Source organism: Protomyctophum bolini (assembly GCF_963924005.1).
Source record: "Protomyctophum bolini genome assembly, chromosome: 4".
NCBI classification, from domain to species: domain Eukaryota; kingdom Metazoa; phylum Chordata; class Actinopteri; order Myctophiformes; family Myctophidae; genus Protomyctophum; species Protomyctophum bolini.
In genome coordinates this window covers 8,933,036-9,215,535 of record NC_137865.1, presented here as the reverse complement: position 1 = coordinate 9,215,535, position 282,500 = coordinate 8,933,036, and the positions used below count along the sequence as shown (strand labels likewise).

The 282,500-nt window shown below is 42.6% G+C and overlaps 7 protein-coding genes across 9 annotated transcripts in view; 3 read left to right on the top strand and 4 right to left on the bottom strand.

Moving 5' to 3' along the window:
- The window catches only part of LOC308313788 (UPF0606 protein KIAA1549-like), a 70,339-nt gene extending 57,406 nt beyond the window's left edge, over positions 1–12,933 (top strand). For all 3 annotated transcript variants that reach the window (XM_080761098.1, XM_080761096.1, XM_080761097.1), the window contains 6 exons: positions 1,729–1,873; positions 2,262–2,597; positions 4,943–4,995; positions 5,927–6,075; positions 6,752–6,891; positions 8,956–12,933. In XM_080761098.1, coding sequence (XP_080617224.1) covers positions 1,729–1,873; positions 2,262–2,597; positions 4,943–4,995; positions 5,927–6,075; positions 6,752–6,891; positions 8,956–9,156 — 1,024 coding nt within the window. In that variant the 3' untranslated portion in view covers positions 9,157–12,933. The remainder of the gene's footprint in view (positions 1–1,728; positions 1,874–2,261; positions 2,598–4,942; positions 4,996–5,926; positions 6,076–6,751; positions 6,892–8,955) is intronic.
- A 979-nt stretch (positions 12,934–13,912) lies between these two features.
- LOC308314421 (G2/mitotic-specific cyclin-B2-like) lies at positions 13,913–18,339 on the bottom strand (the record flags this gene model as incomplete). Its single annotated transcript, XM_080762053.1, has 9 exons — positions 13,913–13,955; positions 14,674–14,720; positions 15,182–15,292; positions 15,409–15,549; positions 15,923–16,165; positions 16,258–16,431; positions 16,778–16,993; positions 17,304–17,480; positions 18,214–18,339. The coding sequence occupies 9 exons, from the start codon at positions 18,337–18,339 to the stop codon at positions 13,913–13,915; spliced, it is 1,278 nt and encodes a 425-aa protein (XP_080618179.1).
- A 14,519-nt stretch (positions 18,340–32,858) lies between these two features.
- On the bottom strand, positions 32,859–36,811 carry LOC308314420 (G2/mitotic-specific cyclin-B2-like; the record flags this gene model as incomplete). Its single annotated transcript, XM_080762052.1, has 8 exons — positions 32,859–32,873; positions 33,749–33,859; positions 33,976–34,116; positions 34,492–34,734; positions 34,824–34,997; positions 35,344–35,559; positions 35,868–36,044; positions 36,686–36,811. The coding sequence occupies 8 exons, from the start codon at positions 36,809–36,811 to the stop codon at positions 32,859–32,861; spliced, it is 1,203 nt and encodes a 400-aa protein (XP_080618178.1).
- Positions 36,812–48,984: 12,173 nt separating this feature from the next.
- Positions 48,985–53,210, bottom strand: LOC308314419 (G2/mitotic-specific cyclin-B2-like; the record flags this gene model as incomplete). Its single annotated transcript, XM_080762051.1, has 8 exons — positions 48,985–48,999; positions 49,906–50,016; positions 50,133–50,273; positions 50,698–50,940; positions 51,036–51,209; positions 51,554–51,769; positions 52,080–52,256; positions 53,085–53,210. The coding sequence occupies 8 exons, from the start codon at positions 53,208–53,210 to the stop codon at positions 48,985–48,987; spliced, it is 1,203 nt and encodes a 400-aa protein (XP_080618177.1).
- Positions 53,211–103,880: 50,670 nt separating this feature from the next.
- Positions 103,881–196,478, top strand: mical3a (microtubule associated monooxygenase, calponin and LIM domain containing 3a). The gene is made up of 49 exons (XM_080761063.1): positions 103,881–104,019; positions 126,748–127,175; positions 127,884–128,091; positions 128,792–128,908; positions 129,728–129,829; positions 131,659–131,814; positions 132,630–132,730; positions 135,291–135,548; positions 136,603–136,718; positions 137,631–137,757; positions 138,891–138,984; positions 139,701–139,730; positions 141,497–141,644; positions 145,095–145,291; positions 145,776–145,894; positions 146,014–146,085; positions 146,260–146,436; positions 147,664–147,771; positions 148,398–148,481; positions 150,576–150,686; positions 151,426–151,488; positions 151,831–151,944; positions 152,571–152,660; positions 153,424–153,537; positions 153,957–154,058; positions 155,588–155,695; positions 156,824–157,010; positions 157,837–157,934; positions 158,466–158,568; positions 162,348–162,546; positions 162,923–163,215; positions 164,762–164,857; positions 165,598–165,765; positions 166,353–166,406; positions 167,973–168,047; positions 169,673–169,783; positions 169,892–169,974; positions 170,071–171,710; positions 172,136–172,878; positions 173,599–173,696; positions 177,010–177,060; positions 178,759–178,866; positions 179,977–180,070; positions 183,285–183,335; positions 187,398–187,469; positions 190,984–191,083; positions 191,599–191,672; positions 191,961–193,316; positions 194,556–196,478. Exons 2-48 carry the CDS (start codon positions 126,894–126,896, stop codon positions 192,143–192,145), a joined length of 7,881 nt encoding a protein of 2,626 aa, XP_080617189.1. The 5' UTR covers positions 103,881–104,019; positions 126,748–126,893; the 3' UTR covers positions 192,146–193,316; positions 194,556–196,478.
- A 1,539-nt stretch (positions 196,479–198,017) lies between these two features.
- Positions 198,018–227,813, top strand: ttc38 (tetratricopeptide repeat domain 38). Its single transcript, XM_080761404.1, has 14 exons — positions 198,018–198,109; positions 203,694–203,771; positions 205,589–205,670; positions 208,660–208,837; positions 212,104–212,277; positions 214,718–214,793; positions 217,399–217,518; positions 218,087–218,146; positions 218,534–218,572; positions 219,893–219,974; positions 220,481–220,646; positions 224,915–225,074; positions 225,573–225,646; positions 226,098–227,813. The coding sequence occupies exons 1-14, from the start codon at positions 198,080–198,082 to the stop codon at positions 226,183–226,185; spliced, it is 1,407 nt and encodes a 468-aa protein (XP_080617530.1). The 5' UTR covers positions 198,018–198,079; the 3' UTR covers positions 226,186–227,813.
- Positions 227,814–227,817: 4 nt separating this feature from the next.
- Positions 227,818–258,473, bottom strand: tspan33b (tetraspanin 33b). The gene is made up of 8 exons (XM_080761405.1): positions 258,241–258,473; positions 252,633–252,690; positions 246,497–246,624; positions 245,502–245,576; positions 237,927–238,022; positions 233,042–233,170; positions 230,341–230,502; positions 227,818–228,259 (listed from the first exon to the last, which is right to left on the bottom strand). Exons 1-8 carry the CDS (start codon positions 258,328–258,330, stop codon positions 228,188–228,190), a joined length of 810 nt encoding a protein of 269 aa, XP_080617531.1. The 5' UTR covers positions 258,331–258,473; the 3' UTR covers positions 227,818–228,187.
- Between the last annotated feature and the right edge of the window lie 24,027 nt (positions 258,474–282,500).

Here is a 282,500-nt window from a genome sequence, read left to right as displayed (position 1 = left end):
AGTCTTGAAGCCAGTTATCTCATAGCCTATCACTGTACATAATATTGTCTATGCACTTCGTGCCGCGCTGCGAGCTTGTATATCTGTTATATTTGAAGGATGGAAACAGGTCAGAAAATCTAATGTTATTCCTGATATGAGTAGAGTGAAGAAAATATGTGCGGATAAATACTGTATAACTAGTAACATGTATGTTGTACATGAGGTAAAAATAGCAGCAGATGCAGATGTGTAAAGGTGCTGCTATAGCAACAACTAAGAATACTATGCTAAAACAGATATAGGACACAGGAAAGGTTAGTAGTCCTTCCATTGGTTAACCTTCTTTTATCGCAACAGTTTACAAATCTTGCTGCTGTGTAGTGTGTTAGCACATTGAGGTATTTATACCAGTATTTACAGGTATGGGAATTGTTTGTCGTTGGTCATGTTTTCAAACTCACTTGGGGTTTATGTATTTCCACCACATTTTGTAGTGTTGTTTTTTCTAGGAAATTTTGATTTTAGTTTTTGTCATAGTCTCTTGAATAGTTTTTATATAGTCACATTTTAGTCACCCGGAATGTTTTAGTGTTAGTCTAGTTCCAGTCGACTAAATAACATAAGATTTTAGTCGACTGAATCTAACATTTTAGTCATAATGACAGTTTTTACACCTGCTGAAAATAGCCGATCGATAAGCTCACTATGCTTGTAGATCGGCTATTTTCAGCAAACAATGCAACCGATTGTAAAATGACTTATACTGCATCTCTTGTCCACTAGTCCAACATTTTAGTCTAGTTTTTTTTTGCTGACGAAATTGTCAATTATATTTAGTCTTAGTTTTAGTCATCATTGCTTAGTTTTTAATTTAGTTTCCATTTAGTTTTCGTCAGTGGAAAAAGGTAGTCGACGAACATTTTTCGCCTTAGTTTTAGACGACGAAATCAACACAGGTGCGTAGTCTGTCTTCCCTTGGGAGTGGAGACTGTCTGTGGCGGGCCTTATGCCATTTTGGGCGGGAACCCCTTTTGGTGTTAGCATTATGTTATGCTTTAGACTAATAGAAAAATAGCAGATCTACAAGCTCAATAATTTAGAAAAATAGCAGATCTACAAGCTCATAGCGCGCCACCGAGTGGCGCGCTACGAGCTTGTAGGTCTGCTATTTTTGAGAAATCGAAGAACGGCTGAAACATAGCTTTTTCAGAAAACTGTCGGGATGTAGACATTTTTAGAATCTGATCTCAGGTCAGAATGGGTTATACTCTATTGGCAGGCACCAGTGTCACCAGTGTGGCATGACGGCCTGGCGACAGCCGGCAGTGTTCAGGCTTTGTTCAACAGTCTGATGGTCGCCAGGTGGAAACTGATGCCGCGGGCGTCTCCGGTTATTCATATTAGGCTTGTACAGTATCAACATACGGTATTACATTATATGAGAATGTATTTGGAAATGGAGGTATGATTTTCAATACGGTCAAACATACAGACACTCCTAGATATAGAATCATGAAAATATATCCATTTATAGCCACATACAAATGTATCTTATGACAGCAGATCAGCTTTAAATAACATTAATATTATTAATAATAATATTGTCTGTGTGTGTGTGTGTGTGTGTGTGTGTGTGTGTGTGTGTGTGTGTGTGTGTGTGTGTGTGTGTGTGTGTGTGTGTGTGTGTGTGTGTGTGTGTGTGTGTGTGTGTGTGCGTGTGCGTGTGCGTGTGTGTGTGTGTGCCAGTGGTCGAGGGAAGCGCTCTCCCAAGCAGAGGAAGAAGGAGCAGCTGAACGGCAGCCTGATGGACGCAGACAAAGACCACCTGATCTGCAACGAGAGCGACGCCACCTACAGGAGGTGTCCTGGTGTCAGCAACGTGGCCTACGTGGTGAGAGCATCACGCCATAATATAGCCGCTCATCTGATAACACTGTGGTTTTCAAACCCTTTTCAATGAATGTGATGATGTATGACCGTGAGATGGAGGGTGACTGATTTAAGCAGTCACACCTGGCCTGAGTCATACTAGAACTGCACTCAGAGCTGGGTGTGGCTGCGCACCTGTTGTGCATCATGGACTTGATCGAGGCACAACAGGTGCGCAGCCACACCCAGCTCTGAGTCCTGTTCTAGTATGACTCAGGCCAGGTGTGACTCAGTCATCCTCCATCTCACAATGACATTGATGTACGATGATAAGAGCGTCCCTCACTTCACTCGTGTGATTTTGTTACATGTTTTCCCATAATATTCCTTCTCTCCTAAACCATCCACAGTCGGACCCAGACCAGTGTCCCGGCGGGTCCCCTCTCCGGAGCCCCTCCCCCACCGACGACGTCTTCCTGGGCCCCTCCTGCTCCCCCCCGGGCCACGCCCCTCCCCCGCCCCCCTACATGCCCCCCCAGCCCTCCATCGAGGAGGCGCGGCAGCAGATGCACTCGCTGCTGGACAACGCCTTCGCCCTGGTGTCGCCCACCTCCCAGGGCGGCGGGGGCGGCAGCACGGCCGGCATCACGCTCCCGGGCGTCGGCGCCGGCCACAACGTGCCGGGCTCCAGCCCTCCGGCCCGAGGCCCGCGGCAGTGGGCCTACCCGGTCAGCCCTTTCTCTGGGGTGAGTCAGTGTGACCGCATGCAGCGTGGAACCTCCTGGGGGGCTTTTCCTTTACTGTTGGGGGTTCTAGAGTGAGGGAGATGTATGTATCGGTTTGGCCGTGTTGACAATTATGCAGATGATGTGTCCCAATTTTTAACCACAGGTCTGCATGCCGTATACCATACCTATTTTGGGGATGTTACAATATTTTTTTGTTTTACACGTCGTGCTACGTGTAAAAAATATCCTATTTTTTATCAATTGGTTATATAAAACAAAGTTCAATTCATGTGTATTTTATATTTACTTGCATTATATTTTCATATAAATTTAATTTAGAAATGTATCTACCAAAAAAGTTATTTAGCTTATTTTTTATTTATTTGTTTGCCTATACATTAAGCGAATTATATGTGCAATGAATAATCTCTAGATAATCTAACTACCGGTAATCCATTTTATTTAAAAAATTATAAAATTATAAAAGAAATATCGATTTCAATAAAATAATTGACCTTTGAAATTAAAAAGAAAACAGTGAAAATATGTGCAATACTGTTGTATGATGAAGTATACAATAGGGCTCAAGTGCTTAATCAGGTTAATTGATCTAACAGCGTCGATACAAAGAGATACGAATAATCGAAAAGGCAATGGACAGACTAAGAAGATGGATTGCAGTGTAGTGAGGTCTGAGCCTGAGGTCTGCGTTGTGCTTCACTGTCCCCAGGCTGCTCCTGTCCTCTCTCTCCCAGAACTGTTTTAATCATGTCCTCTTAGGAAACTAATCAGTTAAGGATCCCCCCATCTGTTACCCCCCCCCCCCCCCCATGTGTCGCGAAGACCCCAGTGACCTTCAGTAACTAGTCCACTCAGCCCTCTAAGACGCTCTCTGCGGTCATATGAATAAGCTAATAAGTAGTATAGATCTGTCCCTAGCACCTGAGATCCACACTGTTATGTTACTGTGTGGACTTTTCCTGGGGGCAAATAATTCAACCATGAATTGGTTACTATTGGTTAGACGGATTAATGGCACCAGACAGACCAAATGATAAAATGTAAAACCCATTGTTTAAAAATAAGTCATTAAACTCACCTAAAGGATAAGATATTAACTTAAGTTTCTCACAAGGAAAGGCCTGTTGTGTGAACTTGGAAAAATAGGAGATACACTACAGTAAGTTGCTTTGTTGCCACATAAGTCACAAAGCAGTGCATTCAAGCAAAGAAGATAAGTTTCTCAAAGGCTATAGACATGAATTGTTGGGGGGAAAATAGGAGATAAGATGCCTTTTTAACCTGAGTCTTAAAGCACCCATTGCATTCAAGCAAAGAACTATGAAATAATTTTCTGCCTTAATTGTCTAATCAAAGTTTCAGCCATTTTCAACACATTACCCTCAATGCCTTTTAAACCACTTACTATAAATTTAAATTCGTGCCTTAATAAATTAATAGTACCAGAAGGACTTTGGAGTGCTGGCTATTATTTACTTTGCGAGCGGCGCACCGGGCAAATGGCATTTATATAGACCGTGTGTGCTCGTTTTTGTTCCTATCTACATTCGATCAGCCAGTATTTCCCTCTACACCAAATCTCTTCACCGAAAAAAACAGAACAAGATCACAACACATTTCACTTTTCAGCAAATGTCCGACCCAGAATTGTGTTCATGTGTTTAACTTTACTGTCAGCATTATGACTTAGTCAGTGTGAACCTACATGTGTGATATAGCTGAGTGGTTAATGTGCACACCGGACACAAATGCCCTGAGTCCCCGGTTCGATTCCTGGCAGGCCAGAATGTTTACTGTCTTGTCATGTCTTTCCCTCCCCATATCCTCCACTATCATTATCAAATAAAGCAGTTGGTTCTCCAAGTGGAGTCCAGGGACCCTCAGTATGGACCCTCAAGGGTCTGTAACTCGGCGAAAGTACAAATGGAACCAAACAAACCTTTTACAGGTCTATTTGGTTCCATTCCATTTCCAGAACCACTGAAATAAATTAATAGCGTAAAATGCCTCAAAATTAGGCTCACAAAAACAACAACAACATATTAGTCATATAAAGTGCACCTGGCAGGATGTTTACTCCTGCCTGGAGTGGAAAGGAGAACGCTAGACTGAACATTCCTCATGGCACTTGGCAGCTATAAAAGCCATTTGCAATTTTGCACTGCTTTATCAGGTTCACTGCTTTGACTAGTTGTGAAAGGTCAGTTAAGGCCCCAAAGTTGCCCGTTTATTTTAAGGTCAAAACTGTACAGAGAGGCTGGCTCTTCAAGTACTGTATATCGCCGTATCAGTATCTTGAATATTCGGTTTTCACTGATTGTTGTGTTGTGTTGTTCTCACAGAGGTACGGTGACATGGGACTGTCCCCTCCCTCGGTCCATGGCCTGCTACAGAGGTGAGCCAAATGACAAGACAATATTTAAGGAACTAATGTTGCATGCATGAATGAATGAGTTAGTTAATTCACATTTGCCACTATTTCCTCATCCATCAGAATGGTTTTACTGTACATCGATCACTGTGGCCTGATTTCTACCACTGTACATGGGAGGGGGGAGGGGTGATGTCTGTCTGGGCCTCATGAATTATTGGAGAGGAATCATATTTATTTTATCACTCTAATGGATGCCAGAACTGGTCCCTTTACCGGTCCCATAAAAGGTAGACGGTTTTGCGCGCGCATGTGTGTGTGTCCACGTGCGTGTGTGCATGCGTGTGTGTGTGTGGCTTTATACACTTTATATCCACACAGCGCCATCAAATTGTCCATTTTCTCAGGAAACTGAGGAAACTTTCCCTTCAAGTTTAAATAAACTTGAGATTAGAACGCCATGGTGCCGGCACTGGGTTAAATCTACATTGAATAACAGAAAGGGATCATTCTGTTAATTATGAAATAAATATTGGTTAATGCATCATTTACATTTAAAATATTCTTGGACTAGCATGAGCCTTTTAAATGGCAGCCATTGACACAACTATCTGTACACCGATATTTCACAGGTGTTACCAATGATAGCCTACAAATTAAATGTATACAACTGGATAGTATGCTGGGCACGACCGGGCCATTTGAGAGTCCAAACGGAAGTACCGCCCAAGGAAATGACGTAGACGCTTTAAATATCTGTTTACATTGTCCGTGAATGAAACAAATGTTGTGATACTTTCTGGGGGACATACGGAAGTCCCACCTCGATAGCCACTCTTTGCATTAGGTCGTGACCAGGCTTTTCTCCTTGGAGTCATGAGTAAACTCAGAGGATAACATGGGAACAAGGCTAATATAACTGTTCAATGACATCATGTATTTGTTGTTCTTCCAGACAGGGCCTGGGTACCAGCAGCTTCCCTCCCCTGGGAGAGTCAACAGGTTCTGGGGATCAGCTCCAGGCAGACAGTCTGTACACCAGGGCCCTGTACTCTGAAGAGCTGTCCTCCTCTGCCAGGCCACGGCCTGTAGGGGGCACTACAGGTACAATAACACAGTGATACTCAAACCTTTTCTTTTTTAAAGGCTTTTTGCCTTTATTGATAGATCACAGTAGACAGGAAACGGGGAGAGAGATGGGGTGGGAAAGACACACAGTAAAGCTCGTCTGGATTGGGACTCGAACCCGCGAATCAATCAATCAATCAAAAACACTGTCCTGCTGGATTACCAGCCAAGGTCGTGTCTACATCTACACCTCTCAGCCATTATAAAATGCAAGGCAAACTGCGACCTCTAGTGGCTTATTGCTGTAGTTTACAATGTTGTTGCTATCAGGTGGAAACCTACTACCAGACACTGGACATCTGTGTTCGTGGATCTAATGTATATACTGTAGTCACAGGCTCCTATTAATACGTTTAATTCGTAAAGATTTATAAAACTCACAGACACTAGACACACTTAACAATGTTCACTTAAATATATATTTTTAAACAGCAATAATAGTGTTGTGACCTTAATGTAGATTGTCTATAGGCACAATCAAAATCAAATCAAATACAAAATGTATGTGATGATCCCTGACAACTCTGTGTGTGTGTGTGTGTGTGTGTGTGTGTGTGTGTGTGTGTGTGTGTGTGTGTGTGTGTGTGTGTGTGTGTGTGTGTGTGTGTTTGTGTGTGCGTGCATTCGTTCGTTCGTTCGTTTGTGTGTCCAGGGGCCCAGATCCATCATCTAACACAGGTGGGCTTGCCCGGTCGTCTCAACGGTTATCCACCAGGGGTCAGCAGAGCGCCCCCTGGTGGCTGGGACCACTACCATGACGACTACTCCAGAACTGCAACTGACAGAGACGCAGTGAGTCTACAAACAATCCTCACTGTATTTCTGCTGTCCACACTCAAAACTTTATTTTATTCCAGTCACACAACCCTTAGATTGAATTTAGAACATATATTTATTCATTCCCTGTAGGATGAGCCAAATAGAACGGCAGTGAATTAATTAAGACCCCAGCGGGGGGGGGGGGGGGGGGGGTCTAGAAACAGAGCCTACAGGTGGACTGGGGAGGCAGAACTTAATGGGCAGCAGATTAGCAGCAAGCAAGGCAGGGAGGCAGCAGTGACGCATAGCAAAGCAGAAGAGAGGCCAGGAATGAGCAAGTATAGGCAGAGAAGTTTAAATTGCCGCTCTGATCAGGCATATGTCTGACTAGTCAGCTGATCAGGCAAAGAGTGCATATGTCTGACTAGTCAGCTGATCAGGTAAAGAGTGCATATGTCTGACTAGTCAGCTGATCAGGTAGAGAGTGCATATGTCTGACTAGTCAGCTGATCAGGTAAAGAGTGATATATAGTTAGATTCTTTATTTTTGTGTCATGCACCCAAGGCGCCCAGCCCACATGGACTTATATGACACACCATACAGATCATTGCTTCAATATTGCATTGTGTACAAGAAACTTGTTGGTTTGTTTTTTACACGAACAAAACATTCTGCCTTTTTCCCCCACGTTTTGCATAAAAAGTCTGCTAAAGCAAAAATACCTTTCCTAAAACAAAATTCCAGTTTTTCATATAACCAGAAAAGGTTAGCACAGATGGTTGTCATTTTACAAAATAATACATGTCTTAATTCTTCATATAATGGGCAGTAAAACAAAAAAAATATTTAATTTTCAATTTCTTTCAAATCACACACTAGACACACTCTGTCCTCCTCATCAGTACCAATGAATCTACCCGTTTCTAAAGCTAATGGTAAGGTCCCAGAATGCAGCTGTGCACAAAAAGATCTCTGACTTTTGGATATATTTTGTGTAACATAAGGTTCAGGGCCATAATTATTTTTAATAAGACGATCTGTTCTTAGTTTTGGTTTGTACCATAAATCAACAGCCAAACTCTCCTTATACCCAAGGAACATATAGTTCTGTATTTCATGAATATTACAGCATAGTCTATTTAAATAAATAAATGATTAATTATTCTTAAAGAATAAAGACTTTGCTTCATTGGCCCAGGGGTAACCATTAGAAATGTCCCAGTTAAAAATCTTTTTGGTTAGTCTGTCATCGGACATATTAACAAGTCTATTCCAAAGTCTCAACATCTCACCTTTGTGTCTGACATTTACGGGCATCCATCCCATATCTCTGCTAATAGCCAAGATAGGCGTGAGCTTATGAAGAGTGCATAATATGCACTCTTCATAAGTCAGACATATTATGTCTGATCAGGTAAAGAGTGCATATGTCTGACTAGTCAGCTGATCAGGTAAAGAGTGCATATGTCTGACTAGTCAGCTGATCAGGTAGGCGCGCTCTTTTGAGTAGTCTGCCTGAACTAGCTAGCTACGCAGGCTGCGCATCATTCAATTGGTTGATTTGATACATATGCTTTATGTTTATCGATTACCTGTGTATATTTTGTCTGTAAGCCTATTTCATCTTTCATGTTTTCTATGCTCAGTGATTTTGTCTTCTGCAGAGCAGTGGTTATCAAATATTTTTTATCATAAGGATCCTCAAATTGATATGTATATTTGACCACGAGTACCCATCTGAAAGTATTTTGTGAAAGGGAACCCCATGTTTTAAACATTTTCAAAAAGAATATTCAAAAATGTAAAAATAAATAAATAATTATTATAGAATCCCACATCTCTCAACACATCCCAACAGGACGCATTGTGAGATTCTAGAGGATTTCTTTATGCCATTTTGGTCTCCGAACCCCACTTTGAGAACCACTGCACTCTCTTATTCTAAGTTCTCCTTTTAGTTCTATCGATCATGTCTGTTTTTTCCTTCCTTTTTCTTCCCCCGTCTTTCTCTTCGCCATCTCTCCCGCGCTCTCTCTCCCCTGGCGGGCCTTCAGTTCCTGGGCTACCCTGACTACTCGCCCCCTTCTATCTTCCAGATGCCCAGGAGTGGCGGTCTTAGGGAGCCCTCGGCACCCCCTGCCCACCTCGAACCCCCCGGGTTGGGCTATCCATCGCCCCCCGATCCCATGGACACCTCCCCGCCCACCCACTCCTCGGCCTCCCTCATCAAGGCCATCAGGGAGGAGCTAATGCGTCTCTCCCAGAAGCAGGCGGCGGTGCCTGGCTACCACAGCTGAGGCGGTATAGCTCAGTTTCCCCCCCTGCCCGCCCCCCTCCTCCCTCCAGTCATGCCACTGCGCCTACCCGCCTGCTTCATCATCTCTAGAGCTTTAGCAGTGATACTTCCCATGGAAGTCTCTCGATTTGTGTACAATGAAAAATAATCTTAAGACTGAAACGGAAGTTGGACGATATTTGGAGATAACAGACCTGGTGCCGGAACCGATTTTTGAGTGCTAAGCGAACGGCCCCCCATGGCGATTAGTAGGACTTCTCGACTGGGCTGCGACCGGAAAAGACACTTTCTGTGTTCGGAAATAGCCTCATGGAATTTTAGACCCCTATACACGTTGTTGTACGTCAAATATCGAAAATAGAAGATCTACAAGCTCGTAGATCGGCTATTGTCACCGAATGTTGGCCCGTTTTTGCCGGATGTTTGACTGTTGACGACAGAATAGGGACGCTAGGGTTCGTGTGGTTAGCGGAGAAAGAGTTCATTGTGACAGGCCTGTGACATGAAGAACAATGTGAACTGTATACTTCGGACCGTTTGGAGATGAGGTGAGGTGAGATGTCCGTGACCCAGGCAGCCCTGCTTCCGTTCCCACACGTCAGCGTGGACCGGTGGGAAAGACCTCTGCCAAAACCCGGCCACCGTGTGGATCTGTGGACTTCCCCTGGAGTTAAATAATTTAGTTTGTACTACTTGGTGGTGTTGCTTCTACAATCCTCTCATTGGATCACATCACTGCCCTCTCGTTGCAGACAGAACTACTAACGGCTTTAGCGTTTGTCGTTGTTTTTTGGCTGCGTCATCAGCAACACCTAATGGCTGTCAATTTCCGATTCTCTCTCCCGTGTTAGCACGCATTATTTCGGGTCACTTTGAAAAGCTTTGAACGGCATCACGCCAGATACTTTTATTATCGGCTGCCTGGTGCTACATCACATGTTCTGCAATATGAGCCACGATATGCCTTGACACTGTGATCCAGTTCAGCTGGCCCTACAGAGAGGTCAAAGTTCACAGCCAGCCAGCCAGTTAATTCAACGACAAAGGGGCAGACCATAATACGCAGTACCTGTTTTGTTTTTTTTTCTTTAATAGTAGCACAGTTATTTGTAATTTTGTTGCTTGTGATCCAATATCACGCAACTAAGGGTGTGTTCGGAAATACGATCTAGAGAGCGCTGGAGTGATCTCTCGTCGTTCGCAAATTGAAAGCATTCGGTGTGTTACCGACCAGTCGGACCGAAAAGCAGGGTTGCCCCGTGCATCATTCTGAAAATTGGAGGAGGAAGTGATTGCAAAGTGTGATGGTTGCAACTTGTTTTGGTATTCTAATCTAGACAATATTCAACATGCATTTGGGCTGCCCGCTGCCTGCCTTATACTGTAGGTGTAGGCTCTGTAGTTTAGAGTCCCAAGCCCGACGGAACTTTGTTGCGTGTCACTCCCTGACGCTTTCATATCTTCAGTACACTGAAAAAATATAATAGTATCCAACATGCATTTATTTTATGTAACTAAACAGCTAATAAACATGTTTAGATACGGAATTAAATTAATCATTTTCACCTTTCCTCTGACCAGAGCACTCTAAAATCGGACCAGATTCTCAGAGCTTATTTTCGAACACACCCAAGTTCAGATTGAGTTGATATCTCTGCCCCTTTGGCTTTATGTGTTTTTGGTTGACACTCTTGACACTTAAGATCCAACGGTCTGGTACTTAATTGTTTATTGATGGACAGTTGATACCAGAAGTCTTGCCGGACACACAGTGAACCAGTGGCCTTGAAACAACACGTATGTAACTTAAAACGTGACTTGCGTTAAAATGTATTATTGGTTATGGAAACACAAAGAAGTTTGGCTGCGGAAGTGAAATCGATATTATACTTGACATGGTGTGTACTGCACTGTACTGTACCCGGTATTTGGTTGCAATAGGCTATATGCACATACGCCACTTCCGGACCTCTTCAGACTTCCTTCACAGGTGTTACCGATTATAATAATTAAGGCTCTCTCAAACACTGCATCCAGACAGTGGAGTCACGAAGATGCCAAAAGCCGTGAGTGGCAGGCGTCTCTTCCAGGTTTTTACACTCGTGGCTTTTGGCATCTTCGTGACTCCACTGTCTGGAAGCACCCAAACAGAGTGAGCTGGGTGCTGCTATTGTGCATGAAACACCAGTGGGTTTCAAAGTGCTCTTCAGTGGGTTTCAAATGCCCCCCTACAGGCGTGTAACTCTGAGTGTGTACCATTTAATGTACACTCTCAGAGTTATGGGGGTCCTTGAAATTAAAACGTTTGAGAACCACTGTACACAAAATGGAACAGAGCCTTAAACAGTATTTTCAAAATGGCGTATTTGCATAGAGCCTATTCGATGCACTGGCAGTATGCACGCTCCTTGGTGTTAGCTCAGGTCTTTCATAATGAGGTTCTTACTGGTCACATCACCAACATGTTTTGGTTTCATGGGTCCCATAGATCAGTGGTCCCCCCCCCCCCCCCCCCCCCCCCACACACACACACTGATCAGCACTTGAAATTGTAGGAGTTGAGGCATAACATTTAGTTTAACGTGAAATAGCAGATCTACAATCACAGTGCCTTGTTGTGCATTGTGAGCTTGTAGATCGGCTATTTTCACAATGTTTGCATCTTTCTTATATAATTTGACAATTTGGCCAATATTTGACCAGTGTTTATACTATAGTTTATTGATTACCTTTGATGCAGTAAAGGTCCCTGCACACTGCTGCGTTTTTCTGATTTTTAGCAGCGTTTTTCTGCCAGTTGGTTTTCTGAAAAACGCGTCCTGTCTGCAAGGACCTTAATGGTCTTTTTTTCTTCTCTTTCTTCGTTTTTTTCCTTTTTTTTAATCAAAAATGTCTTAAAAGTCCATAAATTGACACTTCACTGTCATCTGGGGACCAAAATCACGTGGGGACCCCTAGGGTCTCGACCCACAGGCTGAGAACCAATGGCATAGATGAGCTGTTGTTTGATACTGTAGTCTATACGGTGCTGCGTTGCTACTTGGCTATCGTGTCATGACTCTTTAGTCGACTGGTTAACGTACGTGCCATTGGAATGGGGAACCCGGGTTCGCCTCCCGGCCGAGGCTACATTGGTGGCAGCGGTGGGTGAGGAAAATAATTTCTCTGTACCTTTTCATGAAGAACGGAGTCATGGTCGAGGTGGTCTCTTGCACATTGAAACATATTGAATGTGTTCAGCGCAGTATTCATAAGGTATTTACAGCAGTGTTCAGCTCAGTGAGGCAGAAAGTAATACAACAATGTACTGTATTGTTGACAGTATGGTCGTGTATCCACCAAAGCCTTTTTTCCCCCTGGCTGAAAATTCTCCGACATTCTTTCAGAATGCTTGTCCAAACCTCCAGAATTGAAAATATTTAGATATTTACATTAGCAGACGTGAACGCACAGCAGAAAATAGAAAATAGACCCTCAGTACAGTCAGTAGCCTCATCATCACACTGCTGGCGTTTCCCGCATAAACAATTCAAAACACACAGTAGGAAAAAATGTCTGGGTGGACACAGCTGCGAATGGTTTACTACTTCTTCCACTAAACTTTATGTGCTTTTCAAATTTCTCTGAAATGACCTTGCCTCATGTTTTTTTTTTAATGTTCTCCTTAAATGTGTCTGTTTTAAAATCTTTTTAGGTTACCTCTAATTGACATGAAGCCCTGCTCATATTGTGATGCTTTGGGGTCTGAAGTGGTATTTAAAATGAAATAAAAGAGAAACCTATTGACTTTTTAATGGAGGATTTGTACAGTTTTTTTGTGCAGTGACTCTAAAGAGGTATTAGGTGATTCTGAAATGTTTTGTTTTCCTTACACAAGCACCAAATTAATGTTTGTCAGTGAAGTAAAAACAATAAGAAAGAAACTCCTACTGCTACTGACTATTGCCTAAAGAGTTGTAGTCTTGTAGATCGGCTATTTTTGGTCCATGCCTGCACGACACCACTTGATCGTTGCTGTCGTGCAGAAACTTAGAATCTTATCTAATGTAAGTTATATTTTTCTTTTGTAAATTAGACACTAGCCTACTTTACTACAGTGTGATACAAAACCATCAAACTTAGTAGATCTACAAGCTCAAAACGCAGCGCAAAGTGACACATTTTGAGCTTGTCCATCTGTTGCTTTTGCTATTTTAGAATTTGAATCCCAAAAAGTAACAGTTTTGGACATATATTGACAGCCCCTAATTTGTACTTTTTTTTTTTAGATAATACAGTAGAGGTTTTATGTTACTGGTGTTGGTACAGTCAGCCTGGCTATCAATACCACAATCAAAACCTCTATAAGATATTAAATTTTGAAAGGGCATTATCACTGCATGTCAGCAACTATTCCTAAAAAAAAAAGTTTAGTAGTGTTGGCGCCATCTAATGGCTGAGAGCAGGATTTGCCTAAATGTACATTTGGCATTTTCCAAGATTATCAGAAAGTGGTTCTCAAACGTATTACTTTTGGTTCCATTTGTACACTCAAGAGTTACATCCTCAGGAACCCAGATTCCACTTTGAGAACCTCTGCTCTTCTAAAACAGAATCCAAATATGGAATAGTGCCATCTTTTGTCCTGTAAAATAGTTCTGCTGATTGGATAAACTTGGTATCAGCCTGAAAATGCCCTTTCCTTTTAGAGCTGGAGAGGTCTACTACATGCTCGGACTGATAAATTAGTTTACAAACACCTGCCAGAGATGACTGGATTAATTTATATTCCTGCTCCACACCTCAGAGGAAAATATTGTACTACAGTTGACAGGTTACGCATCATTAAGATTAATATCACAAGCTCACAATGTGTCGCTTACCTTACTTATGTCACTCAGGAAAATCATATTTCCGTAATGAGACCTTTGCTCGTTTGCTGCTTACATTGTCTGAGCACCTGGCAATTATCTCTGGTTGTCAACCCCAATTCAAATACTTTAACCTCTGAGCAAAATGCCTTTAAATATTTGTATTATTTGCCCTTTACTCTCAGACATACACAAGTCTGAGGTTTAGATTACTTATACTTCAGACACTAAGCCATATTTAAAGAGAACTGCTGAAACCCCTGATCAAACATTAAAAGGCTGCAAATAAAATAACACAGAATTTTAATGAGAATATAAAACAATGATTATTTACATATTTACACAGGAATTTATAACAAACACTCAATTTGAATGGAAATATAAAACAATGATTCACATATTTACACAGGAATTTACCAAATCTAAATTTACAAAATTGAAATAAAACATTTAAATGGATTAAAGAAATGTAATATAATGGCACAAATCTTTGAATATATATTCTTTCACAGCAAATGTTTTTAACTCTTCTTTGCTTCTGGGGGTCCTGGAACAACATATGTTCAGATGGGGGTCCACGGCCAAATACAGATCATTCCGGGGATCCTTGACATGACAACCATGACAACCCATTTAGTCCGAAGAATGTTTGGACTAAATGTGTTGACTGCAACTCGGGGAGGAGGGCGATCTCCATCTGCTTGCTCCTGACAGCCTAGGTGGAGAGGGTACATTTGCATTAGTATACATCTACAGCAGGGGTCTTCCAACATTGTTCAGTGGCAGATTAAACTTTCATAGATTACAAACTTGTTTAACACCATCAGTGTTGTAAATGTTTGATTTTCTTCACCTTCACATTAACTTGTGGATTTGACCACGTATACCCTCAATAGAAAACTTTGCGTTGGCTCTGAACTTTATCTTTTTCCCCCTCTACACGAAACCTTTGCAGAAAAAAGCCGATCCACAAGCTACCAACGCCTCGCAGTGGGAGGCCTTGTGAGCTTGTAGCTCAGCTTTGTCCCCTTCAAAATAGGAAGGCTATGGTTGAAGTTTTTTTTGTTTTTAAATATTGAAAGTATCCCACAAAGATTTGGCAGTCTCCCTTGATCTACAGTATTTAATCATCCCCATCGTTCTCCACTAAATTCCAAATACTTTTAACCAACTCACCCTGAACGCTGTTTTCCCCCCGTTGGCGACAAGCACATTTTTGACCATCTGCTGCATGATCGGCTTTAGGTGAGCCTCGTCGTATGTGGTGTAGTACTTTTCTGTACGAGTCTGCAACACATGAAGCAAAAACGAATTAGAACTAAGACAAACCGTCATTCTAGACATCTGTAGCCTACTATTATAAGCACACATCCACGTCCCGACATCAGTTCTGTTCAACTCACCCATGGCAGGCCATCCAGCAGCGTCTGCGAGAGGCAGAGGGAAGCAGCCGAGATCTCAGAGGGCCGGTAGTGAACCATCTCGTAATCGAGGAGTGTCAACTCCATCAGATACTTGGCCAGTGCGTGGATCTTCATAGTAGTCTAGAACAGAGTAACAGACAAACACTATTTAAAAGCCTGCTTGTATATGAAATGCCAAATATAAAAACATCAGTCATATCCAGATTAGAATTGGGTTTTTTTTAAGCGGAAAACGCAATTTCTGAAGCCTGATCGACCGGTGAGGTCATTTATAATCCACTTATAAGGCTTCATAACACTAGTTATAAATGTCAGTCATGCAGGACAACTTCTAGAAGTTCTAAAATGTTCCAAGTGCTGGTGATAATGCAGTAAAGACTTACAAATCTGCTGTTCTGCAGAGCTTATAATGTATTATGACCAGCACTTGTTACAGAGTTTCCCTACATTGCGGCATTGATACTATGACTGAAGTTTGTGAACAGAAACTCACGTTTGCAGCCTTGGAAGCTCTCCTTAGGAAGTGCGGCGGCAGTGGTCTCCCCAGCTCAAAGTTGAGGGCCCTCAGCATCACCTGCTCCATCCGTCTAATCTGAGCGGGTGTGAAGGCGTTGTCTGTGAGCCGGGCAAAGTCCCGGACCGTTGGGGCGCCTCCTCTCGTTGACTCGTACTTTGAGGCGAGCAGCATGGCAGTGACACCAACAAGCTGCAGCTTCGTTCGTGAAACCGGCTGAACCTGTAATAAATACACAACAAATTAAAAATAATCAAATGGCAAAACACAAGAGAAGATAAAAATATGCAAACAAATGTGTAAATTGCCCTTACCTGCAGAAAACGATCCAAGATGGCAACTGTTAGATACAGTGTCTCCTGTAGAACACTGAATGAACATTCAATCAACAATGAATGCACCTGGATCAGCCAGTCGATTAGGCGAGCTCTCATGTGTGGCATTATGTCGTAGCCCTTCATGTACCCGGGTCGCACAGCCTGACGTACCTGTACAAACAAAATATGTCATTACACTCCTGCAAGACACCAGGTCACATCATGGAATACAACACTCACACCATAACATGCTCACCCAGGGTCAAATCTGGCAAACTCACCACCAGGTATTCCTAAACATTAACCTCAGTAAATCTATAGCTAAACCCAACATTATTCCAAAATGTAACCTCAGTAAAACTATGCCGTCTCTAAACTTATTCGTAACCTTAACCTCAGTAAAACGAATACAAGAACCGCTGGGGAGAGCGGTCCGTAGGAAAATGGGGCGAGTGTGTTTTGGGTCGAGCATTCCAGGTACCACATAAAAAAGAAAAGTGTCTCTGGCACCACGTACCTCTAGATCCATTAGGTATGCATAGATGTCTTTCACATATTCAGAACATAGCTCGGGCATGTCTGAGTCCCCTGCATCAATGTCCATCAACCATGTCTGCGGATCATCAACATGCGCAGGTTCTGGAACAGGAGAAGGAGCAACTTGAGGAAGTGGCTGTGCTGGCTTAACAGCTACTTTGGGTTTCTTCTTCAAAGACTTGGTCACTCCATTCCTCTGAGAAAGACAACAAATATATATAAGAGATTAAAACTTCTCTTCTTCAGGGTTAAACTGTAAAAATATTTAAAATTGATAGGTTAGTCATTTGTATATTTAAGTTATTTGTCATAACATGCCCAGTGCATATGTTAATTTCATTCACATGTTCAATGTCACACATTTGCATTGTTAATCCGATTATTTGTATTGACTCTTGATCATCAACTACAGTAAAACTACCAGGAGTGCAAATGGACCCTTTACAGTAGGTGTGTAACTAGTGTACATGCAATGCAGTGCAGACAAGCAACAAAAAAAAACTCACCTGTAGGTACTCCAGGGTCACAGCCCTTGTCCACACCTTCCTATCCAGAATCAGCTCTGCAGTGTCACACTGCAGTGTGTCTACATAGGTGGTGGACCTCTTTCTTCTCCTGGCTGCACGTCTCCTGATGACAGGCATGCTGATGGAGCCAATCGACTTCCTCTCCACGCCCCTCCACTGTTCAGTTAAAAAAAGAAAAGTGTTTTTCCAAATTAAAAGGCAAGTTACATTTATTTATACATGTGCTTAATTCATATTTAGAAAATGTTTCAGGTGTCAATAATTTCTGAGATGATGGAATGGATGATGGTCATGGAAGGGGAACCTTCTGAAAGCGTCATGGGCAAAGATAATCAACTTCAAAATCTAAAAAGAACGACAAAACGGTCAAAATGACCTCTCAGACATGAACAGAAAGTTTTAAATCTGAACGCTTATGTAGACATTAACGTTGAAAGTAACACGGTGCGCAAAACACATAGGCAATACAGAGTGAAGTTCCATTAGACGAGCGCCGTGGACCGGTGACTGGACTGGGAGCACATCTTAACGGTTTGCTCATGAGAGAACCAGCCTCAGAAACTATAACTCTATGGACGGAGACGAGGGAACAGATTGCCCATACACGATAACAACGACACATTATGCTACAGGACCGGTTGTTGTAGAATGTAGATAGTATTTTTTCCCACGACAAACATGACCGTTGAGTTGAACGACGCCGGCATTACATTGTTACATTCAAATAAAAAAAAGCCACAACGAGTCGAGAGGTCTTCCCACGACAAAACATGACCGTTGAGTTGAACGACGCCGGCATTACATTGTTACATTAAAATAAAAAAAGCCACAACTAGTCGAGAGGTTTTAAACACGGCCTAGCTTAGACGCGGTGGGACCTACTACTTGCCTGGTCGATGTGACGGTGGAGTTCAGGGTCGTGGACGCTGATCCTCTTGGTCCCCTTTCTGGAACGTCCTGCACTTCCCAAGGAAGATAGCACGTTGATCACCTGGATGATGGCGTACCGCGGCATGCTGTAGCAAGGAGAGAGGGGGGGGGGGGACTAGAGAACCGGCGAGAGAACTGAGAGAGATGTGTTCGAAATCTGGCTGAAAACGTTAAAATCTTTTGGAAAATAAACAAAGGTTTCAATCAATAAATCAATCAAATTCCGATGGAGTTAGGAGTTGGTTCGTTGTAGGTTGGTTGTAGCTTGTGTGAGATGTGATGAAGAGCAAAGAGTAAATGCGTCTGAGTCCGATCAAGGTTTCAAAGCATCTGATGCGCGTAGCGTCTGCGCAACGCTTTTACACGCTGGGGACTCGAACTGTGATTGGCTGAGGAGTAGTGTCGGCTTGTCCAAATTTGGGCATTCGACGTGCGCAGAAGCGTGACGTAGGTCGCGGCGGCGCGCCGATCCAATCGGCGTCGTGTGTTCGAAGTTCAAAATTGTTAACAGACGCTACGTCACTCAACCGTCGCGTACAGAGCGCACGTTAAACAACCAATCAGAACGGAGAGGTAAACTTCAAAAATCATCTTATCACTGCTGATAAACTGTCCGTTTATGTTTAAACAAGTGTTTGTAGACGTTTGCTAACTAACCAGCTAACTATAGCTAGCTTGCTAGCTAACATTCAAGCTAGCTAACTATAGCTTGCACGTTAAGCTAGCAATTGAAACCTGTCCATTCCATGTTATTATTATGCATGGTCATATCAGATACAAATATTCATCGAAATTGCTCAAGTGCAGCGGTGATCTTAGCCCTGACCAGGCCCAGGGCTATACGGTGGTCTGAGTATAGCTGGAGTCAACACCAAATAATGCAGTTAGCAGGTAGCCTATAGTTTATCCACTAATGCCACTAATCGGTCGGTTATACTTAATTCACAACAAGGCCTCAGCCTCACGAAGGTTATGAGCTTGTATATCTGCTATTTACGGGCATGAAACGCCAATGTGCAACTAAGTTTAAATCAGGCTTTAACAGGTGGTGGTTCAATTGTGTCAAGAGAGCTGATGGAAAATATCAACAAACGGCAGGCTTGGAATGAGTTTTATTGAATAAAATATTAAGCGAGGTGGCAGTAGAGACCTGTACACCTGTACATTCCTTCAAATGTCCGGGCTTTTACACATAATTATCTGTACGCTCACAGACCATTCAGACCAATGTGTATGATTACAATGCACGTTCAATGGTTCGTAGTGGAAGAACACTGTACGAGGCGGACTTTCAGCCCGAACGCCGGAATGTGTATTATTCATAACTGCATGCACGCTGACAGCACTGGTCCCGACAGCAGGTCAGAGAAAGGCTCGGTGCAGCTCCGCTAGCCTGGAACTAAATAAAACGTCTGGGTTTCCGAGGCTACTGCTCCAGATAGACTGTGTTGTCTGCTCAACGTGAGGAAACAAAGCTTGAATTGCAAAATAACTATCTCATCATTGACATGCAGAAAAAGTAGGCTACTGTTTTCTTAGCTTTGTGACTGACCAATGAGATGCAGATTGTATTGTCTGCAAAGGAACTGTCACAAATAAAAGTTCTGTCTTGCAAGCCCATGTCAACAACACAGACAAGGCAGCTGTGCGCGGTGAGTCCTGCAAATTAAATTGACAGAATATTATTTTGTAGCCTACACCAAGCAAAGCATTGCAAAACATTGCAACAATGCTGGTTAACAAACTGCCCTCCCACTCTGGGCGTTTTGGTGTAGAGCACATCAAAGGCTTCTACAAAAACCTAGGTGTTTGTAAAGATGATTTTAAAATGACAATGGTAACAACTGAGGAGGTACTTAAGAAACTGAGTGCCCTCCAACCCCACAAGGCCACTGGCCATGACAATATTCCCTCCAAATTTCTCAGAGACTCAGCCATTTCCATAGCTCCAGTCATCACCCACATAGTTAACCTCTCCATCAAACAAGGACAGGTCCCCAGAGATTTTAAACTGGCCAAAGTAACCCCCCTGTACAAAAAAGGGAGCAAATTAGAACCCGGCAACTACCGCCCTATTTCTATTCTAAGCTCCATCTCGAAAGTGATGGAAAAAATAGTCTATGAACAGGTTGAAAAGTATCTTGCCACTAATAAATTGTTGTACGAGTTCCAATCTGGTTTCAGAACATCCCACTCCACTGACACATGCCTTCTCTATTTGAGCGACCACATCAAACACGAGGTGGATGCTGGAAAATACTGCGGCATGGTCATGCTGGACCTCCAAAAGGCTTTTGACACCGTGAACCACTCCATACTGGTTAACAAGCTTAAAGCTATTGGTTTTGATAGCACATCAGTGAGCTGGATGCAATCCTACCTGGAGGGGAGAGAACAGATGGTGGAAGTGAACGGAACACTGTCCCCCCCCCTCCCAGTGAGCTGTGGCGTCCCACAAGGAAGCATACTAGGGCCTTTACTGTTCCTAATATATGTAAACGACATGACTTCAGCTTGTGACTGCAACTTGTTCCTGTTCGCAGACGACTCAGCACTGCTGGTCTCGGACAGGAACAAACTGCAGGTTGAAAAGACCCTCAGCTCCGAACTCGGTAGAATCTGCACCTGGCTCGCTGATAACAAACTATCCTTACACCTGGGAAAAACTGAATCCATTCTCTTCGGATCAAATAGTAATCTCAAAAAGGCAGATGGCTTCTTGGTTAGAGTTGGTGATGATATTATCACACGGAAGGATCAAATTACCTACCTAGGTTCCATCCTGGAGGCCAATCTTTCCGGTGATAAGATGGCCACCAACGTAATCAAAAAAGTCAATCAAAGAACAAGATTCCTCTACAGGATCTCCTCACTGGTCGACAAAAACACCTTGAAGACCTTAACAGGAGCCCTTGTACAAGGTTTCTTTGACTATGCATCCACCTCCTGGTACCACAGCACCTCAAAGGCCCTTAAAACAAGGCTCCAGACCTCCCAAAACAAACTGGTCAGGCTCCTACTTGGCCTCACCCCCCGAACCCACCTCACCCCTGCCCACTTTGACAGGCTGGGATGGCTTAGGGTCGACGACAGAGTACAGCATCTTGCAATGGGTCTGGTCCACAAGATTAGATACACCACCAAGATACCCATGTACCTGTCTAAATACTTCCTTAATGTAAACGAAGTCCACACCCACAACACCAGAGGGAGTGCAACAAACCATGTACAACCCAGATTCGGCACAAACAAGGGACTAAATTCTTTTCGCTCCTATGCGACCAAAATGTGGAACGCCCTACCAACAGTCATTAAGACATGTGAATCCCTTGGCTCCTTCAAAACTGCTCTCAAAGGGCACCTACGGATGGCTGCAATTCGAAACTGGCCTCTGTAAAAGCTGAATTTGTATCTGGATTGTACTATGTTTTTGTATGGACGTGGTGTTGGGTGCCTGCACATATGCACACATGGCATCAACGCATGGTGTTGTGTGCAGGCGCCCTACACTCTGTCTTTGTACTATGGATTGTACTATGTTTTTGTATGGACGTGATGTTGGGTGCCTGCACATATGCACACATGGCATCAACGCATGGTGTTGTGTGCAGGCGCCCTACACTCTGTCTTTTGTTTTCTTTTCTTTTATCCCCCTGTTCCCCTCACTGTATATATACTTTTTTTCCCTTTTCGCTTCCTATATGATGAATTCCTGTTCTGTTCTTTAACTACATAGAAGTGTCTATTTGTTTGTCTCTAAATGTTTTGATGAATTGAACAATGTGGACCCTGTTGTAAACAAGTGTAAGGCTTAATTGGGTCGTCCACTCACAGTTAACAGTCTTTGTATTGAGTTTGTGCTTGAAATGTACTGTAATTCTGCAAACTGTTAATAAAGATTTCAATCAATCAATCAATATGGTTTGGAGAATAGGCTGGTCTCTCTTTTATAAGAGATAAGCCATTGCATACATGTTCTCAAACTTTTTGATTTCAAGGACCCCCATAACTCTGAGAGTAAAACCAAATGGACCCATTTGGAGTCCCATTTGATTCCATTTGTACAGTATCAGAGTTAAAAGTTATAAAACGGTCCATTTGGTTCCATTTGTACACTCTCAGTTACAGACCTATTATAATGGGTCCGTTTGGAACCCCCTCAAGGAACCATGAGGGTCCCTGGATCACACCTTTGAGAGCCACTGCTTTAAATAAATACATAACTAATATAGAGCATATTTGATTACATTTAGGAGCATTTTTTTATAGATTATTTTGCAATCTGAATTTAATTCAAACAGAACCGTGCACGCACGACACATGCACACGCACAACGTGCACATGCACGCGCACATGTGTCCTCTTTTTGGTCATTCAGAATATGGTAACCCGATTCATGACTAACGACTCTGGTAGACCAGGTGTTTTCTACACAGTAAAATCCTTAAATTATCCTTAAATCTTTAGTTGAAACTTAAATCCTTAAATGAAAACCAGAGTTATAATAACACTGAGGATTTTACACTGGATTTGTCCTTTTGTGTGAGTTTAATTCCAACGTGTTTAATTGTGTTGTGTGTGTGTGTGTGTGTGTGTGTGTGTGTGTGTGTGTGTGTGTGTGTGTGTGTGTGTGCGTGTGTGCGTGTGTGTGTCTGTGCGCCTCCTATAGCACATCAATCGGACCCTTATAGCTCTCTCGATGCGGGCTGGGAAGTTTCACGGGACAGGTTCGAAGCAGAGACCCCCTATGGTCCCAAGACCTTCACCAACCTCATCGCCACCCTGGACCCCACTGCCAAGTGGCGCCTGGTTCTGGCCTGTCACTTCGACTCCAAGTACTACGTGCCACAGTGGCACGGCAGAGAGTTCCAAGGTGCCTGTACCCTGTGCCATGATGCTGGAGCTGGCACGAGCCCTGGACAAGCAGCTGAAAACTATGAAGGTATACAAATCTTTAGTGGTACATTACTGTGGAACCAAATGGAACCTGGTCCATTTGGCTCCATTTTACACTCTCTGACTTAAGTCACTCACTGAGAATTACACTGTGTGTATCGTTTAAGTCTATATATACTGTCAAACGCTTGTGTCAAATTTAGGCAGATTATTTTAGATTACCGGTAGCTTTTCATTATATAGACCACTGGGCAAAGGTCCTCGAATAAAATGTAATTGATCCCATGGGTGAAATGTCATAGTAGCAGTAGCTATAATCAAATCAAATCAAATCAAATTTTATTTATAGAGCACATTTTCAAAGACCAGGAGGCCAACCAAAGTGCTGTACAGGAAACATGACACAAGTAACATAGTAAAACAAAATCAAAGCAACACAAAAAGTACACAGGTTACATTACAAAATCAAAGCAACACAAAAAGTACACAGGTTAATTAGGTCAAACATTGAAAGCCAGGGAGAAGAAATGGGAAGCATGTAGTGGTCATTTGTGAAAATTACACCCATGCAACAGACCAGGAAGTGTTTGCTTCTCCAATCTCTACATTCTCCACATGGCTACAGCAGAAGTTGGAAAGATTTGACAACTTTGAGGCAAGTTGTTCTAATACAATGTTGTCATGAATAATTTACACGACTGTGACTGCTGACTGTTGACTGTGATATTGTTCTTCTAATACGTGAGGGCCGGGGCCGTGTTTTTAAATTTATTGCATGTTTCCATTTATTTTTATTCTTTTGGAAAAGAACCTCCTGCAGGAAGAGGCCGTCAGGCCGTAGGAGACGTGGGGAGGCGTCCTCTGTGTGTGTGTGCATAATTGCGTATGGGTAGGGCTATTGGAAAATGGCACATAGAAGTTCACAATGTCTCGTGATGCGACACGTGAGTTTGTAGATCGGCTGTTTTCAAATATCTTTTATACATTTTGAACTTGCGAAATGGGACATTCTTCACAATGAGTAGGCTACTTTCTACTTTTGGTACTTTAAGTAAAACTTAAAACAAACAAACTAACAACACAACACTACATACAAACAGCTTAAATGGTCAATGTAAATGGTGCATATAGGGGAAACAATGAAAGGCAAATTCTACCCCTGAGCCACTACCAGGCAGACATCCAGTCCCAAGCACTTAGTCACGCTTTTCAAAAAGTTGCAACAAAGTGTGTCAGTTGAGAACATCCACTCTGCCTGTCCTACATCACATTTCCACAGCATGCACAACTGCACACACCTTCTTTGAAATGTACCCATTGTGCAATCTGTTAATACAAATTTCAATCAATCAAATATGGGTGGATGCTCTGAAATTTTGTTTTACAGGCGGCAATGGTATTATTTTTTAACATTATAGCCTATAACAAAACATTCTGATTTAATAGTAGGCCTAATCAAATCATTGCTATCTGATGTCTCTCCATCTGTTAGCAGGAGCAGTAGACAGATTAGAAAATGCATTTTGTTGGGTTACCAATTGTAGCTACTGTATCTATCAGGATGGATATTTAATACTATACATGATAAAGAACTGAAATTGGAAGTGATGACACAAAGAAATGAGCAAACTAAATTGGAACTGGAAGATCGAACACAACAATGGTGTTGTTTTAACATAACAAAAATATCACTACAACATTGGTATTTTTTATTTAAGTGACCTTACTTAGAAAGGGGGAAATGATGAGCTGGACTAGTCAACCGGTAATGGAAGTATAATGGTTAATGAATTATGATCACAATATGTAGGCCTAATGGGGAGGGGCAGTGGGTCTCAGGTTGGATGTAGAATAGATCAGTTGTCAATCTCATGGTCTGTTGAGGAGTAAGTCTGTCCCAGGGGGTATATATGGGTATTTTCTGGACATCTATACTCTTTCTCCTACCAGACACTAAACCCCCTCTAATCCCATCAGTGATAGTGATGTTCCCTGAAGACTGTCTGAACACCAACTCACCGAAAGAGGGTGCCAGCCAGTCATCCCACTGACAACTCATGTCTGAGCCCTACCCACCACAAGGCGGCGCCAGTGAGTTATGTCCCTGAAGATTCAGCAGCAGGTCTGACTCTGAACCACACACACACACACACACACACACACACACACACACACACACATCTGTGTTCGTGGATCTAATGTATATACTGTAGTCACAGGCTCCTATTAATACGTTTAATTCGTAAAGATTTATAAAACTCACAGACACTAGACACACTTAACAATGTTCACTTAAATATATATTTTTTAAACAGCAATAATAGTGTTGTGACCTTAATGTAGATTGTCTATAGGCACAATCAAAATCAAATCAAATACAAAATGTATGTGATGATCCCTGACAACTCTGTGTGTGTGTGTGTGTGTGTGTGTGTGTGTGTGTGTGTGTGTGTGTGTGTGTGTTTGTGTGTGCGTGCATTCGTTCGTTCGTTTGTGTGTCCAGGGGCCCAGATCCATCATCTAACACAGGTGGGCTTGCCCGGTCGTCTCAACGGTTATCCACCAGGGGTCAGCAGAGCGCCCCCTGGTGGCTGGGACCACTACCATGACGACTACTCCAGAACTGCAACTGACAGAGACGCAGTGAGTCTACAAACAATCCTCACTGTATTTCTGCTGTCCACACTCAAAACTTTATTTTATTCCAGTCACACAACCCTTAGATTGAATTTTAGAACATATATTTATTCATTCCCTGTAGGATGAGCAATTTAGTTAAGTTGTAAACCAAATAGAACGGCAGTGAATTAATTAAGACCCCAGGGGGGGGGGGGGGTCTAGAAACAGAGCCTACAGGTGTATGCTGGGGAGGCAGAACTTAATGGGCAGCAGATTAGCAGCAAGCAAGGCAGGGAGGCAGCAGTGACGCACAGCAAAGCAGAAGAGAGGCCAGGAATGAGCAAGTATAGGCAGAGAAGTTTAAATTGCCGCTCTGATCAGGCATATGTCTGACTAGTCAGCTGATCAGGCAAAGAGTGCATATGTCTGACTAGTCAGCTGATCAGGTAAAGAGTGCATATGTCTGACTAGTCAGCTGATCAGGTAGAGAGTGCATATGTCTGACTAGTCAGCTGATCAGGCAAAGAGTGCATATGTCTGACTAGTCAGCTGATTAGGTAAAGAGTGCATATGTCTGACTAGTCAGCTGATCAGGTAGAGAGTGCATATGTCTGACTAGTCAGCTGATCAGGTAAAGAGTGATATATAGTTAGATTCTTTATTTTTGTGTCATGCACCCAAGGCGCCCAGCCCACATGGACTTATATGACACACCATACAGATCATTGCTTCAATATTGCATTGTGTACAAGAAACAGGTTTGTTTTTTTGTTGTTGTTGGTTTGTTTTTTACACAAACAAAATTCTGCCTTTTTCCCCCACGTTTTGCATAAAAAGTCTGCTAAAGCAAAAATACCTTTCCTAAAACAAAATTCCAGTTTTTCATATAACCAGAAAAGGTTAGCACAGATGGTTGTCATTTTACAAAATAATACATGTCTTAATTCTTCATATAATGGGCAGTAAAACAAAAAAAATATTTAATTTTCAATTTCTTTCAAATCACACACTAGACACACTCTGTCCTCCTCATCAGTACCAATGAATCTACCCGTTTCTAAAGCTAATGGTAAGGTCCCAGAATGCAGCTGTGCACAAAAAGATCTCTGACTTTTGGATATATTTTGTGTAACATAAGGTTCAGGGCCATAATTATTTTTAATAAGACGATATGTTCTTAGTTTTGGTTTGTACCATAAATCAACAGCCAAACTCTCCTTATACCCAAGGAACATATAGTTCTGTATTTCATGAATATTACAGCATAGTCTATTTAAATAAATAAATTATTAATTATTCTTAAAGAATAAAGACTTTGCTTTATTGGCCCATAACCATTAGATTTAGAAATGTCCCAGTTAAAAATCTTTTTGGTTAGTCTGTCATCGGACATATTAACAAGTCTATTCCAAAGTCTCAACATCTCACCTTTGTGTCTGATATTTACGGGCATCCATCCCATATCTCTGCTAATAGCCAAGATAGGCGTGAGCTTATGAAGAGTGCACTCTTCATAAGTCAGACATATTATGTCTGACTAGTCAGCTGATCAGGTAAAGAGTGCATATGTCTGACTAGTCAGCTGATCAGGTAGGCGCGCTCTTTTGAGTAGTCTGCCTGAACTAGCTAGCTACGCAGGCTGCGCATCATTCAATTGGTTGATTTGATACATATGCTTTATGTTTATACCTGTGTATATTTTGTCTGTAAGCCTATTTCATCTTTCATGTTTTCTATGCTCAGTGATTTTGTCTTCTATCGATCATGTCTGTTTTTTCCTTCCTTTTTCTTCCCCCGTCTTTCTCTTCGCCATCTCTCCCGCGCTCTCTCTCCCCTGGCGGGCCTTCAGTTCCTGGGCTACCCTGACTACTCGCCCCCTTCTATCTTCCAGATGCCCAGGAGTGGCGGTCTTAGGGAGCCCTCGGCACCCCCTGCCCACCTCGAACCCCCCGGGTTGGGCTATCCATCGCCCCCCGATCCCATGGACACCTCCCCGCCCACCCACTCCTCGGCCTCCCTCATCAAGGCCATCAGGGAGGAGCTAATGCGTCTCTCCCAGAAGCAGGCGGCGGTGCCTGGCTACCACAGCTGAGGCGGTATAGCTCAGTTTCCCCCCCTGCCCGCCCCCCTCCTCCCTCCAGTCATGCCACTGCGCCTACCCGCCTGCTTCATCATCTCTAGAGCTTTAGCAGTGATACTTCCCATGGAAGTCTCTCGATTTGTGTACAATGAAAAATAATCTTAAGACTGAAACGGAAGTTGGACGATATTTGGAGATAACGGACTAGACCTGGTGCCGGAACCGATTTTTGAGTGCTAAGCGAACGGCCCCCCATGGCGATTAGTAGGACTTCTCGACTGGGCTGCGACCGGAAAAGACACTTTCTGTGTTCGGACATAGCCTCATGGAATTTTAGACCCCTATACACGTTGTTGTACGTCAAATATCGAAAATAGAAGATCTACAAGAGTTCATTGTGACAGGCCTGTGACATGAAGAACAATGTGAACTGTATACTTGTTGAGAACCTCGGACCGTTTGGAGATGAGGTGAGGTGAGATGTCCGTGACCCAGGCAGCCCTGCTTCCGTTCCCACACGTCAGCGTGGACCGGTGGGAAAGACCTCTGCCAAAACCTGGCCACCGTGTGGATCTGTGGACTTCCCCTGGAGTTAAATAATTTAGTTTGTACAACTTGGTGGTGTTGCTTCTACAATCCTCTCATTGGATCACATCACTGCCCTCTCGTTGCAGACAGAACTACTAACGGCTTTAGCGTTTGTCGTTGTTTTTTGGCTGCGTCATCAGCAACACCTAATGGCTGTCAATTTCCGATTCTCTCTCCTGTGGTAGCACGCATTATTTCGGGTCACTTTGAAAAGCTTTGAACGGCATCACGCCAGATACTTTTATTATCGGCTGCCTGGTGCTACGTCACATTTTCTGCAATATGAGCCACGATATGCCTTGACACTGTGATCCAGTTCAGCTGGCCCTACAGAGAGGTCAAAGTTCACAGCCAGCCAGCCAGTTAATTCAACGACAAAGGGGCAGACCATAATACGCAGTACCTGTTTTTTTTTTTTTTCTTTAATAGTAGCACAGTTATTTGTAATTTTGTTGGTTGTGATCCAATATCACGCAACTAAGGGTGTGTTCGGAAATACGATATAGAGAGCGCTGGAGTGATCTCTCGTCGTTCGCAAATTGAAAGCATTCGGTGTGTTACCGACCAGTCGGACCGAAAAGCAGGGTTGCCCCGTGCATCATTCTGAAAATTGGAGGAGGAAGTGATTGCAAAGTGTGATGGTTGCAACTTGTTTTGGTATTCTAATCTAGACAATATTCAACATGCATTTGGGCTGCCTGCTGCCTGCCTTATACTGTAGGCTCTGTAGTTTAGAGTCCCAAGCCCGACGGAACTTTGTTGCGTGTCACTCCCTGACGCTTTCATATCTTCAGTACACTGAAAAAATATAATAGTATCCAACATGCATTTATTTTATGTAACTAAACAGCTAATAAACATGTTTAGATACGGAATTAAATTAATCATTTTCACCTTTCCTCTGACCAGAGCACTCTAAAATCGGACCAGATTCTCAGAGCTTATTTTCGAACACACCCAAGTTCAGATTGAGTTGATATCTCTGCCCCTTTGGCTTTATGTGTTTTTGGTTGACACTCTTGACACTTAAGATCCAACGGTCTGGTACTTAATTGTTTATTGATGGACAGTTGATACCAGAAGTCTTGCCGGACACACAGTGAACCAGTGGCCTTGAAACAACACGTATGTAACTTGTAACGTGACTTGCGTTAAAATGTATTATTGGTTATGGAAACACAAAGAAGTTTGGCTGCGGAAGTGAAATCGATATTATACTTGACATGGTGTGTACTGCACTGTACTGTACCCGGTATTTGGTTGCAATAGGCTATATGCACATACGCCACTTCCGGACCTCTTCCCACTTCCTTCACAGGTGTTACCGATTATAATAATTAAGGCTCTCTCAAACACTGCATCCAGACAGTGGAGTCACGAAGATGCCAAAAGCCGCGAGTGGCAGGCGTCTCTTCCAGGTTTTTACACTCGTGGCTTTTGGCATCTTCGTGACTCCACTGTCTGGAAGCACCCAAACAGAGTGAGCTGGGTGCTGCTATTGTGCATGAAACACCAGTGGGTTTCAAAGTGCTCTTCAGTGGGTTTCAAATGCCCCCCTACAGGTGTGTAACTCTGAGTGTGTACCATTTAATGTACACTCTCAGAGTTATGGGGGTCCTTGAAATTAAAACGTTTGAGAACCACTGTACACAAAATGGAACAGAGCCTTAAACAGTATTTTCAAAATGGCGTATTTGCATAGAGCCTATTCGATGCACTGGCAGTATGCACGCTCCTTGGTGTTAGCTCAGGTCTTTCATAATGAGGTTCTTACTGGTCACATCACCAACATGTTTTGGTTTCATGGGTCCCATAGATCAGTGGTCCCCCCCCCCCCACACACACACACTGATCAGCACTTGAAATTGTAGGAGTTGAGGCATAACATTTAGTTTAACGTGAAATAGCAGATCTACAATCACAGTGCCTTGTTGTGCATTGTGAGCTTGTAGATCGGCTATTTTCACAATGTTTGCGTCTTTCTTATATAATTTGACAATTTGGCCAATATTTGACCAGTGTTTATACTATAGTTTATTGATTACCTTTGATGCAGTAAAGGTCCCTGCACACTGCTGCGTTTTTCGGATTCTTAGCAGCGTTTTTCTGCCAGTTGGTTTTCTGAAAAACGCGTCCTGTCTGCAAGGACCTTAATGGTCTTTTTTTCTTCTCTTTCTTCGTTTTTTTCCTTTTTTTTAATCAAAAATGTCTTAAAAGTCCATAAATTGACACTTCACTGTCATCTGGGGACCAAAATCACGTGGGGACCCCTAGGGTCTCGACCCACAGGCTGAGAACCAATGGCATAGATGAGCTGTTGTTTGCTACTGTAGTCTATACGGTGCTGCGTTGCTACTTGGCTATCGTGTCATGACTCTTTAGTCGACTGGTTAACGTACGTGCCATTGGAATGGGGAACCCGGGTTCGCCTCCCGGCCGAGGCTACATTGGTGGCAGCGGTGGGTGAGGAAAATAATTTCTCTGTACCTTTTCATGAAGAACATGTCATGGTCGAGGTGGTCTCTTGCACATTGAAACATATTGAATGTGTTCAGCGCAGTATTCAAAAGGTATTTACAGCAGTGTTCAGCTCAGTGAGGCAGAAAGTAATACAACAATGTACTGTATTGTTGACAGTATGGTCGTGTATCCACCAAAGCCTTTTTTCCCCCTGGCTGAAAATTCTCCGACATTCTTTCAGAATGCTTGTCCAAACCTCCAGAATTGAAAATATTTAGATATTTACATTAGCAGACGTGAACGCACAGCAGAAAATAGAAAATAGACCCTTAGTACAGTCAGTAGCCTCATCATCACACTGCTGGCGTTTCCCGCATAAACAATTCAAAACATACAGTAGGAAAAAATGTCTGGGTGGACACAGCTGCGAATGGTTTACTACTTCTTCCACTAAACTTTATGTGCTTTTCAAATTTCTCCGAAATGACCTTGCCTCATGTTTTTTTTTTAATGTTCTCCTTAAATGTGTCTGTTTTAAAATCTTTTTAGGTTACCTCTAATTGACATGAAGCCCTGCTCATATTGTGATGCTTTGGGGTCTGAAGTGGTATTTAAAATGAAATAAAAGAGAAACCTATTGACTTTTTAATGGAGGATTTGTACAGTTTTTTTGTGCAGTGACTCCAAAGAGGTATTAGGTGATTCTGAAATGTTTTGTTTTCCTTACACAAGCACCAAATTAATGTTTGTCAGTGAAGTAAAAACAATAAGAAAGAAACTCCTACTGCTACTGACTATTGCCTAAAGAGTTGTAGTCTTGTAGATCGGCTATTTTTGGTCCATGCCTGCACGACACCAGCGCACAACCACTTGATCGTTGCTGTCGTGCAGAAACTTAGAATCTTATCTAATGTAAGTTATATTTTTCTTTTGTAAATTAGACACTAGCCTACATTACTACAGTGTGATACAAAACCATCAAACTTAGTAGATCTACAAGCTCAAAACGCAGCGCAAAGTGACACATTTTGAGCTTGTCCATCTGTTGCTTTTGCTATTTTAGAATTTGAATCCCAAAAACAGTTTTGGACATATTTTTTTTAGATAATACAGTAGAGGTTTTATGTTACTGGTGTTGGTACAGTCAGCCTGGCTATCAATACCACAATCAAAACCTCTATAAGATATTAAAATTTGAAAGGGCATTATCACTGCATGTCAGCAACTATTCCTAAAAAAAAAGTTTAGTAGTGTTGGCGCCATCTAATGGCTGAGAGCAGGATTTGCCTAAATGTACATTTGGCATTTTCCAAGATTATCAGAAAGTGGTTCTCAAACATATTACTTTTGGTTCCATTTGTACACTCAAGAGTTACATCCTCAGGAACCCAGATTCCACTTTGAGAACCTCTGCTCTTCTAAAACAGAATCTAAATATGGAATAGTGCCATCTTTTGTCCTGTAAAATAGTTCTGCTGATTGGATAAACTTGGTATCAGCCTGAAAATGCCCTTTCCTTTTACTAGAGCTGGAGAGGTCTACTACATGCTCGGACTGATAAATTAGTTTACAAACACCTGCCAGAGATGACTGGATTAATTTATATTCCTGCTCCACACCTCAGAGGAAAATATTGTACTACAGTTGACAGGTTACGCATCATTAAGATTAATATCACAAGCTCACAATGTGTCGCTTACCTTACTTATGTCACTCAGGAAAATCATATTTCCGTAATGAGACCTTTGCTCGTTTGCTGCTTACATTGTCTGAGCACCTGGCAATTATCTCTGGTTGTCAACCCCATTTCAAATACTTTAACCTCTGAGCAAAATGCCTTTAAATATTTGTATTATTTGCCCTTTACTCTCAGACACACACAAGTCTAAGGTTTAGATTACTTATACTTCAGACACTAAGCCATATTTAAAGAGAAGTGCAAGAACTGCTGAAACCCCTGATCAAACATTAAAAGGCTGCAAATATAATAACACAGAATTTTAATGAGAATATAAAACAATGATTATTTACATATTTACACAGGAATTTATAACAAACACACAATTTGAATGGAAATATAAAACAATGATTCACATATTTACACAGGAATTTACCAAATCTAAATTTACAAAATTGAAATAAAACATTTAAATGGATTAAAGAAATGTAATATAATGGCACAAATCTTTGAATATATATTCTTTCACAGCAAATGTTTTTAACTCTTCTTTGCTTCTGGGGGTCCACGGCCAAATACAGATCATTCCGGGGATCCTTGACATGACAACCATGACAACCCATTTAGTCCGAAGAATGTTTGGACTAAATGTGTTGACTGCAACTCGGGGAGGAGGGCGATCTCCATCTGCTTGCTCCTGACAGCCTAGGTGGAGAGGGTACATTTGCATTAGTATACATCTACAGCAGGGGTCTTCCAACATTGTTCAGTTGCAGATTAAACTTTCATAGATTACAAACTTGTTTGACAACACCATCAGTGTTGTAAATGCTTGATTTTCTTCACCTTCACATTAACTTGTGGATTTGACCACGTATACCCTCAATAGAAAACTTTGCGTTGGCTCTGAACTTTATCTGCACTTTTTCCCCCTCTACACGAAACCTTTGCAGAAAAAAGCCGATCCACAAGCTACCAACGCCTCGCAGTGGGAGGCCTTGTGAGCTTGTAGCTCAGCTTTGTCCCCTTCAAAATAGGAAGGCTATGGTTGAAGTTTTTTTGTTTTTAAATATTGAAAGTATCCCACAAAGATTTGGCAGTCTCCCTTGATCTACAGTATTTAATCATCCCCATCGTTCTCCACTAAATTCCAAATACTTTTAACCAACTCACCCTGAACGCCGTTTTCCCCCCGTTGGCGACAAGCACATTTTTGACCATCTGCTGCATGATCGGCTTTAGGTGAGCCTCGTCGTATGTGGTGTAGTACTTTTCTGTACGAGTCTGCAACACATTAAGCAAAAACAAATTAGAACTAAGACAAACCGTCATTCTAGACATCTGTAGCCTACTATTATAAGCACACATCCACGTCCCGACATCAGTTCTGTTCAACTCACCCATGGCAGGCCATCCAGCAGCGTCTGGGAGAGGCAGAGGGAAGCAGCCGAGATCTCAGAGGGCCGGTAGTGAACCATCTCGTAATCGAGGAGTGTCAACTCCATCAGATACTTGGCCAGTGCGTGGATCTTCATAGTAGTCTAGAACAGAGTAACAGACAAACACTATTTAAAAGGCTGCTTGTATATGAAATGCCAAATATAAAAACATCAGTCATATCCAGATTAGAATTGGTTTTTTTTAAAGCGGAAAACGCAATTTCTGAAGCCTGATCGACCGGTGAGGTCATTTATAATCCACTTATAAGGCTTCATAACACTAGTTATAAATGTCAGTCATGCAGGACAACTTCTAGAAGTTCTAAAAATGTTCCAAGTGCTGGTGATAATGCAGTAAAGACTTACAAATCTGCTGTTCTGCAGAGCTTATAATGTATTATGACCAGCACTTGTTACAGATTTCCCTACATTGCGGCATTGATACTATGACTGTGAAGTTTGTGAACAGAAACTCACGTTTGCAGCCTTGGAAGCTCTCCTTAGGAAGTGCGGCGGCAGTGGTCTCCCCAGCTCAAAGTTGAGGGCCCTCAGCATCACCTGCTCCATCCGTCTAATCTGAGCGGGTGTGAAGGCGTTGTCTGTGAGCCGGGCAAAGTCCCGGACCGTTGGGGCGCCTCCTCTCGTTGACTCGTACTTTGAGGCGAGCAGCATGGCAGTGACACCAACAAGCTGCAGCTTCGTTCGTGAAACCGGCTGAACCTGTAATAAATACACAACAACAAATTAAAAATAATCAAATGGCAAAACACAAGAGAAGATAAAAATATGCAAACAAATGTGTAAATTACCTGCAGAAAACGATCCAAGATGGCAACTGTTAGATACAGTGTCTCCTGTAGAACACTGAATGAACATTCAATCAACAATGAATGCACCTGGATCAGCCAGTCGATTAGGCGAGCTCTCATGTGTGGCATTATGTCATAGCCCTTCATGTACCCGGGTCGCACAGCCTGACGTACCTGTACAAACAAAATATGTCATTACACTCCTGCAAGACACCAGGTCACATCATGGAATACAACACTCACACCATAACATGCTCACCCAGGGTCAAATCTGGCAAACTCACCACCAGGTATTCCTAAACATTAACCTCAGTAAATCTATAGCTAAACCCAACATTATTCCAAAATGTAACCTCAGTAAAACTATGCCGTCTCTAAACTTATTCGTAACCTTAACCTCAGTAAAACGAATACAAGAACCGCTGGGGAGAGCGGTCCGTAGGAAAATGGGGCGAGTGTGTTTTGGGTCGAGCATTCCAGGTACCACATAAAAAAGAAAAGTGTCTCTGGCACCACGTACCTCTAGATCCATTAGGTATGCATAGATGTCTTTCACATATTCAGAACATAGCTCGGGCATGTCTGAGTCCCCTGCATCAATGTCCATCAACCATGTCTGCGGATCATCAACATGCGCAGGTTCTGGAACAGGAGAAGGAGCAACTTGAGGAAGTGGCTGTGCTGGCTTAACAGCTACTTTGGGTTTCTTCTTCAAAGACTTGGTCACTCCATTCCTCTGAGAAAGACAACAAATATATATAAGAGATTAAAACTTCTCTTCTTCAGGGTTAAACTGTAAAGATATTTAAAATTGATAGGTTAGTCATTTGTATATTTAAGTTATTTGTCATAACATGCCCAGTGCATATGTTATTTCATTCACATGTTCAATGTCACACATTTGCATTGTTAATCCGATTATTTGTATTGACTCTTGATCATCAACTACAGTAAAACTACCAGGAGTGCAAATGGACCCTTTACAGTAGGTGTGTAACTAGTGTACATGCAATGCAGTGCAGACAAGCAACAAAAAAAACTCACCTGTAGGTACTCCAGGGTCGCAGCCCTTGTCCACACCTTCCTATCCAGAATCAGCTCTGCAGTGTCACACTGCAGTGTGTCTACATAGGTGGTGGACCTCTTTCTTCTCCTGGCTGCACGTCTCCTGATGACAGGCATGCTGATGGAGCCAATCGACTTCCTCTCCACGCCCCTCCACTGTTCAGTTAAAAAAAGAAAAGTGTTTTTCCAAATTAAAAGGCAAGTTACATTTATTTATACATGTGCTTAATTCATATTTAGAAAATGTTTCAGGTGTCAATAATTTCTGAGATGATGGAATGGATGATGGTCATGGAAGGGGAACCTTCTGAAAGCGTCATGGGCAAAGATAATCAACTTCAAAATCTAAAAAGAACGACAAAACGGTCAAAATGACCTCTCAGACATGAACAGAAAGTTTTAAATCTGAACGCTTATGTAGACATTAACGTTGAAAGTAACACGGTGCGCAAAACACATAGGCAATACAGAGTGAAGTTCCATTAGACGAGCGCCGTGGACCGGTGACTGGACTGGGAGCACATCTTAACGGTTTGCTCATGAGAGAACCAGCCTCAGAAACTATAACTCTATGGACGGAGACGAGGGAACAGATTGCCCATACACGATAACAACGACACATTATGCTACAGGACCGGTTGTTGTAGAATGTAGATAGTATTTTTTCCCACGACAAACATGACCGTTGAGTTGAACGACGCCGGCATTACATTGTTACATTCAAATAAAAAAAGCCACAACTAGTCGAGAGGTTTTAAACACGGCCTAGCTTAGAGGCGGTGGGACCTACTACTTGCCTGGTCGATGTGACGGTGGAGTTCAGGGTCGTGGACGCTGATCCTCTTGGTCCCCTTTCTGGAACGTCCTGCACTTCCCAAGGAAGATAGCACGTTGATCACCTGGATGATGGCGTACCGCGGCATGCTGTAGCAAGGAGAGAGGGGGGGGGGGGGGGGGGGGGGGACTAGAGAACCGGCGAGAGAACTGAGAGAGATGTGTTCGAAATCTGGCTGAAAACGTTAAAATCTTTTGGAAAATAAACAAAGGTTTCAATCAATAAATCAATCAAATTCCGATGGAGTTAGGAGTTGGTTCGTTGTAGGTTGGTTGTAGCTTGTGTGAGATGTGATGAAGAGCAAAGAGTAAATGCGTCTGAGTCCGATCAAGGTTTCAAAGCATCTGATGCGCGTAGCGTCTGCGCACCGCTTTTACACGCTGGGGACTCGAACTGTGATTGGCTGAGGAGTAGTGTCGGCTTGTCCAAATTTGGGCATTCGACGTGCGCAGAAGCGTGACGTAGGTCGCGGCGGCGCGCCGATCCAATCGGCGTCGTGTGTTCGAAGTTCAAAATGTTAACAGACGCTACGTCACTCAACCGTCGCGTCCAGAGCGCACGTTAAACAACCAATCAGAACGGAGAGGTAAACTTTAAAAATCATCTTATCACTGCTGATAAACTGTCCGTTTATGTTTAAACAAGTGTTTGTAGACGTTTGCTAACTAACCAGCTAACTATAGCTAGCTTGCTAGCTAACATTCAAACTAGCTAACTATAGCTTGCACGTTAAGCTAGCAATTGAAACCTGTCCATTCCATGTTATTATTATGCATGGTCATATCAGATACAAATATTCATCGAAATTGCTCAAGTGCAGCGGTGATCTTAGCCCTGACCAGGCCCAGGGCTATACGGTGGTCTGAGTATAGCTGGAGTCAACACCAAATAATGCAGTTAGCAGGTAGCCTATAGTTTATCCACTAATGCCACTAATCGGTCGGTTATACTTACGGTAATTCACAACAAGGCCTCAGCCTCACGAAGGTTATGAGCTTGTATATCTGCTATTTACGGGCATGAAACGCCAATGTGCAACTAAGTTTAAATCAGGCTTTAACAGGTGGTGGTTCAATTGTGTCAAGAGAGCTGATGGAAAATCAACAAACGGCAGGCTTGGAATGAGTTTTATTGAATAAAATATTAAGCGAGGTGGCAGTAGAGACCTGTACACCTGTACATTCCTTCAAATGTCCGGGCTTTTACACATAATTATCTGTACGCTCACAGACCATTCAGACCAATGTGTATGATTACAATGCACGTTCAATGGTTCGTAGTGGAAGAACACTGTACGAGGCGGACTTTCAGCCCGAACGCCGGAATGTGTATTATTCATAACTGCATGCACGCTGACAGCACTGGTCCCGACAGCAGGTCAGAGAAAGGCTCGGTGCAGCTCCGCTAGCCTGGAACTAAATAAAACGTCTGGGTTTCCGAGGCTACTGCTCCAGATAGACTGTGTTGTCTGCTCAACGTGAGGAAACAAAGCTTGAATTGCAAAATAACTATCTCATCATTGACATGCAGAAAAAGTAGGCTACTGTTTTCTTAGCTTTGTGACTGACCAATGAGATGCAGATTGTATTGTCTGCAAAGGAACTGTCACAAATAAAAGTTCTGTCTTGCAAGCCCATGTCAACAACACAGACAAGGCAGCTGTGCGCGGTGAGTCCTGCAAATTAAATTGACAGAATATTATTTTGTAGCCTACACCAAGCAAAGCATAAGATATGGTTTGGAGAATAGGCTGGTCTCTCTTTTATAAGAGATAAGCCATTGCATACATGTTCTCAAACTTTTTGATTTCAAGGACCCCCATAACTCTGAGAGTAAAACCAAATGGACCCATTTGGAGTCCCATTTGATTCCATTTGTACAGTATCAGAGTTAAAAGTTATAAAACGGTCCATTTGGTTCCATTTGTACACTCTCAGAGTTACAGACCTGTAAGGGTCCATTTGGGTCCATGTGTTACACTCTCAGTTACAGACCTATTATAATGGGTCCGTTTGGAACCCCCTCAAGGAACCATGAGGGTCCCTGGATCACACCTTTGAGAGCCACTGCTTTAAATAAATACATAACTAATATAGAGCATATTTGATTACATTTAGGAGCATTTTTTTATAGATTATTTTGCAATCTGAATTTAATTCAAACAGAACCGTGCACGCACGACACATGCACACGCACAACGTGCACATGCACGCGCACATGTGTCCTCTTTTTGGTCATTCAGAATATGGTAACCCGATTCATGACTAACGACTCTGGTAGACCAGGTGTTTTCTACACAGTAAAATCCTTAAATTATCCTTAAATCTTTAGTTGAAACTTAAATCCTTAAATGAAAACCAGAGTTATAATAACACTGAGGATTTTACACTGGATTTGTCCTTTTGTGTGAGTTTAATTCCAACGTGTTTAATTGTGTTGTGTGTGTGTGTGTGTGTGTGTGTGTGTGTGTGTGTGTGTGTGTGTGTGTGTGTGTGTGTGTGTGTGTGTGCGTGTGTGCGTGTGTGCGTGTGTGTGTCTGTGCGCCTCCTATAGCACATCAATCGGACCCTTATAGCTCTCTCGATGCGGGCTGGGAAGTTTCACGGGACAGGTTCGAAGCAGAGACCCCCTATGGTCCCAAGACCTTCACCAACCTCATCGCCACCCTGGACCCCACTGCCAAGCGGCGCCTGGTTCTGGCCTGTCACTTCGACTCCAAGTACTACGTGCCACAGTGGCACGGCAGAGAGTTCCAAGGTGCCTGTACCCTGTGCCATGATGCTGGAGCTGGCACGAGCCCTGGACAAGCAGCTGAAAACTATGAAGGTATACAAATCTTTAGTGGTACATTACTGTGGAACCAAATGGAACCTGGTCCATTTGGCTCCATTTTACACTCTCTGACTTAAGTCACTCACTGAGAATTACACTGTGTGTATCGTTTAAGTCTATATATACTGTCAAACGCTTGTGTCAAATTTAGGCAGATTATTTTAGATTACCGGTAGCTTTTCATTATATAGACCACTGGGCAAAGGTCCTCGAATAAAATTTAATTGATCCCATGGGTGAAATGTCATAGTAGCAGTAGCTATAATCAAATCAAATCAAATCAAATTTTATTTATAGAGCACATTTTCAAAGACCAGGAGGCCAACCAAAGTGCTGTACAGGAAACATGACACAAGTAACATAGTAAAACAAAATCAAAGCAACACAAAAAGTACACAGGTTACATTACAAAATCAAAGCAACACAAAAAGTACACAGGTTAATTAGGTCAAACATTGAAAGCCAGGGAGAAGAAATGGGAAGCATGTAGTGGTCATTTGTGAAAATTACACCCATGCAACAGACCAGGAAGTGTTTGCTTCTCCAATCTCTACATTCTCCACATGGCTACAGCAGAAGTTGGAAAGATTTGACAACTTTGAGGCAAGTTGTTCTAATACAATGTTGTCATGAATAATTTACACGACTGTGACTGCTGACTGTTGACTGTGATATTGTTCTTCTAATACGTGAGGGCCGGGGCCGTGTTTTTAAATTTATTGCATGTTTCCATTTATTTTTATTCTTTTGGAAAAGAACCTCCTGCAGGAAGAGGCCGTCAGGCCGTAGGAGACGTGGGGAGGCGTCCTCTGTGTGTGTGTGCATAATTGCGTATGGGTAGGGCTATTGGAAAATGGCACATAGAAGTTCACAATGTCTCGTGATGCGACACGTGAGTTTGTAGATCGGCTGTTTTCAAATATCTTTTATACATTTTGAACTTGCGAAATGGGACATTCTTCACAATGAGTAGGCTACTTTCTACTTTTGGTACTTTAAGTAAAACTTAAAACAAACAAACTAACAACACAACACTACATACAAACAGCTTAAATGGTCAATGTAAATGGTGCATATAGGGGAAACAATGAAAGGCAAATTCTACCCCTGAGCCACTACCAGGCAGACATCCAGTCCCAAGCACTTAGTCACGCTTTTCAAAAAGTTGCAACAAAGTGTGTCAGTTGAGAACATCCACTCTGCCTGTCCTACATCACATTTCCACAGCATGCACAACTGCACACACCTTCTTTGAAATGTACCCATTGTGCAATCTGTTAATACAAATTTCAATCAATCAAATATGGGTGGATGCTCTGAAATTTTGTTTTACAGGCGGCAATGGTATTATTTTTTAACATTATAGCCTATAACAAAACATTCTGATTTAATAGTAGGCCTAATCAAATCATTGCTATCTGATGTCTCTCCATCTGTTAGCAGGAGCAGTAGACAGATTAGAAAATGCATTTTGTTGGGTTACCAATTGTAGCTACTGTATCTATCAGGATGGATATTTAATACTATACATGATAAAGAACTGAAATTGGAAGTGATGACACAAAGAAATGAGCAAACTAAATTGGAACTGGAAGATCGAACACAACAATGGTGTTGTTTTAACATAACAAAAATATCACTACAACATTGGTATTTTTTATTTAAGTGCCTTACTTAGAAAGGGGGAAATGATGAGCTGGACTAGTCAACCGGTAATGGAAGTATAATGGTTAATGAATTATGATCACAATATGTAGGCCTAATGGGGAGGGGCAGTGGGTCTCAGGTTGGATGTAGAATAGATCAGTTGTCAATCTCATGGTCTGTTGAGGAGTAAGTCTGTCCCAGGGGGTATATATGGGTATTTTCTGGACATCTATACTCTTTCTCCTACCAGACACTAAACCCCCTCTAATCCCATCAGTGATAGTGACGTTCCCTGAAGACTGTCTGAACACCAACTCACTGAAAGAGGGTGCCAGCCAGTCATCCCACTGACAACTCATGTCTGAGCCCTACCCACCACAAGGCGGCGCCAGTGAGTTATGTCCCTGAAGATTCAGCAGCAGGTCTGACTCTGAACCACACACACACACACACACACACACACACACACACACACACACACACACACACACACACACACACACACACACACACATCTGTGTTCGTGGATCTAATGTATATACTGTAGTCACAGGCTCCTATTAATACGTTTAATTCGTAAAGATTTATAAAACTCACAGACACTAGACACACTTAACAATGTTCACTTAAATATATATTTTTTAAACAGCAATAATAGTGTTGTGACCTTAATGTAGATTGTCTATAGGCACAATCAAAATCAAATCAAATACAAAATGTATGTGATGATCCCTGACAACTCTGTGTGTGTGTGTGTGTGTGTGTGTGTGTGTGTGTGTGTGTGTGTGTGTGTGTGTGTGTGTGTGTTTGTGTGTGCGTGCATTCGTTCGTTCGTTTGTGTGTCCAGGGGCCCAGATCCATCATCTAACACAGGTGGGCTTGCCCGGTCGTCTCAACGGTTATCCACCAGGGGTCAGCAGAGCGCCCCCTGGTGGCTGGGACCACTACCATGACGACTACTCCAGAACTGCAACTGACAGAGACGCAGTGAGTCTACAAACAATCCTCACTGTATTTCTGCTGTCCACACTCAAAACTTTATTTTATTCCAGTCACACAACCCTTAGATTGAATTTTAGAACATATATTTATTCATTCCCTGTAGGATGAGCAATTTAGTTAAGTTGTAAACCAAATAGAACGGCAGTGAATTAATTAAGACCCCAGGGGGGGGGGGGGGGGGGGGTCTAGAAACAGAGCCTACAGGTGTATGCTGGGGAGGCAGAACTTAATGGGCAGCAGATTAGCAGCAAGCAAGGCAGGGAGGCAGCAGTGACGCACAGCAAAGCAGAAGAGAGGCCAGGAATGAGCAAGTATAGGCAGAGAAGTTTAAATTGCTGCTCTGATCAGGCATATGTCTGACTAGTCAGCTGATCAGGCAAAGAGTGCATATGTCTGACTAGTCAGCTGATCAGGTAAAGAGTGCATATGTCTGACTAGTCAGCTGATCAGGTAGAGAGTGCATATGTCTGACTAGTCAGCTGATCAGGCAAAGAGTGCATATGTCTGACTAGTCAGCTGATTAGGTAAAGAGTGCATATGTCTGACTAGTCAGCTGATCAGGTAGAGAGTGCATATGTCTGACTAGTCAGCTGATCAGGTAAAGAGTGATATATAGTTAGATTCTTTATTTTTGTGTCATGCGCCCAGCCCACATGGACTTATATGACACACCATACAGATCATTGCTTCAATATTGCATTGTGTACAAGAAACAGGTTTGTTTTTTTGTTGTTGTTGGTTTGTTTTTTACACAAACAAAATTCTGCCTTTTTCCCCCACATTTTGCATAAAAAGTCTGCTAAAGCAAAAATACCTTTCCTAAAACAAAATTCCAGTTTTTCATATAACCAGAAAAGGTTAGCACAGATGGTTGTCATTTTACAAAATAATACATGTCTTAATTCTTCATATAATGGGCAGTAAAACAAAAAATATATTTAATTTTCAATTTCTTTCAAATCACACACTAGACACACTCTGTCCTCCTCATCAGTACCAATGAATCTACCCGTTTCTAAAGCTAATGGTAAGGTCCCAGAATGCAGCTGTGCACAAAAAGATCTCTGACTTTTGGATATATTTTGTGTAACATAAGGTTCAGGGCCATAATTATTTTTAATAAGACGATATGTTCTTAGTTTTGGTTTGTACCATAAATCAACAGCCAAACTCTCCTTATACCCAAGGAACATATAGTTCTGTATTTCATGAATATTACAGCATAGTCTATTTAAATAAATAAATTATTAATTATTCTTAAAGAATAAAGACTTTGCTTTATTGGCCCATAACCATTAGATTTAGAAATGTCCCAGTTAAAAATCTTTTTGGTTAGTCTGTCATCGGACATATTAACAAGTCTATTCCAAAGTCTCAACATCTCACCTTTGTGTCTGATATTTACGGGCATCCATCCCATATCTCTGCTAATAGCCAAGATAGGCGTGAGCTTATGAAGAGTGCACTCTTCATAAGTCAGACATATTATGTCTGACTAGTCAGCTGATCAGGTAAAGAGTGCATATGTCTGACTAGTCAGCTGATCAGGTAGGCGCGCTCTTTTGAGTAGTCTGCCTGAACTAGCTAGCTACGCAGGCTGCGCATCATTCAATTGGTTGATTTGATACATATGCTTTATGTTTATACCTGTGTATATTTTGTCTGTAAGCCTATTTCATCTTTCATGTTTTCTATGCTCAGTGATTTTGTCTTCTATCGATCATGTCTGTTTTTTCCTTCCTTTTTCTTCCCCCGTCTTTCTCTTCGCCATCTCTCCCGCGCTCTCTCTCCCCTGGCGGGCCTTCAGTTCCTGGGCTACCCTGACTACTCGCCCCCTTCTATCTTCCAGATGCCCAGGAGTGGCGGTCTTAGGGAGCCCTCGGCACCCCCTGCCCACCTCGAACCCCCCGGGTTGGGCTATCCATCGCCCCCCGATCCCATGGACACCTCCCCGCCCACCCACTCCTCGGCCTCCCTCATCAAGGCCATCAGGGAGGAGCTAATGCGTCTCTCCCAGAAGCAGGCGGCGGTGCCTGGCTACCACAGCTGAGGCGGTATAGCTCAGTTTTTGCTGGATGTTTGACTGTTACGACAGAATAGGGACGCTAGGGTTCGTGTGGTTAGCGGAGAAAGAGTTCATTGTGACAGGCCTGTGACATGAAGAACAATGTGAACTGTATACTTGTTGAGAACCTCGGACCGTTTGGAGATGAGGTGAGGTGAGATGTCCGTGACCCAGGCAGCCCTGCTTCCGTTCCCACACGTCAGCGTGGACCGGTGGGAAAGACCTCTGCCAAAACCTGGCCACTGTGTGGATCTGTGGACTTCCCCTGGAGTTAAATAATTTAGTTTGTACTACTTGGTGGTGTTGCTTCTACAATCCTCTCATTGGATCACATCACTGCCCTCTCGTTGCAGACAGAACTACTAACGGCTTTAGCGTTTGTCGTTGTTTTTTGGCTGCGTCATCAGCAACACCTAATGGCTGTCAATTTCCGATTCTCTCTCCTGTGGTAGCACGCATTATTTCGGGTCACTTTGAAAAGCTTTGAACGGCATCACGCCAGATACTTTTATTATCGGCTGCCTGGTGCTACGTCACATTTTCTGCAATATGAGCCACGATATGCCTTGACACTGTGATCCAGTTCAGCTGGCCCTACAGAGAGGTCAAAGTTCACAGCCAGCCAGCCAGTTAATTCAACGACAAAGGGGCAGACCATAATACGCAGTACCTGTTTTGTTTTTTTTTCTTTAATAGTAGCACAGTTATTTGTAATTTTGTTGGTTGTGATCCAATATCACGCAACTAAGGGTGTGTTCGGAAATACGATCTAGAGAGCGCTGGAGTGATCTCTCGTCGTTCGCAAATTGAAAGCATTCGGTGTGTTACCGACCAGTCGGACCGAAAAGCAGGGTTGCCCCGTGCATCATTCTGAAAATTGGAGGAGGAAGTGATTGCAAAGTGTGATGGTTGCAACTTGTTTTGGTATTCTAATCTAGACAATATTCAACATGCATTTGGGCTGCCTGCTGCCTGCCTTATACTGTAGGCTCTGTAGTTTAGAGTCCCAAGCCCGACGGAACTTTGTTGCGTGTCACTCCCTGACGCTTTCATATCTTCAGTACACTGAAAAAATATAATAGTATCCAACATGCATTTATTTTATGTAACTAAACAGCTAATAAACATGTTTAGATACGGAATTAAATTAATCATTTTCACCTTTCCTCTGACCAGAGCACTCTAAAATCGGACCAGATTCTCAGAGCTTATTTTCGAACACACCCAAGTTCAGATTGAGTTGATATCTCTGCCCCTTTGGCTTTATGTGTTTTTGGTTGACACTCTTGACACTTAAGATCCAACGGTCTGGTACTTAATTGTTTATTGATGGACAGTTGATACCAGAAGTCTTGCCGGACACACAGTGAACCAGTGGCCTTGAAACAACACGTATGTAACTTGTAACGTGACTTGCGTTAAAATGTATTATTGGTTATGGAAACACAAAGAAGTTTGGCTGCGGAAGTGAAATCGATATTATACTTGACATGGTGTGTACTGCACTGTACTGTACCCGGTATTTGGTTGCAATAGGCTATATGCACATACGCCACTTCCGGACCTCTTCCCACTTCCTTCACAGGTGTTACCGATTATAATAATTAAGGCTCTCTCAAACACTGCATCCAGACAGTGGAGTCACGAAGATGCCAAAAGCCGCGAGTGGCAGGCGTCTCTTCCAGGTTTTTACACTCGTGGCTTTTGGCATCTTCGTGACTCCACTGTCTGGAAGCACCCAAACAGAGTGAGCTGGGTGCTGCTATTGTGCATGAAACACCAGTGGGTTTCAAAGTGCTCTTCAGTGGGTTTCAAATGCCCCTCTACAGGTGTGTAACTCTGAGTGTGTACCATTTAATGTACACTCTCAGAGTTATGGGGGTCCTTGAAATTAAAACATTTGAGAACCACTGTACACAAAATGGAACAGAGCCTTAAACAGTATTTTCAAAATGGCGTATTTGCATAGAGCCTATTCGATGCACTGGCAGTATGCACGCTCCTTGGTGTTAGCTCAGGTCTTTCATAATGAGGTTCTTACTGGTCACATCACCAATATGTTTTGGTTTCATGGGTCCCATAGATCAGTGGTCCCCCCCCCCCCCACACACACACACACACTGATCAGCACTTGAAATTGTAGGAGTTGAGGCATAACATTTAGTTTAACGTGAAATAGCAGATCTACAATCACAGTGCCTTGTTGTGCATTGTGAGCTTGTAGATCGGCTATTTTCACAATGTTTGCATCTTTCTTATATAATTTGACAATTTGGCCAATATTTGACCAGTGTTTATACTATAGTTTATTGATTACCTTTGATGCAGTAAAGGTCCCTGCACACTGCTGCGTTTTTCGGATTCTTAGCAGCGTTTTTCTGCCAGTTGGTTTTCTGAAAAACGCGTCCTGTCTGCAAGGACCTTAATGGTCTTTTTTTCTTCTCTTTCTTCGTTTTTTTCCTTTTTTTTAATCAAAAATGTCTTAAAAGTCCATAAATTGACACTTCACTGTCATCTGGGGACCAAAATCACGTGGGGACCCCTAGGGTCTCGACCCACAGGCTGAGAACCAATGGCATAGATGAGCTGTTGTTTGATACTGTAGTCTATACGGTGCTGCGTTGCTACTTGGCTATCGTGTCATGACTCTTTAGTCGACTGGTTAACGTACGTGCCATTGGAATGGGGAACCCGGGTTCGCCTCCCGGCCGAGGCTACATTGGTGGCAGCGGTGGGTGAGGAAAATAATTTCTCTGTACCTTTTCATGAAGAACGGAGTCATGGTCGAGGTGGTCTCTTGCACATTGAAACATATTGAATGTGTTCAGCGCAGTATTCATAAGGTATTTACAGCAGTGTTCAGCTCAGTGAGGCAGAAAGTAATACAACAATGTACTGTATTGTTGACAGTATGGTCGTGTATCCACCAAAGCCTTTTTTCCCCCTGGCTGAAAATTCTCCGACATTCTTTCAGAATGCTTGTCCAAACCTCCAGAATTGAAAATATTTAGATATTTACATTAGCAGACGTGAACGCACAGCAGAAAATAGACCCTCAGTACAGTCAGTAGCCTCATCATCACACTGCTGGCGTTTCCCGCATAAACAATTCAAAACATACAGTAGGAAAAAATGTCTGGGTGGACACAGCTGCGAATGGTTTACTACTTCATCCACTAAACTTTATGTGCTTTTCAAATTTCTCTGAAATGACCTTGCCTCATGTTTTTTTTTTAATGTTCTCCTTAAATGTGTCTGTTTTAAAATCTTTTTAGGTTACCTCTAATTGACATGAAGCCCTGCTCATATTGTGATGCTTTGGGGTCTGAAGTGGTATTTAAAATGAAATAAAAGAGAAACCTATTGACTTTTTAATGGAGGATTTGTACAGTTTTTTTGTGCAGTGACTCCAAAGAGGTATTAGGTGATTCTTAAATGTTTTGTTTTCCTTACACAAGCACCAAATTAATGTTTGTCAGTGAAGTAAAAACAATAAGAAAGAAACTCCTACTGCTACTGACTATTGCCTAAAGAGTTGTAGTCTTGTAGATCGGCTATTTTTGGTCCATGCCTGCACGACACCAGCGCACAACCACTTGATCGTTGCTGTCGTGCAGAAACTTAGAATCTTATCTAATGTAAGTTATATTTTTCTTTTGTAAATTAGACACTAGCCTACATTACTACAGTGTGATACAAAACCATCAAACTTAGTAGATCTACAAGCTCAAAACGCAGCGCAAAGTGACACATTTTGAGCTTGTCCATCTGTTGCTTTTGCTATTTTAGAATTTGAATCCCAAAAAGTAACAGTTTTGGACATATATTGACAGCCCCTAATTTGTACTTTTTTTTTTTAGATAATACAGTAGAGGTTTTATGTTACTGGTGTTGGTACAGTCCGCCTGGCTATCAATACCACAATCAAAACCTCTAAGATATTAAAATTTGAAAGGGAATTATCACTGCATGTCAGCAACTATTCCTAAAAAAAAAAAGTTTAGTGTTGGCGCCATCTAATGGCAGAGCAGGATTTGCCTAAATGTACATTTGGCATTTTCCAAGATTCTCAGAAAGTGGTTCTCAAACGTATTACTTTTGGTTCCATTTGTACACTCGAGTTACATCCTCAGGAACCCAGATTCCACTTTGAGAACCTCTGCTCTTCTAAAACAGAATCTAAATATGGAATAGTGCCATCTTTTGTCCTGTAAAATAGTTCTGCTGATTAGATAAACTTAAGTATCACAGCCTGAAAATGCCCTTTCCTTTTACTAGAGCTGGAGAGGTCTATGCTCTGACTGATAAATTAGTTTACAAACACCTGCCAGAGATGACAGATGACTGGATTAATGTATATTCCTGCTCCACACCTCAGAGGAAAATATTGTACTACAGTTGACAGGTTACTCATCATTAAGATTAATATCACAAGCTCACAATGTGTCGCTTACCTTACTTATGTCACTCAGGAAAATCATATTTCCGTAATGAGACCTTTGCTCGTTTGCTGCTTACATTGTCTGAGCACCTGGCAATTATCTCTGGTTGTCAACCCCAATTCAAATACTTTAACCTCTGAGCAAAATGCCTTTAAATATTTGTATTATTTGCCCTTTACTCTCAGACATACACAAGTCTAAAGTTTAGATTACTTATACTTCAGACACTAAGCCATATTTAAAGAGAAGTGCAAGAACTGCTGAAACCCCTGATCAAACATTAAAAGGCTGCAAATAAAATAACACAGAATTTTAATGAGAATATAAAACAATGATTATTTACATATTTACACAGGAATTTATAACAAACACACACAATTTGAATGGAAATATAAAACAATGATTCACATATTTACACAGGAATTTACCAAATCTAAATTTACAAAATTGAAATAAAACATTTAAATGGATTAAAGAAATGTAATATAATGGCACAAATCTTTGAATATATATTCTTTCACAGCAAATGTTTTTAACTCTTCTTTGCTTCTGGGGGTCCTGGAACAACATATGTTCAGATGGGGGTCCACGGCCAAATACAGATCATTCCGGGGATCCTTGACATGACAACCATGACAACCCATTTAGTCCGAAGAATGTTTGGACTAAATGTGTTGACTGCAACTCGGGGAGGAGGGCGATCTCCATCTGCTTGCTCCTGACAGCCTAGGTGGAGAGGGTACATTTGCATTAGTATACATCTACAGCAGGGGTCTTCCAACATTGTTCAGTTGCAGATTAAACTTTCATAGATTTCAAACTTGTTTGACAACACCATCAGTGTTGTAAATACTTGATTTTCTTCACCTTCACATTAACTTGTGGATTTGACCACGTATACCCTCAATAGAAAACTTTGCGTTGGCTCTGAACTTTATCTGCACTTTTTCCCCCTCTACACGAAACCTTTCCAGAAAAAAGCCGATCCACAAGCTACCAACGCCTCGCAGTGGGAGGCCTTGTGAGCTTGTAGCTCAGCTTTGTCCCCTTCAAAATAGGAAGGCTATGGTTGAAGTTTTTTAGTTTTTAAATATTGAAAGTATCCCACAAAGATTTGGCAGTCTCCCTTGATCTACAGTATTTAATCATCCCCATCGTTCTCCACTAAATTCCAAATACTTTTAACCAACTCACCCTGAACGCTGTTTTCTCCCCGTTGGCGACAAGCACATTTTTGACCATCTGCTGCATGATCGGCTTTAGGTGAGCCTCGTCGTATGTGGTGTAGTACTTTTCTGTACGAGTCTGCAACACATTAAGCAAAAACAAATTAGAACTAAGACAAACCGTCATTCTAGACATCTGTAGCCTACTATTATAAGCACACATCCACGTCCCGACATCAGTTCTGTTCAACTCACCCATGGCAGGCCATCCAGCAGCGTCTGGGAGAGGCAGAGGGAAGCAGCCGAGATCTCAGAGGGCCGGTAGTGAACCATCTCGTAATCGAGGAGTGTCAACTCCATCAGATACTTGGCCAGTGCGTGGATCTTCATAGTAGTCTAGAACAGAGTAACAGACAAACACTATTTAAAAGGCTGCTTGTATATGAAATGCCAAATATAAAAACAATTATTTTAACCACCTATGTGGAACTGTCAGCCCAAAACAGTATCGTCATATTCAGATTAGAATTGGTTTTTTTTAAAGCGGAAAACGCAATTTCTGAAGCCTGATCGACCGGTGAGGTCATTTATAATCCACTTATAAGGCTTCATAACACTAGTTATAAATGTCAGTCATGCAGGACAACTTCTAGAAGTTCTAAAAAGGTTTACTTTACATGTTCCAAGTGCTGGTGATAATGCAGTAAAGACTTACAAATCTGCTGTTCTGCAGAGCTTATAATGTATTATGACCAGCACTTGTTACAGAGTTTCCCTACATTGCGGCATTGATACTATGACTATGTGAACAGAAACTCACGTTTGCAGCCTTGGAAGCTCTCCTTAGGAAGTGCGGCGGCAGTGGTCTCCCCAGCTCAAAGTTGAGGGCCCTCAGCATCACCTGCTCCATCCGTCTAATCTGAGCGGGTGTGAAGGCGTTGTCTGTGAGCCGGGCAAAGTCCCGGACCGTTGGGGCGCCTCCTCTCGTTGACTCGTACTTTGAGGCGAGCAGCATGGCAGTGACACCAACAAGCTGCAGCTTCGTTCGTGAAACCGGCTGAACCTGTAATAAATACACAACAACAAATTAAAAATAATCAAATGGCAAAACACAAGAGAAGATAAAAATATGCAAACAAATGTGTAAATTGCCCTTACCTGCAGAAAACGATCCAAGATGGCAACTGTTAGATACAGTGTCTCCTGTAGAACACTGAATGAACATTCCATCAACAATGAATGCATCTGGATCAGCCAGTCGATTAGGCGAGCTCTCATGTGTGGCGTTATGTCGTAGCCCTTCATATACCCGGGTCGCACAGCCTGACGTACCTGTACAAACAAAATATGTCATTACACTCCTGCAAGACACCAGGTCACATCATGGAATACAACTCACCCCAAAACATGCTCACCCAGGGTCAAATCTGGCAAACTCACCACCAGGTATTCCTAAACATTAACCTCAGTAAATCTATAGCTAAACCCAACATTATTCCAAAATGTAACCTCAGTAAAACTATGCCGTCTCTAAACTTATTCGTAACCTTAACCTCAGTAAAACGAATACAAGAACCGCTGGGGAGAGCGGTCCGTAGGAAAATGGGGCGAGTGTGTTTTGGGTCGAGCATTCCAGGTACCACATAAAAAAGAAAAGTGTCTCTGGCACCACGTACCTCTAGATCCATTAGGTATGCATAGATGTCTTTCACATATTCAGAACATAGCTCGGGCATGTCTGAGTCCCCTGCATCAATGTCCATCAACCATGTCTGCGGATCATCAACATGCGCAGGTTCTGGAACAGGAGAAGGAGCAACTTGAGGAAGTGGCTGTGCTGGCTTAACAGCTACTTTGGGTTTCTTCTTCAAAGACTTGGTCACTCCATTCCTCTGAGAAAGACAACAAATATATATAAGAGATTAAAACTTCTCTTCTTCAGGGTTAAACTGTAAAAATATTTAAAATTGATAGGTTAGTCATTTGTATATTTAAGTTATTTGTCATAACATGCCCAGTGCATATGTTAATTTCATTCACATGTTCAATGTCACACATTTGCATTGTTAATCTGATTATTTGTATTGACTCTTGATCATCAACTACAGTAAAACTACCAGGAGTGCAAATGGACCCTTTACAGTAGGTGTGTAACTAGTGTACATGCAATGCAGTGCAGACAAGCAACAAAAAAAAACTCACCTGTAGGTACTCCAGGGTCGCAGCCCTTGTCCACACCTTCCTATCCAGAATCAGCTCTGCAGTGTCACACTGCAGTGTGTCTACATAGGTGGTGGACCTCTTTCTTCTCCTGGCTGCACGTCTCCTGATGACAGGCATGCTGATGGAGCCAATCGACTTCCTCTCCACGCCCCTCCACTGTTCAGTTAAAAAAAGAAAAGTGTTTTTCCAAATTAAAAGGCAAGTTACATTTATTTATACATGTGCTTAATTCATATTTAGAAAATGTTTCAGGTGTCAATAATTTCTGAGATGATGGAATGGATGATGGTCATGGAAGGGGAACCTTCTGAAAGCGTCATGGGCAAAGATAATCAACTTCAAAATCTAAAAAGAACGACAAAACGGTCAAAATGACCTCTCAGACATGAACAGAAAGTTTTAAATCTGAACGCTTATGTAGACATTAACGTTGAAAGAAAGTAACACGGTGCGCAAAACACATAAGCAATACAGAGTGAAGTTCCATTAGACGAGCGCCGTGGACCGGTGACTGGACTGGGAGCCCATCTTAACGGTTTGCTCATGAGAGAACCAGCCTCAGAAACTATAACTCTATGGACGGAGACGAGGGAACAGATTGCCCATACACGATAACAACGACACATTATGCTACAGGACCGGTTGTTGTAGAATGTAGATAGTATTTTTTCCCACGACAAACATGACCGTTGAGTTGAACGACGCCGGCATTACATTGTTACATTCAAATAAAATAAAGCCACAACGAGTCGAGAGGTCTTTCCACGACAAAACATGACCGTTGAGTTGAACGACGCCGGCATTACATTGTTACATTCAAATAAAAAAAGCCACAACGAGTCGAGAGGTCTTTCCACGACAAAACATGACCGTTGAGTTGAACGACGCCGGCATTACATTGTTACATTCAAATAAAAAAAGCCACAACTAGTCGAGAGGTTTTAAACATGGCCTAGCTTAGAGGCGGTGGGACCTACTACTTGCCTGGTCGATGTGACGGTGGAGTTCAGGGTCGTGGACGCTGATCCTCTTGGTCCCCTTTCTGGAACGTCCTGCACTTCCCAAGGAAGATAGCACGTTGATCACCTGGATGATGGCGTACCGCGGCATGCTGTAGCAAGGAGAGAGGGGGGGGGGGGACTAGAGAACCGGCGAGAGAACTGAGAGAGATGTGTTCGAAATCTGGCTGAAAACGTTAAAATCTTTTGGAAAATTAACAAAGGTTTCAATTAATAAATCAATCAATCAAATTCCGATGGAGTTAGGAGTTGGTTCGTTGTAGGTTGGTTGTAGCTTGTGTGAGATGTGATGAAGAGCAAAGAGTAAATGCGTCTGAGTCCGATCAAGGTTTCAAAGCATCTGATGCGCGTAGCGTCTGCGCACCGCTTTTACACGCTGGGGACTCGAACTGTGATTGGCTGAGGAGTAGTGTCGGCTTGTCCAAATTTGGGCATTCGACGTGCGCAGAAGCATGACGTAGGTCGCGGCGGCGCGCCGATCCAATCGGCGTCGTGTGTTCGAAGTTCAAAATGTTAACAGACGCTACGTCACTCAACCGTCGCGTCCAGAGCGCACGTTAAACAACCAATCAGAACGGAGAGGTAAACTTTAAAAATCATCTTATCACTGCTGATAAACTGTCCGTTTATGTTTAAACAAGTGTTTGTAGACGTTTGCTAACTAACCAGCTAACTATAGCTAGCTTGCTAGCTAACATTCAAGCTAGCTAACTATAGCTTGCACGTTAAACTAGCAATTGAAACCTGTCCATTCCATGTTATTATTATGCATGGTCATATCAGATACAAATATTCATCGAAATTGCTCAAGTGCAGCGGTGATCTTAGCCCTGACCAGGCCCAGGGCTATATGGTGGTCTGAGTATAGCTGAACTAGAGTCAACACCAAATAATGCAGTTAGCAGGTAGCCTATAGTTTATCCACTAATGCCACTAATCGGTCGGTTATACTTAATTCACAACAAGGCCTCAGCCTCACGAAGGTTATGAGCTTGTATATCTGCTATTTACGGGCATGAAACGCCAACGTGCAACTAAGTTTAAATCAGGCTTTAACAGGTGGTGGTTCAATTGTGTCAAGAGAGCTGATGGAAAATCAACAAACGGCAGGCTTGGAATGAGTTTTATTGAATAAAATATTAAGCGAGGTGGCAGTAGAGACCTGTACACCTGTACATTCCTTCAAATGTCTGGGCTTGTACACATAATTATCTGTACGCTCACAGACCATTCAGACCAATGTGTATGATTACAATGCACGTTCAATGGTTCGTAGTGGAAGAACACTGTACGAGGCGGACTTTCAGCCCGAACGCCGGAATGTGTATTATTCATAACTGCATGCACGCTGACAGCACTGGTCCCGACAGCAGGTCAGAGAAAGGCTCGGTGCTGCTCCACTAGCCTGGAACTAAATAAAACGTCTGGGTTTCCGAGGCTACTGCTCCAGATAGACTGTGTTGTCTGCTCAACGTGAGGAAACAAAGCTTGAATTGCAAAATAACTATCTCATCATTGACATGCAGAAAAAGTAGGCTACTGTTTTCTTAGCTTTGTGACTGACCAATGAGATGCAGATTGTATTGTCTGCAAAGGAACTGTCACAAATAAAAGTTCTGTCTTGCAAGCCCATGTCAACAACACAGACAAGGCAGCTGTGCGCCGTGAGTCCTGCAAATTAAATTGACAGAATATTATTTTGTAGCCTACACCACCAAGCAAAGCATAAGATATGGTTTGGAGAATAGGCTGGTCTCTCTTTTTATAAGAGATAAGCCATTGCATACATGTTCTCAAACTTTTTGATTTCAAGGACCCCCATAACTCTGAGAGTAAAACCAAATGGACCCATTTGGAGTCCCATTTGATTCCATTTGTACAGTATCAGAGTTAAAAGTTATAAAACGGTCCATTTGGTTCCATTTGTACACTCTCAGAGTTACAGACCTGTAAGGGTCCATTTGGGTCCATGTGTTACACTCTCAGTTACAGACCTATTATAATGGGTCCATTTGGAACCCCCTCAAGGAACCATGAGGGTCCCTGGATCACACCTTTGAGAGCCACTGCTTTAAATAAATACATAACTAATATAGAGCATATTTGATTACATTTAGGAGCATTTTTTTATAGATTATTTTGCAATCTGAATTTAATTCAAACAGAACCGTGCACGCACGACACATGCACACGCACAACGTGCACATGCACGCGCACATGTGTCCTCTTTTTGGTCATTCAGAATATGGTAACCCGATTCATGACTAACGACTCTGGTAGACCAGGTGTTTTCTACACAGTAAAATCCTTAAATTATCCTTAAATCTTTAGTTGAAACTTAAATCCTTAAATGAAAACCAGAGTTATAATAACACTGAGGATTTTACACTGGTTTTGTCCTTTTGTGTGAGTTTAATTCCAACGTGTTTAATTGTGTTGTGTGTGTGTGTGTGTGTGTGTGTGTGTGTGTGTGTGTGTGTGTGTGTGTGTGTGTGTGTGTGTGTGTGTGTGTGTGTGTGCGTGTGTGCGTGTGTGTGTCTGTGCGCCTCCTATAGCACATCAATCGGACCCTTAGCTCTCTCGATGCGGGCTGGGAAGTTTCACGGGACAGGTTCGAAGCAGAGACCCCCTATGGTCCCAAGACCTTCACCAACCTCATCGCCACCCTGGACCCCACTGCCAAGCGGCGCCTGGTTCTGGCCTGTCACTTCGACTCCAAGTACTACCCGCCACAGTGGCACGGCAGAGAGTTCCAAGGTGCCTGTACCCTGTGCCATGATGCTGGAGCTGGCACGAGCCCTGGACAAGCAGCTGAAAACTATGAAGGTATACAAATCTTTAGTGGTACATTACTGTGGAACCAAATGGAACCTGGTCCATTTGGCTCCATTTTACACTCTCTGACTTAAGTCACTCACTGAGAATTACACTGTGTGTATCGTTTAAGTCTATATATACTGTCCAACGCTTGTGTCAAATTTAGGCAGATTATTTTAGATTACCGGTAGCTTTTCATTATATAGACCACTGGGCAAAGGTCCTCGAATAAAATTTAATTGATCCCATGGGTGAAATGTCATATTAGCAGTAGCTATAATCAAATCAAATCAAATTTTATTTATAGAACACATTTTCAAAGACCAGGAGGCCAACCAAAGTGCTGTACAGGAAACATGACACAAGTAACATAGTAAAACAAAATCAAAGCAACACAAAAAGTACACAGGTTACATTACAAAATCAAAGCAACACAAAAAGTACACAGGTTAATTAGGTCAAACATTGAAAGCCAGGGAGAAGAAATGGGAAGCATGTAGTGGTCATTTGTGAAAATTACACCCATGCAACAGACCAGGAAGTGTTTGCTTCTCCAATCTCTACATTCTCCACATGGCTACAGCAGAAGTTGGAAAGATTTGACAACTTTGAGGCAAGTTGTGCTAATACAATGTTGTCATGAATAATTTACACGACTGTGACTGCTGACTGTTGACTGTGATATTGTTCTTCTAATACGTGAGGGCCGGGGCCGTGTTTTTTAATTTATTGCATGTTTCCATTTATTTTTATTCTTTTGGAAAAGAACCTCCTGCAGGAAGAGGCCGTCAGGCCGTAGGAGACGTGGGGAGGCGTCCTCTGTGTGTGTGTGCGTGCGTGTGCGTGCAATTATGCACGTTCGTGCATAATTGCGTATGGGTAGGGCTATTGGAAAATGGCACATAGAAGTTCACAATGTCTCGTGGTGCGACACGTGAGTTTGTAGATCGGCTGTTTTCAAATATCTTTTATACATTTTGAACTTGCGAAATGGGACATTCTTCACAATGAGTAGGCTACTTTCTACTTTTGGTACTTTAAGTAAAACTTAAAACAAACAAACTAACAACACAACACTACATACAAACAGCTTAAATGGTCAATGTAAATGGTGCATATAGGGGAAACAATGAAAGGCAAATTCTACCCCTGAGCCACTACCAGGCAGACATCCAGTCCCAAGCACTTAGTCACGCTTTTCAAAAAGTTGCAACAAAGTGTGTCAGTTGAGAACATCCACTCTGCCTGTCCTACATCACATTTCCACAGCATGCACAACTGCACACACCTTCTTTGAAATGTACCCATTGTGCAATCTGTTAATACAAATTTCATTTCATATATGGGTGGATGCTCTGAAAATTTGTTTTACAGGCGGCAATGGTATTATTTTTTAACATTATAGCCTATAACAAAACATTCTGATTTAATAGTAGGCCTAATCAAATCATTGCTATCTGATGTCTCTCCAGCTGTTAGCAGGAGCAGTAGACAGATTAGAAAATGCATTTTGTTGGGTTACCAATTGTAGCTACTGTATCTATCAGGATGAATATTTAATGCTATACATGATAAAGAACTGAAATTGGAAGTGATGACACAAAGAAATGAGCAAACAAAATTGGAACTGGAAGATCGAACACAACAATGTACTCTCTTGAGGAAATTGGACAGTCTTCATTATAGAAGACGCAAGAGCAGGAGAGACAGGGAGACCCCTGTCATTGAACAAACATTCTATCGCAATTTCTACTATGGCTACAGTAGCTTTAACTTTTGAACAAGAAATGGTGTTGTTTTAACATAACGAAAATATCACTACAACATTGGTATTTATTATTTAAGTGCCTTACTTAGAAAGGGGGAAATGATGTGCTGGACTAGTCAACCGGTAATGGAAGTATCAATCATAATGGTTAATGAATTAGAATGATCACAATATGTAGGCCTAATGGGGAGGGGCGGTGGGGGTGGGTCTCTGGTTGGATGTAGATCAGTTGTCAATCTCATGGTCTGTTGAGGAGTAAGTCTGTCCCAGGGGGTATATAGGGGTATTTTCTGGACATCTATACTCTTTCTCCTACCAGACACTAAACCCCCTCTAATCCCATCAGTGATAGTGACGTTCCCTGAAGACTGGAGGACTGTCTGAACACCAACCCACCGAAAGAGGGTGCCAGCCAGTCATCCCACTGACAACTCATGTCTGAGCCCTACCCACCACAAGGCGGCGCCAGTGAGTTATGTCCCTGAAGATTCAGCAGCAGGTCTGACTCTGAACACACACACACACACACACACACACACACACACACACACACACACACACACACACACACACACACACACACACACACACAGAAAATAGTAACCCAGAATGAATCCTAACCCAGTACGTGCTGTGCCTTTAAAGCAGTCACAGTCAGAGCTTTGAAGAACAATGAATGATGCGCCCCGTTGCTTTTCCAGGCAGACGACTCGAGAGCGCGCTTACCTGGTCAGGTGTCAGGTGACTAGTCACATGCACTCTTTACCTGATCAGAGCGGCTATTTAAACTTCTCTGCCTATACCTGCTCATTCCTGGCTTCTGCTGCTGTGCGGACGTGCGTTGCTGCTGCTGCAGATCCCTGCCTCGCTTGCTGCTCATTCTAAGAGTTGTCTGACTGAACTGCTAGTCTTATTAACCTGTAGGGCAGGCTATACTCACTCACGAACAGAGCATATTATCGTAGTCGTAGTTAGTTTAATGTGTAGGCCTACAATGTCTATGTCCATAAGCGTCCCAACTTCCCATGTACCTTGGTCCGAGACTGAGTCAAGACTGAGTCAAATTATGGGCGAGACCGAGACGGGACAGTGTAAATGAAAATGTGGACTCTAGAGCGAGACCGGACTGGAGTACTACAACACTAGAAAGTGAAATATCCCTTTAGTAAGCCAGTGGTTCTCTCAACCAGTTGGCCCGGAACCACCACCTCCTTGGAGGGATTTGGTCCCCAGCTAAATGATGGAGAGTTGGTAACAAACGGACAATTGTAGATCTTTAATTAAAAGAGTTAAATTATTGTTGAACATCTGCATTACTTAATTTAGTCTATTCTTTCAACGTTTGCCTGTTCTCTCTCCTATGGTACCAACATCAATACAGCATGGAATTGTGGACAAAATCGTATCCAACAATAACAAAATATTCTTTAGTTTTGTTTTGCGTCCGCAAAGCTAAATCTCATCAGATGGAGGTCTGTGGCTCAAATGCCGAATAGATAATGGGCCCTGATATGAAAAAGGTTGTAAACCACGGGTATACAGTATTATGGATAATTCTGGTCTTTAAACTATTACTAAGACATGAGGGCATGAGTCTTGTTATGACTGGGGGGGGGGAAGTGTCCATGTAAGATGATGTGTGGTTCCTTCGGCATTGACCTTGAATCTGAAGGGGAACAGAAGTGAAAGGGTCCCTGGAGAGGGGGGGGGGGAGTGGGTTAGGGGGTGAGGGTTAGGGTTTAGGGGGTGAGGAGAAATTGCTTTTCCAGCTTCACCAAGCAGATGGCCACTCAGATGATTTTGATGAGTGCACAGTCAGGTTGTGCGTTGTGGGGGTGTTTGGGGGGGGTCAGGGTTAAGTGCTTGGCACAGGGACACTTCAGCACCTAGACGGGTGACCTGGACCTGAAGGCCTGGCCTACCAGACTCACCTTCATGGGTCAAGACACGGAGGTGGAACTATTTGTTCAACTGGACAACGTAATCTCTCTCTCTCTCTCTCTCTCTCTCTCTCTCTCGTCGCTGTAGTCTGATCTCCTGGCTCTCCTATAAGCTCATTATGGTGTTTAACTCACAGAGGATCACTAATCTAAACCATGTCGGTTCAGGGCTACTGATGATCAGTAATATTAATATTATATGTATCTGCAGTATATCTGCACTATGTCAGATAAGATTATGCGGACAAGACCATTGAATGTATAGTAATGGTTGAACATACTAATTCTACTACAAATGACCGAGTATAATAATATTCCATTTTCACAAAAGTGTTTCAGGAAGTGTCCTGTCCCACCAAGGCCATTTTAAGTTCCAGCCACTATACTGCTCCTTGTGGGGTCTGTTGTCCTCACCACCCTGCATTAATCCTGTCTGCGCGTTGTCCCAGCCCGGCACCCAACACGCACGCACGTAGTACGTACGCACACACACGCACGTACGCACACACACTGCAGGAGTTAATCTGGATCATGATGGTAATTATGGCCCCAGTGTCCTGCCTGCCTGCCTGTGTGTGTGTGTGTGTGTGTGTGTGTGTGTGTGTTTGTGTGGGAGGAGGAGTGGGGTGATGGAGGGATCAGAGGAGAAGAAGGAGAGGAAGAAGGAGAGAGGAGGATTTTGTGGGGGTAGAGGAAGAGGAAGAGGAGCTTGAGAAAGCTGCATGGTGGTGTGTGATTGTTTAGTGAGGGAGGAGCCTCGCACGCTCTGCCAGACGGCTCGTTGACCTTGGAGGAGAGAGGGAGAGAGAGAGAGAGAAAGGGAGAGAGGAAGAGGGAGAGGGAGAGATAGAGAGAGGGGGGGCAAGATAGAGACAAGGAGAGGGAGGGCGAGAGAGGGAGAGATCGGACAGGGAGAGGGAGGGAGGGAGGGAGAGTGAAAGGGAAAAGTAGGGAGGGAGGGAGAGAGAGAGTGAGAAAGAGGGAGGGAGGGAGAGAGAGAGAGCATTAGCATACTGAGAGGGTTCCAGCACTGCAGATCTGTGTTGAGCTCTGCTCTGCGGTCGGTCAGTTGGTCGGTGTTTAGAGTCAGAAGTGACAGGAGACGTGACATGACGATCCGTCATCCATTCAAACAAGGGAGATACAGGGAGGAAAGGAACCAAGGACGCAGGGAGGAAAGGAACTAAGGACACAGGGAGGAGAGGGGAGAGAGATGAGCTGTTCTCTATAGCTGTGTGAGTACACCTCTCTGTCAATGTGCTACGGTAGGGTTGTTATGTCATTATGTCACTGGGTGTGTTTGGGTGAACATGTGTGTGAGTCAGTAGTGCATTATTCTGAGTTGGCCGACGGCTCTAATGAGAGTCACGACTCAGGAATGTATGGAGGAGATGAGATGGGGAAAGAGGCGTTTTGATTTAATTTGAAGTATAACCACAGTGTGTCTTGCAGCACCACGTCTCTGTAGCTATGGGCAACGATGTGCGCGTGCGTGTGTGTGTGTGTGTGTGTGTGTGTGTGTGTGTGTGTGTGTGTGTGCAGTTGTGCACGTTAGGGATTTGTATGTATGCGTACACAGTACACACACTGTACAGTGTACACTGTACAGTGTGTCCACAGCCACACCACAGGCCAGTGTGTCAAAGATATTTAACCACATTCCTGGGGGTGTCATGATGACGAGAATGCCTTAATGCCAGACGTGTTATACAGACCGCGTTCATTCATGGAATGATGGCGTGATGGAACTGCTGCTGTGCGGTGAGGGTGCACCACAGGAAAAAAGGCATGCCTCCCCGCTGTGGCCTATATATCTCCACCAGCGTTTTGTTGCGTTGTTGTTGTTACGCAACAGGGTGCATACTGCGCCGCTGTGTAGCGTCACATAGTTGCTCCTTACTGTATGGATCGATGACAGAGTGCCGCGCGCAGCCGTGCAGCTCTCTGCTGCTGACTGAGACACTGCAGCAGCTTCACATCACCCAGCATGCAGCCACTCTGCGGTACCACCACTGTACACCATGCAGCTGCATTACACAGTGCTTCTCAACCCGTGGCCCGGGACACCCACAGGGCCTCCCAGATCCTGTGGGTGTCCCGGTGGGGGGGGGGGGGGGTCCCCAGGGGTCCCCAGGTGACAGTGAAGTAGTGTTGTAGTCCGAGTCCACCTAAAAAAGCAAGTCCAAGTCAAGACGAGAGGGGGTCGAGTAAGAGTCGAGACCGAGACCAGGGGAGGATTACCCCAATGCGCCTGCTGGGCCCCTGAGCTATAGGGGGGCCCCTGAGCTTGACTGTGTCACGGCCACGGGGAGGCTCAAGCTCAGGGGCCCCCAAAAAGTGAAAAGTTAATTAACTGTTATTAACTTTGCACTTTTTGTCAGACAAATGTATGGCCTAGTAATGGCTAATGTAGTATTATCACACGATGATTTGGCGGCTCCTCTGTAGTAACTCCATCCTCTTCCATCCGACCAACAATCTAGGGGTCCCTGTTGAAGACCCATGCACTAGTAGGGCCATAGACCCCCATTTTATACAATGTATTATATCTGGGACCCTAATCTATGCTGTAAAATCCTCAGTCACAGTGTTGTATGAACTCTGAGACTGTACAAATTGCAAAGTCTTTTTGCCACTTTTTACATTTTATTCCTCACTGATGCTTGTTGTAGCTCCATTTCCGTCTACTTGTTTACATGTTCAGAAACCTGGCAGTGACATCAAAGATGGGGATTCCAAGCTAACAGAAACTAAATGTTATCTTCCTGGCGAGTTTAAATGCTGAAATAGAAGGTATGCGCATGACATCATCATCACACCCGGAAGTTATGCGGGAACGCTTGAGTGGCAAAAAAAACCTACTTTCTGGCCTTGACAGCCCATACATCCAAACAGAAAAGTCCTGATCTGATTGCAATTGCATTAAACAATGTTGAACGACCTCATTCTGTTCAAAACAAACAAAAGTAAGAAAGTAGCAAATCGACAAGCTCAATCTGCTACTTTTGATGCTTTTGTACACTGTAGTTAGTGTAGTATGATCAAGTAGCTCGTTCATTTACAAAACAGTTACGATATTGAGATAGTAGATTTCGGCCCGACAACAATAATATATAGCAACATACAGAAAACAGTTTTTAACCCATTCTGACTGGGCACCCATTTTGGTGTTAGCATCATGTTATGCTTTAGCTATTGAAAAATAGCAGACCTACAAGCTCATATCGCGCCACCGAGTGGCGCGATACGAGCTTGTAGGTCTGCTATTTTTGAAAAATTCGAAGAACGACTGACATTTTTAGAATCTGATCTCAGGTCAGAATGGGTTAATCAGACCAGTGTGTGTCCAGTGGAAACCTCGTATGAATCTGATCTCAGGTCAGAATGGGTTAAAGGAAGTTGTAGAATCTTCAGATTTAGGCCCAAACTGCAGTGTGTGGTCCTATACTGTACTCAACTGTACTGTACTGTATACCCTTCTGGTTTTGGTCATCTCTGAACTGAGATCCATGCAGCTCAGTTGTAATTTCACCACAAACTCCACCCTTCCTTCCCCTTACGCATCACATCTGCTGTCCCGCTCCATCTCTCCCCCCTGCAACGCCAGGTTGTCTTTGCTGTGTAATTGGGTCGCTTCCTCATCTCTTTGGCTGACATTGGCGTCAGGGAGCCGAGAGACCGTAGACACTAGACAGTGTGGGGTGGGTTTGGGGTAGAGGTTGGGAAATCATGCTGGTGACTTTAGAGCACGTCCGAGTTGAGAGCTATAGTATAGCTAAGAGCAACAACCTCAAAGGGCCTCATATTGCAGAATAGCACACACACGCACACGCATGCACGCATGCGCGCACGCACACACACACACACACACACACACACACACACACACACACACACACACACACACACACACACACACACACACACACACACACACACACACACACACACACACACACACACACACACACACACACACACACACACACAAACACACAAGCAAACCATGGGCCTCTAGCACTGTGTCTGTGTTTGCATAACAGATGGAAAGACCACAGGAGAGAGCAGTGAAGGTCAGGGAAGGGTTATGGAGGGATATGATATGAGCACCTCTCCTTTTACTGTTGTATGACATGTTGGGCTGGATTTTGAAGGTGCGTTTTACCATGTGGTAATACATAAATTGGCCTCGCTCTGCGCACAATCGTATTATGAAAGCCTTATCGTCCCGTGTTGAACGCACACACATATGGAATACGACGTTGCTGAATATTTTAGCATTGTGGGAGTGTCCATATGTTAATTATTTTCGCTTTGCGCAATTTGCTATTAAGCCCCTTGACCTGCGCATAACGATTAGACGTGGGTCTAGGCACCTCATAAACGCAAAAAGAATTTAAAGCACTGTTTGATTTTACACTTGAGCGGCTCTGGGACGCTGCTGGAGTGTTGCCAAGTCTGTTTATTATAAGCGGCTTCTTTTTCTGTAAAGTTGCTTGTAAATATTGGTAGTTGTGGTTGCTTTTCTTGTTTCTAAAGGTTTCTCCTAATGTTGTTTAAACCAGTGATCCTCACACAGCACATTCCCATGTCAAGGATCCCCAGATTAATGCATTTGCCCAACTTAAGGACGGCTAATACAAAAATGTAATTAAAATGTTACTTTTGAAAATAGCAGATCTACCAGCTCACAATGAATCACATTCATTCATTAAAACTATGAACTCTGACTGCAGGCGGATATATAATGATCATTATAACAATGTGCAAGAAAATATTTAAAAAGATGGAAGGACTTTATATTTGTGGACAATCAAAATATGTTTTTTATTTTAATGTGGTGTCATTAAAATTAATCTGGATATAGCAGACTCACTATCTAGAAAATAAAAACATGGCACTTCATTTAAAATAGGTTACAGACCCCTGTTATATGCGCTTATTTTGGGATTATTTTTATAGACCTATTTACTTGTTTCTATGAGACATGGCAACAGCCAGCAAAAGACGCATCCATTCTTTTTGAAAGGTTGAGATTAGAAACGACCATAATTATTTCATTTCTCAACCTTAAAAATAAATAAAAACATCTCCATAATCCTTGAGAGGTTTGCTTTCATACGCTGTATCACACTCGATCCAAGTCTTCTTCAATAAAATGCTACGAGCGAAGACCATACCATCACTGGCATACGCACCACGCATTCAACTCATTACTCATTTCAAATATAATATAATTATAATTTAAATTAAAATATAATTTTACTGGTGTTTCTCAATAGAAACAACTTATTTTGAGGCATAAAGGTGACAGCATGCAGTGCAATAGGAATAATTAACCCAAATGTGACAAAGTCATATGTCATGTCTTCTATGGTGCCAGCCTGAAGAAATGTAATAATAACGATCCCCAAAGTGCGCATTCCGTATGTGACATCAGCTGACTGGTAAAGAAAATAGTACGGACATGTTGATTGGGTAACTCTCAAACACGCCTTAAACACTCCCATGACTAATTCAAGGCCGTTTTGCGCACTCCACGGGGTGTCGAAAGCGCTTCTTAACATGCTTAAAATTGCAATATGACATACCTCACGCCCCCAGCTCATATTACTGTAATAGGTAAAACGCACCTTCAAAATCTAGCCCGTTGTCTCCACCAGGCCGAAGGTGGAGAGTATGTTTTTCAGTTTTGCGCGAGTGTGTGTGTGTGTGTGTGTGTGTGTGTGGACAGCTAATCTCTGGCTTGATCGCAGCCACTCTGCACACACACTCCCTGGTTTCAAGAGCTGAACCTCTGCTCCAATTGTTTTACATTGGCCTGTTATAGCGCCACCAGGAGGCTGCTTTTTGCAAAACATATTCTTTGACAGTACACCTACAGTAGTCACCTACAGATTGTGTCCAAACATCACGCAAATTGGTACAGTCTCTCTATAGCCATTAAATACTCCATCCTGATTGGCTAATATTGGCTACAGATTGTGTCCAAACATCACGCAAATTGGTACAGTCTCTCTATAGCCATTAAATACTCCATCCTGATTGGCTAATATTGGCTTCACAGGAGTGCATATTCCCACTAGGCTGAGGAATAAATGCACCGATCTGCGTCAAACGTTGTATGCACACTCCACACAGGCCAAAGAAAAACATCTCCCCTCCTCCCCCATGTTTGGAGTACAGATCATAGAACCCCATCATCAGGGAGCCCTTCCTGCCTGAACACCAATGTTTGTTCATGCTTTCGCATGCACAGTAGAAGAACATTGTCCTCAAGGTCATAGTACAACATCTCTCTCTCCCTCCCTCTCTCTCTCTCTCTCTCTCTCTCTCTCTCTCTGTCTCTCTCCCCCTCTCCCTCTGTCCACTAAGCTATTATGTGACGCTGTATCAGAGCACAGAGTGCGACAGTGTGCACTGCAGTACTGTGCGGTGCGGTGCGGTGCTGTGCTGAGTAGGAGGAGGCTAGGTCTCATGTGATGTACATGAGGGAGTTGGGTTGAATGACTGTCATTCATGAGAGCTGTCCGCTCCGCTCTGGTCGTCCAGCCAGCAGCAGCTGCCCCTCAGTCCCTATATATCGCCGGAGCCATCAGCTGCTTGCATGTCTTCCCGTCTCCCCCCCCCCCAATCCAAAGGCTTTAGATGTGTTACTGCTATTCATGTGCTTCTCAAACGTTTTCCTGTCAAGGACCCCCACCAGGATATGTATTTTACCGCCGTCCCCTATCTGAAAATATGTTGTGCCAGGGGACCCCCAGAACAGAAGATTTAGTTAAAAAAAGAAAAAGAAAAGCTAAATTATCGTCATTATTAAGTTTTGAGAAACACATTTCAAATGTAGGCTACAAATGCAAATACAAATAATATATATAGCAAATGTACAAGCACGCGGCACGATGTGCCGCGCTGTGAGTTTGTAGATCTGCTATTTCTGAATATTCGTATGAATGGATCAAGTGGTTAAAGTGATGGTGATGCTGTATTAACTTTGTGATCCACTCACTGATAGGATGGGATAGGATAGGATGTCCTAGACTGGGATTAACTCATTATGCATCAGTTTTCTGATCCAGTCTAGAGGGAACAGAGTAGACAGCAAATAATTCTTGGTATATTTCATTTGGTACGTCCGTTCTAACTTGTAGATACCGTGTCAAGTCTAGGCTGTACGCCAGTGCTACTCAGCCCGCGGCCCGTGGGCCTGCATGGCTGCTTAATGTATCTGTGGCCCTTCATGGCCATACTGTCGTGGGAATTTGGAATACACTAAGAAATTCATTTTATGTTATTAATTTAAGGATAACTCATGAGAACTCATAGGAGTAGCATTGACTGTTCCTCAAAGCTGTGTTGATTCATGTCTCCTGTTTTGTGTTGACGGGGGTCAGCTGTCTATCTCTGTTGACATTTGACCTGTGGCTCCAGGGATGGGCTGAGAGAAGTGTCGCATATCCGTTGAGGCTTGTTTGTGACACCGCGTGTTGTCAGCAGTATAAAAGGGTCACATGATTCAGCTGCCAATCAAAATATAGTTATAATACCAGTAAGACGCCCTGAGGGGGAGAAGCGACCTCGCCCTAAAGGGCAAAGCATGCATCTTTGACTTTGACTTTGGCCTGGGTGGCGGCAGACTGCTGGGCGAGCGCTGGCGCTTTGGCATGAATTCTGTTAACCTGTTAATTATATGTTCTCTTCACAAATTGGTGAATGAAGCCTCATTTTGTAACTTCATCATTAATCACAAATTCACAATGTTTTTGTCTGTTTCCTTAATTTTTGGACTAGTCATGACATGTAGGTAGTCAAAATAAAATTGTAAACGTTTCAAGCTTGCGGCCCTTGGACTTGAGTGGCCCTTGAGACATCTTAAGTTAAGTAGCCCTGCTATACTCCATTCAGCATTCATGTGGGGGAATATTAACTGTGCATCGCCCCAACCTTACATATTTCAGTCGGAGGATTTTTAGAGTAGAGTATAGACTAGACTGGACAAAAACCCGGCTTTCAAGCTACTGACGTGAGGCTCTAAGGACGACCTACTACCTACTGCGTGCGCAGGTTTAATTTTTTGTTTGTTGATTTAATTACTTTATTAACAATTTGCAGATAGTACACTGATAGGAGATAAAAGGATGACACAAAAAGCCAGAAGGGATTGTTTTCATTGTGGTGCTGTGGTTTTTTATTATTAGTTATAAACATGTGCATAACATACAAAAAGACCACATACAATACAACACATGCTCTCGATTCTCGAGAATATGTGATGATTATTCCAATACATATTTTTTGTTTTTTTTCCTTTCTTTTTTTCTCTCTTTAAAAGACATTTCAGCTTCAACCATCTGATGGCTGCTTGGATGATTGTCTTGCTCAAAATGGTCCTCGGCCTGAAAATGCTTGAGAATCAGCTTGTGTTTGTGCGTGTGCATATTATGCTACTATGTCTGTGTATATGCTTGCTTGCAAAATGCAAATATAAATACGTATAATGTTTGTTCATATGATATTTCTGTGCAGCCGTTGACCACAGTATCATTATAATTATAGGAGATCTTCACTATTGATGTTTTTCTTTGCCTGTAAGCCTTCCGGACAATAATCAGTAGCTAATCCCGTTAAACTATTATTCCCCTCATGTGGTTGTTTTGACCAGCAGATGGACAGCACAGGGAGAGAGAGCGCTCTGGTTGCTCTGGAAATCAAAGTAAACAGTCTCAGTCTGAACCGATACACAGACGGTTGCTATTCCATGAAAATAAATCATAAATTAATATACAGTTCATGTTGACAGGTCTGTTAACAATCAAATGGCCTTATTTGTATCTCATTTTATGTCAAATTTATTGTTGGCGTGAGTGGCATTGTTTCGAATATAAAGCTAATATAATTCATTGTTACACTTTAATTTACACTATATAATCCTGAGTGTTAGTTTAACCCTGACAGGGTACAGATGGAACCAAATCCATCAAATCGCTATTCGTTTGAAACTCTGAAGTTGTGCACAAACATGGAACCAAATGGACCCTTACGATTCCACGTGGTTATTGTGTAGTTGCGTACACTCACATAGTTAAATGAGCACTGAGGATTTGACGTTGTAGGCCGTAGGGTACAAGGAGTCTCTCTTTGGGGTTTTCTCATGCCAACCATCCATTATAACTTTGACCATAATAGATAGAATACTGAGGGAGGCCAGTCGGGTTTAATTAGGCTGGTTCTGTGTGATACCGTGCAGCTGTTACAGCAGTCTGGTTCGGGGCCGTTCCGCGGTACATAGAAATGCCATGGTTACACAATTTGTTAAAGTTATTGTTCCCATATTTCTCCTGAAATAAGAGTTGGCCTTCAGCTAGCCTCTTCAGGCGTGAGTCAGCACAGCTGGATCTACAGTCCTCCTTACAGTACGATACAATAGGGCCAGGCGACATGGACAAAATAAAACATCACAATATTTGTATGAAATTAACCAAATACCTCAATATCGATATTGTGACAATATTGTTTAGTGATAAGCCTTGCCGAGCCATGAGGCCCATAGGGCAGGAGCCTATCTCCTGTTTCTGTAGCGTGAGGCAGCTTGATGTACAAGTACACCCCCTGGACATGACGCTAGTATGGTGCAGGGACTTAACCCCAATCCAACCTTGATGCTGAGTGCACTGCCAAGCAGGGAGGCATTGGGTCCCATTTTTCAGACTCGTTGTTATGATCCGGCCGGGGATTCAACCTCCCGTGTCCGAAACGGGCGAGAAATGACAGCTCTACGCAAATTATACAACAGGTCGTTTCGAGGAAGCAATCTGATTGGTTGAAACGGCTTTCTAGCCATGCTTTAACAACGATATTGGAACGGCTTATCAAAACAAAGAATTCAGCCGTGCTTTTCTCCCAGAGTGCAGCAGACTCAGTGGCTAGGCTGCCGGCTAGCTATAGTTTTAATTAATGCACTTCTGCGAGGCCTTTTGGAACTTCCTATGTGGCACCGCAGGCGTGCATTAATGACGATAAAGAACACCCTCTCATATAGTCAAAGCTACTGGTCTGAAATCATTAATGGCAGCAGGGGTTTCTATTTTTGTCTACTTGTGCTTCCACAGCTTTGGGACATAATTATGTTCCGCAGCTGAAATAGCCTGGCTAATAAGCCAGACCGAATCAGCCGTTGGCAAAAGAAAATTGCCTGCCGCCACACGACAGTGTGATTTGAGTCTGGCTTATCAGCCAGGCTACAGCTGAACCACTTTCAACTTAGGGCAAATTCGTTTTCAGAAGTTTTTCAGAAAGGTTGTTTCAGTTTTGAAAAAGTAGTAAAAAATAGCAGATCAACCAGCTCACAACACACTGTGACTCGTTATGATATTCTAGATTGGCTATATTTTCACTATACAGTGATGGATACAGTATAGGGCTTAAGTTATTAAGATATTGTGCTATTTTAGTTCATAATTGTGTAATATGTATATACATTGCACACAATATACACTTCAAAATTGTGTGTACGATACGACATACAGTATCACGGACACGTCATAATCAATGTTATCAGAAATCGGCCCAGGAGAGTTTATACTGATGTGATCGTGGATTTGAACACCGTTTCAATTGTGGAGATTTTGTGCAAAACGGCAGGGTCAGTCAGTGCCATTCTTATTAAATTATTTCCCCATATCCGGCAGCAACAGCACAGCAGAGATTCCCCAGCCAACGACAACTATAGGGCTGTGGTCGTTGAGTTGAGACGACTTCAGTTTATCCGCCGCGACCCGACGAACGGTCAATCACCCCACCGAACCGCGCGGCTCTCTCTCTCCGGGCCTGACTGTGTGCGTTGGCATTGCTTACCGTTCCGATAATAAATAGCACATAGGAAAAACATACATCGGAAGTTAAACATGAAAACATGTCCTGAGTTTGAAGACCTCTCCCCCCACGATCCTCTGGAGTTCTGTTGCATTTATTGGTTCAGCTCGGTCAGGTTCTGCTGGAGTATTTATTTGCCCCGCGGAACAGATTGCTCCACTCTGTAACTGTCGCATGGAGATGTCTTCACTTCACATAACAATTTACATAATGTCCATTGAAACACAGGGAGTAGGCAAACATTCTGTTATTTTCATAACCCCCCCCCATCATGGTTAGAATCACTGTGGGAGGGTATCTACAGTAAGTACTGTACATTTACTGTACTGTAACCTATGTCAAGTACTTTTAGTTTACTTGAGTCGTTGTTCAGTACTGTTCTACTCCACTACATCTGAGAAGCTATTATTGTACTTTTTTTTACTCCACTACAATTATCTGAATACTTATTTGATAGTGTACAGTAGACTGAAAGGAAATGAGGGGAGAGAGAGAGAGAGAGATGGGGAGACAGATATGATGCAGCAAAGGTCGTCGGGTTCGGGATTCGAACCCTTGACTGGCTGGATTAGCAGCCTAGATGTCTACGCCATACTTTGTATATTTTTAGTATTATTATACTGTAAATCACACATTAATCAGTTAAGACCCTATTTTCTTCTTGGGCTATTCAAAAATAGCTGATCTAAGCTCACAACGCATCCCCAGGGCTACAGTACTTTCACTCGATTAACATTTTGCACACGCCGGCGTTGTAGCCAGGGGAGAGCACTGAGCGGGCAGGGGTCCAATCCAAACCCAAGAAACGGGCACACGTGAGTGTACACACTGTACACACGTGTGCAATACGTTCTCATTACAATGTATTGTAAACATTACAATAGATTATATATATTTTTACAGCCTGCTAATTTCTTTGGGGGGGAAGGGGCACTTTGAGGCAAAAATGGCAGGGGCCCAAGCCCCGAATGCCACCCCCTCTGTCTGCACGTGTCTGGTTGTAGCAGAGTATTTCTACATGGTGTCCAGTGTTGTTTTCGTCGACTAAATCGAAGACGAAAAATGTTCGTCGACTACCTTTTTCCACCGACTAAAACCATGGAAACTACATGAAAATAAAGCTATGATGAATAAAACTAAGACTAAATATACGGACAATTTCGCCAACAAATAAAAACTAGACTAAAATGTTAGGAAGGGAGTCGGACTAGTGGACAGGAGATCCAGTATAAGTCATTTTGCATGCATGCTGAAAATAGCAGAACTACACGCTTGTAGAGCGGCTATTTTCAGCAAGTGCAAAAAAACTGTCATTATGACGGCATCAAGGCCCACCAAAATACATTTTGTTCGACTAAAACTAGACTAACACTAAAACATTCCAAAAACTAAGTGAAAACTATTCAAGAGACTATGACTAAAACTAAAATAGAAATTTGCTGCCAAAAACAACACTGATGGTGTCTACTGTACATTGTGTGAGTACTTTTTCCGTCATCCTGGCCTGCATGACCCTTAGAACGTCCCTTGACTTGCAGAGGGCGTGGTGGGCTCCGCTACAGCTCTGTATACCCTCGAGGAATCATGGACTCAGTCAGCAGGGCGGCAGTGAACGGCGTGCGCGTCTGTTGCAAGTTCTCGCGACTAAGCAATCGACACTTATACTTGTTCGTTCCGATCAAGGACAAGACAGGATAATTACAGGCTCGTAGAAAACCAAGAATAATGGCTACTTGTGAAATCTCGAAGCATAAAATAAACTCGGTTTGACCTTTTTATGGCCCCGAACGTTTTGTCATGTGCCGTTGGTTTGCGTGGGCTGTTTTCTAGGGGGAACACATGGGCCCCACATGATCATGTGATTGCAATATTGATGTCCCACATCTGCTTTGTGCCGAGGAACAAGGACCCAGCTCTGAGGGTTACAGGCCTTTGACATGACAACATGCTTAGATTGATGACTCACGCTAACAAAACCCATGAGCCGCGACTCGCTTTATGCCTGATTTATTTGTTCGGCTGTCGTGCACAGGAAAGTATATAGACGATCTCCAAGCCCTCAATTTGTAGATCTTGGTTGTGGTTGTGAGCTTGTAAATCGCCTTTTTTCGGCACGTGACTAAGTATAAGATAGCTATAGACGACTGGTGTAGACGTCAGGGCACCTATAGGCTGCTAATCCAGCCTGACAGCGTGTCGTGGGTTCGAATCCCGCTCCCGACGACCTTTGCTCTGCATCACTCCCCATCTCGCCATTTCCTGTCCGTCTACTATCAAATAAAAGTCCCAAAATATCAACAAAAAAAAAGTTAGCTAGAACTGCTAGGTAGATAATTTAAGTATTTAGCATTTTGTATTTTTTGTTAGTTAGTATTTTAGATACTTTTAAGCATTTAAGGTTGCAGAGTTACAGGTACAGTAAATATTAAGAAAATGAAAAAGTACTGTAGGCTACAGTAATACAAGGCAAAAAAAATAAGCATCAACAATACAGAGGAACAAAATAACTCAGTGTATATGCAATGTCTTGTGTGAATGACAGACATTTTTATTCTCACATTAAATTCAACAAACAACCATATTGCCGTCCAGGCTTTCATGCCAAGGTCGCAGTATACTGCTGTCTGTAGGTCACTAGTAGACGAAGAAACCACGTTTGGCTTTTGTCGTCATTATGTTGTCGCAGGGGAACACAGAGGCTCCGATAGATCGCATCATGTAGATTGTGTTGTAATAGACGTTGTCGGATATGTTTCGCCTCATATGGACATCTCATCATCGGGCCATAAAGCGGTTACAGATGTGAGGCTATGATCACACAGGAGAAAAATGATGGAGCGCCGCAGCGCTTCACAGGGTTTATTGCGCATCCAAATGTTGTGACTTCATCTTTCTCTCCCTCATTGCTCTTCCTCCGTCTCCATCTTCTCGAGATTCAAGTTTTTATTTTATTGTTGGGGAGGTGGTGGCATGCTGACAACAGGATGCACTGGAGCGACACTGAAACGTAGCATAACTTTTCTGCAGGGGCTAACATTCGAAAATAGGTGATCTACGAGCCCATAACGCCCATATAACGCGTCGCAACAAAACGTGTTGTGTAAGCCACACAGGAGTAGGGCTTATAGAGGCCTTGGGGATCCGAAGCCTAGAGTTTAAGTTAATAACACAAGATGTGTGTGGGGGGGCTGCAGATGGAGCACATGTGCATGTATGAACAGGGTGCAGGCACGGGGTCACACATGGGGTCGGACGTTTACAAATTGACGCACACACACATTTGTGATACTTGTACATGTACATAGAACATGCACATGCAAGCACATACACAAACGCAGCACGGCAGCAAGCAACACACATGTGCATGTACTAACTAGTAGTCGTACACACAAAAAGGTACACACGAACACATGGACACTCGTATGGGGGTGTGTGTGTGTGTGTGTGGGACGTTGTAATGGGAACAGACTGGACCAATGATCCCATGTTCTCCCAGTGCAGCTGTCTCTCTGCTTCTCTGCTCCAATCCCGTCAGGATCAGCTGTCAGACAGGCAGGGGGTCAGTTTACACACCAGCAGTTCTACCCCAGAGCCAGCAGGCTATACCACGCAGGGGTCTGCTGCTCCGATCAGCACTGGAGCCCGACGTGTCGTGCCTCATTCCTGGATCCTTTCCCGAATTTGGGGAGTCCTATAGCGGGAATCTTCTGTTTCCCCATGCAGGCGATCGCTGTACCTCCTGCCAGCGTTTTGAATGACATGCGGTCAAAAAGTGCAATTGTAATCAGTGTTTATATTGATTTGAAATTAGAATCTTTCAACACATACGTAAGACAAATACAGATCCTCAATTTTTTTTACCTAGTACTCAAGTAAATGTACTTGATTATCGTCCACCACTGCTAGGATATCAATTACTTAATGGGCTGGGTTCAAGCCAAGGTTCCAGGTTCAAGGTCTCTCTGTCTGAGGAGACAGATGAGGCTTTCAGCTCGGCACGAGTGCAGGTTCAGCAAAGAGGTTCGACTTCGAAGTGGATTGATGCAGTTTGACAATTTACAATCAAGTGGTTTAGCCCCAGAGATTCTGTTATCCAGAGCCACTTACACGTGTGAGGTCAAAGGACTGCTATTATTCTCCCGGCTCGGAGGGGAAAGAATTATTGTGTGCACTTCATATTTCACTTCTGGTCATTTCCATAATCTGCATTTGCTTCGACCTGATTTTTGTCCTGATTCTGAACGAGTTTTTAGGACACTTCAGTTTTTTTGACGTGAGAGCAGGTCAACATCCATTGGTTATACTTGAGTTAAATACTTTGTTGTGCGTGGTGGGTTTTTCGCTATTGAAAATAGCCCATTTGCAAGCTCACAACGTGCCTTAACGCATTGTGAGCTTGTAGATCGGCTATTTTCAGTGTGTGGCACCAGCCTGCAACCAAGTCTGAATCAGGCGTAACTGTCAGTGTCTGTTTCCTCCCTGCTATCTGACCAGCAGACTGACTAATCTCTCTAGACACACGTCTGCCACAATTTACCTCCTACAGTCTGTCTACACACATGCACGCACACGCACACATGCAAGCACGCACACACACATGCACGCACGCGCGCGCGCACACACACATCCTACTGGAAACCAGCTGCTTGAAATGGAAATTCAAATAGGAGAGGACGGGGTAAGATGAGCCACCTTTTGCTTAAGTTGTCCTGGAAGCAAGGCAAGATGAGATAGAAGTAAAATCTAAAGATCTACCCTTATTTCAGGATGCACGTCTTCTATCAATTTAAATGATGAGTATAAGCATCTATGACAAACGGCCATGAAAATATGAGAAAAGTATGAAAGTGGTCATTTTCCCCAGGTAAGGGGTAAGTTGATCCAAGTCAAGGGGTACTCAACATGTTTGGGTTCACAATGGGGTTCTATGGGCTGGCAAGTAGACTCTAGGGGTGATCAGGGCCAGAGCCCGGGCAGAGGCTTTTGCCCTGGTTGGTTCTGTACAACGGTGTATCTGACAAACTCGACACCGGGCACTGCACTCCCTGTGGTGGTGTCTGGTGGAACGTGTGTCAAAGTCAAAGTCGTACGATTTGTCACACACGTTACCGCAGTGAAATTTGTTCCCCACATTCGACCCATCTCTTGGAGTGGTGAGCCGCAGCTGCGCCGCACTTGGGAATCATTTGAGTAGTTGATTTGACCCCCCAATCCAACCCATTGATGCTGAGTGCCAAGCAGGGAGGCATTGGGTCCCATTTTTACAGTCTTTGGTATGACCCACCAGACCCCGTCTGGTGTGTGTCAGTGGGGTGAACAGTTCTCGAGTTACTTGGATTGCAGACGTACACACGTCCTGTATGTATGTATACACACACACACACACACAGACTTGGTACATTTACAGTATATAGATTATAGATAGATAAAGGGGGTGGTTCAATTTACCCGCTGGCTCAACTTACCCCGTTCTCCCTTACTTTTTGTGAACATTGCACAGTGATTTACTTGACAAATACCCTTTCGGTCTGAAGAGCACGCATGAGAGCTTCCTGTTCTCAACTTTTATTCAACCTGGAATTAATTACAGACTCTCAGCATTTGAAGATTATGGTTAGTCTAGCTTCAGAGACTACAGACTGACTGACTGACTGACTGGCTGGCTGACTGACTGACTGACTGACTGACCGCGGTGTAAACGCCTGATCCACAGTCTGTTTTCCTTTTCTCGTGAAGGTCAGAGACGTGGAATGATACATGATGGGGTAGCCACTAGCTAGACGGATGGCGGGTACACACCATCCCCCAGAACAGCCACATGGAGACAAGCTGCTGAAAGGGGTTCTGCTCTGTTTGTGAGAGGCTCAATGGTTGTGTGGTAACGGCTGTACAGCGTGGGCCACGGAGATGCGGGCCACGGAGATGCCCAACGCGGCGCTCCACAGCCCTCGCTGGACGGGATGATTATGGGATATGCCTGCTGCAGTGGAGACGACTGTTGTGCCTTTGGGTGACATCCAGCTTGTACACAAGACACATGCGCTGTAATTATGTCGTGCCGCGTTTCCAGTTTAGTCATATATTATACAGTGGTATTATGAGGCAAACGTGGCTGATCTATGAGCTGACAGTGTGCGTCACAGCAACCGACGCTGCGACATGTTCTGAGCTTTTAGATCTGCTATTTTTATAGAGGGATAGCCGTGACAGTAGTCTGACAGTAACTGTGGAGAGAGATGGAACACACAGTAAAGGCCGTTGGGATGTGGAGTGGAACGGCACACTGCCAAACTGGATTGCCGGCCAAGGTGCCCAGACGGCTACGCCAGCCGCCCGGGCCAGATCTGCTATTTTTGATGCTTTTGTGTGAGTGATGCTGTGTGGTGTCATCAAGTCAGACATTCATTTACGGGGAGGGGAGGGGGCACAAAAAGTTAACATATGGACTGGTTTCTGCCAGACAGCAACGACTATGTTGAAGGAACAATTGTCCCTGTTCTGTGGCTTATTATGACACTGTGCTGTGAATGCTGTAAGTAACAGTAAGGTACAGTACAGTTACAGTACAAGCCTTCCTCTCTCAATGATAAGCTCTGTGGAAGAGCACCCTAAACAAACACGTGAGCTCACACATCCACAGTGATGTCAGCTTTGGCACTGCAAGCATGCACACTCACGCACATACATGGGGCCTATAGAACCTCAACCCTGACTTCAGCTGTACTAAGTGTGTGTGTGTGTGTGTGTGTATACAATCATGCACGTGTGTAAAAGTAATAGGAATACAGAATACATTTTACATAATAAATAATAGGGATAAGGGACCATCAGCCAAATTGAATAATCGACAGCTCTGCCGATTAATAATCGATTAATTGAACCCCCCCCCAAAAATATATATATATATTATGCACATGCCATGGTCACATAATCATTAGTGCATGCTTTGATGGTTACAGTTTTATAATCAGTTTTGATGAGTAAACCTTTGTGGAGATCTTCTCAGTTCTCATTGTATGCTAGTTACTGCCATTCAGGATGGAAAATGAAATCCATTTGGATTTGGGGAGAAGTAGTTTCATAAGGGGCTGGTATGAAGTACTTCATAACAGAAAACGTTCAGTTCACTTGTCTACACTCTATTCTACAACTGCCTTCATTTCATCAGATTGTCTGTCTGGCAGGCACTTAACACGCGCTCGTTAACTGTGTCTGTTAGAGAGAGGGGCAGTGAAGAGTGGCTTTGCTCAACTTGATTTATACTTATATTCTCCACTCTGATGAAGGTACATCAGATATATCATGCAGCCTTATACTTATTGTAAGGCTCGATTTTCGAGACTCCGACGATTAATCGGAAAATCTATGAATCGGTGGCATCCCTTATAAATAACAACACTGATTAAACCCAATTGCAAACTAAACCACTTAAACTTAACCTATATTCTTAGCTGACCGGGATACCCCAGGGCTCTATACTAGCCCTGCTCCTTTTTCCCCCTCTGTTCTGGCTTCAGAATGGTGACGCTAGGGTTCATGTGGTTAAAATGTCTCTCTGCAAATCTGCTAAGCAATACCAGAGAAGTAATGTATAATAAAGGACAATACATCTTTCTAGGTTTAGGTTTTCCAGCTGTTAAGTTGTGTGTCAGAGAGTGGGATTGTGCTTGATCTTGACTGGAGATAAAAACCTGGCTTGGAAGTTGATTAGTGAGTCGTACAGGGAAGCCAATGTGATTTACACACATCATTACACTGCATGCAGTTCCAGCGACGTTTGACACACAGACATCCATTCAGAATATAAATGGCAGATGTCTTAAAGTTAACGGCATTAAAAGCTGTTTGCGCTGCATTTGGATGAATGTCCTTGTTGTGTTCAGAGCGACCCCAAAACGACAGAACACAGAGGAGCCGGTAGCTTGACTGGTTCATGATGCAATCAATTTCATGATGTGGACCGATGTACTGTACTGGACCGGAGTCTTTTGTAGTGAGAAGAGATAGATGGTTTGTGAATCTGTTCTGGACGATAATGATGGCTGAGAAAGAGTTTCTTCCAGGGCCTCCAGCAGGGTTCTGGCTATATGCTGCCGGCGTACGAGAATGCCCTGGCTTATTAACTGGGGCTTCATGGAGAGAGACGGTCTGTGTCTGTCTGCTGCACGCTGGGAGTGTGAAGCCACACTCGGAACACATGCGGGAGATTATAGGTGAGGGTCAAGAAGGTTTATTTTGCAGACCATGGCTTGGAGTTGAGTGATGGTGAAAGTGTGGGCAGCAAGCAGGTTGGCAGCCGCGTGAGCAGGCGGGCAGACATGGAAAGACACTTACCGGTATAGTTCAAACGGGGACAATCAATCAAACTAATTACTAAAGGTCTGCATCGGAGCTGAAACAAAGATCTGTACGGTTTGTTGGTGAAGAGCCAAGGGTTAACCACTCTAACCACTGAGCCATAGAGGGTATATGCACATACATGAAGTGAGTGGCAAAGTGAGTTTAACGTTTTTTAACGTTTGATGCTAGTTTTTTGCAACTCAGCAGGCGTTCCCGCTTAATGTCCGGGTAAGATGATGATTTTACGTGCATACCCTCAATTCCCCCCCCCCCCTCCCCAAATGGCAGAGCTTATATATAATGAAAATGTGTTTCCTGCCTATAATGATATGCCCAAAATTGTGATGCCAGGGTTGAAGTGGTTAATTATACAGGAGAGATGAGGGATGGTGGGTCAGACACACACACACGCACACACACACTGATGTACGCGCGCATGTACGACACGCGCACACACACACACACACACACACACACACACACACACACACACACACACACACACACACACACACACAAAATCATTAATACACGACACACATGGCCACTACACACCTTAATTATAGCCAGGGGTAGTGTCTCTTCAAATTCTCTCAAACTGTTGATCTCATCCAGGATCTCATGGGCGTTTCTCACCTGGAGGCGAGTTACACACCGTTACACTGAGAGGGGTCAAGTGTTTTTTTTTTACACCCTAGCTCATTATGTCAAACTCAAGGCCCGGGGGCCAAATCAGGTCAAACCTGTGAGTGTGTCTTCTGTGTAGAGACAGTGTGGCTGTAATGAAAGAATATGACCTACTGTAAGAAGACTTTATGATAAGAAATGAATGCAACCGATTTGATTTACTTTCTCATTTTACTATGAAAGCAGTGCTTGGTGAGGATCGTAGAACAGGAAACTGAGCTTTAATAATGCATTTTCAGTTTTTAATGCAGTTTCATCTTTGCATTTATCTTGCTATTAAGGGACATTGATTTTTTTAAGGAAAAAAACTTTTTTGCCGTTTGCCTGGGACGTCCTCGTGACCGATGCCTGTGTGTTGAAACACAGTCCGGCCCTCGACTTGTACCAATTTTTGAGTGGTACAACCACTCCAAGGAACAGCAATGTCCGTGTCCGCCTATGTAACACGGACGCAGGACAGCCAGGCATGTAGTGTTCAAAACCATGAATTGGTGATTTAATTCAGAAGACAGGTGAACATGAACAACTTAAAACAGACAGGATACAGTGAGGTGACAGGGTACAATGACTCAACAAGGACTGACTGGGGAACAAGACTGATATACACATGAGGGTTGATTACAAAATGAGACACAGCTGGAGCAAACAAACGTAGAACCAAGAAAACTAGACCAGGGAAAAAAACATAGAAATACAAGACCTAGACTGTACAATAAATGACAAAAGTCTGTGACTGTGACAGGTTGAGAGAGAGAGAGAGAGAGACCTCCTCAGATCAAAGCTTACACACATCGTTCCATAATACCTCACGGTGCCTCATAAAGGACCTGGCGTGTCGAATCCCGACAGGGCTGAGATCAAGGGCGGACGTGACACGCACGGTGGCGTGCCGTGATGCCTCTTATTTAGCCGTGAGGTCATGCATCAGTTCTGCCATTCAGAATATCTGGGCCGTGACGTGATTCTCTTAGCTCATTTACTGTGACCCCAAAGGGCTGTTTTTTTCTCCCCGCCGATCTGTTTTTCATTTGTCAATTAGATACATTTGGACCGTGGGTGATGTAAGTCTGTATACGCTTGTATAACTGTTTTTTTTGGGGGGATGCGTAAGGGGAGTCGTTAATGAAAGGTTTACTAGACCTCTCTAAACTATGCCTGAGAACTGACCATTTATTGGAATAATTCAGCCACACGTTTTTTGTTTTGTTTTTTCTGCCAAAATGTTGACCCAACCATCTGTTTTAATTTGTTTTCAAGCTATGAGCGAGCTTTGTGCATCTTGAATGGAGTGTTTGTGAACGTGTCATCGGAGTTGAATGAACCCATGCAGTGACTACAATCCAGGGAGCAAACACTTTGGCATCCCCAGTCGTTCTCCGTGTTCTTTATAACTCAGTGCTTCTCAGTATAGCAATGTCACACTTCTGGCTCACATTGACTTAACCTATAGTATGCTTCATTAGCCTCTGTACCCATGAGGCTTTTAATTTTATTCACATTCATACTTCATTGACCTGGAGTGCCCCAGGGGTCTACTACAGTATACTGTATATTTACTGACATATTTTTGTAATTCAAATGTTGGTACAAAATACGTTATTCCCATCAGATCAGTCTGTGGTGCCAGAGAGATGTCTGTGTCACGTTGCTCTCCGCCTGTCTGATCCACTGGGATTTGAGCGAAGCTGCATGGTGGTGAGGGAGAGGATTTCAACAGAGGCTGTCACAATCATGACATTGTTTAGGGGACGATTCATTGTGAAACAAGTAATCGTGGTTAATGATGTGATTTTGGCATTGAAGATTGGAACATATTATTATTGTGAAAAAAAGAAAGAGAATCACACCTGTGTGAAGTGAGCGGTGCAACTGTAGTGTCTGGGGGGTCCCCGGGGGCAACATCCGGACCCCCAGGAACATGGCCATGGTTTCCGGCCCCGGTTTCTGGCGAGCCTTCCCACGTCCGAAACGGTCGAGAAAGGACAGAGTTATCGTGTTGCAGCTTTCCGTGCTCATCCGTGCTCAAAAAGACGACCAAGTTCAGTGTGACTGCACCTTTATATATATTATATATTAATATTACTGAGATATACCTGTACCAATAATCAAAATCGTATTTTTCATAATTTTGGAAATGTTTTATCCCAAAATAGGGACGCTATAGGTTAAAAGTGGTCACTTAAACCCTAGCTCTGGATCCATAGCTCTAATGCAATGGCGTCGTGTTTAGAGCTGTGTTACTGTCGACTTCCGGGCCTCGCATAAATGCAGATCAGCCTCTCCTCTGTAGCGAAAAACAAAATAATGTTTTACCTACTCACCAATTCAAAGACGGGTTGTGTAATTAGAAAGCCTGTACTTTCCTTAGTGGACGCACTTTAAGCCCCCCCCCCCCCCCCCACCACACGTATAAATGCACTTTTTGGCCAGAAAGGGGTTTTCTTTTCACCAGAAGGAAACATCTTCGCTACAGAGGAGAGGCTGGTCTGCATTTCATGCAAGGCAGGAAGCCAATCCGTTGCCTTAATGCAACGGCAGCAAGAGCAGTAAGTCTCATAAGACCAGCATCCTTATTATGAGGAAAGCTTTCGCAGGAAAATAGCAGGTCGACAAGTTCATACACTCGGCTATTATCAGTGAAACCTTCCCCACAATAAAAGAACACACTAGCCATGAGGGACCCCGGTCAACCACATAGGGTTACATGGTTAAAAAGAAGCAGGGAAAACAACGTGGAAATGATCATGCAAACATGACATTTTGTGTTGATCTCATCTGGCTGTTTTTGTATAGATAAGTGTACCTCAAATAATTGTGATCAGGTGTGCATGTGATCCTTGTTATACGGGCCAACTTATGCAGCCAGGTAATGAGACTTCGGATCAGATGGTGGTGAGTGACAGACGCTAAGGCCTGTCAGGATGTCTGAAGTGCTCCTTAAATGTCAGAATGCTGAGTCTGAGAGCAAATACAATCACTGCTGTTCTGCTTTAACACACAGACATGTTTCTCATGTCATATATGAAAGCAGGGAATCATAGCTTCAAATTGACATATTGGTTGTTCAGTTTTGGAGATGTGGCTTATAGATTAATGTCTTGCAGAAAACAGCTTTGAGTTGAGATAACAGGCTTGAAAGGTTTACTTCTGTGGACTCTAACATTACACCTATAGCTACAGTACATGTTTAAGCATTTATTTCATATTTATCGATTTCAGCTCTGGTATTTATTCCAGACATGCTCTGGTATGTGAAGAGTCTTTGTGAACAGTTTTCCTCCTCTGGTGAAAAGCTCGAGGTTGCACGATGGCAGTCTCTTAGTCAATTCTGGTCACAAATGTTACTCCTACCCTGCAGTGGAAAGGAAAATGTACAGATACTTTTTTTTTGGACAAATTTGATCTCGAGATCTGATCCGATTCTTATCTAGTGAAAGCTCCCCCTGGATAAAACGCTCATGCAACACATACTGTACACTGTACATTACTGTACTTGTGGGAAATCCCCCCCCCCCCCCTCGGATTCCTCTGATTGGCAATATTTGTTTCTCACAGCGTGGGAGGTACAGTATAGATGGCAGCAGTAGCTTGCATACTTTGTGTGTGTGTGTGTGTGTGTGTGTGTGTGTGTGTGTGTGTGTGCGTGTGCGTGTATATTTCTTAGTGAGCGAGAGGTCACTGCGCAGCAGCACTAATAGCTAACCGACACAATGCAGCCCTTTTGTGTGTGTGTGTGTGTGTGTGTGTGTGTGTGTGTGTGTGTGTGTGTCCAGAGGTGGAGACGAGTCTAGGGGAGATGATCTCTCTCTCTCTGTCTTTGTCTGTGTTTAAAAGGCCTCATTGTGCCGGCCTGAGATCACATGTCACAATATTTGAACAGCTGCAGCCTATCATGGCCTGTTTGCTGTTCCCCATCCACACGGAGGAAGGGGGGGGGGGGAGATCTGGTTTGATAAGATGTGAGTGTGAGTTTGGAGAGGTGGTCGGTGGGTCGGGTCCCCCTGATATTCTGCGTGCGTGCGTGCGTGTTTATGTGTATATCTATTATTTGTATTACCATATACTTGTGAGGGCAAAATGTCCCCACAAGCCACAAGTATGTATGTATAGTAGAATTTGAGAAATTGACATTCTGTCTTTGTTTTGCGGTTAAAATGTTTGAGGTTAGAGTTAAAGGTTTAGGAGTTTGAGTATGAATCAGGCATAACTCTAAATGCCTGATTGATTTATACTCGGTCGGTCGCACACCGACAAGAGAGGATATGTGAGCTTGTAGAGAGGCTCTTTTCGACTTTAGGGTTATGGGTTAAAAATGCCATTCATAAAATCGCCTTCCTAAAATGTGGATGTCCTCACGAGTACTACAGTATTACAAACATGTGGGTGTGAGAGAGAGAGAGAGAGAGAGAGAGAGACGATGAGTGATGACATGAGAGCATACACTGTATTGTATGTCTGACTTCTCTTCACTCACCAGCATGTAAACATTGCGGTATACTTACATAATCTGTACATTTCATGATCCCAACACAGTACATAATTACAGTACTGCACTGCGACACACAATGGTATATGTTGTCGCTGTCTGTCGTGAACCTCCTATATCCGGTTTTTCAACGTATTTCGTCACCATACCAAACATTGATGAGGCCGTATTGTGTTGTTTTAAAACTATCTGTCACAACCTGTCACATGGTTTTCCTTCATTTCCTGAAAATAATTGGTCATAGTTGGTTTCTGCCCGAGCAGAAACCAAGTATACAGTTACAGTAGTATTGCAGTACACAGGCTTCATGGTCAGTAGCTCATCCTTAGATTCGAGCAAGCAGATCACTGCTTTTTGACACCAGTGTTTAGAAATTTTACAGCTCTGCCACTTCATTCTAACTCCACTGATCTTAACTTGTCAATGTTGGTGGTACTGGTGGCTGAATGATGTGCAACGAATACCTTTCTGCTCTTAAAGGACCTATAACATAAAATTCAACTTTTTCAATTTCTTTTGTGTTTTTGGGGCTCCCATGTGTGTTTTCTATCCCCACAAATAACCAATTTTGAACAATCAGGCCTTCATGTCATATGGGTGTTTTAATGGAAATTGCTCTCAGAAACAGCTCGACTGATTTTGGCCTCATCGTGATGTCATCAATGTCACCCTACTTTGTATAATTCCTCCTTTTCTTCAGTCTTCAGTTGCAAATTTGCATTTCCACTTTGTTTACAATGTCCACCATTGTTGATTTTCCAAGCTGGCATGGAATGGAAACAAGCCTGGTTTTATCTAGCATGAGTATTATAATGACTCAAATATTAAATAATCTGCATATCAGCACCCTCTCCACCTCAGGACATTGTGGTACTGCAGCTAAAACTGCTTTCAAAGTCCAGAAAGAATTGACAAGGCTGGTTATATCAGAGTGGTGATTGAGGCTCAAACCATTAGAAATAACTTTGAGGGACATAGACAATATGATTATTAAATATTAAAAGCAGTTTTAAAATGCATGTTATTTGCGCTTTAACAAACCTCCTCATGTAAGTTTTCATCGGTGAGGTGCCTGGTAATTGCTTTAATTTTAACCACTTCAGCTTGATTTATAGTTCATTGTGAAGCGTTGTAGATCTGCTTGTTATGAGGAAAAACATTTGACTCATCTTAGGATCGACATGGGACATGGTCCTTGAGGAATTACTATTGAATATGTTTTTTTAGAAACACATTTTAACAACACAAACGTTGTATAGTGGTCCGCAGCCAATTACATATTCATTTGGGGGTCCTTGCCGTGAAAAGGGAGCCATTGATTTAGAGTTTGATGTATCTATGACATACTTTATGACTCCATGACTTGAAAAAGGTATATAACATGTTTTATGTGCCCTACTGTCAGTGTGCAGAAGAAATGTGGCAGTGATCAGACAGACAGACAGACAGACAGACAGACAGACAGACAGACAGACAGACAGACAGACAGACAGACAGACAGACAGACAGACTGTCCCTACAGCTAGACTCCTGCTGCGCCACGCCCCCAATTAACGAAGAAGAATAATGTTTGATCAAATTCTGCCTATAATGACATAATATCCTAAACATGAGGGACGGAGGGCAGGTTGTTATAAGCAGACCAGCCCTGTTCTCTCTCTCTCTCTCTCTCTCTCTCGCTGTCCTCCACATCAGACAGCTCCATCTTGCAGACATGTTGTGTTGAACTATTGACCTCCAGACATCGATTCACTGTTTGAGGCTGAGCGCTGGGGAGCTCCCACAATTGGACCTGCTGTGCACTGCAGAGAGCAGGCTGAATCAATGATTGATGACGAGATTTAGGAGAAACCTGTACAAGTGATTCTCAACCTTTTTCAAGTGAGAACCAGTACACAGTACACAGTACACACCTATTCCTTAAATGTGTCCATACTAGATCGTATCCCCTTCACTCGCTAGTGCAGGAGTTCACTAAACCTAACCCCACATCTAAAGACCACCCTATAGTTGAAGTTTGGGCAGGCACCTCTTTATATCCATTATTATTATTTGTTGCTAAATCAATGCCCTACTTGATCATACTACAGTGTGACACTAAAGTATCAAGTATCTGGTATTTTCACATTTGAATCCTGAAAAGTTACAGTTTTGGACATAATTCCACCCGGACAGAAACGATCATGCAAAAAAAATCTCCGGCACTCAAATCTGCACTGTAAAATCCTCAATGTTAATTTAACTCTGAGTGTGTATGCACATTCCATTTGTACACTTTTGTACAGATCTCTAAGGGTCCCCCTAGAGACCACCGTTTTCTTTTGATTGTGCATGCGTGCACATGTGTGTGTGTTCGTAATTGGGCCTTTGACTTTGTGTGTACAGCAGGTATGAGCGTGCGTGTGTGCATGCGTGCGTGCGTCCTTGCAATGGAAGTCGCCATCTTTCTAGATCCGTTTTGGCCCAGTTCAGGCCAGCTGGCCCATTGGCTGGCCCAGACAACGAGGCGGGACTTCCCCCTTCTTCTTCGTTGGTTTTTATTTTGACTCGAGTGGGCGGGGGATCCCGTTCATAGACTGTAACGGTAGCCACGCCCCTCAGAACATGCGCGACTTTATGGTCATTTTTCTAATGAATGGGACCATAATTTTCCAAAAAGAATATTATGACATTAGAAATGAGACTTTAAACTAGTGACTGGAAGCAAAAAGTATTCATGACCATGTTTATTAAGGTAATACAGTCTAGGTGAAGTTGGGCCCAAATACATGGACTTCTATGGGGCTATGGGTTTTTTTGAGCCCAATGAGAGCGCCACAACAGGCCATTATATGAACTTTCATTTCCTTAGTGGCTTCACAAAATATCCGTCTGACTGCCCCCCTGGTGTGCGTGTGCATAATGTGAGCCGCAAATCGCTACTGTTAGCAGAGAGAGAGGTGTTTGGTTTCTGTCCTTGGGTGGTGTTCAGGCCGCCCTCATGCTGAACGTGACTGTCATGGAAACCACGTATCCAGTTCAAACCATGACCTCAATCACTGGCCCAATCACTATGTCAACATAACATGTTTTACCTGAATGTGTGTGGGGGACTGAACAGCTCCACTGTTGCAGCTGGCTAATATAATTTATACTGAAATCACACCGAAAACGGGTGGCGTAACACGACTGTGGTTGGGAAGGTGGGAGGTAATAAGATAGATATAGACAAGGGGCCCGGGATTTCATTATTTTAAAGGGGCAAGGCCCGTTGCTGCTGTCAATTTTGCGAGGGGCAGAAAGGTCAAATGCAAGGGCAGCAAGGCCATCACATAAATTAATGATTTAAGAGGTTTCAAGAGGATCCATGTGGGATACCCGGGTTCGATTCCTGGGCGTTACACTTACTACAATAGAATAAACCAATGAAAAAGCTGATTTTTAAACAATATAATTAATCAACAATATCATATATTACAAATTCATCCATACAAAAATATATGATTCAGAAATGAAAGAAATGTCCTTCTGCAACACGATGCGGCTGAGTTTCATAACCCTACACATGATAACACATGCAGCCTATACTGTATAACGATCCATTAAAGATAACACTAATGTACACTAATGTGTACTAATGTGAGGTTTAAGAGCCTATAGATAGATCATGTACAGATAAATGAGAGTCCTCCTGTCATATAAGATAGCGATGTTGACAGTACTGCATACTGTACACATGGTTTTATTTGTATTATATAATATATCGTCTCTGGCGGGTGGAAACCTCATACTGGTACTGTATGTATGTGTCCAAAACGGGTTCTTTAGTTTTCAGGATTAAAATTCAAAAGTAGCAGATCCACAGGCTCAAAACTCCAGCTTGTGGATCTGCTGTATACTTTTTCTTTGATGCGGTATAGTATCATGATCAAGTAGGACATTCATTTGTGAAAAATATTTTTTTAATGGAGATAGGAGCTTTCTGCCCGACAGCAACGATATATTGCTTGCATGACCCATGTAACGCCATCAAGTCTAAATCAATTAACCGCATACCGTATGTAAATGCCATAGTTTTATTATTTCAAGACATCAACCACAGCCCTTCATACTTTGTCATACAAGAAATGGCAAAACATTGCCAATCTACAAGCTCGTCACCAATGCCATACCGTGCTCACGTGTTGTGAGCTTGTACATTGGCTATTTCTTTTTGAGTGGTGCAACCACTCCTACAACCACAAATGTCCGTGTACCTGTGTTTATGAGCACCAGTGGTGTGCGCATGCGTGCGCGTGCACTGGTGCACGCGCACCGGCACCCGTGTGTGTGCGTGCACCAGTGGTGTGCGCACGCACCTGTGTAACTTCTGACTGGTCTGTGGGGGTCTTGTGCTAAATAAATAGCGTCAATGCTAGCGAGCTAAAATATAGCCATCCTTGCTCTAGAAAGCACCAATGTTTCCATCTAGACCACCGGATAATCAGCAATGACCTCTGAACATTGCGCTAATTGACCAAACCATGGAGATCTCCGTAGATTAGGAGTTGTTCAGCTTTTAGTCTGCCTGTATAATGGTAGGTGGACGGCAGCGCGCATGCGCGATCCGGTCTAAGATCGCTAAAGAAGGAAAGGCCGAGCCAAAATCCACTGTTGCGCAACCCAGTCTAGGATCGCTAAAGAAGGAAAGGCCAAGCCAAAATAATAATGAAAACATAGTTCTCATTTCTCAGCGACGCGGATTGATATCCATAATAAAGCTAATCTGACCGAGCAGAGAGAAAGAGAGAGAGAGAGAGAGAGAGAGAGAGGAGGGGGGGAGAGAGGGGAGTTGCACCACTCTGTTCACACAGGTGTGATTTTAAATGTACAACTACCCTCTGTAGTCTTCTTTCTTGTCTCCTGCACAAGTGCTGCGAGTTTAACCACTGAGCTAATAGAGCCTGTCTGCTCGCTCAGGAGAGGAATTGAATTTTGACCCTGCAGGCATACTGTAGCAGCAGTCGTGTCAAACCAAACACAGAATCTAAATGTCTCAATTGAACAGCAGGAAGACCAAATATAAGTTATATATTGTATTATTTAACATACCATACAGATTGGACAAAATAACATTTGAATCAAAAAACAGCAACAGTAACAGCTTTAAGCTTTTGAAATGTTGCGTAATGTGGTTTGTAGGTTGAAGACATCTATCTATAAATGCACCACATCTCTGTAGGTCTGTAACGTACGTCTGTATGTTCCGCACACCCACTGCCCGATGTCGAGTCGCTCGAACCCACGGTTGTCCAGAACCGCCACAAAAGGCCTCTGCCCGTGCTCTGGACAGGGCTCCTGCCATTCTGACATCACAACACACTATATAAAGGCATGCCTGACACAGAACTCCATACAGTTGTGTACGTCTGTAATCCACGTAACTCGAGAACCGTTCAACCCAACCGACTTTAAATTTGGTCGGACCCACGGTTGTCTCTAGAGCGAAGCAGGCCTGTTCTGACATCACAACACTCCTTATTTGGGCATGCCTGACAGACAGATACAGAAATCTCCGTATAGTGGCATAAAAGTGACACAGACAGATGGGTGGAACGGGTACTCTGACACAATACAACTGGTATTGCATAGCCGGGTGCGGCATGGATCTCCAACTCCCGTTGTTACCGACCAGTCTAGCAAATTAAGATTACTGCTTGAGATAAAATGAGGCTTTTATCTCAGTGTTTACGGCATGTTTTTGTAAAGTGACTGTCTGGGACTACACAGTACATGTTGCCCAGTAACACTATGCCAACGACTGGATCTATTTCTATGCATGTATACAGTATGTCTGCTGTGGTCTCCACCAATGCTGTCCTCCTGTCCCAGCCTCAGAGATGTGACGTCACTGACAATGATCGCACGCACGCACAGGGCTCTGTGAAGAAGATCTAGTTGCCATGGTGACTGTCTGTTTAAAGCACATGGGGAAGTGCGGTGCACCGGTAAGCCAAACAGGGAATTTGGCTGGCAGCGCGTAACTAAGACAAAGATTTCATAACAAATTCACATAATATTCCAGACAGAATATGAGGAACAACCAACCAAGTGGACCCTTACGGGTCTGTAACTATATGAGACTCAATGAGAGTGTACAGACGGAACCAAATATTTCAGGATATTACACTGCCGATGAACAGCGCCATTAGTATTCTATGACCCGTCTGCTTGTCCAATTAGAGAGAGATATATAATAGTTCCTGTACTTCCTACAAAGAGCACTCATGGACGTGACTTGATTTCATTAGTGTCAGTCCGCTGCTTGAGTCCAGGGCCGAAGCCTCCTTGTGATCCATACATGGTAATGGATATGCTGTCACAACTGATACTGAGAAGGTTTAGATGGAAGGTTATCAGGAATCCACAAGCTTGTAGATCTGCTATTGTCACACACAAAAAAAATCGTCTGCCTGTGGGTGTCATACATTTTTACAACCAATCCTGCTGTCTTCCTATAGAGCATAGCAGTGGGCATGGTTTTCAGGACCCACTGAAAATCTGCCATTCATTTTTTTATAGAGATTTACAAAAAATATTATCAATTATTTTGAAGCCTAGAATCAAGCCATCCAGGATCCTGGTGACTCATGACCATATAACACCTTTGATTCTGTGAAGAAATCAAAGGGTATTTATTAAATGCAATATATCATATAATTAATTATACAAACGTTTTTTTTCACTGAATCAAAGGTGTTATGGTCATTATTCTCCAGGATCCCTAGATGACTGGATTCTAGGCTTAAAATAATTTATATAAATATTTTTGTAAATCTCTATGGGAAAAATGAATGGACGATTTTTCAGTGCGTCCAGAAATCCACGCCCACTGCTATATGCTATAGGTAGAGGACAGAGTAGGCTACACAGCAACTTGAAATGGGCCTCGTAACCCTACAAGATACACTACACTATACGTCACACGCATGCATCTGTCAAACTACTTCAAAAACCTTAAAGACGTCCACAAACGCAATACCAGAGGGAGCACCACAAATCACGTTCAACCCAGATTCCACCAAAATGTGGAACGCCCCTAACAACAGTCATAAAAAAGTGTGAATGATGATGATGCGTGCGTGTGTTCTTGCGACACGCCATGTGAATTATTGAGAGAGTGAGAGAGAGAGAGTCAGCCCAACGCAAGCTTTGGCACCAATGCCATGTGACGTCTTGTGAACTTGTAGACTGGCTATTTTTGAAAAATGTAAAGCTACCCTCTGTAGCCTTCAAATTCTGACCTTTACCCCTAAACACCCATCGCACCTTGAAGCTGTACCAAAAGGCCACGGACTGTCCAAGTGATTTAAGATCAGGGAGAGAGAGAGAGAAAGGGAGGTCAGGGACGGACGGCACGATCAGAAAGCCTTGCTTGGCACTTGACCCTCCGTTTCTAGGAAAGGGGACCAGTTATAGTGTTACCATACTGGCAGGCAGCTCTCGGACACACAGTATAAGGGCTGGTTGGTTCCATGTGAGAACCGAGCCGGCCTGTCGACGGCTCGCCGCAACCCTGACCCAGTGTTACTGTTTCAGGCCCAAACACAGCCCTGCTTTGAGGTCACCTATAAACACACACTTATATATTTAGACCATGCCTCAGCCACAGACTCAGCCTGAGTTCACTGTCTCTGCTGTCTGTAACCTACTACTATAAGTACATTTACTCTCAGGTATATTACCCGATTGAGCCCTGTTTTATACACATTTTGAAAATATTTCTAAAGACATTGTGGACAGCGTTTGGAGCTTGTGTGCTTCTATCTATCCACCCTGCTGTGTCAGTGAGCTCCCATGGGGCAGCTCTGGGACAAAGACTGGAGTGCATCTTAACTGGCTGTTTTCATAGGGGTTTGTCTGCATCATTGTGGAGGAAATTAAATGTTCAAGTTACAGCACTGCCTGGATTCACCATGCTTAAAATACTGATGATGTGATTCTCTGGGAAGACTCTTTTTCTCTTAAATGTCAAGTTACAGTTCTCCTGTAAAGTAAACTCGGCACACAACAAAGTTCGGAAACTTAACTTTGGTCCATTATTTAGTAATACCAATTGGTATTGTATCTTATATCATTTTAATCGTTGATTAGTCACCTTTACAACGAGTATGTAGGGATTGGACATTCCTGGACTGAGTAACACCACTAAACGTGTGGATTGCACCCCCAGAAAATGTGCCAAAATGGTAAATATTCAACCCTTGCTTTGAGTTGCATAGTGGATTGGATGATTGCCCTCTCCCACAGTAATAAGGAAACACCGGTGTGAAGTTATACATCATCATACATCATCTCATGAACAACTGAATTTATGTGATTGATTGGTTAGCTGATTTGCTCGTCTACATGCGGTATGATGTAAATTTTCCCTTCATTGTCATTTGTCAATGGCATTTAATGTTTCTCTTTTTATATGGCATTTAATGTTTGTTGCCACAAATTTACGTCATATTTGAGGCACATATGATCTAATTTCTCCTGTCATTGTCATTGGCAAATATGAGACGTTCATGAGAAGTAGTCCGCACACTGTTTCGTAGCTCCCACAGGAATTTTATTTAATAAAGGATGACAACGTTTCGACCCCTTATGGGTCTTAAGAAAAAGTATAGCTAGCAGATCGACAAGCTCAAAACATGTCGATTTGCACTGCGTTTCGAGCTTTCAGATCTGCTACTTTTGATCCCTTTGTGTGACGCTGTAGTATGATCAAGTGGGCGTTAACCTGTTAATTTATGAAAAAAACACTCATGGAGATAAGAGGTTTCTGCACGACAGAAACACTATGTTCTCACACAGCAGCCTGAAGGGCAAGGATCTCCCAGTCTGTTTGTTTTATGGGTTTTGTAAACCAATCATACCCCCCGCAGTGATTCTGTCTGGTGTACAACTAACCCAACCTGTTGGCCCACATTGTGACGTGTGTACTGTGTGTGTGTGTGTGTGTGTGTGTGTGTGTGTGTGTGTGTGTGTGTGTGTGTGCTCGCCTACGTGCACATGTGTAGGTGTCTCTCATTGTGTCCATTGTTAACCTAAAGCCAAAAATGGCTGAGCCTTTGCCTATATATACTACACTACACTACACAGAACACACCTGTGTGTGATCATTTAGTTCAGGGTGACCACAAATTCCAGCTATTTCATATAAAGAACATGAGGTCTTTAAGATAGTTATTTTAATTTCTATTTATTTTAATTTTTAATGTATGGAGACTCACAGCATTCAGGAATAAGGGCAGAGATGTGGAGGTCTGCATTACATTGATGTACAGTAGCACTAGCAGAGACACTGGGATCATGTGGTTTTATGCTAATTCCACTCGACCACATTGTGTGACTGACCATTTTAGTTGAACTTTGCAATTTCTGTTGTCGCACGAAAGTAGTGAAAATAGCATAGCAGATTGGCTATTTTCACTACTTCACTTTTCACTACTATTTTTTAACATTGGTAGGGCTGAGTAGGCCTACCATGTTTCCGCCCGGCAACAGCAATGTGTATGCTGTCTCTGCGTATCTATAGTCACATACTGTAGGTACATGAGTACTATATCCATTCCACTAAGTGCCACGTGAAGTACTTCTCTTCCTCTGCAATAGTGTATAGTGCTCTCTCTCTCTCTCTCTCTCTCTCTCTATACTGTATATATACACTGTATCTCTCGCCCTCTTCAGTTGAGTGCTGCTATAATGTCTGTGCTCACTGGACCGTGATGGTCTCCTGCCGGTCCCCAAGGTCCCTTTATTAGCATCACTGCTCTAATCATCCCCACCGCCACTTTTATGCTAAGAGAAAAAAGGGGAACAGGAGATTCTATGTAAATGAGGCTTGAAAGACATGGAAGGTGATTCGCAAAGTATATTCTGAATGACCTGGGCTGCATGCGCCACGTGACGTCTCTGTCTGCGTGCGTGTGTGTGTACGGTTGTAATGCACGTAACTCGGGAACCGTTTGCCCCACCGACTTCATATTCGACACACGCGTTCCACACCCCCGCAGGGAGTGCAGTGCCCGGTATCGAGTCAGTCGGACCCACGGTTCTCCAGAACCACCACAAAAGGCTCTGGTCAGGCTCTGCCAGTGGGCCTGATGAGCCAAAGTCCCCACACCTGCAAATTGATTACTTAACCACCCCACTTTTCACAGTCAGTTTGAACTCTTTCAGACACAGGCAGACTGGCAGATACAGAGATCTCCATGTGGGACACAGACAGACAGTTAAAACGGGTGCTATGACAAGTTGACAACGGGGTATTATTAGGTTGCATCGTTCTCAAGTAGGCCGGTGGTCGACGGGCACGTACAAGTCTAGTGGGTTTAATCTGAATACACAGATACACATATAATAATTAATTAATAATTCACACATACATGTAAGTATAGCCTTCATGCATGGGCTAAACCAACGGTTTCTGGCCACTGTTGTTCTGGCAGACCTAAACGTTTGGTCTGCATGCACCGGACCAAACAGTCCAGGTGTGAAAGCACATAAAGCCTGTTTGAATTTGTCGAGTGCCTCGTTGCAATACACACACACATTGTGTTCTGGTGGTCTGTGCCACGCGCCCAGTGGTCATCAATGTCCACGGACAAATGTGTCCCGTGGCAAGACATGCCCTTGTCCGTGGAAAATTTTAGATTTTGTTCTTACATAACATTATAATGTTCTTATTTTGATCATAAGACCCAATTGTTAAATGTTTTCCTCAGAATACCGTATGCATGACATTGGATTACTGACACTGTGTCTCATTAGGAGTCCACCAGTTACATTTGGACCACCCTCAAGCAACCCTGAGGATCCTTCAACCCACAAACCTTTTGTGACAGGAGCATATGTTTTAATATGAACCACTTAATCCCTATTTCCGCGGCAAATTAATAGCAGATCTAAAACACGTTGCAATGTGTGGAATAATGTTGAATTAAATATGTAGTTAATAGACCTCACATTCCCAGTGCCCAGTTAATAGCATTAGAATAATGCTATTGCTGCATTATGCAAAGTCCTCCCTGACTGGCTAGATACAATATTAAGCTACATCTATGATTGATTACTCTATAATGTAGCATTTGTGCCAAACTACTACTACCAGGAAAGAGCCATGCATGACAATGCAGCTCTACTACTACTACTACTACTACTACTACTACTACTGCTACTGCTACTGCTACTACTACTGCTACTGCGTCTACTACTACTTCTACTACTACTGCTACTACTAATAATAATGAGATAGTTAGGGTACAATAGAAATAACTATAAATTATTATTATTATATATTATAGCCTATATTATTTATTTTGACTAGTTTTGTAAAAAATATATCAAATTGAATTACCGGTAGTATTTCAGCCCTTCAGTATGACACTGACATGTGGCACGAGACCAAGTGTGACCGCACATTTGTACAAAAGTACTGCATTTAAAATGTTCTAATAATAAGTATTGCATAATGTATATTCAATTAATTGTGTGATAATTCCTAAAATAGTATTTCAGCCAGGACAACTCAAGAATGGATGGAATATATATGTATTGAATATAAAATGAGCAATATATTTATTATAGTTTGGCGATGAATTGGATCTGCTATTTAGGTACTCGGATCAAGCGCATCAGTTATCCGTCCGAATCCCCCGTATCTAAACAGCAGATCCAAAACGACAGGTGGTAGCTTGGGTGGAGGAGGGTGAGCAGCAAAAGTTTAAGCAGACAGCAGCGCAGCAGTATCAGTGTGTGCAGCAGCAAACATGAAAGCAGATTGAGCAGTGCAAACTTCCAGTTTAAATAGCCGTTATGAAGATGGAATGAGTGTGTGATTGGATGAAGTGAATTCCTGACTGAACTTGCTCTGCGCATGCAGTCTGTGACAGGCACGATGCTCATTAAACCATGTACATACAAACATACCGTACAAATACCCAGGACATTTTGCTGGGTTTCTATAAGTGAGACTGGTTAGTGTTTGCTAATTTGTGCAATTACATATCGTCACTGTGGGGCAGAAACCTTGTATCTGAGTTCTCTTATTTTAATTATTTTATTATTATTATATTAATCAAATCTATGAAAGATTCTGCAACAATTTTATACAATATTTAGTGGAGGGGTCCCTGCTTCATTTCTCTCAGCGAACGGGTGCTTGGCCTGAAAAACGTTAAAGACCCCTGTTTTAAAAGTTTAGTTCATGGCATTTACTGGTATGGTAACTGATATTACAATACAACATGACCAAATGGCAGCTTATTTCGTTCTTAAAAACTCACATGTGGGGCACGGTGGCACAGTTGGTAGTGCTGTCGCCTCACAGCTAGAAGGTCGTGGGTTCGATTCCCACTCGGGGCGCTGTGGGTGCTGGCGGCGTGTTTCCTCCTCTGCGTCATCAGTGCCCATACCCGAAGGTGGGGTTGGCGAAAGGGCCTTTCTGTGTGGAGTTTGCATGTTCTCCCCGTGTCCCTTAGGGTAGATACCCTCACAAAAACATGCTGTAATCCTGGTCTCTAAACTGCCTCCCCCTGGCCAGCTGGGGCGCCTGATGGAGGGGAAAGGAACTGGTTGGAATAACGTGTTCCTTCCACGTGCTATGTCCAACCAGGGAAACTCCCCCCTGTCAGGTGTAAAGGAGCAACTTGGACACTCAAGCATGAAGGAAGCATGAGTTAAGTCTGTTGCTCTCCCCAGGTTGGCGGAGGGTGTGTAGAGCCCAGGATCACATTAGATGATTGACACAGGGGTGAAAAATGGGTTACAAAATCGTGGGATAAAAAAATATATTTAAAAAAAATAAAAACTCACATGTGTATTTTACACTGTGTTTTCCAATAAATGGCCAGAAAGTTGACCCCTTTTAACTCTCGCTTCGTGTGAGACTATATTCATTACTCACGTAGAAGAAACTCTGACATGCAGTGTTTACTGGTTTTGTGAAGTTTCTCATTGTCTGGAATGAAGAGAGCACATGACATCACCATAAAATAAAACCCCACACAGCATGTGATATTTACCAGAAACACAAAGAGTGACAGATTGGACTGCATCAAATCCCGCATCAATGTTTCCAAACCTGGAGTCCAACCACAGATTGGCCTGGCCACCATATATATGTAAATCATCATGGCTGCATCACAGGAGACAAGTTGACAGAGAGCCACTATGTCCCACATGGGGCGTATTGTAATGAAGTGGTTCTCAAGCAGGATTATGTCAAGGACCCCCGTATTGATATGTATTTGGCCGCGGACCACTTCAGAAAACACTTTGTGCCAGGGACCCCGATCTGAAAAGATTTTCTGCCAGGGACTAATAATAATTGTTGTTTTCGTTCCAAAAATACAGCTACAACGTAATGTGAGCTTGTAGATATGCTATTTTCAAATTGCTCAAGTATAAAACAGTGTAGAAATGGTTAAACCGATGGATGCTGGATGCTGCTATAGTATAGTTTAGCTGGGGACTCTCTGGAACCCTGTCGAGGATCCCTTCGGTTCCTTGGACCGCACTTTGAGGACCCATGCTGCAATAAACCACTCGGGCGCTTTCCAAATCCTTTTGTTGCTTCAACAGAGAGCGCATTTTTCTCTCTTCCCAGTCGAACAGACTAAACTGCTCCCATGTTGCTCCTGACCTGGTTCCAGTTTGCAGCAGTCACAGATTCTGTGGCCGTGGGCCTGTAGAATATGTAGTATAACAGCATGGTGCTTATCATTATGCAATTATGGCACATTATGTTGTTCAGTAGCATGCCTCTGGTTTCGCTGCGTGGCTGTTGAAAATTCTCTTATCAGTGCGGACGAGAGGCACAATTAATGTTGTTCTAACATATCGCAAACAGACCTTCTATTGTGTGCTGCTGTGGTGGTGGTGGTAGTTAACCATGTTAACCCTGATGTACCTATTTTGGGCACGTCATTAGACATGCCGGATTGTGGCCCGCTGTGAGCTATTCCTATTCGAAACTGTGTTTTGCTGATGGAGTTTTTTGAGGTACTGTGTGTGTGTGTTTGTTTGTTTATGTGTGTGTGTGTGTGTGTGTGTGTGAGAGTGAGAGAGTGTGTGTGTGCGCATGTGTGTGTGTGTGTGTGTGTGTGTGTGTGTGTGTGTGTGTGTGTGTGTGTGTGTGTGTGTGAGAGAGAGTGAGAGAGTGAGTGTGTGCGCGTGTGTGTGTGTGCGTAGTGTGGCCCCCCTGGTGAGTGGACCTACGCCCTGGCCTGCACACACCTCCATGTCATAATAACTTGATCTGCATTTCCTCCCGTGGCACGCTATTTACTATTGACTTCATAGTTCATAGCTGCGTTACGCAAGGATTGTGTAACGGGGCTTTTCCTTCACGGGCAGTGTAGAATATCACACATAGCTGAGAGTAAATAGCAACTGCTACGCATCATCTGTCGGGCTTCTATGGTGCTATAAATATCCCCTGCCTGCCCTGTAGGCTGTGTGGGTAGGCCAGCAGGTCAAGCTGCCACATGCGATGGGGGGGGGGAGGCTATAGTGTGTCTTATAACTGCTGTGTTATTTCTGTATCCCGCTGCCCCTCTGGAAGCTTAGTGCCGGATCACATTTTTCCAGCGTGTAGCTGCATGGGCCGCAGCATCACAAGAGCACACAAGCATTAAAGCCGGATCGGAGCCCAGAATCTCACGTCAACAAGGCAGACATCCAGTCAGTCCCAGCCTGTCTGTACATCAGTAAATCTGCCCGTCTCTAAGCCAGTCAGTCAGTCAGCCAGTCAGTCGACTATATCTTCCATAGCGTCTATATTCTGGGACAAACATTCTGCAAAAAATAGCCTGACCACTGGGAGGACTTAAGTGGTTAATTCCTTCAGTCGGGCTTTACAGGGGCCAATTCAAGCCCTCCTAAAAAGACATCCATTGTGTCTGTCTGTGTGTGTGTGTGTGTGTGTCTGTTGGTGGTGTGTTCACAGGCAGCCTGAGTGAGAAAGAAACCCCTCCCTTTGTGGGCCTGTGTGACATCATCTCTGGGAGGATGCCCCCACCCCCCCTCCCCCCCACCTTCCCTGTGCCTGACCAATCAGCAGCCGGAGAGACCCGTCATGTGAGAATCCCCCCGGTTACCATGACAACGTGCATCAGTCCAGGCAGCATCTTGCTGTAGCGGAGAAAAGGGAGAGAAGCACGCGAGGAGGAGGAGGAGGAGGAGGAGGCGGCGGCGGAGGGGGGGAAAGGGAGGGAGTGACGAAGGAAGGAAGGAAGGAGAGAGAGAGAGAGAGAGAGAAAGAGAGCAAAAGCCAAAGCCGGAGTAACACCTTGGCTCTAACAGCAGCATAGTAAGTACCTTATACCTTGTTATTACCTTTTGTCAACAGCAAATAGAATGGAGATTTTATGCCAGACATTTGACACGCCTCGTCTTCGATAACGTGATGCGATGTGACAGATGATGTCTGTGAAATTTTCAGGGATGACATCATGCATACATGATGATGATGATTTCCTTTGTTATGTGTGGAATGTGTGTGTGCCGGTCCGTCCTCGTCTTTGTATAGGTGGAGGTGGACACAAGCTCTTCGTCTGAATGTGTTCAATTAGCGGCAGGTTCATAACATATAGGGTGGACTGCATGGAAACAACCTGACTGACTGGTGGTTGTGTGATCAACACTGAGTCGAGTGCACTGCGGGCAGTCTTGTCCCTAACTCATAATCTCCTCTCTCAGGTGTGGGTTTAGCCTAATGCTCTGAATTGAAGTCACCAAACGTGCTTAGTTATTCCCTTTGCGGTTTGTTTAATTAGTTAATTCCTACTAGGTCAATTGGTTTTCATTGGAGGCCCCATATGTGGAATGTAATTAGCCACTTAAACCCTTAATAGTTCGCTGACCGGGGCTCCCAAGGGGTTTGTACTTGGTCCCCTCCCTTTTTCTCTAGTCTCTTTGCCGAAAACAGATGATCTACAAGCTCACAACGTTGTAATGCTATGTGAGCTTATAGATCGGACTATCTGCGCCAAAAATGTTGTCCTGTTTTATAGCTGAATGGTCGCCTATTTTCGACGAATGTTAGCTTTTTTATGCTAAATGTTCTCCCAGTATGTGGTTGTCATGACGGAGAGTTAAGCGTTGGTTTGAGCCTCATATTGACATTGAACCATCATGCTGTGTTGTATTGATATTATGTGACACAACACCGCGTTCATGTTCAGTTACATAACAAAGCTATTTTCATCACCTCTTCGCAGCGTGCTCAATCCTCTTAATCCTCATAATAAGCATTACATAGAGGGAATAGTCATTTAGATGTAGGCAAATTATTATTAATTTCCTACACAGCACTGTCCTTTACATAAGGTGCACAGCACTTCGAGCCTGTTGGAGACATTTTCTTTTTCTTTTTTGCATAACAACGTTAACCCGGGTGTTCCTATTTTGGGCAAATTCTCAATAATGTCCTTTTTTCAATTAACATATATTTAAAAATATGTAAAATTGCGAGAAGTATATATGGCTCCAATCAAATGCTTAAATAAATGAGACAAATTTTGGTTAGTGTAACACTTCCCTATTGTGCCACTTTATGCTGCACGTTATTAATGTTGGAATACTGGAGATAATGGTACGGTGAAGACCAACTCCATCGTGCCAACTGGTTTTTGGAATTGCTTTGGAAAGCACTGTATTCATTTAATCAACTGCACAACTATTCCCTTTATTAGATGCATATTCAAAATGCCTACCCATCATTTCCTGTGGTTTGTTGGAAATAAAAGCTGCACAAAGGAGAATAACATTTCCCGTCAACCCCATGTTATATCGCCTATTCATCATGATAAACTGGGTGTTGGCTTGCAAATGCGATGCAACGATGATGAAGCAGTGGTCTTTGAAGTCAGGTATTTTGCGGGCCATGGCGGCCAGGTTACCTTTTTAGATGTCGACCCGAGTGATGTATAGCTTGTTGAACAAAGCCCAGGCTTTCATGAAACACTGGCAGCAGACAAAAACAGCACAGCTGCACTGTGGGCACTGCTACCAGCTGATCACATCAGCTGTGGGAAGAGAAGCTGTCTGGTAATCAGAAGGTCACCCGTTCGCCTCCCAGCCCGCACATGTCTATGTGTCAAAGTGTTCCTGAGCAAGGCACTTAACCCTTCACAACCCCCACACTCTAAGCAGTCATCAGCTGAGTGAAACATGAGAAAAAACAACACAAATAAACTGCAGCCCCTTAATACAAGTTTTTGTTTTCACTTACGTACATGTTTTTACACAAATGTATATATAAAGTCAGTAAAAATGCGAAGGAGAATGCCTAATAACCCTCCAGGGAATGCAGGTGGCATTCTCCGGGATTATTTGTACATTCATAGGATACAATTGCATCTATGTTGAATATACACAGCTATTACAATACAGATAAACATTGGAGCATAACACAATAGTAAAAGTCAAAGTCACAAAAAGTTAACCTTTGGATTAATATTGAATGGACCCAGGTTCATTTGACAGACCATATGGAAAGGGATTTTGGATAGTATAATATGGTGAATATGGCATAAGTGTTGTCCTTTCCTGGTTTTAATCAGCTACGTCCTATTTTATACTTTCAAAAAATGTATGTAAAATGTTTAAGGTCAGAGTCTGAAAAGCTCAGAAGTTTGATACTGTAGATCTGCTAGTTTAGCTATTTCCAATATTTGAACATTTTAATTGGTCAGAATTTCGATATTGAGCTATTTGGTCAAATAAATCATTGTGATATTTGATTTTCTCCATATCGGCCATCCCGAAGTTCAGGCAGTATCATCATGAGATGAGCTTGTATGGGTGTTGTTGAAAACAGCCACGTGGGCCGAGCCTATACAGTATCTGTCCTGTGGCAGGGGGTGACAGCCAAGACAGTGTCTGCCTCGCGGCCAGTGGGTGGAAAAACTACTCAATCTTTTTATTTAAGTAAACGTATCAATACTGCAATGTAGAAACACTCTGTTACAAGTAAAAGTCTGGTAATCAAAAATGTACTTGGTGTAAAAGTACACATTCAAATATTTTTAAAATAGCCACTCTACAAGCTTACAATGGGGACGCGTCTTGAGCTTGTAGATCTGCTATTTGCAGATATCTGCTATCTTCTATAGGCAGAATATAGGGCTGAAGTGGTTATTGTATTTGTAGGACATTTTTACAAAATAAATAGTAACTAAAGTTTTCAAATAATTGTAGTGTAGTAAAAAGTAAATATATTGCCACTGGCTCTGACATGTAGTGGTATAGAAGTAAAAGTACAGAGAATTGGAAATACTCCAGTAAAGTAAATGTACCTCAAAATTGTACTTATATTGCTTGAGTAAATGTACTTAGTTACTTTCCACTACTGCCTCGCAGCCACCATGGCAAGGGAGAGACACACTGTGACATACTGATAGTGGTGGAGGGGACTCACCTAACAAGCTCGCCTAGGACGCCTTGCCCATGAACACTCACTCCTGAACAGATAATAGACTATTTCTGACAAAAATATCCGCCACAATCTCAAGTAGACACATTTTGAAGCTGCTGTGTGTGTGTGTGTGTGTGTGTGTGTGTGTGTGTGTGTGTGTGTGTGTGTGTGTGTGTGTGTGTGTGTGTGTGTGTGTGTGTGTGTGTGTGTGGCGAGCTTGCGGTGCAGTCGTTAAAGCAATAGCATATTTGACACGCCGGTGACTTTGATAGCTGAGTGGATTATTATTAAAGGTCTGCATGTCATTGACCTTTTCCTCTTAACAAGCCCATGATACTGAGGATAAGCTTCAGGCCTGCTGTGAGTTATGTGGGTTTATGGTTTGTTGTGAGTATTAATTGCAGTCTCCTGTGTGATGGTGACTGTCTCAATAATGAATATGCTAAGGCCTATTTTAATGTTATTGTTCTGGCACAGTGTGGGACAGATTGGGGCCTGATTCAGTAAGAGCGTGTGCAGCAAGTAAGCCCCTTGTACCGTGGTACAGAAATTGACGATCTATAAGCTCACAATGTGTAGCATCGTGACACGTTGCCGGCTTGTAGACCTGCATTTTTGTTTTGTTATTGTAAAAATGTTTAGAATTTTTTAAAGGGAAAAATAAGGGGGATAGAAGAGAAATGCCCAGAATATGGCATAAATCAAATCTCACTACGGTTACCGTATACTCATGCTTCTCCTGCGACAAAAATGATTGTCCCATAATTATTAACCCCTGTTTCTGTATCTTCCACATATTTCCCAGAAAGTTTTCAACCACTCTAAAACCCTCAATTAACATAATATGTCTAGACATAGTTTGTTATAATAAAAAAAGGAAAACATACTACAATACATTTAAAAAATGGAATGCAATTCCCCTACTATGACAAATCACAGATATAGGAGGGAAGGGGAATTCCCTTCCCTCCTATAGTGTATTTATTTACTGCTATAGTGGTTTATGAATGATTGTCCTGTCCACAAACCTTTTACCCTGCCCTCCCAGTCCTCTCTCTGATGTTTTTTTCCCTGGAATCCTCCTGCAGCTACAGCGTCACCTCTCAGCAGACCAATAGGATTAAACTCTGTAAACACGCCGGCTCACAGCGAAGCACGGGCGGAGGGGTGTCTGTGTGTGGGACAGTCCACTTTAATCGCGCCGTTTTGCAAATGCGACACCGTTTTCTCCCAAATGAAACGCCTCGTCCATCGAAGTGTTAATCCAGCATTGCAATGACACGAACGCGGTGAGATTTACACGTTTAGGCGAAGTGCTTTGAGTTTATGTGCGGTGTTGAGCGCCCCTCCTCTAGTGCATAACGTGCGCTCGACCCCGCCGCCTCTGTCAGTTTCAAGTTGCGCCTTCTTTTCTCACACAGTGAATACATACTGGCAGGGCCTGCTCTGAACAGAACAACACACCGTGGAGTTTATTTATTTATGGACAAACTTGGCATTATGGGTTGACATGGATTAATTGTGGAAGTATATCAATGGATAATATTAACGCACGAATCAAAGGTAAGAAGGATTGATTGTCTTTGCTGTTGCGGGTCGCTTTGCAGTTGCAGAACACAACCGAACCGCGGTCCAACACTTGCCTTGGTGGAATGGATCGACGGTCGGTTACTTAACTCTGCACGTTTGGAATGTCACGCTTTGGTGGTTTTAATTTATCAGGCAACGCAAATGACCGATACAATCATAATCTGTTATCAGATTGTATATTTGCGTAATTTATAGATTGATAATGTGAGCGTTGCACTTGCTTTTGGTGTTAAAAATCAGTGCTCGTTATGTCAGCGGTCCCCGAGCTGCCAATGTATTCAGTCCATAGATCTGTGGGGACAGCCTTCGGAATGCTCGTTGTGTCTTGTGTGTTACTGTGCATGCCTGGTAAAAGCCTGGCTGCTGTTCCTAGCTGCTCAAGTCTTTCCTTGCTGTTATCTGTCATCTTGAATAAACTGCTGGTGGTTGATGGGCTGCTGCTGCGTGAAAGAAGAGACAAATACATATTTTCACCTTAAAACGTCAAACGAATCGGCTGCAGGCACTGTGTCAAGTAGGACAAGTTACATCCTTTACTGCAGTGGTTCTCTAACTTTGACATCTCAAGGACACTCCTTAACTCTGACAGTATTTAAATGGAACCAAATAAACCCACTGGGGTCCATTTGGCTCCGTTTGTATTTTGTATACTGTCAGAGTTACAGACTTGTAATTTAGAACCCCCTCAATGAACCCTGACCCCAATTTGAGAACCACTGCTTTACTGTAGCCCTGGGGACTTCTCAAGTCCTTAACGCTATGGGCCTGAGCTACTGTAAACCTATCCAGAAATTCTGGATAGGTTATACGTGTAATAAGGAAACAACATATTCTGGACCAGAATATGTTGTTTCCTTATTACACGCATGTTGACAGTTGAGTTGAAGCTCATTTTGCAGTAGTCTTCAATACAGTAGCTTACCTTACCTAATACTTACTGTAGATTATCTTGCTGGCGGTCTACCAACATGTTATTTTAATTTATTGTCACTAGATAGATTAAAACTCACTTGGTTACTTTGGTCTCGCATGGAGAGGAGAAATGGAGAGGTCGTTTGTTGTTGTACTTTGTGAGATACAATATATTGTGAGGCCTATTGATAAGCAGCCTACTCAATTGACATGTTTTTTGAGGGGCACTAGCCCCTCCTATGCCCAGCTTTGTGTGTACCAAATTTGAGATTATTTGATTGGCTGAGCACGGAATGTGATGTATGATGAGGTACCATGATAAGAGCGCCCCTCACTTCACACAAGTGATATCAGACACTAAATAATGTGTGGGGTCATTTTGGATATCATAATATATTGTAATATGGCCAAGTGTTTTCTTTTCCTGGTTTTAATTATCATATCTTATAGGCTACTTTAAGCTTATTTGTGAGATCCAGAAGCTTAGCTGTTTGTGACAGTTTGTGATTTGATGAGTCGTCATTGGTAAAAACATATTGTGATGTTTTAATTTAGTCTATTCATGTAGCTCACCTCAGTCTCTGCTGTCAGCAGAATGCTGTGTGCACTGTGCAGTAGAACACTTGTGCCACATGCAGCTGTCTACAGAATTGGTTCTCAAAGTGAGGTCCAGGAACCCCCAGAGGTCCTCGGGTGGGTTCCAGGGGATCTCCAGTAAATGGAAAATAAAATGGTGCATTTATATAGCACCTTTATCCAAAGCGCTTTACATAGATTGTGCATTACATTCACCCATTCTCACACACATTCATACACCGATGACGGAAGAAACCATGCAAGGCACCAACCAGCACATCAGGAGCAATTAGGGGTTCAGAGTCTTGCTCATGGACACTTCGACACTAACTCTGGGGGAGCCCGGGTTCGAACTGGCAACCTTACGGTTACCGGCATCCAGCCACTCTACCCCTGATCCACCGCCGCACAGTAAAAGTAGTTAATATAGCATTCTCATCACAATCATTTCCCTTGCTAAATTGATTTTTAATCTCAATGGGGCTATTACTGGTAAAAAAAAAAGGAGAAATTAACCATGTTTTTAACCACTTTATCCATTTATATGATGGCTACTTCGCCTCATGCGGTGGGTGAGCAACTCAATGCAAGTGGATGAGAGGAGAAATCCGGTGACCGTCGTCTATTATATTTATTACTCTAGTATTGTCCCATCCCTGGAACAGAACCTCTTCAGATGGAGGGCCGTGACACGAAAAAGTACGAGACCCAATGCAGTAGGACCGCATGCAGCTGTCTCTACAGAGCTTCTGTGGGGCAACAGAATTAGAACCGCTCGTTATGGTTCACAAGTGTAGAATGTCTATGTAGTTATTTAACTTCTGTGTCTTTTGTTCCTCACGTGTCTGTCAAAATGGACCCGTTGTCGTGGGGCCTCCGTTTATAGAAACATCTGCTTTTGTTCTCAGCGTTAACCCACTGGCGCTCAACGTTGGGTCTGGGGACCGACAACCGGTCCAAATGGACCCTTATACGGGTCTGTAACTCTTGAGAGCGTACAGATGGAACCACATGGTCCATTATTTGGTTCTATTTATAAACTCTTGGTCTTGGAGCTGATTAACACTGAGGATTTTGCTGTGTAGAATTGGGGTCCCAGGCGTCCTAGTGTGGGTCCTTGAAATTCAAAAGGTTGAGAGTCACTGCGCCAATTGACCGTCAACAGACTGGCCATATAACCCAGATTTAGCCACAATACCAACAGAGCAACAACAGTCAGACTAGAAAGGACTTAAATTGGGTCACGAGGGCTTGACCTGACAGCCACGTCCCTCCCTGGACTAAAAGACACACAGCTGTCTTTGTGGAATGACCTGCCTGCCATTGCTTGCACATTTTGTGATATTGGTTAGCTAAGCTTGATTGATTGCACCTCATCAGGCTCCTTTTCAACTGTGTTTGCTCCACGTTGTTTTGGGTACTTCTGTTGAGGTCACAGACGGTTGGTGACAGACACCCCCGGTCCAGTGTTTATTACAACTCAGGAAGTTTGACTCGGCAGAAGTGCATACTGTAGATTACAAGAAAATAAAACGGAAAAAGTCTGAGGGTCTGTTTGGAAGCCTCATTGATTGATTATTTGATAAATTAAAATACAATGGCCAGATAAGCATATCAGGATGTTTTTCAGTAAAGTCGGGTGACGATGACTTTCTTTAATGGGTCCTGTTAAGATCTGTACTACTGTAGCCAGTGAGCCTACAGTACCATACATGCTCACTATCCTATATGGACTAAATAGTGCAAGAACACTGTAGCTCCTACAACAAATGTGATGCGTGTCTTTGGTTTTATGACTTAGGAGCGACTGGAGAAGGAGAACATGGCCATTTTACAACGGCTTTATTTAGCTGTAAAGTAGCAGTAAAATAAATCTGTGATCTCCTCTATTTTGCAGTATTCTGTGAGCACAGGGGTCTCTGTGTGGAAGGACTAATGCAGGGTTGAACAATACTAATTAATTTGTACACATAATTATCTCAAACTGCAGTTACTGCACGTTATGGACGTATATAGTGGCCTATAATATTATTAACCACTTAAGTACTATATATATATATACCATGCCGTACATCAAATAGAGAAAACAGACAATCTAAGAGCTCACGAGTCGCAACTCGCAATGCAGCGTGTTGTGACCTGGTACTGCTATTATTGGATTATTCTTTTAGAAAACTGTTAAATGTTTTTGAAAAATCACACCTGTGTGAAGTAAGTGGTGCAACTCTGTGTGGGCGTCCAGGCCCACAGGAACGCGCCTAGGGTGCCGGCCCGGTTCCAGCAAGCCACCCCACGTCCGAAACAGTCGAGAAATGACAGAGTTACCGTGTGAGGGTCCCTCTACAGTACTGTACTGTCACACCTGAAATCATCGTATATACAGTTAATATATATGTGTGTGTGTGTGTGTGTGTGTGTTAGGCTGCACAACAGTGACACTTGGTTGTGAAAACCAACCAAATGCTATTTTCATGCTCAGACCCAGCCAGGGACGGACACAGCCAGCCAGCCAGCCACTCACAGATACACAAAGCTGTGTAAGGAAGTGGTTGCACCACTTAAAGATATAGCCTATTATGGCCAAAGATAGGAACAATTAAGACATGAAAGCTCCTGCTGGGATGCATGTCATAGCACTGTTTGCCTGTTTGTGTGGATGTGTGAAGGGAGTCTGTGCATCACTCCTTTCCGAGGGAAGCAGTGAGTTCCAGTTCTCTGACACACCATGACGAGCCACCTCCGACACCCTGTGTGGACCCATATTGTGGCTCAGTTTTGGAAACGGTGAGAGATGAAAGGAAGGAAAGGAAGGAAGTCCTCTGAAGTCAGCTCCTGCTGTGTCCTAAACAGCTGGATGTACCCCGACTGTCGGGTTTAGTTCAGAAGTGGTCTGTTGCTGACTGTGCCAGGGGCTCAACGGGAACAAGTTGACCCCTGTCCTCTGTACTGTCGGGCACAATGGTCCTGCCTCCGGCAGGGGAGCATATTAACTTGTGTGTTGTGTGCCTTTTAAATGGAAATATGTCAGTAATTGGATGCGTGTTACTTGCAGTCCATTTACTGTAAGGAACAAGGAAGAATTTAATTTATTTCAGGTCTATTACCGTTATATTTCCTTCTCAAATGTTTCATTGTCTCTGAGAATGGGATGTTTAGAAGAGAGTTTAGTCATCTCTCTACTGTGACTTATTGAGAAAATGATTAAATTACGCAATTCCCAGCCTTTGTGATTACGAAGGCCAAAAATTCAATATTCAATGCCAAAAACACAATTACCGTAAATCGTTAATCGCAATCATTGTGTATGACAACAACTAATCGTCAACTTAAATGTGTAATGGTGACAGCCCTTGGCTGCAGGCTGCATGTTGAGCCTTGCAGGTCAGAAGTAGGTCAGTGTGACAACTGCATTCCACAGGCCAGTCAAACCACACTGTTTACATTTAAAGTCAGTCAACTGACCCTTGGACAGAACACTGTACCTGCAGCTAACGCTGGCTGTTTGATTTGTTGCCACTTACTGACTGTATGGGAACAGAAATGCTTAGTAACACAGAGCATAAGCTGTAGAGTTCCTCAACATTTCCACACAGTAATTGTAAAATTAGCTTTTGAATGGTTTCATAATCCATGCACAGCATTGGTGTGGTGTTCCATGTACAACACACTAGTCTTTTAGTTTTTTTTGGTGTGTTTACTAATACTATAGCACCCTAACTTCCATAGTACAGTATAGCTACAATGCCTATAATGATGGCATGCCCAACATGGGGACGTCCGGTTGAAAGTGCATGGTTATTGCGAGTTCATGACTTACATGGCCGTGGCGTGTATGATGTCTGTAATATCTCATATCTGTAATTGATAGAAGACACCCTGAAATGAGGGGTTTTATTGCTACAGTATCTCATTTTGCCTGGCTTCCAGGACAACTTAAGTGAAAAGTGACTAGACTTACCCCAATCCATCTCCCCCACACAGTCCTCCTGCGACCCCAGGCCAGTGACCTTATGAAATGGAAAGCTGTCTAGTGGAATGCAGCGGCTTATGTCATGCTTATACAGTTATACTGTAGCACTAGCAGTGTTAATTCTTGGCAGGAATCAGGATGAACAACAGGCACCTAAAATGACCTCTGGATTGGAATCACGACTGTCACTCACTGGCAACCAGGAAGCATGCCCTTTCTCCTATTAAATGTAGCTTCACTGACACGTGTGTGTCTGTGTGGTAAGCTTACTTTTCTGTCATTTGATGTCTCGTATTGTTGTGTTGTCTTTGACAAAAATAAATCTAAAAGTATGTAAAAAACATAAACAACGCATGTCTCTACTGTGAGAGACTTGAGCAATGACACCCAGAGGTGTTTTGCTAGGATATGATGCAGCTTGATGGATTTAAGCCATGCTGTCGTTGCTGTTGTACCTCGCACGTCTCATTTTGTCACACTTTATTTTCCTTTAAAATGAGAATGTTTTGTTAACATTTTTAGCTACCACGCTTCAGTTAGCCTCTAAGTTACGGCGTATATTTCTCCTGACTTTGCTTCAATGTTATAAAAAGCCCTTCGCTCTAGTAAATTTCACCCACCCGGAAATAGCATTTATCTTTTCACGTTTTGCTCCCGGGCGGTTTGTGTTCAGCAGGGATCTCTGGGCATAGTGAGGCTATTTGCTCTGGTCATGTTTAAAGGAGCCCCCGGGTCTTATGTAGTTATTCTGACTGAGACAGGGGGCCTGAATGAGAGCGCTCGTCTGTCTGCCTGCTCAAGCTAATATGTTTTTCCATCAGTGATGCTGTTCTGTTGCAATGGTGTCTGTGTGTCTGTCTCTCAGTCTCTGACATGCATTAGAGAGAGAGCATGCATGCACTCTACGCCATTCTCCATCTTTCAGTTCCAATTGATCCATATACTTCCATATCGCTGTGTTCATTTAAATGAACTAGTATTGGGGTGCAACAGTTATTTGAACTAAATCTATTTATTTTATTATAAAAACTAATCATTTTAGTTTTTTCCCCTCTGTATTTTTGCACAGTGTGCATATTTATCTTGGGACTGACAGAGGATTTGCATGGATCAGACAAAGTGCTACCCAATGCTGTTTAGTTTTATATTGTAGCCGTCTTAGCTAGAACTGTGTATGGAAAGTAAGTAGCAGCCAAACATTTACGTTCCATTCTACTGTCTAAATATACCGTGGTCCATGCTCTACCTGGCCAACACAACAACCCATCTCAATAGTGCTGCCCGGAGCTTGTAAAACGTGAGAGGGATTTAAGTGTAATTCAGGAGGAATTTGTTCTTAAGCCGTCTCGGTTAAAGCTATCAAGCGTGCTTCATGTGTAGGTGTTTGGTTACCTTGCTGTTGGACTGGCACAGCACAGCACAGCACCATTCACAGAGGAAGGAGTATAGACCTGCATGTAGCTCTGGGAATGCAGAGCTGTTGACTGGAGTTGGCAGAGAGGGAGAGAGGAAAAGATTTAGACATAGAAGATTGGAGAACATCCACACTTGCTCTCTTTCACAGTTTCTGACCCGATTTGCATTGTCTTATAATGTGGAATTCGATCAATTCGATGGTGTATATACTGAATATTGATGTCGTGAAGTTCCACATTTGGGATGTGGGATATTTGGAATAAGTGTTGTCTATTCCTGGTTTTAATCATACTGCAGTGCAAACATTTTAAATGAAAGTTGTATTATCATTACAATATCGATATCATGCTGGTATGCCCATGCTGCTATTCAGTATCCACAGTATTCTGAGCATCTTTGCATTTACAATGTAGAATTTGGTTGTGCATAATATTATATTTTGAGTAACATAGGAATTGTGTGCAAATAAGATTTTTGGAACTCAACTCATCATGACTAATTTTAAACACAATGTATTTCACTCCAGTGTTCAAGCACTAAAAACATACACATGTAAAAGCAATAAAACAACCCCCACTAATGACAATAAAGTCGAAGTGTGAACAGAGTTTTCACACCACCAAAAATAAACAAAACCAATGACTCCAATAAACACAGGACATTGTACTGCAATTTAAGCTTTGTTTTTATGTGTGGTTACTAGGCTCCCATGAAAGTCTGTTTTCTCAATTAGTTTGCTAATTGTAGTGTTACAATGAATATTGTACTGTATAGCCCACTGTTTCTCAACATGGGGTCTGGGGGACCGCCTCCAAATGGATCCTTGTGGGTCAGTAAGTCTGAGAGTGACACTACAGTAAATGGGTCCTTTGCCCACTTTTAGAGTTAAACTAACATTGACGATTTTATGGTATAGACTGGGGTCTCGGAGATATAAAATAAGAAGCATCTAATCGGTACTGTATTAGTGCATACTTGTTGGCTTGCATACTACATTTTTCTACCGGCAGAGCCAGGTTACCCTGGTTGGATTCATGCAGTTGCTTTGCAGTGACGTGATTTGCTGACGTCCACGTGAGAGACCGAGAGAGTCAGTCTGTGTGGAGTTCTTTGAGCCCTGACTAGAGATCAAGGCAACTACAGCACTGGTTGTGTGGTGGTCAAGCCAAAAACAAGCCAAATCTTGTTGGAGAAATACGCTAAATCTCACCTCAAAAAACAAGCCCAAACATATCGACATATCGATAAATGTGTAGCTGTGTGTGTGTGGTATGTAACTTCCGGGAGTCCGATCGGAAGCCAATAGAAAGACCGGAAGCAGGGTTGCCAGGTCAGCGTATTGTAAGCGAGTTACTGTGGATTTCACTGCGCAAAGAGCCCGGGTGCGTAGTCGGTGCTCAGCGTAACACTTGGATGGCACTTCCGTAACACCAGTTTTTGGTTGTAATAATACTGATTACACACATACTCGAAAGTAGACGCCAGGCCGATTCTGTCAATGTGATTCACACTCCTTAAGCCAATATAGTGTATATACATCAAAGAAATGTTGGCTTGTTAGAATTGCCAAGTTAGCAAGCCCTAAAAACCACAACCCCCAAATGTGCATTTTGTCCCCCGCAATTCTGGAAAGAAACAAGCCAAATAAGCAGACTTGGCAACACACTGCTCGGCTCATATTCTGCAACTTCTCCTATAGCGTCCACTACTTGTTTACCATCTGGTTATAGCCCCGTGGCGTGTGTGTGTGTGTGCGTGAGTGTGAGGAGAATCTTCCTGAGCCTCAACATGAAAATTGTTTATTTGTTTTTATTAATTAGCAAAAGGTTCTGGTTAGGACTAGGCATTTAGAGGTTACGTTTAGGTGATCTGTGTGTACTGTACAGATTTCTAATAATTATGTGCTGGTGTCCTCCATACCGAAAAAATTGCCGATCTACAAGATCACAGTCACAAGGTGTCGCAGACTCTCAGACTCAGTGTGACACATTTCGGTTATTTCGGTGTCTGTCTGACACTTTAGGGTTAAAAATAGCAAAGGCAAGTGTAAAATGGCATTTAGAAAATTGCTGTGCTAAAATGTTGATGCCCATTGTCCTCACAAGTGTATATGTGTGTGTGTGTTTGTGTGTGTGTGATTATGGTTTGTCCCGGCTGTGGCTAGGCATTCCTCACTAGGCTCTCAGCTCCAACCTGTCAAAAAATGCCTCTTGATAATTACGGTTATTTTAGAGTTTTTTTTCCTTCAGAAGAGCAATCATTTCCGTGAGAGGCATTTAAATGAATGAATAAAAATAACGGTGTTAAAGCACAGCTCCACTCTACTAGGGCAATAATCATTCTTTTGCAAACCTAGTCATTTCATCATTCCGGTTTTATTGTCCCTGACAACACCGGTAATTGTTCTTGGAATGTCATTGTTGTATCCCACCAACCACTCTGCCATATAAATCCTATCCAGAAAAAAGATGATTGTAAAGCCTGATTCAAGACTTGTGAAAATGTCATACTTAATGTATCTATAAGGTCACAACGGGTCGAAAGTACTGTAGATCTGCTATTTTCGGAACGCAACACTGGCGCGCATTGTTTAGAATGCTGCGAGAAGGAATTTCACCAACATTTTCACTGGGTTTTGGCATTCAGTTAAATTCAAGGGCTAAAGAGAGGGGAAAAAGTCAGAGTCACCAGTATACAAAGTTTCGGCCTGTTATCTTCAACAGCCATGCAAAGAGGAGGTCTGGAATGTTTTCGCTATTTGCTGTGACCCTTCGAAGTTTAAACATTGGCTTTATAATTAATGTGGAGAGACTTGTTAGCAGAGCTCTGTTTTGTGCAGTGGTTGTGATACATTGTCATGTCACAGACCCACAATTTGATACGTATTAAACCACGGACTGGATAGGGCTGTCACGATTACAAATTTAAGTTGAGGATTAATTGCCACACAAATAATAGCGATTTAACATTTTTTATTGTGTTTGACAATTGACATTGAACATCGGAACATTATGAATAAAGTATTCATTTCTGTTTGCCTGATCAATCAATCGCTATTTTTATTCTTAAAAAAGGTTACAAAAATAGCAGAAATAGCTGACATACAAGCTTACACTTTGGGAGGCGTAAGCTTGTAGATCAGCTATGTCAGCTTGTTTTTAAAGTATGAAATTCTTTCAACATGGATATGATTATGACGATGTCAAAATAATTGCGTTTATCTAAAATAATTGCGAATATACTATTATGTAATAATGGATAATAATAATGGTTCCTCATTTTGCTGTGGACCCCTTATATTGGTCTTTTTAATTTGAACTAGACCTGTACATGCTCGCCGGCCACCGGCCTACTTGAGAACGATGCAACTTGGGAACCTAATAATACCCGTTGTCAACTTGTCATAGCACCATTGCATCTGTGTGTCCCACATGGAGATCTCATCTCAGTATCTGCCAGTCTGCCTGTGTCTGAAGAGTGCAAACTGACTGTGAAAAGTGGAGTGGTTAAGTAATCAATTTGCAGGTGTTGGGTTACCATCATGCCATGGTAATCAATTGGCCGAGGCTGGAAATTGCACAGGTGAGGGGACTTTGGCTTATTAGGTCCACTGGCAGAGCCTGACCAGAGCCTTTTGTGGTGGTGTGGAACGCGCCGTGTGTCGAATTTGAAGTCGGTGGGGCGAACAGTTCTCGAGTTACGTGCATTACTATCACACACACACACACACACACACACACACACACACACACACGCACACAGAGACGTGGCACATTTATAGTAGGATATGTTGACATGGGGGGGGGGGGGGGGGGGGGGGGGGGATCCACTGAGCCTGACATGATGGGCATTCCTGGAGTCAAACCAACAAGGATAATTTAAAGTTATTGAAAAACACCTGAGGCACTGAGGGGAATAGATTTCTTAAAAGCCCATAATACGTCCAATACGTAAAACCACCACCATGTTTCAAGCATTATTAGATGAAGTCGCATAATGTGACCTTGTGGAGAGTCAAATATGTTTGGGATTAAATGTTTCACCCAATTGCACATGATGCCTCCTCCTAATTGCTATAACCCTGTCTTATCTTCTCCCCATCTCACTTCAGAAGGGACAGTTGCACAACAGATGATGAGTTACAAAAGAAGTCGTACCATCATGCCACATGTTGCATATTCACTCGTGTCTGCTCCTCTTTCCCTCATGCTCTCCTCTCCTCTCCTCTCCTCTCCTCTCCTCTCCTCTCCTCTCCTCTCCTCTCCTCTCCTTTCCTCTCCTCTCCTCTCCTCTCCTCTCCTCTCCTCTCCTCTCCTCTCCTCTCCTCTCCTCTCCTTCATTCCACACCGGTCATGTCTAAGCTTTGGAAGCTGTTGGCTCTGTAAACTCACTGCTCTCAGATTGCACTTCCTAGTTATATGTGAGTATGTGTGCGTAACCAGATACATTCTACCGAAGCCTGCCCTGGCATCTCACTGCCTACCATTGTGTGAAACATGCAAATGAATGAGAAAGATAGGCAAATATTGAGAATCCTTGGAAGTCTTGTAAATCAAATAATGGCTTTTGCATACAAAAATATAATGTTGATATTTGATAATGGAAGCCTGACTGACAGTTTGCATTCTATACAGTAGATTTCCCTGTGTTTATTATGGCTGCATAACTGTGGCTGCATAAGTGGTCTAGACTTGGCCTTTAAAGTCTCAGGTAATAGCGGTGGTTTTGGAGGCGAGATTTCAAAAGCTTTTGCTAATCCCGATATTTTAGCAAGTAGTGGCTTGTGGCTCTAATTGACCACGCTGGACACCACCAAGTCACCAACAAATGGTCATGATGTTTTGATTACTCGGTTAGCTCATGCGTATTGCTATTTGCTACCAGAAACCTGATAATGCTGACCCTTTGTTGTCGCCAAGCATTCCCCAGAGTGGACTCGCAAGTCTTTTGAGTTACACTCTAGGCTTATTTTTTCATTGGCAGTGCCGTTTCTGCCCCCTGTAACCAATCCGTTTGAAATCCTTAGTCATGGTTGGAATGAGTTTGATATAGGCCAGTCAATTCAGGAATTTAATAGTGGTCAGATTCAGTTAGCTTAAGCTTATGTGCTTACTACAGGCAGAATGGAGGGGAGCCTTGGCAGAACATCTGAGCAGAGTTGGCATTTGTCAAGCCTCTTGGAGTGGAACGGCTGCTGATCCATAGTCGGTTTAGTATTATAGTAATTTACATTATAGTAATTTACAGATTATATGAGAGGGAAAGGTCTAGTTGCACTTGTAAAACCTGCTAAGCTACAGTATACTGTAGTGTACAACACGGCAAATCAAATATACCATATCAATTGACTGGTGAATTGACGGAAAATGTATCAAATTAAGTTGTCAGTTTGTCATGTAGGACTGGGCAATATGGACAATATTTGTCTTCAAGTTCAATATTGTGATGATGACTTGTGAGATTTCTTTTTTTTAACATTCTCAAAGTGATGATAATATAATACATATGGCTTAAAACCAGGAAAAGACAATATTTATGCCATATTACGTTTATATTTATTATTATTATAATTATTATTTATTATTGTATCATATTATTTTAAATATATATATATATATTATTTTTTTCTTCATTTATCCTCTTAGTGACCTCTCCTTGCTATTCTGGACAGCAGGGGAGATTGACAGGACATGGAAGCGAATTATTACCCATTAATCTCTCAAGAAAGACAGATTCTGCCATCAGAGACAGAGATGTCAGCACCACTGCCCTAAACATGTAGTGCTGTTGTTAGTAGGTCTAAGCACAGAAGCACTCTAGGGGAAGCAAACCAACTTAACTAATCAACTAATCAAATGATTCCCGAGTGAGGCACGGCTGCAGCTCACCGCTCCTTGGCTGCGTCTCACCGCTCCAAGAATACATTTCACTGCGGTAACGTGTGTGACAAATCGTACGACTTTGACTTTTTTTTAAACTTTGAAACAGAGTTCCTATTACTACACAACAAAGGAGTTGATGCCTCCCAGAGGCAAACACAAAGGGGGGAAAAAGGGTTCCCAGATTGATTATCCATGGAACCACTCAGGATGCTGCATGTACATGTGATATGCCTGTGAATCACAGTGCTGCGAGTGTCTGGTGGATTTGACTGAGTAGTAGAGTATACTATACATGATGCTGTTTCGTACTTTTGTTCTGATTATCAATTGGTCAGGGTCCAGGGAATGTTTTTTCCTGTGACGCTGAAGGCGAGGTGATGGCAGCCACCACCGCCGGTAAAGTCTTGCAATGCGAACACTGCTGATTCACTGAACTTTGTCAGAATGAGAGTCGTGGGAAGTGAAACGTAGGTCTCAACACGGCTCCGCTACAACACTTAGAGCTCATTTGTCAGACATGTGAAAGATGCAAAAGCCAGATGGTCAGGAGGAGGCAGACGGTCTTTGCCAGAAGCCAGTTCCACGTCCAGTCAACAAAATGTTTTGTGTGCTATTATCCGTTATCCCTTTGAACAGGCAGACAACTGTCTCCATTCCTATGGAGTGGGAATGGTAACGCTAAAGACATGTTCAAGATGTCCGTTTACTCTGTTAAACATTGTTTTAGGGTGTAAATTAATTGCAACTTTGTCTTTTTCAAAATAGCGTTTTGCTTTGGTTCTTTAACTTCTTTCTCATTCTTCACAGTTTGTTCATGTACCTGACTGTACTGTATCTTGATTTGTGCAACTGCAAATCATTGAATAGTGAATACATGATATATTTTGTTTTTAAAGTGACATTTATTAACTCAACTAGTTGCTTCTGGGCAGAGGTTCTTCACGTGAAAAGGTTTGAGCACCACTGATATGGCGGCATACATTTTTCAGAAAACTGAAGACATTTGATCTTTAATGGCTTAAGTGCACTTCTAACTACTGTAGATGCTGGAGAACTAATCTACATAACGGCCTGTCATCATCATGCTGACTTGTGCCAGATGTGTTGTTGTGAGGTCAGAGTTTGACCCGCCGCTCCACTCCACATCCATATCAGTAAGGAATTCCGGGGTAATTAGCCAAGACGCCTGTTGCACAGATAGGATTTGATTGATAATAACCAGTGACGTGGTGAAAGAGGAACTCTCAGGGTAATCCCTTCTGTATCTCATTGCTAGATTGCCAGGAGGGCAGTGGCACAGAGTTCATAGTATTCATTTCTCATGATGCGTTTCGCCCTATAAATATGGAGCCTGATCTCTCTTTTGATCTTTGCTGACTGAAGTGATTCGTGGTGATGTTGTTCAACTAACTTGTCCCATAGCCAGCCAACCCCACCCAATTTATGTCCACTATTAACGAGATGCGGTTAGTGCAGGGCAGGCAGTGTTTGTTTAATCTTCCATATTACATCCAGAGAGAGACATGGAGAGACAAAGAGGCGAGGATGGAGAGAGAGGAGGGGAGGGGAGAGAGAGAGATAGAGAGGGGAGATGGAGAGGTGTACTCTATATAGAGAGATAGACAAGCTCATAGACATATAAAGGTAGACGCCTCTGGAGCGTATGTGCTCATGGGAGGGCAAGAAACTCCCGAGGTTCCTTGCGAAGCCCCGCGGAAGCATGAGTGTGCGTCACAGAGCGCATGTTCGGGTCTGATAAGTCTCGGAAAAGATGCGCTGTGATGATTGGCCAGTGGTCACTTGAGTGGCAGCGTGACGTAGTGTGCCGTCCACTCTTCCGGTACCAGTGTAAATTCTTCCGCCCTCCCATCGTCAACACACATGGCTCCAACGAACTGCAGCAGCCAATGAGGCTTGTCCATAGATAATTTTAATATCTATGGACACGCTAGTCTAGCCTCCCACCACCACGGAGGACCACCAGTACATTGAAGATGGGTGTGCTAATGATGACCGTGGGGGCGTGGGGCCTTGTTTCCGCTCCATTCTCTGGAGATCTCTGGGCGACTGCAGGCTTCACTCTGCCAACAGTACTTCCATCTGAAGGAAAACAAAGGGACATAGAGGATTAGGGCAGGGGGAAATTAGATTTGATTATGCAGCAGATTCCTTTCTGATGTTATCATAGAACACAACATGTAAGTGACTACAGTAACACTGTAGTCACTGACACTGACGACAGACTTTGGTAGTTTTGTTAAATTGTTAATCGTTTGTTAATTGTTAATAGTATTGTCTAGTTTTGTGACATGGAACTATAGGTCTTTTTCGGTAACATAACAGTGAACTTTACTCTCCAGGCAGCAACCCTAAATGGTCTTTACATACTGTGAGAAGAGAAGCATCGGTGGAAAAGTTTTAGAGAGAGAGGAAAGATGATAACAGCGGGCATCTGTCTCAATTATGATCCGTTAAATTCCGTTTGCGGCTGACAGACGTACCCTGAATAGACAGACAGCACCTGCCTTGTCCTACAGCTGCCCTTGCTGTCTCACTGTAACGTGGCCCTCTGCAGTGATTATCTATCACAACGGGAAGTTTAACGGGATCAATAACTGTCAAGAATAAAAGACTCACGGGAACAGGAGAGAGCCAAGAATTCAATCCACCGGTCGACTACCACGGCTATGTAATCGGTGGTTCTCAAAGTGGGGTTTGGGTCTCGGGGAACCCCCCCAGGGGTCCTTGAAGGGGTCCCTACCCCGTTATATGAGCTTGTGGATCGTCCATTTCGTCTAAATGGAAAGTGTTTTAACTCGAATCGTCTCTTCTGAGGGTCCCCGGGACCTGGCTGGCACAACATATTTCGGATGCGGGTTCCTTCCGCCTGTGGCCAAATGTCAATTTGGGGGGGGCCCTTGACAATATTGACGTGACAATGTTTGAGAACCACTGCGTTAGATTGATTGCGGTGTTAAGAGCTAGATGAATGAGAGGTTCTGGTTAAAGTGAACTTGAAGGTAATGCTACAGTACAGAGAGGGAGTGATCCCATCCTGTCCTCTCCTCTCTGTCAAGTCCCTGACACACTGACACGGATCAGAGGAGGCTATTGGATCGGGATATTGGCGACTTGTTTCATCTCTAAGGGGTGTCCTCACTGTCCTGTCCTCTTCAAACCATCACTCATCTAGACCACTATATAGCCCTAATTAAAAAAAAACCTTTAAATACCTTATTACACATCCTTTACAGCATTTGATAGAAACACAGAAGGCTGGAAACATGCACTACTAGGCAACGTTTTGAGTCACCACAACAACAATGTTGCCTGAGGGACAGTTTTTGTGAGGCCTTGTGAGCTTGAAGAGTGTCTCAATTTGATTTACCAATACCGATATCATCAAAGCAAAAATAATGGCAGATATCGGCCGTCCATCTAGATTGTAATATTGTTTACCATTTACTTGGTACTGTTTTTCCAGTACTACTTGGGTTGGCAAGTAGTTTATATATTGGTGCTTCTAAACTGTAGTAGATCATACTTGTTTGCTTTGACTGACCAGATCGGATCCACCCTGCATTTTGGGACTGGCTCCAACATACCTTCTGTAATCTCTTCTCTCCTATTGTGACAGGGGAAGGGAGTGGGTCGGTCAACATCTTTTGGGAACCATGTCATTCCCTTTTCCTTTTTCGGGCTCTTGACATTTACTCCGGCAATAAAAACAGCAAACCATTGTACTTAGATGAAAATAAACCCAGACAAAATAAACACATGTGCTTGTGTGAAACCAGAGAGGCTTCCCTCAGTGTCCCCAGAAAAATTCCAGAAGTGCTCTGCTAGCTGAATTTAACCATATGAAGTACCCCAGGGTCTCTTTATGGCATGTCACATGAACATTAGGCGGAAATCTATTGGATGTGAGCTTGTAGATCGGCTATTATCGGCACACAGATTTTATACAGAGAGAGGGGAAAAAAAGGTGCAGGCATACATAATTAACTGATGTGGCCACATACAAACATAACACTTTCTGTACACTTTAGAAAAAAATAACGTTCTCCTTGTACCTGATGATGATCATGTTTTAGGTAGGGGTGGGGGGGGTCACGTCACCTGAGCAGTAACCTTAGTGGTCTGGACATCAACCTATTCAACATCCAGGGAGGGTATGTTCTACTAAGAAAGATCTACTTCTACTATAAGAAGCTACAGCTTGTCCACGTAATGAGATTGTTTGCCTGTGCTGAAGCAAACCTCTTTTTATTGTGTTTTCCATTTGAACCACTTAAGTATTTGAACCACTTGTTCAACCACTGTATGATGAAACGACGACAAGTTCACAACGTGTTTTATGATTGCAATCATCGCAACGTTTCAGACTATTATCATTCGCCTATTATCCCATTCTGAACGGGAACCCATTTTGGTGTTGGCATCATGTTATGCTTTAGCTATTGAAAAATAGCAGATCTACACGCTCATAGCGCGCCACCGAGTGGCGCGCTACGAGCTTGTAGGTCTGCTATTTTTTTTTAAATCGAACAACGACTGACATTTTTAGAATCTGATCTCAGGTCAGAATGGGTTAATCAGACCAGTGTGTGTCCAGTGGAAACCTCGAATCTGATCTCGGGTCAGAATGGGTTTTAAGCCTTACTTTAGCCCACTGCGTAACGGAACTATGTGGTGCAGTTTCTCTCCTGCTCAGTGGACATTGCGAGTGTCTGCACTCTGCAGTAGACTAGAAGAGGTCTAATTATACTACAGGTCATGTGCTCTGTTCTCTCCTCTGGTCGGCAGAGAGATGTCTCCCTTTAGCTGGGTGTTGCAGGCAGCGTATCGCAGCAGAACTAACGCAACTGGGCCTTTTTAATGCAGCACGGTTGATTTATTTGATGGGATTGATTTAACCGTGACGGAACTCGCAAGTCAGCAAGCATTACTCTTTTTTTTTTCTTCAGCCTCCGTTCATTTTTATGAGACACTGAATGTGAGCTGGTAAGAAAAGAAATGTGTAATTCCTTAGGCTTCACTGGTGGTTACACTGGGGCCTTTTTGTCTAGAAGAGATGGAATCGTGTGGATCTGAGCCATCCTGATTCCTGTCATGTCAGTCATCTATGGAGATGGCTGTCGGGCAGAAACACTACAGCATTTCCATATTCAAACCTTTTTGTGTTTGTTTTCCATAAATGTACAGTACGTCCTACAGCATCACTCAAAAGTAGCAGATCCACTATTTTTTTATTTGAATCCTGAAAATTAACAGTTTTGGACATGATAATGAGCTTTCCACCAGACAGAGAGGGTGTCTATTATAACTGTATGACTCCAAATGAGAGACCCATGGACTTTCATTGCCAAATTAAAGTATAAAATATATTTGTGGCAGCAACGCACAGTAATGATTCACCTTAGTTGCAACCAGTTCGATCCCGGGCTCCCCCAGAGTTGGTGTCGAAGTGACTTGTAAGTTGAGCAAGACGCTGAACCGCTAATTGCTCCTGATGCGTAGGTTGGTGCCTTGCATGGTTTATTCCACCATCGGTGTGTGCGTGCACACACACACACACACACACACACACACACACACACACACTATTCAGTGGATTGTGGAGCTACTGTGTCTGGACACAGACGGACCCTTTTCTACACAGCTCACCAGTCACCACATGGTGAAATTAAACGTTCCATTGAAGTGTCAGAAGTTGGTCTGACACTGGGCTTTCCAGGTTGTTATTGAAGTGTGTGTGTGTTCTGTAGCAGGTGAACCCACAGGCTTTATACAGCTGCTTCCATCCAGCCAGTGCTCGTTGACTTTACTGTATGTTGATTTAAGTGGGAAGGTGAGAGTCGAGCAGCACACACTTCAACACTGAGTCGGACAGACTGTGGGTTGGAGGGAGAGGGGGGGGGCAGGCAGGGTGTTGTCTGCACTGGAAGTTACTGTGGTGGGAGACACACACACGCACAGTCGCACGCACACACACACACACACACACACACACACACACGCCCAACATTTTGGGTCTGAGTCTGACACGAGCTGAACCAATATTTTGTCAAAAAATACAACATCTGTTCTAATTAGTGGTCATCAATGTGTCCGTGGTTTTACATACCATTATAATGTTCGTATTGGAGTGGTGCAACCACTCCCTTACGGAGCTATGTGTGTGGGTGGGTGGCTGGATGCGTCTGAGCCAGGGGGGCAGTCAGACAGATATTTTGTGAAGCCACTAAGGAAATCGGGACTTCCTGAAAGTTCATAATGGCCTGTTGTGGCGCTGTCATTGGGCCACCTTATTCAAAAGTTTTTAAAGACTCTACAAGCTCACAATGTGACATGCTGTGTCACTGATGTGTGGGGGGAAGAAAGAGGACACATTGGCTACATAATTAATAATTAATTGCTGATACTGATGATGCACACACACACACACACACACACACACACACACACACACACACACACAGAGAGCTACACCATTGCACTTTCAGAGTGCGGCCTGCTCCCCAGAACAGAAGGCTGTTTCCACTGCACTGAGGAGTTTGGCAGGGTGTGAAAGAGAGGCCCGCTGACCCCTGTACCTGCGTGGCTTTCATGGTGTACTGACCGCTGGGACTGGGACTGTGTTGCTTTCCACGGAGCGAGCCAGGCCTTCCTGGACCCCGTTCCATGGAGAGGACCTGGCAGATACTGAGGCCAACAGGCAATTGTTCTCATTTCCCCTTTCTCCATTCTTTGCTTTATTCTATTGTTGCTGTCCGTGTGAAGCAGACTGCCAAGCATTCGAACTAATCACCCTCTAATCACCCCCCCTTCAAGAAGCATCATTTCATAATGAATAATGCATTAATGGGACATTTGATTCGCGGCACAATTCAAGATGTTGCAGACTCTTGTCTCTGACTACTGTGCAGAACTTCTGTGTCTCTCGTATGATGATGATGATGATATTTGGACTTCCGCAATGACTAATAAATCATTATCAATTGTGAATGGATATGAGGAGAAAAAGCAACTTACTGATACTGATACTTACTGATTTTTTTGTTAAATTGCTAATACAGGAGACAGAACTCTATCTAGTACTGTGGTTCGTATTCCAGGGGGTCCTCAATCCTCCTCAGCAACATGTGTTCATACAGCATCAGCATCACAATCATTTCAAACACTTGCAGCTGTCCAAGCTCACAGTGTTTCACTTGGTAATTTGTCATACACTACATTAGTCAGACAAAGCCTGAAAGCCAGACAGAACTGTATTTTCTTATCTGTTAAATGTTCTGGAATGTTCAATGTAAGACAATTCATTTTCAACTAATGTCATACTCATGATCGTGACAGCTCTATAATGAGAAGAATGAAAAGAGGCCGGCCATGGTTTCAAAGGTTAGCCAAGCAGCAAACGTCACTTTTGATTTATGACAATAACTGGCGGGTTGTTCCAACGTTATGTTTGACCAGTTGGCAGGAACTAAGCAATAGTGACTCATACTGCACCATGCGTGCCATGCAGCTATGCACGCATGGCTGAAGGGAGTTTGACACACCTTTCATGGTTCCCAATGTCGGCATTCAAGAGTCAATATTTGTATTCGTTACATCTCTACAGTACGAGTACACAAGAGTAAAATTATTTGGTTTGAGGTCAACACCAAAGTAGTAGTAGTTGTTAGCAAACTGGACATTTAGACTGAATGTTTCCTTTATCCTGAAAATACTGGGAGGAAAAAATGACGACGTTTTGTCTTGTTACCTGTGCACTCACTGAGCAGTAAATGTACTTAGTGCTAGTAGTTGGCTGACCTTAGTGCTAGTAGTTGGCTGACCTTAGTGTTAATCTTTCATAAACCATTCATCATTTTCTGAATCTACTGTTGGTCTTGTGGATGCGGAACTGCTTGCCTGATGATTTTTGCATTTCAAATCCCATGACCAGAACTTGAAGCAAACACATGCTTCTCTATGCTTTCTTAACACAACTGTGTTGGCTGTGATGGTGCAGATTGGTATAAAATCATATCGATTGCTGTGCTTCACCAATAAAAATCACATCAGATATTTTTATGCATTAAGGGCCTTGAGAGACAGCACAGACCCACCACCTAAAGTACTCCCCAAAACATAATGCCCGATCCTTTTTGTAAAACAAAATTTATGTGTTATCTGATTAATAATTAACACGTGAAAAATGAATTGAAATGAATCGTCTGGTTAGAGGCTTTGTCTTGACTTTTAGGACTAGATCTTAAACAGACTTTCCGATTAAAATAATATATATAATAGCCAGCCTACATCTTTCACGTGTTGTGAGGTAAAATTGAAAAGTTCTCTTTAATTTCGTGTTCTGGGAAGATTAAAATCTTCTTGAGGCAAATAATTCTGCTGAGCCACAGTTAGTGAAAGTCTAACAGGCAAGGCCAGTTTCCGCCTCGTCACCCCGGGGAATTTTGAAGCAGACAATTAGCTTGGCAATGATTGTTGATACTCGTTGTTCAGCAAGATGATCTGTTCAAACAAGGCTTGTACAGTCATCACCACTAGTGATAAGGCAGGCTTTAAACAGGGTTTCTTTACACCTTTTATCTCCTTACTGTATATCCACTCAATCAGTTCGTATTGATGTTGTTGTCAGGGCTGACATTTAAAGGTTGTCCACTCTGCACTGGATGGAATGTCTATACGGACCTCTCACAGTGAATTTTAGCGGACAGCAGACTATAGTCTGACCGATGCCATATGTTTGGGTCTGAGAAAAAGTAATTTTAACCACTTAAGCTCTATTCGAAAATGTCTAACATGTACAGTACAGTGCTGCTATGATCACATACCTTTTTTTTCCAATCTTATCTTATATTATTAATCTATATTTTCTTTGATCTCTCTTCCCTCTCTTCTTCCCTTTCTTTTTTCTGTGGAAATGACAAAACGATAGAACTATGCACAAAAAGACTTACTTCTTGATAATAAAGCTGATTCTGAATACCGATGTCGTCAGGAAAAGTCAATGATGGATATAACGGCCAGGCTGATTTGTTTTGTTGGTCAAATAGACAGCAAAGAGCACGAGTGCTACACGAGTGATGTCTTAATTTCCCCCTGGGCATTAACCCATTCTGACCTGAGATCAGATTCATACGAGGTTTCCACGGGACACACACTGGTCTGATTAACCCATTCTGACCTGAGATCAGATTCTAAAAATGTCAGTCGTTCTTCGAATTTTTCAAAAATAGCAGACCTACAAGCTCGTATCGCGCCACTCGGTGGCGCGATATGAGCTTGTAGATCTGCTATTTTTCAATAGGTAAAGCATAACATGATGCTAACACCAAAATGGGTGCCCGGTCAGAATGGGTTAAAGGCAGAACAACACAGCACTACACAGCACTACACTTCTGCAGGTCATAGAAGGTTGATTCTGCAGGAAATATATCTTAAATATTGATGAGACGGGGAAGTAAAAAGAAACAAGCTCAGGGCTGTTGCTGTCGTATAATTGCTTGCAGTACACAGTGACGATTCCGTTGAGATTGAATACACACAATTGCCTTTTCATTCCTAGTGTTTCTGAGATGAGGAGCTGTGAGTTCCTGTGTCTGGGGTGATGCCGTACCACAGAGATTTGTGATGTTTATTTGTTGCTGCGTGCTTCTTGTTTGGTGCCGGTAGACCAGATTTATTTCTGTGCTCACCGCAGTCGCCGGTAACTCTTATTATGTTGGTTGTTTAGAATAGATCTAACCTTTTCACGTCCATGATCTCATGTATTAGCCACGCTATTCAACTAGGGGTCCACTAGCTGGACCAATTTAATCCAATCAGGAGATGGCGTATAATTTCTTCCCTCGTTTCATGATTTTCATCACTTCCAATTTCACTTATCCTGTATCCTGTATGAGTTCTTACGTGTTCTTCTTGTCTCCTTGCCAGGCTGAGGATGCTAGGAGCTGGTAGTTAAGAGCGCTCCCCCTCCCCGTCCAGAGCATACGGACAGTTCCAGGGCTGGGTGCTGCACCCACAGACCCCTGCCTGGTGGTGACGGGGCCCTCAGGAGCCCGCCGGTGTCGGGCTGGACCATGGGGGACGGAGGCGCCACCGGTGCGGCTGGGGGAGAAGGCCCGAAGCGCTCGCACGTCCTGTTTGACAACTTTGTCCAGGCCAGCACCTGTAAGGGCACGCTGAAGGCCTTCCAGGAGCTGTGCGACCACCTGGAGCTCAAGCCCTGCGAGTCCAGGGTCTTCTACCACAAGCTCAAGTCCAAGCTCAACTACTGGAAGGCCAAGGCCCTTTGGGTCAAACTGGACAAGAGGGCCAGCCAAAAGGAGTACAAGAAGGGACGTGCGTGTCCCAACTCAAAGGTGAGACTTTTTTTTTGAGCCTGGCATACCTGTTTTCAGCACAATGTAGACATTGTCCTGGTCTCGGTTATTGAAAAGTTGCAAATGTTACGTAACATTTCTCAATTGTAACGTCGTTTCTGGATTCTCTGAACTGTGCCTGTCTGTACCTTGAATGGTAACAACTGTAAATGATTAATCTGTACATTATAATTTAATTATTATATTTTTGTTACATCGTTATTTTCAGGACTCATTTTAAAGAGATTTTAAATTTGTGTTGCTCAAACATTTATTTTTTATTTTTTTAATAACAAAGGCACACATATTAAGTGATACATTCCTAGGTACTGGAAAGAAGTAAATATTAACCCATTAAGGCTGATTCTAAAAACGCCTAAAAACTTAATTATTCAAAAGTTACAAAAATGTTATGCTGCTTATATCAAGGTTCAAGGTTGTCTTTATTTGTCTTCCCTAAGGAGAAATTTGACTTGGAGACAGAGTCACAGCTGCATACAAATAACATATACACACACGTCTTGAAGGGTAAAAACCCCAGAAAGGGCTCCCGTCCTAAATAGGTTAAATTATGCATCTAGCTTTTCCTCCGACAAACGCAAACAAACGATTCTCTTTCATAAATCCCCTATTTGTTACAAGCCCATGACCAATGGCTGTCTGTGCTATATGACGGTAGCCAAACCTTTGTTTTCTCTTCCTCTCCAGTGTCTGATCATCGGTGCAGGGCCATGCGGCCTCCGGACAGCCATTGAGCTGGGCCTCCTGGGAGCCAAAGTGGTGCTTCTGGAGAAGAGAGACGCCTTCTCCAGGAACAATGTCCTTCACCTTTGGCCCTTCACCATTCAAGACCTCAGGGGCCTCGGGGCCAAGAAGTTCTACGGGAAGTTCTGCGCGGGTTCCATCGATCATATCAGTGAGTGGATTACACATGAAATCTGAAATGCTCTCATCTTGCATTCTGCAATGGACTTGTGCAATGTCCAAAATCTGTCGCGATGTCTCTGAAATATCGCAACATAATCATCAATATTAGCGAAGATTGACACACGCCTATTAGCATCAAGGATTGACTGTACCTTATGCAGTTTATAGCATCAAGGATTTACTGTACCTTATGCAGTTTATAACCTCAGGGATTGACTGTACCTTATGCAGTTTATAGCATCAAGGGATTGACTGTACCTTATGAAGTTTATAGCATCAAGGGATTGACTGTACCTTATGCAGTTTATAGCATCAAGGATTGACTGTACCTTATGCAGTTTATAGCATCAAGGATTGACTGTACCTTATGCAGTTTATAGCATCAAGGGATTGACTGTACCTTATGCAGTTTATAGCATCAGGGATTGCCTTTACCTGAGAGCATCAGTAGTTTAGTGGCTAGAGAGGCCATCTGTCTACGTGTCAAAGTGCCGCTGATCAAGACACTGACTCACCAGACTGTCCCTTTTGCTATCTATGCAGTTTTAATATATTTTTAGATTGACTATACCGTATTCCGTCTTAGCGTCAGTGTTTGACTGTGCCTTATGCAGTCTCAGCATCAGGGTTTGACTGTCCCTCGTGCAGTTCATGGCGTCAGGGTTTGACCGTACTTCGTCTTGCTGCAGGTATTCGACAGCTCCAGATCATGCTGCTCAAGGTGGCTCTCCTCGTCGGCATCGAGATCCACGTCAACGTGGAGTTCAAGGGTTTGATCGAGCCACCTGAAGACCAGGAAACGGAGCGTAAGTGGCACCTGACGGCTAGTGCAACTGTCTGCTGCACTTAATCTAACTCATCAATTGAGAAGAATAAAGAAAATCAATACTTTTATAAGATAATCTTTTAAAAATCACTCCCTATTTTTTGGGGCATGTAATGCTATGTGAAAAGCTTAAAAAAAATAACTCCAAAATAGTGAAAATAGCTGATTTACAACACAAGCTCACAACAACATGTTTGATCTGCTATTTTCACTATTATTGCATGATGTGTTTAATCCAGTCATTGTTGCATTCAAATGATTTCAACCCTTTCAGGGCGGGAACCCCTTTTGGTGTTTTAAGCATTATGTTACACTTTAGCTATTGAAAAATAGCAGATCTACAAGCTCATAGCGCGGCACAGAGTGCCACGCAATGAGCTTGTAGATCTGATATTTTTTTTAAATCATAAAAATGTGACGCACGTCGCACGTCTTTGATATTCTTTCAGAGCAAACCCTTTTAACTCAAATCTTTGCTCTGGGAGGTCCCTGGAACAACATATTTTCAAATGGGGGATGGCGGCCAATTACATATCATTTTTGGGAACCACCTCGGGATTTAGAAGACATTTCTTTAAATTTCGACGTCAGGCCTAAATGGGTTAATAATATAAAAAAAATAACGCTTCTTGATTATAAAAAAAAAGGAATCGATAGAATAACCCCTAAGAAAATGATCCATAGCTGCAGGCCTAAAGGAGAGCATGTGGCGTCAGCAGTGCAGCTGCAGACAGAGTGGCTGTTGGCTGTGTGTGTTGTCAGTTGTGGGCTGATTCCATGTGGCCATGTGTTTTCTCAGGAATCGGCTGGAGGGCTGAAGTACTCCCCAGGACACACCCTGTCAACGAGCTGGAGTTTGATGTCATCATCGGGGCGGATGGCAGGAGGAACACATTAGCAGGCAAGTTCACTCGTCTTGAATATAATCGCCTCTGTCGGATTGGAAACATTATGATGTCCGAAACCGTTAACGTTTCACGATTCAAATTCCAGAAGTATCGGTCTCAATCAGTCTCAATCACGAGAGCACTTGGGGATCTGCTACTAGTTGATGCTTTCTTCTTGTGACACTAGTACTGTATGATCAAGTAGGGGTCAATTTACGAAGAAAAATAATTAAAAACACGTTAATATGGAGATGGGAGGTTCCCGCCCGACATCCTGTAATGACTGGAGTAACTGCTGTTTTTTTGACACAGTTGTAGCAATTGCGATGCAATGTGTTGTGAGCATGTAGATCAGCTTTTTTTTCCAGTGTGAAAATTGTGTGACTTTATCATGATTGTTGCATAGTCCATCCACACAGAGGTTACGATCTCATCATGGGATTCGTGGCTTCATTCCATTCTTTACTTGGTCTCGTACTTTGGAATGTGTACTACAATTATGTGGGGGATATCTACTCGGTGCGTGCGTGCGTGTGTGGGTGCGTGCGTGCATGCGTGTGTGTGTGCGCGCTAGAAATTGACCTTCCCATGCACAGCACCACCAGTGTGTCCCTACTTGCTCCATCCCTTAGAACTGATGAATTGGCTTCTTCCTGTATGAGTGAACTAGTGAACTACCTGTAGCTAGCTGTGATGTGTGTGTCTCTCCTCCGTCTGTTGCATGAATGAAGGGAAGCAGGTTCCCACTGGGATTAGCGTGAACTTATAATACTCACAAAGCTCAAAATACTAGGACGTGTTTTATGTTTGCCTTGACACATCTGGTTGCATTCACGGTGTAATTTAAAAAGAAAAGAAAAGAGGAACTATACAAAATGACTTGGGACATTATGTTTGCTTCCTCCGCTCCAGTCTTTTAACTTAAAATGTCTTTGGTGAATAATCATCTTTTGCTTCTGGAAGTAGCTAATCCAGTTCTCAAAATAAACACTTTCAGCACACATACAAACCCCTCCCACGTTACACCGGTATTGGATACCTATAGATTCCTGTGGCACTGAGGAACCTTTTTCAAGGTTAATACATTATAGAGATACCGGTAGATATTTCACATGCATATCATTCATTCACCACACGATGAGATAATGTAATCACTACATGCAGATACTCGGGCACAGAGCACAGCAACAGAGGGCAAAGGAAATCATGTCCGGGTAGCTACAGTATAGGCTACTGTTCCTTACTGCTCTGATCAATTGAATTCCAGCATTCCTTTTCTGGGGGGAACATTAGGGAAAGAATAAGCAAAATGTTTTGAGCTTGTAGATCAGTTTGTAGATCAGCTATTTCTATTGAAGAGATTTGGTGTAGAAACAGTGTTCAGATTTGTACAGTTGTAATTCAAGTCCGTTTCACTAAGACCAGAGGGTGTACAGTAAGTGGTTAATATCCATCCTTCATACTCCTAGTCTCGCGTTACCTGTTAGACTGTTGACTCTCGCAATTTCCTATATACAGTCTGGACCAACGGAAGAGCTATCATGAGTAAAATATAAAGCGTTAGTGGAGCCTCTTCCCCACTTCCGTGTCGTCTTTACAGTCGCGCAAATTTATCCTAATATAAATAGAAATCATCTAAGCATATATAGCCTGTTGCTTAGCAGAAAATAAAATACAAAAATTCAATGTAAAGATATTTTCAAATATTTTTTCGTGAACAGAAATGGCAGCTTCCTTACTCAGCTCATGGGGGGCTTTAGTTCCAGATTATATAGCATTCGGAGATTGTGGAATAGTTGTCTGGCTACGCGAGACTATCTTTGCCCTTTTTTTATCTCCTCAGGGTTCCGCCGCAAAGAGTTCCGCGGCAAGCTGGCCATCGCCATCACGGCTAACTTCATCAACCGGCACACCTCCGCCGAGGCCAAAGTGGAGGAGATCAGCGGCGTGGCCTTCATCTTCAACCAAAAGTTCTTCCAGGACCTGCGAGAAGCAACAGGTCGGTCAACTGGCAGCCTTTTCCAGCAAATGTGCTGTCTTTTAAAGGGATAGTTCAGATTTTTTTAACTTAAGTTTTATGAAATACTTAGTATTTAATATACTGTAGTGCAACCACTATAATATAGTGATTGCAACTGTATTAATTGATTGCCCGAGTCCCGTGGTGGGAGTTCTGCTCTGGTTTTAGTGAATATTAAGTAGTTCTGGTCATTTTGTGGAGGGCACTGGGGCCACGCAGTAAAAGTAAATTTATCCACAAAACAAACGTCATTTGTATTGTTGGCCTATTTCGTTCAAAACCAGAGCAGAACTCCCACCACAGGACTCTGGCAATCAATTAATACAGTTGCAACCACAATATTAATGGCAAGTATTTCATACAACGTAAGTTAAAAAACTCTGAACTATCCCTTTAATGTGTTTTTTTTTGGACGTGTCAGCAATGAATGATCATCTTTTCTTCGGCGCGAGATCAAACGTTAATTCAGAGCGGCCCCCCAATTAAATGGCTGGACATTGGGTGTCATTATGCCAGGCGTGCCATGGGGGTTTATAGCGCTGATGTGGCAGTGTCCCCTGGGCCTTTGGGTTTGTGATGTGGCAGTGTCCCCTGGGCCTTTGGGTTTGTGCTGGGGGGCGTGTAATCACCACTGTATAGTCCTCTATAGTCTATAACCATGTAATTTACAGTGAACTGTTGAGGGACAGTCGACCGTGGAGGCTATAGAGGGAAGGTTTTTGTGTGTTTATTTATTGTACAGTACGTGACCATCCCTGTCCCCCCCCCCCCCCCCCCCCTTCTGTCTCTTTAAGGAATCGACCTGGAAAACATTGTCTACTACAAGGACGACACACACTACTTTGTGATGACGGCCAAAAAGCAGAGCCTGCTGGAGAAAGGAGTCATTCTGCACGTAAGTGTGATGAGAAATATGAGGGATGTGTCACATTTGCTCTCTGTGCCATTCCCTTGGAATAAAGACGCAAATCGCCTGTGCATGCTTACTTACTTAGTCCTCTTGCGCGTAGAGCCAACCATAGCCACCAGGTCTCTCCGTCTGGGGCAAGGTGTTGAGCTTGTACCAAAGTCACGTTGTGACGTTACATGCTTTTAAGGTCCTGGGATCTTACATCCAACCAGCGGGTGTGGGGGGGGGGGGGGGGGGGTGGGGTGCCTCTAGGTCGTCTACAGACGGCTTGCTGGGGATTAAAGACCAGGATGGTGCGTGTTGGAGGTGCGTTCCTCTGGCAGGCGGATGGCCATACCAACACACTCGCCGCATTGCTGCGAGACGAGAAGCTGGGAGCTGTTGGGTTAGCTCTCTTAAAGTCTGGTTAGTGACGCATGCTCACACGATGCCTTCGATCCTCCTGAGGGCTCTGGAATCAAAGCCACCCAGAGTGTTATTCAGTGGCCATGTTTCCGAGCCGTACAGGAGCACAGAGATGACAGAGGCATTGTAGACTCTGAGCTTTGTCTCCTTTGATACCTGTATGTGCCTGTGCATGCAGGTTTGTACAAATGCTGATACACATGAACAGCAAAGTGTGTTCTTTTTGCTCAAAGAAATTCCCCCTTATGGGTACATTTTTCACTTTCAGAGTAACATTTTCTGGTCCTGGTATTACTGTGTATAAACATATTTTTGCTCTCTCTATATCCTGCTTGTTCCGTCTCTTGGCCAGACTAAGGCTTGATTTAGAGTTCAGAGAGTTCCTAGTGTGCGGTGTCGTACTGCAAAACAAAGCAGATCTACAAGCTCATAATGTGCTGCGACACGACACATAAGCCTGTGTAGATCTACTATTCTCAGCACGCTGTGCGACACTGGCGCACAACAAAGTATAAAACCCGGCTCAATGGTCTGACCAAGTCCAGCTGATCAGACTAATGGTCTGACCAAGCCAACAGCCCGCAGAAACAAACTGCCAACTCACCCATGCTTAATTAGAGTTTCTGTCCTCATAATAAATGGTGGTTTCCTTGGGCCTGGGCAGCTTTCCACAGGAAACTGGACGCGAAGGGAAGCTTTTAGGAACTCTTCTCTCATTGCTTTAGGTTTCTGGCTCTGTAACGGTTCAAGAGGTTACCGGAAGTTTGCTGCGCTCGTGTGGGGCGGGCCTTTCGTGAACATAATGTAGTTGATTTATGACGGGATGTGATTCATGGTTTTGCGAGGCTAATCGCGGTTATTGCAAAAGCAGCTGATGAATTCCTGGGTGGTACTCTTTAATTACTTTGGGGGGTGGGAGGTTCTGCATGACAGGACCTTGATCCGCAGCCCAAAAACACTCGTCCTACAATTAATGTTGTTTAGTGGTGAGTTACTGCACCTCTCAGCACTTGCGGTTTCAAAGTTGGCACCTGCGTTTGTGCATGTACATCGGTGCCATTTTCATTAATGTGTATATAAGATGTAATATATATGGGGGAGAGAGAGAGAAAATAATTGCGATTATCTCAATTAATTCATTGCGATTATGTAATTATTTTTGCCAGGCCTTGGTGTATGTACGTGTATCGTCGTTTCAATGGACGACGATATTTAGTACGTGAAGACATTAGCCTGGATAACCACTCCCGAATGGAATGTATTCAAGGGGGAGTGGTTAACCAGGCTATGAAGACATCCCAAAAGGTTCATTTTAATATGGTGCTCTGAGAGACAGGTCCTTTTATAGCAATGGAAACTACTCTCACTCGCTCCTGGGATAGGGTGGAAGAGAGGGCGAAGGAGGGGGTGGTTGGCAGACATGATGTTGTGAGTTTGCACAGTTCCACCGGGGCAGTGCCAACTGCCATGCCATGAATCACCAAACAACACCCATTCAGATCCTCCCAACGCCCTCCAACCAGCAGCTAACGGCCAGCACAGCCAGAGGGAAACCTGGGAGATTAAAGAAGAAAGAATGTTCCCCTCGTGGCCCTCTTTAAAAAAAGATGTCACTTCTAAGGCATGCTGTGATGTGACGGTACATGTTCAAGAGGCTCCTGCACGGCGAAGTTAACAGTACAGTGCAAACTCCGGGGGCCCCCATGTAATACAGTGACAACAGAAGAAAAGACCTGTCATGTTCAGATATACTGCCGTGTTGCTTTTAGTGGTGGCTATAGCTTGGTAGACCTCAGTTGTTCCTTCAGTGCAGTATATTTAGATGAGATTCTTAAAACAACATCTACCCACGGCCACTTTTCATTCTCTTGTGTTGCTCTCACGAGTCACGAATGAAACGCATCCAGATTATCCATGGTGCTATGGGCGTTTTGAAAACAATCTTTGAAAATAGCTGATCTACAAGGTTGCATCGCAACGTGGTTGCAGAACAACTATATGTTTGTGTGTCTCGCAACAAAGTGTACAAATTGTTGCAGTTTGGGTCTTGGCCTAACAAAAGCTTTTCAGTCCTTTATAGTATTTTCTTTTTCTTTCATCCCTGTGTACTAAATATGCTTGTGTTCTTTCCCCCATGCAGGACTACGCTGACACAGAGATGCTGCTCTCCAGGGCCAACGTGGACCAGGCGGCCCTGCTCCAGTATGCCCGCGAGGCGGCCAGCTTCTCCACCAACAACCAGCTGCCCAAGATGGACTTCGCCATCAACCACTACGGGCAGCCCGACGTCGCCATGTTCGATTTCACCTGCATGTACGCCTCTGAGAATGCCGCGCTGGTGCGCCAACGCAACGACCATAAGCTGCTGGTGGCGCTGGTGGGGGACAGTCTGCTGGAGGTAAGAGTCAATATTCTAGACTAGAGGCTCCATTGTGGGCCTATGTATCCAATTCATTAACATAGCATAACAAATAGCACCAAAAACAAATGTAAAAAGTAGAAAAAAGTGTTGGCAGTGAATGCCATCACATTTTGCTCTCCTGAAAGCTGGATTTTCAGGCCTGTTTTGAAGGAAGCTTTAAAACTCATTTAACTTTACCACTCCATTCTGTTTTGCATTTTACGGGGCTCATCTGGTACGTGGTTGTTTTAACCACATACAATTTACAATAACAATTTAGGCATTTAGCTGACGCTCTTGTCCAGACCGTCTTTCAAGTTGCAACATTGTAGTAGTCAGAGTAAGCAGTAGTCAAGTCAACAAACAGGTAAATGGCCACATAAGTAGAGTGCAGAGAGAACGTTGTAGTGCCTCAAAGTAACTAGGATACCAGGTAAACAATGAACCAAGCATCGGTCTAAAACGACATGCTGTCTAAATAGCATTCTTCACATTATTGGTCAAGAAAACACAAATCAAATGAACTAACATGAGGATAAACATTCACCATACAGTGCTGCATAGTACTAAGCTAAAAAGGTGACAAGAAGGGATACAACAAGGAAAGAGAAGTGTGAGCCACAAGTTTATGCACTGCATTGTGATGGTGACACTTATTGTCTCCACCAGCCGAAGTATGATTTGCACTCCGTCCGTGTGTCCGTCTGTTGGCATACAGCTAATCTTCGGCACCGTTAACCCGGTCGATGCCAAACTTTGCACACCCACTCCCTGGATGCCAAGTTTGCCAACCTTTTTTTACCTATAACCGCACCAATCTGTGTGAAACGGTGCATGCACACTCCCTAAAGGACAAACCTTTGACCTGCATTTTTCACATCTGCCTTTTATAGCGCCACCAGGAGGCCGACTTTTGTAAAACACATTTTTTTATATTAATCCTCCAGATTCTGTCCCAAAATCCGGAAAATCGTTACAAAAAAAATCTTCTGTAATGCCATGGCCAAAATAGCGACACCAGGGTTTAATGTGGTCTAATGTGTCCTTCCAGCCGTTCTGGCCCATGGGTACCGGCATCGCCCGAGGTTTCCTAGCAGCCATAGACTCTGCCTGGATGGTACGGAGCTGGGCTCAGGGAAACAGCCCTCTGGAGGTCCTAGCAGAGAGGTGAGACAGTGGAAAATGCTGAGACACAACACACACACACACACACACACACACACAGGGTTCCTTTCTCTCTCTGTTCCTCTCAGACAAACACATGTGCATCACACTCACACACGTATGACACGTATGTACATGTAATCCAACACACACACACACACACACGTGTACACTTATGCATGCATAACACACTCAGTCACGCGTGCACACGCCACCTCCTCTCCATTCAACACACCCTGTTATCTGTTGAGTGCTTGACTATAGAAAATGTGAGCCTGCATTGGATCCTGGATGTCAGTGAGTGGACGTGCTGCCGCAGCTGCTGGTACTAATGGGATAATGAGCTGGTTGGAATGTGACTGTTCTACTGGTAGCTCTCATGTGTTACATCATCGATAGCATGACTTCATTACTTTATTACAAACAACGCTGCCAGATCCAAGTGAAAAGAACAAGAAACGTCTCTTTTTACTGTACTGTGTACTGTATATTGTTTTATATATCAACAAATATATATTTTTATAATCGAATATATTAGTCTGATTAACCACTTACAGTATGCCCTATTTTATACTGTGTTGCGGTAAAAAATGGCCAAACTACAACCTCACAACGTGTTGCGATGTGACGTGTTGTGAGATTGCTATTTCCATTTCCTTTTTTTCTTGTTTTATCAATACTTTTATTAAAATCAATTATTTATTTTATTTTAAATCTATTACTATTTATTTTTCTTTCTTTCTTTTCCACCCCTTTTTTACTGTTGTTACCATAATTTACCATTCCCTCTACTTTGATTGTTTTTGCAGCCTGGTGGTTTTCCATAATGTCAGAATAAAACATTGTTATTGTCATCATGTGAAGACAATAGATTGTTGTTTAGATCTCCTCTTCTCTTCTCCTCTGTAATTTTAGAGAGAGCATCTACCGCCTGCTGCCTCAGACCACGCCGGAGAACGTCAGTAAGAACTTCAGCCACTACAGCGTGGACCCGACCACGCGCTACCCCAACATCAGCCTTAACTTCCTCAGGCCCAACCAGGTGTGTGGCGAGTTGATACACTGTCGTGGGAAACCTACCAACGCCTCTATCTCGGGAACAAAGACTCAGAGGCACAAGAAACTCTGAATCTTAAAACATGAATGATTTGTATTAGACTGTTGCGAGCAACAATGAAGACGGACGTCATTTGTTACAAACAGACCCTCAAATGATTTCTGCCCGTCTTAGGCTCAGCATCTACTGTATATACAGTACTACAGCTGACACCCCGCGTGACAACGCCTTCTTTCTCCGTATGGCTTCATTCCATTAGTGTAAACTATCTATGTTCCAACGACTACAAAACTGGTTCAACTGCAAACTGGTCACACTGATACAGTATTGAGAGTTCTAAATGATAAACCTATTCCGAAAACCTTGACAACACCGACTTGGTGTTGATTTAAGTGTTGAAGGTGCTACAGGCAACATTCGTCAACTACTGTACATGTCACTCACAAACTCCTCCCTCTGCATAAGTTTCCTTTTTCACAGAATCAAATTTGTCATGATTCACCAGGAGCCTGGTGCTGCTTTATTCTAGGCTTAAAATAATTAAGCCTAATATTAATAAATATGTTTTAGAAATCTCAATGGAAAAAATGAATGGGGTCTGCATCGGTGGAACCAGAAAATGGCGGCCACTGCTATGCCCTATAAGGAAGCACTCATTTACAACTCGGTTGTAGCACGGCACATACCTCAGAGTGTCTCTTGAGGGACAAAAGCTTTTCTAATGAAAACGGATGCAACATGTTTAATGGCGACCATCAGCTTGCAGAAGTAAACCAAACAACAATGTTGGACCGCACAGACATTAATATTATTTCACGATCATAATCTTCTAGGGAAAAGCGATACTTGTATTCTGCACCGTTTTTGAAACGTCTGCAGATGTATTCGTATTTTTTGTATTTGTCTAAATGAAAAATGTCGCTTTTAAGTGATACATTGGACCTGAGGATGACAAATCATTGGGGAGAATGTAAAAGTCTAATTTTAGCTAGGGTCGCATCCAGACATCCACAACGGGTCACATTCGGGGCGGGCCACATTGTGAGGTTGTAGCAGGTCAGCTATGTTCGACGAAATAAGAATCAGGCATAAGTCTGTTTTTTTTTGTGTTCTTGCAGGTGCGTCACCTCTTTCACACGGGCCAGAACATGGAGATGTGCATTGAAATGGAGAATGTGATCAACGTGTCCACATCCAAGCTGGCCAGGAATGGTTCGTAACATTCACGTTATTCCACAACATTCCAAATAATAATAAAAATGTCACTGTAAAACACGCCTGGGAACATTTTCATGTCCACTCTGACTAGTTCAAAACGGGCCTGAAAATGTAGGCCTGGCCTGAACCAAACCATAATCTTAAGCCAGAGGCCTGATACCCGGGCAGAGTCTGGTTCGGGCAGAATTTAAGAACTCTAACTCTGACTCTAAAATGAGCCCATTCTACTCCAAACTCAATGAAAACAAGTCCCTGCTTCTAATGGCGACTGATATTGTCCTGCATGGGCTTCTTGGATTACATGCCTTGATGCAGCATTCAATTATAGAAGAATATTCACATGCTTAAATCACTAATATAATAATGAAAGTTTCATCCTATTCATTAGGACGATATCAGTCACCAATACCAGAGATATGTGTTTTCAATGAGTCCTACGTGGAGTTTTATGTTGAATGTGCTTTATCAAATGAATGATCAAAATAATATCAAATTTCAAAATATTGAATCCAAAAACTATCCCGGGTGCACATGTTCAGAGTAAACATGAAAATTACCCAAACAGATTTTGTTACACTCTTAGAGTTGGATAAATGAAGATTAAATTATTTTTATTGTGTATATCTAGTGCCATAACTTGATGAAATGTGTAAGATTCTGTTGCGGTCATTTCTATTCTTAAATGTAATAATGGACTATTTTTACTCTAGCAAATTACCTGCTTGACAAGCAGATGCAAGGTAACCTGAAGCCCACATGCATGGTGTTGCTTTTCAAGGGTTCCTTCCTCCTAATGTATTTTTAACCGTTACAAAGTGTATGTACTCATGAATTAATCATTATACTCTATATACAAGGAATAATAACTCTGTATGCGGATGGATTGCAGCCTCTGTAGTTTGTTTTGCGTGCACTAACTCATTTATGTTGCGCTCAGTCTCGCTGGTTATATTAGAAGCAAAAAACAAATAAGACGACGTGTCTTCTAACAGTTTTAAAACACTTCCTAAGAGCTCTGCATCCTCCCTTAGCTAACCTCTCATTGGCTTTCTCTTTAACTGACATTTATGACAAAGTCTTACTCTTCACAGTTCATTGTTTTTATCTTCATAGGGTTGTTCAAAATGGGACTAACATGGACAAAAAATATAGCTTAATAACTGATTGTTGTGTGTAAACAAATCCAAAGGGATTTTTTTTTGAGAATGCTTGTTTTGGTTCACTCATAATGTGCAAGTTTTACAATAAATCCCTGACTTTTTAACCACTTAAACCCTCTACCCCTGTTAAAACCTCAGCGTGTCACAATGTGACACGTTGTGAACTTGTAGACCGCAACCCGCAACTGCCAGTATTTACAAGCATGATAAGCAGACTTGGCAACGCTGCTCGTTAGTGCAGATGCTAAGCAGCCGATGGCCTCGCACACTGACGGGCGCTACACCCGAGTTGGATGCACTGCCGGTATAGTTTATCACATGAACCAAAACAAGCGCTCCCTCTGTGTAAATTGCAGTGATGGGGTGTGTTTCTTTGTGGGTTTTGCCATGGGAATATCATACATGACACACATACCTCACTGCAGACAACATGAGCATATCCTGCTACAGTATAGTGGTCTGGCAACAAGGCTACACAGTCAAATCAGAGTGTGTAAAAATTGACCTAATTATCTCTGCTTTTATAGTTAACCACTTAAACCCTATATACTTGGTTGACCAGGGTCCTCCAGCAGGCTCTATACTTGGCCCCTTCAACATCAATTATTTGCTGAAAGTAGACAATCTATTATAGATTGGCTATTTTCACTGAATGTTTTGCTCCACACATTAGGTTCACCAGGGTTCAAGTGGTTAAATAAATGAACGAGGTACATTTATTTGCATTATCGGTTTCAATGAACACTCTGGACTTTACTGGGCATATCGTCTCCGTCGGGTGGAAACCTTCCATGTCCAAAACGGTTACTTTTCAGGATTCAAAAGCATCACATATAGCAGATCTACAAGCTCAAAACACGTCCCTTCACACTGCGTTTCTAGACGCACTTTGAGCTTGCACGTCTGCTACTTTTGATGCTTTAGTGTGCCGCTGTAGAATGATCAAGTAGGGCATTCATTTACGAAAATAAAATAAAAAAACGCTAAAAGTTAGAATTATGGAGGTAGGAGGTTTCTGCCCGACACCAACGATATTTTAACCATTCTGACCTGAGATCAGATTCATACGAGGTTTCCACTGGACAACACACTGGTCTGATGAACCCATTCTGACCTGAGATCAGATTCTAAAAATGTCAGTCGCTCTTCGATTTTTCAAAAAATAGCAGACCTACAAGCTCGTATCGCGCCACTCGGTGGCGCGATATGAGCTTGTAGATCTGCTATTTTTCAATAGGTAAAGCATAACATGATGCTAACACCAAAATGGGTGCCCGGTCAGAATGGGTTAAAAACGACTGCATTGGGCCGTCACTGACTGCGTCTCCATCTGGCTCCATGTTCAGAGTCCATCGCTCGCTCCAGTAAGCTGCTCAACTGGTGTCAGAGGCAGACGGAAGGCTTCAGGAACGTCAACGTGACGGACCTGACCATGTCCTGGAAGAGCGGCCTGGCCCTCTGTGCACTCATCCACAGATACAGACCCGATCTCATGTGAGTATTTCAAATAGGCATTTCAATTGTGCACACTGCGGTTTCTTTTTTTAAAATTTATAGTAGACAATATTTTTTTTACCCCTTTTTTCACTGCTGTTGTCACTGCTGTTCTATCCTACTGATCCACCTGCCAGTAACGAGCCCCCACCGCCCAACACTCCCCGCTGACAGATCTAGGAGTACATGATGCAATGCCCAATATCACCCTCCACGCCCGGCTTCCCTCCCGGGTGTACGAGCCAATTGTGTTTGCAATGTTTGCAAACATTGCAAACACAATTGGCTCGTATTGGCTCACGGTGGATTCAAACCCACAACCTCTGTGGTGGTTGGCAGGGACTTTACCAATGCGCCAACCGCGAGCGCTACACTATTACGCTAGTCCTTTTTACCATGAGTTTGGTGGTCCATACCATGAGTACAGGTGGTCCTTGGTTGAAAATGTACAGTACCGGTATACATTGTCGCTGTCACTCAGGTTGAAACTTTGTAAAGTAACAGTCTTGGACGACTGTTACGTTTCAGGAAATGTGAAACAAGAACCTGTGTGCTTGCCCGACAGCGATGATAGATTCTTTTTTTAAATGCATCAAAAATATTATTATATTGCTGCTTTTACTTAAACAATAAAATCTGAGTAGTTCCTCTTCCACCAACTGATGCTATCGTGCCACTGGTGAAAGGGTTACGAGTGTGTGGTGGAGCGTGGGGCGGCTCTCCTGCTGTGTTTTATTGCCTGCTTGTTGCTTACTGCTCATGTTTATTGTCTTGCCGGGGCCTTGGTCGGTCCAGGGGACACATACATCACTGTGTCAACGAGCTAGCGGCTCCCAGTTTGGAATGGTCCCGCAAGCACAGCTTTAACAGTACAGTGACCATGATGACACGCCCTACCCAACACAGCAACACAGCGACACAGCACAGCTTCCATGCAGTGTTGTTGGCAAGTTTAGGCGAGAGAAACGAGCATCCAGGCCTATGAAAACCCCAAAGAAAAGACTATAGGTTTGTGTCCGTGTAGCTCTTTGGACTACAACGTCATGGCCATCTCAGTGTATGAGTAGCACGGCTTGAGTGCGGCAAGTCGTGCGGTTACTACTGGCAGCTGATGGTAGGTGTGGCGTTCCACCTCAGAATTCCATCTCCCAGGCGTCTAGCGCATTGTATCAGGGATAAGACACCCATGTTCTTGGCTGATGGCAAAATAGCCCACTTGAGCTTGTAGATCTGCTATTTTCAAATAATGAAAAAAATATCTGGAATATACACAATTGCCTGGCACAATCATTTCAGATTGCGGGGTCTTGGCGCAGACAAATACATTCATTCGGGAGTCATTGACGTGAACATGTTTGAGAGCCACTGGTTTAAACAATAATGAAGACATTTGGAAGTAAGCCCAAATAAGCAACTACACTTTAATAACAGCCTCCCCCTCCCCCCCCAAAAAAGAAAGAAAACAAACAAACTACTGTACGCCTTGCCGAGCCATGAGGCCCATAGGGCCTGCCCTATGGGCCTCATGGCTCGGCATGGCGTACAAAACCAGTGGCTCTCAAACATGTTCACGTCAATGACTCCCGAATATCTCCTGTTTCTGTAGCCATGAGGCCCATAGGGCAGGAACCTATCTCCTGTTTCTGTAGCCATGAGGCCCATAGGGCAGGAGCCTATCTCCTGTTTCTGTAGCGTGAGGCAGCTTGATGTACAAGTACACCCCCTGGACATGACTTGCCCCCAATCCAACCCTTGATGCTGAGTGCCAAGCAGGGAGGCATTGGGTTACATTTGTCTGAATCTTTGGTATGCCCCGGCCGGGGATTGAACCCCAACCTCCCAGTCTCAGGGCGGACACTCAAAGCACAAGGCCACTGAGCTGGTACCAACTACACAAGCGACTTGACAGAATGACAAGTCCAAAGTCGGTTATAATAAGCAGACATGGCACATTGCTTACATCTCTAATGTGGATGGGGGCCCTCTGCAGGCATTTAGCTGCAATTACCATTATGTATAATATGCCTGACCTTTTAGCACTCTCTCGCTCACACACACACACAGACACACACACACACACACACACACAAGGCTGAAGGCTTTCCACTATTACTAATGCATTTAGTGAGTGGAGTGGTCCATTACTTTTTACTGCAGCGGTCTTTGAACGCTGATGCTTTTTAAATGGGTTTACATTTGAGGTTACGTTGTATTGATGAGTATTATCCACAGTGCCATTTACACTAAACATTACCTTTCACCCCTATTGCAATTTGGTCCAATCTGTATGGTTAGTTAGTATGAGTTATTATGTACTGTATGGTAGAGTACCGGTATGCTAATGCAATATAATTGCGTTGGTTGTATTTAGTTTCCCTGCTCCTCTATTGAGACATTTAGATCCAAGGTCATGTGTCACCTAGACACAGGATGTCACAATGTTTACCTCTTTTGATTGATGAAATACTTTGAGTTTGAAATGCGAGACATTGTGAGCTTGTACTCTAGATCTGGTGAAGAGGGACAAAAGGAGCGGACCAAGCAGGGACGTGCACACGTAGACATCAAAGGGGGCTTCAGCCCCTGAAGAAAGGAAATAAATGCAAATGCCTCTCCTTTCCATGACATGCCGGAAGGCAGCATTCAGGAGAATTGCTTTTCTTCCCAAAGTCTCCTGAACTTGAACACAAATTTGTTTAGAAATCCATGTCGTACACCGCATCTCCATTATCTAAAAAGTGCTGGGTTTCGCCCTCTACAAGCGTCTACAAGCTTGCGACGCGTTGAAAGCTTGTAGATCTGCTATTTTTGTCCAAAACTTATGGGATGTCAGCCCCTGTAGCCTGGCTAATAAGCCAGACTCAAATCACACTGTCAGGGATTTTCTTTTTATTCGGTCTGGCTTATTAGCCAGGCTACAGCCCCTGCCCCTCTTAACACACTCTGCACGTCCCTGGAACCAAGTCTAGAGCGCTGGGGGACTCTGGTCAACGGAGAATATTGTGTTTTAGTGGTTAAAGTGTTAAGTGTGAGTAGTTTCAGCATCATAATAAGCAAACTAAACAGTCATACAGTCATTGTAATACAGTTTTATTGACATGAAAAACAGAGAACACTGTTGGTTTTTGTTTCTCTATTCCAGTGGTTCTCAAAATGGGGTCCAGGGACCCTCATGGTTCCTTGAGGGGGTTCTAAATGGACCCTTACAGGCTGTTACTTTGTGTATATATGGAATGGAACCAAATTGACCAGTTCCATGTGTACACTCTCAGAGTTAGTGCTTGAAATTAAAACTAACTTTTGAGAACCATCGCTCTATTCCATTTTGTTCAGTGTGCTGTTAAAGTGGTGTATATTTCTAGTTAAAAAACATATATCATACATATCTGCCATTCCTAATCCTGACCTCCGCGTGTCTCTTCCTCTGTTCTTCCTCCCCCTCCCTCTCAGTGACTTTGACTCGTTGGACGAGAGGAACATGGAGAGGAACAACCAGCTGGGCTTCGACGTGGCGGAGAAGGAGTTTGGAATCTCTCCCTGCATGACCGGCAAGGAGATGTCCTCCGTGGTGGAGCCGGACAAACTGTCCATGGTGATGTACCTCAGCCAGTTCTACGAGATGTTCAAGGACACGGTGCCCCCTGGAGGTGAGGGAGGGCGCTACACAATACATTGGATTATTATTATCCCATAGTTAAACCAGTGGTTCTCTACTACATATTAAAAACAATATAATGCCACTAGACTCCCTAGCGCTTGCTTATACGGGCGGCTGTGGCTCAGAAGGTAGAGCAGGTCATCCAATGATCCCTGGGTCAGCGGTTCGAATCCCGGCTCCTCCTGGCCACATGTCGAAGTGTCCTTGGGCAAGACACTGAACCCTACATTGCCTCCAATGAGTCGGTCGGTGTGAGCTTGCCACCATTGGTGTGAGAATGTGGGAAGTGAGGATGCTGGCGTCGACTGTTCGCCGCTTCACCTCCCAATGTATAAATGAATGAACCATTGTAAAGCGCTTTGAGCTTTGGAAAAGCGCTATAAAAATTCAATGTATTATTATTATACTTCATAGTGTGCCTATTATTTTGTATTTATGGTAATGGCTCAATTAATATGTTTTCTGTAATTTAGAAAACCACAGTTTGAGTCCCGAGGAGAAGGCGGCACTGATCGCCAGCAGCAAATCTCCCATCTCCTTCTTCAGCAAGCTGGGCCACAGCATCGCCATCTCTCGCAAGCGCAACCCCAAGGTCAGATATTAATAATAATAATAAAAAAAACACCTGTTATTGCTACATGTTTTTTTTTGTGTGTGGTCGAGGTCAGTCTGGGTGACGTTTTAAAAATAACTACTCCTCGTCACCAACAGGACAAAAAGGAGAAGGACGTCGACGGCTTGGGGAAGAGGAGAAAAACCAGCCAGCCTGGTCATTGTGAAGACGTGAGTAGTGCTGTCCGGGAGTGTGTTTCAGTTCCTCTGTGTTTGTACATGGTAGTACTTTTGCTTGCTAACGTCAAACTATACTGATGGCGATGGGCTAATGCCACCGACACCGGCACGCAACTTTAAGTACAACTCGAGTTCACAATCGGGTATATTGCGCCTCTCTCACAGGACGAAGTGTCCAGGCCGAGCCATAACGACCGGCCGTCTGTCTCCACCGCCCTGTCGGAGAGGAAGATGGACTCCGCCTACGCCACGTGCAACAACAACAAGGTCAAGGTCATGGCCACCCAGCTGCTCGCCAAGTTCGAGGAGAACGCTCCTCAGTCGACGGGGCTTAAAAGACAGGTATGGAGAAGTTTGGTCTCGTATATCTTGGGAGAAATGACTTTCCTGTTGTCCCCGATATAAACAAAGGTGGTGATCGCATGATTTCCGGACATCCCAGGGTGGCATAGACCAGTCACTATGTTCCACATATCGTTGTAGAATTTCATGGCGTCTTCTTGATGACGGGGACCTCAAACCTCATGACAGACCGGAGTCTGTGGGCTACATGCCGTATAATTAATGAGCAGAGATCCCAGAATGCTACAGTAAGATCGGTCAATGCTGGCCCTGTTTGGGTGGTATTGTTCTTGGGTACAGTAGGCGTGTGATAGTGCTGAGTGGACGTGGTGGAGCGAGGGGGCTGAGCAGCGGGGTGTACAGATTACAGACCGGGTACCAGCGGAGCTCACGCCAGTGGGAGGGGAGGCGTGTGGGCTCAGGGGGAACACTGGAGAGTATTGTTGACACACGTGGGGGAGAGACAAATCTCAACTGTTGTCCTTTTTGGAGAATAACTCCTCTAACTGTGCGTTGGAACGCACACGGCGTCTGATAAGATCTCGGACTATACAAAAGACTCTGTTTGGCCTTTGGGGTGTATATAAAAGAATACTTGGTCTAGAAGTGATGGGTGAATTACAAGATGGTTACGAGATGGCCCGGCGATGGTGTGCATCTTAACGGAGAAAATCTGCATTATTTAATTTGGAAACCTTGTACTGTATGTCCAAATAGACACAGAGATACATTAAGACGTTTCTTGCCCGACAGCAGTGGCCTTCTTTAGCCCAACAATGGGCAGCTTTGCCTGTTGCATAAAGCCCAGTTTGCTAACATCATTTCAAGTTTTAAATTATGCCCTATTTTAGGCTCTGGGCTTGACTTAAAAAAAACAACATACAAGGTTTCCACCCGACAGCGACGATATCTGAACGAGATATTGTGCTCTGCCTGTCATATTTTTTTCTTATTATAAATGCATGTGGTTGTCATATTTGTCTCTGTTATGAACCCTTGTGACCCTGCTCATCATCCACTCCTTTTGGGATTTTGAGGTTTCTTTTCCAACCAGCATGACTATTCACTCGTGATTCACTTCCCTCTCTCTGTTTCCATGTGTCTCTCTCTTCCATCGTGGGTCACATCTGTGACTCACGTCTGTGGATTGCATGCACACTGCAACTCTCGCCTCTTATTGGCCACCTGCCGTGGTGGTCTCGCACGTCTTCCTGTTTGACCACAAAGGGGGAGTCCATGCCCAACCTGGACCGCATCCTGTCTCTCTCCCCGCCCCCAGCCCCCTTGAAAGAGCCCGTTCGTCTGTCCCTGGCCCCTGTCCCAGCCTGGAGAAAGGTAAAAGAGTGGACAACCTCTCCTTCTCCCCTTAGGGTCGACTGTTACTAACCCCTAGGGCTAGTCTGTCCCCTGAACAAATGATGGTTTCCCCGTAGAGCAGTGTTTCTCAAATGCTTTGGAGTCCATTTGGAAAAAATTACTCGACCCTTAATGTTTTTGTCTATCCCCAATTCCCCATTGCATTAAATACTCAGATGTGTACGATGTGGGCATTGGCTGCCGTCAGAAGGGTGTCTGTTTTATTTTATTATTATTCTTATTATTATTTTAATTATTGGGATGGGATTTTAGCACAAGGGCCAGGCGCATGATAAACCCACTGAACACCTGTTGTACCAGAATTAGTCTGTATGCATGTCTAGGTTTGTGTGTGCGTGCACGCTTACACACACTACATGGGGTAGTAGTAGTAGTTCATGTGTGTAGTAATGCTGCACCATTTCCTAACCTTGACTAGGTGTGTGTGTGTGTGTGTGTGCATCTGGCTGCCAAGCCGCCGTGTTTTTTTTAAAATGAGTGTGTAACGACACTTTGGTCTCTCCTGGTTCGTTGTCCTCTCCCGTCCTGTCTGGTCTCTGGTGATTGGTTGTCCTCTCCTCCCGTCCTATCCCGTCCTGTCTCAGCGCCGCACCCAGCAGCAGGAACAGCTCAGTATTCGCTATAAAGAGAAGCTCAAGTGTCAGACGCTGCCCAGCAGAGGGGAGCAGGTACGGTTAGCCGTGCAGTGGTTCTCAAAGTGGATTCCAGGGACTCTCTGGGTTCCTTTAGGCCCGGGGTTCTAACTCCGACAGTTTACAAATGGAACTGTTGGGGTCCATTTGGTTCCATTTGTACACTGTTAAGGCGGGACCTTGAAATGTAAAAGTTTGAAAACCACTGGCATAGCACACTGTGTACAGTAGGTTGTCTTCCCTCTGGTTTAAGAGCCAGGTTAAAATCCTATTCATACTAACTACAGTTTTAGGTGATAAGGTAACCCCCGGAAACGCAGCGGTGTTTAAGCGATTCACCGCTCAACCCAGCACTCTGTTTTTACTAATCACCATTTCGGTGGTCACCTTATCACCTAAAACTGGAGAATGAATAGGTCTTCAGTCCTCCCGCATGTGCTCCTAGCTCATTATGGGACCAGGACCTGCACTTCCTATTAACCACTTAAACCCTTGTAGTCTTAGAGAACTGGACTTGAGTTACAAGTTACAAAAATACACAATTGTAGATAGTCAACTAAAATGTTTAGTTAACTAAAACTAGACTAAAACATATGAGATGACTAAAATGTCACTAAAACTATATGAAATTTCATTCAAAAGATTGATTTGCTATTTTGCTGTCATAATCAACACTGCTTTAGACCAGTTTTCCCATCCATACATACAGTAAGTCATATTGTGTTGTATGTTGACATACGTAACTGCTTCATAGCTGTATGATGTTCTTATTGTAAAATGAGAGATTTCTCATACTTCCTGTAGTTCCTACTGTGACCGTGTCATAAATGTTATTACACTGTTATTACTACACTAGTGGATTATTTTTCTTTTTGGAAATTTCTTCTGACCTCTGGAACCTTTCTTCTAAACGGCTAGTTTATTTTGGTGTGTGTGTGCGTGTGTGTGTGCTCGTGCGTGCGCATGTCATTGTTACCCTGAGTCGTCTCAGTAACGTACCAAGTAAACCTAATCCAGGTTGGTGTGACTTTACAAATACTGATTATATAATTCTACATTAACCACCTAAACCCAAGTCTATTTGACCGAATTCCCCCAGAGCTCTATAATATTCCCCTCCTGTTTTTGTTCTACACAAATATCTTCGCCAAAAATAGCCGCTCTACAAGCTCACTATGTGTTGCAATTGCTTTGTGAGCTTGTACCAGTCTAGTTTTGCGAACTTCAAGAGCTTGCAGATCGACTATTTCATTTCCAGAATAGGGAAGCTGGGGTTCATGTGGTTGGTGAGCCCATTCAATGCGTTTATTGATAGAAATGACTTCTGTTTGTTTGTGGTCAATCTAAGTGACCATTTTAGGGAAGTCACGTTTCCTCTCAAGTATCCAAGCTTGTGAGACTTAGACGTTGTGTTTATTTACTGTATGTTTTGGTAGTTGACTTTCCAATATGAATATAATGTAGAATCCTTCCTCTACTGAGTTGTAGAGCTGCAGCTATTGAATAATAGAATGAACGAGAACACATTTAAAATGTATTGTATTTTCTTTTGTACACAAATCAAACCGTTTTTACTTTGTCGCACAACAGTGCTGTGCAACAATAATGAAAATAGCTACAAACTTGTAGATCAGCTATTTTCACCATTTTGTGAATCAAAAAAATATTTTTACTCAACAAAAGTATATAATTGGTCCTCACTAATGCTTAACACGGGTACGATCGCCCCTAAACCATCTCACCTTTTTATTTTGTTTTACTGGGAATAAGGTTAGAAATAAGTTTAGGGTTTAGGCATAGTTTTACTGGGGTTAAGTTTAGGTATGGTATAGGGTTAGGTTTAGGCATAGTTTTTACTGAGGTTAAGGAATAAGGTTAGGTTTAACCGTTTAAGCATCATTTACTCAGGTTACTTTCGCAATACCAGGCCGCGCAGTTCCGCCGGCTGTACGCCGGGGCGAGTTGGTAAACGGGCGACTCGTCTGGTATTCCTTAACGCACACTATCTTCTATCGTAACTGTTGCACCCTATAGCGAGTTGGTTCATCATCTTTATCATAATCATCATCTTTATCAAAATCTTTATAATTGTCATCTTTCTCATGCTATTGTTTCTTCATATTCCTCAAGGCCAGGAGCGGTGCAGACCAACTGCCCACCCCAGTGTCTCGGAGCTGTCCAAAGAAAACCATTCTGCTTCCTACTTCTTGTTCCACTTCCTCACTCTCTCTTCACTCACAGGTGACACACAGTCTCTGTCTGTCTGTCCGTCTGTGTCCAGCCGCCTGTCCCTCTGTCTCTGCCACCTTCCCATAGCATACCTCTCTGAGTGCCCCCTGTTTTGTTTTGGTTGAAATAGTACAGGCTAACCTGTAGTGAACTGAACGATGCCAAACCTCCACACACCCCTCCCCTACAGTAGATAACCATATGCCACATGTCAATGCAGAGCACTGAAAATATACTCTGTGTAGATGCATAGTTTCCAGTGGGCGAGTGCTAGCGTATGTCAACGAGAGGGGTTGCATGTTTACTTGCCGACTACACTGCGTGCGTGCGTGCGTGCGTGTGTTCGTGTGTGTGTGTGTCAACGAGAGGGTTTGCATGTTTACTTGCCGACTTCTCTGTGTGTGTGTGACTGACTGTGTGGGTGTTTCGTGTCTCTTAGAAGTATGTGTAGGTTAGGCTCACCTACACCCCGCGGTGTGTAGGTGTGTTGTGTAGAGGCAGCATGTTGTTGCTGTCAGTTGGAAACAAGATTATTTTTCAGAAAAAAAGCTGAGCTTGTAGACCGGGTATTTTTAAGAGGTTTCTTCCCGACAGCAATGCGGTTAAGGCTAGGCTCAGGGGATCTCTCGGCTACTGTCAGTTTATGCAGTATAGTGGCAAATTCATATGGTACGTATATGACAGTCAGGAAAAAATGATGTGCACATGATTCTACATGTGTCTGTGTGTGTGTACTTTTTCTGCCTTCAAGCAGTCTGATAACAGTCCAGAGGAAGGGCACCCAGAAAGCAGCCGGCTACCTCAGACGGACAGGGTAGAGTAAAGATAGACGCATGGATCTGTTTTCAACTCAATACTCCTAACTCCCACTTTGATGTGTGATCCGAGCAGCTTTCTTTGAACAGTCTTGTGCGGAAAGAAACGGAGGCTTTCCCCGTTTGCAATGATCAATTGTTTTCTCAGCCATTATTCTATTATTAACCCAATAATCCTGAAGAAACTTTTCTTTTGCGTGTATGATTTGTTTTGTGTTTTGTAGTGGTTTATTTTTTGGGTTTTTTTTGCACTGTTGCACCCGTAGTTTGGACAACTAGTTCTGTACTGTACTGTACTGTACTGCTTTCTCAGCTATACATTAAAACAGTGTCCTCTGCAGGAGTGGAGTCCCCTGTACCTCGAGGACCCGGGGTCCATTCACATCCCTAGCATACAGGAGAGGGCCGATCGCTTAATCTCTAGGTTTAAAGGCAAGCCCGACAAGCCACCAAAGGTGAACACCACCACCACCATGCATGGTCTCGTTGTGGAGACACAGTTTCCTGGAGTGCTTTTGAGACGCGAGCATCACAGAGTGATGGACTTGTTCGCCACCTGCATGTACTTAGACCTACGTGCACATTCCATTCCATAATGTTAAAGTCATACTGTATAAATCATTCAATTATACAAAAAAATTATAATTTTGATGGAATTTCTCTGGTCTGTCTCCGACTCTCACTCCGACTCTCCAAAAAGTGCTTTGGAACTGGAAATCTTTTAAGTTGGCGTTGCTTGAGTAATTACAAACCGTTCATGATGACGTTGTTGTTGCTTTCCAAAATATTCTCTCAGTCTCTCTGTCTCTCCAGGCCAATGCTTTATTTGTTTTGGGGGCAACACTAGACTTCTGGGGGATCCGCAGTTCAAGCAGATGTGGAAATGACCACGTAGCTATTGGATGTGTCGCCAAAAGGGCTTCTAAAATGAAAGTTACACAGTATGACTTTTAACTGTGAAAGTGTAAGAAATTGACTCATAAGGCTGAATGCTTGCATGCTGTTGGCCTACTGTATATGAAAAGTATCTCAGGTTTAATTATTTTCCTCTTTCTCTCTATCTCTCTCCATCACTCTGGAGACTAAGAGAAAGCCCTCGCGGCTCTTTATAGATCAGTGGTATTTGTCCCAAGGCGCTTCACCCCTCTCATCCCCAGACTCTCCCAGAAAGGTTAGGGTGGTTGGTTGGTTGGTGCTGTGGAACTAACTAGTTATTATTAACACATCATCGTGCTTGTTGATTTTTGACTCTGACGTATTTATTGAATCAAGTTGCAGTCTGATCTTGCTTGGCATTTTTGTAGGGCTGCAAGTGTTGACTATTTCTCATATGCTTATTCTATTGATTACTTTTTCAATTAATGATATACAGTAGTCGCGCTGCACTGCGGCGACATTGGCATAAGGGCTACGCATGTGGGCCCTTTGTCTAAGACAAATTTCTTCCTCGGGAGACAAATAGTCCCCATGAACGAGGAATGAACCTTGAGAAGTGTGTTTTCGCTTTTAGTTATTCATTTATTTTAACCATTTCTTACACTAACTGACAGGGTGTTACAGCTCTGTACAGTACATGCATCCACCCTAAAAATAATGAATTACCAAATTACCCAGCTTGAATAATTTACATAGATATTGTGTTGTGTGAATAGTTTTGAAACATTTTGTCCCCTTTACAATATGGACGCCAGCCGCCAGGTTGAAAGTGGTTAATCAGGGTAGCATCATTACATGCATTTGCATTCTAACAGCTGAAACCACTAATTGCACCAAACGTACGCCCACTGCACCACTGTCTAACCTTTTCCAGAGTGGTTTGTGCCGCAGCACGGTTTTCATAGGGAACTATTAAGAAGACTACAGAGCACGTCTTTGTCTTGCCTTTGACTCGAGTCCTCTGTGATCTATCTCTACCATGATGCGTTTCTCTGCAGGAGCCTGAGAGGCCGCTGCGGTCTGCTGATCAATCAGCCTGCCATGTGCTTAGCATTCAGCAAAGGGCTGAGCAGCTTGCGTCTCATTTCGAAGGCAAGCCAGTCCGACCGCAGGTGAACCATCCCAGCCTGTTCTCCATCCCACAGACAGGGGGACGTGATTCAGAAAAGATCAAATCGTCTGCCGGGCAGAAACCTAGCATCTCCATATCTCAATATTTCATACATACTAAAGTAGTGAAAGTAGCCATTGTACAAGGTCGCAACGTGCTGCGTTGCGATGCCTTGTGAGCTTGTAGATTGGCTGTTTTTTACTATTTTATCTTTTTAAATAATAAAAAAGGGACAGTTTTTGGACATACAAGGTTTCCACCCGACCGCAACGAAATACTAGTAAAACTACGTCATTTTATATGTGCTACCACCACCAAACCAACCTTCTTATCTGCTGCCAATGATTCAGTTCCACAGTGTAACTCTGACTCTACAGTAACGTTCTCTTGATCTTGTCTGTCCCTCCTTCACCCCTGGAGACTAAGAAAAAACCCTCACGCTTCGTTGTGGAGCAGTGGCACGTGGCCCGCGCACACAGTCCCCCCGAGTCCCCCCTCTCGTCCCCCGACACTTTCAGACAGGTAGACGTTTTCTGCAAAGGAATGGAGAATGTTGCAACTAACGGCTCACAACCTGCATGTTTGCCGACGGGACCTTTTCTACTGGGATAGGTTTTTTTTTAACCTTTTTTGTAGCCACTTAATGCGTAATTACATTTTGGTAGAGGTTTGGGTTGTGAAGTTAAACCTGCTGTGACGTAAATGTGAGTTAAATACCCTCACGCTCTTGAGTTAATCATTTCTTTAACACGTGGAACCGTAATCCATCGCCTTTATTTGTATTTTTGTTGAACTTGTATGAAACAGTGGGAGTGTGTACTAACAGTTAGTACAGTAGCTCCTTATTGTTAGCGTTATATGCCTTATCACCATTTCACTAGTGAGTCTGTGGCAGTTTTTCCTTTTAACGGTAGTCCGTCTGAAAAAAATAATAAATAAAGTAAACAAACACCATTAGTGTTAAAAGCTCATCTTATAATATTTTTTTATGGCAGCTTATGCCCTCTTTGTGGTTTATGTAACCTCAATTCTGTACACCGTGACCGTACTGCTCTTGCTTCCTGCTCAACTTTATCCAAGCATTGACTCTGGAACTTCATCAAGAGTGTCTTCTCTCTTGACTGAAATGTCATGTCAATGCTTGAATGAAACCGATGCTGCTGCTGAGTGCAGGAGTTTTCTTCACGAGTTTTTCTTCATGATTGTTTCATTTGTCACCGTCCCAACGCACCTGCATTTGTGCGACGTGGATGTGCGAATACATTTTCTTTGCAAATAGTTCAAAAGATTGAAATATCTAATCTTGGCCTGAATTGGTTCATTTGGAGTACTGTATGAATGTGAGCAGCAGCAGGTCATGTTTGGAATATTAGTGTCTCTGTGTGTGTGTGTGCATCTGTAAATGTGTGACATATCAGTGTGTGACATATCAGTGTGTGACATATCAGTGAATGCAGCGCATGAGTGTGCACAACACGTGCATAGGGTACACACAGTTGTTGTCTCTGTGAAATCACTGACATCAATGCTTGTGATCCACTTTTAATGTCCTTAAATCCCTCTAGCCTTCACTGTAGTCTGCTAAATGTGTGGGTGTGGATTTATTTCTGAAGAGTCATTTCATGAGCGTTGGGGTTATTTTTAATGAGCCAGCAATTTGGTTTGCAAATGCTCTCAACAGCCATCCCGTGGGATAACTTCTGACTAGTATTGACTACTAGCACTTGAGCAACCAAACATGCAAACAATTTAGTTTAGTTTCCTCTCATGTCTTCACAATTTCATTCACATTCTGTACCACGTGACTGCCTAGCCAGCTAGCATACCACAACCACACACCATGTCTTTCCTCAGTCCTCCTCTGTCTCCTTAGTGACATTTCTTTGTTCATCCGCCCCCGGCTCCCCCCCAAAAAACCACCAACAACATTTATTTTAATGTCTCTTCAACCTTTTTTCTGACTCATTGTATTTCCTTTCTCTGTCCAAATGTCTTTGTTCTTCTTTGTCCATCAACCTCCTGTCTCGTATCTCTACATGCTGATCCTATAGCGCTATGTAAAGATGTACACGGGCGGAGTTAGCTCGATGGCTGAGCAGATAGCCAGTCAGCTTCAGTCTCAGGAAGAACCCAAGCCACTGCTTGACAAAAAGGAATTGGTAAGAGAGCCGAAGCCGGTTGTGTTCTGACGCTTCAGTCGATGGCATGTGGTTGCAAATCGTGGCGTGATTCTTACTAGAGAGACTCGTTTTGTCGCAGCAGCCCATAGTCGGGCAGAATGTGATGGTATTCCAAGTAATAATAACATCTCCCTGTGGTTGTAGAGAGCTGTGTGTGTATTCCCTCCAGGACTAACTCATTTAGTTCACTGTGTGAAGATGGATCGTGTCAGAGGATGTGTGACCTCAATCGACCATTATAGTCTTCCAGCAGCATCAATTCACTTCTAAAAGACCTCTATGTATGATTTATTGATGCTGCGGTTTTCGCAAGTTTCTCTGCTATGACTATGAGCCAAATAATGAATGAGATATTACTATTTCCTGATGTCGTTGCTGCAGATGGAGGTTATATTTTCCTCCCATTTCCTTTCCATCTCTTATTCCACTTCCTCTCCTGTCCAAGTTATATCTATCGCACTGTCACAATTATTACATAATCGTCTAATCACAATTATTTGAGATGATCACAATTATTTTTTGCATAATAAGTCAATCGTTTTCCAAAAACAGCGGAAATAGTGGATCAGCAAGCTTACAACACATCACTTCGTGCCGTGTTGTAAGCTTGTAGATCAACTATTTCCACTATTTTTAAATGTTATAATAGTATAATAGTATTACATTTGTTAGTCATTTGCTATATCTGCCCTGTATGTATTTTACATTTTTAATTATATTAATAATGTTCCAATTCGATGCCAAAACAACCACACTGAAGGCCTGGGCCGTGGCTCAGCAGTCCAGGCACCTTGGCTGGTTGTCCGAGTCTGGCAGTGTGCCGCGGGTTCGACTCCCGATCCCGACGGCCTTTACTGCATGTCACCCCCCATCTCTCTCCCCTATTTCCTGTCAGCCTACTGTCTGTCCCTCTATAAAAAAATAAAGGCGAAAGCCGCAAAAAAAACCCACACTGAAATCGTTAATCGCAATTATTTGTGTGAAAATGTATCGGCAACCTAAACCCTGTAATGGTGACAGCCCTACGTAGTACTACAGTAGTACTACTGTACTACTACTGTGTAGTACTGTATGTGTCGTCCTGAGTCTGAATGCTTTCCTCCACAGGGCTCTCTGAGGAAGGAGTTCCCCGTCAACATCGGCGGCAGCGACGTGTGCTTCTTCTGCCGCAAGCGCGTGTACGTCGTGGAGCGCCTGAGCGCCGAGGGCAAGTTCTTCCACCGAAGCTGCTTCAAGTGTGACTACTGTAACACAACACTACGGCTGTCTTCCTACGCCTTCGACGTGGAGGACGGTACGAGGCACAATTTATCTCCTTTATTGCGTACCAAGTCCAACCTGCATGCGTTGCAAATGCCGGCATTTGTTGAGAGTACTGTAGCTTAAACTTTAAGCTACCCAGAGTAGCTTAAACTTTAAGCTACTCTGAGTAAAATGTTTGCTTTGAGAATTACAGGATTGTCGCTGTAAAAGCTTTTGTAAATGATTTTTGGACGAGGGAAAAATGTGGTGATATTTACAATGTAGACTAATATTGTATTTGGTGTGTTCTAATAATGCAAACCTCTGCTATTCCAGTGGGCTGCATTGAGCATTGAGATCTTTACATAGAAAAAAAAAAAGGGAATTCCATTTTTCATGAAGATTTTGTGAGTCTGAAGCTTGTCACAATAGCACATGCACTTGTACTGTTATACAGTACAAGGAATAAGATTATCTGATGTGGCATCATTATGCCCCCCACCCCCCGCACCTCTCTGGGAAGTGTCTATTGTCCGGGCAGACAGGCAGCAGATTGTTCACAGGGACAGTCGGAGTAGCTGTTTCACAATTCTCACAGACCTCAAGAAGGCCGTGGGTCTAAAGCCCACTGGGGGGGGCAGAGCTTGGCTCATAGCGGAGTGCCCATGGAGGCCAGTGGTGACCTGCAGGCAGGGTAGAAGAAGGGGAACGGACAATAAACTCACTGCATTTACACAACACACATCCTATGCATAGTGGACCGTGAGGTGATAATAATGCCATGCTGTGTACTGTACATACTTGGGGCTGTTCTTGCATTCATTTTGTCAGCAAACTCAACTTGTTTCCCCCTTTTTTTTCTCTTTTTTGCTCTGCAGGGAAGTTTTACTGTAAACCCCACTACTCGTATCGTCTGTCCAACCAGGCACAGAGGAAGAGGCCGGCTCCAGACTCCACTCCTCTCAGCAGCACTAAGGTATCGAGCCTGAATTAGCCTGATGTACACCGAAAATAGTACATCTACAAGCACTATACTGCGCTTATACTCATGGATCAAAGTTCTCAGCCGCCACAGCCACGACTGATTTCAGTCATTTTTTTGGCTTCTATGGAACCACCTTGCGCACCAAAAATAGACAATTTTTTTGGTTATAATTTTAATATTGAAGATGTCATTCTAGCAATATGTTCAGAAGCATCTTCCATAAAATCTTAATAGTCTTCGATATTTCATATAAAAGCAAAGGTTAAAGCCTAAATCTGTGATTTCTTCACCTGATTGGTAGTATGAAGAACAGCAGGAACAATACCTAACCAATCTGAGTACCCATCGGAAAAACGGCACCCTCTTTTCCTTTGAATTTAGTCAACAGTCATTTTGGTTTGTTTTTCAGATTTAAAAGACAACAAGTGCAATCGTTCCCAGGTCTTATTGGGTTAAGAGGCCTATAACCATAGCGTGTTAAGGAATTTAACGTTGGGTCATGATGTGTTATTGGCACTGCAGGTGAACCAGGAGGCCCAGCCGGCGTCATCATCATCGGTGACGGTGGACACCCCCGGACGGGCACTGGCGGCCGCGTCCCCCTCCGCTGAACGCCGGCCCTCAGGTACCCTTTCCTCTCTTGTCGCGGCGGCGGCTATACCGCGCCGCGTCGGACTCCCCGCGCTGCGTCCCCTCCGCCGCACGCTCTCCTGGACCTGCCACCAGATGGCAGACTATGCCCTAAACGCTCCCTTTGTGTGTACCTACTGCATCTATCTCTTCTGCTGTGTCACCCTCAATGTCCTGATCAACCTCTTCTAGCATGACGTCTCTCTCTGTCTCTCTCTCGCTCAGGAACCGTGTCCACAGAAAGCCTGAGCCAGCTGCCAGAGCCTGTCTGCCATGTAATGCATTTCTGTGGTTTCATTTCTGTGACACGGTTTTTGGCGCTCAATGCGCTCAATGCGCTTTTAAAAGAATTGTTAAATCTTTAGAGAGGAGGAGCGCCCTCCCTCATCTGTCATGTTGGATCCGCTTGACTGTGTCTGATGATGACACGACGTTTGAGCACAGCAAAGGCTTGAACATTGCGGGCACCCATAAAACGCGGCATAGCAGCGTTCTGAGCGTGATATTTGTCACTGTCTGGTGGAGGCCTCATTGTAGTCTGTCCAAAGCTGTCACTTTTCAGGATTCAAATTCAAAACTAGCAGATCCACAAAACATGTCACATTTCGAGCTTGTGGGTCTGCTACTTGTTATGCTTTTTGATCATGTAGGACGAAATAAATCCCCACAAAAGGTTAGAATATTGGGATAATAGGTTGCCGACAGCTACGATATCCAAAGCACTCCTCCGCTCACTAAACGCTGTCTGAGGAAATGGCTCCTTACGAGTAGTACACAGCAGCTCTCTGTGTTGTTATGAAATCTTGTGTTTCTTTGTAATCCAATGTGTTAAACGGTATCTATTGAAGACGGTTGGCGGGGAACACAAGGCTCACATTATTGGCTTTGAGCCGTTCTGCAGCTTTCTGCCAGCACGCTTGTAGAATTTGATGGTGCGTCTTAAAGTCTTTCTAAGCCCCCCCGGGTTAAACATTTGGAGTTTGGCTATTCTGCTTCTGCTGCTGCTGCAATAAGACTTGTAGATCTCCCTTGCAGCTACGTAAAATGGCATGCAAGCCTAGTAAGCAACTAAGCATCACAGAAACAAACTATAAAATCAGCATAATGGGTTCCATGCCCCTTTTAAACTGATTTTAATGTCGGCACTGCACCAACTTTCCTGATGCAAAACGTCAAACATTTTACATAACAAAATAACTAAACTGAGGTAATTTGTGTACCCCGGTGAAGCAACCAAATTGGCTCTTTTTTTCTTTTTCTTTTCTTAAATGCCTGTAATTAATTTAGCAAAAGAAACTGAGCTTCATTCTTCTTGTAACCCTTCTGTCAGCTGTTTGCTAACACTGTAACGATGAAGTGCTTGTGGTAGTGCTTGTGATTGATGCCTCTGTGAGCTTTACCTTTCATCCCTCCTATCAGAGCAGCTTAAAGCTCCAGCCTTAATGCCCCAATTAGCACCCGTGATTGGTCCTCTTGTGATGTTGACTCCTCCTCCTCTGCTTGCATCCCTCAACCTCCCACCCTCACCCGCCGCCGCCGTCCCTAGTCACACCGCTGCCAACGCTAACCTATGTTTGCTCAATGCTAACTCCTGCATTATTGTTGCATATATTAATCTTGAATGGGAAATAATGGTAGCTAATAGATAATAATAGGTATAAATATATTTTAATGACGTTTAGAAGATTTAGAACACTTTCCTGGGGGTCTTTCTTTATGTGTGTAATTTGTGGTTTTAGATATTTTAGATTTTAGCAGTGAGCCCAGTGTCTCTGATGTCATGGACACTGGGCTCACTTACTTCCTGGACTACAATTCCCATAATGCTTTGGTGCACTGCTCCTCCTTGTGAATAGGGGGAGGGCTGTCTTACTGAGACAACATGTAGTCCAGGTCGAGGAAGTAAGTGAGCCCAGTGTCCATGACACTGCTAAAATCTAAAATATCTAAAACCACATATTACACCAGGGAAGTGTTCTAGATCTTCTAAATGTCATTCACATATATTTTTTTCCAAAAAGGGTGAAGTGTCCCTTTAAATAGGCAGGTAGACATAAGGTTAATGGTGAGTGTCAGTAATGTTGTAGTTGTTGGTGTGCGGCATCATGCAGCTGCTGTAGTAGAGCAGTATACCAGCAGATCGTTGTAAGGACAAGAGTTGTTTAGTTGATAATGGCATTGATTTAGTAAGAGCCCGAGGCCAATTCATCATTGCTATCTACACACGTTTGTAGTATTTAGAGTGAATGTGTGTCAGACTCCCACTGACGGCAGTATAGATTACAAACAGGCCTAGCTTTTCACATCCGCAGTCATTTCACATAGTTTATATTGCTATTGTGTGCAGAGGGTAGCACAGTCCCAAATAATTGGATATGGGCCCATTGGGGCCGAAACAGACCTGAGGATGACATGAATTTGATTAGACCTGGTGTCCATGGTGTTTAGCAGGCGGTGCACACTGCCTTTTGCGCTACGTTAACATACAATATGGATTTTAGAATGTCATTTCAACACGGTCTCAAAGGTTGTATAGTTCATTATGAGAAGAATAGGTGATAGTTTCTTCACGGGTCCATACAGGTCCAACCGTCGATCTATTTCAGATGCACTTAACTCGCGGTGAGACCCGTGGCAATTGTAATAGTTCTGACCTGTACCCAAGGGGAAAGTCAATATTTTGGACCCGACTTGGTTTTCGGTTTCCGGACGGACCCGTGCTACCCTCTACTGTGGCTTTTTGCAGCAGTTAGTCGAACACATTCTCATCTACATAAGATGACATAAGCCACAGCATCAAATCTCACATTATTCACTGGCTAAGAATCATGCGTTGCTCTGGTGGGTTGTTTTTCTTTTGCATGGGGTCATCGCTTCCAGCTCTCTGTCATTTAGTCTTACATGGAGGTGGAAGTCCAGCTCTGACTGCTCATTGCGGAGAGGCAACATGGGCAGAATTTGTAAATGGTCTGACCCACTCCACACTAAAGTATTAAGAAAATCCTTTTAGGGGGATAAGATTTGCAGTTTTATAGTTTGCTTCTTAGGGTGGGGAAAAAGGCAAGGCACCAACCTTGTCAATGTTAATGTCATGATTCTAGACTTAAATGTCTATCCTATTTGAAAGATCTTTTTTGTTGAATTATGCTATAATAATGCAATAATAAATTACTTATTAGATCATAATTGGTGTGCTTTTGTCAATTTTGTTCCTCGGAAAGCAAATTACTTTCGGAATTATGATCTCAGTTGAAAGAGTTGAGGTGCTGCTCATGTGCTCCTACCTTCACTGATAGACGGCAACGATCATGCGGTGTGACTGATTTGATGCTGCTTATGTTCACTTCAGCATGACAGGTATTTTGAGTCGGTGCATATACCATATTCGGGTTTGAAACTGTCCGCTGTCTTTTCTCGCATGTCTCTTCTCCCTCTATGCCCCTTGAATTCCTGACTCTCTATAGTCGCTTCACTGTCCTATCTGAATTAAAGCGTTTGAATTGCTAAATAGAGATAGCAGTCTATTCCCGTGCATGTCTCGTCCACCTCGGAGCCCTGCATTCCAGTTGTATTCTCTGTGTATACTCTTCTCTTTTCTAACTTTGTCACTACTATATATTCTCTTCCCTCCACACTGGGACCACCTCCTTCGGGGCCCCACAACGCCCGCCCACCCACCACCTCACTTCTCCAAACCTCCATCGTCCTGGCGTCATTTATTTTCTCCGCGCCCCGTCCGACCTCGGCTTTGTTACGGTCTCTCTCCCAAACAAGTCCCCGAAGTCAACGGGCTGCAGGAGCCCAGCCTGCCCAAACGTCTGCGGGGCACGCCGGAGCGCATCGAGCTGGAGAACTACCGCCTCTCCCTCCAGAAGGAGGAGGAGCTGGAGGAGGTGCCCGAGGAGACGCTGGCGGAGCACAACCTGAGCAGCGTGCTGGACAAGGCCGTCGACCCTGACCTGCTGGGCTCCAGGTGAGACCAACACAAACAAACAAGTAAAACGCTGTGATGCTTAAAGCGGCACTAGACAACATTACAGCCCGCTAGATGTCGCAGCTGTTAACACCATCTCTGCTCACTATTTCACTGTCCACTGTAACACCATTGCAAGAATATTATTTGATCTACAAACTGCTAAAGTTGTGGACATAATAATCAAACCAATATAGCCGCTCTACAACCTGTAAATGGAAAGAAAGCCCCTGAAAAGACTCTGCCTTGGCCAGCTGTGGTCACATATATTCAGGGCAAAAAGTACCATACCTAATGAAAACGGATGGATAAAAATCAGATCTACTGTATACTGTATATCCTTTAACGCTTCCTTCCAAATACTCGTCCACTGTAGCTCTGATTCCGACATGGAGGAGGAGGACGAGGAGGAGGAGCAGGGATACGAGCTGGGCGAGGCCGACGACGACGAGCAGGACCAGGAGGAAGAGGAGGAGGAGGTGGAGGAGGTGGTGCCGCTTCCCCTGAGTCCGTCGGAGTTGGCCAACCTCACCTGGAAGGAGGCGGTGGAGCTCCACACCAATGAGGGGGAAGGCGAGGAGGCTCGGGCCGAGACCGCCAGCAGAGACGGGGATGTGGATGAAGAGGAGGAGGAGGAGGAAGAAGAGGAGGAGGAGGAGGAGAGCGATGGTAAATTAGTTTTTTTTTTTGTTTTTTTGTTTCAGATCTACTGCCAGGGTAATCAAAGATATGTACCGTATGCCACCTTCTGGTTGCAGTTATGCACAGAGACTAGTACCGGTAAATAGTCTGGGGTTGTCATGTCCTCGTTTATGTGTGTTTCACTGATCAATAATAACCTCTGGATTGATAAACATTATCAAAACAAGCTCTGTATACATTCAATCTGTTAAATCATCATTTGAACATTTTGGACACAATAATATGAATATGATTAACCCATGAAATACGTAGGATAGGTATACTCGTCATGATTAGTTAATTTTGCGCCATGCGACACTCAACCACACTGGCTCCTGTTTTAGGCCGCGTCTTTGAAGGCTTTTTTCTCAGAAACTAAATCGCTGTCCTTTAGCATTCAAGATGGAAGCCTAAAACGGAAGCGCATCACAGTGGAATGGCCAGAAATCCCTGGCACCCAAGCACCATACCAGCTTTGTCTTCGTCCAGCATTGTGTTAATACCTTCCACATGTCTTCTGTTCTAACACCGTTGTTATGTGTGCAGTGTTTTATGAATTCCTTCTCTTAACTACTTTAGGACACTACAGTGTTTATAGGCCACTACAGTAATTATATTAGTGCATTTTTGTTTAGGCAAATATTGTTGCAAAGATAAAAACATGAATGAACAGTTCAAATAGAAGTGCCACAAGACATTGTGTGATTTGTCTTACTATAGAAGTATTTTTTAGGGCTTAACTGGTTAATAAGGTATCTCAACTATACTGTGCAATGTGTGCATCTAATTTCAGTCTGAAAGCCCTACAGACTAAATCACTAAACTTTAGGGCATATCAATATGGCCGCCTGTAGTCCCGGGTTTCCAGAAGGTGGCATATCAGTTGTTATGTTTAACATACGGCAATGTGTGGATTAAAGTTCTCAGTCGCAAAGGACTAATTTCAGTCATTTGGATGGTCTGTTATGGAAGCATGTTGCACAGCGAAAATAGCTCTCAGCCTCTCAATGTGTCTTAAATGTGCTATGTTCAGGTATTATTAGAGTTGAAGCAAACTAGCAATATGTCCAGAAGCCTGGGATATTTCATAAAACCAATCAGTGTTTTCTTCTCCTGTTCATATCTACTATCAAGCCATTCAAATGAAGCTGTGAGAAACTGAACTGGAACAGGAAGCGTGTATGCCACCTTTTGGTTAAACTCGGGACTGAGACCATTGATAATTCTCTCATTGTGTTCTCCATCCACTGTTCATTGTAGTGTTCATCAGTGGTGCGTTTACATTCCCGCCATGATGACATTGGATTTATCAGCTAGAACTCCACATCCCCATTTTTTATTTATTTATTATTATCTGTTTCACCTGTGGTGCTGTTTGTTCTCACACGTTGTACTGCTCATCTTCTTACCTTTCTCCTCCGCCTCACCAAAACCTCTCTGTTCCTCTGCCCCTCCTTCCATGTCTTGCCTGTCGTTTGTCTGTCTGTGTGTGTGCTTGGGTTATTATTGGGGCTTTGTCTCCCCCCTCTGGCAGAGGGGGAGTACTGCCCTTGGGAGAGGGAGCTCCAGTCTGGCCTTTGGCTGGAGAAGCACCTCGCACATGACGAAGAGGCCGTGGGTACATTTAAAGGTAGCGGCTCCGACTGTGGATGCGTTTGCAGTAACATGATGATGTTGTGGACACTTCTCATTATTAATAATGCCTGGTTTTCTTGTTCTGTAGGCCTTCCCCCAAGAGTTTGTTTTTGGGCAATTTGTATTTTATTTATTTACTGTAAGGGCTTTGAGAGGAAAACAATCTTGTGTTTTGTTGTGTGTGTTTTTTGTGTGTGTGTTGGGCCTTTCAAAGGTTATATATTTTAATTATGTTTTAATACCCTGCTGATTTTAACGCTTAACATTTTGTCCAATACTTTGCTCTTAACCACTAATCTATTGAATGCCGTGTTATTGGCAGGCGTTTTGCTGTATATGGTTTTGTGTTTTGAGGTTAAAGAGTTTACACAGGCTGATGTGTGTGGCTTGGTGATTCTTTTGGTTTTAATGATTTGACTTTTGTTGCAGTTCTAGTGCATGCAGCCTCCAGCAGCTCTCCTCTGATCTGTACCGTCTCTGTCATGTTCTAATTGTCTCTCTGCCTTCTGTCTTTTATTCTCCTTTTTCTCACCATGCCCCTCCCCATCCCCATGCCACTGTCTTCATCTCTCTCTCTCTCTCTCTCTCTCTCTCTCTCTCTCTCTCGTACAACCTTGCCACACCCACCCCAACATAACATTATTATCGACGCCCCCCACCCAACCAACCACCTGCCACGTATTGCCCAAACGACAAATCATAACACCACCCGGCCCCCACCCCCTGGTGGCATAGCCAGGAACCTTCAGATCCAACAGATCCTGCAGCCCGTGGACCCCCAGAGCCTCCCGTCGGTGGTGGTCACAGCGATCACACCGGAGTGTGATGATGGCCGCCGCACGGCCACCCAGGACGGCCAGGCGGCCTCCGTCTCCCAGCAGCTCACCCAGCCCTCCTCCACAGGTAACCCAGTGAGAAGAGCCCCTGCCCTGGGGGCAAGGTGTCGCTGCATGGTGCGGGTCCCTCCCAGTGCTGTGGCACTGCGGGGGTTAAAGACCAGGAGAGACTGTTTTTTTACCAATGTGGCTGCTGCTGTTTGCCATGATTGTTTTGAACACAGAAGGACCAGCCTGCCCCGCCTCTCCACTCACTAACCCACCTGTTTTATGTCATAATCATCTGTTTTATGTCATAATCATCTGTAATTATTTTGTGTGTGTGTGTAAACATTTTGTTATGTGGCTTCCTTTTTTTTGGTTATGTGGCTTCTTTTCCCCTGGAATGTCTAATTTTGTTTTCTTTGCCTTGTTGAAGTTGTGTCAGTTCAGTGTTGCTGCTGGCTCCTTGTGGGTGTGGAACAGGAATCCCAGCCAGTCGGCTCTCCCGGTGCACTGTTAACTCTCTTTGTTAATGTATTTCTTATTTTTTCAGCTTTGTTCCTCTTTTGTGTTATGCTACGTTTGTGTCTTAATTAATTCCTTTTGTCTTGACTTTTTTCATTCCCTCGCCGATTCTCTCCCACAATCGTACCTTCCTGGTTTCGAACGTAGCCACCGCCCGACACGAGGCCGTGAGGGTCTGGTTGGAGTCCATGTCCTCTGGAGGTAGCTTTTAAAAATGCCACCGTGAGATCACCATCTCAGAGCCGAAATATCTCTTCTTGTCTATCTGCTGGCCTTTTTTCCTGGCGCATGCAGACAAAAAACCCCAAAAAACCCACGCGAGACGAGTAGACTCACAAGCATGCACTCTGTAACACCGCTAGGCCACGGGGGTTCACTTTTTTCTGACTCAAACTAGAGCTGGGTGATATGACTTCAAATCAATATCACTCAACTCAACTCAAACTTTATATGTATTACGACCAAAGGTCTACCTTTTTTGCACGACACCAAACTATAATACTAGTCTGATTCAACAGACTAATAGATTTAGTCAATTAAACAAAACTATTAGACCTTTTTTGTGGGGTGATTCGTTATACAAGGGGGAGACATTTTATATATCTATATTTATATAAATTACACGCACGCACGCGCACACACACACACAGTCACACACAGTCAGTCACACACAGTCAGTCACACACACACACACACACACACACACACACACACACACACACACAAACAACACTCCTACCACCATCTACATACAAGATTATATCTGTTATTGGTAACTTCTAAATGTAGTTTTTTATATATATTTTGGGTTATTAAGATAATCTGAGTGATTTAGTACAATAACAACTCAACCCGTAAGTTTGTGAAAACCGTAACCATTACATTAAAATGTCTATTTTAATTCCAGTGCACTCAGCAGTGCCAGTATTGAAGCTGTCTAAAGTGTTTTAAAAGCTCCAGCTACATTAAGGTCAAAATAAAATATAATCAAATCAAATCCTTGTGTTTCAACCCTTGAACATTGCAGCATGGTTTGTGGGTAAAAAAACAACAACTTGAAAATGTATTCTGTTGATCAGAAACATTAGAATGTGCTGCAATGTATCATGCGAGAACAGCTGCGTAATTCATTACGTAATAGTTAAATATAAATCATGGCAGTGATTGCATGGATACTTCTGTCACGTTTTTTTACTCGTCTGTTCTCACAGAGGGGATGCCGTCCCCTTGTTTGTCTGGTGAACGTCTTTAAATCCTTGACTGTGCGGCCTCCTGACGCAAATGCCAACCGTTTGCTGCTACCGTCATGGCTAAGTGCATGTTGCGTCTAACCACCACTAATGCTGTTTTATACTCCTTCCATTGTTCATATCTTTTGACAGAAAATACCTGTTTACAACTGCATTATTAATGTATTATTTCTGACATATTTCTTTGCTGGAGGTTTTCCCTTTGAGCTTTCTTCATGGAAATTAGATGAATTGGTAGAAAATATTTTAAACTACTTTTCCATGTCCTTTCATCATTGAGCATAATATTATGTGCCTCACATTACAAAGTGATCATCAAGATAGTTAGTTTTTTGTTTAGTTTAGTCTTGCCTCCTCTCGTCATTGATTACCCTTGACGTCAGTAACCTCACATGGGACGTTCAGATAAAAGCCATTGCTGTCAATTAGTTAAAGCTTTTATTTTGCTATGTTATCTATTGACAGCTACGTCTCAGGGATCATACATACAATGAATGACTTGTTGCTGTTCCTCCAGTACCCTGTGAGGAGAACCACCTGGAGGCCGAGGCAGATGGACCGGATGTGGAGCCTGGTACAGAGATGGATCAGGGTAGGTCAACTACAGGAACAACTGCATCAGTTAACCCAAATGTCTTTTTGACAGTTTTCAGAAAAACCCATGTTTCGTTCCCCAAACATTTTCGTGTCATGGACCCCCAAAAATGATATGTAATTGGCATTCACATTTTCACAATTTTTCAAAAATAGCAGATCTACAAGCTCGTAGCGTGGCACTCGGTGCCACGCCATGAGCTTGTAGATCTGTTATTTTTCAATAGCTAAAGTATAACATAATGCTTAAAACACCAAAAGGAGTTTCCGCCCAAAATGGGTTAACTCGGTGGTTCTCAAACCAAGTTGATATGCATTTGGGGGGTCCGCAGCCCCATCTGAAAATGTTTTGTGCCAGGGACCCCCCCCCCCATAAGAGAAGATTAATTTGAACCCATTTAGACCTGGAAAGCTTTTACTTTGTTGCAGCGTGGCACAAAGTGACCCGCTCTGAGCTTGTAGAACCACTAAGTTAACTTTAATACACATACATGATGGGGAAATATTATTTGCAACGGAATAATAAAAAAGAGTAAAGGGCATGTTCACACCAAGCATTTTACTGTAACTACTGTAACTACTTACTTTTTTACATACAAATTTTGTGTTACTCACTCACCCCCTGAATCCAGTGATAGATTTGTCCTTAATATTAACAGAGGATTATGAATAGCAAAAGCTAGCTGGTAGGCTACAGTAGAGCTGGCATTACCTCGGGTAACCTCCTAATCTCGCTGTAATTAATAATTATCCATAATCTATTGCATGCGGCTTTTATCACCACAGAGGCAGCTCTCTCTCTATCTGTCTCTTGCTCTCTGAATCAGTGTATGGGCTCTAGTGGGGGGGGTGTGTGTGTGTGTGTGTGTGTTTGGTGTTGCTGTTTTTGAACAGTATTGTTGTGGACACTCAATACTCACACTCAATTCACACAATAATCGTCATCATTACCGTGCATACATCTCAAGCTTCTTTATTTTTTTTGACGTGTCGTGCTGCCGTCCTGTACTGTACATAAGAGTACAATTTACTTTCTTTGGCCCCCAGACTTTGCACTGCAGCAGCAATATATCAACATGATGAATATCAATAGTGATATAGGAATCAAACAAATGGAAGAGGAAAGAAAAATGAAGGACAGGCATCTACTACCTTTCTTAGACAATTTAGGGAGTCTAAGGATGCAGGCTATTTGCATCACTGGTGATCATAGCCTTTATTTCAACTCGGAGTACAGTATGTAGCCGAGATACAGCACAATCATCAACAGAAATGACATTCACATACGAGCATATGAGAACCAAAATAGTAAATCGTGCATTTATATAGCGCCTTTATCCAAGGCGCTTTACATAGATTGTGCATTACATTCACACACACACATTCATACACCGATGGCGGCGGAAACCATGCAAGGCAACAACCAGCACATCAGGAGCAATTAGGGGTTCAGAGTCTTGCTCAAGGACACTTCGACACTAACTCTGGGGGAGCCCGGGTTCGAACTGGCAACCTTGCGGTTACCATCCAGCCACTCTACCCCTGATCCACCACCAATATGCTGTATTATACTGAATATCCACACCATTTACACAATAATAACAACATTCTTGTTTATTCCAGATGACATTCCTTCAGATGCAGAAGCGGAGGCTCTGTTGCACCCGTCAGAACACATTGAAGCACTCCCTGAAGACGAGCACTTCAAAAGTCTGGGGATGGCTTCCGTTCTTAGTAAGAGACGATAAACCGTTTGAAAATCCAGCCACATTTCCAGAACAAGCTTGTGAATGTGTAAGGTTGAGTGAAAGCTCGTTCAATATTTTTCCTCGTTTTCTTCAGTACCAAGAGCCGTCAGCCCTTTGCAGAAGGAAGATGATGTTCTCCTCTCCCCGGTCAAACCGTCTCCCCAGCCTGAGACGGCGGTAAGATGGCATCCCAGTTCATTCAGCAGCAGGTATATCGTTGATTTGTTTTGTTTGGAGTCTTATTTATTTCATTCATGCTGTTTTATCTTCCAGGTGACTCAAACAACTTCTCCTGCCTTGGCGAAATCTCCTGGCCAGGGCTTTTTCACTGAACCTTTCGTAGCGGAGGAACTACAACCTGAGAAGACAAATCTGGATCTGTCTCCAAATGCCAATACGCCACTGAGTGTCTCCCCTGCTCCTCCCACTATCCTCTTCCCGGTCCATTCTCCCATTCCGGACGCTGCCTGCACGCCTCCAAAGTCGCCCTCTAAGACCCCCATCAGCTCCCCGGTTCGAACGACCCACATCATTTCCCCAGTCCGAACAACCCCCATCATTTCCCCAGTCCAAACGACTCCCATCGGCTCCCCGGTCAGAACGACCCCCATCGGCTCCCCGGTCAGAACGACCCCCATCGGCTCCCCGGTCAGAACGACCCCCATCAGCTCCCCTGTCCGAACAAGCCCCGTCAGCTCCCCTGTCCGAACGACGCCTGTCAGCTCCCCGATCCGAACGACCCCTGTCAGCTCCCCGATCCGAACGACCGCTGTCAGCTCCCCTGTCCGAACGACGCCTGTCAGCTCCTCGGTCCGAATGCCAGTCGAGTCTCCGATCCGCATGCAGCCTCTCCGTTTACCAGAGACCTACACCCCCATATCTCCCGTCTACCCTCAGCGTTCCGTTTGCCCGCTCACGGGCAACCCCCTCGCCCCCATCTGCGCACAGCCCTTGCCCTGCCACGAGCCTTCCTCGCCCCTCAGCACGGACTCGCCCGTCAGGATTCAGCCCGTCCCCGCCGGCACCTCCACCCCCAAGGCCAAGTCGACGAGTAGCGCCCCGCTCGAGTCCTCGAAGTCCCTGGATTCCTCCTGTGAATCCCTGTCTAAAAAGTCTGACATCATAGAGGAGTTTTGGCAGAAGAGTGCCGAAATCCGTAAGAGTCTGGGTCTGACGCCTCTGGACCGCGGCAGTAAGATCCTGGAGAGCAGAGGGGATCCCACCCCGGACTCCTCCCCTAAGCCCAGCCCCAAGAACCTGGCGGAGGAGCTGAAGCCTCACTTCACCGGACGCTCGGTCATCCGCAGGCTCAACATCACCCTGGAGGGTCAGGTGATCACTCCCGTCGCTCTGTCGTCGGCGCAGCGGCTCAACGGCACGTCGACGACGACGTCCACGAGCCAGACGGTCAGCAGCGACGTCTACAGCAACACCTCCGACTCCACCATGCTCACCCCGCCCTCCAGCCCCCCGCCGCCCGTGCCCGCCAACCAGTCTCCGGCCGTGCTCCGAGCGCCGCGGCACCAGGTGTCCTGGAGCAACGGCATGGAGAAGCCCTCGTCCGCCGCCGCGTCCCCCACCAAGGCCAAGTCGCCGGTGACGGTGGCGGCGGCGTCGGCGTCGGCGCCTGCAAAGGTGAAGACGCCCGTCCCCACACCCAGAACACAGCTGAGTCCCGCCGTGAGCCCTGCTGCGCCCAAGCCCAGGCCGGCCCCTCGTGTGCTGTCGCCGACCTCGCCGAAGATGCGCGCCGATCCGGGATCACCTCCTCCTCCGGCGGCAGAGGTGGCGGCCGTCGTGGTCGTCATGAGGGAGAAGAGGAGGCCCCGGCGGGAGGAGACCAGGAAGTCGTTCGTGGAGACGGTGGCGGAGATCCCGTTCGCCGACGACGTGGAAGACACCTACGACGAGCGGTAGGCCTCGTCAACCTTGGTCACCTGATCACAATTATTTATTTGAGATTTTGAGGCGATCGCATCTGTTTTGGCATAATCGTGTCCCTATTTTGAGCAGTTCAGGCGAAACCTTTCAGAAATGCCCTAAAAAATAATAATAATATGAGAAAGAATAGGCCATATTGTGGCTTGTAGATCAACTATTTTTGCTAGCTGTGAAAATGTTTGAAAGTCTAAAATGTAATTTTGGCCATAGTACATAACTTATTTTGATTATTGGTCATTGTCATTTATTTGTGTATTTCAGTAATAGGTTTTGTATATGTAAGTTATTTGACATATCTCCTTCTGTATGTGATGTAATTCTTATTTGTAATGTTCACAATAATCACTATTATTCGCACGATAACTAACCCTCAACTAACACTTCATGATGGTGACAGACCTAACGAGCGGACGCCAGAGACCAGGGCGGACCCGTTCCGCACCCCATCCAGAAGGGAGGACAGACCTCCCCTCCACCTGGCGCTGGCCATGGAGAACGGCAAACCCAACATCCCCGCCAGCCCCACCTCGCCGCCCCAGAGGATGACGCAGTTCTCCCCGGAGGCCAAGGAGATCGCGGAGGAGCGGATGAGAGCCCGGGAGAAGTCCATCAAAAGCCCGGCTCTGAAAGACGCCATGGCCCAGCAGCTGAACAGAATGAAAGAGACCGACGTGGCCAAGGGCGCCTCGTCGTCTAAAGTGGCGTGGAACCTGAGCCCCTCCTCCGACGCCTCGGCGAAGAGCAAGAAGTCGGTGGGCTCGCCGAAGAGGTCGGCCATGAAAGCCCTGGAGAACAAGAGGGCGGACACTCTGCCCGAACGCTTCTTCAGCAGCAACAAGAGTCTGGAAAGCTCCGTCTGTTCATCCGACGCCTCCTCCGGGGGCAAGAGCAAGAAGCGCAGCTCTCTCTTCTCGCCGCGGAAGAACAAGAAGGAGAAGAAGGCCAAGAACGAGAGCGGCCGGCTCTCGGGCACGGAAGAGTCGCCGCCCAAGCACAAGTCGCTGTGGAAGGCCGTGTTCTCTGGGTACAAGAAGGACAAGAAGAAGAAGGACGACAAGTCGTGCCCCAGCACGCCGTCGTCCAGCTCCACCACTCAGGATTCTGGGAAGAAGGTATCGTCGCCTCCTGGGAAATCGTCAGGTGAGACGGTCCATTCATTTTTAACCCATTCTGACCTGAGATCAGATTCTAAAAATGTCTTCTGACAGTTTAAAAAAAAATAGCAGACCTACAAGCTCGTATGAGCTTGTAGATCTGCTATTTTTCAATAGCTAAAGCATATCATAATGCTAACACCAAAAGGGGTTCCCACCCAAAATGGGTTAAATTGTGTGAATGTTCAATGCATAAAAGTGTGCGCACATAAAATTCAAAAGGATGAAACGCAATATAGCCCTGAGGCTTGTTTCCATTGGGGTCTTTTGATTTACATCAAAGAGATTGCAGAGGATGATAATACAAAAGAATAGACAAAGAAATATGAATATATATATACTTTTTGCTTCATGAACACCATAACCCATTTTGGACTGAGGCCTTCCAAATCCTGACCCAAGTTTTCTGAAAAACTTCAAATATTTATATAGCAGCATAACTTTTTTGTAACTTTTTAATACTGTACATACTGTACAGAACCCCAAGAGGGGTTCCCGACTTCCCGTCCAGAAGGGAAGGGTTACGAAAATAATTTCTAGAACTTGACTAAGTTAATAAAATTACGTTAAGGTATTAAGATAACATTTGGGGTTTTCAGGAGACTCTTTTATGCTCACATTACTTGCTTGAGGCGCTGAATTGTACCAGAACATAACAGAGATGCTGTATTGCTTTCCTTGGGGTTGGCTTGGCACGCGTTAACAGACTTGAAGTCGCGGCGGAATCTGAGCTTCTCTGAAGACTCGGACCTGTCCTGTGATGACGTGCTGGAAAGATCCTCTGAGAAGTCCAACAAGGCAGAGGTGAGTGATGACGGGAACAATTAGACAAGTCAGACTCATCATCTTTATTTTCTTCCCCAATAAAGTTGATTTTCCTTTGTTTTCTGCTCCTCCCCATGTAAAGCATCTTTGGGTATTTAGAAATGCTACTGTATACAAATGTGTCAGATATTATGATTATAATTTAGCAACTTTGAGTACTGAAAAGCGCTACATAAATTGTATGTATTATCATCATATCATTGGTGTGTGTGTGTGTGTCTCTGTACTCTGAACAGCTGCACTGTAGTCCTTTAGGCAGCTCAACAGTGCCACCCGGCATGTCCCGGCGGTGTTGCACCTGTCCGTACTGTAACATACAGTACATAGCTGTGCATTGTATCGGTAGGCACCGCTCAAAAATAGCAGATCTACAAACTCACAATGTGTCTTGAGCTTGCAGATCGGCTATTCTCACTACCTTTGTGTGATAAAAGTAGGATATTCATTTACAAAGATATATTAAAATGTGGGTAACGATGCATTATTAATGCATGATAAACCCGACTTTAATACAGTCTTACCAAAAGTTTAAATATGGACATACTGTATGAGGATCCTGCCCGACACCAACGATATTCAACAGCTATTTATTTCTGTTGCTTCACAATTCATCTTTCCATGCATGTATTTATTTTTTTATTTTTCATAGCGCCACACGGACATCTTTGATCTAGTGTCAGGCATGCAGAAGGAAGCTATAAAGGAGGAGAAACTTGAAAAGGAGAGAAAGAGGGAGTTGAAGGAGAGGGAGAGGGCAAGAGAAAGGCAAAGAGAGAGAGTACGAGAAAGAGATGCTGATGGAGGGAGAGATAAAGAAGGGGATGAGGTATTATGTGGTAGTAGAGGTATTATGTGGTAGTAGAGGTATTATGTGGTAGTAGAGGCATTATGTGGTAGTAGAGGTATTATGTGGTAGTAGAGGCATGGATGGTTTTGAATTTCAACTGGTGCAGAGGGGAAAAAGTGTCGACTCATGCGGTTTTGCTAAATTCGCTCATTTTGAACATTGATAGTTTGATTGTTCTGTAGATTACATTCGGCGCTGATTCAATTTCCCCCCAAAACTATGCATGATTACGGAATGAAACTAGGAATATTAATACAAGTAATTTTCCTTATGGCTTTCAACAACAAACCATTCACATTTAAAGGTCCAATTGCACCACTGTTCCAAAAAAAAGAAGTAGAAGTAAATCTTAACTTTTTCTTTTGGGCATAACGGCATCTGCAATGCAACCTTCCTGGGAGACCTTTCTATTATGAATGGACTCAGGCATCTTCTAAGGGAAGGCTGTACGAAATTTGTTACGCAAGTAGTTTAAATTATATAGGAGAAAGTCGGGGAACAAAACCAAGCGAGGCACACGCATCTAAAAACCAGGTTTTGCGTCACACCGCTGCTGCACCGAAACTATCAGATCTACAAGCTCTACAGCTCGTCTTGTATGTCTGATATTTTGGTGTCTAACTCGAGCTTAATCCTCCGCAGCTTGAGTCCCACTTCTGAGAATCCATTTGAATTCAAAAGCATTCCGTCCATATAGCTGCTGGTTGTACTTGTGTTTATGGAAGATTAGATGAATAGAGCTGCGTGGGCCAGAGGCATGCACTCATTATGCAGTAGAATGTAAAATCCAATTCCACGCGGAATCGTACAAAAGGTACACGGAAGTAATGATCAAGGCATTGTTTCGTCGCCGCCTTTGAATTCTGACTCGAGAATCGACGCCATTAATCTTGCGGAGGTGCGAACAGTCGAAGGAAATGGACTTTCTTGAAATTTCCCGAGGCGATCCCACTATCGCAGCATGCCTTTGTGTGGTCCTGTGTGATGCAAGTAGAGCCGTGTTCTGTGGTGTGTGTGTCCATGTGGTGTGTTTGTAGCTGTAAACGTTCTGTGCGCGTGTCGTATTCGTAGAGTTTAGCGGAGGACTTTGTAGATCAGTGGTTCTCGATCTTTTCACAATCAAGGGCCCACTTGAAGATCGTTGAAATTGTTTGTGGGCCCACCCATCTGACCACAACCTAACATGGCTGCCGAATGGCATTTTCAGAGCATGTTTATTTTAATGTAATGATCAATCGATTGTGTTAGGGCTTGGATCAATGGAACTAAGGTGGCAGTACAGCCACCTTAGTCATTTTCGTCGGCGCAAAAAAAATGAAAGCCTGGGGAAACGCATTGGCCGCTCTGGGCTAGAAGTGGGAGTAAACCCTTCCGGGTGGGCGTCGCTCCAAATGATGTGACGTAGTGGGGGGAGAGGAGGGACCGGGGCTGATGGACAGATCGGTGAACCAATCAGGGCGTGCGCAAATCTCAGCCGCGACAAGCCCCTCTAGACCAGAAACCTAACACGTTAGCTCAGGCTATGGTGGCGGTGTACTTTAAGGGCCCTACTGTATCATGTGTATCATGCATCCATATGCCTAAGCTTTATTAGGCGTGCTTTATTATTTAGAAAAAAAACATTTTGTAATGGTGTAAATAGCCATCAAATACATCAACGCGTTGTGAGCTTGTAGTTCATATATTTTCAGTATTTTAAAATTATATATTTTTTTAAGTCCCTATATATATCGGTATCACAATGAAAACTCACTTTTTTATGTTTTTAAATATAATATTATAATTATATAAAGTATTTTGCCAGTTATTTGGGGGCCCACTTGCAATATCCTCACGGGCTGTTGTAGAGTTTAGCATTGGGTGATTGTTAAGATAATAGATCTACAGTACTGTCCTTCTGGTGAACGTCTTTGTGAACAAATGTAATCTGTGTTCAACCTTAACATTTGTTAAAGCTACAATCCGTAAGTTTGTATGTACATTGTTTCCTCCTCCCAATTGAGAGAGGTAATTGCAACAAAACTACAACAAAAATGGCGGCACATCTAGTGTCAAATCCAGTGCAGCCATTTGCTTCAGTATACATTTGTCAATGGAAGAGTAGAGAGACCACCTCGGCCTTCTAATACGGATTGGTTTAAACAATGTTATATATATATATATATATATATATGTACACCTGGATTGTGGCTTTAAATTATGTTTGTTGTTTGGCTAATTTATGTTTTACAAATTGCTGTATCACTTGCACTCTTGTCAAGGTGTTTTGTGCCTGGTGCTGTGGGGCATTAACATTGCCTGTTGGATCACATGAGTAATTCAGTTTGAATGATTTTTTTTTTTTAATACATAATCATCATTAACCCATTTTGATTATTTCATCTGTATCACGTTTGTTTTCCCCTCCTTGTTTTTGTTTTGTCTTCCCCCCCCTCCCACCCCAAGTCTGTTTATGTCCCTCACGCGCTGGCGTTCAAGAGATCGTACGCCTCAAAGGTAGTGTTTTCATCATCATGTCCCCCTTGATCACACACCCCTCGTCATCCTCTGTGCATGTGCCAGTGCACCGCCCTTAACCTCTCTCTCCCTCTCTCCGTCCGTTTTGTTTGGGGTCACACACTGGCTCTGGGGCACACCTAAGAGTCCATGCAGACAGAAGAAGCTGTCTGTTTGCGTCATTTCCGTGTTTTTAGACAGCTGGTGGATGGAAATGAAGGCCAGATTCCCGGAAAAGCTTTCCCCGCAGCGTCATTCTGCCGCATGGGTGGAGCTTCATTTCCATCCACCAGCTGTCTTAAAAACCCGGAAATGACGCAGAAGACGGCTTCCTTTGGCCGCGCATGGAAGTTCAAGTGTGCGCAGGCTGTCACTCAACCGTTCTGAACTAACTGGCCCCCTTTTTTTTTTTTTGTTCTCTTCATTGCATGATGATGTCAGGTTCCAGTTACTGTATAACAGCCCCCTCTGCTGGAGGTCCAATCCGCTCTACCACGGCTATAAAAAACGCTGCACTCCTCTTTGTTCTGGTCACTGTGATGCTGTTTACTGTACCTTCCCCACCTGTGATGGCAGGGGCTGTCCTTCCTTTTTAGCATTGTACTGGTGCACACTGGTCTCGTTCTAACCACTAGAACCCTGGCATCCCTATTTTGGGGCAAATTCACAAACATTCCATGTGTTTTGAAAATTGTTTAAATTGTGCTGCAAGTTACATTTTTTGTTGGCTAAAAGAAAACAGCTCTATTAGTGTCTGTCCAGTAAGGGGCGTCTGTCTCCCTATCTCAAGCTTTTTAGTGAATAACAAATAAATGTCCACGTAGGTCAGTACGCATTTCAATACCAGTCTGGTCTGCCAATGTATAGCATCAATTCCAAGTTCTCACTTCTGATTGGATGAGATATAGGGAGACCTATGTTATTGAACAAACACTTATAGCAATGACTGCAATGTGAATATAGAACAATTTAACACTTACTTGTACAGGAAAATATAACTTACAGCACCATTAAAAACTGATACATTTTAATATATTTCTTCTCTCCTAAAGAAAATAGCAGAAATGGCAGATCTACAAGCTCACAACGAGTCGCGATGTGAGGTTATACTGTAGATCGGCTATTCTCGCTATTCTATTTAGTACGACATGTGTATATATATAGGGCTTAAGTGGTTAATCTTCCTGTATCTATCGCTGTGGCACTGACCGTTCCAGCTCCAGTGCTGCTATTGGATGACCTCTGAATGAATCCTGCTACATTCTCCTTTTCAGTACTATACTTCTTTTTCCTGCGTTTCCACCAGCCTTACTGTTTTATTTTGACACAAATAAATGGGGACGATAAGTTCGATAACCTTGCTTACTTTATTGTGTTTGGCGAGACAAATTAAGAGCAGAGGCGCTGAAAGCTGCAGTATTACAAAAGCTAGTTTCGTTGTTTTTGCAAGGTACATTAGATTAGACTCCTAAGTAGATTCCCTCTGAGGCCGTTTGTCTTAAGATGTATTGTGATGTCAGTCTCCACTAGGCTTCTAAGTCCATGTTGTTCCTCAACTTGTAGAAAGAAAAACAAGGTGATTCAGAAGTTCCCTTGCTTCCTCCGCTGGTTTCCTTGAAGGGCCCTGGGCGGCTCCGTGGAACGTGTGCGCAGTGCGTCCCTATACTAACCACTGTTTGGGTGTCGTTTTAAAAACAGAAAACCTACACAGAGGAGGAGTTGAACGCCAAGTTGACCAGAAGGGTTCAGAAGGCGGCGCGCAGACAGGCCAAGCAGGAGGAGCTCAAGAGACTGCATAGAGCACAGGTATAAAAAAACCGCATAACTACGTACATAGCATAGCTTCTCTGTTCTGGGCATGTCATAATGGGCATGAACATTCTGAAAAGAAATAGGCAAACGTTCAGCGAAAATAGCAGATCTACCAGATCTATGCTATTTTTGTGAGATTCTATAGATTTGCTAGTTGTGTGAGCTGGTAGATCTAGGTGAAGAGATTTGGTGTAGAGGCAAAACGTGAGGGAGCCACTAAAGAGTACAGTAGAGTACAGTAGAGGGACCCCCTGGGGACCCCCACACGGTAACTCTTGTCATGTTTCCACCGTTCCGGACGCGGGGTGGCCCGCTGGAACCGGGCCGGCACCCTGGGCAGGTTCCTGTGGGTCTGGAATGTCCGGGGACCCCCGCACGGACTTGCACCACTCACTTCACACGGGTGTGATTTTTTTTTAAGCTTACCTGTGAAAATCCACGAACACCACGCGGAGCCTCACTAAATGCAGCATTAGTCTGAGGAAGAAATGCTATCCAGTCAGGTTGAGTTAATAGAAAACAAGTGCTCCCCCGTAACCCAACACCAATGAGGAAATGAAAGGTTTGTGAGAAAATGTTTTTGATGGTAATGATCAGAAACGATGGCATTCATGCAGAGAGCAACACGATACCAATCAGCCAATCCCATGCCACTTTGATGGGGGGAAAAAAACTATTATTGTTATTGTTATCGTTACCGTTTATTGAGGGATAACTGCGGAACCAAGTCGGGGACATTGATTAAGGAAGTGTCGGGTAATCACATCAGTCTCACCTTCGTTCTCTGAGGACGTTTTCAGATAAGTCGGTAGTCCTTCTTCTCAGTCAATTTGATTATGTGTCGACTCTTGTCGATATGATATTGGTGCACTTTTCCCTGTGTGCCTTTCTGTGACGGTTGTACATGGGCATTGTGTTCAGAGCACGTGTTTGAAGGGACAATATTTCTCCGGTTACTTTTATGGATTCACCCAGCTGATGGCCGCTCAGATGCCTATGATGAGGTGTCAGGAGGGACACTTTGACACGTACGGTAGTTGTTTTGCCACTAATTCACAGGTAAATGAATTTAATTTGTTTCACGTGTGTGTTTTTATCTGTCAGATTATCCAGAGACAGCTGGAGCAGGTCGAGGAGAAACAGAGACAGCTGGAGGAGAGGGGTGTGGCCGTGGAGAAGGCCCTACGAGGCGAAGCAGGTAACCCTGGCCTCTAAACACTGATTGGTTCTCTCATCCCAACATGTGACCAGGACTAGAGATTTCCACCCCACCGATTGGAGGCTGCCGGCGTCGGCGATCCGCGGCAATCGTCTGTAGAGCTATTTTAGACCGATAAAGCGTTTGTTCACCGAGGTGTACTAGTATGATTGGAATTGTAGTGGTGTCTTATTAGCTCGTCTAGAACGTCTTCTAAGAAGCATTTAAAATCCTCGGATGCTGCTGACACCCAATCTATTACGGTTATACGCCACTACGTCCCGTAATGTACACCGTAAAATCCAGAAGGTTAGATTCAACTATGAAAGTGCATAAACGGACCCTTCCGGGGTCCGTCTAGGCACTCTCATAGTTAAATCAACACCCCGGGTTTTCGGCGTGTAGTATCGATGATGGAAAGGCCCATTTATTTGTTTCTCCAAAACAACTGAATCAAAGCGCTGTGAGCGATGACGCCCTGTCAACGGGCGTGAACAGCGACTCACCGGAGAGGACACTTCATTATTTCCTACATTATGCCAGGCCGTGGAGCATGCACGCCGCGGAGAGGAGCAATAACAATCGCGCTGTGTGACGCGTTTGTCACTGAAAGTAATCGGGCTGCGCTATGGTCTTGTTTTTAGAATTGACAACGCATTCCATTCTAATATAGTTGTGCGGTGAGGCTGCCTGCACTCTGAAAGCACAACGATTACAATGCAAAATGCATGCCCATAACAAAACTTTTGTTTGGATGTTCTCTAGAGCAATGGTTCCAAAAACTGTGTGCCTGCCAAGGCACGCCGTTGTGCCGTGAGACAAGTCCAGACAATCGCACATTATTACTGCAACATATACTACTGTACAGATAGAAAGTGTACATTTTAATGTCATATATTTCCAATACAGAGAGGTAAACATTTGATTATACCATAACATTTTTTAAGACTTACATTTTATTAAAGATTTTCAGTTTCAACAAGTTATGAAACATATTTTAACCACTTTGAACTTTGTGTCCCTATTTTGGTTTTGTAAATTAATTAATAATTCATTTAATTTATTTATTTTTCCCACGAAAAAATACCCGACCTACAAGCTTACAACTTTCTTAGTAGCATGTTGTAGATCTGTTATTTTAGCAGGTGTGCCTTGACATTCTGGCTTGCTCGTTGGTGTGCCTTGCAGGAGGGGCGAGATCCAATTGCCGATCGACTTGTCGACAATGTCTGTTCCGCCGTATGTCGGTCGGTATGAAGAATAAGTGTTCAAACGTTTTTTTCGGGGGGGGGAAAGGCTTAACCCATTTTGGGAGGGAACCCCTTTTGGTGTTTTAAACATTATGTTATAATTTAGCTATTGAAAGATAGCAGATCTACAAGCTCACAGCGCGCCACCGAGTGGCGCACTACGAGCTTGTAGGTCTGCTATTTTTGAAAAAACGTGAAAATATTTATTTCAGAAAACTGGAGGATTTTGAAGATTTTATTTTTATTTTGAGGTCAGGCCTAAATGGGTTAAAGTTTGAAAATCAATAAGTCCTTACTCCGGGGCTATGTGTAACCATTAATTAGACTCGAGAGATGAAGGTGGCAGAAGGGTCAAAAATGCCATCTCTCAATTTTGTGGAGAAAGCTTAATTGTGGAAAAGGCTTAACTGCAATTAGGGTTAGGGGTTAGGGTTAGTTTTCAGTCTGCTGTACTAGCATGTAAAAAAAAAAATCCCTGCCCTACCGACCAACCTACCGATCTAACGGCCGACCGACACGGCAATTTGATCTCGCAGTCTCTTGTGCCTTGGGGCACAAAGATTTTGAAAACCATCGCTGAAAGAAAGAAAGTGTCCGTCCGTCCGTCCGTCCCCCACAACCTGTAATTAAATTACTATTTCCCTTTTTCTCCCTTTATCAAATGTCTCACAACAATGAAAAGGATGTTTGTTTTAACCTGTCTACTTACTCTACTCTCTCTAAGGGTTGTTGTACAAAGGTACTTATACATTACCCAAACAGCACAAAAGAAGATCAGGTATTAGATTTACCATAGCTATTTTGTTTTATATATATACCTATAATGCCATTATAACACCGTTGGGTGCCATCTGTGGTGACACACTGCAACAGCGCTCCCATCTTTCCAACATGTTGTCCGTCTCGGTGTGTGTCCCAACTGCATGCCATCAGCGGAATGATGTGTGTTCACCGACATAGATTTGTGTGTAGTACTCATCCTGGATGTTGGTTTGTTGTCTCAACGTGGAGAGTGGCATGGGGTTTCTGTCTCTCTAATCCAGCCTTGGATGAGGCTGCATTAGATCGAGGGAAAATAATATCTCTCGATAGTACACGGTAAAATCATTTGCGTCAATCCAGCTCCCGAGAGTCCCATTTGTATACGCTCCCTCGAAGTTACAGATGGATAACATTGACACTGAGGGTTTTACTGTGTATTGAAAAGAAACCGGTTCAATTGGTTTTAGCAGTCACAACCCTTTTGAAAGCTGATGATTAAAACCCTTTCTGCCATCATTTGCTGTGGCTCAAAGTGACCTTTTTTTTGGGATAATGTAGAAATCTCACCATAAAAAAAAGTACATTATTTTATTTATTTATTTTATATTGTAGTAATTGTAGTTCCTGAACTACAAACAGGCAATTCAGAGAGTTGTTGCTGGCTTCATCTACTGTGTATGACTTAATGGTGCACATTTTACATTTAGTTGTCCATGTCTGTGTTCAAATACAGAAACTACAACTACAGTAGACAACATACTGTAGACAAATGTCACTGGAGCATGTGGCATTTGATATTACAGTAACTGTAATAGTGAATGCTACACAGATGTTCCACAATCCAACAATCTGCCAAAAATGAAACGAACATTTTTATTTACAATATATTGACAAGATCCGTGATGAGTGACTTTGTGTAAAATGCCACCTTTCATATTATGAGTCGGTCAACCGAAATGCAGCAAATCTATGTACAGTAGCAGTCTAAAGTCATTATCATAGCATTGGGAAATGCCATTAATGCCAGTAATGTTGGAATCTTTGCGTGTGCGTGCGTATGTGTGCATTATTATATACGTGTGTTTGCATTAAGGACCTGCATGTTTTGCGGTTGGTGCAGAATGCTGTGCATTTGCCCCATATGTATATCGGGGTTGTGTATGAAAATAACTCCATTCTCTAATATATCCCTGTTGTTGTAGACTATTGGGGAGATTCTAATTACAGTGAAATCCTGGACTTGCATCTGGGCGGTATGTATTTCAAACCTGTCGCTTGTAAACTCACTAACCTAATGGCTAACCCACTACTGTCCTTCCCTCTCCCCTTTGTACTGTAAGTCAACTATCACCGTTGTCCCCTGTACGTGTACCCTGATTGGCTGGCTAGCTGGCTGCCTTTAGCCCCTCCCCCTCCTTTCCAGTGCAAACACAGATTAGACAACACGGATTATGACGATCTTTGACCACTTCAATAACATTCAAGACGAGACCTTTCACTCTGTGCGTATTGGTTACTGAAAAATTGCGAGCGCAATCTTTATGACATTTTAACCACTTAAACCCTACAGTAGTTGAGGGCTATACACTCGCACTTTAAGGCTGCTGCTTTTTTCCCCTCTTCACCAAATCTCTTTGCCGTAAATAACTGATCAGCTATTTTTGCCAGATGTTTGCCCCAGAATAGGGACATTAGGGTTCTTAAATGGTGCCTTAGTTTATAGCGCCTTTATCCAAGGCACTTTATATAGATTGTGCATTCAATTCACCCATTCACACACCGATGGCGAAGGCACCAACCAGCACATCGGGAGCAATTAAGGGTTCAGTGTCTTTCTCAAGGACACTTCGACTCTAACTCTGGGGGAGCCCGGGTTTGAACTGGCAACCTTACGGTTACCATCCAGCCCACTTACCCCTGGGCACCGCCGCCCATGAGAGAGCACACACACACACACACACACACACACACACACACACACACACACACACACACACACTGGAAAGCTATTTAGATTTCCCCTTTAACTGACCTGTACTAAAACTAAACTACTGGTGTGGCTTAGTAACTATAGCTCCTTCACTCCTCTGAGCTGTGTGCTGCAGTACAGTAGCGTCGTGCACGGTAAAATCCTCAGTGTTAAGTTTATCTCTGAGAGTGTCTCACATTTAACACCGAGATAAACCAACACTTAGGATTTTGCAGTGTGCTGTTTAGTGCCAGCTGTGTCAGTGTGGCCCCTCTCTCACTCTCCCATACCGGCTCAGTTTGCATAACTCTGCCTAGTGTTTGCGTGTGTGTATAATTGTGTGTGTGTGCGCACGTGCCCACGTCTGTGTGCCTGTGTGCGTGCGTGTGTGTATGTGTGTGTGCTCCGGAGAGGCAGCATTGCGGTCACTAGCCTTCCTGTCTAAATTGTGCGTCCAACAGTTAACCCCATGTGTTGTGTCATTGTGTCTGCTGTGGGTGAAACATGGTGGTGTTGGGTGGGTTCTGTGGTGTAACGCAGCCTTGTTTGAACGCCACGTCTAAAATGCATCCATTTCCAGCAGTGAAGTCGCAGGTCTAACCTCCAGCCGAGGCGAATGAAGACTTCACAGCAAAAAAAGATATAAAAATAAATAAAAATAAAAATAAACTGCATCAGTAGAAAGCTTAAAAATGTATTAATCGAATAAGACAAACGTTAAAAAGGTGCATTTTTTCCGAGGCTTTTCAGCCAAGGCATGTTGCTTTTCTGTGGTTCTGTCTGGTGTCTGTCTGTCGTCACCACTCTCATAAGACAGGAGATTGCGTGGAGTTTTTGTCAGGGAACACACAATTGTGCTACAATATGCATACTCAAAAACAGGGATTTATTATTAGGCCAATTGTCTGCCCACTGAGCTGACTGCTTGAGACATTGTTGCAAACTTGCATGAGGCTCATATTCCCTCTGGCTCAACACGTTGCATGAGGCTCATATTCCCTCTGGCTCAGCACTTTGCAAAGCAAAGACTTAAGTCTGCAAACATGTCCACAATGCATTGCATGCCGCCTGCAAGCCCTAATTCACACCGGCAGCGGCGAGCAAATGTCTAATTTGCTTGCGCCGCCGGTGTGAATTCCACTTAAGTATGTATGTATAATGCTGCTAGAAGCAATCTCTCATCTCTTGCTTTTGAATATAATAACTGGTTGTCTCGAGGACTTGCATTATAGAGGACGAATGCTGTGTGTGCCTCTGACTTGTCTTTGTTTTATTGTGTTTGATGGAGGGGTAACGGAATGGTGGCATTTTTGACCGAACCCCCATCGACAAAGAATCCTAACAAGGCGTGTTTGACCCACATGGCTGTGTGCGCCTACACGGGAAAATACACAGAGCGTTAATTCAACTCTGTAAAAGTGTAAAGAAAAAAAGAAATACTTTTCCAGTCCGTTTTTTACACCTTCAGAGTTCAATGAATGCTCAGTATTTTTCCGTGCAAGTCATGCAGAGGGCGCCAACATCTAAAGCCAGGGCTTGGTATGTTGTAGGAGGTAAGGTAGTGGCTGTCTGTCCAAAGTGGCTGACTGACTCATTATTTTGATAAATAATATTCGAAACGAATTGCGACATTCTCACAACTTGGTGAACCTCAGTGCCGCACATGAATTACTGCACTTACTATACTGTGAACACATTTGGTGGAATAAACATGCCTTAAAATTCTAATAGCACATTATGGCAGGTGTTCTAGCCGACCTTGAAATCCGATTTCACTCCGTTCCACTCCAGGCTTTTTCACGTGGCCCCTTTTAGTTGTTTGGCAACCTCTTTAAATTTTCATATAGATCTTGTCTCCTGCTGAGAATGTTGCGCTCCCTGTTTGTGTCATCCGTTGATTTGCCACGCTCTCATGTCTCTCTATGGCCTACTTGTGAAACCTGCTGTATGTTCTACTGCTCAGATCTCTGGTACCGATCCTTTAGTTCAGTGCTTCTCAAACATTTTCACCCGGACCCGGACAAATTGATACGTGGTACTCTAGGCCACAGGCCCCCATTTGAAAGGATTTTCTGCCGGACACCCCCATAAGAGAAGATTTTGTCAAGATCTTTCTAGAACCCCAACTATGGGAAGAAAAGGGTCCCACACACTACTGATGAAGGTCGTTTAGACCGAAACGTTATCTGAATAAAACTACTACTACTCTATAAGTGAAGACAGTGCGGGACCCTTTTCTTCTCATGATTCGCATTTGGTTGCCGGCTCCAACGCACCTGTCCTTGTAGGTGTGCACAAGGCCTTTTCGCTACATAGAACCCGAACTATAAAATAGGGCTTGAATGTTTAAAACTGTTCCACATTTTGTTGGGGACCCCCTGGAAGTTGGAACCCCCTCAAGGACCTCCCGCCCCTTGGGTAGCCCTCACCTAAATTGTCTAGTCTTTTCCTGACTTCCTTTATAGTCGGAGGGTTGTTTATAAATTGATGGTATATATAATCTTCCTTGTACGTGACCTCAATTTCAATTGAGCTTGTAAACGCTTCTTGAGTTTCAGGCGTTCAGCGCGTGTACAAAAAAAACAATAGCCTGCTTCCGCACAATTTGCACTTCAAAAGTAGCCGCGGCGTCAATGCAACGCACACATGGCAGGCTGAACTTAAATGGAGCTGATGCTGCGTTTACCTGGAGGAGAAGAAACATCCTCGTAGATGAAACAATTATCTTTTGTGAGGGAGATCTATGGGTACGCTGTCTTTAGAGGTGTAGTGGGAGAGAATAGATTTTCATAGTGGCTGACTGGCTTGATTGTTGCAGAGTTGTTGCATCCATTCCTCTCTGGCTCCGTGCCGTGTTATCTCCTCTCAGTGAACAGACCTGACAAGCGAGATTGGGGCATGTTCTTTTTTTCACACGGTATGATGTGCACGGTGTACGAATACAACCATACAAAAGAAAAAATAGATGAAAGAAGGATTATTTTTCTCTTTCTGTCCTCCGGATATCTTCCCTTTTGTATTTTCACTCGCACCTTTCTTTTTGTTTAGTTTCTTTTTTTGGCCTGCGTACAGCAGTGCGCCGCCTCCCCTTCCTTCTCCAGGTGATTTGTCTTCCTATCATGGTGCGCTTTGCCCTTTTTTTGATTTCCGTCCTCACTGTTTTCTCTTCTTTACCCCCGTCCTCCATTCCTCCCTTCATCCCTCTTTTGCTTCCTCCCCCCGTGTCCTCTATACATCCTCTCCTATCTGTCGACTTCTCACTCTCTCCCTCAAACCCACCGCGCCCCGCCTCCTCTGTCACAATCTCTTGTCTTTCCCCTCCCGTGTTTTTGACTTCTTGTGGAAGTTGAGCCCTATGTGGGGACGCCTCCTGACCGCCGACGACCTCGCTCCTTCTGCCCCTGCTGTGCCCCTGAAGGTAACGTAGCCTCGCTGACGCCCTCTCTGCTGACGGTTGTTTGGCGGGTTACACCGTGTGGTAAACTAAGGACTGAACAGAACCGGGCCGCCTTCCGCCTCTCCTTCCCCCACCCTTCCCGTCGATAACTTCCTTTCCTTCCCTTCTTCCCTCCCTCCCTCCCGTCCCTCGCCTCCTCCTTCCTCGTCCTGGACCGTCTGTGTGTGTTCAGGCTCAGTAGATTTCCCCAGGCAGTCGTCTCACTGCCTCAGTTGACCCGGACAGACAGTTTTATCGGGGGTGGGGGGGGATTGGGGAAATCAACCCGGTTGACAGACTGCAGTGTTTAGGAATGGAACGGGCGCGCTGAGCTCTCGGTTCAATTACGTCCCAGATTAAAGTTGGCACCCTTTCGTTGACGATATGTAGGAAGGAAGTCGTTGCAGGCGAATATTCTTAATAAAGCTTTAAAGAAATAATCAAGATAGGTTATCTAACGAGCTCAACAGGCATCACATTGCGAGATTGAGGGCTTAAGTGGTTATAAACATTGATTTGGAGTTAGTAGTGCTTATGTTATTTTCTTTTTTCTCATTATTATTACTTGTTTTTCGGAAATCTAATATTAACGTGCCATTCTTAGACCCACAAGTTGCGCAACAGATGAATATGTTTTGAGGTGATCTCATTACACAATCACATTATCCAATATTTTACGGCTTAAACCTTAGACACTAAACCGTGCTGTCTGTGGATAGATTACTAGTAGATCATGTCCTAATGTCCCTATTCTGTAGGGAGAAAAAAAACCAATTTCAAGGATTTGTATGTGCAGGATAAAAAAGTAAGGATTATCCGCACAGCATTTTTGCTACTCCGTGTAATTTATTGAAGCGTACCACATTTTTGACCCCTTGGGTCTGGTCAGGTACATTACATTACATAATACACCTGAGAAAGACCAAATAAACAGTTTAAAATGTTTATACGCTGGCACTGCACTAAATTACGCTGTGGGAGCAGCAAAAGTGGTGAGAGGATAATCCGTAATAAATCTCATTTTAAACTCTAGATATAATAACCCTTTAGTTCTGCCAGTCTATAACATAATTGATATTATTGCCAGTAGTCCTTCAATTAGTGCTGTCATGATCATGACAGTTTACTTGATGATTAATTGTCATACAAATTACAAAATGATTGCGACTAATTGTGTTTTTCTCATTGGGCGTCGGAGCATAACATTTATAATTTACCGGTATATGCAAAGAATGGCAATGCCTGGTACCAATAATGAAAATAATGTACTATGGCCAAAATAGGCTATATTTAATCATTGTATGCTTCCAAAATAGTGGAAATAACCAATCTACGAGTTTGTAGATCTGTTATTTTCTCTATATTTTGAACCTAGGGACATATTTCAACATGGAGACGTGTGATTAGACTATTATGTAATGAATAATAATTGTGACAGGCATTTGTGAAATCGGCGTTAGAGAATGCTCACTTCTCTACCTCACCAATCTGAAATGGCTGCTCGTGGCTGTATCATTATGTGGCAAATACAATTTTACAGATTTGTAGATTAAATGATCTTGTCAATTAGTGGACAAATTCCTATGACTATTAGTCGACTAAGAATATATTTTGTGGAGGACAGCCCTAGACTGTTTTCTTCATTGTTTGAAGTAGCTTTGATATAGAACGGGGAAACTACTTTGCTATTGTGAGTGTTTAACCAACAGCATGCTCTCTGTTTGCTGTTCAACTAATGGAAAAACAAACAAAAAAACGCTTCAGTATTATTCACACCCCCGGTCCCATCCTAGTTTCTCAAAAGTTTGAGGAGATCTGCTAAGGATACAATGTTTGATGTGAGTAACGTTGAACACTTTCTAGCTCTAGATCCTAGCTAATGGGCACGTTTGAGAGTGTAGGAGATTTGCATGTTGTGAAGAGCCGACCAAGATTCTAGACTCAGCCAAACCAAACAAAACAAAACAAGCATTCAAGTTTAAATGGTTCATCTGGCGTTTCCATTCGTCTTTTAGAAGCTGTCATTTAGACAGCTCTGATTGAGCATTTGATTTGTCCAGAGGACCATGCTTGTATTTATTTTGTTTGCAGTTTGGTATCTAGGCTGGCTTTGTGTGTGGGAGTCTCCTCGCTGGGAGTCTGGGGCTGAGGGAAGGCGATAGAATATTGAAAATAAAAGGAGAGAGGGAGAAAATAGCCTCGCAGCTGAAATAGCCTAGAAATCCAGCCTTTTGTCAGAAATCTACTATCTCCACTTGTTGCACCTCTTCTTCTCCTCATGTCCAGGGCTCAAGCTTTGCTCTTTTTCTTTCTTTCTGTTAAATTAGCGAGCGCCAGCCCCAGAGACCCCAGCCACCATGCTCTTTATGTGTGTGCGATGTTTTACCTTTTCGTTTTGCCAGAGCCGCCTCCTCCCGAACCCCAGCAGCTAAGTATGTCATGCAGCATCCTGAGGTTCTGCCCCTCCTGTGTTTTCATCCAAGCAGCTTGGCTGAGTCCCACCCGCTGCAGTCAGACTAGAGCAAAAACAATGATGTCACCACAGACCTTTTTTTCTTAAGCATGCCACCGTGTGGGCGCCGGCCTTCTCTCTATACAGTGGTACAATGGGGTTAAGTCTAAAGGCTAATTTATTACTTAGTTGAATGTTCGTGCCAGCCAACAATGGATGATGCATTTTTCTCGGCTGACGCGGTCGTTTGACAAAGTAAAAATGATCCTTTAAGGCTGTGCTGACCTCTGACTAATTGCTCTGACTGTGACGACTGTGTGCAGTACTGTGTGTTGTGCATGATGCCAGTGGTACTGAACATTGCTTTTCCCCCTGAAGGCAGACCATAATAGTGCGAGTGTGAACTTCACTATTGGTCTCAATGATAACTCATCCCATGGCCATTCGACCTTACTAATGTAATCTGTGAGGAGCGTAGGATAATTCATGGATTTGTCTGAGCTCCTCTTCCAAACCACTCAGCATAAATAGGATCCGACTGGATTTATTTCTGTTGGTGGGTCAATATGCAGCCCGGGGAGGATGCAGACATTTCCATATAGTTGCTCGGGTATATAGTTCTGTATGTCTCGGCTGCCTATTGCCCCTTTTAGCTACGAGCCACGCTGAAAGGTAATTGTGATGATAAAAGGAGGTAATGGCAGCTGAATGGATGGGTAACACACAAACTCAACTTTGCAACAATGAGGTGTGTGTGTGTGTGTGTGTGTGTGTGTGTGTGTGTGTGTGTGTGTGTGTGTGTGTGTGTGCGCGTGTACAAATAGAGTGTATACCAAACTTTTTTTACCAAAGTTGATCCCTGTACCTCCACGCCATCTTCTGTGTTGTCATCTCCGGTAAACGGACCATGTTGGTGTTTTTCACCCCACCACCCTGGCTTGGCTCTCATTGCATCGTCCTTGTTGTCACCTCCGAATCGTCCCGAGGTGTCTGACTCCTCTGTCCTTACATGTCCCCCCCACACACACACCCCCTCCCCCCCAGGCATGGGCAAGAAAGACGACCCTAAGCTGATGCAGGAGTGGTTCAAACTGGTGCAGGAGAAGAATGCCCTGGTTCGCTACGAGTCTGAACTCATGATATTGTAAGTATAGAAATCGACTTAGAAATGCATTCGTCCTAAATTTTGATTAGTGCATTTCCAAGTTGTTTTTGCAATTACCGGATAAGCAATGTCTGTTTTATATGAATTTTTTTAATGTAATTTTTACATGATGATTTCTTTCTGCCTGTAATCCCTATTTTGGGCATGTCATAGGCACAAAAAACACACCATCTCAGTTATGTGCTGTAAATCTTAACTTAGGTTGAAATAAATTGCTGATCTTTATCAAAATTACTTCCTTCACATATTTTGAGAATTGTTCATCCGACTGACTTCACACACAGCGGGTGTATTGCTGACTACACAAGTAAGGGCAGTGTCGACTGCTCCGAACGGGCATGTCTTCTGAACGGCCATGCTTTCCAAACGGCAGTCCGACAACATGGCAAATGCCGGGATCCCAATGGCACACTGCACCAGTAAATGTTGAGATGTATAATCTATCAGTGAGTCGTATGGATTGTGGTTTTATCTGCTGTTTTCCTGTACCCAAGTGCCAGAGAGCTGGAACTGGAGGATCGTCAGAGCCGACTCCAGCAGGACCTCAGGGAGCGCATGGCAGTGGAAGGTATGCACTGAAATGCACTGAAAACCACCATATACGTAGCTGTATTTCTTGTCTACATGGCTCCCCTCAGTATTGCGTAATTTATACTCCGTCATATGCCGATCACGTGCTGAAAATAGCCGACCTAAGCTTGTTGATCCGGGCACGCCACTGCCGTATGACAAAGTATGAATCGGTAGTATGAACCTCTCACAAGTATGCACATGTATTTGCCCATACATGCATACTTGTTTATATTTTATAAGCGCCCCCCCCCCACACACACACACACCATCTCTTCTCTTTCAGACCACCTGAAAACGGAGAAGGAGCTCGCCCAGGAGAAGCAGATTCTGAATGAGATGCTGGAGGTGGTGGAGCAACGGGACTCCCTGGTGGCCCTCCTGGAGGAGCAGAGACTCCGGGAGAAGGAGGAGGACAAAGATCTGGAGTCCGTCATGCTCTCCAAGGGCTTCAACCTCAATTGGGCCTAAAGGGAGAAAAAGGTGGAAGGAAACTGGCCGCTGTCGGCTCCTGGGAGAAACCCAATAGAAGCCACTAATGATTTATTTTTGTTTCCTCTCCTAGAAGGCATTTCAGGAGTTGGAAATTTGAATGCAGAGAAAGGCACTCTTCCAAACGTACTCTGTGGACACCTGGGTAATATATCGTAACCCTCTTTTAAGGAATGGAGTGGTCAGCGGTTCCCTGTCGCTCTCCGCGATGCGGGGGGGCGACAGGGGCTCGGCCGCGCTGTCAACACCTCCAGCAGTCAACGTGCGCACACACGGCTCTCTCACACAAGGCCACCGCCACAGCCGGTTAGGTTCTGAAGCCGTCTGTAACGTTTAGCGTGCCCAAAGCCCCCAGAAAGGGTGGGCCGCCTTGTCACTCTGCAGTCTGACTCACATCACTTGTCTTGCTGTCGAGTGGAAACTGGAGAGAGAGTGAGAGAGCGGTACACAGCCGCAAATGTATTACTGCAACGTTTAGGTTGTTCCGCTTTGAAGCCGGTGAACCTCTGGGGAGAATGTTCTCAAGACTTTGATGGGGCTCGTGTAAAGGGAAGCGTGCGGTTCTAGGTCCTGCTGATGTAAAGGAATAGTTCAGATGGGTGTATTTCTGTATAGATGTGTTGGACTGGTCACATTGTTCAGTATAGAACAATAGGTAATGTTCTGCCCTCACCCTCAGTGTCCTCTGTGACGGAGACCTCCCCCGCTTTAGCTGCCTTTCTGTCCAGTCACAAAAACTGACATTCACCTTTTTATTGTTTTGTTTTCGTTTTGTTTTTTGCTTCTCAAAGAGATTCACAAAGTCAATACTAAAAGGCTGTATTGAATCTGGCCATGTTTTCATTTTGTATTTATTAGCTTTGTTTGCGTTTTAACAGATAAAACAACACTGTATATATTTTTTGTAGTTGTTTCTTTATTCTCTGCATTCACAGGAGAGTGCCCAGAATCAATTTGCACTTGTGTCCACTCTGACTGCATACTCTATCACCCACAAGCCATTGCATGTCAAGAATGAAGATTGCAGGCTCGTAAAAAAGAAAATGAAAAAAGAAATAGTGCATCTACGCTGTCTTACAATTCTGAAAATTATTACTTAGGAGCACAGCTAGGGAATAGAATAGAATAGAATAGCATATGAACATTAGGGGTGCAACGGTTTTCAACCGAAAACCGAACCGTTCGGTTCCACATACACGGTTCAATGCGCTCTAATGAACCGCGCTATTTCGGTTTGCATTAATTAATTTATTACAGCTGCGAAGAATGTATTTCTCGGTCACACACTGGCCTACTTAGAAGTCTAGCACTCTATCGGTCACACACCGTCCTACTAAGAAGTCTAGCACTCTTTCGGCCACAGAAGTGTAGCACTCTGTCGGCCCACCCCCTACAGCCTACACGCACACGCACACACACACACACACACACAGAGAGAGAGAGACGGCATGATGAGGAGAATCCAGCACTCGTCTTTAAACGTCGTTCTTGGAATAATTATTGATCGTCATACACAGAGACACACACAGCGGAGTAACCTCGCGCCAACAGGCTTCTAAGCACGGTCGTTGTAAGTTTGTTCAGATCTGATTCTGCATCTGCACTCGCTGTTTGAGTGCTAATTAAGAGGGAGAGTGAGAGCAAAAACAACCCGCAGCAGGACATTCATTCCGTCAGAAAAGTACCAACAAAATACTCCCATGTCCAATCCATGACTGTAGATAGAAGCCCTTCTTCTAATAATATAAGCATAATATCCTTAAATCCTCATGTAGACTTATTGTAAACTTTTGTAGGCTATTTTTCTGAGACACGACGCATTCACTGTGAATGACTCCCCTCCCAGGAGACACTCTCCTCTCCTCTTTCCTGCATGTGCTTAATGCCCCGTGTGAGCGCATAGGTGCATTTATTTCCCCTTAAAAATAATGATGAGGCACATTAAAATAGCAATATAAGGTTTTTTTTCCCCCTTTAAAATAATGAAAAGGCAGAAATGCCTAATAAAATAATATATGCTAAAAAAAGAGAAGAAAAGAAAATGCTATAAATAAACTTTTTTGAGTGGTGCAAGCCACTGCCTGGCTGGCTGGCTGGGTATGAGCATGAAAACAGCGTGGTTGTTTTTCACCACCTGTGCACAACCTAACACACACGCACATTATTAACTGTATATATGATGATTTCGTGTGTGCCAGTACAGTGCCACTAGTACAGTACAGTACAGTAGAGGGTACAGTAGGGCGCGTTCCTGGGGATCACTTCACAAGGGGGTATTTTTTTTACTGTACCGAAACCGAACCGAAACCGTGGCCCCCATACCGAGGTTCGAACCGAACCGTGGTCTAACTGAACCGTTGCACCCCTAATGAACATATTGCGTATGGAGACTTGGGCATCTCAATTTACACGTATGGGAGATGGGTTCCTCCTGAGACACCAGTCACTGTTTAACATGCTGACTGCTACGTTTACAATCAGTCCATGTGAGATATTAGATGTGTAACGTCTTCAATATTTCTAGTACATGATGGCAAGATAAACTGTTGAGATAATTAGCCACTTGTACCCTATCCCTATTCTGGGGGGTGAACAATCGCAGACAATAGCAAATCTACAACTCATAACGTGTCGTAATGCGGCTTGTAGATTTCCTATTTTCAGCAAATGTATAGAGTCAAAACACAAGGGGGGGCTAGTATAGAGCCCTGTGGGATTCCAGTCAACCACGCATAGGGTTCAAGTGGTTACGCTGTGTGGGAGGTGTCTTCAGGTTTGGATAACCGTTTCTATGTGATTGTGTTAACATTGTGATGTCTGTCATCAATAATGAAACTGGTTTCTCTTGTCCGTTGTGTAACACATCTCTCATTTAGTGCCACGGACATTAGGAGCAGGTGGATATACATACCGGTATGCTGCAATATCAAAGGAATAAACCACAAGGACTTGATGCTTATTTTATATCGTACAACATTGTCGCTCGCCGAAAATAGCCAGTCTATATCAACGTTCAAGTTGTACTGTATTGGTATGGTCAATGTATGCTTTGCGTGGCGAGTGTCCAAGGCCACGTCGCACTGTATCAAGATTTTCTGAGTTTGTCTTAGACTCACCGATGGCGGCACCACAAAATGTAAACAAGGAAGCGAATGTACAGTAGTCTCATGGTGCATATGCGTGCTGACACTGCCGAGGTTAATTAGTCTTCCGAACCAATCCGAGTATGAAACATTTCATGATGGTGTCCGTAAGGTATGGTAACACCCTTTGAAAATGTCAGTCACGCATCGCAAAGATCCTCTGCAACACATTTATCTTTTGACGTTTTGCGGTCGTTTTCAACGTTTTGAAGTTGTGTGACGTGCCATTGGACACCTGTGCGCAAAGCATAAATTGACCTTCATGTCTTGTGTAGCCTACTGGTACATAAGAGCACAAATTATTATGTTGTGGTTCCTCGCAACAATGTACTGTAGCAGAAATTGTAAATTGAAATTGTAATCATGTACACAACAAGAAAAATAACAACAAAAGGGATAATCAAGAAGGAGAAACATTTGACAGTTTTCCTAGCGTTCTAGGATGCTGCAATTTCTTACTCCTAGATTTTAAACTAGTTACAATAAATTACAGTTTAAAACATATCTTTTTTTTATGACGAAGATGGGCTAGTTTCGGCGAGCAAGTACAAATGAAGCTTTACAGGTTCTCTGGCAGTGTTGGGTTCTGAAAAAGATGCCTTTTCATTTCACTCTCTCAATACTTTATCTCTCTGAACTCTGAATCACTCTTGAGGAATTCACAACCCGCTGAACGCTGAGATTTTTATTTGTCCTTTTTTAATCGGATACTTTTATACAACAGTTTTTTCAAAACAGGATTACGGTGTAGAGATTGAAGACATGCAAGGTGCTCTATGAACAGCTTGCGTTTGATCTATAAAAACTCAATAGTTGTGCTTCTCTATGTTTGAATCCGACAGCCTTCCTGACAAACGGCAAAAGCTCTGTATGGTCGCTGCTTTTCTGCATAGAAGCATTATGGCAAGAAAGATTATATTTATGACTTGATATGCGCTGTGAACAAAATGTTACACAACTTCAAGACTTGTGGTTTTAGGTGGTGTGGTGCGTTTGACAGATTGTATTGATATTTATTAACATGTGAAAAACTGTATTATATGTAAAGAAAAATGAATCCTAATTTTTAAAAAACACATTACCTGTAATGTACATGCTTCATGTAGCTAAACTGCATAGGGTGTTGGATGTATGCTGCAATGGCAATAAACAAAAAGTTGTTCTTTTCACTGTCTGTCTCCCATTTCCTGAAAATGGATCTCGACTTGACCACGGCAATTTGTTTCTTATGCAAATTGTCCAAGGTGATATAGGCTATGCAGGACGATTATTCTTTTACATATTTCATTTTCTTTTTAGTTTTGCCTTTTAGTTTTGAATTTAATTTCAGTTCAGATTTTATTTGTTTTTGAAACACATTTGCTGGTTCAATGTATTTGTCATTTTAAATGAATCGTAATTTTCTATTTTTTTGTTATTTTGATTAGTTCCAAGTTATCATTAATACCTCATCATCAGAGGAGGTAAAAAGGGGAGAAAAAAACACTGAGGGAAAAAGGGTGGATGGGGATTCAGATTTTACAGGGGGCAGTTTCGAATTGCAAGTCAAGGGATCCGCATGTCTTAATGACTGTTGGTAGGGCGTTCCACATTTTGGTGGCATAGGAGCGAAATTAATGTAGTGCCTTGTTTGTGCCGAATCTGGGTTGCACATGGTTTGTTGAACTCCCTCTGGTGTTGTGGGTGTCTTGGTGGTGTAGTGAATCCTGTGGACCAGCTATATGCGAACAGGAACAAGTTGCAGTTACAAGCTGATGTCAACGACAGTGTTCCATTCACCTCCACCATCTGTTCTCAGGTAGGATTCCATCCAGCTCACTGATGTGCTATCAAAACCAATTGCTTTTAGCTTGTTTGGTTCACGGTGTCAAAAGCCTTTTGGAGGTACTCAGTTTCTTAAGTACCTCATCAGTTGACATTACCAGTCTTTACAAACACCTAGGTTTCTGTAGAAACCTAAGGTCCTTGAAGGGCCCCAGCAAAGTCATTGATAGTTATAGGAGTCCATGGAAACCAAATGTACCCATAAGGGTCCAGTATACCCTGTCAGAGTTTTGTAGTCTCTCGAGAAAGACTGTTGACTGGGAATGACACACTCAGACCGAACCTTTCGTTCCTGCCTAAGACAAGAGGGTGCTGTTTTTCCTTTTTTTGACGATGGGTTCTCAGATTAGTTATGGCGACCTATGCAGTCAGTGGTTCTCATCTCAACCTGTGGTCGGCTGGACCCCGGCTGTCGGGGGTCCCCAGGTGACAATGTACTAGTGTAGTGACAATTTAAGGACTTTTAAGACTTTTTGATTGGTGCAACCAAGGAACAGCAATGTCCATGTTCACCTATGTGTTACTGTTCACCAACTTTACCTATGTGTTGGTTCACCTATGTGATGTTAATGAGCATCAGTATGAGTACCAGTAGGGGCGCTGTTGTGCCATAAACAGAGAGAGAGAGAGACAGACAGTGCTGCACTGTTGCCTGCTAATGAGAGAGGAGGGGAGGGGAGTTGCACCACTCAGTTCACACAGGTGCGAATTTTAGTTTAAAAACTGGTCAAACATTCCTTGTTAAGGTGGGGCTCCTAGTTCGAAAAAGTTTGAGAACCACTGAACTGATATAACCTTATTTAATATACAATCCAGTTCCTATATAGAAATGATCCCCTGTCCGGGTTTTCCCCACTCCACTTCACTCTTCAATCTGACAGTATGGGTTGGACTTTGGAAAGTTAACAATCAGAACAGAAGCTCATAAAGTCTGCAGCTGTTCAACATGATTGCCAACAGTTTTAGAGACTGCAAGGTAAGTGCATAATAGATCATTTAAAATAGTTTGCAACTTTGTATTCAACTGAATTAATGCGCTTAAAGGCGGGCTACTGACACTAGCACTATAGTAGCATAATATAACTAAGTCTATAGGAAACGATAACATGCAGGAGGATGGTTATCTATTAAATAACATGCTAGGCTACTGCAACGGTTCCCAAAGTGGGGTCCGCGGACCCCTAGGGTACGCGACGCATAGCCAGGGGGTAGCCTACCCGAAATAATTCCCAGTGTTTGTTTGTTTTTGTAAGAAGGCTATCATACTGACTGTAAACAACACGAGAGTACACGTGACGTGAATATGCACGTGATTAAAAAATAGTAGCATACGCATGGCTTCCTTGAAAGTATAACGACAAACTGCATAATATACAACGTACGTTGTGTGCTTGGCAGTTGTCATATAGGATAGGCCAGAACTGCATGGAAGCTGTGATTAAATGAAGAGAATGCATCTGTAAATATAGCCCCAATATGTTCCCCTCAGTCCCTCAGCGTAGGGACTGAGGGAATGAGCTACTGTAAATAATAGTAAACCAGAGAGAGCTTGTAATGGTCATAGTACTTAGTCCATGGGCCAATGGGGTTGATAGCAATAGATTCTGGTGGCAGATTCTAATGATTATGTTCCCTGAGTATCAGACTGTAGCTTTCTTGAAGAGATGCAGCAGTCCACTAATAGAGTGGGCGGGGTCTTTGGGCTGGATCCAGGCTATGCCAATAGTATCATTTAAACCCTGCATGGTAGCATTACAAACTTGGTAGCTTTCTACCTGTTACCACTTTTATATGAGAAATAGCCAGAATTAAAAAATTTGAATACATTTTTACACCATATCCTTTTAATACAATTTAATAAATATGCCTGGAATTGATTGGGACTGAATTATAAAACATTGTAATGCTGAAATATGGTACTGGGAATATAAAATGAAGGCATACAGGAGTAATTATTCCAAAAATAGGTCATATTTGTATTTTCGTTTTTTTTTCTTTGGACACAAAATGGGCTATATTTTCCACAATATTACGCTTGGAGACAATAAGACTCCCTGATGTTGAAATATAACAATGAATTCTTCCTCGTCTTCCTCGTCTTCGTCTGGGGAGTGGATGTGTCATGGTCCTCTTCTGCATTGACTCCATGAGATTCCTCAGATGATGGGCCGGTGTACTGCAGGATAACACACTGGCACCGTCTTTAGCTCGATACTCCGTCTGATCTGAGGAGGGTCGCCTCCTCAGATGGCTTGTTGTTCTGCAGCACCTTCTTGAGCCCTGGTCTGCTCCAACAGGGCCACCACGGTCTGCTGTCCCCCCCCGCTGGGACCACGGGGGAGTTGGGACAGTTGCCCGCAACGATGCAGTCCAGCTTGTGCGAGGGAGGAGGCAGGCTGAGGAAGCCCAGGGTGAAGATCATGGTCGAGATGTGGATGGAGTCCAGGACCAAAGGAGACCAGGTATAGGTCCAGGAGACAAGAAACGACAAACTTCTTCTCATCCATCAGGAACTTCCTTCAACATCCTTCAAGATCACCTGAATGTTTCTGATGAATGAAGGAGAAACTCCATGACTAGAGTGACATGTGCACAATCTGTGCAGTGGTGAGCACAAAGCACACAGTGGCCTGCAGCAGCCTAGACCAGACCTAGAGTTTGCTTGGCTCCGCAGTATGAAAGCTGCCTCTCTTCTAGCCACTTCTCCAACTGTCGCAACTTGTACTTGATCTGCAAACCAGTGTTCCAGCAGCACATATCCTTCCTCATATCCTTCCTCAACAAATCTGTTGGGTGAGCTGTTGGATCAGGTCGGCCTGGAGCCTGTCGTTCTGCAGGGTGTTAAAGAACACGTTGAGCTGACCCAGAAGGCTCTCCTGCTCTTCTCTGGGCAGCAGAGTGGAGGTGAAGCTTAAATCCCGGCCGTCAGGCCCTGGACTGCATTGTGCTTCAACATGCCTGATACAATGAGGGCTTGTAGATCGGCCTCCATGCAGGTGCACAGCTGCTGGTAAAGGAGAGCAGCCTGGTCAGAAAACACCTGCTCATATTCTGCTACAGTATGCTTATTCTACTGCGCCGTGTTCTCCATGCTGAAGACCCTCTTTTCCGCTGTGCTGTTGTATACACTGGAGGAACCTATGTGTTGGCCAGCCAGAAGGAGTCTTTTTTTCTTCATGACTTGTTTGATTCCGCTGATGGTGGCTTTGAGCAGAGCACTGACACGCCTCCCTCATCTAGACTGAGTGGCAAAACATTGAGCAGCATGGAGTGTTGGAGTTTGGAAGTGCTCGTTGGAAATAACTCAACCGCCCTGTTTCTAAATGTCACATAATGCAGGAGGCAGCAAAATGTTGTGTTATTGAAAACAAGCACTTCCAAACTGACACTTAGAAAAATCGAATGCAGGGTATTTCTTGACAGAAAGTAGCTCATAACGTTTCTATGGTGGATTTATTATGAAACAAACTTTGCAGATAGATAGAGGATAATTCAAGATTTTCGTACAGCTGCAATGTTGGTGAGTTTAACATTGTTCAATGCAATCAGACAGGACTTTTCTGTTTGGATGAATGGGCTGTCAAGGCCAGAAAGTCGTTTTTTGCCACTCAGTGGGCGTTCCCGCATAACTTCCATTGTACGATGATGTCACGCACATACCCTCTATATAGAGGGTATCAGGGAAGTTGAAAGTCAACATGAGATTGATTTATGCACCTCCCTCATTGGCATTCACAGGCTGTGACTCTGTTCCTTTGTTGGGAAGGTGAAACCCATGAACATCCAAAAGAAGAAGATGCTAAATTTACAGCAGTGTTTGGGGAACTTTGTTATGGCTGAGTGGCTGTTGGAGCAACACAAAGACATTGAGGCATTCACATGCCATACCATATACCATTCAGAGAAGACAAATTGCACAGACATCAGTGAATATTCTGTGGGGAAAAAAGGAGAAGCACAGTTTCCACCATACCGTAACGGCTTACGGAAGCACACACTAGGGGCCAACTACCAGGCAGCTATATGGGGGCTTTCAAGACCCCATATAGCTCATATAGCTCACTCCTGAAGACCCGTTTCTACAAAGATGCTTTGAATTCTTTATCGTTGTGATTTATTTGTATTTTCTGATGTATTTTTTCACCTGTTTATATGTTTTTCACCGATGTGCCATTATTCTGTGATTTGGTTGTTGCCTTTGGATGTATGATATGTTCTATGCTCTTGTTGTTCAGCACTTTGTGAGTCAGAGACAGAGCGAGAGAGTCAGAGACAGACACAGAGAGAGAGAGACAGAGAGAGACAGAGTGGATTGTTGGCAATGATAATACCCTGAAGAAGGCAGTTCCGAAACGTTGGTTTCTACTTTCTATTCTACTCTGCATCCAAATAAATAATCTGCACTTTGGCTATCAGTGTGTGCGGCCACTATTTTATCTTTTTAAGACTTAACTCTTTAGATGTTTCTGCCGTGAGCTGGCACCACTACCAAGACTGGTGTGCGTTTAGCATCCTCCTGCACAATGATCGTAAGGAGGTCAGGATTACCTGATCCAGAATCTGTGCTAAATGTGCTCAGTTGAGACTACCGCAAGTGCTCCAGACTGTGCTTGCATTGTAAATGGACTGAAGTGCACCCAAATGTGTCGATTGAAGGACTACCAGAATACCCCTGATGATCTAGGTCTAGGAGACCATGCAAGTGATGAACTTCCGTAGGATTTCTTTGCTGAATTTGTTTTTTTGCTGTTTTGGCTTTTATAGGGACCAAACTGTCAGAAAATGATGGGGTTAAAATTTCCCCGACCCCCATCCCTTTATAGTATGCCAGACAATGAATGTCCGATTTTCATAATATTAGTGTTTTGTAGGTTTTAAAATATTCTAAGTTGATTTCTTACACTTTTAAAGTAGCCAGAATAATCTTTTCTGACTTTTGGCTGGGGTCTTTCTTCACCCGGGACCCCCGGACTCATCTCAGTACTCAGAACCCTAATTGTGAACCCGGACCCGGATTATGAGTACCCTAGAGTTTTTTATGTTAGAAATATTGAGTATGGGTCCCGAGCATTTAGAAACTACCGGATGCCAACTTGCATATGTTGGGCAATTTTCATAATTAGCATAATAAGCATTAGTTTTGCACGAAAAACACTCATTCGGCTAAAAACTGGCTATGGCCAGATTTAGCCCAAGGAGTGTTTTCTTGTGCAAAACTAATGCTTATTATGCAAATTATGAACATTTCCCAACATATGCAAGTTAGCATCCGGCAGTTTCTAAAAGCTGGGGACCCATACTCAACATTTCTAACATAAAAAAGGGTAGTCAAAACGTCTCACATTCTGGCAAGTAGACTATGTTGCAGAACAATGTCAAATTAGCTCATAATTTAAGCATAAAAGTTTTTTGCAGCTGGGCTCTGATAACAAAAATGAGTAGTAGCTAATACCAAGGGTCTTCCACAGGGGGTCCGGGACCAGTTTTGGCCCTACTCTTGCACCCATTTCTGTGATTTTCTAACTACCGGTATTTAGGATCGAGACAGAGTGTACTGTACTGTACTGTACTTAAGTACAGTCTGTTACAGTCACAGTAAGGGTTCGGATAAATTGAGGTAGAACATACGATGACACTTTTTGATTGCCTGCAAATGTAGCCTTTCTTCCTCCCCCCTGCAGATGAAACATGGAGTCTGCTCCACTGTCCACATCATCACAGTGTGATGCCCAATTTACTTTCATTAGTCATCTCCTCAACCCTGCTAGTTCCCTTTGTCTCACTCAGTGAAGGTGTAAGAGCACATGCACGTCTCAATCGGAAGTTGTTCGCGATAACCTGCCGAGAGCAGACGTCGACGGAAAGAAAGAAACACCATGCTTTCTCAAGAAGTGTGATCTTCTGAGGTGGGAATGTTCACACGGGTTTCTCAATTAATTTGAATGAACAATGTATTTGACTGACAGGCTCCTGAGGTGACTTTATCTTGGACACAATATAGTTTTCAATAGTGGTTTTCAACCCTTTTCATATCGAGGTGACGGTCCATTATTTATTCGGCATTTGTGCCACGGACCACCATTTGACGAGATTTATTTATATATATATATATATATATATATATATATATATATATATATATATAAAATAAGGATATGAAAATGAATAAAGCACGATAATTCTGGTTATTTTTCATATAAAAGTGGTGGGAACAGGTAGAAAGCTACCAAGTTGGTAGTGCTACCAGGGCATGAATGATACCATGGGCATGTGGGAACATAAAAAACATGAATCTATTGCTTTTCATGAGTTTCTGGGCTCTGGCTACCTCTGCCCCGCCTCGCCTGACCTACAAACTCACATGTTGTGAGCTTGTAGATAGGAAGTCAATGTGTTGTCTGCTGTTGGTGGGTGTACAGTGAAGTCAATGTGTTGTCTGCTGTTGGTGGGTGTACAGTGAAGTCAATGTTTTGTCTGCTGTTGGTGGGTGTACAGTGAAGTCAATGTTTTGTCTGCTGTTGGTGGGCGTACAGTGAAGTCAATGTGTTGTCTGCTCACAGGCTTGGAGGTCAGAAGGTCTTCCCTTGTCCACCAGCAGTAATGAGGCTTGCAAGATCTATGATGCCATTCTCACCCAGGTAGAGTACTAAAGGTCCTCCTCATACACCTGCAGGCAGCTTGATGAACTTAAAGGGTAAGACCACTTTTGTAGAGGTTTGTGTTGTGTAGTTACCTCGCCATGATGTAACTCCAAATTTGGACAAGAAATCAAAAATAATTGCTCCAGTGTTTAGGAAAAAAAACAGCTCTCAAAGTCACTCTTTTAGTATGTGAACAAACACAAACAAAGTTGATTCAGACAATATAGAGCATCACCAAAACTCAAAAAATGTTAACTTCCTATTTTTACTTTTATTTGAAGATCTGGATCCGGATCCAGTCCGGGGTTTCGTCCTAATAAAAATGGCAAAATCAACTCTATATTGTCTGAATCAACTTTGTTTTTTTACGCACTAAAAGAGTGACTTTGAGAGCTGTTTCAGTGCACAATGTAAGTCAATGAGGAGCATATTTTGAATGATCAATTTCTAATCACTGGAGTGTTTTCTTTTTTATTATCTGTTGTCCACATTTGGAGTTACATCATGGCAAGGTAACTACACAACCCAAACCTGGTCTTCTTACCCTTTAACACGTCTGTCTGTCTGTCTGTCTGTCTGTCTGTCTGTCTGTCTGTCTGTCTGTCTGTCTGTCTGTCTCCGTCTCCGTCTCACATAATCAGAATCCAGCTCAGTGCATTTAAAACAAAATACATAATGCTCTATATAAAATACAAACATTTAAGGCATATTGCACAGTAAGTCCTTTTAGTCCATCAAGTGTCAGAGTTCAAGGGCTGTATTTTGCGTGTCTTAAGTACCAGGTCTTATTTCCTAACTTGAGTAAACGAAAGACCTGGAGGCGTGATCAATGCTCTTTGGCCACTCAGAATAGCCAAATGGCATTGATCACGCCTCCAGATCTTTAGTTTACTCTAGTTAGGGAATAAGACCTGGTACTTAAGACACGCAAAATACAGCCCCAAGTGTCTAGTGTCTAGTGTCAAGTGTTTAGTGCTATGACTGCTCTGGGGTAGAAACTATTTTTCAGTCTGTTCGTCCTTGCCTTGATGACTTTATAGCGCCTCCCTGAGGCCGGGCATGAGTTGCAGCAGGTGATGACCTGGGTGGGATGGGTCCTTGAGGAGACTGTTGGCTCTCCTGCTACAATGTCTTTTGTAGAGGTCCTCCAGAGATGGAAGGGGACACCGGGACATGCCATGATCCTCTGGGCCGTGTTTATGACCCCCTGAAGGGACTTTCTTTCTGCCGCCGTGCAGCTCCACAGGGAGATGCCCTAGTCAGTATTGATCTAGGGCCTAGATCAATACTGACTCGATGGAACAGCGGTATAGAAGGACAGGAGCACACTCTCCATTATGTCCATTTTCCTGAGCACTCTCAGAAAGTACAGTCGCTGTTGACCTTTTTTCTGGAGCGCAGTGGTGTTTATTTCCCAGGTCATGTTGTCCGAGATATTCATGCTCATTCTCCAATCTGAAAAAAAAAAAACCCCATAACAAAACAGGAACTCTCTTTCGTTCCTCCCCTTTCTTAAATAAACACTGATGATTGTTTGACAGTGTAGATTGGGGTCACAGAATACACTAATACTAGTAGTATACAGGCTCTTTCTAACTCTCTCATACAAACAATACAATAGTCAATACAATAACTAAGTTGCAAGCTATACATTATTGTCTGCTTTTTGCTTTTGACTGCGTTTTATTGTTATGTTGTACGGCGACCTTGAGTGCCCTGAAAGGCGCCTTATAAGTAAAATGTATTGTTATTATAACACTATTACATAAAGGTGGCAATGAATAGGCTTTGATTGAGTTGTGTTCCCCATGCAGTATGTCACCTGGCGTAATGACGAGACCATGGGAGGGGTTGAAGGATGCATGTCTGCAGTCAAGGCAGCCGATCCACACTTTGGTAAGAGGGAATGCAATTAGACTCCTGTCAAATCAAGTATATACTCTACAGTCAAGGCAGCCGATCCACACTTTGGTAAGATGGAATGCAATTAGACTCCTATCAAATCAAGTATATACTCTACAGTCAAGGCTCCACACTTTGGTAAGAGGGAATGCAATTAGACTCCTATCAAATCAAGTATACTCTACAGTCAAGGCTCCACACTTTGGTAAGAGGGAATGCAATTAGACTCCTATCAAATCAAGTACTCTACAGTCAAGGCAGCGGGTCCACACTTTGGTAAGAGGGAATGTCATTATTAGACTAACCCTAATTCATTGAGACACTTCGGCTCAGATTGACCATAGACCATGTATTGCAAAACTATTGCATGTTAGTATGGCGGTGTGGCTCTGCTCATGTGATATCGGATGATCTGCGTTCCGAGACACAGGTCTGATATCACATTGATATCGCCGATTATCTGTGCACCAAGACACAGCTCTGATATCAACAACCCCCCCCAGAGCAGAGCCAAAGATACAATAATCCATGAACAATACACAGTAATGACACATCAACACATGATTCAACACAATCACAAACAATACGATAATATCCCATAACCCCTGGACTAAGAACTACAGGGAGGAGGCCGGGGAGGTGGGGGACATTTTCACGCAGCAGAGAGAAAGAGAAGTGAGCTGAGGCTGCTTAAGTAGCCGCCTGAATTGCACTGTGGGAATGTAGGCGTGGCCTAGAGAGGCAGTGGATTTAACCCATTTTTGGTGTTTCAAGCATTCTGTTATACTTTAGCTATTGAAAAATTGCAGATCTACAAGCTCATAGCGTGCCACCGAGTGGCGCGCTATGAACTTGTAGGTCTGCTAGTTTTGAAAAATCGTAAAAATACAAATCTTTGAATAGGTATATATTCTTTCAGAGTGAACGTTTTTTACATACAGTATTCTGTACAGAACTATAAATAGGTGACTCCTGACTGATGGGGACAACATATGTTTTTTACCAAAAGATCGATATTGACGTACAATAATTATTGTGATGATGATATCCTTTTTTTTCTCTCTTTGTTCAAATATATCAAGGTCTGACATTACCAATAAATTATACCCATGATGGGAGCAGCATTCTGCTCACTGGTGTGCAGATTTTGTTCAAATATATAAAAAAATAATAATCTTTTTGCTTAATTTATTTTTAAACATATTTTCCTCTCAAAGTACTCCTACAACACTATCTGAAAGGCTGAAATCTCTTTTTTGCAAGTAGAAATATATCCGGGTCTTGCAGGGTTAAGTGATTAAAACCAGGAAAAGACTAAACTTATGTCATATCCTGATATTGCAAAAACCAAAGTCCCAGGTGATTTCTATAGTCTAAAATCCTGATATGGATATAATATATTGCCCAGCACTATACTAACCTATAATGACAAACTGACGGGGTAATAAGCAGTGATATAGTGCATAAGACTGCTGGTTAAGTGCTTGTGCTAACAAAGACCATTCTTGTCAGCAGCAGTTCTACTAGGACCAGAGAATGAATTCCCATTTCATGCAGTGGGGATCATTATGACTGCCGGTCTCCTCACCTTCACATTATTCTCCTGTCTGAGCTGCAGTCCTCACACTCTGCAGTTATTTCTGTCTCGTGTCGACTCCGTCCATGCCAAAAAGACAGGAGAGAAGTGAGAACGCTATAAACTGCATGCAGTGTGGTGTCAAGTAACTAAGTATATGTTCGCTCAAGTCTACTGTACTCGGGATACAATTTCGTGGCACTTTCATTTGACTTCAGTATGTCCGTCTTCCGATGCTTTATACTGTACATCTGCTCCACTACATCTCATCTCAGAGACAAATCTTGTACTTTTTACTCCCACTACAATTATTTCACAGCTTTATTTGTTATTTTATTGAAAATAGCAGAGCTTGTACATCGGCTATTTTAGAATAGCTTGGTTAATGATCACTAACATGATGGCCTATATAATGATTCTGAAATGGTAATTCACTCTTTAAAAAAGAGTGAATTACCATTGGAGACTACAGTGGAGCTGGCCTATATATATAATTTGCTTTTTCTTTTCTTTTTATTCTTTTTCTTTTTAGTTTGTTACATATATTATAATGCAAATACTTTTGCACTTTGACTTCAGTAAGGAATGCAGGACTTTGACTTGTAACAGGGTATCTATCTAGACCAGACCTATATGCTAAAGGAGCCACTGGATGTGATTAAGCTGTACTGCTGTGCAGTGACATACATACCATAGGCGCGCATTCTCACCTCATGCTAATGGTGCCATCATTTAGCTAACATAACCTACTTTATGTGCTGCGGGGTGCAGAGGTACTCGGGTACAGCACCTGCACCTGCTGTTTCCTGTTATAGAATGCACACTCACCTGTCTTCCATCCACCTCCTAAATGCTAATAACCGATGTAAAAAGAAAGATAGATGGATATGTTTTCCTATTGCCATGTATTAATCTTTTCTGATTATTGTTGTGCACAATTGTTTCTCTTTATTATTTGTAAAATGAAGTATAATTTTATCATTATGGATAGAGAGGGACAGACAGATGAATTATGTTCGTCCCTCGCTTGCGAAGATGACCAAGTGTCTTCAAAATGTCTTGTGGGTGCGAAGATGGCTGATGAGGCCGACCCCCCACAGAATGACCGGTATAGTTCTGGTCTTGCGGAGCTGTCGCATTAGTTTGGCTTCATAGACTTGGGCACTTTTCAGACTCTGCTACACCCATACTTGACTGCAGAGCGATAGTTGGAGCGGTGTTGGGCGTCATCGGCCTCCCAAGTCACTGGATCTCGACCACAACTTTTGACACTGCAGGCCTTCAGGGTGTCCTTTTATAATAACCTCGGGTTATTTGTTTTGACTGAGGTTCTATTACAGTACCATAATGTTTACTGCAGTGTAAAATGCAAGGCGTTGTGTTGTGTGTTCCTGTACCTGCCTGCAGTGATGGGACATGTGATCAGCACCGGACTGGAGCTTGCGGGGACGAGCAGCTCGTTGCGTCTCAACGACCGTCTGGCCAGCGCTGTGAAGACTACAGTGGAGCTGGCCTCCGCCCAGGACCACCTCCTCACCCCCCGAGAGAGACTGCACGTTAGAGCCATGGAGCACTTCTCTAAAGGGTACGACACACAGAGAGACTGCACGTTAGAGCCATGGAGCACTTCTCTAAAGGGTACGACACACAGAGAGACTGCACGTTAGAGCCATGGAGCACTTCTCTAAAGGGTACGACACACAGAGAGACTGCACGTTAGAGCCATGGAGCACTTCTCTAAAGGGTACGACACACAGAGAGACTGCATGTTAGAGCCATGGAGCACTTCTCTAAAGGGTACGACACACAGAGAGACTGCACGTTAGAGCCATGGAGCACTTCTCTAAAGGGTACGACAATTTAGGCATTTAGCAGACACTCTTAATTCAGAGCGACTTACATTAAGCAAGAACAAAAAGCATGGCAATACATACGTACAAGTAGTTATCATGAATCATACGTAAGCTAAGAACGTAAGTGGAGTGGAGTATCTATAAAATGAAACTGCATATATAGACCAGTACTGAGTACTATATAGTGCTATGTTTACATAAAATCTAGTCTACATAAACTGCCATCTAAGTCTACATAAAATGCTGTCTAAGACAAGTTAAAGGACACACGGAGACAGACTGCATGTTAGAGCCATGGAACACTTTACACACTCTAGTCTAAAGCACTGGTTCCCAAACACTGGGTTGCGTTGTGAGCTTGTAGATCTGCTATTTTTACTAGTTTGCGTCCCGGGCAAACATATAATATCCCTTTTTGGTCGCATGCTTAAAATTTTGGGAACCACTCTAAAAGGTACGACACACACAGAGAGAGACTGCATGTTAATTATTTCTGTGCCGCTAGGTGCCAGGGGGTATCATTAGTGTAGTTAAGCTGTGCCAGCGCCTGCGTTCACTTTAAGAGGATCATTTTCATCCCCACTGTATCCCCCTGCACACTCTCACTGTAACCATTGGCTATCATTAGCATTAGCGCACACTGTTTACCTCTCGCCAGAAACGTTTACATGTCGATGCAAGACAAAGTCACAAATGACATCCGAGCTTTGGGTGGTAGTTTCCAAGTTATGGAGCTTTGAAAATCCTTGTAACCGAGGTAAATGGAGAGGAGTTGTAAGTAAGGATCCCATAGCTGGTGGTGGCGGAGGCGTTGTATAGCAACCGGACCAATGTTAAAAGTTGCTTTGGGGCTCAACCACTTCATATATGGAGTATATGGGGGGTACGAATATGTACGTACCTGGCTGATAATGTCCAATAGCTGGGGCATACGAATATTCGTACTTCGCCAAAAGAGTTAAGCCCAAACCGCACCAATGCAACTGGTCGCAACTCCTTGCAACAAAACTGTTTTAAGGCCAACCACATCCACCAATGGAACATTATTGCTTGTAAAGTAGTTCCATGGAATCATTGGTGCGTTTTGAGCTTTAAAGCGATGGAGCACTTCTGTAAAGGGTACGACACTGTCAATGTTCAGGAAATGTAAAAACTAAATAGGCCTAAAGAAAAAATGTATAACCTGTGTTCCAATTGATCCAATGAGTCACAAGCTCTTGTTAATTCATTCCATTGGTGCAACACCGGTATTTACAAAAGCCACGGACAGACTTGACCAATTACACAGAAAATAGGATGCTATATTATTATGTTATATTAAAGCAAGATCACATATCAATCGGTAGATGTAATGTCCTCAAATGATTTATCTATTTAATCTATTATTGCACCGACTGGCAGGTAATATTAGCGTTTTACCTCCCCACATCTTTATTTCCCAGCAGTACTCTGATATTATATGGAGAAGACATTTGATCTCACAGTATTGTCCATGGGAAAAGAAAGGCAATATTTCAGCTCCATCTAGAGAGATCAACATGCTGATACGCTGGCGTTGGACGCCTATTGCTCTGCAGTACAGTTAAGCAGTTAAAGGTGCACTACGTGATGTATGTTTTTTCTGTTAAATAGCTATGTATTCTGATATACAGTACAGTGTTTGTTCAGTAACGGGGGTCTCTGTGTCACTCCAGTTCTTTAATACACAGAAAATGCATTTCCAAGTCGGGATACCAATTTGAGACCCTGATGAAGCTCTTATTAGGTCGATATGCGTTGGTCAGAAATTCAGAATAAATCCTTAATTTATTTTGTCATCAAAGACGTGCCTTGGATTTATTTTCTTTACAGGTCTGCAGTCCACAACATTTGGGAGTTATTTCCCTCCCATTAACGAGTTTCCCGAGTTAATTGATGTAGAACAGCTTCCCTCCCAGTAACGAGTTCCACGAGTTATGTTTTCATTGTTTACTTCTCATTTTTTATACATTTTAAGACTTAGTTACAGGGTTTCCATCAGACAGAGTGGGATAGGTGACACCCGGAACATTTTCAGTCGCACTGGCTTGCTGAGGCTTCTGGGAAATTGAGGCCCAATGCATTCCAATGACAATGGCGGCGCGCTATGATTGGCCCTGTCCTACGCTCTCTGTTATTGATCGGATGTTTGGATTATTTTTCAACACGACTACAAAGGATCACACATGGGCGGATTTTCATGAAATGGAACGATGATGTCGGCCCGGTGTTTCTTCAAAGGTTTAGTGAAAAACGAGGCAGTCAAATGGGGATTGCGATGTTTTTATCCAGCAGTCAAACTATTAAGCGGTACTCTTCTTCTTTTTGGTTCACCAATTTCATCCAGTCAGGAGAGATAACTACAGATTGTAGGATAAACGAAATTGGAAGTGATGATGAAGTGACCCGAGAAAATTGGAACTGAAACACATTTACTAAAGAGCTGGAGAGGTGGGGAGGCCCCTCGAACTGAACAAACACTCTGTTGCAATGATTACTATCAGAATTTAGAGTTTTAACTTTATAACAAAATTAAATACATGTTTTAACCAAAGAAATACATATGTTATACTTTACTTTAATATACAAAGGCAAAAATAGCAGATCTACAAGATCACAATGCACTGCATGGTGGTGCGTTGTGAGCTTTTAGATCTGCTGATGATGGGTATTTTGGGGAATATAATATAATATATGTGTCGGATAAATGCGGTGAATGGTCATTAGATGTTTCTGGTAGCAGTTAACTAACCAAGTTAAAAAACTTTAAATTTCCTTAAACCTTCTGATCTATGAAAAAGACATCCGATAGTAGAATCGATGAAACGGTATACAGAAGCATGCATGATTTGGGCTTATGTAAATTGAATTTGATCGATCGAAATTAATTATTGATCGATTTAAAGCGGAGCAAAACGTATCCGTCGTCTGCTATTTTCAACAAAAACATTAACGGCTTTAACGGCGTTGTTTGTCGCAGGAGTTTCCCCAAAGCCTGTGACACATGGGAGGAGATCCTGGTGGGGCACCCTACGGATCTGCTGGCGCTGAAGTTGGCTCACGACGGGTACTTCTACATGGGAGCCCAGACCCAGATGAGGGACTCTGTGGCCCGGGTTCTGCCTCACTGGAAGCCCCACATGCCTCTGTTCAGGTACTGTAGTATAGCTATATGGACCAGAACATCCTGACATGCACTGCTGTGTTTCAACTGTTGCCAGGACACATTGAGGTTGGTTTTCAATCCCTTTATATAGCACATTTCAAAACTCAAAGTTTGTACAGGAAAATAAAAACCAAACTTCACTATTGAAACCAAATTTCACTATAGCTAAAATACAGGAGAAAAAAAACAACGGCACAGTACAAAACAGTGAAAAAAACTGAGACACATCACTGAAAAGTACAAGACGCAGCATCGTCAGACAGTGATCCGCTCAAAATCCCTAAAGGATAAATGTTTTATGGACCCATAGTGATTATTATTTAAGTTAAGTTTTGCCATAATCATGTCTTTTGCCATAATCAGGTAGCTTTAAGGTGCGGCCATGACAGAGCAATGTAGGAAAAAAAAATATATTAATCATATTCGGTATTCGGTTTCCTATATTCGGTATTCGGTTTCGGCCAAGAATTTCCCTTTCGGTGCATCCCTAGATCAAACATCTCTCCGATAAGTAGGACGCGAAGCAAGCTAAAACACAATGCTCTAAACGGGAGATAAGACTTTTGTGATCAAGAGCCAGAAAGCAATCCGTCTGGCCTTCCTTCCATCCATCCATCCATCCATCCAAACATCCATCCATCCTCTACCGATTCTACTGAATTGTGTCGTGGAGGTTACAGTTTCAGCAGAGAATCCCAGTCTTCTCTTTTCTGTGCCACATAATATAAGCTCTAATGTTGTTCTAACTGAGAGATCCTGAGGCGCTCCAAGGCAGGCGTGGATGTATAACCCGGATGTCCAGGAAACATCCATACTAGATGCCTGAACCACCTTAACTGGCCCCATTCCACATAAAAGGAGCAACGAAGATGAAAGGTTCAACGGTGGTATTCTCAGTGGAGTAAAATAATCGGCAAATAAAGAATCAGTAAACATAATTCGGAAAACATCTGAAAAGGGTACATCAGGTAATTCCTCTCATCGTCTGGTTGAGTAACCGTCAACACTCTGAGAAAGGCTTTTTGCTGAAACATGTAAGCGTTTGTTTTTGTGCGTGATGTGGATATTTTGCCCCGTTATCCTTGGAGTTTGTGTGCTAGTCGTTTCATGTCTTTTGATGTTTTTAAAAGGTGTTATGAAATGGAATACATCATTGCTGTTGGGCAGAATTAAACCTCGTATCTGTGTCAAAGACAAAGTTGTGAAAATAGCAGTTCTACAAACTTTAAATTGAAATATAAAATAATAAAAAGGAACGGATTTGTCCATGCAAGCTGGTTTCCACCCAATGTCAATCATGTGAGTGCACTGCTCACATGATTGACAGGCTTGTAGAGGTTCAGCTTGTGCACAGTTCCTTTGTTTACAATGGTGGAAACTAAAGCCAGTATCCTTATTAAGTCTCACAGCGTGTTCCAGTATCCGAACAAGAAATATTCTGAGAATAAATCAAGTGCGAAGAACAGAAGTAATCAAACAGGAATGAGTGGTGTGTGAACATACTGATGGTTCTCAATGGCACTACAAGTGTTTATTTAGCTCACACTAATCGTAGGGTCACCTTTGTCATATCTCCACACTGAAGTGTCAGGATCTCCCAGTCAGAGCTGGCTGATGTGCCCAGGAAAATGGAACCCGGGCGTCCCCTGCTGCCTCTCTGCAACCCGCCTATAAATGTCAGGCCCAGAATGATAAATGACATGCCCAACATGATAAATGACATGCCCAACATGATAAATGACATGGTTGAACGTGGTGAATGGTTTTCTAAGAAGGACGGTGTTGAAGAAGTGGTTGTGTGAGGGTTGCTGGTATATAGGAATAGGAAGGTGTAGGAAGGTACCATATATTTAGTTGACTGATGAGTAGGGCTGTAACTACACTGAATTATTCTAGCGATTTTGATTAATCAAATAATCAAGAAGCACATTTGTAAATGAAAATATTCAAACAGTGCTACTCAAAAAAAATAAAAGTTTTTTATAATCGAGTAAAACAAACTGTTACGCCCCTACGGATGATGTGGTCATACCGAATGGACATTAGGATTTTATGATCTCCCACTTCGATAACTTCAGCTGTCTGTGTCATCGCTGTGACTTCATCCATTGCATAAACAAAGGCCCATTTTGTACAGTACATTGATTTTCCCTTGACAGTAATCACCTCTGGAGACTCATGATCAGTGTGATGAAAGGTCAGGGGTGTTGGCATTGAACATGAAGCACGGTTTCGTGTAATGTTCGTATCGACTTAAGAAACAAAACACAATTGAAGTCTCTGTCTTTATGTGATTGCTGGAAGAGTGTGCCTCCCCACAAAATCAATGCATGCTTATTGTCATTGTCAAGAGATCTCAAATGTCATCACGAATAACGAAATTACGGCCCCGTATATCTTGACAAGATTTATTGTGTTTGCTTGTCAGCTACCTGAAAGGACTGTATTCCTTCGGGCTTATGGAGACTCACTTCTATGACCAGGCTGAAAAGATTGCCAAAGAGGTGAGCTTTTCTCTTTTCCATCACACTGTGTTGAGCACTGTTTCTCATATTGGGACTAGATAGTGCAATTTGTTTCCGTCTGACTCAATGGCCAGAGCACAATAAACAATTTGTGGTCAAAGTCCAACCATAAACCATTCACTCAGATCTCTGTGGTCTGACTGTTCCCTGCTAAATGTTTATTGGAAGTAGTGTAACTTTGTCTAGGGCAGCCATTCCAAGCAATTCCAAGACTTTATTTGGCTGCCACGAATAATTGAGAAGTGTGTTAAAAGATTTGGAGAAAGAAAACGTGTCCATGCATTTATCCTCAGTAGAGTAAGTGTCTTTAAGATTGTGAACCACGGCCGCCACGTGTTAAATACTGCAGCGTACTCCAACCGAACACAATAGTTCGTCTAGGGTAGGTCAATAAGAATAAAATGACGTCAGCAACTTCTGCAGTGCCTTTCAAAACTTTGTTCGCTAGTTCTTGCACCTCAAAGGTTTTCTAACTCGCCGAACATCATGCTTGTCTGGTCAGACACTCGAGGGACAGTCTTGAAGGAAGGTCGTCTAAGCGTTTATCCCCTCTCTAAGCGACTACAAACACAACCAGATGGTAATTAATGGAGAGAGATATGGCACACGTTTTGTCCACGTTGTCTGTTGCCAGAAATGACTACATTTCCTACAGAAATGTCAAAGCACGTCTGGAGAATGATGAAAATAAACAGCGAAGATCCAGCCAGGTTATCAAATGCTGCAGCGTTGTATACAATGCTTCAGCGAGCTGCAGTGTTGCTACAGTAGGCAGAATACTGAGTGGGGCGGGGCGAGCGTTCAAAACTCTGAGTCGAGTTCTGAGGCGGTATAAAACCTTTTCATCCTCGCCAAACATTCTTTTTTTGGCGAGCCAGCTTTTCCCCTAAATCCCCCACAGAGTGAAAAGTGACTTTAAAGTAATATTAAACTATACCTGTGAGTCCCCGGGTGGATCCTATGCTTACTAATACTTACCTTTAACTCGATGCCCTGAAGGAGGAACATTTTAGTTCATTATTGTGAACATTTAAGTTTGACTGTTTAACCCTTGAAGCGTCCTCATTGCAAACCTAGAGAGAGGGATGCACGCATGCCGATTAGAAACACCAACGGACCGACATGGGGAAACAACGGTCGGACATGTGGTCGAACATGCGTTGCTCCCGTGCTTGCGGTTAGGTTTCTGGTTTAAGGACCCTACAACTGTATGTATAAGTACAGAACAAAGAATGTTTGCTATCGCCATCTTTGTTGAACAAGAGTCTGGACGCGCCCCCTTTACACTATATTATATTGACACAAAAAATATTTGGAAAAAGCTGCTCGATTCCTTACTAATGCTAAAAAAGTTGAACATAATTTATGACTCCAGTTCCAACACTAGCACTAGTCTGTCAAATAATTCATTTCAAAATACTGCTGTTGCTTTACAAAGCATCGAATGGTTTAGGGCCAAAATACATACCTGAGCTCAGTTTGCCAGTTCTCCTCCCAATTGGGATATTTTAAAACTCATTGGGCTGGGAAAAATAGCATTGGGCGGGTTTGGGCCAAAATACATTTCTGAACCGGTGCAGTACATTATAATGAACCATCCAGACCTGTCCGTTCATCTGGGACAGTCAGTACATCATAATGAACCATCCAGACCTGTCCGTTCATCTGGGACAGTCAGTACATCATAATGAACCATCCAGACCTGTCCGTTCATCTGGGACAGTCATTTACATTATAATGAACCATCCAGACCTGTCCGTTCATCTGGGACAGTCATTACGTTTTTATACCATAAAATACTCACCGAAAACTGCAAGTCTGCTACAACTCTTGGTACTTTTAAATCAATGATTTAAAATAACTTTGCTTTTAAAGACCTTTCAGACTAGTTTACGGCTGCCTTTTACTGAGGTTTTCTTTTGTGTTTCTTTTACACTTGTTTTAATGCTCTGTGTCTTGTTTACTCAATGCTTAATGGGTTTTTTTAATTGCCTTGTTGTTTTAATGTACTCAAGATATATTTGCCTTGCCTTATAGTACCCCATGGAGACCTGAATTCATGGATTATTTTGTTGTTGTTTGTCGCATTCCTAAGTGAATAATGTAATGGTTCCCTATGGACATATACAAAGAGCCTACTTTGTTCCCTATGGAGACACAAAGAGTCTCCTCAAATGATTGGCTTAGGAATGTGACAAAAAACTCAGAATCCAAGTCTCCATGAGGTGAGTAAATCGATAGAGAAAAAAGTAATTTTGGGGGTGAACTATCTCTTTAAGACAGTGGATCTCAAAGGGGATCCTTGAGTGGGTTCCATCAGGGGGCCCCCAGCAAAATGTGTTAATACGCTGTAGCATCACAATCATTTGAACCACTTTAACCATAATGGCTATTTTTTAAGAAAGAAAAAAAGAAGCATTTTAACACATATAAACTGCCACAAATCTTTTCAGAGGGGATTCCGCGGCCGGGGTCCTTTACATGAAAGGGTCTGAGAACCACTGTGTTAAAATTGATCTTTTTTGGGGGCAACATGCTCTTGTTCCAATCCACTCTTCTATGGGTCTCTGTCCCTCTGCTGCAGGGCCTTGAAATGACCCCCGATGACGCCTGGTCTGTCCACACTGTGGCTCACGTCCATGAGATGAAAGGGGAGGCAGACAAGGGCCTGGCGTTCATGGAGAGAACAGAGAAAGATTGGCAGGCAATTTGTTTTTCTTTTTCATTTTCCCTCCGTCGTCCTCACCATCAGAGGCAGCGCATTAGATGATTCATTCAGGCTCACCAAATGAGTTTTGTGCTCCCTCAGTATCTTTTACGGTGCGATTTATTATGATTGATCGGATTTTATGTCATCATTTACAGGAGATTCTTGTACGGCAGCAAGTACACTTAGTTATGTTTACAGCCAATACACTTTACACTGGCAGATCGGAGTACATTTCATGGCACAACGACACCTTTTTCTGTCAACGATTCCTCTTTCCCCCCCCGAGGCACAGTCAACGCTGGGACTCGTTATCTGCTTGTCAAATCCAGGCTCTTCCGTTTTGGATTTATAGGGGTTTATCTGGGTGTGCCAAAACGGCAGCAGTTTTGCTTTGGTGGGTAAAAGTGTCCACGCCTGATCTGTTTTTGAAGTGTTCTGTTCATCAGCCTCAGCTTGGCGTGGAGCCTGGGCAAATATCTCATCCCCTCCTTTTTGGCACTGGGTGACTAAATGTGTGAAAAAAGCAACTTAATAAAACATTAACATGTCGTTTTCCATCCAGGGGTGTGACATGCTGGCTTGTCATAACTATTGGCACTGGGCACTGTACTTCATCGAGAAGGTAATGATTGTAAGCTTTCCCAGGTGTGTGTGTGTGTGTGTGTGTGTGTGTGTGTGTGTGTGTGTGTGTGTGTGTGTGTGTGTGTGTGTGTGTGTGTGTGTGTGTGTGTGTGTGTGTGTGTGTGTGTGTGTGTGTGTGTGTGTGTGTGTGTGTGTGTGTGTGTGTGTGTGTGTGTGTGTGTGTGTGTGTGTGTGTGTGTGTGTGTGTGTGTGTGTGTGTGTGTGTGTGTGTGTGTGTGTGTGTGTGTGTGTTATTCATATTCATGATATTGTCACTGACACTTGCAATATCCTCACATGTTGGGAAACACTGATCACAAGATTGTCTTCATATCTTGTCGCTATAATTTCAATGTTGATCTGATTAAATTTGTATTCATCTCCACAGGGAGAGTATGAAGCTGCACTGAAGATATACGACAGTCAGGTCAGTCGATCTCCGACCCTATGCATGCTCAGGCCTGTCTGGAATTGGAATATACTGTAGACTTTGCCCTCACTCTGGGGGAACCCGGAGTAAAAGCAATGTTATGTTTGGTTCTGTCGCCAGCAAAATGGAGGTCAAAGCTGCCCCGGCACCAGAGCAGCAGCCCCACTGAGCTCATGCTCAAACCTTTCTAGCTATTCAGCGTCGCCTGTCAGACGTGATGATTATTTCATTTGGCTAAGAATAGAAGCGCCATATGTGGCTTCCTGGATCTCTGACATACATCGACTCACTTCCTGTGTTCAGACAGTTGACATGAGTCTGGTACTGAGGCGGTGGTTAGCTGCTTTTGAACTCATTGCAGCCGGAGTCCCCCAGGGATCTGTACTAGTCACCATCTTGTTTTGTCCCTACTCCCTATACACAATGCTTGCGAAAATCCGATCTACAAGCTTGCAACGCGCCTCGGCATGTTGTGAGCTTGTACACTACATATTTCGCCCCTAGTATAGGGACGCAATAGGGTTAATTTGGTTAAAAGAGAGACAGATAAACATGTAGCTATCCCACAGGAGAAATTCAGGCAATGACAGTACAGCAGTAATGGACAGATACAGAAAAGGGAAATGCAGCTAAAAATGGTAGCAATTCTAGGAATAAGAGAGAGTCAGCAAGTACTAGTAGCACAGGGATTGGGAAAGTAGTGCCAGAAACCTGGTATGCTACAGAAAAACTCACCTAGCCTTCAGCATTTTTGGACTGCCTGGGAGATAGTGTGGTGCAGGAGAATTTCAATAGATATGAGTGTAGTCAGAGTCAGAGTGAGTGCCGCCTGGGTGTAGAGGTTAGACTAGAGCCATTCATGTGGAAAGTTGTGGGTGCCGACCCTGTCTGGGGTTGACATCAGCAAAGGCAAGGCAACGGGTTCCCAATGCCAAATCGAATGGATTCAGATCTGCGCCAAGTCTGGAGGCACGTCTGGACTGAAGTTTTCCGACCCACGAAGGGATGGACTTTCCCTCCGAAGGGATTGGGTGAGGGCCGTTAGTGGGGTACGGAGCTCTCCGTTTGTTCATTGTAGGATTTACTATTCTCTGCCTATCAGGTTGCAACTCGAACAACACGGCAACTCGCTCGCTTTTTGCTCGCTCGGTGATGTACGTCTCTTGTGGCTCAAGTTCGCTTGAGACGGCACCCCTCCGTTACGAAAGTCCCTCCCTTCGTGGGAAGTGCAGTCAAAACACAGTTTTAACGGGTATAAATATTGCCAAGGCTATACTAGTGGTTAAAGCCGTGTGTTGTGTGTCATTATGCTCCAAGCTGTTCAGACGCTGCGTGTCCAGCGGAGCCATGTTGGACACAGTGGACGCCTCCTCTCTGCTCTACAGACTGGAGATGGAGGGTGAGTCTCATCTACAAGCATCTACACTCAAACAATCACATTTTATTTCATTGACATCTGTCTGATGTTTATGCATTTATGGCACGTCAGGGTGTGTGTGTGGGGGGACCCCAGTTCAAATGGGATTATTTTGGGCGGTCCCCAGTTCAATTATGATCATTTTGGGGGGTCGCGGCCTGAAAAGGTTGAGCAACAGTGGATTAGGGAAGTCCATTTCTACCACTAAATAGGCCAGAATTGTGAGATTTCTTTCCTTTTTTATATCTGTCAGAATTCCGTTTATCTTCATTCCTTTCTCACAGTTAGTTTCTCATAATTTTGACCTAGAAAGTCAGAATTGTTTTTGTACAGCATTACTGCATGCACTCATTGCACTGTGTGTGTGCGTGTGATGCGTGTGCGTGAGGGGCACGTGCGTGTCGTGCGTGCGTGTGGTGTCTGTCCGTGCGTGCGTGTGGTGTGCGTGCATGTCGTGCGTGCGTGTGGTGTGCGTGCGTGCCCGCCAGGCGCGTGTGTGAAGGACCGCTGGCGGGAGCTGCAGCAGGTGACGCTGCCTCACAATGACGACCACGTGACCCTGTTTAACGACGTCCACTTCCTCATGGCGTCTCTGGGCGCCAAGGAGACGGGCGCCGCCCGCCGTCTGCTGGACGGCCTTCGTGAGGTGGCGAGGTAAATCCGCACACACACACACACACACACACACACGTATGCACACACACACACGCATGCACACACACAGTGTCTCTCTCTTCACACACACACACACACACCTCGACAGACACCCTGGCTCGCATTACGTAAGACCCACCCGGAGGGGCTATAGGGGTCGATATCGTCACTGTGGGGTGGAAAACCTTGTATGTCCAAAACGGTTACTTTTCAGGAAATAAGTAAAAAAATAACCTGCGTTCCAATGGATCAAATGTAGGTACCTCACACGCTCTTGCACTGCGCAAAAAGCATGGAATACGGGTGTGTATATTACAGAAAACTCCCGTTAAACTTTCCAACAAACTCCGGTAAACACCCGAATTGTACCATCACACCTGTATATTACCGTATATTAACTGTATATGTACCATCACACCTGTATATTACCGTATATTAACTGTATATGCTGCTAAACTTGAGGTTTACGGGCAAAATACAGTGCCCATAATTGCCCGTTAACTCCTCTTTTCACGCAGTGTTGGTTGTGATTACATGCAATGGTTAAATATTTATACAGCCCACAGACACTTCAAAAACAGCCAATCTACTAGCTCACAATGCGACGGCTTGTGAGCTAGTAGAGCTGCGAGGAAGTAGGGCATTGTTTCTTGAAACATATAAAACATTGAGATACGAGGTTTATGCCCAGCGGCGACAATACGTTACGTATTACCTATAAAATAATCATAAAAAAGAAAACCAAGGCAGAGACGAGGACAGTGACTTTGAAAGCAGGAAGAACATGGAGCCGCGTTGCGCCACCGAGGCCAAGGCATCTTCGCCAAGGCATCTTCGTCAGTCCCCTGAGAGACGCATGTGTGTGTGTGTGTGTGCGGTCTGGCCACAGGCAGTCTGTCCCCCCAGCCTACACAGCACAGGGCCACTGAGGGAATACCCACCGCCTTTTTAAAAGCATTCGCTGCTGAGCAAAAATGTCATGTTTGACATTGTTATGTCATTTCTGGGTGGGAGTCACCAGAACCAGGGTTCAGGGGCTGATGCAACCTCTGAGGCCAACAGAGCAGCTCTTTAAAAGCAGTACAATTCTAGAGTTAATCTAATGCAGAGAGTGTGTGAAAATGGACCCTTTTCTCCCCTCCTCGCATCGTGGAGAGTGAAAAGTCAGATATCAAGACGTTGCATAGATGTAATTGCGTCACATTGCAGACAGGCCTTTACATATTTTCTCCACGGTTTAGTGTGTTTGCAGAGCTTTTGCATAATCCTGATTTTGCTCCAGTGTGATGCAGTTTGGTTTTCTGCTGGTGTGTGAGGCATTAACAATCGTTGGCCATAGGCTAGGGGTGGTCAATGTTTTTCAGGCCACGGATCCCTTGGCTGAGAGAGATGAAGGAAATGTGTTGCAGATTCATTTTGTTAGTAGATGGAATCTATAACCATCTATCTGATAGATAGTATCGTCTGTGTTTTTCTATGAATATTTTCTATGAATATTTTGGATTAATTTAACAACTTTTAGACTTCAATACTTTGTGAACTTGAGCTTTGGCTCCTTGTACATTTACTTGGTCGGCTCTATTATTGTGAGCTTGTAGATCTACTATTTTTCGTTCCCCAAAAATAGCGATGCTAGTGTTCCAAGTGGTTAATGTAAAAAGAAAATCACACCCGTGTGAAGCGAGGGGCGCTCTTACATCATCATGACATAAAATAGACACTATGCCTATTGCCTATTTGCTCAGACACTATGACGTAAAATTCTCCATTAATTGTCAATGGGAAGTTTGTGAACATAACACTAAAAGCTGGATATAGGAGCAGCTAGCGCCCCTCAAAAAAAATGTGCGGCCCTCCTGCTATATAACTCTGGGAACCCCCTAGGAATCCCAGACACCCTGTTGAAGACCCATGCCATAGGCTAATGCCAAAACCAGCCTGTGACGTCATCGATGATGTATCTATGACGTAGGACTCCAAATGTGGGCAAGGCTTCAGCCTGATCAGAGACCATGTAGACTTCCATTATGAAAGTAAAGTATAAATATTTCAAAAAGCATTAGTAGTGGTACATGTACTCCTTCTCTACTGGCCACACATGCACCCGCACACACTCTCACACACGCACTAATGCTGTACAATTTTAGGGGCTTATCTGAGAGGGATAAGGATCCCACTCAGATTATGACATCTTTGACAGAGCGACGCAGACGACTTAATACGGTAACACCCTTCTGAACCTCATAATTGACTTTATTAAGATTCATAGAAACGCTTTAGTTCAGTCGAAGACTAATACTAAAGAGTGTTTTGAATGATTAAACACATTTTTGGTATTCATCTCAAGGCCTGTTCAGATCTGAGATTGACTGCTTGAAACGGGATGAAACCGGAGTCTGGCTGCAAAAACATTCTTTCTCAAATCATCGCTGTCAGGTCAAAACCGTTGACAACAAAATGCATTATAGCTACGCGTCAAAGTAACGAGCACAAAAAAAACAAATGTTGGATGACAGAACTACTTTCACTGCCCATGTTCTCGTGCAGTCTCTGCTGTTTCCCCCAAAGAAGATTATGTTCTAGTAAAAAGTGGTCAATCTCAGAGACATCAGCCATTTTTCTTTTACAACATTCTGAAATGTTCACCACTTCTCTGACAGGGTGCCTGCAGGACATGAAAGTCTTAAAAAAAAGTCTTACATTCGTCCATGCCTTTAAAACTCTAATTATATTTGGTTTTTAAAATGGTGATGCCCTTACTACCTGACTAAACTACTGTAGCTATACAGTAGTTTGGAATCCAGGTCACACAGTCTTGTGGTCACACAGGCTGTCACGCCTACCGGCGCCATCTTGGATGTGATGGCCTGCCCTATATTAGATCTTCATCAAGTGTATAAAGTTGGTGTTTGAGTGTTTAGTGCACAGTGCTAGAGCTCTTTCAGTTCGCCAAAATGGGATTTATTAAGCCTACTTGAGTACTTGTTGTGTGAAATGCAACAAGTAGTCTTTTCACCATAAACGAGGTCAGAATAAAGGGGATAAAATAGATAATGGACTAACGTAACGTTTCACCTCATTCCTCTCACTGCCGCCTCCTCCGAGTGTGACTTTTCTCTCTCTCTCTCTCTCTCTCTCTCTCTCTCTCTCTCTCTCTCTCTCTCTCGCTATATTATGGTATAACTATTCTCTCTCTCTCTCTCTCTCTCTCTCTCTCTCTCTCTCTCTCACACACACACACGTCGTTATACGCTCGCGTTAGCGGGCCGATTCCTACTGCAGTAGATGGGCGGCCCGTTTCCTACCTGCTGGCTGCTGCTGTCGGGGTCAAACAACCACGCACGCGGTCATTACATTATTTAATATCTCCGACCGACTTTAGTTGGCTAACAACAAACTAGCCTTCTAGCAACATAAAACCTGTAAAGACTAAAATGAATTAGTGCAGATGTTTAACAATAATTTAATTCTTGAGAGCGTAACAGGAAACCAAATGGACCATTTGGTTTCATTTTACGAGTAAAAAGTGGACTATAAGGGTCCATTTGGTTAGCAACTCTCCATCATTTAGCTGTGGACCACCTGGAACCTGAATTAAATAACGAAGGCTGAACGACCAGGATATTCCTGGTGAAGTGACGGAACGCTGTACGGTATAGTTGATAAATCATGCATGCGGTAGTAGAGTTTGTACAGAGTCTTACACGCGGGGCAAGAGTTTCATGCAGGCCAGGGCGTGAAGGTCATGGCCGTCGTGACCCCTCAGTTCGGCCTTCTGCCCCTCGAAGATTACATCCCTGAGGCCCCCGTGACCTTGATGCCCCCCCGACAGCCCCCCCCCCCCCCCCCCCCCCCCCAGCTGAATTCACTGTCTTCTCCTCTGCCTTCTTTTCTGTTGAGGTTTTTTTTCCCCTACCAGTGTGTTGATATTCTGAATTCTTAACTCCCCCTCACTCGCCATCTTCAAATGAATCCAGACTCTGATTAGGCAAGTGCCGAGTATGACATTTTGACTGAACCTTACGCTTCTCTCTCTTGCCTCATTCCGCTATGGCCGCCGTCTGACTTTTATGTAGTTGTGCTTTCATGCCAGAAAAACAATATTTGTTTTCACTATTTAAAAATGTTTGACATGACAATTTGACTGAACCTTATATGCTTCCCAGGCGGTCTGGCTGCCGCCGCCCGACTTTCATATATGTGTGTGCTGGTTTTGCTATGCCAGGAAAAACAATCTTCTTTTCCTTTTGTACTTTTATACTTCACAGAGAGCCTGGGGACAACTATCAGCACCAGCTAGCGGAGGCCCTGGGCGTTCCCGTGTGCCAGGCCCTGGTGGAATACCACGAAGGGAACTACAGCCACGCCGTGGACCTGCTCCACCCCGTCCGGTACCGCGTGGCCCAGATAGGGGGCAGCGACGCCCAGGTGAGATCCCTACATCCACTGGGTTTTTTTTTAATCTCCGCTCTTTGGTAGTGAAACGAAAATAAACCAAAGCAAAGTCTGCTCCAGTAAGCCAGTAATACAGTATTACACACCCACTAAGCCCTAGAGATTTGTTACAGTGAGCTAATTCTGTGATCTCACGAAAACCCGCCGACCGTCCCCGTTGTGAAAGTAGGACACTTGGGCTCGGACAGTGGCCAGAAGTGAAGAATACACTGCACAGTGCATACTAATCAGCACCCCCCCCCCCTCCCCGACACGCGTGGGAATATACAGAGGGATGAATTATGGATGTCTGTGTTGGATGTTGAAGGAACCTTCAACCTTGTGCATTGTGTGTTCAGGAAACAATTCCCATGGGTGCCACAGTGTGTACATACAGTAAAAAAAAAAGGCCAGAGCATGATCTGCCTTGCATGTTGACAGGGCTTTCAGTGTTTTTGCAAATGCCTCCGCTGCGCTTCTGTGTTTTTGCAGAGGGACGTCTTCAATCAATTACTTATTCATGCGGCCATGAAGTCAGACAAGAGCCACCACCAGAAGCTGGCTAGGTAAACGCCCAGAAAAGAAGCCATTCTTGCTTTTTTTTCTTCTTTCTACTTTCTTCTACAGTATTTGTGCTCTCTTTTCAAACTTCATTCAATATCAGTGTTAGCTCGTCCTTACAAGCTGCTGTATAATGCCAATTCGGTGGTTGCCGAACCTTGCTTGTTGGTATCATTTTTTTTATGTCGCTCCAACATAACACAAGCAGTAAGTAAACAACACATTGTATTTATTTATTTATAAATGAATATAAATAGACTTAATATGACACATTTTCCGGGCTGTGCTGTATCGACAGTACCTTTTTTAATTATTGATCGCATCACGTCTGATTCATGCTGACTGTAGTCACCCACACCCACCGGAGTGCCAACGGAGTATGAATCAGTCTTTCTGCCCACAGTCACGTCTTCACATATTGTTGTCCCTCCTCTGTGTTTTACTGTGTTCCTCCAGATGCCTTCTGGTGGAGCGTGACGCTCAGAAGTGTAGCTCCCCACTGACTGACCGTCTGATCCAGAAAGCCCACGCTCTCCACGACTAGACTAACCACACGCATGCAGTGATCGCCCTCCCACTCACCGTCCCCAAACAATCTAAGTACAATATATATACTATATAGTGTTTGATTTTTGGAAATTGATTTGCCACCGCGGGCCTTACTGTCTTGAGTCTTAAAGAGGGAGTGCCACAAAACTTCATTAGACACCCTGGAGTAGTTTTTATGTGCAATGGTGTATTGACTTTGTATTTAGGGTTTCTTCCTGGAGGCTGAACCCTTGACAGTCAAACGGGCCAATGAAATAAACAGTAATATAGTGACATCACACTATCAGCCCCTCCCCTAACCCCTCGCCCTTTATCATACAACTACAGCTGTGGGTGCGGCCTCAGTTCAGGTGTATCGCCACCCATCACCACCCACCAGGCAAACCAGGCATACTCAATGAACTGGTGGGCGTGTCCACATAAAAACAACATTTTAACAAATACTGTACACTTTTTTTGAAAAACGTATACCTCCTTATATAACAATAAGACCTGATGATCATGTTTTAGGCACTCCATCTTTAAGTATAATCTCTCCAAGCCAGACAACTATTACACAAACTGTCTGTAACTATACGCCTCTTGAAAGAAAGCTAGTGAACCGAAGCTGTCATCCATTTGTCATTTCCGTCCTCGAAAATATGTTTTAAATCTCAAAAGACATACTTTTCAGTTTTCCTTTCTGCTAAGCAGCAGGTTGTATACACACGCTTCGAGTAATTTGATTTACAGAAATCCTCGCTTTGCCAAAGTGTCTTAACGACACGCCTTGAAGGTGCAGAACGGAGGCTGTCATCCGTTTGTCATTACGGTCTTTTAAACCTTAAAAGACATACTTTTCAGTTTCCCTTTATGCTAAGCAGCAGGTTATATACTGTGCTGTACAGGAGGTTTCTTCACATTTTCAGAGCTTCTGTTGCTCTGTACTAGGGTACTAGGGACTTCTAGTGATTTTTACTAGTTGAATAGTTGCCTAGTTTACTAGTCGACTATGTAAAAGTCAACTAGTACCAGCAACGTCGACTAGTGGATGTACTAGTCGTTGAATCGTCGCCTAGTTGCTTAAAGCCCTACTCTGTACGAAATGTGGAAGCATTTGAAATCTGTGTGAGGCACCAGTCTGTCTTCTCTTCAGAGACTACAGCCTGAGTATAGGAACCCAGAACCACTGTGACAACACTGGAACACTTTATGTTGCACAACGTGACTTAACCGTGACGCTGCGAAGTCTCACAAGGCCACGGATCTGATTTGAATTGGAAAACATGGTCATAAAGATAGTACGGGATGATGACACGTGTTTGCTTTATGTGAGGCCTTTGTTTTTGTGCTGATGCTAATGTTATGTCTGTATGAATAAGCACCATTGGCTACACTCATATTTCACTGTGCTACATCAGGACGTTAAAGCTAGCTAGTATGTTTTAATTCTGCCCGCTGGTATTTTTTGTGTTGCACAATGACAAATCACAAACCGTATTTTAACGGGGCCTTGTTTTATTAGGAAAATACATCACATCAGGGTATATAAATAAAAACATTTCAGAGATAAAGTCCTTGTTTCAAATACCTAGTACAAAAAGCATGTTTCAATCCAATAAATATTACACTTTTTACTTTGAATGGAAGCCTTTTTACTTCACTCAGATTTGCGCGGTGAAGCAGTGGACCACACTCGCTGCTTTGCCTACAGGGAGAGCGCGACAAAGAATGCCAGATATGGGTGTGAGTTGCCGGCTCCACAGCGGTAAATAGGATGTTACCGCCAGGCGGAAACCTCATAACTCCATTATTTTCTTTGTAAATTAACACCCTACCCTACACAAAAGTAGTGTAAAATAACTGTATTTGCACAATTTTAATAAAAATAAACTTTGGACATGCAAGGTTTCCACCAGACACCAATGAAGATGTCCTTGCAGATGCCAGCTGGGTTTGTGCAGATTTCCCCCTCCGTCCCACGCTCTCTCTCTCTCTCGCTCTCTTCTTCGCTCTCCTTACAACAGGGTGGAATTAATCTCACCTTGGATCTGAGAGATCAGGATCTGGGAGAGCACGATGCCGGCGATCTGGAGGACACAAGGACACATTTACATGGTAACAGTTGTTCTCAAAGTGAGGTCCGGGGACCCCCAGGGGGGGTCTGCTACTGTACGAGAGGTCCGGGGACCCCCAGGGGGGGTCTACTACTGTACGAGAGGTCCGGGGACCCCCAGGGGGGGTCTGCTACTGTACGAGAGGTACATATACACACACTGTTGTCAAGGTCCTTCAGAGCTTGTGTTGTAGCTGAGGGATGACATGTGTTCTCTGTTTGAATCAAAAGATAACATTGCGTCATCTTAATAGCTGCAGGAGCGATGTGCATAATGTAATGTTTCTGTCACAATATTGATTTGCCCAAAATGGGGATAGCAGGGTGAAAGTGGTTAAGTGTGTCCTTGCGTTTGATCATTACTGAACCATTGGAAATTATTAACAAGAGCCTGTGGCTAAATGATTAACTGCATCGGATACACTGGAACACAGGTTTTCCACCCGGCAGTGTCGGTCCAAAGTAAACTAATTTACCAATAAATGGAAGATAGATGGAAATGTACTGTGTAGCTAATATTAGAGGCTATATATCCCCACCAATGTTACAGCTGTGTGTGTGTGTGTGTGTGTGTGTGTGTGCTGGGCAGGAGAGCGGGGCAGAGGGGCGGGAGGTGAGCTGCCTGGTCTAGTGAAAAAACGACTGCTTCACAACTGGCGGATATTTAGAGCCATGAGTGCCGAAAATAGCTGATATACAAGCTCATATACAGTGCAGCGCTTTGCATCACATTGCAAGGAGTTGTAAGCTTGTTGATTGGATATTTTCACCTAGCTTTGCCAAAAGGTTCCCCAGAACAGGGATGTTAGGGTTCATGTATTTAAACACGCCCTTTCTCTCTAATGGACCACGGTCTGAGAAATTAATCGGTCACCTATTATGCCATATTTACTTTTGTTGTAAAATAAATATCCAATCTACAAGTTCACAATGCATCACAGCACGTCTGTGGTTAATGAGATGTGCAGTTGGCATTTTCCATCTACCTAAATCAAGTGCGCCGGGTTAATTCCTGTCCCCTTATAGCTCTGCGCGCGTGGATTGTTGAGCGGCCTGGGCCTGCGCAGGGTTTATTTGAGGCAGTGAGAGATGAGATGTGGTGAAAAACGCAACGCATCGCGGGCCAGGGTGCAAGAGTTGAAGGTGGAGCTTCATCAGAGAGAGCCGTGTTGTTGCCGGGGAGTTGTCCGAACTCCGTTTGATGTTTGTTTTCTGAAGGCTTGTTTGATGGTTGCTCGAGGCGAGGTCCGATTGATATAAAGATCCTAGCGATTGTCTTGTTCTGACACAAACACGCTGTCAGGTGTCCTAGCTGGTGGGGTTAGAGAGCATGTCGATATGTTGACAGGGTAGTGGTGAGATTCCTCGCTGATAGCTGTATCGACCCATGTGCAGTGTGGTTGTTGTGAGAGAGCAGATTTCCTGCAGGCAATGCACAGTAACTCTACCCTTTTGTGTTGGAGGTAACCCCGGGGTAATTCAAGGCCATGTTGACCTTGCTAGGGTTACCAGATAATTGGTGTGAAGCTTGTGAGGAGCTGTGAAGGTTGTTCAAGGTTACCGTCTGCGGTGGTGGACAACTAACTATAGGAAGTATAGGAAGGGCTACTCTTGGGCAAATGTCAAGTGCAACGATAAGTGCTTGATTCATAGTGTATGTTTTATTGTATAGGTTACTGTTTCAGACCCCATTCATTTTTTTCCCATAGAGATTTCCAATAGTATTTATTAAAAAAAAATGTAAGCCTATAGAATCAGCCTAGAATCAAGCCATCCAGGATCCTGGTGAATCATTCATGACCATAAAACACTATTATTTAATAAATACCCTTTTTCCCCTCACAGAATCAAGGGTTTCTGGTCATTATTCACCAGGATCCTGTATGTATGGCTTGATTCCATAGGCTTGAAATAATGTATATTTGTTGAAATCTCTATGGGAGAAATGAATGGGGTCTGGATCGATGGAACCCAGAATATGGCCGCCACCGCTTATGCCCCATTAAGTGTGTGAGTACGGAGCCACAGAAGGTGTGAACTTGGGTTCAGGGTTACCATGGGCAGGTTGACCCCCAGAGCGAGAGCCCCCACCAGCAGCAGATGAGACTCCATCCATCCCACGGCTCTGTCTCCACATCCCATCGGGTAGATTGTTTTGGTGGCTTCCACGTACTTCTGGGTCTGGGCGCCGAAGCCACACATGGTGTTGATTACCACCTGTGTGTGTATATAACAGACAGGAGGGGAGAGACCGGTAGAGGGGCCATCATTAAATAATAAATAAATAAAAAACAGCATTCAAGGAGCTGCACCCTAGTTTATACACTAGTTCATTTTATTGACCACATAAACTGCAACACTTGAGAGAGTATTCTCAGGACACTTTTACAAGCTGTGTTTTAAAAGCCTTTTGTGTAATTTGGCCCGTCCTACAGACACTAACTATTGTGCACTAATTCTGCCAAGAGTGAGTGTTCCAGGATGCTGTTTTTTCTTTTTTAATACGGAGCTGGATGGGAGAGGGATGTCTGTTTGCTTTCACGATACAGCAGCAGGGCTGCAGGTATTTTCTGTCCATTACTCTTTAGGGTCATTGAATTATTGATACTTTAAGTGTGTGTGTGTGTGTGTGTGTTTTGCTTCTTTTTTTTGAGGGGCGCTAGTCCCTCACATATTCCGCTATAGTGTAGATTTTTGTCCTAATACAAACATTAAATTCCATTGACAATGAATGGAGAATTTATGTCTGAGCAAAGCGGCGATTTTTGTTCTACACAAACATTACTTTCCCATTGACAACAGGGAGAATTTGTCATTATGTAGACGAGCAAATTGGAAAATTTCGGTCCCACACAAAATTCACACAGGTTCAAAGTATTTTTTTAAATAGTCTAAACAACTCAACCACTTTAGACCTATTTTATACTTATGAGTCACATGAGAAAAATAACACGTGTGAAGTGAGGGGCGACATTAAAAGTCCATAGACTCGGCTGCCATATGACGTCATGTCTGAAAGCGCCCCGCAAAAATGGCTTATCTTAGCTACTAGAGGTTCAGGCCACCCTCACATCTACACTGGTGATCCAACTAAAATGATGCCTGAGTCACAGTGTCCTGTTGTGCTCCTCTGTATGTGTCCCTTTTGTGCCCATATATGGAGATATCTGTATCCGTCAGTCCTTGTCCCTTCTATGCCCATCACCATATGGATGTCCACGATGCCATCTGTTTGTTGTCATAGTGACGTGTGGTTTGTTAATGGCATGGTTCAGAATCACATCAGAGGTCTGTCTGTCCGCCCGACCGCTGGCCTGGTCCTCCCATAAGACTATTTCAATTAAATTATAATGATATTATTGTAATACTTGATTAAGTCGATTCTGTTAACTATATTGCAGCCCTGTCCACAATGCTGCAGTATGTAACGGCTAAATGAAATCAAATGAGATGATGACAGTCAGTGTTCAGTCATATCCGATACTGGCATGCCATGCATGCAGTTGCCACACATGGACAGCAGGGTGCACTGCAGCACCCTTTCATCTGAATAATTGATTTTTGCACACATGTAGCAAAAGGTTGCTGTGATCTGTTGCCTGTCTAACATGACGTTTAATCAATACTGCTGTTGTTGATCTATACATGTAGGCTTTAGTTTTCTGTCGTCACACTAACCTGTGTGTGTGAGCGTGTGTGAGCGCGCGTGTGTGTGTGTGTGTGTCTGTGTCTCTGATGCATACACATTGCCCACGCAGTGAGTATGCATGTTTGTGCATTCATGCATTTCCATGTACACTGTGTGGCTTCATTATAGCCACGGCTCACTACCATTTAAATGGTTATCTTTGTGTAACAGACTAGCGTTATATAGCTCAGGACATCGTGCACGCCAGAAGCCTCATATCTCATTTGGTCAAGGGGGATTTCCCTTTGCTTGAGTGATAGTTGCGTGGAGTCCTGTTTTCAAATCCAAGTGCTTATGAGCAAATCCACCGGGTGTTGTGTGGGTGTATTATTGAGCATCACCGTTGTACAGACAGTACAGTATGCTGGGAGGTTTCTACTGCCAAAAACTAGTGGTGGAAAGCAACCGGGTACATTTACTCAAGTACTGTACTTTTTCTTTCCCATGTCTGTGTATATACGGACCCGACGCTATAGGGGACGTCCTATCCCAATGTACGGCGGCTTTTAACATTGGTCCGGTTGCTATGGCAACGCCCCCACCGCTCCAGCTATGGGATTGAAAATGTAATCACCGTGTAAAAAGCAGTTGAAAGGAGGATTTTCAAATGTCCATAAGTCGGACTCCAGGAGAGCTGTCCTTGGTGGATCTTCTGCCATACAAATTTCGGATTTAATTTGTGCCTTTGTGTATGATGCCATGTAAAAGCTTCTGACGAAAGATAAACAGTGGGTGCTTGTTCCAGTGATACTAGAGTGTGTGTAGCCAGTGTGTGTGGGGTGCTGGCGGGCGGGCAAACTCTGACTTTTAAAGTGAACGGTGAACGCGTATGGTGGCACCTGGAACAGGGATTTATGCTAAGAGCTAGCCGCAATAAATGAGTTAATAAGGCCAATTCACCCACAACCTATCTTCATATAATAGCTCCTCTTTTATACTCATTATAAGATATGGCATCATCTTTGTCTACCCAGGTCTGTGACTGTGGACAGTTCAGAAAGCTGCCTATACCAGAATGCTATATGCTATTGCTAGTATACTTCTTCCTAGCACAGCACAAGAACCCACCTCTCCAGGTATGGGGGTACAGCAGGAGTACGGTACAGCACAGCGCTCTGAGCTTGGGTTTAACCGTGAACAGTTAAAATACAGGTTCCACGACCAGTCTGTGTAGTTGTTCCACCCACAGCACTTGAACTGTGAGAGAGAAGGAGGGGAGAGAGGGAGGGAGAGAGAGAGAGAGAGAGATATTTAGAGACATGCTCTTGCACTTAGCTGTACAATCTACCAGTCTGGGGCCTCCCCGGGGGGAATTCTGCTATCAGGAGCGTGCCAATATCTGCAGATGGAGCAGGAATATCCCATGAAGAGAAACCGCAGAGCACACAGTAAAATGCACGTTACTCTGGCCCACCATATGTGGAAAAGCCCCCTCAACGTATTGGGCCTAATGCATTACAGCACTCTCATGACTGAGCGCTCCGATTTTGCGCTTGTAGATCGGCTATTTTCGGTGCGGTGTGCGACAAAGTATATGAAGTCACGCCACCACCTGTTCTGGGGCCATTAAGGGCCGTGTTTTCCTGGTGCTTTTAGTGTGCAATAAACGCGGGACGTGTGATGACGAGCTCAGTGACTTGTGATGTGATGTGGCTGTATGGCCACAGGCAGAACCCGATTTTAAAAGCCTTTGTAGGGCCTGGGGTCTAGGACCCTAACCACTTAAACCCTCTAGTCTTAGTAAAACGGACCCAAGTCGTAACTGTAGTTGGACCACTTTGGCTGTCTACACCAAATGTCTTTGGCATCTACATGCATTGTGAGTTTGTAGATCTGCTATTTTTGGTGGTTAAAGGACCCCTTCCCCCATTTTCAACCTATCTTCATATAATTGGTCCTCACTAATACCCGGGGAGCCAGGCACCCAAAATTTGAGAGGACCTATGATGTCATGTCGTACTTTTTTGTTTGGGGGGTCCACAGAATAAGAAACATCACGAAAAAAAAGTGATGGCCATTTTTGTATATACCACACCATAGACAATATATATACTGTATATGGCAACATTTTCCAAATGTCATTATGCTTTAAGTAGCATGTGACATGTCAAACTAGGGGGTTTTCATGATTCTGAATCCATTCCAAACATTAGTGTTGCACAAAAAAAAGCTAAACAAACGGCCATAGCCGGTTATGGAATGGATTCAGAACTCATGAAAACCTCCTCCATGATGACGACCTCCGCCATGCTGCACAGGACAAGCGCAGACTCAGGAAGGAGAGAGCATCCAATAAACCATCCAATAAACCGGTCCAACCCAAACCCACCACTACATTCCCCTGTCCACACTGCACCAGAATAATCGGGTCCAGAATCGGCCTCCATCGCCACCTGACGACCCACAAGGACCAATAAGGAGGACAGTCATACTCGGATACGAGTGACCGCCGATGATGATGATGGTGTGTGTGTGTGTGTGTGTGTGTGTGTGTGTGTGTGTGTGTGTGTGTGTGTGTGTGTGTGTGTGTGTGTGTGTGTGTGTGTGTGTGTGTGTGTGTGCGTAAACCTGCCTATCAGTTGGCAGGTTTAAACAAGATTTCTAATACAGTATGTATTTTAAACATTTGTGTGAATTAATGCAATAACAATACTGGCTTCCATTTCACCATGCCAACTTTCCAGGGAGAGAAAGGCTGTAGTTAAAATTATTATTATTATTATTATTATTATTCCTATCACTGCTAGGCAGGTTTCTGAACTCTCCATAGCCCTCCTATGAGACACAGAGTGAGAATTGGGTCATCTTATAATGAGCATTAGTGAAGAAGACCAATTATATGAAGATAAGGACGAAAATGGGCGAAGTGCTCCTTTAATGCCCCCACACACCACCTCAGCAGCAAGCAGACGAGTCGCAATGTTTCAGCACCATAGACAGCACCTTACTTTACCCAGGAAAAGGCAGTCTGTGTACAGGTCTGTTTTCCAATCAAAATGAATAATAACAAGTCTGCTAAAACATTACGCTATACATTAAATGTTGCCAGTACAAGTTATAATAAAATAAAGTAACCATATAGCCTAATGTGATAACATATAGGCTTTGTTCACACTAAACCTGTTTCCCCCTTTCTGAAACCAGCTCCTCACCACTCGTCCTCGATATGCGCGTTCACGCGAGGCTGCGCCATATTAAGTGTCGTCCGAAACCACGCAGCCTTGAGTGGAAGTGGCTTATAAAGCACTCAAGAGCGAGTCTGTGCCGATCTAGACTCGATTGCCTTGTGCAGCCCTGCTCTCTGTCCGCATGGAAACTGTGACCTACAAATGTAAGTACCACCACAAATAAATGATAAATAAACTGCTCCTAAACAATCTTCATCTGATGCAGATTAGACAACGCTCCAACTGATGTTCACAAGGGCTCTTTATTTACCCCACCGTGAAAAACTATAAATGAAACCACACAAACAAAACAACTTTTAACACAATTATTTATAAACACCATATGTCCTTTTTGACAGTTACGCTGTATTTCCTTTTAAATGTCCATATTAATGAAATCCACATGTCACACAAACATACACGAATAACACGATGCAATGCAATATAACTGTACAAACAAAATAACAGGTAACACAGTTGCATGATGGTAACCATGGCAACGAATGGTGGCTGTTTCCTGTTTCTGCACAAGGAGGGTGAGTGTATTTCCAAACTGTTTTTTATACCCAGCACCCTAATCAAGGGAACTTCCTGACGAGGGAACCTCCCGAGAGCACTTCAAGTCAAGGGACTGGTTTCAGAAAGGGCCTTTCAGTCTGCGAATATTGCTAAAACAAGATTTTAGTAGATGGATGGAGATCTAAATTCATTGTATATTTAACAGCTAAAATGCATCTTTTATAGACAAGCTGCCAGAGACGAGCATGGAGGTTTCTGCCGTGTCGTGTCCACATATAGTGCACACTGCTACCCAGTGTCCTTGCTCTTTCATATGTTGTAACTACCGTACTGTCTCTGGTGCCTGAATTTCCACAGCAGGATCAATAAAGGTATTATCTTATCTTGTCTTATCTCATCTGGAGGGTGCTAGAGTCTGGGTAGCCTGGAACTCACCTATGCTTTCTATGGCATAGGCAGCGGCAGAAACTGTGCGCAGCTGCTGGACATGAGACTAATTAATTAGAGCGACAGAGAGAGAGAGAGAGAGAGGAGTGTCTGGTCAATTTAACAAAGGTGCAGACGATCAGAAATCAGCAGAGAGTGATCGACGTTTGCGCTACTCTATGCCAAATTGAAGTGGACTCGGACCCAGACTTTTTTTTTTCTCCCTGGAAATAAAAACGTCTGGGTTTCCGAGGCTAGAGTCTAGGTGACTCCAGGCTAGAACACATGGACGATGCTGGACCACAACTCGTTTCTTAATTGTGATATATTAATAGCTGTGCCTTTAAAGAAAATACCATCAATGTATGGTCCTTACTTATGCGATGGACTGCCTCAGGGACGTGCACACATAGATATCAAAGGGGGCTTCAGCCCCTGCCCTTTTAACCCGTCTGTAAAACAACTGCCCTCTCCAGACCACGAATGCAGCATTTACTAATGGTGAAAGAGATGCAAATGCCCTCCTCTCCTTTCCATGCCATACCGGAAGGCTGCAGCATTCAGGAGAATTGTTTTTTCCCCGAAGTCTCCTGAACTTGAACGCAGCATTTTGCATTGAAATAATTAGTTTCAAAATTCAAAATGTCGTACACCGCATCTCCAGTAGATAAAGAGTGCAGGGTTGCGCCCCGAGAATATGCTATTTTCACTATTTTGGGCCAGCCGCTGCGCCTCTAACACTCTCTGCACGTGCCTGGACTGCCTGGATGATGTTTTTAGTAATGCTGCATACAAGCTTTGGCTGCTGACTGGTGAGCTACTGGAATTGAGTGTCTCTTCTAGACCATTAGGATTCGTTGTCCGTATGCTATCTGCCACCGAACAAATCATAAATGGATTGAGTTGAAATAAAAGGGTTCTGCGTCAGTCAGGCAGAAACCTTGGAAATGTTATCTTTGTTCCAGTGTATCTAATGTAGTTATTATGTATAGGGCATAGCAGTGGTGACCATTTTCTGGTTCCATCATTCCAGATCCCAGACATTTTAAGCCTAGAAGCCATCCAGGATCCTGGTGAATAATAAATCAAATGCCCTATATAGTTATGTGCTCTTGTTAATACTTTTCACTTGGACTTGCACTTGGACTTTAACTTTAAAACTGCTTTTATGTATAATGAAAATAGCCTGGCCCTGGCTACAGGTAGCTAGCCTGGCCCTGGCTACAGACAGCCTGGCCCTGTCTACAGACAGCCTGGCCCTGTCTACAGATGGCATGGCCATGGCTACAGATAGCCTGGCTCTGGCTATAGACAGCCTGGCCCTGCGGCTACAGATAGCCTGGCCCTGTCTACAGACAGCCTGGCCCTGTCTACAGATGGCATGGCCATGGCTACAGATAGCCTGGCTCTGGCTATAGACAGCCTGGCCCTGCGGCTACAGATAGCCTGGCCCTGTCTACAGACAGCCTGGCCCTGTCTACAGACAGCCTGGCTCTGGCTACAGATAGCCTGGCCCTGTCTACAGATAGCCTGGCCCTGTCTACAGACAGCCTGGCCCTGTCTACAGACAGCCTGGCCCTGTCTACAGACAGCCTGGCCCTGTCTACAGACAGCCTGGCCCTGTCTACAGACAGCCTGGCCCTGTCTACAGACAGCCTGGCCCTGGCTACAGACAGCCTGGCCCTGGCTACAGGTAGCTAGCCTGGCCCTGTCTACAGACAGCCTGGCCCTGTCTACAGACAGCCTGGCCCTGGCTACAGACAGCCTGGCCCTGGCTACAGGTAGCTAGCCTGGCCCTGTCTACACATAGCCTGTCTCCAGATGGACCACACAAGCTGCACCTCTTTCTGGATGTAATCCAACAGGTTCTGCAGGTCCAGGTCGTCTCTGTAGTGCACGATGGCGTTCTTCACAAACTTGCCCAAAGCATCACGAGTCTAAAGGGAGAGACGGGACAGAGACAGTGACATATGAGGTGTCATATCATGAGTGTAACTATACTAACTGGAACGCTCGCCATCTCTTTTGTTTTTCGCGGACCCCCCAGCGCTTTTCAAAAACGGGACATAGTTATTTCATATCTTTAGGATATGTCCCCTTCATGAAATGGACTGTCCTAAATTTAACTTTTACTGCAAAAGTGTGTGTGTGCAGTTTGATTTCAGCATGTTTTACTCCCATGCACTGGAGCTATCTAAATACTAGATGAAATAACCTGCAAGGCTGCCACTGTGCCCACAAAGGCATGTCCAAGAGAAAAACAATCTAAACATTATATACGTACTAACGTCACAATCGGGAAGATTAACACACACAAGCGTTATTAGTTGAGTTTTAGTTGAGCCTCTGCATTGTAACGGTGTGTTTATGTCAGTCAGCGATGCGATCCGTTGTTATTAATCCACCATACGCACCACAGACTGGAGAGAGGAGAAGTGATTCTCTCTCTTCGGCATCGCCAAAATGCAGTTTTCTATGTATTTAAAGGAGAGTTCCGCACAAGCAGATTTTTTTACCGTAGGACAGTATCCATTCGCCATTGAAAAAAAACAAAAAACAAACATGCCAAGCAGATTAACCGTCCGGGTGGATCAACCGCTAGAACTCTTATTGATTTGTTTTAGTTTTTGTTTACATCTGTTCCAGATGATATGACAGTCCAGGAAGTGTTGTTGCTGCACTCTTGTGCTACGTGTGCTGACGTTAGACCCCTCCTACGCCCTATATGTTTATATTTTTTTAATATTTTTTGATCAATATACATATCAACATGATTTAGTAAAAAACGGTTAGGAAGAAATTGGTATTGGGGGGTTTCACCCAAAAAACAACACATATTAATAATAACCCATCCGTTATGTGAATGGCACAATACTGGGTTTAAAAACGTGGAGTCTGTCAAATCCCACAATTTCCTTCTTCCCATTTTGCGCTGCAACGTAACTAGAATGTCGCCGCCCAAAGTGCGGCGAAATTCTAGTATATATATATATATATTCCTTTTATTGCGTTTGCTTCCCCATTACACCCAGAGGTGGAACGTTGTAGTAAGTCAACAATAACTGCTTGACTCCAAACTCCAAAGCCACCCGTTTCCCCGTTACATCCAGAGGGCGAACACTCTGAGTCAACAACTGCACTTGACTTCAAAGCCAGCGCTCACTTCTTACGGGTGAAGTGAGCGGTGCCTTTTAGCAGAATGATGATGTATGATGATAACGTCATACATCCTTTTTAGGCCCACAGGGGCATTCCGTGCTCAAACGGACGTTTCGTGCTCATATACGGACAGACAAAGTTGTGCATATACACATTGACACGATCATAGACGGGAACACCCACGAACGTCACATCCGCTTTTAGCCCGGGGTAAACAAAATGGTCTTTCCCCATATAGAGTTATAATGGCGTACTATCCTTTGGATCACTTTCAGAGCGATTTGTTGGATGATAGAAATATTGACAGCCAAGAAAAATCCATCAGAAGGACATCTGGAACACTCGCCCTCGGAAAGTTGACTTATTATTAAGTATACGAGACGATTTAGCCATGGTTCACATGGCGCTCGTCTGTCATGGCGGAACTTCAACCTGTTTTATGCAATTTTCCCAGAACGTTAACGTCTACGTATACATGTTCAGATTTCAAATATAAAGTGCTCGCCCCAGAGCCACGGATGTTACAATCCTCCTCGGGTGGGTAAAGGTACCTGTGTCTTCCGCATTGTTCAATAAAAAGCATTTTTTAATCCGATCGGTGGCCATTTTATCAGAGTTATAATGCACCAACCGATAGCGGCGCATAGTTGAAAGCACATAGACAGAAACTGATTAAACATTGCTTTTTATTGAACAATACGGAAGATACCGGTACTTATTCGCGCCCTAGCAGAATTGTAACATCCATGGCCCTGGGGTGAGCACTTTATATTTGTAATCGGAACAAGCAGAACCACCACTGAAATCTGACATCAATCTCCCTCTCCCTCCATGTTACAAAACATTGTGTTACCGCGGCGCAGTGTTTACTCGCCTGGTAGAGACACTATAGATATGATCACTTAAACTTAACGTAATATCAAAAACCAACAGCCATTAAGTCATCAGCAATGATGTTTATAGAACACATTGTAGTGAATTCTAAGTAGTTTAGAGACGGTTGGAACTTGGCACGGAGCCATCGACACGAATGGTGTCGGTAGCCTACTTGGAATTCACTAAAACAAGTTCTATAAACATCATTGATGAATTAATGGCTTTTTAAAATGTATATATTATGATAAGTTTCAGTGATCATATCTATAGAAAAGTGTCTCTTACTGGCCACAGGACGTACCGGGCAAATTCCCGGTGGGCCGCGACCGTAGGGGGCCGCCATGATAGGCAGGCAGGCCAATAGGCGGCAGGCCACCAGGAAAGGTCCGGGCGTGCTGCCATTCTGCCATCATGATAATTTCACTGTACCTGTATATCAGTGAGTGACAAATGAACCCTCTACAAAGGGTTGTGTAGTTGTCTGTTGGTTTGTATAATTTATGTTGTTCTTTAAAAGTGGTGGTATTAGGGCTTGTTTGTTTGTATGTGCCTCGACGGAGTGGGCGGTAGAGTTTTTGTTATCTGTGCGCTGGTTGTGGTGGGCCGGTCTGGGCCAAATTCACGCGAAAATGACCGGGCCGAATTTTTGTCCCAGTCCAGCCCTGGTCTCTTACCATGCGAATGTGCTGGATCATGTCCATGCAGTCAAGGAAAACATTCCAATCGACAAAAGTCGGTGTATAGGAGCACAGCTCAAAAAAAACAATGTCACATTTTGTTCTACCCCTGATGAAGAGAATATTGCTAAACTTTTTGCTATTTCCACCTATTTAAGGCCTCATATAAAATGCTGCTGATTCACAATAGAAAGTTCCAGTCTTCCCTTTCCCGAGCAAAATGTGCAACTTCCTCCTGGAGGATGCAGGGGTGTTCCAAGGTCAGTGTCTGCCATGGGGCCTCTCTGCTATTTTTGCTGCATTTCTTTTCATTTCTGAAAAGTAGCAGTTTTGAGGTTTCCACCAGACAGCAACAATGTGTATGATGATGAATGTTAGTCTGTCCACAGGATTTAATTGTTCACCAGAGAAAACGCTGAAAACGGCAAAACAAACTTCGGACTGATTGAAACAGCTTACAGGTGTCCCAGATGTAAGCCATTAGCCACAACAACAGCTCAGCTGTGCACACACATAGTTTGTCCATGTTTGTGTAACTGTGCATTACTGTGAGGAACTGAGGATCAGCGAGGCCCTTAATGGATTATGATGGCTGCAATAACATGTTCTTTTAAAACGTTCATAATGGTTCGGTCCTGAGACCAGCCTCCCATGTAACGCCACTGTCGGGTGGAAACCTTGTATCCAGTCAGTAGTGACCGACTGTGCCACTACCTCCCCCTGGCCAGCCGGGCGCCTGATGGAGGGGAAAGGAACTGGTCGGAATAACGTGTTCCTTCCACACGCTACGTCCGGCCGGGTAAACTCTCCCCTGTCAGGTGAAAAGAAGCAGCTTGGACTGCATAGAAGGAGGCATGAGGTCAGTCCGCTCCCCCCCCCCCCCCAGGTTGGCAGAGGAAATGTAGTGACACTGGGTGAAAGAATGTGTTGCAAAATCGTGGGATAACAGGTGCTTTTACTTTACTGGTTTTCCAATTATACATTTACTTCTACTCCACTACATTTCAGGAATATTGTGCTTTTACTCCACTACAATTATTTGAAAACTTTAGTTACTATTTTGATTAATATTACAAAACATACATTGACCACTTCAGTGCTATTTAAACTCTGGCTATTTGAAAAGGGGGTATTTCCTTTTAATTTGTACTCTTTTGTATATGCATTCAATATTTACATATTTAATACTCATTTTCCACATCCCTCCCATCCCGTTGAGAAAAATGATACCATAATTAGAGCTTAAATCGTGTAGGGATTTATCACTTCCAGCTATTCTTAGTTCACCTCTTGGCCGCCCCCCTGCCTGATTCAATAACTAACCCAGTGGTGCGTCATACGCTGAGAGTGTGGGCCCAGTTCAGGAAAACTTATAATTATAGAGACCTCTCCCTGGTCAGTCCTGTGGCTTCCATCCAACCACCTTTTTGTTCCATCAATGCAAGACATGACCTTTCAGAGTTGGCATGGAAAGGGCATCAAATGGTTTAAAGACCTATTTATAGAAGGGAGGTTTGCATCCTTTGATCAAATTTCAAAGAAATATAGTCTAAACTAGACCACACTTCTACAGATTTCTGCAGGCCCGGCATTGTGTGAGCTCTATATTACCTGGCTTCCCTAATAAGCCTAATGCTAACCCAACGATTAAGGGCGCCATTTCAATATTGTATGATATCATTTCAAATTTAAGGCCAGCGCCCTTAGATAAGATCTGGGGCTCACACTGTCTGATGTCTTCTATACACAAGTCCTCTCTTTGTGCACGACATTGCTTAGTGCAGTTTAAAATAGTCCATAGAGCTCATATGTCTAAGGCTAAACTGGCTAGTATTTACCCTGGCGTAACTCCTACCTGTGACAACTAAGTGCAAGAGAGTATTGGATGTGTCCAAAATTACAACAATTTTGGGGGAATGTGTTCAATACTCTATCCAACATTCTTTAGACCCAGATCCCTTAGTGGCTCTCCTTGGCACTGCTGGAAGGGATGACCTTCCTCTAACACGCATGGAGTGTCGTATGAATAGGGGTCTGTTTAATACTTGCCCCAGGGCTTGTCACAAAAACTTGAATTAAAAAAAAATGAAACCATAATTATGATGAGCATTTGTGAGGGTTAATTATATGAAGACTTGACTTGACATGAATCTTTCCATTTTCCATAAATTCCAACGGCTACTAACTTAATCACGTATATAAAAAACCCAACGGTAACGGTAGTGCAGGAGTGTAGAGGGCTCGTCTGGCTTCCAGTTTCATATTCATATTTAACAATGCTATATTTTTAGCCTTGCTATCAGCGGGGCTCTCTAGGGAGGGCCATGTCAGAGGGTTAGGGTTATGTCATTTGGATTGCCATGGAATATCTTCTGTGAACTTCATGACGCCCACAGGATGACCCCCATATGGCCTTTCCTCTACTATAGTGATTATCAAACCTTTTCAATTCCATTTCCGTTTAGGCCATTGACCCTGATATGGTAGTGATTTATTTATTCAATCTTTGGGAACCTGAGATATAGTTTTGTGCTGCCTCTCAGATTCAATGTTACAATTGGCATTGAAAACAATAGCGCCACAATAAATGCTGCAAATTGTAGCTACAAATAAAAATACATAATTCAATTACTATGATTGTTATACTGCACTCCCCACAGTCTCTCTCCATCTCACTACCTGTTGGCATGTTATTTAATAAAAGGGATTTTTATCCGAGCTGTTGTTTTGCCATAGGCTTTGAACTACGCGCCCACTACGCACTGCCAATACAAACTAATAGGCGATGTGCTCCCGGTGTAAAACTGAGTTTTCCGAACGCACCCCATTTGAGAAAAATAGCCCGGGGCGCTCGCCGCTCGGATAAAAATGCCTTTTTTTAAACAACATGGAATGCAGTAATGCTAATCGCTGTACCAGCAATTTTCTAACACCCGTGGCACACGTGGTGAGTACTTTATATTTGAAATCCGAAAGTTTAAGAACACGTTTTCACTGTAAATATATCGATCGCGTAAAACGGGCTTCAGTTACGTCATGACTGTCATGATTATGTCATGACATGCCATGTTTCAGGGCTAGATGGTTGCAGCCCTTCACTCCAGTGCCTCGAGTCGCATTAACACATCTCTCTCCACCTCCGGCATCTGCCGCGCCGTCACACCTTTCCGTCTAATTGGCAGCGAGCGTCTCCTTGAAAGAGACGTGCTGAAACTGAAACATTTGGTTCCACTTTGAAGCTCCAAAGCGTTTGAATGATTTAGCAGTGGTTCAGGATGCTGCGAGGGAGGGCTGTCTAATCGGGCCTGTTTAGCAGCAGGCAGACGTGCTGATATACAGGATGGAGATAGAAAGAGAGAGGGGAGGATCACCTTATCGTCAGTCTGCCTGATGCTACGATAAGGATCGTACAGTACTGTGGGGCTGGGCTCAGCCGCTGCATGGGTTCTGCCGGGGCGAGGGACTGTAGAAGGTAAAAAGTGGGGTCCCGTACACAAGTAGGGGCCTATATCTATATGCACTATAAATGCAGTACAGAAACTATACTGAAACTATATGTTTATATACTGTATCTGTAGCTGTATTTATTGCTAGCTGATGGGTAGGAATATCTGTGACCTGTTTTCGTTCCGTTTTACCCTTTCTTGAAAACTGCAAAAGTTTGGAGCTCGTACGACAAACAATTCCACCGACTTATTTTCACCTGCAAACATGTGATGTGACCCCCCCCCCCTCCCCCCTACACACACACACACACACACACACACACACACACACACACACACACACACACACACACACAACCCTATATTGAGCACTGACTAAGGATATCATTGCTGTCAAGCAGAAACCTTGCATTTCAACTTGTGTTTTCCCCCGTAAATGAATACCGGTACTCTAATACTTAATTGTCGTATGACAGTGTCATGCAATTTTTGAAAACGTTTGAGCACAAATCAAAATGTTTGCCTATAATATTAACATGCCCATTAAAGGGACATCAGGTTGAACGCAGTTAAGTGTGTCTGTGTGCTTTATAAATAAAAAACCAATGAACCAATCAAATTAATTAACAAGATATTGTGACTAAATAATAACTACATGTATCGGTCCATTGGATAGTCCTTGTTTTCCATTTGCTGAAAAGTAAGCGGACATACAAGGTTTCCACCTGACACCTGATGATACAGGCCTTGTCAGTGAAATTGTGTCTCTATATACACTGTGGACTCTTGGGAGTTGAAACATTGAGAACAGTGGGGAACATTGTGGGTCGAAGTTTATTCCCTGTCAAATATGGCAGGCAGTACATGTTTCTGTTGTCAACATGTGAAGAGGTCCATTATACTTCTGACAAAGGGGTGGAATTGTTTGCCACCGCGTGTTTGTGTTTTGTCATCTGCCTTTGATAAGACTACGATGAACAACGAAGCTCGTCGTCAGACTTCAGAGGTGCATCCCAGACAAACGAAACAAATATAATCTCAACAAAGCGCTGCACAACAACCCACATCATCACCCAACAGCTGCTGACAAAGTCAAACACATGCTTCATTCAGACAGGGACTTAGACGTCTGAGAAAGCTTTATTTCTCACAACTGTTTTAACTTCCTTCAAAGGGCAGCAATTTGGTATGCAAATTTTCAAGTCTGCAGTCCACACACACACACACACTCTCTCTCACACACGCGCACTAACAATACCTGATCCGAGTAGAAGAAGCCCAGGATAGCAATGGTGAGCAGGACCAGGAATACCAACATCAGACTGAAGGAAAACTAGGGAAGATACAGTATGGTATGCACGCACGCATGCACGACGCACGCATGCATGCGTACCCTTTGATGAGAGATGTGTCAGTAGAGCTGGACAATATCAATATTATATCAATAATTATCGTAATTACTAGACCTCATTTGGAATTTTGGATATTGTAACATTGTGAATTGGCATAATATGTTATGTCTTTTACTGGTTATATAGTCATCTAAAGCCCTATTTAACGTTAATGATAGAATAACATTAATATAAAAAAGTTTTCATTGTGACACAGATAAATAGTCTGAGGAAGAGCCTAGTCGGCGCAAAACGTTACAGATGAAGTAAAGTTGGTAAACTAAAACTATACATTTTACTCTTCTACTGTCACTTTATTGTATCCAGCACCCAGCCTCTGGGCTGTTTATCAGCCTCTTTTTCAACAGATAAATAGGAACATAAAGTATACTACATTAGTTCCATCGATCCAAGCCGGAACACAATCAGAACACGTCAAGCCTTTCACAGGAGGTGATGATGAGCCTCAGGAAATTGAACCAGAGGGAAACTTTCTCGATTCATTCCCTGGATGCCCTCACCCACCCCTCACCCCCTCCTGGTCTCAACGAGGACATTGATTTCATGTGCTTTCTTTAATATTATCCTTTGATCCTCGTTGTTTATTACTCTTTGCTTATTTGCTATTATTTGTTCAAATACATTGTCTTTTTTATATTGGGTAATACTACTTATATGTTGTTGTATAATGTATACTAGTTGTATAATGTATACTTGCGTGTGTGTGTGTGTGTGAGAGAGAGAGGGAGAGAGAGAGAGTAGTGTGTCTGTTACTGTCTTCATGTATGTGTGTGAGTAGTGTGTCTGTTACTGTCTTTGTGTGTGTGTGTGTGTGTGTGAGAGTGAGTAGTGTGTCTGTTACTGTCTTCAGCAGGCGGATGTTCTCCCTCAGAGCTCCAATGCAGCCACAGAAGGTGATGAAGAACATGACCACGCCCACCACGATGAGGATGACAGCCGGGTCGACCAGGAAGGTGTCCCGTACGGTGTCTGGAAGTGAGTACACACAATATTACACTATTTATGTACGTTTGTGCGTGCGTGTGTGCGCATACGTGCTTGGTAGGCCTACGTGTTTATATTGTTGTTGGTTATCTATTATCTCAACTACTACTGCCCTAGTTTTGTCATACTACAATGTCACACAAAAGTAGTACAAAAATAGCAGATCTACAAGCTTGCAGAGCTGCTATTTTTGATGTCTGAAAATGTTTTTGCCTCTTGACAAGAGCTTGTGTGTTTAAATAATTGGAACACAGGTTATTTTTTCTTCTTTCATATTCCTGACAAGTACCGGTAGTCCACTTCACTTGTAAAATGAATGATTCAACAATATAAAGCCAGAGGCATTTCCATGTTGGGCAGGCAATATGTGTTGTTGTCGTCGTCCCCCGTGCGTCGTCGTGAGAAGCACTCAAAGAGATACAGTATGCCTGCCAGACGAGTACGCTGCAAAGGCTGAAAGGCATGCATTTGCATTCCAATGGGTGATTGAGGGTGATCTACGCACAACAGCCAATCAGCTGCCGAATTTAGTTCTCTCTGGTGTTTGTCCTCTCTCTTTTCTCAGTGTATGGATTTTGGCCAGGCAGAAATGGATTTGGACATGCCTGTTCTCGCGTTATTGTAGATATGCCACTGTGTAAAGCAATTCTGCAACATTTGGTTGGGTTTGTTTGTTGTCTAATAAGTTCATACTGTAAGCCGTTCTATTTCTGAATTAAAGACCACAGTGAAATGCAGTGAAAAGGTTCAACAGTATCTGGTCTCTTCGGTTCTTTTAGTAACGGTGTTAATTGTACACAATACCAGTGGACGGTTAATGTCACATAAGGTTGGCCACTCGATAACACACAGTATGTGTCGTAATGTAAAATCAATGTGGCTCCTTAAGTTACTTCACTCATTATGGAATATAATGCAACACCTCGCTCAGCACATGGCAACATTATTTCCATGAGCATGACTAGCTGCCTCTGTGGAGCATTAACATTCCTACCAACCAGACCACCAATTAATTCTACCTTTTTTTTTTAATTTACAAGTGTATTTTTTCGCAGGGACAGAGCACATTAATCTACATTCTACATTATACTGCGAGTGTGCCACTGTGCCAGTATTAGCCGACGGGTAGTATTCAAATGTAGTCCTTAATTGCACCGTGTGACCTGTGCCCCTTTCAGGGTGTTCCTACTTGTGTGTGTGTGTGTGTGTGTGTGTGTGTGTGTGTGTGTGTGTGTGTGTGTGAGTGAGTGTGTGAGTAGTGTGTCTGTTACTGTCTTGTGTGTGTGTGTGTGTGTGTGTGTGTGTGTGTGTGTGTGTGTGTGTGTGTGTGTGTGTGAGAGAGTAGTGTGTGTGTGTGTGTGTGTGTGTGTGTGTGTGTGTGTGTGTGTGTGTGTGTGTGTGTGTCAGTCAGTCAGTGACTCGATTAACCACTTAAACCCTATTTAATCCTAATTTAAATTAACTGTTGCACTCCTAAAAGTCTTTACTCTTTAGTATTCTACAGTTGTCTAGTATTCTAGTATTCCTCGTGCCGTTTTTAGACTCGCAAGTCAGTGTCTAAACACTTCGCTTAACTAGAGACTCGTGTGTGTGATCTCAAAACTTTCATGGTTTCATGGACGGACGGTCAGACAGATGGACAAATGGACAGATGGACAGACGGACGGACGGTCAGACAGACAGACGGACAGACGGACAACTAAAACGTTATGCCTCCATGTACTTTATAGGCTACTGTACCTGCATGGATCAGTATATTTTTATGCCTCTGCTGGCGACAGCAAAAAAAATATATAATAATAATATATATATATATATATATTTGATTTATATTCGATTTATTTGAGCAGACATGTAATTGAATTCCATAGTCTCTACTTCAATCATGGATACAGTGGGCTATACAAATGGCACATAAAACCCATAGTCAATTTACAATAAAAAGTCCTTGGGGAACTCTGAAGAAAAGAATTGTGGGCGATTATCTGTTCGTTTCTTATATCCCATGGCAAGCAAAGTATAACTTGCATGAGTAATCATCACTGTGTGAGTTTTATAATCCTCCATGATGCCTACTGTATATACTAGGCCTAGTGAAGAACATTAGTACAACTTTATTCCCCCGAACTCTAAAACCCACATTGTCTCTTTGCACTGTTTTCTGTAGTTAAGACTTTGAATGTGTTGAATGTTTAATTAAGGCACATTAAGTCGCTAATCTTACAGCACACAGCACACGGATGAGGAGCTTGCTATGCAAGAATAATGATTAGTGCTGGAATAGTAATCATCAAAATGAGTTTGAATAACTCAAGGGGTCTGGTCATAACATGTTTCTGTCCAAAGCTTTTATATTGGTAAAATAAAGCTAAACTTAAATTCACAGTTCCCTCTATGTCTTTGCCTGAGTAATCTCCCCATTCCCAGATGGCCCTCATTCATTGTATATTTTTGAGGGGCGCTAGCCCCTCCTATACAGGTTTAATGTTTGTTTTTATTTCAATGTTTGTTTTAAAAATGCCATTGATAATGAATGGAATTTAATGTTTGTGTTGGCACCAGTCCATTTGTTTTACATCACCATTACATCACCTAATTAACATGAGTTAGACTTTAATATATTTGTGCCCCTCACTTCACACGGGTGTGTCTTTTTTATTACTAGTCTGTAGCACCTTTGAGACCACTACATCTCCTGGACAGGACTACACCGGTTACTGACAGTAACTCATTTCGCACTGTATTTGGCTGTATTTTGTGCCAATAGCTATCAGGCTACCAAGATTGACCGGCAAATGAGAAATGAAGATGTCACTGTCTGTTCTGTTGTTTTGAATTCCTGTTTTGACTCTGTCTGATACTGTCTGCTCTTTTGGATTTATCACTCCTATTTCGACTGTCACTGTCTGTTCCTTTGGATTACTGATCCCGGCCTAGCCTGTATAGACATTGTTAGGGCAACGGCTTCTGTCCCCTGAACATCATGGGGCCAATTGTCTGTATTGACACTACATTCATTTATGCTTATTGATACTGTCCATATGTTAACTCATTCATTCAGAGACCCAGTGCAGATGTCTATAGCAGGGGTTCTCAACTCATGGGTCGCGACCCATGGGTTGGCGACTCGGGGGGTCGCCAAATTATTTTGGGGGGTCCCCATTTTTTTTTTGCAACTGAATGGCTGGAAAATGGAAATGAAGAGATTACATACTGTAGTACACAAAGTGCATGCATTAACTTTTCTTAATGATTATATCTGGTTTCAGTATTTATTTATCGTGTATTGTCTCTATTATTAATGTTATTTGTAGCAGTCAATTTATATTGGGGGTCGGGAGGGGGTGGGGCGGGGGTCCCGAGACGTTGCCAAAGCATTTTAGGGGGTCCCCGGCCAAGAACGTTGAGAACCCCTGGTCTATAGGACCAGAGCGTAGGGAGGAGTTTCGCTCAGAACGGGTTATTCTGGTTGCCATTTTCTTGCCTACCAGTAGCTCTGGTCCATAGCATTAATGCTTCGATTCTGCGAATTTCTTTCCTGCATTAAGGCTATGGGACTTTCCCTATTAAATCTCAAATCGAAATCAGACCAGCCTCTCCTCTTTAGTGGAAATCTCACGAACGTTTGACCTACTCACCAATACAAACACGGGTTGTGTCAATAGAAAGCCTACTTTCCTTAGTGGACGCACTCTGAGCCCCCCACCACACGTATAAACGGTACTTTTTGGCCAAAAAGGGATATTTTTTCACCGGAGGAAAAATATCCTCTATGAGGCAGTTCTCTGGGCAATATCAGTAGAGGGCGCAGCGGAGTAACTAAAAAAGTTTTTTTCCCGGTGGAAACAAAATCCCTTTTTGGTCAAAAAGTTCAGTTTATACGTGTGGTGGGGGGCTCAGAGTGCTTCCACTAAGGAAAGTAGTCTTTCTATTGACACAACCCGCCTTTGTTTTGGTGAGTAGCAAAAACGTTCTTTTTATTTACACTAAAGAGTAGAGGCTGGTCTACTCTGCATTCATGCGAGCGGCGGAAGTTGAAAGTAACATAGCTCTAAGGCACGCATTAGAGCTATGGACCAGAGCTAGCCTACCAGTAGGCTATAGTAGTAGGCTGCTAGGCTACCTTTTCTAGCCTCACTGTGGAGACATATACCATTGTAGATATAAAATAATTAAATAAACACGGTTTGGGTGTCAGTCAGATTGACTGATTATTGATTTACTGCAGAGAGAACACATGTTTGATTGATCACTCGTCACTCTCGTGGTGTTTTTCCTCCTCTTCCTGCTAAGATGTAAACATTGAGACATTGTTTTGACGTGAGGGGAGGGGAGGCGGCTATCAGAACACCCGAACATTTTCTAACGGTGAATAATAATAATACCACCGTCTGCTATAGCTCTTTCTCTTCCTCTATTTCTGCATAATTACATTCAGTATGCAGCCATATGGGCTCAGAACGCAGAAGCCACACTGACTGTTGCACCTAGGCCTAATTTAGATACATAATTTTATAGCATTTCATAGCATTTTTCATCATAAAGCTCAGTAAAACCACTTGCATGATTACACCCTTGAGTTCCTTAAAGTCTTTTTGATGGTTACCATTACAGCACTAATCATTATTATTGCATAGCAAGCTCGAGCTCCTCATCTGTGTGTGCTGTTAGGGACGAGTCTCGCGAGGCCAGACAACTATTCCATAATCTCTGACTGCTGTATAGAGCGTGGAACTATACACCCCCTGAAATCTGAGAAAGGAATTTGTTTATATAAATATCTTTAAAATATATTTGGGGGTTTCCATTTAGGGAAACCCGTTTCTCAACTCGTTCACTGGTTAGTTTCCTGCCTAAAAGGGTGAGTTTGTTTTTTGTATAATATATTATTATTATTATTATTATTAATTTATTTATCACACGATTTTGCAAAAGATTTTTTCACCCAGTGTCAATTATCTAATGTAACCCTGGGCGCTACGCTTCCTCTTCCTAGCGGACTGACCTCATGCTTCCTTCTATGCATAGGGAGTCCAAGCTGCTTCTTTTCACCCGACGGGAGAGTACCCCAGTTGGACATAGCGCGAGGTAGGAACACATTATTCCGACCATTTCCTTTCCATCAGGTGCCCCGGCTGGCCAGGGGGAGGTAGTTTAGAAACCAGGATGTACTGCATGTTTTTTGTGAAGGTTCCTAATCCTATACCCTAGGGGCCACCTGGAGAGCATGCAAACTACACACAGAAATTCACATTTCCTGGCATTTCAGTCCATGAGACCTGACAGCTCTTAATGCTTGGCTTTAGTCTAATAAGTCATGCTGCTCTTTGGTGGAGGCCCTCGTCAGTCATCAATGTATATTGGGGTCGGGAGGGGGTCCAGAGACGTTGTCAAAGCATTTTAGGGGGTCCCCGGCCAAGAACGTTGAGAACCCCTGGTCTATAGGACCAGAGCGTAGGGAGGAGTTTCGCTCAGAACGGGTTATTCTGGTTGCCATTTTCTTGCCTACCAGTAGGCTATAGGGCAGGCTATAGTAGTAGGCTGCTAGGCTACCTTTTCTAGCCTCACTGTGGAGACATATACCATTGTAGATATAAAATAATTAAATAAACACGGTTTGGGTGTCAGTCAGATGACAAAATATTAAATAACATATGAATGACAAGCATTTTGACAAGCATTTTGCATTCTGGCTCTTTGAGGGGAGCTAGCGCCCCCTATGGCCAGCTTGGTGTGTTTGTGTGTTCTCAAGGGCGGCCTTAGGAATCTGGAGGCCCGTTTTCAAGACCAAATATGAGGCCCCCATATACCTATGACATCACTATTTTGTTGAGGCCCCCCCTGAGGGTGGAGGCCTGTTTCAATTGAAACTGGTGAAACATATACTTAAGGCCTCCTATGTACAGAATAACACATTTTCTCAAGCATTGTCACTCAGTGTGCATATGTGTGAGAAGTTTGAGAACTGTGGAGAAAGCGTGGCTCCTACGCACCTGTGGCCTTCTGCACTTTAGCATACACCCCGATTGCAACGATCAACAGAGAGAAAATCTATATGGGAGAAAAGACAAAACAGACTCAGATTCAGGGACGGTGTCTTTGGCCTACTACAAGTATTTGTGAGATTAACTGTGGACAGACAGACAGACAGACAGACAGACAGACACACAGACACAGACAGAGGTGAAGACATCATGTAAACGACCACGGTTGACCAAAGTTCTGTACGTCAAAATAATGATGCTCGGAGTCGGAACATGACGGAAGCCAATACGGGGTAATGTGCATTGCCAGTCAGGAGTCTGGCAGCAGCATTTGGAAGAGCTGCAAGCGGGAAAGGGAAGAATAAACAGCCCCTGCGTAAAGTGAGTTGCAGTATGAGTAGTCCATCCGGAATGTAATTAGAGAATGCATCACTTTTTCAAGGTACAGTATATGGAGCTGAGAGAATGGATTACATTTTCGCAATCTTGCTTGAGATAGAAACTAGAAAATGTGCCCCTCGGGAGTCGGGACACAGGTCTCCACCGGGCCAGGTTATGATGGCCTTCTGGTGGTGCTACAAGGGTTCTCAACCTGGGGGTCACGACCCATCATTTTGGGGGTCCCCAGGTAAATAGAGTATTGGGCATTGGGGAGGGGGGCGGGGCGGGGCAAAGCATCTCCAGGGGTCCCCAGCCCAAAACGTTGAGAGCCCCAGCTATAATAGGCCAATGTGAAAAGGGTGCCATTTCTTCTTACGCCTTTGATGGCAATTGGATGATGACAACATCCCGGACAGATATTTTGTTGATGCAGCTGAAGCTATTGCTCCCTGCATAACCTACCTAATCAATTTATCAATTGAACAAGGGCTGGGTTTCCCAAACGCATATGGTAGTGCTGAACATGCTCAGATGCCCTCTAGGCCGCACACAGAAGCCTGTGTGAACATAGACATTCCGTGCATAGATGTGCCACGCAATGGTAGGCCTGTCAGGCCTCAGGTCTACCATTCTGAAATTAAATGTAATAATATTTGGACTGCTGGACAGCTGACAGTATGCTCTCTTTACTCTTACAAATTAAAAATTTAAATATATATTAAAAAAATATTTTTGTAAAACATTGTTTATGTTAGTGCACAGATTTCATCCAAATCGGTACACATGATCTCTGTAGTCATGTGATCAAGAGTCTGTTGGTTTCTCAGATTCTACACTGATTGGCTAAGATTTCAGGAGTGGCCCGTTTTGTACAAAATGCTGCACATGTCTTGCTCATCCAGAATACTATCCTCAGAGATGCTATGAGTGATCTGGCTCTGCATTTTCTCAACACAATGAAGAAAATTGTTGCAAAAAACTAACAAAAAAACATGTTTATATCCTAATATTGTTTTCCATATCCTCTGCTCTGAGACCAATAACATTTAAACAAGTAATGGATCGCACAAGTTAATTTCCTTTATTCCTGCTCTCTCTCTCCCCCAGAGGTCGCACACACACACACACACACGCACACACACACTCTCTCTCTGCTTCCTGGGAGGAAGCAGAGAGAGGAAGTCCTTGATTGTCGTGCCTGCCCCCTTTACACACACACACACACACACACACATGCTGCATGCATGTTACAACATGAGCTCTGCTTGTTTAGAAGTAAAACGACTCAACATCTCTTAACATGGACCGTCGACCAGCAGAGCAGGGTGGAGGGAAAAGCGTTCTAAACAAGATTGTGTGGAAACAGAACAGAAGTATCCATCCTACCATCAAAAGGTGAGATTCTTCTACAGGTGTTAGCTTAGCTAATTAGGTGCTTAGCATGACAGGAAATTATTGAATTGTGTCATTTCTCTTTGGTGTTCCTTGTTGGTAAAGCAAAGACAAGTCAGTCAGGATGGTGTGTGTGTGTGTGTGTGTGTGTGTGTGTGTGTGTGTGTGTGTGTGTGTGTGTGTGTGTGTGTGTGTGTGTGTGTGTGTGTGTGTGTGTGTGTGTGTGTGTGTGTGTGTGTGTGTGTGTGTGTGTGTGTGTGTGTGTGTGTGTGTGTGTGTGTGTGTGTGTGTGTGTGTGTGTGTGTGTGTGTGCCGTAAGAACAATTTTAAGTATTTAAATTTTCAATACTGATACTCTACTATCAGACAAAAATATTGTACTTTTTTGATAAGACAAAGAAAAATGTATTGTGTATTAAATTTAACATTATGGGAATGTGTCTTTGGCACACTGGCAGCCAGTATACTAACAACAATTCAGAATTTGTCAAATAAATAAATAATAATAGAACAGACGAGTGTTTGTAGGGTTTGAACTCGGGACCTTTGGACGATGTAGAGGGCATCTTAACACAGTGAGCTGTTGTAGCCTATACTGTACTTGCTATGTGCATCAAAATAGATTGTTAACAAAAATGCCTTGTTTTCATTGTGCTCTATAAACATTCAAACACAAGCAACGGCACAATAAATACATAAAACGGCATATTTTTATGTGCATTTTGTCCTGTCAAACTTGTCTGACATGTCCCGTCAAGTCAAAAGCAAAGTTTATTGTCTATAGTTGTTCCCAGCTACAGTACTAGTATTATTACAAAACATATACATTTACCAATTAAGCCCTATTTTTTTTGTTTGTCTATGCAAATAGCATGCAGGGTACAATCTCACAATGTGGCACTGCTTATGCAGATTTTACATTGGGGTTCGCAACGCTTTTAAATTGAATTAGGCCATTCATTATAGTATGTATAGTTTGACTCAAGTACTGAGGTTGAGCATTTGAGATGGGCTTTTGAGCAAAGTAGGCTAGAGCTGTTTCAGCTCTATCCCCCAAAATCCCCAAATCCTGCCGCATCAAATATTAAACACAAAAGGCGTGCTGACGTCCCATTACTAATGAGGTCTCCAGATGGAGAGAAATTTCAGAAAGACTAGAGCCTGAGCATTTTTTAGTTTTATTGTACGTGTCAAAGCTTTTTTATTTTTTGCTTGGCTGAGATGAGGTTTTGATGTAAATCCCACCGAGCAGAAACAACAACATATCATCCAAGTAAATGAATAGTCAGTAGGCCAAAGCTGACACCTCTGGGTACAATCAGACAATACAACCTATCCAGTATTAATCTTTAACCCCTTGCCATGTGTTCTAGCCAGGTTGTCATCTCTGAAAAAGATTTTTAGGTCATTATATATTTTTTATCCCACGATTTTGCAACACTTTTTTCACCCAGTGTCAATTATCTAATGTAATCCCGCTTGTTAAGAGTGACTTTGGCATAGTTTTCCTGTAACATAGCTTAATATTCATAGTTGTGCATTGCTTTGGTTTGATTGATGGGCCAGTTTTGAATTGCAGCCGTAGTTTCGCGCCAATTCACATGTTAACCTAACAATAGGACCTCACGGACACCAGATTAATAGTTTAACCCCTTCTTTTTAACTGTGCCGTATTAAGAAGCTCTGTTGTTTCAGTGCGACCTCGCCCTTGAGGGCCTCATCAAACCCTGGATAGTGGATAGCCATACATGGAGAAGACTATAGATCTGCATATCTGGAGAAACTCTACATCTGACCTCATGGACACCAGATTAATAGCAAAGGTCGCATTTACTATGAAATCAGGAGACCCTGTGGCAGACCCAGGTGGGTGGATTACATCTCGGGATCTCCATGTTCAAACTGCCCCAAAGCAGTCTCGCCCGGCAGCCGGTAAAACTAGTGTTTTCAACAGGCCCAAAAATTAAGGCCCGGCCCTACCTGGGCCCTCATCAAACCCTGTACACTCAAGAGAATGTCCCCGTTAACACCCTTAGATCTCCATATGTTGATCTGGCCTCATCAAACCCTGTATACTCAAGATAATGTCCCCGTTAACACCCTTAGATCTCCATATGTTGATCTGGCCTCATCAAACCCTGTATACTCAAGAGAATGTCCCCGTTAACACCCTTAGATCTCCATATGTTGATCTGGCCTCATCAAACCCTGTATACTCAAGAGAATGTCCCCGTTAACACCCTTAGATCTCCATATGTTGATCTGGCCTCATCAAACCCTGTATACTCAAGACATGCTCCTTTATATAGCCACTAGTACAGAATTCATTCCATGTTGATCTGACGCTCCATGCCAAAGCATCAGCGCTCGCCCACTGCCGGTGTGTGAGATTAACTCTGGACAAACAGACACATATAGACAAAGATCCCTGCAGAGCCACATTGTAAGAAATGCAGTAACAATGGAGATGGAATCTACAATACTTCTCGAGTACAAAAAGTACAAATACTTGGAAAAATGTGGCCTACGTTGTTACAACCAGTGGTGCATGTATATTCTCTCTTGCAGAGCAGCACTGGTTCTTTTGTGTGGTGACAGGAGTCATTGTCTCGATTGTCTAAATTTGCTATGGAAAAATAAACTCCAGTTCTCTTCTGTGCTAGTAGGGATAAAACGTAGAAGCGGCTTTGAAATGGTTTGCTTTGACTCCCCAAAATTATTACTGTAAATCAACAAAACCATACAATTAAGTGGGACAATGGCCAACAAAGTGTCCTTCTCTTTTCCAAACTGCAAAGTTTTTGTCTGTGGACGTGTGGTGTGGTCGCTGTGTGGAGTAAAAGTATTCCAGCTAATTATTTTAAGGAATCTTATTTAAAAAATAATAATAAAAGGAAAAAATTAAATGTAAACCAGCTTTGCTGTGCTTCACACAGCAGCTGTTAAAAATGCTTTAAATACTTTTACTGTATGTCTTCTCTCTTTGTGGATTTGACTGTCTGTGATGGTAATGGTTTGTGGACTGGTTCTCAAAGTGGGATATGGGACACCCACTTGAGATGTGAGCTTGTAGATCTGCTATTTTTGAAGGATTTTAACAAACATTTGGACAGGTCTTCTCTCATGGGGTCCCTGGAACGAAACCTTTTCAATAGGGGGTCTGCGGCTAAATAAATAATTATGGGGGTCCTTGACATGAAAATGTTTGAGAACTACTATAGCTTAGTGAGCTGAGCCATGGAGATGTGGGGCCAACTGTATGACCAACTGCTTTTAACTACTTGGTCGAACCCATCCATATTCTGGGAGGGAACAATAAACCAAAATAACTTATCGACAAGCTCACAATGCATAGAGTTGCGATGTGTTGTGAGCTTGTAGATCAGCTATTCTAGTTTGTCCTTCCCTGTGTGGATGGGCTGAAGTGTGTGTGAAACCTTTTCTCAGTATGGAAACGTTACAATGTTATGTAACTGCGTTATGACAGTCCCCCCATATAAACCTGCAGGCTAGACAGGAGTTGAATGGCTTCAGTGGTAGCCTACTTCAGTGGTGGTTTGACGAGCTACCCCTGCATGACACCACGACGCTGATGTATGGCCCATGAGTGGCACAATATTACTACTGTAAATCATCTTAAAACAGGCAGTGCTGTGAGGAGTCTGGTGGGAGACTATCGGAATAAGAATGTCAACCTATTTTATTTCTCCCTCCTTTTTCACGAGTATTTATTGTCGTTTTTTTCTGTGAGCAGGACGGGTTTCTGTTGTTTAACCCTTTAATTCCCAAACAGTCAGAAACACTGTGACCATAGGCACAGCCCACTCAGACAATGTCCACTTACCCAGAACAAGAAGCTGAAGAAGAAGAGGAAATATCGGATCCAAGGATTGACGAAAGAAAAGGTCTCTACTCGGCTCAGAGTCCCGTCCATGGTTTTAGGGAGGTGGTGTTTTAATTGTTTTTGCCACCATATAATCCAAGAAGTAGCCTATAGAGTTTATAGTTGAGTCTTCGCTCCAAAACAACAGCCCCCTGGATCGAGCCCACCACATGCAGAGCTATTTGGCCACCATGTAAATCAGCAGCTGTGAAGAGGGGTAAGGTTCCAATGAGCAGCAGGGTGAGCTAAAAAAAAAGGACACATGGAACCCCCCCCCCCCCCCCCCCAAACACGTAGCCTATACAGTACACAACCATGCTGGCAGGCCCCAGAACCGTCCTGCAGAGCGTGATTCACATTACACACAAAATATCTCTGGCTTGACTGCAGTTGAATGGATGCTGAACTTTGGTGTATTTGTCAGCCTGGGTTTGTGTACAGTTAAGGTATACCTATCTCCCTCTCGCTCTTTCTCTCTCTCTTTAAAAGTAAAACTGCTCTAGTGAAGAGGTGCAACACGTCAGTAGCCTACAAAATCTCCCATAGGCGTGTAGCCGTACTATTGGGTTGGAATCTGGTGACTGTGAGGGTCACAATAAAAATGATCGCTCTGAAAGTCTATATATTCAAAGATGTTCACGATTTTTTGATCTAAGATCTAGATCTAGTGTAGCGTAGGAATTGGGGAAAATTGTGGAAAAAACGATGGGTTATAGCCCATGTTTTTTGAAAAATTGCGGAGTATTGCAGAGTGTTGCGGAGCAAATGCGGAAAATTGCGGAAAACAACGATTGGTTATAGGCCATGTTTTTTGAAAAATTGCGGAGTATTGCGGAGTATTGCGGAGTTTTGCGGAAAAAACGATGGGTTATAGCCAGAGTTGGGGTCCGTTACTCATAAAAGTAAGGCACTACATATTACATATTACTTTTGAAAAAAGTAATGCCTTACATTACTTTATTACTCCCTGGAGAAAGTAACTAGTTACATTACTCGTTACATTACTTTTGCGTTACTCCATAAAATCGCCTGAGATGCATTGTCAAATAATTTGCACTGAACTGCCACACAACAACATAATATTTAGTTTGGGGTCTGTGAGGCCAAATCTCATCAAATGGTGGTCCATGGCTAAAATGCAGAATACATACTGGACCTTGATATGAAAATGGTTGAAAACCACAGTACCACGTGGTTCTAGGCAAATATTAACTTTCCCAACAATATATATTCAAATAAAATAATGAGACTGAGATAAATCAGTAGACTATAATTATGTTCACAGTGCTTTAGGATCCCTTTCTTTATGATGTGGAGTCCCCTGCTCCATTGCTCATTAAATGTAGTTTTTCATTTCGGCATATTTGGTTTATTTATCTCTACATTAACTAACTAGTGATTGTGAGAGCACACGTTCTACAACAAACAAACGGACCCTCCCATTGGCAGTGTTGCCAGGTTTTAGAAGAGAAACAAGCAGCCATGTCTATGAAAACAGCCCAAAAGAAGCCTGACTGGGCTATCATAAAACAAGCCCAAAGTCGCTTGTAATAAGCGGACATGGCAACACCCCAACGCCTGCTCTGTCTCTGTGACAGTGGGGAGACTGGGAGCTTTCTGTGCAGCGGAAAAGTGCTACGGAGATTTTAATACAGAGACGACTTAAATGACAGTTATGACACAAGCACTGTAGGCTATATCACAAAAAAACGGACAATGATGTGTCCGGCCAGAGGTTGAGTTGGGAGGAGGAAAGGTGGGTCTAAAACCGGACGTCTGGCCAGTGGCCACCCTACGAGTCCACGACAGTAACGAAAAATGCTGTGCTGCTGATGATCTGACACCGGTTTGACATGTTCTAGTCCGTACTGCGTACTGCGTTGCCAGCGCACCATTAGTGTTCATGTTCAACTCATCTCCGTTGTGTGCATTATTCTCTAAAGCAACACTGCTGAAAGCAGCCACATGACGCAAGTAGCGAGTAACGGCAGCGCTAAAGCGACCAGTAACTGTAGTGTGATTATCAATTTTGGAGGAGTAGTGTCGTTATATTACTCGCTACCGACCAAAGTAGTGTCGTTACAGTAACGATATTTTCCGTTACTCGTTACACCCAACTCTGGTTATAGCACATGTTTTTTGAAATTCCTCATTTCTCATCATTTTGGACCATGGGCTATAGCCCATATCGTACGGCATACTATAGCGCGCCGTTTTTCATCATTTTTGAGGATTTGAAAAAAATGACAAAATGACAAAAACGATGGGTTATAGCCCATGTTTTTTGAAATTTTGAAAAAAAAAGTTATCCTCGTTTCTCATCATTTTGGACCATGGGCTATAGCCCATATCGTACGGGGTTATAGCCCATCGTATAGCCCATCGTTTTTTGAATTTTTGGAGAAAAAAAATCCAGGCCCATGAATTAGAGGATAAAGCTCACATGTTACCCAAATAGTTGAATACACAAAAGCTAAGGCACTGGTACTGGTACTTCTGGTTTACCGGAACGGGGTTCAACTCCCTGCAGTGCCCTGCTCAATTTGTTGTATTTACCGGAAAAATTGCGGTGTTGCGGAGGATGAGAAACATTAGCAAATTGCGGAGTGTTTAAAAAAAGAAAATTTTGCCGTAGTATTGCAGAGGTATTGCGGAAAAATTGCGGAATATTGCAGAGGAATTGCGGAAAATTGCGGAAAAAAATGATTGCTAATAGCGGAAATTGCGGAAATTGAAAAAATGATGAGAAACGAGGATAACTTTTTTTTTTCCAAAATTTCAAAAAACATGGGCTATAACCCATCGTTTTTGTCATTTCGTCATTCTTTTCAAATCAAAAATCACTTTCACCTAGAAACTCCATTCACACTTTTTATCATTCAGCATACTGTGGAGACACATGCTGGAACTTTTTTATTTTGAAATGTTTTGTAGTTTATGAGTTATTTAATTTGAGCTATAGGAGAACAGGATTAGAACATGTAGAGGTGTATTAACTGAAGGCTATTGTATAGCAGTGGCTGACAGCCTCAGCCTGATGACCTCAAAAGTCTCATATCTCCACTGAGCCATAAGCAATTGCTTTGGCTTAGTGGTTAAGATGTTGGCCTTCAGTGCAGGGGACCTGTGTTTGATTCCTGCGTGTTACACTCTGATGAACATGATTCTATGTTCTACTCTTGATTCTTTCAACTTTACTATCTGAAGGCTAACATACAAAAGATCTCTTCAAGAGTACAAAGAGGCAGATGTTACTGATTGATTCAGCACAGAGAGTTCATGTTCAAATCCCACTCTTCCTAAAGTTTAATGCTAGTTATTGAGCTTAATTTACTGCTATTCTAGCAGTGGCTCACAGCCTCAGCCTCAGCCTCAGCCTCAGCCTCAGCCTGACTACCTCAAAACTCTAATTGTCGTAGTGGTTAAGATGTTGGCTTTCCACGTGGGAGACCAGGGTTCGATTCCCGGCTGTTACACTATCATACAAAAGAACAACTCAACAGCGCTAAGAAACATCTGATTAATATGATGCTGTGTTATTTAAACTTTACTAACTGAAGGCTAACGAACAAAAGATCACTTCAAAATTACCAGGAGACTTTGCCTGAGAGTGTCTGACTGATGGTGCAGTGGTCTAATCATCAGGCTTTCAGTACAGACATTCCATGTTCAAGGCCTGTTCCTCCTACAGCTCAATGCTGCAGTAATTTGAACTTTTCAAGGCTTGAATAAATAATAAAAACTCAAAAGCACCAGGAGACATCTGCTGAAATGCCCAAAGGTGCCTTGGTGCAATGGTGTGGAGCGCTTGACTGGTTGCCTCTGCTACAGAGAGTTGGCCGGTTCAAGTCCCATGTCATGTCATGACATCAAGGTGCTGGAGGACCATTGGGAGACGGTGCTCTCTCCCCCTGTTTCCTGAGATGTAACGGTAACGGTAGGGGCTTATGTCTGAAACAACCCTGTCCAGCTAACCTTTTACCATGAACTATTTTACTTTGAAATGTTTTGTAGTTTCTGAGTTATTAAACTTAGACGCCCAATGCATTCTCTATGGCAATAGCACAAACTTTGGCATGCTACTAGTCCTACATACTTAAACCTACCAACCCCATGGAAATTGCGGAAATTGCAAATTGCGGAAATTGCTGATCAAACTGATCAATTTTCTTTTGTGACTTTCGCCTTTATTTTATATGGAGGGACAGTCAGTGGTGTAAACTTTATTTATATAGCACATTTCATACATAAAATGCAACTCTGTCACATTCTGTCTCTCCCTCAGTCTCCACACTGGCCTCCCATATCCCATTCCAGCACACCCAGTTCCATTTACACACCTGTCAACTACCTAATCAGCCCAGCAGTGAACACTTCTCCAATCAACCTGCTCACTATAAAACTGGACTCAGTACAAACACTCATTGTCAGTTCATAACCTGTGTCACAGATGTCCTGCCTGTTCATGTGTTGACTTTGATGTCATTCTGATTCATGCCTGATTCCTACCTGCATTCCCCTGTGTAAGATATCTCGTAATTCTTTATTAAATACTTTATTATTATACTCTAGTTTGTTGTGACTTTGCTCCTGGGTTCAACTCTGTCTGCATCCTTGACAACTAAAGTACTTCACATATTAAACTTTATTTATATAGCACATGTCATACATAAAATGCAACTCAAAGTACTTCACATGAAAATAAAATAAAAAATAACAAGCAGCGGAATGCCAGAAACAAAAAGTAGGTCGATCTACAATTAGCAAATAAAAATAGCAATACAAAACTAAAACATTAAAAATGGTAAGGAAATTTGTATTGGATAATGCATTTTAAATTGATATTATTAGATATTCAACTTTATTGACATTTATAATTAAATTGGTGTCTCTGTAGAATCCATTGTTTGTTTCTGTTGCTTAACTCTGTTGCTTTAACTACATATAAGTGTCTATTTGTTTGTCTCTAAATGTTTTGATGAATTGAACAATGCCCTTTGTTCAATTCATGCCATACTATAGCACGCCGTTTTTCATCATTTTTGAGGATTTGAAGAAAATTCAAAATTTAAAAAAACATGGGTTATAGCCCATCGTTTTTTGAATTTTTGAAAAAAAAATTATCCTCATTTTTCATCATTTTTGAACATGGGCTATAGCCCCTACCGTACGACATACTATAGCACGCCGTTTTTCATCATTTTTGAGGATTTGAAGAAAATTCAAAATTTCAAAAAACATGGGTTATAGCCCATCGTTTTTTGAATTTTTGAAAAAAATGTTATCCTCATTTTTCATCATTTTTGAACATGGGCTATAGCCCCTACCGTACGGCATACTATAGCACGCCGTTTTTCATCATTTTTGAGGATTTGAAGAAAATTCAAAATTTCAAAAAACATGGGTTATAGCCCATTGTTTTTTGAATTTTTGAAAAAAATCTTATCCTCATTTTTCATCATTTTTGAACATGAGCTATAGCCCCTACCGTACGGCATACTATAGCACGCCGTTTTTCATCATTTTTGAGGATTTGAAGAAAATTCAAAATTTCAAAAAACATGGGTTATAGCCCATCGTTTTTTGAATTTTTGAAAAAAATGTTATCCTCATTTTTCATCATTTTTGAACATGGGCTATAGCCCCTACCGTACGGCATACTATAGCATGCCGTTTTTCATCATTTTTGAGGATTTGAAGAAAATTCAAAATTTCAAAAAACATGGGTTATAGCCCATCGTTTTTTGAATTTTTGAAAAAAATGTTATCCTCATTTTTCATTTTTGAACATGGGCTATATCCCCTACCGTACGGCATACTATAGCACGCCGTTTTTCATCATTTTTGAGGATTTGAAGAAAATTCAAAATTTCAAAAAACATGGGTTATAGCCCATCGTTTTTTGAATTTTTGAAAAAAAAATTATCCTAATTTTTCTACATTTTTGAACATGGGCTATAGCTCCTACCGTACGGCATACTATAGCACGCCGTTTTTCATCATTTTTGAGGATTTGAAGAAAATTCAAAATTTCAAAAAACATGGGTTATAGCCCATCGTTTTTTGATTTTATCCTCATTTTTCATCATTTTTGAACATGGGCTATAGCCCCTACCGTACGGCATACTATAGCACGCCGTTTTTCATCATTTTTGAGGATTTGAAGAAAATTCAAAATTTCAAAAAACATGGGTTATAGCCCATCGTTTTTTGAATTAAAAAAAAAAAAATTATCCTCATTTTTCATCATTTTTGAACATGGGCTATAGCCCCTACCGTACGGCATACTATAGCACGCCGTTTTTCATCATTTTTGAGGATTTGAAGAAAATTCAAAATTTCAAAAAACATGGGTTATAGCCCATTGTTTTTTGAATTTTTGAAAAAAATGTTATCCTCATTTTTCATCATTTTTGAACATGGGCTATAGCCCCTACCGTACGGCATACTATAGCACGCCGTTTTTCATCATTTTTGAGGATTTGAAGAAAATTCAAAATTTCAAAAAACATGGGTTATAGCCCATCGTTTTTTGAATTTTTGAAAAAAATGTTATCCTCATTTTTCATCATTTTTGAACATGGGCTATAGCCCCTACCGTACGGCATACTATAGCACGCCGTTTTTCATCATTTTTGAGGATTTGAAGAAAATTCAAAATTTCAAAAAACATGGGTTATAGCCCATCGTTTTTTGAATTTTTGAAAAAAATGTTATCCTCATTTTTCATCATTTTTGAACATGGGCTATAGCCCCTACCGTACGGCATACTATAGCACGCCGTTTTTCATCATTTTTGAGGATTTGAAGAAAATTCAAAATTTCAAAAAACATGGGTTATAGCCCATTGTTTTTTGAATTTTTGAAAAAAATCTTATCCTCATTTTTCGTCATTTTTGAACATGAGCTATAGCCCCTACCGTACGGCATACTATAGCACGCCGTTTTTCATCATTTTTGAGGATTTGAAGAAAATTCAAAATTTCTAAAAACATGGGTTATAGCCCATCGTTTTTTGAATTTTTGAAAAAAATGTTATCCTCATTTTTCATCATTTTTGAACATGGGCTATAGCCCCTACCGTACGGCATACTATAGCACGCCGTTTTTCATCATTTTTGAGGATTTGAAGAAAATTCAAAATTTCAAAAAACATGGGTTATAGCCCATCGTTTTTTGAATTTTTGAAAAAAATGTTATCCTCATTTTTCATCATTTTTGAACATGGGCTATAGCCCCTACCGTACGGCATACTATAGCACGCCGTTTTTCATCATTTTTGAGGATTTGAAGAAAATTCAAAATTTCAAAAAACATGGGTTATAGCCCATTGTTTTTTGAATTTTTGAAAAAAATCTTATCCTCATTTTTCATCATTTTTGAACATGAGCTATAGCCCCTACCGTACGGCATACTATAGCACGCCGTTTTTCATCATTTTTGAGGATTTGAAGAAAATTCAAAATTTCTAAAAACATGGGTTATAGCCCATCGTTTTTTGAATTTTTGAAAAAAATGTTATCCTCATTTTTCATCATTTTTGAACATGGGCTATAGCCCCTACCGTACGGCATACTATAGCACGCCGTTTTTCATCATTTTTGAGGATTTGAAGAAAATTCAAAATTTCAAAAAACATGGGTTATAGCCCATCGTTTTTTGATTTTATCCTCATTTTTCATCATTTTTGAACATGGGCTATAGCCCCTACCGTACGGCATACTATAGCACGCCGTTTTTCATCATTTTTGAGGATTTGAAGAAAATTCAAAATTTCAAAAAACATGGGTTATAGCCCATCGTTTTTTGAATTAAAAAAAAAAAATTATCCTCATTTTTCATCATTTTTGAACATGGGCTATAGCCCCTACCGTACGGCATACTATAGCACGCCGTTTTTCATCATTTTTGAGGATTTGAAGAAAATTCAAAATTTCAAAAAACATGGGTTATAGCCCATCGTTTTTTGAATTTTTGAAAAAAATGTTATCCTCATTTTTCATCATTTTTGAACATGGGCTATAGCCCCTACCGTACGGCATACTATAGCACGCCGTTTTTCATCATTTTTGAGGATTTGAAGAAAATTCAAAATTTCAAAAAACATGGGTTATAGCCCATCGTTTTTTGAATTTTTGAAAAAAATGTTATCTTCATTTTTCATCATTTTTGAACATGGGCTATAGCCCCTACCGTACGGCATACTATAGCACGCCGTTTTTCATCATTTTTGAGGATTTGAAGAAAATTCAAAATTTCAAAAAACATGGGTTATAGCCCATCGTTTTATGAATTTTTGAAAAAAATGTTATCCTCATTTTTCATCATTTTTGAACATGGGCTATAGCCCCTACCGTACGGCATACTATAGCACGCCGTTTTTCATCATTTTTGAGGATTTGAAGAAAATTCAAAATTTCAAAAAACATGGGTTATAGCCCATCGTTTTTTGAATTTTTGAAAAAAATGTTATCCTCATTTTTCATCATTTTTGAACATGGGCTATAGCCCCTACCGTACGGCATACTATAGCACGCCGTTTTTCATCATTTTTGAGGATTTGAAGAAAATTCAAAATTTCAAAAAACATGGGTTATAGCCCATCGTTTTTTGAATTTTTGAAAAAAATGTTATCCTCATTTTTCATCATTTTTGAACATGGGCTATAGCCCCTACCGTACGGCATACTATAGCACGCCGTTTTTCATCATTTTTGAGGATTTGAAGAAAATTCAAAATTTCAAAAAACATGGGTTATAGCCCATCGTTTTTTGAATTTTTGAAAAAAATGTTATCCTAATTTTTCATCATTTTTGAACATGGGCTATAGCCCCTACCGTACGGCATACTATAGCACGCCGTTTTTCATCCTTTTTGAGGATTTGAAGAAAATTCAAAATTTCAAAAAACATGGGTTATAGCCCATCGTTTTATGAATTTTTGAAAAAAATGTTATCCTCATTTTTCATCATTTTTGAACATGGGCTATAGCCCCTACCGTACGGCATACTATAGCACGCCGTTTTTCATCATTTTTGAGGATTTGAAGAAAATTCAAAATTTCAAAAAACATGGGTTATAGCCCATCGTTTTTTGAATTTTTGAAAAAAATGTTATCCTCATTTTTCATCATTTTTGAACATGGGCTATAGCCCCTACCGTACGGCATACTATAGCACGCCGTTTTTCATCATTTTTGAGGATTTGAAGAAAATTCAAAATTTCAAAAAACATGGGTTATAGCCCATCGTTTTTTGAATTTTTGAAAAAAATGTTATCCTCATTTTTCATCATTTTTGAACATGGGCTATAGCCCCTACCGTACGGCATACTATAGCACGCCGTTTTTCATCATTTTTGAGGATTTGAAGAAAATTCAAAATTTCAAAAAAATGGGTTATAGCCCATCGTTTTTTAAATTTTTGAAAAAAATGTTATCCTCATTTTTCATCATTTTTGAACATGGGCTATAGCCCCTACCGTACGGCATACTATAGCACGCCGTTTTTCATCATTTTTGAGGATTTGAAGAAAATTCAAAATTTCAAAAAACATGGGTTATAGCCCATCGTTTTTTGAATTTTTGAAAAAAATGTTATCCTCATTTTTCATCATTTTTGAACATGGGCTATAGCCCCTACCGTACGGCATACTATAGCACGCCGTTTTTCATCATTTTTGAGGATTTGAAGAAAATTCAAAATTTCAAAAAACATGGGTTATAGCCCATCGTTTTTTGACTTTTTGAAAAAAATGTTATCCTCATTTTTCATCATTTTTGAACATGGGCTATAGCCCCTACCGTACGGCATACTATAGCACGCCGTTCTTCATCATTTTTGAGGATTTGAAGAAAATTCAAAATTTCAAAAAACATGGGTTATAGCCCATCGTTTTTTGAATTTTTGAAAAAAATGTTATCCTCATTTTTCATCATTTTTGAACATGGGCTATAGCCCCTACCGTACGGCATACTATAGCACGCCGTTTTTCATCATTTTTGAGGATTTGAAGAAAATTCAAAATTTCAAAAAACATGGGTTATAGCCCATCGTTTTATGAATTTTTGAAAAAAATGTTATCCTCATTTTTCATCATTTTTGAACATGGGCTATAGCCCCTACCGTACGGCATACTATAGCACGCCGTTTTTCATCATTTTTGAGGATTTGAAGAAAATTCAAAATTTCAAAAAACATGGGTTATAGCCCATCGTTTTTTGAATTTTTGAAAAAAATGTTATCCTCATTTTTCATCATTTTTGAACATGGGCTATAGCCCCTACCGTACGGCATACTATAGCACGCCGTTTTTCATCATTTTTGAGGATTTGAAGAAAATTCAAAATTTCAAAAAACATGGGTTATAGCCCATCGTTTTTTGAATTTTTAAAAAAATGTTATCCTCATTTTTCATCATTTTTGAACATGGGCTATAGCCCCTACCGTACGGCATACTATAGCACGCCGTTTTTCATCATTTTTGAGGATTTGAAGAAAATTCAAAATTTCAAAAAACATGGGTTATAGCCCATCGTTTTATGAATTTTTGAAAAAAATGTTATCCTCATTTTTCATCATTTTTGAACATGGGCTATAGCCCCTACCGTACGGCATACTATAGCACGCCGTTTTTCATCATTTTTGAGGATTTGAAGAAAATTCAAAATTTCAAAAAACATGGGTTATAGCCCATCGTTTTTTGAATTTTTGAAAAAAATGTTATCCTCATTTTTCATCATTTTTGAACATGGGCTATAGCCCCTACCGTACGGCATACTATAGCACGCCGTTTTTCATCATTTTTGAGGATTTGAAGAAAATTCAAAATTTCAAAAAACATGGGTTATAGCCCATCGTTTTTTGAATTTTTGAAAAAAATGTTATCCTCATTTTTCATCATTTTTGAACATGGGCTATAGCCCCTACCGTACGGCATACTATAGCACGCCGTTTTTCATCATTTTTGAGGATTTGAAGAAAATTCAAAATTTCAAAAAACATGGGTTATAGCCCATCGTTTTTTGAATTTTTGAAAAAAATGTTATCCTCATTTTTCATCATTTTTGAACATGGGCTATAGCCCCTACCGTACGGCATACTATAGCACGCCGTTTTTCATCATTTTTGAGGATTTGAAGAAAATTCAAAATTTCAAAAAACATGGGTTTATAGCCCATCGTTTTATGAATTTTTGAAAAAAATGTTATCCTCATTTTTCATCATTTTTGAACATGGGCTATAGCCCCTACCGTACGGCATACTATAGCACGCCGTTTTTCATCATTTTTGAGGATTTGAAGAAAATTCAAAATTTCAAAAAACATGGGTTATAGCCCATCGTTTTTTGAATTTTTGAAAAAAATGTTATCCTCATTTTTCATCATTTTTGAACATGGGCTATAGCCCCTACCGTACGGCATACTATAGCACGCCGTTTTTCATCATTTTTGAGGATTTGAAGAAAATTCAAAATTTCAAAAAACATGGGTTATAGCCCATCGTTTTTTGAATTTTTGAAAAAAATGTTATCCTCATTTTTCATCATTTTGAACATGGGCTATAGCCCCTACCGTACGGCATACTATAGCACGCCGTTTTTCATCATTTTTGAGGATTTGAAGAAAATTCAAAATTTCAAAAAAACATGGGTTATAGCCCATCGTTTTTGAATTTTTGAAAAAAATGTTATCCTCATTTTTCATCATTTTTGAACATGGGCTATAGCCCCTACCGTACGGCATACTATAGCACGCCGTTTTTCATCATTTTTGAGGATTTGAAGAAAATTCAAAATTTCAAAAAACATGGGTTATAGCCCATCGTTTTTGAATTTTTGAAAAAAATGTTATCCTCATTTTTCATCATTTTTGAACATGGGCTATAGCCCCTACCGTACGGCATACTATAGCACGCCGTTTTTCATCATTTTTGAGGATTTGAAGAAATTCAAAATTTCAAAAAACATGGGTTATAGCCCATCGTTTTTTGAATTTTTGAAAAAAATGTTATCCTCATTTTTCATCATTTTTGAACATGGGCTATAGCCCCTACCGTACGGCATACTATAGCACGCCGTTTTTCATCATTTTTGAGGATTTGAAGAAAATTCAAAATTTCAAAAACATGGGTTATAGCCCATCGTTTTTTGAATTTTTGAAAAAAATGTTATCCTCATTTTTCATCATTTTTGAACATGGGCTATAGCCCCTACCGTACGGCATACTATAGCACGCCGTTTTTCATCATTTTTGAGGATTTGAAGAAAATTCAAAATTTCAAAAAACATGGGTTATAGCCCATCGTTTTTTGAATTTTTGAAAAAAATGTTATCCTCATTTTTCATCATTTTTGAACATGGGCTATAGCCCCTACCGTACGGCATACTATAGCACGCCGTTTTTCATCATTTTTGAGGATTTGAAGAAAATTCAAAAATTTCAAAAAACATGGGTTATAGCCCATTGTTTTTTTAATTTTTGAAAAAAATGTTATCCTCATTTTTCATCATTTTTGAACATGGGCTATAGCCCCTACCGTACGGCATACTATAGCACGCCGTTTTTCATCATTTTTGAGGATTTGAAGAAAATTCAAAATTTCAAAAAACATGGGTTATAGCCCATCGTTTTTTGAATTTTGAAAAAATGTTATCCTCATTTTCATCATTTTTGAACATGGGCTATAGCCCCTACCGTACGGCATACTATAGCACGCCGTTTTTCATCATTTTTGAGGATTTGAAGAAATTTCAAAATTTCAAAAAACATGGGTTATAGCCCATCGTTTTTTGAATTTTTGAAAAAAATGTTATCCTCATTTTCATCATTTTTGAACATGGGCTATAGCCCCTACCGTACGGCATACTATAGCACGCCGTTTTTCATCATTTTTGAGGATTTGAAGAAAATTCAAAATTTCAAAAAACATGGGTTATAGCCCATCGTTTTTTGAATTTTTGAAAAAATGTTATCCTCATTTTTCATCATTTTTGAACATGGGCTATAGCCCCTACCGTACGGCATACTATAGCACGCCGTTTTTCATCATTTTTGAGGATTTGAAGAAATTTCAAAATTTCAAAAAACATGGGTTATAGCCCATTGTTTTTTTAATTTTTGAAAAAAATGTTATCCTCATTTTTCATCATTTTGAACATGGGCTATAGCCCCTACCGTACGGCATACTATAGCACGCCGTTTTTCATCATTTTTGAGGATTTGAAGAAAATTCAAAATTTCAAAAAACATGGGTTATAGCCATCGTTTTTTGAATTTTTGAAAAAAATGTTATCCTCATTTTTCATCATTTTTGAACATGGGCTATAGCCCCTACCGTACGCATACTATAGCACGCCGTTTTTCATCATTTTGAGGATTTGAAGAAATTTCAAAATTTCAAAAAACATGGGTTATAGCCCATCGTTTTTTGAATTTTTGAAAAAAATGTTATCCTCATTTTTCATCATTTTTGAACATGGGCTATAGCCCCTACCGTACGGCATACTATAGCACGCCGTTTTTCATCATTTTTGAGGATTTGAAGAAAATCAAAATTTCAAAAACATGGGTTATAGCCCATCGTTTTTTGAATTTTTGAAAAAAATGTTATCCTCATTTTTCATCATTTTTGAACATGGGCTATAGCCCCTACCGTACGGCATACTATAGCACGCCGTTTTTCATCATTTTTGAGGATTTGAAGAAAATTCAAAATTTCAAAAAACATGGGTTATAGCCCATCGTTTTTTGAATTTTTGAAAAAAATGTTATCCTCATTTTTCATCATTTTTGAACATGGGCTATAGCCCCTACCGTACGGCATACTATAGCACGCCGTTTTTCATCATTTTTGAGGATTTGAAGAAAATTCAAAATTTCAAAAAACATGGGTTATAGCCCATTGTTTTTTTAATTTTTGAAAAAAATGTTATCCTCATTTTCATCATTTTTGAACATGGGCTATAGCCCCTACCGTACGGCATACAATAGCACGCCGTTTTTCATCATTTTTGAGGATTTGAAGAAAATTCAAAATTTCAAAAAACATGGGTTATAGCCCATCGTTTTTTGAATTTTTGAAAAAAATGTTATCCTCATTTTTCATCATTTTTGAACATGGGCTATAGCCCCTACCGTACGGCATACTATAGCACGCCGTTTTTCATCATTTTTGAGGATTTGAAGAAAATTCAAAATTTCAAAAAACATGGGTTATAGCCCATCGTTTTTTGATTTTATCCTCATTTTTCATCATTTTTGAACATGGGCTATAGCCCCTACCGTACGGCATACTATAGCACGCCGTTTTTCATCATTTTTGAGGATTTGAAGAAAATTCAAAATTTCAAAAAACATGGGTTATAGCCCATCGTTTTTTGAATTTTTGAAAAAAATGTTATCCTCATTTTTCATCATTTTTGAACATGGGCTATAGCCCCTACCGTACGGCATACTATAGCACGCCGTTTTTCATCATTTTTGAGGATTTGAAGAAAATTCAAAATTTCAAAAAACATGGGTTATAGCCCATCGTTTTTTGAATTTTTGAAAAAAATGTTATCCTCATTTTTCATCATTTTTGAACATGGGCTATAGCCCCTACCGTACGGCATACTATAGCACGCCGTTTTTCATCATTTTTGAGGATTTGAAGAAATTTCAAAATTTCAAAAAACATGGGTTATAGCCCATCGTTTTTTGAATTTTTGAAAAAAATGTTATCCTCATTTTTCATCATTTTTGAACATGGGCTATAGCCCCTACCGTACGGCATACTATAGCACGCCGTTTTTCATCATTTTTGAGGATTTGAAGAAAATTCCAAATTTCAAAAAACATGGGTTATAGCCCATCGTTTTTTGAATTTTTGAAAAAAATGTTATCCTCATTTTTCATCATTTTTGAACATGGGCTATAGCCCCTACCGTACGGCATACAATAGCACGCCGTTTTTCATCATTTTTGAGGATTTGAAGAAAATTCAAAATTTAAAAAAACATGGGTTATAGCCCATCGTTTTTTGAATTTTTGAAAAAAATGTTATCCTCATTTTTCATCATTTTTGAACATGGGCTATAGCCCCTACCGTACGGCATACTATAGCACGCCGTTTTTCATCATTTTTGAGGATTTGAAGAAAATTCAAAATTTCAAAAAACATGGGTTATAGCCCATCGTTTTTTGAATTTTTGAAAAAAATGTTATCCTCATTTTTCATCATTTTTGAACATGGGCTATAGCCCCTACCGTACGGCATACTATAGCACGCCGTTTTTCATCATTTTTGAGGATTTGAAGAAAATTCAAAATTTCAAAAAACATGGGTTATAGCCCATTGTTTTTTGAATTTTTGAAAAAAACTGTTATCCTCATTTTTCATCATTTTTGAACATGGGCTATAGCCCCTACCGTACGGCATACTATAGCACGCCGTTTTCATCATTTTTGAGGATTTGAAGAAAATTCAAAATTTCAAAAAACATGGGTTATAGCCCATCGTTTTTTGAATTTTGAAAAAAATGTTATCCTCATTTTTCATCATTTTTGAACATGGGCTATAGCCCCTACCGTACGGCATACTATAGCACGCCGTTTTTCATCATTTTTGAGGATTTGAAGAAATTTCAAAATTTCAAAAAACATGGGTTTTTTGAATTTTTGAAAAAAGAATTATCCTCATTTTTCATCATTTTTGAACATGGGTTATAGCCCCTACCGTACGGCATACTATAGCACGCCGTTTTTCATCATTTTTGAGGATTTGAAGAAAATTCAAAATTTCAAAAAACATGGGTTATAGCCCATCGTTTTTTGAATTTTTGAAAAAAATGTTATCCTCATTTTTCATCATTTTTGAACATGGGCTATAGCCCCTACCGTACGGCATACTATAGCACGCCGTTTTTCATCATTTTTGAGGATTTGAAGAAATTTCAAAATTTAAAAAAACATGGGTTATAGCCCATCGTTTTTTGAATTTTTGAAAAAAATGTTATCCTCATTTTTCATCATTTTTGAACATGGGCTATAGCCCCTACCGTACGGCATACTATAGCACGCCGTTTTTCATCATTTTTGAGGATTTGAAGAAAATTCAAAATTTCAAAAAACATGGGTTATAGCCCATCGTTTTTTGAATTTTTGAAAAAAATGTTATCCTCATTTTTCATCATTTTTGAACATGGGCTATAGCCCCTACCGTACGGCATACTATAGCACGCCGTTTTTCATCATTTTTGAGGATTTGAAGAAATTTCAAAATTTCAAAAAACATGGGTTATAGCCCATCGTTTTTTGAATTTTTGAAAAAAATGTTATCCTCATTTTTCATCATTTTTGAACATGGGCTATAGCCCCTACCGTACGGAATACTATAGCACGCCGTTTTTCATCATTTTTGAGGATTTGAAGAAAATTCCAAATTTCAAAAAACATGGGTTATAGCCCATCGTTTTTTTAATTTTTGAAAAAAATGTTATCCTCATTTTTCATCATTTTTGAACATGGGCTATAGCCCCTACCGTACGGCATACAATAGCACGCCGTTTTTCATAATTTTTGAGGATTTGAAGAAAATTCAAAATTTCAAAAAACATGGGTTAAAGCCCATCGTTTTTTGAATTTTTGAAAAAAATGTTATCCTCATTTTTCATCATTTTTGAACATGGGCTATAGCCCCTACCGTACGGCATACTATAGCACGCCGTTTTTCATCATTTTTGAGGATTTGAAGAAAATTCAAAATTTCAAAAAACATGGGTTATAGCCCATCGTTTTTTGAATTTTTGAAAAAAATGTTATCCTCATTTTTCATCATTTTTGAACATGGGCTATAGCCCCTACCGTACGGCATACTATAGCACGCCGTTTTTCATCATTTTTGAGGATTTGAAGAAAATTCAAAATTTCAAAAAACATGGGTTATAGCCCATTGTTTTTTGAATTTTTGAAAAAAACTGTTATCCTCATTTTTCATCATTTTTGAACATGGGCTATAGCCCCTACCGTACGGCATACTATAGCACGCCGTTTTCATCATTTTTGAGGATTTGAAGAAAATTCAAAATTTCAAAAAACATGGGTTATAGCCCATCGTTTTTTGAATTTTTGAAAAAAATGTTATCCTCATTTTTCATCATTTTTGAACATGGGCTATAGCCCCTACCGTACGGCATACTATAGCACGCCGTTTTTCATCATTTTTGAGGATTTGAAGAAATTTCAAAATTTCAAAAAACATGGGTTTTTTGAATTTTTGAAAAAAGAATTATCCTCATTTTTCATCATTTTTGAACATGGGCTATAGCCCCTACCGTACGGCATACTATAGCACGCCGTTTTTCATCATTTTTGAGGATTTGAAGAAAATTCAAAATTTCAAAAAACATGGGTTATAGCCCATTGTTTTTTGATTTTTTGAAAAAAATGTTATCCTCATTTTTCATCATTTTTGAACATGGGCTATAGCCCCTACCGTACGGCGTACAATAGCACGCCGTTTTTCATCATTTTTGAGGATTTGAAGAAAATTCAAAATTTCAAAAAACATGGGTTATAGCCCATCGTTTTTTGAATTTTTGAAAAAAATGTTATCCTCATTTTTCATCATTTTTGAACATGGGCTATAGCCCCTACCGTACGGCATACTATAGCACGCCGTTTTTCATCATTTTTGAGGATTTGAAGAAAATTCAAAATTTCAAAAAACATGGGTTATAGCCCATCGTTTTTTGAATTTTTGAAAAAAATGTTATCCTCATTTTTCATCATTTTTGAACATGGGCTATAGCCCCTACCGTACGGCATACTATAGCACGCCGTTTTTCATCATTTTTGAGGATTTGAAGAAAATTCAAAATTTCAAAAAACATGGGTTATAGCCCATTGTTTTTTGAATTTTTGAAAAAAACTGTTATCCTCATTTTTCATCATTTTTGAACATGGGCTATAGCCCCTACCGTACGGCATACTATAGCACGCCGTTTTCATCATTTTTGAGGATTTGAAGAAAATTCAAAATTTCAAAAAACATGGGTTATAGCCCATCGTTTTTTGAATTTTTGAAAAAAATGTTATCCTCATTTTTCATCATTTTTGAACATGGGCTATAGCCCCTACCGTACGGCATACTATAGCACGCCGTTTTTCATCATTTTTGAGGATTTGAAGAAATTTCAAAATTTCAAAAAACATGGGTTTTTTTGAATTTTTGAAAAAAGAATTATCCTCATTTTTCATCATTTTTGAACATGGGCTATAGCCCCTACCGTACGGCATACTATAGCACGCCGTTTTTCATCATTTTTGAGGATTTGAAGAAAATTCAAAATTTCAAAAAACATGGGTTATAGCCCATTGTTTTTTGAATTTTTGAAAAAAATGTTATCCTCATTTTTCATCATTTTTGAACATGGGCTATAGCCCCTACCGTACGGCATACTATAGCACGCCGTTTTTCATCATTTTTGAGGATTTGAAGAAAATTCAAAATTTCAAAAAACATGGGTTATAGCCCATTGTTTTTTGAATTTTTGAAAAAAATGTTATCCTCATTTTTCATCATTTTTGAACATGGGCTATAGCCCCTACCGTACGGCATACTATAGCACGCCGTTTTTCATCATTTTTGAGGATTTGAAGAAAATTCAAAATTTCAAAAAACATGGGTTATAGCCCATCGTTTTTTGAATTTTTGAAAAAAATGTTATCCTCATTTTTCATCATTTTTGAACATGGGCTATAGCCCCTACCGTACGGCATACTATAGCACGCCGTTTTTCATCATTTTTGAGGATTTGAAGAAAATTCAAAATTTCAAAAAACATGGGTTATAGCCCATCGTTTTTTGAATTTTTGAAAAAAATGTTATCCTCATTTTTCATCATTTTTGAACATGGGCTATAGCCCCTACCGTACGGCATACTATAGCACGCCGTTTTTCATCATTTTTGAGGATTTGAAGAAATTTCAAAATTTCAAAAAACATGGGTTATAGCCCATCGTTTTTTGAATTTTTGAAAAAAATGTTATCCTCATTTTTCATCATTTTTGAACATGGGCTATAGCCCCTACCGTACGGCATACTATAGCACGCCGTTTTTCATCATTTTTGAGGATTTGAAGAAAATTCCAAATTTCAAAAAACATGGGTTATAGCCCATCGTTTTTTGAATTTTTGAAAAAAATGTTATCCTCATTTTTCATCATTTTTGAACATGGGCTATAGCCCCTACCGTACGGCATACAATAGCACGCCGTTTTTCATCATTTTTGAGGATTTGAAGAAAATTCTAAATTTCAAAAAACATGGGTTATAGCCCATCGTTTTTTGAATTTTTGAAAAAAATGTTATCCTCATTTTTCATCATTTTTGAACATGGGCTATAGCCCCTACCGTACGGCATACTATAGCACGCCGTTTTCATCATTTTTGAGGATTTGAAGAAAATTCAAAATTTCAAAAAACATGGGTTATAGCCCATCGTTTTTTGAATTTTTGAAAAAAATGTTATCCTCATTTTTCATCATTTTTGAACATGGGCTATAGCCCCTACCGTACGGCATACTATAGCACGCCGTTTTTCATCATTTTTGAGGATTTGAAGAAATTTCAAAATTTCAAAAAACATGGGTTTTTTGAATTTTTGAAAAAAGAATTATCCTCATTTTTCATCATTTTTGAACATGGGCTATAGCCCCTACCGTACGCCATACTATAGCACGCCGTTTTTCATCATTTTTGAGGATTTGAAGAAAATTCAAAATTTCAAAAAACATGGGTTATAGCCCATTGTTTTTTGAATTTTTGAAAAAAATGTTATCCTCATTTTTCATCATTTTTGAACATGGGCTATAGCCCCTACCGTACGGCATACTATAGCACGCCGTTTTTCATCATTTTTGAGGATTTGAAGAAAATTCAAAATTTCAAAAAACATGGGTTATAGCCCATTGTTTTTTGAATTTTTGAAAAAAATGTTATCCTCATTTTTCATCATTTTTGAACATGGGCTATAGCCCCTACCGTACGGCATACTATAGCACGCCGTTTTTCATCATTTTTGAGGATTTGAAGAAAATTCAAAATTTCAAAAAACATGGGTTATAGCCCATCGTTTTTTGAATTTTTGAAAAAAATGTTATCCTCATTTTTCATCATTTTTGAACATGGGCTATAGCCCCTACCGTACGGCATACTATAGCACGCCGTTTTTCATCATTTTTGAGGATTTGAAGAAAATTCAAAATTTCAAAAAACATGGGTTATAGCCCATCGTTTTTTGAATTTTTGAAAAAAATGTTATCCTCATTTTTCATCATTTTTGAACATGGGCTATAGCCCCTACCGTACGGCATACTATAGCACGCCGTTTTTCATCATTTTTGAGGATTTGAAGAAAATTCAAAATTTCAAAAAACATGGGTTATAGCCCATCGTTTTTTGAATTTTTGAAAAAAATGTTATCCTCATTTTTCATCATTTTTGAACATGGGCTATAGCCCCTACCGTACGGCATACTATAGCACGCCGTTTTTCATCATTTTTGAGGATTTGAAGAAAATTCAAAATTTCAAAAAACATGGGTTATAGCCCATCGTTTTTTGAATTTTTGAAAAAAATGTTATCCTCATTTTTCATCATTTTTGAACATGGGCTATAGCCCCTACCGTACGGCATACTATAGCACGCCGTTTTTCATCATTTTTGAGGATTTGAAGAAAATTCAAAATTTCAAAAAACATGGGTTATAGCCCATCGTTTTTTGAATTTTTGAAAAAAATGTTATCCTCATTTTTCATCATTTTTGAACATGGGCTATAGCCCCTACCGTACGGCATACTATAGCACGCCGTTTTTCATCATTTTTGAGGATTTGAAGAAATTTCAAAATTTCAAAAAACATGGGTTATAGCCCATCGTTTTTTGAATTTTTGAAAAAAATGTTATCCTCATTTTTCATCATTTTTGAACATGGGCTATAGCCCCTACCGTACGGCATACTATAGCACGCCGTTTTTCATCATTTTTGAGGATTTGAAGAAAATTCAAAATTTCAAAAAACATGGGTTATAGCCCATTGTTTTTTTTTGAATTTTTGAAAAAAATGTTATCCTCATTTTTCATCATTTTTGAACATGGGCTATAGCCCCTACCGTACGGCATACTATAGCACGCCGTTTTTCATCATTTTTGAGGATTTGAAGAAAATTCAAAATTTCAAAAAACATGGGTTATAGCCCATCGTTTTTTGAATTTTTGAAAAAAAATGTTATCCTCATTTTTCATCATTTTTGAACATGGGCTATAGCCCCTACCGTACGGCATACTATAGCACGCCGTTTTTCATCATTTTTGAGGATTTGAAGAAAATTCAAAATTTCAAAAAACATGGGTTATAGCCCATCGTTTTTTGAATTTTTGAAAAAAATCTTATCCTCATTTTTCATCATTTTTGAACATGGGCTATAGCCCCTACCGTACGGCATACTATAGCACGCCGTTTTTCATCATTTTTGAGGATTTGAAGAAAATTCAAAATTTCAAAAAACATGGGTTATAGCCCATCGTTTTTTGAATTTTTGAAAAAAGATGTTATCCTCATTTTTCATCATTTTTGAACATGGGCTATAGCCCCTACCGTACGGCATACTATAGCACGCCGTTTTTCATCATTTTTTAGGATTTGAAGAAATTTCAAAATTTCAAAAAACATGGGTTATAGCCCATCGTTTTTTGAATTTTTGAAAAAAATGTTATCCTCATTTTTCATCATTTTTGAACATGGGCTATAGCCCCTACCGTACGGCATACTATAGCACGCCGTTTTTCATCATTTTTGAGGATTTTTCAAAATTTCAAAAAACATGGGTTATAGCCCATCGTTTTTTGAATTTTTGAAAAAAATGTTATCCTCATTTTTCATCATTTTTGAACATGGGCTATAGCCCCTACCGTACGGCATACTATAGCACGCCGTTTTTCATCATTTTTGAGGATTTGAAGAAAATTCAAAATTTCAAAAAACATGGGTTATAGCCCATCGTTTTTTGAATTTTTGAAAAAAATGTTATCCTCATTTTTCATCATTTTTGAACATGGGCTATAGCCCCTACCGTACGGCATACTATAGCACGCCGTTTTTCATCATTTTTGAGGATTTGAAGAAATTTCAAAATTTCAAAAAACATGGGTTATAGCCCATCGTTTTTTGAATTTTTGAAAAAAATGTTATCCTCATTTTTCATCATTTTTGAACATGGGCTATAGCCCCTACCGTACGGCATACTATAGCACGCCGTTTTTCATCATTTTTGAGGATTTGAAGAAAATTCAAAATTTCAAAAAACATGGGTTATAGCCCATCGTTTTTTGAATTTTTGAAAAAAATGTTATCCTCATTTTTCATCATTTTTGAACATGGGCTATAGCTCCTACCGTACGGCATACTATAGCACGCCGTTTTTCATCATTTTTGAGGATTTGAAGAAAATTCAAAATTTCAAAAAACATGGGTTATAGCCCATCGTTTTTTGAATTTTTGAAAAAAATGTTATCCTCATTTTTCATCATTTTTGAACATGGGCTATAGCCCCTACCGTACGGCATACTATAGCACGCCGTTTTTCATCATTTTTGAGGATTTGAAGAAAATTCAAAATTTCAAAAAACATGGGTTATAGCCCATCGTTTTTTGAATTTTTGAAAAAAATGTTATCCTCATTTTTCATCATTTTTGAACATGGGCTATAGCCCCTACCGTACGGCATACTATAGCACGCCGTTTTTCATCATTTTTGAGGATTTGAAGAAAATTCAAAATTTCAAAAAACATGGGTTATAGCCCATCGTTTTTTGAATTTTTGAAAAAAATGTTATCCTCATTTTTCATCATTTTTGAACATGGGCTATAGCTCCTACCGTACGGCATACTATAGCACGCCGTTTTTCATCATTTTTGAGGATTTGAAGAAAATTCAAAATTTCAAAAAACATGGGTTATAGCCCATCGTTTTTTGATTTTTGAAAAAAATGTTATCCTCATTTTTCATCATTTTTGAACATGGGCTATAGCCCCTACCGTACGGCATACTATAGCACGCCGTTTTTCATCATTTTTGAGGATTTGAAGAAAATTCAAAATTTCAAAAAACATGGGTTATAGCCCATCGTTTTTTGAATTTTTGAAAAAAATGTTATCCTCATTTTCATCATTTTTGAACATGGGCTATAGCCCCTACCGTACGGCATACTATAGCACGCCGTTTTTCATCATTTTTGAGGATTTGAAGAAAATTTAAATTTCAAAAAACATGGGTTATAGCCCATTGTTTTTTGAATTTTTGAAAAAAATGTTATCCTCATTTTTCATCATTTTTGAACATGGGCTATAGCCCCTACCGTACGGCATACTATAGCACGCCGTTTTTCATCATTTTTGAGGATTTGAAGAAAATTCAAAATTTCAAAAAACATGGGTTATAGCCCATCGTTTTTTGAATTTTTGAAAAAAATGTTATCCTCATTTTTCATCATTTTTGAACATGGGCTATAGCCCCTACCGTACGGCATACTATAGCACGCCGTTTTTCATCATTTTTGAGGATTTGAAGAAAATTCAAAATTTCAAAAAACATGGGTTATATATAGCCCATCGTTTTTTGAATTTTTGAAAAAAATGTTATCCTCATTTTTCATCATTTTTGAACATGGGCTATAGCCCCTACCGTACGGCATACTATAGCACGCCGTTTTTCATCATTTTTGAGGATTTGAAGAAAATTCAAAATTTCAAAAAACATGGGTTATAGCCCATCGTTTTTGAATTTTTGAAAAAAATGTTATCCTCATTTTTCATCATTTTTGAACATGGGCTATAGCCCCTACCGTACGGCATACTATAGCACGCCGTTTTTCATCATTTTTTAGGATTTGAAGAAATTTCAAAATTTCAAAAAACATGGGTTATAGCCCATCGTTTTTTGAATTTTTGAAAAAAATGTTATCCTCATTTTTCATCATTTTTGAACATGGGCTATAGCCCCTACCGTACGGCATACTATAGCACGCCGTTTTTCATCATTTTTGAGGATTTGAAGAAAATTCAAAATTTCAAAAAACATGGGTTATAGCCCATCGTTTTTTGAATTTTTGAAAAAAATGTTATCCTCATTTTTCATCATTTTTGAACATGGGCTATAGCCCCTACCGTACGGCATACTA

Coding starts and splice junctions, on each gene's coding strand:
- mical3a (XM_080761063.1), top strand. CDS start 126,894: ATGGGGGACGGAGGCGCCACCGGTGCGGCTGGGGGAGAAGGCCCGAAG. Junction 132,731..135,290: donor AGAAAGGAGTCATTCTGCAC/GTAAGTGTGATG, acceptor TCCCCCATGCAG/GACTACGCTGACACAGAGAT. Junction 138,985..139,700: donor ATCCAAGCTGGCCAGGAATG/GTTCGTAACATT, acceptor TTTTTACTCTAG/CAAATTACCTGCTTGACAAG.
- ttc38 (XM_080761404.1), top strand. CDS start 198,080: ATGATTGCCAACAGTTTTAGAGACTGCAAG. Junction 203,772..205,588: donor ATGATGCCATTCTCACCCAG/GTAGAGTACTAA, acceptor TTCCCCATGCAG/TATGTCACCTGGCGTAATGA. Junction 212,278..214,717: donor CCCCACATGCCTCTGTTCAG/GTACTGTAGTAT, acceptor TTTGCTTGTCAG/CTACCTGAAAGGACTGTATT.
- tspan33b (XM_080761405.1), bottom strand. CDS start 258,330: ATGGACGGGACTCTGAGCCGAGTAGAGACCTTTTCTTTCGTCAATCCT. Junction 245,577..246,496: donor ACATCCGCCTGCTGAAGACA/GTAACAGACACA, acceptor TATCTTCCCTAG/TTTTCCTTCAGTCTGATGTT. Junction 230,503..233,041: donor GTACCCCCATACCTGGAGAG/GTGGGTTCTTGT, acceptor ATACACACACAG/GTGGTAATCAACACCATGTG.